The sequence below is a fragment of the Aquarana catesbeiana genome, linkage group LG06 (assembly GCF_042186555.1).
Source record: "Aquarana catesbeiana isolate 2022-GZ linkage group LG06, ASM4218655v1, whole genome shotgun sequence".
NCBI lineage: Eukaryota > Metazoa > Chordata > Amphibia > Anura > Ranidae > Aquarana > Aquarana catesbeiana.
This window is the reverse complement of record NC_133329.1, coordinates 41,243,100-41,531,457: the sequence shown is the minus strand read 5'-3', so window position 1 is coordinate 41,531,457 and position 288,358 is coordinate 41,243,100. Positions and strand designations below refer to the sequence as shown.

At 45.4% G+C, this 288,358-nt stretch overlaps 3 protein-coding genes across 3 annotated transcripts; 2 read left to right on the top strand and 1 right to left on the bottom strand.

Annotated features, from left to right (window-relative positions):
- The first annotated feature begins 64,964 nt into the window (after nucleotides 1-64,964).
- On the top strand, nucleotides 64,965-94,285 carry PRSS8 (serine protease 8). Its single transcript, XM_073635724.1, has 6 exons — nucleotides 64,965-65,386; nucleotides 81,290-81,313; nucleotides 84,435-84,579; nucleotides 85,268-85,539; nucleotides 88,116-88,285; nucleotides 92,952-94,285. The coding sequence occupies exons 1-6, from the start codon at nucleotides 65,347-65,349 to the stop codon at nucleotides 93,279-93,281; spliced, it is 981 nt and encodes a 326-aa protein (XP_073491825.1). The 5' UTR covers nucleotides 64,965-65,346; the 3' UTR covers nucleotides 93,282-94,285.
- A 3,875-nt stretch (nucleotides 94,286-98,160) lies between these two features.
- On the bottom strand, nucleotides 98,161-138,392 carry KAT8 (lysine acetyltransferase 8). The gene is made up of 11 exons (XM_073635723.1): nucleotides 138,133-138,392; nucleotides 117,047-117,298; nucleotides 116,891-116,965; nucleotides 113,513-113,688; nucleotides 113,068-113,121; nucleotides 112,787-112,951; nucleotides 110,789-111,019; nucleotides 107,281-107,374; nucleotides 102,979-103,129; nucleotides 102,711-102,865; nucleotides 98,161-99,616 (listed from the first exon to the last, which is right to left on the bottom strand). Exons 2-11 carry the CDS (start codon nucleotides 117,282-117,284, stop codon nucleotides 99,552-99,554), a joined length of 1,404 nt encoding a protein of 467 aa, XP_073491824.1. The 5' UTR covers nucleotides 117,285-117,298; nucleotides 138,133-138,392; the 3' UTR covers nucleotides 98,161-99,551.
- A 238-nt stretch (nucleotides 138,393-138,630) lies between these two features.
- On the top strand, nucleotides 138,631-257,010 carry LOC141147949 (uncharacterized). Its single transcript, XM_073635108.1, has 20 exons — nucleotides 138,631-139,121; nucleotides 145,460-145,534; nucleotides 149,563-149,699; nucleotides 154,570-155,037; nucleotides 155,121-155,216; nucleotides 155,322-155,555; nucleotides 155,927-155,949; nucleotides 156,045-156,175; nucleotides 158,424-158,959; nucleotides 161,489-161,604; nucleotides 162,148-162,319; nucleotides 206,505-206,673; nucleotides 225,440-225,514; nucleotides 226,853-227,112; nucleotides 234,805-235,269; nucleotides 235,838-235,933; nucleotides 236,325-236,558; nucleotides 236,653-236,675; nucleotides 241,906-242,036; nucleotides 253,712-257,010. The coding sequence occupies exons 1-20, from the start codon at nucleotides 138,920-138,922 to the stop codon at nucleotides 254,266-254,268; spliced, it is 4,200 nt and encodes a 1,399-aa protein (XP_073491209.1). The 5' UTR covers nucleotides 138,631-138,919; the 3' UTR covers nucleotides 254,269-257,010.
- The last annotated feature ends 31,348 nt before the right edge of the window (nucleotides 257,011-288,358 follow it).

The following is a 288,358-nucleotide window of genomic DNA, read 5'->3' as shown; positions in this document are numbered from 1 at the left end:
CTGGGGAATCCTTACGGAGTTATCAGGGCCAGAGCTGTGACAGTGTTATCCCGTCCCTGTCTCTAAAGGCTCATTGGCCTGCAGCAGGATAGGAGCCGTGTGTGGGAATCCCTCCTTTTTATTGTACCTGAGGCTCCGTGTGTGTTTGGCTGTGCAGAAGATGCTGCAACAGAGGACCATTCTCTTTATTTTTGCCCAGCGATGTGTTTGTGTGTTCTTGGTAGCCGGACATAAAAAAAAAAAAAAAAAGACATCATTGTTTCTTCCCGCCGGCTTCCCTCTTTTTCGGACGGTCATTACATTAGATGCGTCATATCCTGAATCCCTGACACTGATGTCATAGTCTGACCAGTCTCAGTATATAGGTGTATTGTGTATCCGGTTAGCCACATTCCAGCAGGTTAAGCATTTTAATGGCATGTAATAGTCGGGATGTTTGCATTTCAGCAATACATTGTTCATCTGTGCAAGAAAAGAAAACGATTTGCACTGTTGCATAACAGAGAGGTCAGAGCGTTCAGAGTGACAGCTTGTGTACTATATACAATGACTATACAATGTAGGCCGGCATGTAGAGGATTAACACAGGTGAGCTAGCACTAAATAATTACCCTCCAGGCACGATCCCTATTGTATGATAATAAATAAACAACAAATTGTTGATCTTTTAAAAGTCATGATACTTGAGCAGGTCGGTATAATTGTTGGCTTGCTAATAATATGCACCTTAGAAGCAGACATTCTAAAGGTAGATGGAAAACAACAAGCTTATTGTGCAATTCAGCAACTGTGCAATAGGCTGCAGTACATTCATATAATGTTATGTGACAGAGACACGCTCCTATGGTATATTGAGCAATAGGTGGCACACAATGGTATAAGGCCATTTGAAAAAGACTGTATGACCTCACTCCATTCTGTACACACAATACTGCATACAGGTTTGTACATTCAACTACGTATTGTAGAGAAGGGGCAGGTGTGAGGCAGACCGTTGTTCAGTAACAGCTCCTGAAAGGGATCAAAGTAAAGAGTGCGCTGCATACAGGTTAGGCAGTTGGTGCTGATTTAGTCAAGCAATGCAATACAAAAAAAAAATATATATATATATATATATATATATATATATATATATATATATATATATATATTTTTTTTTTTTTTTAATATATATGTATTTTATATATATATATATATATATATATATATATATATATATATATATATATATATGTGTGTGTGTATATATATATATATATATATATATATATATATATATATACACACAGTGGAACCTTGGTTTACGAGTAACATGGTTAATGTTACTTTTTTTTTTTAACATGGTTAATGTTTTTTTTTTTTTTTTTATTCTGACTCGGTTTGCAAGTGTTGTCTCGCAAAATGAGCAGAATTCAAGCTAATGGGGTGTGCAGTAAAGTCAGGTTCCTCCACCCCCCAAACTCGCTCATCCATGTCTTTAGGGACTTGGCTTTGCGCAGGCATGCTGTAACAGGAAGGGGCCATCCCCAAACTGTTCCCACAAAGTTGGGAGACATAAATTGTCCAAAATGTCTTGGTATGCTGACGCCTTAAAGGTTTCTTTCACTGGAACTAAGGGGCCAAGCCCAACCCCCTGAAAAACAACCCCGCACCATAATCCCCCCTCCACCAAATGATTTGGACCAGTTCACAAAGCTAGGTCCATAAAGACATGCATGAGCGCGTTTGGGGTGGAGGAACTTGACTGGCCTGCACAGTGTCCTGATCTCAACCCCATAGAACACCTTTGGGATGAATTAGAGCAGAGACTGGGAGCCAGGCCTTCTCATCCAACATCAGTGCCTGACCTCAGAAACGCGCTTCTAGAAGAATGGTCAAACATTCCCATAGACACACTCCTAAACCTTGTGGACGGCCTTCCTGGAAGAGTTGAAGCTGTTATAGCTGCAAAGGGTGGGCCAACTCAATATTGAACCCTATGGACTAAGACTGGGATGTCATTAAAGTTTATGTGCGTGTAAAGGCAGGTGTCCCAATACTTTTGACAATATTTTTTCTCTGTTTGTGTGTGTGTGTGTGTGTGTGTGTGTGTGTGTGTGTGTGTGTGTATACAGTATCTCACAAAAGTGAGTACACCCCTCACATTTTTGTAAATATTTTATTCTATCTTTTCATGTGACAACACTGAAGAAATTACACTTTGCTACAATGAAAAGTAGTGAGTGTACAGCTTGTCCAAATTGGGTCCAAAGTCTGCGCTACTATATATGTTAGTAAACATATGAATAGTTGCCGCTTAACACAAAGATATATAACAAAATAAAGTACTGAAGCACAACCACATTAAGTGGAAATAATAAAAAGTCCTAACAATAAGCAAAGGAAATTTTCACACAAATAGAGCTTTCTTTTGGTGGCATTTAATCACCACTGTTTTTTTTTATTTTTTGCTAAACAATTTTACAAATAAATAATCTTTCTTCATAAATTGAGGCCAACGTGTATTATGCTACATTTCTTTGGTGAAAATAACCCAAATTGGTATATATAATTTAGTCTGTAGGAAAGTTATAGAGTCCACAAACAATGGTATATTCAGTGGGGACGGAAAGTATTCAGACCCCCTTAAATTTTTCACTCTTTGTGATATTGCAGCCATTTGCTAAAATCATTTACCGTAAGTTCATTTTTTTTCCTCATTAATGTACACACAGCACCCCATATTGACAGAAAAACACAGAATTGTTGATATTTTTGCAGATTTATTAAAAAAGAAAAACTGAAATATCACATGGTTCAGACCCTTTTCTCAGTATTTAGTAGAAGCCCCTTTTGATCTATGCAGCCATGAATCTTTTTGGGAAAGATGCAACAAGTTTTTCACACCTGGATTTGGGGATACTCTGCCATTCCTCCTTGCAGATCCTCTCCAGTTCTGTCAGGTTGGATGGTAAACGTTGGTGGACGGACATTTTTAGGTCTCTCCAGAGATGCTCAATTGAGTTTAAGTCAGGGCTCTGGCTGGGCCATTCAAGAACAGTCACGGAGTTGTTGTGAAGCCACTCCATTATTTTAGCTGTGTGCTTAGGGTCACTGTCTTGTTGGAAGGTAAACCTTCGGCCCAGTCTGAGGTCCTGAGCACTCTGGAGAAGGTTTTCGTCCAGGATATCCCTGTACTTGGCCGCATTCATCTTTCCCTCGATTGCAACCAGTCGTCCTGTCCCTGCAGCTAAAAAACACCCCCACAGCATGATGCTGCCACCACCATGCTTCACTGTTGGGACTGCATTGGACAGGTGATGAGCAGTGCCTGGTTTTCTCCACACATACCTCTTAGAATTAAGGCCAAAAAGTTCTATCTTGGTCTCATCAGACCAGAGAATCTTATTTCTCACCATCTTGGAGTCCTTCAGGTGTTTTTTAGCAAACTCCATGAGGGCTTTCATGTGTCTTGCACTGAGGAGAGGCTTCCGTCAGGCCACCCTGCCATAAAGCCCCGACTGGTGGAGGGCTGCAGTGATGGTTGACTTTCTACAACTTTCTCCCATCTCCCAACTGCATCTCTGGAGCTCAGCCACAGTGATCTTTGGGTTCTTCTTTACCTCTCTCACCATGGCTCTTCTCCCCCGATAGCTCAGTTTGGCCGGACAGCCAGCTCTAGGAAGGGTTCTGGTCGTCCCAAACGTCTTCCATTTAAGGATTATGGAGGCCACTGTGCTCTTAGGAACCTTAAGTGCAGCAGAAATTTTTTTTGTAACCTTGGCCAGATCTGTGCCTTGCCAAAATTCTGTCTCTGAGCTCTTCAGGCAGTTCCTTTGACCTCATGATTCTCATTTGCTCTGACATGCACTGTGAGCTGTAAGGTCTTATATAGACAGGTGTGTGGCCTTCCTAATCAAGTCCAATCAGTATAATCAAACACAGCTGGACTCAAATAAAGGTGTAGAACCATCTCAAGAATGATCAGAAGAAATGGACAGCACCTGAGTTAAATGTATGAGTGTTACAGCAAAGGGTCTGAATACTTAGGACCATGTGATATTTCAGTTTTTCTTTTTTAATAAATCTACAAAAATGTCAACAATTCTGTGTTTTTCTGCCAATATGGGGTGCTGTGTGTACATTAATGAGGAAAAAAATGAACTTAAATGATTTTAATAAATATAACAAAGAGTGAAAAATTTAAGAGGGTCTGAATACTTTCCGTCCCCACTGTATATGAAAATTGATCAATCCTGATATCGGCCTATCTCATTTCTTGAGGCCCTAAAATGCCTGGACAGTAGAAATACCCCCCAAATGACCCCTTTTAGGAAAATACAGTCCAAGGCTTTTAGTAATAGGCATGGCGAGTTTTTTGAAGTTGTAATTTTTTTTGTCAGAATTTTCTGGAAAATTAAGGAATAGAAAAAACATTTTTTTCTCCCCAATTTTCTTTACATTCTTTTACATATTGTCACCAGAGCAGTACCGCGTCTTCATATAACTGGTGTGCCGGTGATCAGGGGCGCTGACTGGTGACAGTATGTAAGTAGGTATCCATCAGTATGTTCACTATTACAAGCACTCATTGGTCAGTGCAGCCATGTGACTGTGACATCTGAGACTCCTTTTTCCAGTAAGGTGTCCTAGAAGAAAGAAGGGCTTCTCATTGGTCAGCACGGTCACATGGGCAAGTGTTTTCCACTACCAGCTTTATGATAGATACTCACTCCGGGCTTTGTATTATGGCATACAGTTTAGGGACTGCCACACCGGCATCATGGCCATGGCAGTGGGATCTGGGGGGCTGGCCAGGATATTTGGAGTTTGTTCAACTGTTCATTTTTCATGGAAAGGTGAACTTGCCCTTTAAAATAGAGTTTTTGGTGCATACATTTACCAATGCCTATTTTAAGGAACCACCAAAGCTGCCTTTTAGGATAATTGTATATCTGCTCACAGTGGACAATGAACAGGATTAAATCACAGGTCTAGTACATGCGTCAATGTCAAAATTGTTACACAAACATGTGGAAATTTGACTGATGGCTTTATGAATCATTATTCAGGAAGCTCCTTATCAGTACATAATGTTCTGGGCCATGTGCTGTCATAAAGTACGGTACAAGCATTTTTTTTCTTTGGCGCTTTTTGCTTTATCCATTTTGCTCTTATGGTCTCATGTGATTTAAAGCCTTACTGAAGTCACAGAAATAGATATGGAGTTAGAGGTATCACCAACCTAAATTTTCCTTATCTTACCTCCACTTTCCCGTTACAGCAGTTATACACAGAAGCTAAATATGACAATCTTCAGTGCAATAGATACCAGAGTTAGACCTTGTTCTCTCAGTAATCAGTCTTGTTTTGACATATAAGTCTACCGTACATGAGGACACATGCTGAGGGGTGTGATTGTTACTCAGCTCTGCCAGCATAGAGCACTAAAGGGAAAGCAGCATTTTCACTGCAATGAAGTATTTTAAGGCTTGTCTAATGCTGCATACACACGGTCGGAATTTCCGTAAAAAAAAAGTGTGATGGGAGCTTTTGGTCGGATATTCCGACTGTGTGTGCTCCATCCAACTTTTTCTGTCTGAATTTCCACCAGCAAAAAAAATTGAGAGCTGGTTCTCTATTTTTCTGACGGAAAAAGTTCTTGATGGAAATTCCTTTCGTCTGTATGCAATTCCGACACACAAAAAACCAGGCATGCTCAGAAACAATTTGACGCATGCTCGGAAGCATTGAACTTAATTTTCTCGGCTCGACGTAGTGTTGTACGTCACCGCGTTCTTGACGGTCGAAAGTTCAGAGAACTTTTGTGTGACCGTGTGTATGCAAGCCAAGCTTGAGCGGAAAAACCATCCAACATTTTTCCGACAAAAATTCCGCTTGTGTGTACGGGACATTAGGCATATCTAAGGCACGTCTAAATAAACATGTAAAAGGATGTAGGACTTTAATTGGCCTTAAAGGCTGACTCTAGCCAAAGCTAATAGTCTTCCATGATTTTCAACAGGTCAGGTCAAATGCTAGCTTCTTATATACTGGCCTGGTCAGACTAAACCAGATAACTGTTTGAAAGGTAACATTTTGCAGCTAATCCTCCCTTTTAGCAGCCTCCACTCATTCCACTAGTGTCAGGACAATATTGGTGGGATTTGCTACCTTTAAGTGAGCGTGGACACTGATATTCGCCAGCCAGGTCTAGTTGGCAGTCAGTGTCCAATCCTGTTAGCAGTCCCTCTAGCTCCTGGCTTGTTAAGCCAGTTCCTGGATGTAGGGGCTCCAAACCTTGTCCCAACATTTTCTGTTATTTAACACTCTTCACTGGTTCAGTTTCTCAGGCCTTTGGCCTAGATAGGAGTACTTATGCCTCGTTTCCACTGAGCGGTTCGGTTCGGTACGGTACGCTATTTTGGGTGTTTCCATTATGAAAGCGGCCCATACAACCGAACCGTACCGCTCCATTCAGGGTCCTGCTTCAGATGTGGGGCCATAGAAAATGGAACGGTTAAGTTAGGGCGGAGCTACGATACATTACACTGATTGGCTGACAGAAAACCCTCTGCTGTGCTATGCTGAGGCATTTTTTATAAACCCTGTATGGCCCCTTGTGGTCCCTTTTGCAGTGGAAACGCTCACCAGAATAGACCGGACCATTCTAGGCCATTCAAACTGTACCGAACCGAACCGATCCACTCAGTGGAAACGAGGCATTAGTTCTCTTCACTACAGAGGCCTCTGATGATCCTGTGGTTACAGGTTCCGTTCCTAACCAGTGATATCTCACCTCTGGGGCCTATGATACATGGATGCCCAGGTGACACAGTCAATGCAGCAGAGGAGCCTTCCTGGTCATCACTGCAATACGTGACCAACAGCACTCCTATTCTGAACCAGCTGCTATCAGGAAATTCCTCAGGTGTTGGCTGAGCATAAGTTTCACATAAAACTCAATTCAATCTAGCCATAGGTGTGCGCAGCCTCTTGAATTAGGGTGTGCACCCCAAAGCTCAAATACATATGCATGTGTATATGTACTGATGGTGTCAGTAGGGCAGTGGACAGTGTCAGTAGTTTTATTAGATTTTTTTTTTTAAATTATTTTATTTGGTAACTTTTTTTTTGGGATGAAATATCAGTGATCTAAACAGGGGGGAATATGCACCACACAAGGCGATTAGGGTGTGCCCAGGCACACCTGGCACACCCTGTGCGCACGCCTATGAATCTAGCATATTGTAAGGCTTACAGCTGTTGCCCAACTGCCTACAGTAATATAGCAATTACACCCACTTTACATGCTATTGTCTTTCCATACACATTAGTCGAAGACAATTTCTCTTTTCTTTTTATCTCTTTACTTCACTGTAACTCAGTCACAAATTTTAATCCAATTGTCAGGACCCGGGTCTGATCCTATGAGCTCTGTCGTGTATGGCAAAGTCTCTTGCTAAGTCACCTGAGATGCTGGACAGCTCCCTGTCTGATTATTTGGATTTTCTTTCCTTGTCTGTTGTTTTTTGGTGAACCTTGAACTCTTTTCTCCTCCCATGAACTTCCTGATTTAGGCCATGTCTCTGCAACTCCTGTTTGCCAGATTATCATGCCCTAATATCTTGCTTTTGTCACTCCTGCTGCCGTCTGCATCTCCCCTACCACTCGTTACCAACCTTTGGCTTGTTCCTTGACTACACTTCTGCCTAATCCCAACCTGCGACCATGTGTTACCGACTTTTTGGGTTGTTTACTGACTACGCTTCTGCTTGATCCCTACCTGCTATATCTGCTACTGGACCCCAACTTGCTTACCTGGGGCGATCCTGAGGACCGTGACCTGGTACTAACATGCAGCAAAACTCATCTACACCATCAGGAGCTCTGGTGAACACCGGTTAGTGCTTAGGCCAGTCTGCACCTTGGGTGAGCCCTCATCATCCTCCAGGGTAACCTGCTTGTATACCTATCCTTGTTTTCCTTGTAAAGTGCTTTGAGAAGCTACCTTTTGTCAGGTCACCTGAGTCCAGGTGACAGAGTTGGAGTCAGGAGTGCACCACTAAGGTAGTGGACCCTACGACTGACTGCTGCGGATGGAACTCTGGGTGGTTCAGGAAGGCAGGTCCACTGGAGCACCAACACGGATCCCACTGGGAGCTAGAGCATAAGATTCCCCAGGGCGCGGAGTCTAAGAGCCAGCAGGTGTTAACCAGAGCCTCTAGTGGTGAGGATGGACTGCGCTGCAACTGACTCCAGGTCGCGGCCCCCAGGGTCTCCCAGCTCACGCTCATGGTAAGCTACAGGAGGGCAGAGAGGAAGGAGCAGCCCAGGACAACAAGGAATAGTAAGAAGATAAGCCAAAGGTCTAGGTGACTAGCAGACAAGGATAGACAGAGAACATGCCAAAAGGTCAGGGTCACAAGCAAGCAGGGATAGTCAAGAACAAGCCAAGATCGGTAAACAGGATCAGACGTAGGACACAGAGCAATGAGCAGGCGGAAGCCAAATCACACAATATTGATCAGCGAGGTTGGCTTGCAATGCACAGGTTAATATAGTGTTCCTAATTAGAGGCTGGGATGGAGCTATGCTGAGGGAAAATTACTTAAACAGTCAGGTGAGAGTGGCTGGCCTCTTAATCTGAACACATAGAGAGGTAAGCTGACAGACAAACATTACTGCATAACCATGACACCTTTGAAGGTGTGTATAAAATAAAGATTATTATTATTATTATCCTGCTGGTCGGAGGAAGTCTTGCTATTGCCATAGCTACTGGTCTCCAAGCCTGACCCCTGACCGTGACACCAATAAAACTTGGAGTTTATAGTGTGATTACAAGGCAGCAAATTTCTGCCATGTCTCAATTCCGGTGTATGTGGCAAAACTCCCAAACATACAATGCTGTGAAAAAGTATTTGCCCCCCTTTCTGATTTTTTATTTTTTGCATATTTGCCACACTTAAATGACTCAGATCATCAAATAAATATTATTACATAAAGATAACCCGAGTAAATACAAAATGGAGTTTTTAAATTATGGTTTCATTTATTAAGGCAAAAAATCTGTCCAAACCTGCCTGGCTTTATGTGAAAAAGTAATTGCTCCCTAAACCTAAAAACTGGTTGTGCCACCCTTGGCGGCAAGAGCTGCAAGCAAGCGTTTGCAATAACTGGCAATGAGTCTTTCACATTGCTGTGGAACAATTCTGTCCCACTCTTCTTTGCAGAATTGTTTTAATTCAGCCACATTGGAGGGGTTTCCAGCATGAACGACCTGTGTAAGGTCATGATACAGCATCTCAATTGGATTTAAGTCGGGGCTTTGACTAGGCCACTCCAAAATCTAAATTTTGCTTTGTTTGAACCATTTGGAGGTGGACTTGCTGCATAGCCCAAGTGCATTTTAGCTTGAGGTCACGAACTGATGGCCCAATATTTTCCTTTAGGATTTTCTGTTAGAGCTCAGAATTCATGGTTCCATCAATTATGGTAGGTCGTCCAGGTCGTGAAGCTGCACCATCACGCTACCACCACCATGTCTGACTGTTGGTATGATGTTCTTATGAAATGCTGTATTCATTTTATACCAGATCGGTGGTGCCTGTTCATAGGCGTGCGCACAGGGTTGTGCCTGGGCACACCCTAATCACTCCTTGTGGCGCAGATTACCCCTATTTAGACCCCTGATATTTCACTAAAGCCCCCTAGCAGGACTCTTAAAGAAATTGTAAAAAAATTATAAAATTGTAAAAAAATTATAAAAAATTAAATAATAAAAATGTAAACTACTGACACCGCCCACTGCCCTACTGACACCATCTATTGCTCTGCTGACACCGTCGGTATATATATATATATATATATATATATATATATACATGCACACACATGCAAATTTGTTTGAGCTTTGGGGTGCACAGCCTAATGCAATAGGCTGTGCACACCTATGCCACTCACACTCCTATAGCATATGATGCAAGTCTGAAAAGGGGGGTATCATCCACAAGAAACTTTATTGGTTCTGCCATGGTGTTCTGTCTAAACAGTTTCCGCAGCTATTTACTTATGAATGTCGCCGCTATTTACATATAAATGTCGGTTATTTACATGTAAACATGGGGTCTGCAGGTGAGTCATCTGTACACAACAATAGCGCAGAGCTGGGCAGCATTAGTACCAGCACTTCACACAGATATCGGGACACAGCACAGGACTAAAACTTCAAGGCACAAGGCAATTTAAACTGGGATAGTTGGCGAGTATGAGGCAGCTGCTTTAGGCCCCACAACAATGACAGGGCCCAGTGCAGCTGCCCCTTTTGCCCTGCCTTAAAGATGGCCCTGCCCCCGCCTATCCCTGCAATTGTAATGTGTGTGTACGGCATCCTGAAAGGGGCCGGGTACATCGATAGGGAGGGCGGCGGTGGTGCTGGGGGGGGGCGGCGCCCATGCCCCCACAATGCATGGGCCACCACTGGTGATGTCCTCCCAGAATGAGAGAGCCGCCGCCTGCCTGTCATTTGACAATAATGCAGGTAGGAGGCAGAAAAAAAACGACTGTTGCTGAAGGGAGAAGAAATCAACAGAAATGACAAAGACTGTGTAGAGGGAACACAGATTAGGGTGAGAGAAAAGAAAAACAGGAGAGGTGACAGGACTTAAGCCAGTTAAATCAAAGCCAGCCATACATGGATCGAAATTCGATCAGTTCAGCAGGGCACCCGCTGCAATTCGATCCATGTATGGGCAAGCTGATTGTACCCAAGTAGATCCATCGATTGACTTAGGTACGACCAGCCTGCCGGATTTTTTACATACAATTACTGCCAGTGGCTATAGCCGCTACCAGTAATCATTGTGTTCGGTCATTGGGGAAGGCTCCTCGCTACCCATGGTGGAAGGAAAGTAAATTGGATCATCTGTGGGCTACTTTACAAGGATATTGTCTTACCTTATCTCTCTGATATTCTCTTCGTTCTTCCTCATGGGCAGCCTGTGAACTTCAGCAATGTAAAGCTTCTGTCAGACTGCTTCTGTAACTGAGCCAAGAGTGCAATCACAACTGGAAATGCACACATTCTAATTACAGAAAGTAATATAGTTTTTGAGACTGAGGAGAGGGGGCAAGTTCTCATTCAGGAATTGACTGCTCTAGGCTTCAACAAAATGGTCTCCAGTAAGAAGAAACAGAAACAATGATGGAGGCAATTTACAGCACACACTCATTTTGGTGGCATCATTATTAATGTGGAATGTATGTTCTTTTGTTAACTGCTTGCCGTTCGCCCAATGTTATATGACGTCGTCAGGTTTGAACGGTGATATCTGAATGATGGGTGCATCAACAGGCATCATTCAAATATCTGCTTTTAGAGCAGCCGCTTGATCGTTCTTATAGACGGCGTTAGGGGACTCCCCGTCCCGTCGCCCTCTACGGACTCCCCCGTGCGATCGGTGAGCCGGAGAAGGGTTTATGCTGGCGTCGGATGCTGACAATAGAGATTTCCGGTGGGCCAGATGGTCCCCGGAGACTCTATGGTCGTTTGCAGGCCGGCGCGATCTTATGACATCACGCCCGGCCTCTGCATTTGAAAAAATGCCGTCGCCTCGGCTGGGATGCTATCTTTTTTTTTGGGGGGGGGGGGGGGGGGGATTTCAAGCTTCCCAGCTTATTAACCCCAGATCTCGCTGTAAAGAGGACCGATCATGCCATATTTCTATTACAAGGGATGTTTACATTCCTTGTAATAGGAATAACAGTGATAAAAAAAATGTAAAAAGAAAGCATCAAACTAGAAAAATGAAAGTAAAATTACCAATAAAAAAATAAAAAATAAAAAACGTAAGTCGCGCCCGCATATGAAAACGGTGTTCAAACCACACATGTGAGGTATCTCCGTAAACGTTAGAGCGAGAGCAATAATTCTAGCACTAGACCTCCTCTGTAACTGAAAACATGTAACCTGTAAAAAAATTTAAAGTGTCACCTATGGGGATTTTCAAGTACCAAAGTTTGGCGCCATTCCACGAGCGTGTGCAATTTTGGAGTGGCATGTTAGGTATCAATTTACCCAGCGTAATGTCATCGTTCACAAAACAATTGGGCTAACTTTACTGTTTTTTTTTTGTTAATGCATTTCCCAAAAAAATTGCTGCACAAATACTGTGCGAGATAAAAAGTTGCAACAACCGCCATTTTATTCTCTAGGGTGTCTGCTAAAAAACATATATAATGTTTGGGGGTTCTGTGTAATTTTCTAGCAAAAAAATTTGGATTTTTACATGTAGGAGAGAAATGTCAAAATTGGCCTTGGTAGCAAGGGGGTAAAGAACATTTATTCGTATCAAACTGTTATGGGTAAAGTTCTGTTTTACCACCAAAAGAAAGCTCTGGCTGTCTATAAAAAAAATGCTATGAAGTTCATTTGGGTACAATGTTGCATGACCAAGTAATTGTCAGTCAAGGTATCCCAGCACTGCAAAATAATCGGGGTAATAAAGGGCGGTGCTCAAGCTTTGCACAGTCCTATAGCATATTATGGTCAGTGGCATAGGCGTGTGCATAGGGTGTGCCGGGTGTGCCCAGGCACACCCTAATCACCTCATGTGCATTAGTGTTATCGCTCTGTGTAGCAGCAGGAACATGGTAAAGATCTCCCTCTTACCTGCTCTGCCATAAGTAAAGTGTTTATGCTCTTCTCTTTCACTGTGCCGGCAGGAAGATCAATGTGTCGGGTTCATATATATGTAGACACATACACATGCATGTGTGTTTGAGCTTCAGGGTGCACACCCTAATGCAATAGGCTGCGTACACTTATGGTCAGTGGCAAAAATGGAAGGATTCCCCTAGAGGTTTTTTAGCAGCAGGATAATTATCAAGAAATGTTTTCTTAAAAAAAATATTTTATTTTATTGGTCAAAAAAAAAAGAGTTCAGATTTACAAAGAGTTTAAAATATGACCTCTGGTTAGGACATGGAGACAACAAGAATAACCATCATTGATGATAAAGAGCCATAAAAGCAAATGTTTGCAATTACATTACAATATGCTCTGCACATGAGGACCCCAACGCATTCCGACCCCTACATTCGTGGTCTTCTTCAGGGAGATTTGTTAAACTAAAAAAACATGTCAGAAAAAGATTTTTTAGCTTGTGTAAACATTATTAATGACATTCAATAGTATACAAAACTTCATTGGACATTTCCTTTTAAGCAAAACATATCTCCATATATACGTGGTGATATATTTACTATTCAATTGATGGAAACGTGAAAGCGAATCGCCTAACCAGAATTTAAAAGCGATAGTATTCAGTGATCTTGAGGCTTCCGTGTGACCCCTCGGCGTCCTCCAGGCGAGCCCCCAATCCACAGGGCTTGCAAGGAGCCACGTACTTGGACCCCAAATGGGAGGGGGAGGAGAGGCCAAGCATCTGCAATATGTAATTCAGAAGTCTTAATGCAGGGATCCTCAAACTACAGCCCTCCAGCTGTTGCAGAACTACACATCCCATGAGGCATTGTAAAACTCTGACATTCACAGACATGACTAGGCATGATGGGAATTGTAGTTCCTGAACACCTGGAGGGCCGCAGTTTGATGACCCCTGTCTTAATGAATAAAGATTATATGAATATTTGGTACTGCTTATTTAACCGCTTGCGGACCAGCCGCCGTCATTATAGGGTCGGCACAATCCCGTGACCCGTCGTAGCTGTACGTCGGCTCGCGGGATCAGGATAGCAGGCGTAAGCGCCCGCTGCACTGCGGGGGTGTCGATGCTCGTGGCCGACGGTCTCGATGACCACCGGCCACGAGCGATCGCGGGTACGAGAGGCAGAGCAGGGACGTGTGCATGTAAACACACAAATCCCTGTTCTGTTCTGTGAGGAGAGTAATAGCTAGGAACCATGATCTGTGATTTCCTCTAGTCAGTCCCCTCCCCCATCAGTTAGAAACACACTAGGGAACACAGTTAAGCCCTTGATCGCCCCCTAGTGTTAACCCCTTCCCTGCCAGTGACATTTACACAGTAATCAATGCATTTTTATAGCTATATAAATGCCAATGGTCTCAAAAATGTGTCAAAAGTGTCCGATGTGTCCACCATAATGTCGCAGTCCCGATAAAAATTGCAGATCGCCGCCAATACTAGTAAAAAAAAAATAATAAAAATGCTATAAATCTTTCCCCTATTTTGTAGATAACTTTTGCGCAAACCAATCAATATACGCTTATTGCAATTTTTTTACCAAAAATATGTAGAAGAATACATATTATTATTATTATTATTATTATACACGATTTATATAGCACCAACAGTTTACATATCGGCCTAAACTGAGAAAAAATTTGCTTTATTTTTTTAAAAAATGGGGATATTTATTATAGCAAAAAGTACAAAATATTGTGGGTTTTTTTTTCAAAATTGTCGCTCTTTCTTTGTTTATAGCGCAAAAAATAAAAACCGCCGAGGTGATCAAGTACCAACAAAAGAAAGCTTTATTTGTGGGAGAAAAAAAAAGGACGTCAATTTTGTTTGAGTGCAACGTCGCACGACCGCGCAATTGTCAGTTAAAGTGTCGCAGTGCCGAATCGCAAAAAATGGCCTGGTCATTCAGCAGCCAAATCTTCCAGGGCTGAAGTGGTTAACATCAGACTAGCTGAAACCCAAATAAGTATTATGATAATCTAATTTAGTATTTTTATTTGATGTATCCATTTCATTTTTCATTTTTGATTATTGGTTCACTTGTAAATTAGAATATTGCACAGACCGTCATCGCGACCGTCGGCCTCGAGCATCGACACCCCCCACAGTGCAGCGGGCGCGGGTGTGCACACCTGCTATCCTGATCCCATGAGCCGACGTATAGTACTCTACCATAGTAAAAGTAAATGGAACTGCAGGGAACTAATGTAATACAAATGCATTGAATGATAAATTTACCAAATGTGTTTGGATAAAATTGGAATAAACAGTAGCACAAAAAAACTGGTGTACAAGTGTGAAAGCAAAAAAATAAATAAAAATAGGTCCAAAATAAAATACCAAAAAAATGCATAAAAAACTGGTGCTGCATAGTGTAGCAACAGAAAAATGTGACACATGATATTATGGTCAGTGGCATTCCTTGCCAATTAGGCAGATAACACATTGCAGGTAGTTGCATGCCTTCAGTTTATTGACGAGTCATTTGCCAACTGTCAGTGCCAGCGGGGTCACCGAGGACACAGCTATGTACAGCATTGCAACAGAGCCTATTGTATGTACATCACACCCTCTGATCAGATAACATTAGACGGAACCAATGTGGAGAAACGGGTTTCGTCTCACCCGCTCTTGGCTCTGGGGTGACGGTTATTGTTTTATCCTCATCAGGAACATAAATAATTCGGTCTGTCTTACACACGTCACAGACTTTACACAATAGGTCTGGGTTCCTCATTCATCAAAGCACCTGCATTGGCCATAGCAACATCCTCTCCTCGCGGGGGGGGGGGGGGGGGGGAGGGGGTAGACATATTACAGGATAAATGTACTTCTAATGCCCTGTACACACGACCGGTTTTTCCAGCGGAATAAACTCCGAAGGTTTCTCAGACGGAATTCCGCTCAAGTGGTCTTGCCTACACACGGTCGCACCAGAGTCCGACCGTCCAGAACGCGGTGACGTACAACACGTACGACGGGACTAGAAAAACGTGCAATAGCCAGTAGCCAATAGCTTCCGTCTCGTACTTGCTTCAGAGCATGCGTCGTTTTTGGTCCGTCGGAACAACATACAGACGAGCGGTTTTCCCGATTTATTTAGAACATGTTCAATTTCTAGGTCCGTCAGAATTTTCGAAAAAAAAAGTCAGATGAGGCCCACACACGATCGGAATAGACGATGAAAAGCTTCCGTCGGACTTTTTCTGTCGGACATTCCGCTCGTGTGTACGTGGCATAAGACACTTTAGCAGCATCTTAACATTTGTTCAGGCACATCAAGCCAGTAGGCAAATATCTTTTCATTGTCTTTTCCTGCCCTCCGAGAGTTGTATGGCGAGGGGTCAAAAGGGGACTTTTAATGGGCACTCGGCTCGGGTGTGTTCCAAACCCCACATGCCCGATCCCGCCAAGAAGCCGACACTGCACACGGCTAATCACAGGCAGTGAGATATTTCCCGGTATGTGCAACTGCGGACCGGGAAATGTCTCGCTGACTGTGATTGGTCATGTGTAGTGTCGGCTTCTTGGTGGGATCGGGCTAGGGTGGCCACCTTTTGTTCAAGCCAAACCCGAACACTTTAGCGGCACATGGCAATTTATTTTATTCTTTTGAAGGGGGAACGCTGTGAAACTCTGATGTAAGGGGGGGCCCCACTTACATCAGAATTGTTGGCATTCCCCCTTAAATCATGGTTCCCAAAGCCCCCCTTACGTCAGAGTCCACAGAGCACCCCTTACATCTGAGTCCCCCTTACCATAGTGCACTCACTCGCTCAGAGGCAGGAGATAGAAGGGAGGAAGGCAGCCTATGCACTTGGGGGTTGTCGTACTTGGTTAGTTAGGGAGCATACTGTAGGTGTGTGCAACCCAGACAGCAGAGGGAACCACACTGGGTGATTAGGGTGTGCCCAGGCATGCCTAAGTTGGGGGGCCACTGTCTAGTCTGAATAATGTGTCCCGGTTTTAGGGAGTCTGAATCCTGGACACATGAATCAAAACCCAGACTGTCCGGGTGAATCCCAGACAGGTGGCAACCCTAGATCAGGCATGTGGGGTTTCGAACACGCCCGTGCCCATCTCTAGACTCCAATATAAGGGAGCTTTTATGTGGACCCTGATGTAAGGGGGGACTTTGATGGGGACACTGATAAAAGGTGTTTATACTGTAAGGGGGGATAAGAGGGACCCTTATGTAGGGGGTTGTAGCGGAGAGCTGAATTTTTTTGTGTGTTTTGTTGGAATCCACAGTGTGCAACGCATCAGCTTGTCTGCCTAATTAGCCTATGAGTTTTTGTGGGGTGGGAGGTGAAGTTGATCTTGTTAGGAGATGTACACAGCATGGTGTCCTGTGGCTGGACAGGGCCAGACATGCTGGCACCGGGGCGTGGTGTACTAGTCTTAGCTGAATTCAATGCACAATGTACAGTGAGGGAAAAAAGTATTTGATCCCCTGCTGATTTTGTACGTTTGGCCACTGACAAAGAAATGATCAGTCTATAATTTTAATGGTCGGTTTATTTTAACAGTGAGAGACAGAATAACAACAAAAATATCCAGAAAAACTAATTTCAAACAAGTTATAAATTGATTTGCATTTTAATGAAGATGAGTGAAATAAGTATTTGATCCTTTATCAATCAGCAAGATTTCTGGATCCCTGGTGTCTTCTATACAGGTAACGAGCTGAGATTAAGAGCACTCTCCTAAGAGCCCATTCACACAGGGGCAACTTTGGATCCGACTTCAAGTCGCCCCAAGTCGCCCCTAGTCGCCTCAAGTCACGCTACACGAAAAAAATCAATGTAAGTGAATGGATCTGTCTTAATGCACACTACTGCAGTCGCTCCGACTTCAGAAAAGGTTCCTGTACTACTTCAATCCGACTTGAAGGCAACTTGTACCCATTGATTTCAATGGAAGTTGCCTCCAAGTCTGATCACTGTTCTTACTGAGGCAACTTTACAGGAAGCAGAAAAGAAACAAAGTAATTTCCTCCACTAAACAGCCAGCCCCCTCCTTCTCACACACAGCTGATAAGCTCTGATTGGCCACTTGTAAAGTTCCCTGTCCTGGAGGCGACTTCAAGTTGTGTTGTAAGTTGCCCCAAGTCGTGCTGTGATTCATACTCAAGTCGTGTCCAAGTTGCCTCCCAAAGTCGTGCTGGAAGTCGTGTTGCCCCTGTGTGAATGGGCTCTAAAGGGAGTGCTCCTAATCTCAGCTTGTTACCCGTATAAAAGACACCTGTCCACAGAAGCAACCAATCAATCAGATTCCAATCTCTCCACCATTGCCAAGACCAAAGAGCTGTCCAAGGATGTCGGGGACAAGATTGTAGACCTACACAAGGCTGGAATGGGCTACAAGACCATCGCCAAGCAGCTTGGTGAGAGGGTGACAACAGTTGGTGCGATTATTTGCAAATGGAAGAAACACAAAATAACTGTCAATCTCCCTTGGTCTGGGACTCCATGCAAGATTTCACCTTGTGGAGTTTCAATGATCATGAGAATGGTGAGGAATCAGCCCAGAACTACACAGGAGAATCTTGTCAATTATCTCAAGGCAGCTGGGACCATAGTCACCAAGAAAACAATTGTTAACACACTACACCGTCAGGGACTGAAATCCTGCAGCACCTGCAAGGTCCCCCTGCTCAAGAAATCACATGTACAGGCCTGTCTGATGTTTGCTAATGAACATCTGAATGGTTCAGAGGAGAACTGGGTTGAAGTGTTGTGGTCAAATAAGACCAAAATCAAGCTCTTTGGCATCAACTCAACTCGCCGTGTTTGGAGGAGGAGGAATGCTGCCTATGACCCCAAGAACACCATCCCCACCATCAAACATGGAGGTGGAAACATTATGCTTTGAGGGTGTTTTTCTGCTAAGGGGACAGGACAACTTCACTGCATCAAAGGGACAATGGACGGGGCCATGTACCGTTAAATCTTGGGTGAGAACCTCCTTCTCTTAGCCAGGGCTTTGGAGATGGGTTGTTGATGGGTATACCAGCATCACAATGACCCAAAACACACGGCCATGGCAAAAAAGGAGTGGCTCAAGAAGAAACACATTAAGGTCCTGGAGTGGCCTAGCCAGTCTCCAGACCTTTATCCCATAGAAAATATGTGGAGGGAGCTGAAGGTTCGAGTTACCAAACATCCTCGAAAACCTTAACCACTTGAGCCCCGGACCATTATGCTGCCTAAGGACCAGAGGTCTTTTTCCAATTTGGCACTGCGTCGCTTTAACTTTTAATTGCGCGATCATGCAATGCTGTACCCAAACGAAATTTGCGTCCTTTTCTTCCCACAAATAGAGCTTTCTTTTGATGGTATTTGATCACCTCTGCAGTTTTTATTTTTTGCGCTACAAACGGAAAAAGACCGAAAATTTTGAAAAAAAATGATATTTTCTACTTTTTGTTATAAAAAAAATCCAATAAACTCAATTTTAGTCATACATTTAGGCCAAAATGTATTCGACCACATGTCTTTGGTAAAAAAAATGTCAATAAGCGTATATTTATTGGTTTGCGCAAAAGTTATAGCGTCTACAAACTAGGGTACATTTTCTGGAATTTACACAGCTTTTAGTTTATGACTGCCTATGTCATTTCTTGAGGTGCTAAAATGGCAGGGCAGTACAAACCCCCCCAAATGACCCCATTTTGGAAAGTAGACACCCCAAGGAAATTGCTGATAGGCATGTTGAACCCATTGAATATTTATTTTTTTTGTCCCAAGTGATTGAATAATGACAAAAAAAAAATAAAATATTTACAAAAAGTTGTCACTAAATGATATATTGCTCACACAGGCCATGGGCCTATGTGGAATTGCACCCCAAAATACATTCAGCTGCTTCTCCTGAGTACGGGGATACCACATGTGTGGGACTTTTTGGGAGCCTAGGTGCGTACGGGACCCCGAAAACCAATCACCGCCTTCAGGATTTCTAAGGGTGTAAATTTTTGATTTCACTCTTCACTGCCTATCACAGTTTCGGAGGCCATAAAATGCCCAGGTGGCACAAACCCCCCCCAAATGACCCCATTTTGGAAAGTAGACACCCCAAGCTATTTGCTGAGAGGCATATTGAGTCCATGGAATATTTTATATTTTGACACAAGTTGCGGGAATGTGACACTTTTTTTTTTTTTTGCACAAAGTTGTCACTAAATGATATATTGCTCACACAGGCCATGGGCATATGTGGAATTGCACCCCAAAATACATTTAGCTGCTTCTCCTGAGTATGGGGATACCACATGTGTGGGACTTTTTGGGAGCCTAGCCGCGTACGGGGCCCCGAAAACCAATCACCGCCTTCAGGATTTCTAAGGGCGTGAATTTTTGATTTTACTCTTCACTGCCTATCACCGTTTCGGAGGCCATGGAATGCCCAGGTGGCACAAAACCCCCCCAAATGACCCCATTTTGGAAAGTAGACACCCCAAGCTATTTGCTGAGAGGCATGGTGAGTATTTTGCAGCTCTCATTTGTTTTTGAAAATGAAGAAAGACAAGAAAAAACATTTTTTTTTTTTCTTTTTTCAAATTTCAAAACTTTGTGACAAAAAGTGAGGTCTGCAAAATACTCACTATACCTCTCAGCAAATAGCTTGGGGTGTCTACTTTCCAAAATGGGGTCATTTGGGGGGGGGGTTGTGCCACCTGGGCTTTCCATGGCCTCCGAAACTGTGATAGGCAGTGAAGAGTGAAATCAAAAATTCACGCCCTTAGAAAGCCTGAATGCGGTGCTTGGTTTTTGGGGTCCCGTACGCGGCTAGGCTCCCAAAAAGTCTCACACATGTGGTATCCCCATACTCAGGAGAAGCAGCAGAATGTATTTTGGGGTGTAATTTCACATATTCCCATGGCATGTTTGAGCAATATAGCATTTAGTGACAACTTTGTGAAAAAAAAAAAAAAAAATTTGTCTCTTTCCCGCAACTTGTGTCGCAATATAAAATATTCCATGGACTCGACATGCCTCTCAGCAAATAGCTTGGGGTGTCTACTTTCCAAAATGGGGTCATTTGGGGGGGGTTTGAACTGTCCTGGCATTTTATGCACAACATTTAGAAGCGTATGTCACACATCACCCACTCTTCTAACCACTTGAAGACAAAGCCCTTTCTGACACTTATTGTTTACATGAAAAAGTTATTTTTTTTTGCAAGAAAATAACTTTGAACCCCCAAACATTATATATTTTTTTAAAGCAAATGCCCTACAGATTAAAATGGTGGGTGTTTCATTTTTTTTTTTCGCACAGTATTTGCGCAGCGATTTTTCAAACGCATTTTTTGGGGAAAAAACACACTTTTTAAAATTTTAATGCACTAAAACACACTATATTGCCCAAATGTTTCATGAAATAAAAAAGATGATCTTAGGCCGAGTACATGCATACCAAACATGACATGCTTTACAATTGCGCACAAACGTGCAGTGGCAACAAAATAAATACATTTTTAAAAGCCTTTAAAAGCCTTTACAGGTTACCACTTTAGATTTACAGAGGAGGTCTACTGCTAAAATTACTGCCCTCGATCTGACCTTCGCGGTGATACCTCACATGCATGGTGCAATTGCTGTTTACGTTTGACGACAGACCGCCGCTTGCGTTCGCCTTAGCGCAAGAGCAGGGGGCGACAGGGGTGCTTTTTTTTTTTTTTTTTTTTTTTCTTTATTATTTTTTTGCTTTTTTATCTTATTTTTAAACTGTTCCTTTCATTTTTTTTTTTTTTTTATCATTTTTATTGTTATCTCGGGGAATGTAAATATCCCCTATGATAGCAATAGGTAGTGACAGGTACTCTTTTTTGAAAAAATTGGGGTCTATTAGACCCTAGATCTCTCCTCTGCCCTCAAAGCATCTGACCACACCAAGATCGGTGTGATAAAATGCTTCCCCAATTTCCCAATGGCGCTATTTACATCCGGCGAAATCTAAGTCATAAAATGCTCGTAGCTTCCGGTTTCTTAGGCCATAGAGATGTTTGGAGCCACTCTGGTCTCTGATCAGCTCTATGGTCAGCTGGCTGAATCACCGGCTGCATTCTCAGGTTTCCTGTTGAGACAGGAGAGCCAGAGAAAAACACGGAAGACGGTGGGGGGGGGGCATTCCCTCCCACGGCTTGTAAAGGCAGTCTAGAGGCTAATTAGCTGCTAGGATTGCTTTTACATGAAAGCCGACCGCTGGCTGAAAAGAATGATACCAAGATGATACCTAAACCTGCAGGCATCATTCTGGTATAACCACTCAAAGTCGTGAATGGCGTACCTGAAGACAAAAAAATGGTTAACAATAAAGCACAGTAAACGGTAAAGTATAAATAATTACATACCTGAAAAACAAACATGATAAAACATAATAACAATAAAACATTGCAGAATAGAATACAGTAAAAAAGAGCAGAACAATAGAGAGAGAGAATAGAGAGAGAGAACAATAAAACGACAACAATTTTGTTTTTATTTTATATATTTTTTTTTTTTTTACACTTTTTTTGTAACTAACTTTTATAACGGTAACCGGTTCCAGGTTCGGGTCTCTCAAAATGCGATGGCATCTTGGGAGACCCTGTGAAAGTGTGCCTAGTCTGTGGAATGCTGTACCCTACGCTAATACTCAACTAGTGAATGGTAGCGTTCAAAACATTCACCAATGCAAAGACCAGGATTGTCAGGACAGAAGGGACAATGATAGCGGGTGTCACACCTATATCCGTGCTTGCTGCAGACACGACATCTTTTTTGGGGGGGTTCGTTGGGTAGGGGTACTCGGGAGGACATAAAAATGTCTCTCATGCAGCCGACTGCATTTGGTTGGGGATGTGAATGGGGGAAGTACGGGCGCTGCAGAAGTGGTGGGTTCCCAATTAGGATTGGCGAATGCAGCAGGAAGGGCACTATGGGCACGACGGGCCTGTGTTTGTCTTCTTGGTGGCAGCGGGACACTACTTGTGCTTGCCACCTCACCAGCTTGAACTGCACTTATGGGACTCGCCACGTCACCAAGTGTTACTGCAGTGCTGGTTTGACTACGACCGGGGTGTACTAGGCCGCTGGTGCTTGCCAGTTCACCAAAACGCTACAAAAAAAACTGTTAGCGATCGCAGGGATCAGGCCTGACTCTGCGAATGCTGCAGTTATGCGTTTAGTGTTTTGTAAGTGACAGTGATCGATCGATACTGCACTTGGGTGGGCTGGGCTGGGCGGAGGGGCAAAACGCAGGTGCTAGCAGGTATCTGGGCTGATCCCGCTAACACTGCGTTTTTGGGAACCCTAAACTGCTGGAGACGCTAGTATAGATCTGATCGGATCAGATATTGATCAGTTCAGATACTATACCACTAAGGGAGGTGTACGGTGCGTGCGTGGGTGTTAGCGCTACTGGCGCTAATCTGACGCTGCCTGGGGCTGGTGCTTGCTAGTTCACCAAAACGCTACCAAAAAAACTGTTAGCGATCGCAGGGATCAGGCCTGACTCTGCGAACGCTGCAGTTATGCATTTAGTGTTTTGTAAGTGACAGTGATCGATCGATACTGCACTTGGGTGGGCTGGGCCGGGCCGGGCGGAGGGGCAAAACGCAGGTGCTAGCAGGTATCTGGGCTGATCCCGCTAACACTGCGTTTTTGGGAACCCTAAACTGCTGGGGACGCTAGTATAGATCTGATCGGATCAGATATTGATCCGTTCAGATACTATACCACTAAGGGAGGTGTACGGTGCATGCGTGGGTGTTAGCGCTACTGGCACTAACCTGACGCTGCCTGGGGCTGGTGCTTGCCAGTTCACCAAAATGCTACCAAAAAAACTGTTAGCGATCGCAGGGATCAGGCCTGACTCTGTGAACGCTGCAGTTATGCGTTTAGTGCCTTGTAAGTGACAGTGATCGATCGATACTGCACTTGGGTGGGCTGGGCGGAGGGGCAAAACGCAGGTGCTAGCAGGTATCTGGGCTGATCCCGCTAACACTGCGTTTTTGGGAACCCTAAACTGCTGGGGACGCTAGTATAGATCTGATTGGATCAGATATTGAACCGATCAGATACTATACCACTAAGGGAGGCGTATGCTGCGTGCGTGGGTGTTAGTGGTACTGGCGCTAATCTGACGCTGCCTGGGGCGACGCATATCACCGCCGGGCGATCGGGGGGCTAAACTTTTATTCGGTAATAAACGGCGGGTGCCCTGACACTATAAAAAATAAACGAACTAACCAGCGTCAACCGTAACGTTTATACGGTGATCAGTGGTGAAAGGGTTAACTAGGGGGCAATCAAGGGGTTAAAACATTTATTAGGTAGTATATGGGGGTCTCTGTCGCTATAAAACGCTGACGGCGAACCTAAATATTTACCTCACTAACTAGCGTCACCAGCGAAACTAATACAGCGATCAGAAAAATGATCGCTTAGCAACACTGGTGACAGGGGGTGATCAAGGGGTTAAAACTTTATTAGGGGGGGTTAGGGGGGTATCCTAGACCTAAAGGGGGGTAATACTCACTGTTCCAACACTGTAACTGTCACAAACTGACACCAATGCAGTAATCAGAAAAAAAAAAAAAAAAAAAACAAAAAACTGCTGGTGTCAGTTTGTGACAGGGAGGGGGGGGGGGGGGGTGATTGGGGGGGGGGATCGGGGTGTTTTGTATGCCTGGCATGTTCTACTGTGTTGTGTAGTGTTGGTGCACTCACATTGATGTCTTCTCTCCTCGGCGCTGCAACGGAATACCGAGCCGAGGAGAGATGACATCATTTCCTTTGCTGCTGTTTAGCATACAGCAGCAAAGGAAGTGATCTGATTGGCCGGCGGCGATCGCGAGGGGGGGGCCACGAACGGATGGCCTCCCCCTCATCTCCGATCGCCGGGGGACCAAACGGGACCGCCTCGGGCGGCGGGGGGGGGGTCCGATCGGACCCCCCACCCGCGGGAGGCAAATCACGTACATGTACGTGATTTTGCCTGCCCGTGCCGCCTTGCCGACGTACATCGGCGTGAGGCGGTCCTTAAGTTGTTAATGACTTGGAGAGGATCTGCGAAAAGGAGTGGGACAAAATCCCTCCTGAGATGTGTGCAAACCTGGTGGCCAACTACAAGAAACATCTGACCTCTGTGATTACCTACTAGGGTTTTGCCACCAAGTACTAAGTCATGTTTTGCATAGCGGTCAAATACTAAATTAACTCATTAAAATGTAAATCAATTTATAAAGTTTTTGAAATTTGTTTTTCTGGATATTTTTGTTGTTCTGTCTCTCACTGTTAAAATAAACCGACCATTAAAAATTATAGACTGATCATTTCTTTGTCACTGGGTAAATGTATAAAATCAGCAGGGGATTATATACTTTTTTCCCCTCTCTGTAGTTTATCTATGCTGGCCGAAAAAGTGAGTCTTTTCTCTGAGCTTTCCCCAGTGATGGATGCAGGGGAATTTTTGTCTGCCTGTTCCACTGGAAGGAGACTAGAAGGTGCTTAGAACTTCTGAGTCTGATAGTTCAGTATGGATAGTGTGCTACTTCCTGGATCCTGGGACTGCTGGGACTTATTGTTCCATATTGTCTGTGCTGCTTTCCAGACACTGGAACCCCCCCCCCCTTTTTCCTACTTTTTTTTAGATCCTTTTCTGCGGGAGCCACATGCTGCCAGAACCTGTGAGGACCCAGGACTGTTTTCTACCCAGATCCTTGTATTGCCCTGCCATTTTCCTTTGCTGTGTGCCCAGATAGGGCTGCCACCTGTCCAGGATTCACCCGCACAGTCCGGATTTTGAATCATGTGTCCGGGTTTCAGTCCACCTGAAACCCGGACACATTTTTCAGACCAGGCTGTGGCTCCCCAAGTAACCGGGATAGTCATTCACAAAATCTGTTGCCGCTGCCGGCGGCTGTATGGGGGAAGGTTTTGGCATCACTGAAGGGTGGGGAGATGATGTCAGCAAGAGCAAATTGGTCACACCCACTGGCGCGATCTGTGCGCTACATTACTACTCTCCTTGGGGCACCCAAATGTGTCCCAGGTATTTTATAATCCTATAGTGTTTACTGCAAAAAAAAATAAAAAATTGCCCCGTGCCACAAAAGTGTTCGGGCTTGAAGAAAAGGTGGCAACCCTATGCCCAGAGCCCTCCTTGAATTGCCCTGCCTGCTTTGTCTGCTGTGTGCCCAGAGCCCTCCCCAGATTGCCCTGCTTGCCTATACTTTGTGCCCAGAGCCCTCTTATTTAAGGGGGATTCTAAAGTAAGTGGGACTTTGATTAACCACTTCAGCCCCGGACCATTTGGCTGGCCAAAAGACCAGAGCACTTTTTGCGACACGGCACTGCGTCGCTTTAACTGACAATTGCGCGGTCGTGCGACATGGCTCCCAAACAAAATCGACGTACTTTTTTCCCCACAAATAGAGCTTTCTTTTGGTGGTATTTGATCACCTCTGCAGTTTTTATTTTTTGCGCTATAAACAAAAAAAGAGCGACATTTTTGAAAAAAACACATTATTTTTTACTTTTTGCTATAATAAATATCCCCAAAAAATATATAAAAAAACATTTATTTCCTCAGTTTAGGCCGATATGTATTCTTCTACATATTTTTGTTAAAAAAAAAAATCGCAATAAGCGTATATTGATAGGTTTGGGCAAAAGTTATAGCGTCTACAAAATAGGGGATAGTTTTATGGCATTTTTATTAATCTTTTTTTTTTTACTAGTAATGGCGGCAATCTGTGATTTTTATCGCGACTGCGACATTATGGCGGACACGTCGGACAATTTTGACACATTTTTGGAACCATTGTCATTTATACAGCAATCAGTGCGATTAAAAATGCATTGATTACTGTAAAAATGTCACTGGCAGTGAAGGGGTTAACACTAGGGGGCAGTGAAGGGGTTAATGTGTGTGGAGTAAAAGTAGATGGTGATTGCGCTGTGACACAAAGGGAAAAAAACAAAACAAAAGGGGAAGAGGAAGGGGAAGGGACTAGCTCAAATGTATGAAGAGGTGAAAAACCGATAAAAATATGTGCAGTCACATAAACACTAAATGCAAATAAACTGAAGAAACATCATTGCTTAACATATAAAACTATAGCATGAGTGACATAATCAATGTGAGAGGAAAGATGAACCATAAAAATATTATATAATAAGAAAAAAGTAATAAAAAAAGTCCACGTGCATGAGGGCTAGTATCATGCTAGCACATAAATATAAATAACATAATATCAAAAAAAGAAGAAGAAATCCAGGTATATAAGGGCTAGTATCATACTAGCTCATAAGTGACAACTCGGCAAACCAGTAAAGGTGACTCCAAATGAATATAAATGATAGACAGTCCCTCCACCACCTTGTGGTACAAAGTGCTCAAACACTAAATCAGCAGTTCCAAAAATACAAATCCATAAGCCACGGGGGAGGGAAAAAAGTCTTCAGTGGGGACACCTCTGTGCTTGCAAACAGCTCACCTTACTGCTGTAAGGTAACAGCTTTTAGTTCATTACAAATCACCAGCAGGCATAGGTCCCATCCAGTTATTCAGGGGATTCGGGTGGTGGGTGTGCAGGATGGTATATAAAAAACATAAACAGACAATATATAGTATAACTCCGTGGCGGCCAAAGTGGAAAGGGGACAGGACACAGAAGGAGTGTGGGCGTCAATCCACGAACGCTGAGTTCGTATCCCTCAAAAGGGGGGGGGGTCTTCAGTCCGTCCCTGTTCCTCAATGCTCGTCCCACCGGGATGAGTGTATGTGGAGTGTTAAAAGAGAGTGCACATAGCGTGATCCCGTATACAAATCAATTTATTAGGTTAAAAGCAACATAGCACACTTACATTCAACAGAAGGCCGTAGTAAAAAAACATCCACGAGCGCCGAGCTCGTATCCTAACGTCAGTCTGTGACAGTTCCCGTGCTCCAATCCTGACGCATATCGTCACGTCACGTGACTTCATCAGAGGATAACACGGGGTAAAGAATCAATGCTTTTATATGGTCTCTGTGTAATGGACGTTTGGCGGCCATTTTCCCGAAGCCCGCCACTACAATGATGGTGTCCTAGTGTGTGTTCTAACTGAAGGGGGGAGGGGACTGTGCAGGGAAGCTAACAGATCGCTGTTCATACTCTGTATGAACAAACGATCTGTCGGTTCTCCCCTCAGAGAACCAGAAACTGTGTGTTTACACACACAATTAAAAATCATTTTTAATTTTTAATTTTGCTCTGTGGTTTGGTGTACACCATTAGATTTTGCTACATAATTCTGTTATCACTTTTAAATATAGACACTAGGTTCATTCACTACCCCTAGTGGCGCAAAGGACACATTACTATTCATGTTTACACACACAGTTCTGGGTTCTCCGCGTGCCCCGAGCGATCGAGACCGCCAGGCATTGGCTCGGGGGGAGAGCGGGGGGGGGGCACGCCCTAGTGGCCACAGGGCGAAGCGATGTTACATAACGTCGTTTCGCCCAGCCGTACCATCCTGCTGCAGTACAACTGCGGCGGCTGGTCGGTATGTGGTTAAGGTTGCCACCCTTTCTTTAAGCCAAACCCAAACACTTTAGCGGCCTGGGACACCTTTGGGTGCCCCAAGGAGAGCACATAGCATGCAGCAGTGAACAGTGGGTGTAGCCAAATTGCTCTTGCTGACATCATCGCCCTGCACCCCCAGTGATGCCGAATCTGCCCCAGACAGCCGCCCGCAGCTGTGATGCCGAATCTGCCCCAGACAGCCGCCCGCAGCTGTGATGCCGAATCTGCCCCAGACAGCCGCCTGCAGCTCCTGGGTGGCAACAGATTTGTGTGTGACTATCTTGGTTACTCGAGGAGCCACAGCCCTGTCTGAGTAATGTGTCCGGGTTTCAGTCTGCCTGAAACCCGGACACAAGGTTCAAAACCCAGACTGTCCGGGTGAATCCCGGACAGGTGTGCAACCCTAACTTTGATGAGGGCTCTGATATAATTGGGGACTCCGATGGGCTCACAAATCTATTTTGGCATGTCTTTTCTTTGCTTACCAAAGTTCTCTCTCTTTAAAAACATAAAACCTGTTAATTCATTCAAATGTGTTTAATTCAAATTCAAAAGTCCTTTCACCTGCTTTAATTGTTCTTTATCATGTAAGAAATGTACACCGGCGATCACATCTCCAGGCAGGTTATCAGGCAGATGATCCGGTTTGGGCATGCCCTGTCTATTATAATCTCACCGGAGGGCACTGCAGGCAGAACTTCACATATCAGCTGCTGGTAATACTGACTCAGTTCTGATGAAGTCCCCAGTTCTGCCAGGACTCGGATTTTCACATTATTTGGCATGATAACCCACCTTTTAGGTCGGCCAGTTTCAGCTTCATTTGTTGTGAGACATCTCATGTAAGATATGGAAAGCCACTAATTCATTGTGCACTCCCTTCAATGAAATAAGCATGTCTATTAAAGTGATTGTAAACGATCACCTTGTAAAACAACCCATTCCGTTTAAAATAGAAATGAAAGGCAAAATTATTTTTCTATAGATATAAAAAAGACATTATAAATACACTCCCTCTATTCTCAGCTACATAAAAGCTGGGGGGAGGAGAAGCAGCAGAACACTGAGCTTCCCAGTGAATGGCTGAGCAGGGGTGGGGGCGTGTCAGGACAAGTCTGATTATTGGAGGAGAGCATGCTGAGTTCTCAGCATAGCTAGAGAACTGACCACAGTGTGCTCTCCTGCTTAGTGTGGTCAGTTATTCATAGGAAAGCAGAGGGAATGTCAGGAACAACGGGAATTTCACATAAAGGAAGCAATACAAAGAGAACAGGAGACTTTCTCATACAAGTACATGGTACAGCAGGCACATATTATTCTACCCACCTCCATACACTCCACACTCCTCACCTGCACATACTACCCACCTCCATACACTCCGCACTCCTCTCCTGCACATACTACCCACCTCCATACAGTCCGCACTCCTCTCCTACACATACTACCCACCTCCATACACTCCACACTCCTCACCTGCACATACTACCCACCTCCATACACTCCGCACTCCTCTCCTGCACATACTACCCACCTCCATACACTCCACACTCCTCACCTGCACATACTACCCACCTCCATACAGTCCACACTCCTCACCTGCACATACTACCCACCTCCATACAGTCCACACTCCTCACCTGCACATACTACCAACCTCCATACACTCCACACTCCTCTCCTACACATACTACCCACCTCCATACACTCCGCACTCCTCTCCTGCACATACTACCCACCTCCATACAGTCCACACTCCTCACCTGCACATACTACCCACCTCCATACACTCCGCACTCCTCACCTGCACATACTACCAACCTCCATACACTCCACACTCCTCTCCTGCACATACTACCCACCTCCATACACTCCACACTCCTCACCTGCACATACTACCCACCTCCATACACTCCGCACTCCTCTCCTGCACATACTACCCACCTCCATACACTCCGCACTCCTCTCCTGCACATACTACCCACCTCCATACACTCCACACTCCTCACCTGCACATACTACCAACCTCCATACAGTCTGCACTCCTCACCTGCACATACTACCAACCTCCATACACTCCACACTCCTCACCTGCACATACTACCAACCTCCATACACTCCACACTCCTCTCCTGCACATACTACCCACCTCCATACAGTCCACACTCCTCACCTGCACATACTACCAACCTCCATACACTCCACACTCCTCTCCTACACATACTACCCACCACCATACACTCCACACTCCTCTCCTACACATACTACCCACCTCCATACAGTCCGCACTCCTCTCCTACACATACTACCCACCTCCATACAGTCCGCACTCCTCACCTACACATACTACCCACCTCCATACACTCCACACTCCTCACCTGCACATACTACCAACCTCCATACACTCCACACTCCTCTCCTACACATACTACCCACCTCCATACAGTCCACACTCCTCTCCTACACATACTACCCACATCCATACAGTCCGCACTCCTCTCCTGTACATACTACCCACCTCCATACACTCCGCACTCCTCTCCTGTACATACTACCCACCTCCATACACTCCACACTCCTCTCCTGTACATACTACCAACCTCCATACACTCCACACTCCTCTCCTACACATAATACCCACCTCCATACACTCCACACTCCTCTCCTACACATAATACCCACCTCCATACACTCCACACTCCTCTCCTACACATACTACCCACCTCCATACACTCCACACTCCTCTCCTACACATACTACCCACCTCCATACACTCCACACTCCTCACCTGCACATACTACCAACCTCCATACACTCCACACTCCTCTCCTACACATACTACCCACCTCCATACAGTCCACACTCCTCTCCTACACATACTACCCACCTCCATACACTCCGCACTCCTCTCCTGTACATACTACCCACCTCCATACACTCCACACTCCTCTCCTGTACATACTACCCACCTCCATACACTCCACACTCCTCTCCTGCACATACTACCCACCTCCATACACTCCACACTCCTCACCTGCACATACTACCAACCTCCATACACTCCACACTCCTCACCTGCACATACTACCAACCTCCATACACTCCACACTCCTCTCCTACACATACTACCCACCACCATACACTCCACACTCCTCTCCTACACATACTACCCACCTCCATACAGTCCGCACTCCTCTCCTACACATACTACCCACCTCCATACAGTCCGCACTCCTCTCCTACACATACTACCCACCTCCATACACTCCACACTCCTCACCTGCACATACTACCAACCTCCATACACTCCACACTCCTCTCCTACACATACTACCCACCTCCATACACTCCACACTCCTCTCCTACACATACTACCCACCTCCATACACTCCGCACTCCTCTCCTGTACATACTACCCACCTCCATACACTCCACACTCCTCTCCTGTACATACTACCCACCTCCATACACTCCACACTCCTCACCTGCACATACTACCCACCTCCATACACTCCACACTCCTCTCCTACACATACTACCCACCTCCATACACTCCACACTCCTCTCCTGTACATACTACCCACCTCCATACACTCCACACTCCTCACCTGCACATACTACCCACCTCCATACACTCCATACTCCTCTCCTACACATACTACCCACCTCCATACACTCCACACTCCTCTCCTACACATACTACCCACCTCCATACACTCTGCACTCCTCTCCTGTACATACTACCAACCTCCATACACTCCACACTCCTCTCCTACACATAATACCCACCTCCATACACTCCACACTCCTCTCCTACACATACTACCCACCTCCATACACTCCACACTCCTCTCCTACACATACTACCCACCTCCATACACTCCACACTCCTCTCCTGTACATACTACCCACCTCCATACACTCCACACTCCTCTCCTACACATAATACCCACCTCCATACACTCCACACTCCTCTCCTACACATAATACCCACCTCCATACACTCCACACTCCTCTCCTACACATAATACCCACCTCCATACACTCCGCACTCCTCTCCTACACATACTACCCACCTCCATACACTCCACACTCCTCTCCTACACATACTACCCACCTCCATACACTCCACACTCCTCTCCTACACATACTACCCACCTCCATACACTCCACACTCCTCTCCTACACATAATACCCACCTCCATACACTCCGCACTCCTCTCCTACACATACTACCCACCTCCATACACTCCACACTCCTCTCCTACACATAATACCCACCTCCATACACTCCGCACTCCTCTCCTACACATAATACCCACCTCCATACACTCCGCACTCCTCTCCTACACATACTACCCACCTCCATACACTCCACACTCCTCTCCTACACATAATACCCACCTCCATACACTCCGCACTCCTCTCCTACACATACTACCCACCTCCATACACTCCGCACTCCTCTCCTGTACATACTACCAACCTCCATACACTCCGCACTCCTCTCCTGCACATACTACCCACCTCCATACACTCCACACTCCTCTCCTACACATACTACCCACCTCCATACACTCCGCACTCCTCTCCTGTACATACTACCAACCTCCATACACTCCGCACTCCTCTCCTGCACATACTACCCACCTCCATACACTCCACACTCCTCTCCTGCACATACTACCCACCTCCATACACTCCACACTCCTCACCTGCACATACTACCCACCTCCATACACTTCGCACTCCTCTCCTGCACATACTACCCACCTCCATACACTCCACACTCCTCTCCTACACATACTACCCACCTCCATACACTCCACACTCCTCTCCTGTACATACTACCCACCTCCATACACTCCACACTCCTCTCCTACACATACTACCCACCTCCATACACTCCGCACTCCTCTCCTGTACATACTACCAACCTCCATACACTCCGCACTCCTCTCCTGCACATACTACCCACCTCCATACACTCCACACTCCTCTCCTGCACATGCTACCCACCTCCATACACTCCACACTCCTCTCCTGCACATACTACCCACCTCCATACACTCCACACTCCTCTCCTGTACATACTACCAACCTCCATACACTCCACACTCCTCTCCTACACATACTACCCACCTCCATACACTCCACACTCCTCTCCTACACATACTACCCACCACCATACACTCCACACTCCTCTCCTACACATACTACCAACCTCCATACACTCCACACTCCTCACCTGCACATACTACCCACCTCCATACACTTCGCACTCCTCTCCTGTACATACTACCAACCTCCATACACTCCACACTCCTCACCTGCACATACTACCCACCTCCATACACTTCGCACTCCTCTCCTGTACATACTACCAACCTCCATACACTCCACACTCCTCTCCTACACATACTACCCACCTCCATACACTCCACACTCCTCTCCTACACATAATACCCACCTCCATACACTCCTTACTGTACATCCCCTATTTAACATTACCACATTCTGCACTATGTAGGTCATCTCAGACTCTACTAAACCACACCCCTTTAAGTCACGCCCATATATGGACACTGGTAAGCAAAACAATTGTAGGCTAGCCCAAGATAATTCCCCCATCTCTCATCATGATCCAAAGACATAGTTAATTGCTTCAACTTGGGTTTGAGTCCTAGCAACTTAATGAATGAGAGATCTAAAGAGAAGTTGGATTTTTGCTAGTCTGGCAATCTTACCGATGTGAATGTACAGTATGTAAAGTGCTATAAATACCTGTAATAAATAGAAAAAAACCCGAGATGTGACCCACGTCAGCCCAGACATAGCAGAGCAGAGACTCGCCTCCATCCCTTGGACATCATATAAAGAACAATTTAAAAGAAGCGATTATGGGACTTTAAATGAGGTGTATGTCTCTGCAAATATAGAATATTAACCTATTGATAGTAGCCAATCCCCAAAGGGTAGTCCCTATAATGAACAAAACAAAATATTTCTTGTATACAATATAGGCACGATATAAACATATTGGATGCACAATAGTCACATATTTAATGTTTATACATAGAAGGACATGATTGGTACAAACAACAATAATAAAGAAATAATGTACATAATTGGTAATAATAAATATAAACAACATGGTAAGATGAATTCACAATAAAACACGCTGTAAACCTGGCACCCTTGAGTATGGACTCAACGCGTTTCATGGCGTTTAAAGCCAATCATCAGGAGTAGGATGCTAAAAAGTAAGTAAGAATAGAAAATAAATAAATAAATGAGTAAATTGGTCTACGTCAGATATCTATATAGTACACTAGGCTCTCTAGTTAGGAAAAACATTGAATATAGTGATGGTATTAACCTATAGAGTATCCAATGGGTGTATACCCATTGCTACTGTGTTTGGATGAACATAGCCTGGATATGTTATGCCGCGTACACACGGTCGGACTTTACGGCGGACTTTGCCCGGCGGATTTTTCGACGTACTTTCCGACGGACTTTGTGAATGAACGGACTTGCCTACACACAATCCACCAAAGTTCGTCGAATTCGTACGTGATGACGTACGACCGGACTAAAACAAGGAAGTTCATAGCCAGTAGCCAATAGCTGCCCTAGCGTGCCTTTTTGTCCGTCGAACTAGCATACAGACGAGCGGACTTTTCGACCGGACTCGATTTCAACGGATAAATTTTAAACAAGTTTAAAATCTAAGTCCGTCCAACTTTTGAGAAAACAAAGTCCGCTGGAGCCCACACACATCGAATTGTCCGACGAAATCCAGTCCGCCGGGCAAAGTCCGCCGTAAAGTCCGCTCGTGTGTACGCGGCATTAGTCTCCTCCGGGGTTGATAGATCTATGAGTGCTTCTCAGGCTCTTCACCATTAAGCTACTCTTCTCAGATTTGTAAGTTCTCTGCCTGGTCTTCTGTTCATAGGCTTTCCCAGGTGGATGTTCAAGCCTCACCTAAAGCCAGCTTTGGGTGTAAGGTCCTTCAGGCGGCTCTTTGAACTTTAGGTTCTGTTATGCAGCGTACACACGGTCGGACTTTTCGACCAGACTTGTCCAACAGACGCCGATGGGCCAAATCTGGCGGACAATCCGATCGTGTATGGGCTTCACCGGACCTTCAGCGGACTTTTCCAGTCGCAAATCTGACGGACTGTAGATTTGGAACATGCTTCAAATCTTTACGTCGTAACTCCGCCGGACCCAGAAATCCGCTCGTCTGTATGCTAGTCCGACGGACAAAAACCCACGCTAGGGCAGCTATTGGCTACTGGCTATCAATTTCCTTATTTTAGTCCGGTGTACGTCATCACGTACGAACCCGTCGGACTTTTGTGTGATCGTGTGTAGGCAAGTCCGTTCGTTAAAAAGTCAGTCGTAAGTCCGCTGGAAAGTCTGTCAGACAAGTCCGGTCGAAAAGTCCGCGGCCTTAGTCTTTTGTTTGCTGTTGCCCACCCCTCAGTTGCACTGGTTTCAGATGTCTTGACAGTTCATTATTTCCTGTTTCCCTCAATGGAGGAGAATGAAATTAGGATTTTTGTTCTCATCGAAAAAATCCTTTTCTTGGAGTCTTATGAGGGACACAGGTCCTACCCCTCAGTGATTTTGATCATGTTGTTGGTACTGCTTTCCTACAAAACGGAGGCATGCTGGTAGCAGGAGAGGTTATCCTGGGCTGGCCCCCATTTTTTTCTCCTCCTGTAGGCAGCAGTATAACTGGAAGGTTTAGGACTTGGTCTAGGACTTCCCTTAGTGAATTCCTAGAAAGGCATTGCAGGCCAAAAATTGAGATTGCAGTTGGTTGGTGGTTAAAACATGCAGTTGAGCCACGTTTTTACCAACCTCCAGCCACTCCCGCTAAGCTGTAAATGCAGCCATTCAGGGATATACACATGCAGCAGCCGAGACAGTTATCCTCGCTGTCACATTCGGCAGACAATGCCACCTGCTGAATGTGACCCATTCAAATGAATAGGGCCCTGCCTCAACCACGTGCAAATAGGCAACTTGACGTCTCCTCACCACCTTCCAAATGCTTTCTGAAAGAGGAGGTCCACTTTTCACAGGGTGACTTTGACTTTAACACACATTAAAGCACCTTTTGAGGCTTTAATGAAGCTTGGCAGATGCCCTGTGTGTGTTGATTTTCTATTTGTTTTACAGGGGCCCAGTTGATCCCCAGCTCATTAGTACCCCTGTTCAGCAGATCCCCAGCTTATTAGTACCCTTGTTCAGCAGATCCCCAGCTTATTAGTAGCCTCGTTCAGTAAATTCGAAGCTTATTCGTACCCTCGTTCAGTAGATTCCAAGCTTATTAGTACCCTTGTTTAGCAGATCCCCAGCTTATTAGTACCCTTGTTCAGCAGATCCCCTGCTCAGTAGTACCCCCAGCTTTGCTGATGCCCCGTTTATTAGTACCACCAGCTCTGCTGATCCCCACTCAGTAGTACCCCCAACTTTGCTGGTGCCTCATTCAGTAGTACCCCCAACTTTGCTGATCCCCCACTCAGTACTAACCCCCAGTTCTGCTGATCCTGCGCTTAGTAGTAACCCCCAATAGTAAGAAGAGCCGGCAAGACTGTAATCCTTGAAGTGTAATTTATTGGTACATCAGAGTGACAATAAAACATTAACTGACGCGTTTCGGCAATAGCCTTAGTCGTAGCTCAGTAGTAACCCCCAGCTCTGCTGATCCCCCACTCAGTAGTAATCCCCAGCTTTGTTGATCCCCCACTAAGTAGTAACCCCCAGATGTCTCCCTCATCCTCCCTCCCCTCTCTCTCTAGCCCCTGCTCACCCCCCTCCCCTTGCTAAATTGCTCCCCCACGTGTGGCATCTGCTAGTTTCACGTGCTCTGGTCCCCCCAGCTCTGCTGATCCTCTGCCACTCAGTCCTCTCTTTCTAGTCCCCATTCACCTTCCACTATAGCATTCCCATGTTGCACACCACGTGTGCCGTCTGCTAGTTGCTCCGCTCCAGTCTGGACCCCGCTCATCTTCCTGCTGCTCCACATTACAAACCAGATGTGATGTGACGTCTACACCAGACACTCCCAGAATATATACACATGAACCGGAGGTGACTCCTGATGACGTCTTTCCGGTTCACATCTTAGTTTCCCAGTGCATCCTGGGATATCTCATACCTGCAATATTTGCAAAACAAAGTGAAGCTAACTCTGAATATAAGCCCCTCAAAACCTGCAGGCGCTGTTAGCGAGCGTTGTTATAGACTTCTATGGAGATGCTTTGGAGCGCCAAGAAAGTGACATGGGGGATAATTTTTGAAGCAAAGCAAACACAACGTGTGAACAGGACTGTAAGGTAATCATTATATTTAGTGACAGGCGCTTTGATTGGCATTCAGAGTGCTTTAAAAAGCGTGTCTGTTCTGATGCCACATTTTGAAGCAAGTGTAAGTTCCGAGCCCTAATAGTAAGTGCAGAAATCCTATTATCCTGCAAACGGCGGTGATTTGTGTTTTAGTGACGTACAAATTGCTGACAGAGTATTGTTGGTGCTAAAAGTTATTTTTATAATTGTTGTTGTTCGATTTACTGAAACCAGAAGAGAAGCCGCTCCGATCCGGAGCCAACACATCAGTTTAACGGCTGGTGATGAAGTGTCAGCTCATCGCTCAGGAATGTCCATCAACAGAGAGGACAAACAGGTCTCCGAAACAGAATGCCAAAGATTACTTAGAGACAGCCAATGCTATTACTATCTATTATATATCCTTAGACATGGCTGTGAGAACTATGAGGTCACCAATGTCCACAGTGCTCACCATGCTGGTTCTCAGTCGGTGGTGTCTGCAACCCGGGGGGATCTTCTTCTTTAAGTGGACCTAAAACTACAATAAAAATAACTGCAAGCAGGCAGCTCTTTAACCACTTAAGGACCAGCCTCGTTTTGGATTTTAGGTGTTTACATGTTTAAAACAGGTTTTTCTGCTAGAAAATTACTTAGAACCCCCAAACATTATATATGGTTTGTCTTCTAACACCCTAGAGAATACAATGGCGGTCATTGCAATACTTTTTTTTGCACCGTATTTGCGCAGCGGTCTTATAAGCGCACTTTTTTTGGAAAAAATTCACTTTTTTGAATAAAAAAATAAAACAACAGTAAAGTTATCCCAATTTTTTTTATATTGTGAAATATAATGTTACGCCAAGTAAATTGATACCCAACATGTCATGCTTGAAAATTGCGCCCGCTCGTGGAATGGCGTCAAACTTTTACCCTCAAAAATCTCCATAGGCGACGTTTAAAAAATTCTACAGGTTGCATATTTTGCGCTACAGAGGAGGTCTAGGGCTAAATGATTGCTCTCGCTCTACCGATCGCTGTGATACCTCACATGTGTGGTTTGACCACCGTTTTCATATGCGGGCGCTACTCGTGTATGCGTTCGTTTCTGCGCGCGAGCTCGTCGGGACGGGGGGGTTTTAAAAATTTATTTTTTTTTTTTTTATTATTTATTTTAAAATATTTCATTTATTTTTACACTGTTTAAAAAAAAAAAAATTGTGTCACTTTTATTCCTATTACAAGGAATGTAAACATCCCTTGTAATAGAAAAAAGCATGGCAGGACCTCTTAAATATGAGATCTGGGGTCAAAAAGACCTGAGATCTCATATTTACACTAAAATGCAATAAAAAAAAAAAAAAGTCATTTAGAAAAATGACATTTGAAAAAATATGCCTTTAAGAGGCGTGGACGGAAGTGACGTTTTGACGTCGCTTCCGCCCAGCAGTATCATGGAGACGAGTGAGCGCCATCTTGGCCTCACTCGTCTCCAGACACACAACGGCAGAGGACGCGATCGCCTCCGCCGCTACCGACGGCTCCGGTAAGCGGCGGAGGGCACCGGATCGCGGCGGGAAGGGGGGGGCCCCTCTCCCGCCACCGATAAAAGTGATCTCGCGGCGAATCCGCCGCAGGGACCACTTTTATCTGAAAGCCGGCTGCCGCACGAAAACGGGGATACCGGGGTTATGGCAGCTAGCTGCTGCCATAACAACGATATCCCCGTTCAAACTTAGGACGTACATAGTCGTGCGGCGGTCGGGAAGTGGTTAATGCACAACAGACATGCTCAGAGGAACAATCCTTCACAATTTCTGTACAAATGTAAATTCTACTAGTGGTTGGTCAGCTTGACGTAGAGCTGATGTCACCAAAAACAAGGGACAAAATGTGTCCCAAATCATCCCTGACCTCTTTCTAGTCCATTCAGGGCAAAGTGACAGGGGCCTCTTCTACCCCTTCAATACTTTCACCCCCTTCCCGCCCAGGCCAACTTTCACCGCTCTCACATTTTGAATGACAATTACGCGGTCGTGCTACACTGTACCCATATGAAATTTTTATCATTTTTTTGAGACAGAGCTTTCTTTTGTTGGCATTTTCTCACCACTGTTTTTTTTTTTTTTGCTAAACAAAGGAAAGAGACAGAAAATTTTGAAAAAAGCAAACCATTTTTCTTCGTTTCTGTTATGCAATTTTGCAAATAAGATATTTGTCATCTTCACTGATGTGCACTGATGAGGCTGCATTGATTAGCACTGATGAAGCTGTACTGATGGGCATTGATGAGGTAGCACTGATGGACAATAATACGCTGCACTAATGGGCACTGATGAGGCTGGATTGATTGGCACTGATGAGGCTGTACTGATGGGCACTGATGAGGATGCACTGATGGGCACTGATGAGGATGCACTGATGGGCACCGATGGGCTGCATTGATGGGCACTGATGAGGCAGCACTGATAAGCACTGATGAGGCTGTACTGATGGTCACTGATGAGGCTTTACTGATGGGCACTGATATGCTGCACTGATGGGGCTGCACTGATGGGTACACTGATGAGGCTTCACTGATAAGCATTGATAGGCCACATTGATGGGCACTGATGAGGCTGCACTGATGCGCACTGATGAGGCTGCACTGATGGGCACTGATGAGGATGCACTGATGGGCTGCATTGATGGGCACTGATGAGGCAGCACTGATAAGCACTGATGAGGCTTTATTGATGGGCACTGATGAGGCTTTACTGATGGGCACTGATGAGGCTTTACTGATGGGCACTGATATGCTGCACTGATGGGGCTGCACTGATGGGTACACTGATGAGGCTTCACTGATGAGCATTGATAGGCCGCATTAATGGGCACTGATGAGGCTGCACTGATGCGCACTGATGAGGCTGCACTGATGGGCACTGATGAGGATGCACTGATGGGCTGCATTGATGGGCACTGATGAGGCTTTACTGATGGGCACTGATGAGGCTTTACTGATGGGCACTGATATGCTGCACTGATAGGGCTGCACTGATGGGTACACTGATGAGGCTTCACTGATGAGCATTGATAGGCCGCATTAATGGGCACTGATGAGGCTGCACTGATGCGCACTGATGAGGCTGCACTGATGGGCACTGATGAGGATGCACTGATGGGCTGCATTGATGGGCTGCATTGATGGGCACTGATGAGGCTGCATTGATTAGCACTGATGAAGCTGTACTGATGGGCATTGATGAGGTAGCACTGATGGACAATAATACGCTGCACTAATGGGCACTGATGAGGCTGGATTGATTGGCACTGATGAGGCTGTACTGATGGGCACTGATGAGGATGCACTGATGGGCACTGATGAGGATGCACTGATGGGCACCGATGGGCTGCATTGATGGGCACTGATGAGGCAGCACTGATAAGCACTGATGAGGCTGTACTGATGGTCACTGATGAGGCTTTACTGATGGGCACTGATATGCTGCACTGATGGGGCTGCACTGATGGGTACACTGATGAGGCTTCACTGATAAGCATTGATAGGCCACATTGATGGGCACTGATGAGGCTGCACTGATGCACACTGATGAGGCTGCACTGATGGGCACTGATGAGGATGCACTGATGGGCTGCATTGATGGGCACTGATGAGGCAGCACTGATAAGCACTGATGAGGCTTTATTGATGGGCACTGATGAGGCTTTACTGATGGGCACTGATGAGGCTTTACTGATGGGCACTGATATGCTGCACTGATGGGGCTGCACTGATGGGTACACTGATGAGGCTTCACTGATGAGCATTGATAGGCCGCATTAATGGGCACTGATGAGGCTGCACTGATGCGCACTGATGAGGCTGCACTGATGGGCACTGATGAGGATGCACTGATGGGCTGCATTGATGGGCACTGATGAGGCTTTACTGATGGGCACTGATGAGGCTTTACTGATGGGCACTGATGAGGCTTTACTGATGGGCACTGATATGCTGCACTGATAGGGCTGCACTGATGGGTACACTGATGAGGCTTCACTGATGAGCATTGATAGGCCGCATTAATGGGCACTGATGAGGCTGCACTGATGCGCACTGATGAGGCTGCACTGATGGGCACTGATGAGGATGCACTGATGGGCTGCATTGATGGGCTGCATTGATGGGCACTGATGAGGCAGCACTGATAAGCACTGATGAGGCTGTACTGATGGTCACTGATGAGGCTTTACTGATGGTCACTGATATGCTGCACTGATAATCAGTGCCCTGATTATCAGTGTAAATGTCCCCTGTCACAGGAAAGCCAGTTATCAACTTTCCTTTCCTCAGACACGGACAGCGCCGAGGAAAGGAAATGCTGATAACCGGCATTTGTATTCATGTGATCACCAAAAAATAACCAAATATTGTTGCGTTACTATAAAAAACATGTGAATAGAATAGCAGCCAGCATCAACAGTGTAGTGACAATGTGAACAAAATGAAAAAATAAATGCAGCGCTCAAAAATTCAAGAGTTAACTAGCACAGTGTATACTAGTAACATATATGTGACAACTAATCCTTCAACGTGATAAAAATAACAACCACATTGAAAAAAAGTGAGAGGGGTAAACCTCATTGGCTAAAAGTAATGTCCATAACAAAAGGAAAGTTCATCAACCTAAGCAACATAATACTTCTGGTGCCAAAGAGGAAGAGCGTGTGTGGTAAGTACACTTAAATCGCATGAGTGGTCTTCATGTGTTGAAAAATCCACAGGAAAAATGGAAGGAGCAAATACACTTACCGAAAAAGGTGGACACATTCACCGTATGGCTAAGTGTCATTCAGGCTTGTGGATCCACCGATCCAGATAGGTGCTTGTGGAGAAACGTTAGTAGTAGATTCCAATGGTTCCTTTTGAAGCGACCGTGGACAGCTCGTAGGGAACGTCTGATGTTCAGATCCGCAGAGGATGGAGAATGTGGCTTTCACTAAGCCAGTGTGAGGGCATGGAGGGAAGGGAAAAGACTCCACATTGTGCATGGATCAGTAAAATCGGGTTTATTACAAACCACCAAAAAAATGAACAGGTTCTAATGTAGACAGCAAATGCGTTGAGTAAAAAAGTGATCACAAGTGGAATAAAAAAGCGTGGTACTGGGGGACAGATGGCTTTCAGGTGAGTATGTGGGGGTCAGGGAGCGGGCTTTAGGCTCGGTTCACACTGCTGCAACCACAAGGTGGTGCAACTTTGCATTGCGACTTTCATGCACCTTCAATGCGACTTTCACGCGACTTTGATGGTTTGCGACTTTGGCTTGGCAAATCATAAGAAGACAGAACATGACACATATTACTGAACCATAGGCGTGCGCACAGGGTGTGCCAGGTGTGCCTGGGCACACCCTAATCACCCTGCGCTGCGCAGATTCCCCTTACTGCTTGGCTGCAGAGAAAGGGACTGGGAAATCTCTGTCTCAAAAGTGAGGCTGTTCAGACCCCTGATATTTCACCAAAGTCCCCCAATGGGGCTCCTAATAAATTGTAAAAAAAAAAATAAAAAATAATAATAATAAATTATTGTAAAAAATAATAAATCATTGTAAAAAATAATACAATTGTAAACAAGTTATAATAATAAAAAAATAAAAATAAACTACTGACACCAATCCCTGCCCTACTGACACAGTCCACTGCTCTACTGCCATATATATATATATAAAGTGTGTGTGTTTAAGCTTTGGGGTGCACACCTATGTACTGAACTAACAGAACCCTCTGAAGTCACAGCCAAAGTTGCAAAGATAAAACAAAGAATCCTTTCCTTGCAACTTTTGTGATTTTTAACATTGCAGTCTATATGGCACTCACAAGGGAGGGACAGAAAAGTCGTTCAGGGACTGTTTTTTTTTTTGGTGCTGCAACTTGAATTACAGCAATTAGGACGCCATCCATTGCCAAATTGCAAACGCCCACTGGAGTTGTGGTCCCACTTTCCACACTTTTTGCATTTGTTTTTTTTTTTTTAACGCAATTTCATTGTATTTCCATATTTATGTATCCTGTGGTTGTTGTGCTGTTTTTATGCCCTTTGTATATCGAGGTAAAGTTTTTATTTTTATCTTTGTAACTCAAATTAGTTTATTATTTGTTAATCTAGCTTGCAGCTAGATAGGTTTAGGTCTAAGGCTGGCCATACACCTATAGATTATTTGCAGATTTTCTATGGTTAGATGGAAAAAGTGGGAGATTCCTCCATCCACACAGTTTAGCGAACATGGAGAGATCTGTTGCACATTTTCTGTCTAACCATAGAAAATCTGCAGATAATCTATAGGCGTATGGCCAGCTTTAGAGGGACTATGGAAAATGTTTATAGTTATGTAAAAAATCATGGTGCCTGTACAATTCTTGGCTGTGTTCACAAATGTGTGACACAGATCAGCCCCAGTTGCAAGCAATGACAGTCCCTGTATCTCTATTATGACAGATTTGCTTTAAAAAGAAGGTGGCATAGCAGACAGGGGAGATATTTCCTACATCTCTTTGCCTTCCCCGTTCGATGGTGGAATTCTGCCAACAGGTAGCGTCCGGGTGTTTCACTGACCCAGAAGTTGGAGTGTCAACTATACAGTGATGTCATGTATTGTGTGCTGACACCCCTCCCTCCTCCAGTCCCCGTCGTGTTTGACTCTCAGGAATCCTTCGCACTCGGCAGGGTGTTGTGTAATCAGAAGGTGTGTCGGTTTCTGCATTATCTGACTGTTCCAATTACAAGGAGCAGTCATAGATGATGCACAGGAGAGTATTATCACAGTGACATGGGAAGGGCCCCGGGAACACGAACAGGACCTGCTAGAACCTTTGTCACACCTGCACAGGTGACTGTCATTCTCCTGAAAGAAAACAATCTGCAGAGACACTTTACTGCTGAACTTATGTAACAAAACCTCAACCACCATCCAGATTATTACCCACCGAGGCATGACGACATATCTGCACTTTTATAAAGACCCCCTTAGGAGCTGCTGGAATTTTGGGTTTTCCTGCCCTTCCCAGTGGTGACCCCCCCTTTACTGGACCTGACAACTCACCCCCACACACCAGTACTGATAGTGAGGGTTTTATTAAAGCCGGGGTCAGCCAAGTATGGTGAGCGCTCAGTACAGAAGATTCACTAATGGCGGGGTGAAAGGAAACATTACATGGGGGTCCAAGACACGCCTTCCTATTTATCACCTTACTAACATGCACTGGGCTCATGAGAGGGGAACAACATGGCTAACAATGTAACAATACATGTCCCCAGAGGAGAATACAAGGGAAAGCGACCAACAGCAAGGTCTATCTACACTATGATGTCATATCACTCTCTTCTCCCCATCTCTCCCTTTATTTCTCTCTCTCCCCTCTCCTGTCTTGCTTTTCTCTCCTACCTTCTCATCCCTCTCCCTCTATTCCTGTATCTCTCCTTTCCCCTTTCCAATCCCTCCCTCTCTCTCTTGCTATTTCCCTCTCTCTCCTCTCCTATTTCTCCCTTTCTCTCTGCTTCCCTCTCTTTACTTTGGCCCCTTTTACCTTCCTTCTTCTCCCTCTCCTCTCTCTCTCCTTTCCTCTCCCCCCCCCTCTCCTTCCTTTCCTCTTCCCTCTCTACTCCCTCTCTCCTTTTCTCCCCCTCTTCTCCCCACCCCCTCCTTTCTCTCTCCTTTTCTCTTCTACCCTCTCTCTCCCCTTTCCTCTTCCCCCCTCTTCTCTCTTTCTTCCTTCCTCCCCCTTCATTTCTCTCTCATTTCCTCTTCCCTCTCTCTCTCTTTTCAATCCTCTTTCCTCTCTCCTCCCTCTCTCCTTTCCTTTTCCCTCCTCTCCTCTCTCTCTCTCCATTTTTTTCCCCTCTCTCCTTTCCTCCCCCCTTATCTCTCTCCTTTCCTCTTCCCCCATCTCCTCCCTCTCTCCTTTCCTCTCCCTCTCCTCTCTCTCTCCCTTCCTCTCCCCCCTTCTCTCTCTCTCCTTTCCTATCCCCCCCTCTCTCTCCTTTGCTCTTTGCCCTCTCCTTTCTTCTCCCCCTCTCCTCCCCTTCTCTCTCTCTCTTTCCTTTCCCCTTCTTCCCCTCGCTTTCTCTATCTCCTTTTCTCTTCCCCCTCTCTCCTTTCTTCCCCCCCTCCTTCCCCCCTCTCCTCTCTCCCTTCCTCTTCCCCCTCCTCTCTCTCTCCTTTCTTCTCCCCCCTTCTCCTTTCCTCCCCTCTCTCTCTCCTTTCCTACCCCCTCTCTCCTTTCCTCTTACTCCGCCTTTCTCGCTCTCCTTTCCTCTTCCCCCTCCTCCTCTCTCTCCTTTCCTTTCCCCCCTCTCATCCCCCTTCACTTCTGCCCCCCCCCTTTCTCTCTCTTACCTGTCCTCTTCCCCCCTCTCTCTCACCCCCCCTTTTTACTTCTTCCCCCCTTTTTTCTCTCTCTCCTTTCCTCTTCCCCCTCTCTCTCCCCTTTCCTCCCCCCCCTCTCTCCTTTCCTCTTCCCCCCTCCTTTCTCTCTCTCCTTTCCTCTTTCTCCACCTCTCTTCTCTCACACTTCCTCTTTTTTCTCTCCCCTCCCTTCTCTCTCCCTCTCTTTCTCTTTCTTTCTCTCACTCTCCCTTTTCTCTCTCTATCTCCTCTCTCGCTCTCTTTTTGTCTTTCCCTCCCTCTGGAGAAGACTATAATAATGTCTGCTCTTTGGACATCATACGGGTTCACTGTAAAGTGAAGATGGGATATGACTGGGAGATATTTTCCAGCACACGGGTGATTTCCTGTACAGTGGTCCCATGTCACGTCACAGGCTCGTTCAGCCTAATATGTGGTGTTGGAACCTCCATATACACAATTCAGAACATTAGTACCCCTTATTTCCAGGTACACCCTTCCAGTGTTGGCCATTCCATTAGGGGCGCAGTGGCGCCCCCCCCCAATCTATGCACCCAGCATCTAATCTACATGCAGGGCGCCGGACACATGGATTTCAATAGGGTTTTTTTTTTTTTAAACACATGATTAGACCCAATGTATTCCTGCTTCTCCTCCCGGCCAATCAGGAAGCGGGTCCTGAGGGAGTCTTAGGACACTTCCTGTTTGCACTTCCCACGACAAGCTGGAGCAAGATGGAGCGAGGAGCAGCCTAAGGTTAGGTCACTGATCACCCCCTTCCGGTTCATCTCTCGCGGTGGGGGGGAGGGGGGTGCGTTTGGTCGTGGTAATGAGCACCGACCGCCACTGCGTTTTCCCTTTGTGGTGTGCTGGTCCCCTTTAAGTCAGCAGGTAAGTCAATGGAAAATAAGAGCGTCAGATGGGGAGAGGAGGCCGCACAGCGGACAGAGCGACTGATGAATGTTATTATGGCAGTGCAGGTTCTGCCTGTTCCCAGCATATGCTGCTTGATGTTACAAGGATTAAGTGTCACTTTACTTTGTCTTTGTACCAGAAAACACAGGAGCCATTGTCCGGAGCCAGAGACGCAGAGCTCCGCCCCCTCATCGCGCACACTGGAATCTGTGTTTCAACTGGACTCCTGGAGACTCAGGGGATCACGGTCCCACAATTACCAGAATAGGTGTGTGTGTGGGGGGGGGGATGCCGTCACCAAGGGGCCACCATGAAGGACAGTTTTTGGGCATCTACTGACTCTCATCAGTTAGCACTTTTCCCAGGACTCTGTAGTCTACAGGACATATCCTCCCCATGTTATGGTGGTGAAAAGAGGGGGAGGTGTTCTGTAGGCCTGTCTTGGCGTGACAGACACAGTGCAGTGAGCGCGGGAGTCGCCGGTCAAGGCACAGGCTTCTGAAGAAACGGCACAGGTGGGCCTTCCTTCACAGCGCATGCGTCAATGACGTAACCGGCTGCATATACAGAAAATATCCTCTAAACGGCACACGTTTAGGAGATATTTACAGTACCTATGGGTGAGCCTTATTATATTCTTACCTATAGGTACAAACAATACAGGGGAGTTTACTTCATCTTTAATGCATAGAATGTATTAAGATAAAAAACCTTCTACCTTTACAACTCCTTTAATAACATAACGAATGAATACGTATTGATTGGGATTCATTTGTTTTATTCGAATGAGAGTGACGCCGTAGTCTTTAACTTTTGCATTATTCTTTTTTAACATTCTTCACTCTAAAAAACCGCACTACATATAAAATGGAAACATATTGCAATAAATAGGCAAAAAAGGAAAAGGTCTGGTGTCACCCGCAAACCATCTCCATCCCAATATATGCAACACAAAACAGGAAATCGCCCCGGGACTTTAGATGAGGTGAATGTGTTTAGCCAACAATTGACAGAGTAAATGCAGTCTCAGAATTTATTAAAATAGTCATGCGAACATAAACATGAATCATAGCCAAGCCACTGAAATAATACATACAGTAGAAAATGCCATTACACGTATCAAGGTATAAAATGTTAATTGCAGAGTACACATGCATAAAAAAGTATCCCAACGCGTTTCGCAAGACCATGCTCGCTTCATCAGGGGTAGATGCATGTGTAGTACATCTGTAGGGGGTATAATGAACCAAATAAGTTTCAGCGCAGACATGGTATCATGACAATTAGTCAAGAGGGTCCAAAAACGCATGGCCCTATACTCACCAGAGGCTGGATTAGACTACCAATTGCTTGATACCCAGAGGTGGCAGTAATGAGGATCCGGAATAAATAGAGCAATAAATACAGCAAGGTATAAAAGTGAAATAGAATGATTGATTCCTACTTATTGTGTTTGGGTTGGATGGAGGCGGATCCATTAGAATTTCCAAATCATAAACATAACTAATGAATCCAAAATTCATTTTGTTCCATTCATTACTTTCGGATGCATGCTGCAGCAGTTGATATCGTCCAATCAACTCATTCCATTTCTCTTTGTGGTTTGGACTAGCAGGGATGACTCTGAGTGCATAATTAAGCTCCCGAAATAACGAATTAACCAGTGGCAGCCCGTCCATTAGGGGTGCAGGGCACCCCCCCAATCCATGCGCCCGACCCCTAATCTACATGCAGGGTGCCAGACGCATGGATTTCAATGGGGTTTTTTTTTTGGAAGCACATGATTAGAGCCCGAGGCTCTAATTGGCTTAAAAAAAAGGATGGGCTCAGGGTGCAGAGCACTGCGCCCTGAGCTCACCAAGTTGTGTGACAATAGTGAATTAATATTCACTAATGTCTTCCCGATTCTCCTCCCGGCCAATCAGGAAGCGGGTCCTGAGACCTGATTTGCCAGGGAGTCTTAGGACTACCGGCTAATCAGGTCTCAGGACCCACTTCCTGTTTGGCCGGGAGGAGAAGCATGGTCTGTTCGGCCGGGAGCAGAAGCCCCGGCTCTTCCTCCGGCTGGAGCGGGAAGCGGCAGTGGCGCCCCCCAACCACAAAAGACTCCCCCGGGGCAAGTGCCCCTCCCCCCTTGTGCCGGCCCTGAGCAGCCCTACCCCTCGTCCTCGATCCTAGTTATCTCCTAAGGTAAGGCCGCCTTCCCATCCCTCCCATGGGGGGGGTGGCGGCGCTGCAAGTGAGGAGGGGCGGTGGTTTGTTTGCCGCTCTCCCTCAAAATAATGAGCTCCAGCCGCCACTGGAATTGACACATTAAAACGAATAAAGCCAATATTCCGAAATGATTTCTGAAAGTACGAACCGATTCGGAACAACGAATATAGGAAACAAATCCAAATATACCAAACAAATTCCGAAAACGAATAATTATAACGATTATGACGAAACAAAATTATTTGCTTAATGAACTAATCCAAAACGAAACCAATTTTTCTGTAGTGCACATCTCTATTATTATACAGGATTTATAGAGCGCCAACAGTTTGTGCAGCGATTTACAAAATGAGGGCAAACAGTACAATTACAATACATCTCAAATAGAAACCAGCTGTCCAGCGCACCTATTACCACAACCCACTCTAGCACATGTTACATGTGTCAGCATACTGCAGTGCCTTTCGTTATGAATGTCATCCCAATGCACCAAGGCATTGAAGCTCCAACAGATGTGCATTGTAGCACATTACAGCACATGATAATGTACTATCGTGCCTTGTGGTGCGCAGGGCCGGTGCTACCACTAGGTAAACTAGGCAGCCGCTTAGGGCGCACTGCTGCCTAGGGTACCCGGCCACTGGTGTTCCTACTCTCTTCTCTCTGCAGCAAGCAACTAAGTCTCTGAATCAGCAGGCACTCTGTTCATTCATAGTGTCAGAGGTACAGCGGCGACGGAGGACTGTGTGTGTGTCCCGACTCCCGAATGAATGGAAGCAAGCAAACATTCATTGATGGGCGCTGGTGAGGCTGCGTTTGATGGGCACTGGTGAGGCTGCATTTGATGGGTGCTGGTGAGGCTGTATTTGATGGGCGCTGGTGAGGCTGCGTTTCATGGGCGCTGGTGAGGCTCCATTTGATGGGCGCTGGTGAGGCTGTATTTGATGGGCGCTGGTGGGCTGCATTTAATGGGTGCTGGTGAGGCTGTATTTATTGGGCGCTGGTGAGGCTGCATTTGATGTGCGCTGGTGAGGCTGCATTTGATGGGCACTGGTGAGGCTCTATTTGATGGGCGCTGGTGGGCTGCATTTAATGGGTGCTGGTGAAGCTGTATTTAATGGGCGCTGGTGAGGCTGCATTTGATGGGCGCTAGTGGGCTGCATTTAATGTGCACTGGTGAGGCTGCATTTGATGGGCACTGGTGGGCTGCATTTAATGGGTGCTGGTGAGGCTGTATTTGATGGGCGCTGGTGAGGCTGCATTTAATGGGTGCTGGTGGGCCTGTATTTGATGGGCGCTGGTGAGGCTGCATTTGATGGGCGCTGGTGAGGCTGCATTTGATGGGCGCTGGTGAGGCTGTATTTGATGTGCGCTGGTGAGGCTGCATTTGATGGGTGCTGGTGAGGCTGTATTTAATGGACGCTGGTGGGCTGCATTTAATGGGCGCTTCATTAACCACCTCAATACAGGGCACTTACACCCCCTTCCTGCCCAAGCCATTTGTCAGTTTTCAGCGCTGTCGCACTTTGAATGACAATTGCGTGGTCATGTTACACTGCACCTTAATTAAATTTTTATCATTTTTTTCCCCACAAATAGAGCTTTCTTTTGGTGGTATTTGATCACCTCTGCGGTTTTTATTTATTGCGCTATAAACAAAAGAAGAGGGACAATTTTGAAAAAACACAATATTTTTTACTTTTTGCTATAATAAATATCCATTTTTTTTTTAACAAATTTTTTCCTCAGTTTAGGCCGATACGTATTCTTCTACATATTTTTGGTAAAAAAAAATTGCGATAAGCGTATATTGATTGGTTTGCGCAAAAGTTATAGCGTCTACAAAATAGGGGATAGATTTATAGCATTTTTATTGTTTATTTATTTTTTACTAGTAATGGCGGCGATCTGCAATTTTTATTGTGACTACGATATTGCGGCAGACACATCGGACACTTTTGACACATTTTTGGGACCATTCACATTTATACAGCGATCAATGCTATAAAATTGCATTGATTACTGTGTAAATGTGACTGGCAGGGAAGGGGTTAACACTAGGGGGCGCTCGAGGGGTTAATGTATGACCTAAGAAGGTGATTCTAACTGTGGGGGGAGGGGACTGACTGGGGGAGGTGACCGATCGCTGTCCCTATGTACAAGGGACACGCCATCGGTCTCCTCTCCTCTCTGACAGGACGTGGATCTGTGTTTACATGCACAGATCCACGCTCCTGCTCTGTTACCCGGCAATCGCGGGTGCCCGGCGGACATCGCGGCCGCCGGGCATGCGCACCGGGTCCCGAGTGATGCAGCGGGCATGCGCGCGTGCCGCCGGCAGCGCGCGCGCGCCCCCTAGTGGCTCAGGAGGGCGAGGACGTCATATGACGTCCTCCCAGAACAACAGAAGCCTCGTCCAGCCGTCATATGACGGTGGGCGGTGGCTTAGCGGTTAAAAAGGTGGGGTAAACATGGGCAGGGCAAAGGGGGTGGAGTCAGGGGTGGGGCCAGGGGGCGGAAAAATTAGGTTTCGCCTAGGCTGTCAAAAATCCTTCCACCAGCCCTGGTGGTGCGGTGCTGAAAAGAAAGAGCTGCTGCACACCAGATAAATCACTGGCATCTGCATTTATTGTAAATGTGTCCACAAGCATGGCAATGACAGATGCTTCCTTTCTTGTGTGAATAAGACTGATAGTGAGTGAGCTCTGAATACAGCCATCATGGATTTTGGATGGAGTGGGAGACGATTCAAATTCCTGTCCGGTGATGTGTTGTCCCTGGGTCAACACATAGTGGCATTCAACAGGCCCCAGGACGACGTCAGGTGTGACGAAACGCAGTAGAGAGGAGCGACGTGCTGACGTCACTGCGTTCACACAGGTCCCGGAGTGACGTGCTGCTATCAAGAGCCAGCCGGCTCATTTATACTGCAATCTCTTATTGTTTTAACTGTAAGTGCAATACTTTCTTATTTAAATAAAGTAACCTAGGATTTTACACTATGGAAGCTTTTATGTCTTTTTTATGATCAATGGGAACACGTGCCCCTGAAAGATTACATTCTGTGAAGACGCTGGGATTACCGTTCCATCTTCCAAAAGGCCCGGGCTGGGTGTTAAGCCACAAGCGAGTGTAATAGGAGATCATTTGGAGCCGGTAAGCGGCAGTGTGTGCAGAGGTGGAGGCCTTTATCTCTTTTAACCACGACTCTTGGGTGTATAGTGTGTTAATTTCACATTTGAAAATCACCTTAAAACAGTGGACTATTTAAAACATGATCTAATCAATTAATCAATCAATTTTTATCTATGTAAGGAGTCACTTTATATATATAATTTAGCATTAAGGTTTATTGCTAGTATTCACTCACATGAGAGCATAGCGCAACTTAAAGTGGAGTTCCACCCACTTTTACAACTCTTCAGCATCCCTCTCTAAACTGTGCACTGTAAACGAATTGGATATTTTTTTTTTTCTCAGCACCTACTGTATATCTGCTGTATTCATTTTTCACTTCCTCCTCCCTGGCCGCGGCCCATCGCATCATTTCCTGTTTGCAATGCCTTCTGGGAAGGGGGCGGCAACTTCCTCTGACACTACCGTTGCTATGGAAACCTGACCTGAAACCTATTACACTGCTTGTGCTGCACTGAGCATGTGCGAGATCTGCAAGGATGAGATCCCGGAAGAAATACAGCCTGGCTTCAGATGCCCACACTTAAGATGGCCACGGCCTGCTGTAAGTTTATAAAATAACAAACTACTGCTATAAACTAACAAAACAGACCTTAGTTTACAGACTAACTTTACTAGAATACATTAAGCTTGTGTATTATAGGGGTATTTTTATTTAAAAAGTACAATTTCGGGCAGAACACCACTTTAATATAGAAAGATGGCAATGACAGACCCTGCCCTAGGGCCACATGCCCTAACACGTTTCACCCAATCTGGCTTAGTTGTAGAGATAGATATAGGATGAAACGTATTGGTGGGGCGGCCTTAGGGCGGGTTCTGTCATTGCTATGCTTGTGGATGCTTTTATTAAATGCATCTTTAGCTTGTGAACGTGGATGGTTGGGTTGTGACTCTAGCACCCGGGGTACGAGTGGCAGCGGGGAGGAGCCATTTGGAGGAACTGCTTAGAACAGAGAGCTACCTCTACGTTGTGGTCCAATGTGTTGCATAAAAATGATGCATGACCATTATTTTGGACGTTTTGTTGAGTTGTAAGCCTTAAATCATGAAAAAAAAGTGCAAAGTAGCAGGGCGCCAAGGTGTAGATGGGCCCTTTAAACCTTCACACGTATTGATAACCTTATATAAACAAAGATTTATCTCAAAGAAATGATTGGTGTGGTGGTCACATTCCCTGTTCAGGAGATCTAGAAGTACCAAGGAAAGGAATGTCATGTTTATCCGCAGAGGTCAGCCATGCACATAGAGAAGGTGGAATGATCACCTAATGATTAAAGCTTCCTGGTTAATGATAAACCCAGATATGGAGGTGAGAGGAGCAGGGTGCCAGCAAAGTGAGCTCGTGTCAGCAAGTCTAAGGGACAAAATATGCCTTTCCTGTGCAGTAATATGCATATTACTATGCCATGCATTTTAAACGGCACCCCAACACAAGTGGCGGCCGCTCCATTAGACCCCTTTCACACTGGGGCATTTTTCAGGCATTTTTCAGGCGCTTTAGCGTTAAAAAAAGCACCTGTAAAGCGCCTGAAAGAAGCCTCATCTGCAATCCCAATGTGAAAGCCTGTGTGCTTTCACACTGGGGCGCTGCACTGGCAAGGCGTCAAAAAAAGTCCTGCAAGCAGCTTCTTTGCAGCGCTTTCATGTTTTTGCCACCGAGCTGGGTGCGCCGATGGCCTGAGCCCTTTCAAACTGCCAGCGCCCGAAAAACGCCCCAGTGTGAAAAGGGTCTTAAGCGGCGCTTTACCAGCGTTTATCGGGCGCTGGCAGTGTGAAAGGGCTCGGGCTTTCACATTAGGATTGCAGATGAGGCTTCTTTCAGACACATTTTTTAACGCTAAAGCGCCTGAAAAATGCCCCAGTGTGAAAGAAGTCTTAGGGGCGCAGGGGCGCCATCCCCCCTAATTAATGCGCCCGCCCCCTAATCTACATGTAGGGCACCGGACGCATGGATTTCAATGTTTTTCTTTTTTTTAAGCACATGATTAGAGCCTGAGGCTTTAATTGGCTTCAGAAAAGGGTGGGCTCGGGGCGCAGAGCATTACGCCCTGAGCCCACCCAGTTGTGTGACAATAGCAAATTAATATTCGCTATTGTCTACCTGCTTCTCCTCCCGGCCAATCAGAAAGCAGGTCTTAAGACCAGATTGGCTGAGAGGAGAAGTGACCGTATTGGCCGGAAGCAGAAGCAGGGGGGAAGCAGCCAAGAAGGAGACGCAGGGGGAAGCCACCGAAGCCGCCCACGACCTAGATGGAGTAAGTGCGGGGCAGGTGGGCGTATGGGGTGAGCGACAAGGGGGGGGGGGATTGTTCGCCGATCGACCTAGTGATGGGGGGGTGGGGGGTTTGACCAAACGACCGACCGAACAGGGGAGTTGGGTGGTTTGTTTGCCGCCCCCCCACACACACACACACACCACAACACAAGGTGATCCACTACCATGATGCGTTGGATTACCAAAAATGCATGTCTATAGCATTGGACATTTTGATGCATTGCTAGTCCATTCACTTGCATAAGCTGCCATAGGGCCTGTTCACACTGTGTGTGTGGTGACTGGCATTTTTCTGCATATGATTAACACCAGTCACCACAAGGGCACATGGAAAACAATTGTTTTCTATCTGCCCCGTTCACACCATAAGGCTGGTATTATGTGCAGTGCGGTACATTGGATGGCACTGCAGGTCATCACAGTGCTGCGCAGCGAGCTGCAGTGCCGAGACTTAAATGGAGTGTAACACTAACTTTGTACATTCTCAATAAAGTTTTTTTTTATTTTATTTTTTCTGATGCTGAAACAATACATGGTATCATGGTAAAATTTAGAAAATTAGTACTTTGTGCGCTGATGAGGCTGCACTGATAGGCTTTTAAAATTTCACAAATAAGTAATTTTTCTTCTTTACTGATGGGCACTGATGAGGCTGCACTGATGGGCACTGATGAGGCTGCACTGATGGGCACTGATGAGGCTGCACTGATGGGCAATGATGAGGCTTATAAAAGTTTGAAAATAAGTAATTTTTCTTCTTTACTGGTGGGCACTGAAAAAGGCTGCACTGATGGGTACTGATGAGGCTGCACTGATGGGCACTGATAGGCTGTGCTGATGGGCACCGATGAGGCGGCACTGATGGGCACTGATAGGCAGACATGCAGACACAGCGTGTGAGGAAAGGACCGCCGATAACCGGCAAGTCTGTTTACATGTGATCAGTTATACTGAGTATATATAAAGATACATTGAGGGCCCATCCACTGCTTTGCAGTCTGTCAATATGCATTATGATGCGCAAGTAATTAGTGCAATTGCGCCATTCATTTTGAAAGGCACCCCAACGCATCGGTGTTCTAGTGTTCCGCAATGTCCTATAGAAGTTTGTTGCGTTAAAACAAGGGACAGCACATTGGGGTTCAAAATAAAGGAGCTGCCTTAATGCAACATGCAATAACGAACTTGCATTAATGCACCACAAAGCAGTGAATGGGCCCCGGTTCTTATTCATCTGCCCCGAGCTCAGTAAATCGTACAAACAATTAGTGAAAGGTTAAAGTGAACTGTAATGTCGTCAGTGGTGCCTGCGGTCATGTTCAATGCTCAGCTGAGCGGAAACTTGACCACAGATTGGCTCCGCCAGAATCCAGTTATGTGACCCCCACCCAGCAATGTTCTGACCTTGTGACCACCACTTACACCTCCTATGAAATGATCAGTCAGCTCTGAATGTCGTAACTGTAACTTTCTTATTGTAAGATAAAATATCCAGATAGAAACAAAGAAATATTTGTATAAATACAAACCAGTCATTTGTTCTGGATATATTGTAAGAATAAACATGAAGAGTCAGTTATCTCCAGATAGACCTCTCATCAGATGTATCCATTCATAAGTACAGCATGCTGAGTGATTTGTCACTTCCAGATATTTATTACCTCTTACAGAGATCACATGACTCCCCCTAGCATTGCCTTTATCTGATTTTTCTCTCCAGAAAGCCAGCATTATCTTTGTTCAGACATCATCCAGGGTCACCATCTACTTCCTGGATTGAGATGGACAGGGATGGTGGGAACCCCTCATAAGGGGCATAGGAGGTGTACAGACCTAGGAACTCAGCACATGGATGGTGGGAACCCCTCGTAATGGGCACAGCAGGTGTACAGACCCAGGAACTCAGCACAGGGATGGTGGGAACACTTCATAATGGGCACAGCAGGTGTGCAGACTCAGGAACTCAGCACAGGGATGGTGGAAACCCCTCATAATGGGCACATCAGGTGTACAGACCCAGGAACTCAGCACAGGGATGGTGGGAACCCCTCATAATGGACACTGCAGGCGTACAGACCTGGGAACTCAGCACAGGGATGGTGGGAACACCTCATAACGGGCAAGCAGGTGTACAGACCTGGGAATTCAGCACAGGGATGGTGGGAACCCCTCATAAAGGACAAGCAGGTGTACAGACTTGGGAACTGAGCTCAGGAATAGTGGGAATCCCTCATAAAGGGCAAGCAGGTGTACAGACCCGGGAACTCAGCACAGGGATGGTGGGAACCCCTCATAATGGGCACAGCAGGTGTACAGACCCGTGAACTCAGTACAGGGATGGTGGGAACCCTTCATAATGGGCACAGCAGGTGTACAGACCCGGGAACTCAGCACAGGGATGGTGGGAACCCCTCATACTGAGCACAGCAGGTTTACAGACCTGGGAACTCAGCACAGGGATGGTGGGAACCCCTCATAATGAGCACAGCAGGTTTACAGACCTGGGAACTCAGATCAGGAATGGTGGGAACCCCTCATAATGAGCACAGCAGGTTTACAGACCTGGGAACTCAGCACAGGGATGGTGGGAAACTGCCATTCTGCTCCTTGACGGTGAGGTGTGAGGTTGCTGGTTCTTTAGCTCCTGTGCTTCTACCTGGCGGGGGCCCCCTGGGTAGGCCATAGCCTGTGGAAGGCACTGGGCCTGGCATAGGGAGAGATGAGTCCCTGTCTGCCTTTAGACGGAGGATTGTTGAAACGCTGAAGCGCATTGAGAAAGAAGAGGAGAAATTGGTAGCTTTGAAAGCTGAATTTAAGAAGAAAAAGCTGGTTTGTGCCAAAGTGTTCAGCAAGAAGAGACCGGCTCTGAGGCCTGAGTTAAAAAAGACTTGGAACAAGCTGTGCGGAAGCAAAAAGAACTGGTGTTGGGAATAACTGTCAGCTTCAGTCTGCAGAGAGGAGCGCCTTAGACAATCCAGTGACTTTGCCTGGACCAGACACAGCAGTTATTCCTGAGAATGGTGGAGGAGATGCTGGGAGCAGTAGTGCTACAACTCTCCAGGAGTCTGCAGTAGACATGACTGTGCTTGAACACAGGAAAGAAGCTGAGTGTTCATGGCAGGGGGAGAGGGCAGGTCCTGCCTCTGTTAATCCAAAGACTGCTATCCCAGCTGAATCAGACTCTCTGCCAGCAGGTTTGATTGGGTCTAAGGACAAGACTGCAATTACTGGTGCTGTAAGAAAAATGTATGCTGATGTTGCTGCTAGAGGATCTGGGAAGGAGGACCAAGCAGGGAAAGAATGTGGAAATGTTTTATCTTCCTCGGTATTTAAAAGGAGGAATGTTGTGCAGCCTAAATGGGAGGGTGGAGGACTTCCTCCACATAAGAGGGCAATGGTGGATAATATTCTGCAGATGGGGTTTAGGCCCACAGATATCTTTGCCCTGATCAGTCCAGCCACTTCCTATGAGTACGATTTGTCCTTTATCTGTCCGGAGTCTTTGGACATATTTTGGGAGAAATATGAGCACGTGTGTAGGGGCCTGCCAGACTGGAGAGGGCTCATCCCCAAGCTTGTATCACGCCAGCCACTCATTAAAATGGTGACAATTCTTGTCTGCAATGAATCCATACCACAAGGGAATTTATCTGTATGGTTGAGGAGGTATGGACATTTGGCAAAGGATTCTAACATCATAAGGTGCAATCTGTGCAATGCAGTGGGTCATCCTTACAATCAGTGTCCTGAGGCAATGCACTACAAGCCTGAGCTCATGAGAGAGTTCTTGCGCCTGGACATGGAGGATGCTCGGAGCTCAGCAGCTGCAGTGCCTGTGAGTCCATCTGAGTCTGTGCCAATACCCAATATGTCTGTGTCTTCCCAGTCTGTGGTGCCCCAGTCTGTGCCAATACCCAGTATGTCTGTGTCTTCCCAGTCTGTGGTGGCCCAGTCTGTGCGTGTGCCTATTTTGCCCGTGTCTTCCCAGTCTGTGTGTTTGCCTAGTGTGTCAGTGTCTTCCCGGTCTGTATGTAAGGTATCGGTTGCTGAGAATGTGTCCAATCCTTCTGTGTCTATGTCTTCCAAAATTGCAGAGGCAGCAAGAGTTGCTGGGGCAGGTGTGTCAAGTGCGGTGCCAGTCCCCCCCCCCCCCCCCCCCCGGTGCTGCAGGGTTTCTATTGAGGATCGTGTGGTGCATAGCAGTGGGGAAAATGGTGAAGAGGCTGGCCTGGTGGCAGATAAGGGAAGGGAGAGTGGGGGGGAGGGTAGGAGTGGGAAAGCTGTTGATTCCGGTTTGTCCAAGAATGGTATGGAGTGGTTGAAGGATAGAAGGAGAAAGGGCAAAAGAAGGAAAAAAAGCGGTTCAGTGCCTTTGGCAAATAAGTTTGGGGTCCTGTCAGATGATGACGATGAGTGGGACTCATTGAGTTCAGCATCCTCTATGGATGATGAGTGCCAGGGTGCAATGAAGCGCGCTGGTTCTCCAGGGAGAGGGAGTGGTCAGGCTAATAAACGGCTGCCTCAACTACCCTAATGGCAGTTCCCACTCTGTTAAAAGTGGCAACCATTAATGTTGCCAGCTTAAGATCAGTAAGTGCTCGTCATATGGCCTTATTTTTTCTCAGCGAGTTTGATACTGACATTTTGTTTTTGCAAGAGACCCATCTCAGTAGTCTGGCTGATATAGATCTGGTAAAGAAGGAGTGGAGACGTGGTCCCTCATTTTGGTCTCTGGCGGCCGAGCCTTACAGCGGGGTTGCGGTCCTTTATTCTGGTATGGTAATGTGCGGGTGGGTGATTGAGGTAGAGATTGGGAGATGCATGGTCTTGGACGTCTCTCTGAGGGGGCAGTACCTGCGCCTGATTAACATCTATGGTCCCCAGATGAAATGGGACAGGAAATGCCTTTTTACAAAGATTAAGCCTTTTATTTTTATGGCCCAGCAGGTTATCTTTGGAGGTGATTTCAACACCAGTATTAGGTCTAAAGACAGGAGAGGTTTCAGAGATAAGCTGGGATATGACAGCCTTTTTCTCAATGCGATAGTTAGGGAAGTAGGTCTGGTAGATGTGCACATTAAGCGCTGCCCAGACAGCACGGGGTTCACTTTTCAGCGAGGTAGTAGTTAGAGTAGGATATATATGTTTTTTTAAAGGGAGACTCTGTTTTTTCGGCACCTGTGTGTCGGGCAGTGGAGCTTTCTGATCACTGTATTCTATCTGTGACTCTGAATGCCTCAGACATGCCACCTAGGGGGAGGGGTATCTGGAGGTTGAATTCGGCCCTGCTGGAAGACGAAAGAGTAAGACAACCCTTTGAGGATTTTTTTCAAGCACAGGTAACTATCCTAGGCTTTTGCAACAGTAAGTCAGAATGGTGGGAGCTTGTAAAACAGCAGACTGTTGGGCTTTTCAAGGCCATAGGAAGAAAGAAGCAGCAAGATAAGTATATCACCTACCAGCATTTGCGGAGGAAACTTGACCGCCTTGTTTCGAATGGAGGAGATTCTGGGGCGATCTCTAATGCCGTGTACACACGAGCGGACTTTCCGGCAGACTTGGTCCGGCGGACCGGACTCTGTCGGACAATTTGATTGTGTGTGGGCTCCAGCGGACTTTTTTTTCCCAAAAGTCCGATGGACCTAGAAATAAAACATGTTTCAAATCTTTCTGACGGACTCGAGTCCTGCCGAAAAATCCGCTCGTCTGTATGCTAGTCCGATGGACGAAAACCGACGCTAGGGCAGCTATTGGCTACTGGCTATCAACTTCCTTATTTTAGTCCGGTCGTACGTCTTCGGACTTTGGTGTGATCGTGTGTAGGCAAGTCCGTTCATTTGGAAAGTCCATCGAAAGTCCGTCGGATAGTCCGTCAGACCAATCCGGTCGAAAAGTCAGCTCGTGTGTACGCGGCATGAAGTGAAGCTCCTCCTTAGGAGACATCAATATGACCGGCACGCCTCTTTGGTTAAGGAGAGGGATTATGGGAAATACCATTCGCCTGCGGCCTGACCCTTACCAGAACTGTAAACAGAGCGTAGCAGTTAAGACGATCAATGGCCTGAAGGATAGTGCGGGTTCTCTGACAAAGTCTAGGTCAGGGATCCTGGAGGTTGTCAGGTCATACTATGCCGATTTCCTGGGAGGAGGGAACCTTGATCGGACAAGGATGTTGGGTTTTCTAGACTCTACACCAGGTCTGAAGAGTAATGTTCCTTTGATGAATTTGACAGATGAAATCACTGCAGATGAGGTAATCCAGGCTATTGATAAGCTGGTCATCAAGAAAACGCCAGAGCCAGATGGTTTGACAGCCGAATTTTATACATGTATTAAGACGATCCTGGCTCCCTACCTTGCGGAGGTTTTTATTGGCTGTTTTCAGGAGGGTTCTCTCCCTCCCTCCATGAGGCAATCTGCAGTGATCCTTCTGTCAAAGGGTAAAGATCCTTCGATGATTGGGAATTAGCGCCCCATTAGTCTTCTTAATGTCGATAGAAAGATACTGGCAAATATTTATTTCAAGCGATTATCACCAGTGGCAGACAGTTTGTTATCCCATCACCAGCACTGCTCGGTCCAGGGTAGAAGCACTTTTTCAGCAGTGTTAGCTGTCCGGGAGGCCTTGGAGCATTGTAGGGCTGCTGGTTGGGGTAAATTTTTGCTGACATTGGATCAGGCTAAGGCCTTTGATTGGGTTAATCATGAGTACTTATGGCTCCTTCTTGGCAAATATGGCCTGGAGGGGGGTTTATTGATTGGCTCAAGATTTTGTACAAAGGGGCTGAAAGCTTTCCTCTGGTTAATAGTTGGGTCGGGCAGCCCTTTGTGGTCGGCTCGGGTGTGCGTCAGGGTGTCCATTGAGTCCTCTGCTGTATGTGTTTGCAATCGACCCCTTCATTAGATGGCTAGAGAGTGGACCATTGTGTGGGGTACCTTTGGGCATCACTGGTGAGCCTCCTTTGAAGGTTGTGGCCTATGCTGATGATGTTTCTGTTTTTGTCTCTGGGACTGGGGAGGCACTGGAGGTGGTGTCAGTGATAAGGCAGTATACAGAGGCATCAGATTCAAAGGTCAAGCAGGACAAGTGTGAAGCTTTCTGGATGGGCGTGGAAGGTGAGAGCTTTGTTCTCCCTGGTGATTTCCTGGAGCCCCAGCAAAAAATTATAGTTGTAGGCATTGAATTTGGCCCAGGTGACCATGGTCATGCAAATTGGGTAAACAGGCTGGAGAATGCCGATGCCAATGTGGCAAGCTGGAAAGGTTGGTGGCTTTCCTTGAGGGAAAAGTTTGATCTGATCAAGACTTACCTGATTCCGATTTTTCTGTATGTCAGTTTTGTTTGCGTTTTGCCAGTTTCTCTCAATACCAGGGTCTATAGTTGTTTCTTCCAGCTGTAATGGGGGAACAAAATAAACCTTGTCAAAAGGAATGCGACTTACCTTCCTAAGCGGGAGGGTGGTCTAGGGATGATCAACCCTGTAGTTTTTTTCTCTCTGATGTTTGTGAAGTACAATCTTGGTAACATGTTGGCAGAGAGACCGCCTGGGTGGGTTGGTATTTTCCAGTCCTGGTTTAGGCCCTTTCTGCGAGACTGGGAAAATGGTGGGCAAGTGAAAAAAGCCTGAGGGTCAAGCATGATAAGCTCCCGGCCCCGTGTTTGAAAATGTTTCGGCAGTGACAAGTAAAAGCAGGAGAAGTCAGATCTCTTCCTAGGAAACTTCTTGAGAAGCGGATGATGAGCTCTGCTTTTTGCGAGCCACTGGTCTTAAGGGATTGCCCAAGCCAGGTTTTGAGGGTGGGTTTGCGATTAATTAATTTGGAGAGAATCCCAATGAAGTTTAGGGATCAGGCTTGGCTTGCCTTTCATGGAAAACTATATGTGAAGGGCAACTTGAAGTTTCTTTTTATGAGTGATCAGGGCTGCCCGAGAGTGGAGTGTGGAGGAGTGGTGCAGTCAATGGATCACTTTCTACTTCAGTGCCTTTTTAATAAAGAGGTGTACAAGGGGGTGGGGAGGGCTCTGAGTATACCCTTCCTCCTCTATATGAGTTATGCAGAGTGGGTGTATGGGGCATTCCAGACTCACCGGGATTATGATTTGGAAACACTTTTTTTAGTTAGTCTAGTAGTCCGTTATTTCAAGTGGAGTGCACGGTGTCAGGTATCCTTACGGAGTAAAATCCTCCCTGTCGAAGTGGTGGTGCAGGACATTCTGGGTGAGGTTGGGAAGATTCGGGGTCTTGAGAAAGGCAGGTGGCAGCAGGAGGCCTGGATAAGGGCGTGGAGGAATATCAGGACTCTGTAGCTGCTGCCTCTTGATCTCGGGGTGTGCGGCTTTTCTTTGTATTCTTGTTTCACTCCCCTAGATTTTCAGATCAAATATATTTTTGATAAAAGGCTACATGCATGGTGACAGTGATGTTCCTTAGTCTGGCTTTCCCGTAGGGATTATGTTGTGCGCAATTTGGTTTGCACCATTTATTATGTTCTTGTTTTTTTGTTTTGTATAGTCGTATTCAATTATTTTGTAAATATGTTTGATTTATTTATTATGGTTTTATTGTAAGTTGTTGTTTGTAAGATTTTTCAGTAAACAAAATGAACCCCTCATAATGGACACAGCAGGTGTACAGACCCGGGAACTCAGCACAGGGATGGTGGGAACCCCTCCTAATGGGAACAGCAGGTGTACAGACCCAGGAACTCAGCACAGGGATGGTGGGAACCCCTTATAATAGGCACGGGAGGTGTACAGACCCAGGAACTTAGCACAGGGATGGTGGGAACCCCTCATAATGAGCACAGCAGGTGTACAGACCTGGGAACTCAGCACAGGGATGGTGGGAACCCCTCATAATGGGCACAGCAGGTGTACAGACCTGGGAACTCAGCACAGGGATGGTGGGAATCCTTCATAATGGGCACAGCAGGTGTACAGACCAGGGAACTCAGCACAGGTATGGTGGGAACACTTCATAATGGGCACAGACCTGGGAGCTCAGCACAGGGATGGTGGGAACCCCTCATAATGGGCACAGCAGGTGTATTGACCTGGGAACTCAGCACAGGGATGGTGGGAACCCCTCATAATGGGCACAGCAGGTGTACAGACCTGGGAACTCAGCACAGGGATGGTGGGAACCCCTCATAATGGGCACAGCAGGTGTACAGACCCGGGAACTCAGCACAGTGATGGTGGGAACCCCTCATAATGGGCACAGCAGGTGTACAGACCTGGGAACTCAGCACAGGGATGGTGGGAACCCCTCATAATGGGCACAGCAGGTGTACAGACCCGGGAACTCAGCACAGGGATGGTGGGAACCCCTCATAATGGGCACAGCAGGTGTACAGACCCGGGAACTCAGCACAGTGATGGTGGGAACCCCTCATAATGGGCACAGCAGGTGTACAGACCTGGGAACTCAGCACAGGGATGGTGGGAACCCCTCATAATGGGCACAGCAGGTGTACAGACCCGGGAACTCAGCACAGGGATGGTGGGAACCCCTCATAATGGGCACAGCAGGTGTACAGACCTGGGAACTCAGCACAGTGATGGTGGGAACCCCTCATAATGGGCACAGCAGGTGTACAGACCTGGGAACTCAGCACAGGGATGGTGGGAACACTTCATAATGGGCACAGCGGGTGTACAGACCTGGGAACTCAGCACAGGGATGGTGGGAACCACTCATAATGGGAACAGAAGGTGTACAGACCTGGGAACTCAGCACAGGGATGGTGGGAACCCCTCATAATGGGCACAGCAGGTGTACAGACCTGGGAACTAAGCACAGGGATGGTGGGAACCCCTCATAATGGGCACAGCAGACATACAGACCTGGGAACTCAGCACAGGGATGGTGGGAACACTTCATAATGGGCACAGCGGGTGTACAGACCTGGGAACTCAGCACAGGGATGGTGGGAACCCCTCATAATGGGAACAGAAGGTGTACAGACCTGGGAACTCAGCACAGGGATGGTGGGAATCCTTCATAATACACACAACATCTAGCAAAAACTAAAAGCTCAGTTTTCAGGTTGTGTGTCTCTCCAATATCTTCCTCTGATACCAGATAAAAGTCCATTTCCCTTCTGATATGTCCTGTATTGTATTGGTTGATTTTAACAAACACAACAAGCATTTAACAATCCCAAAAGAGCCATCAGATAGAAAGGTTTCATATTTGCTTCCACATTTTGCACCTACTATCTAACACGTAACAAGCCCACTCCCCCACAGAGCTGACAATCTGTAACTTGGGCACTGTGGGAACAATGGTAATGCTGAGGTGCAGGTTGGTAAATAGTCGAGCTCCCAGTACAGAAGGAGGAGGAGGAGGACAGGGAGGCGGGGGATGTTCAGGAACAGGTTAGCTTCTCAGGTGAAACCACTTTCATCCACCTGTTCACATTCCTGAAACTACTGAGTTGGGTGACACTGACTCCATCCATCTCTGCCTGTATCCTGAGAAAGAACTCTTCACCTGGAGTAGAGACCTACCTGACCTCTGGGAAAGACATCTACCTGACCTCTGGGCAGGACCTCTTTCTACCTAGCTGACCAAGACCTCTGGACTAGACATCCACCTGACCCCAAGACATCTACTTACCTACTTGGGGCCCAGAATTTACTTCACTGTGCCTTTCCCACACCTGGATTTTTTCTGATACTCTTCCCTGAACCCCCCCCCACCGGCTGCCTGGACCCTCATAAGGAGAGGGGGATCTAAATTTCAGCGATGGGAACATTTCTACACCATTTTCTCGTCCTCCTAGCAGGTAAGTGCTTTTGCATTACTTTGGTGTAATTGAAGTGACCAGATGGAGCTTTATGCAAAATTCTATTTAGTTTAGTTGGCTTTTTGATTATTCATCGTTTGCACTTGACTTTTTTTATACCGATCGTTCTGTTGGAAGAGCTGAGTCGAGTTGTTTTTAGAGGTTTTGGGCGTGTGTTGATGTGACGATGGCCTCTTAGAGACGTCAGCTGCTGCGTATGAAGTATGCAATGACTGACATATACAGGGGTGTGTGTAGAAAATATATATAATCAGAATCGATGAAAGAAGAACACACGACAGATGAGGCCTCACTGAAAAAACAAGTCCACCATACACTTCACAATCTGACCGTACAAACTATGGTGGTCGTACACACATTAATAAATCGATTGATTTTCTGATTGATTTTTTTTCCTGTCGGAAGAGATCAGTCTATTGCTGACAACCCATACGATCAATTTGCCACACATGGGGGAAGTGTATTTCGATTGATTGCTGAGATACGATGGAACTGACTGCGTCTCTCTTTCCACCATGTAATCTCCTCTGAATACAGTTATATTCATGAGCCCGGTGCTAGTGATTGGTGCAAAACGATTAATAATACTCCACCCTGGCCAATCGAATCCGATCAAAAGTGGATTCTAAATTGAGTGGAAGGAAAATTTATGGCTATTCGATTGTTTGCAGATTTGATCAAATTGTGCATCGATTGAAAAAAAAAAAATCTAAGCATGTAGCCTCTGTCAGATCTACTAGAACTTTGTAACATAGGAATCCACCTTAACTATTCAATCCCAGGTAGGGTCACCATATACAAGAAAATCTGTGTGTAATCTTTGCACCATCAACTTTCGATCTATCAAAAACCATAAAACGAGGACCTACCTAATCCATCCAATCGGGCAGGACCTTACTCTACATCATTATTGGTAGATCTAAAGGCGATTGGAGAATCAGACTGTAAGGTGTGGTGTGAGTTATAGATCTAAAGATCACTATGCATGTTATAGTCTGATTATACGATCGATCTACCAACAACTATGTAGTACAAGGGTCTGCCTGATTGGATACAAATTGATTGGATAGATTGGGTTGGTCTTCATATGACATAGATTTGGTAAGCCTAAAATTGATTGCACGGCCAGATTGTATGGTGACCCTACCAAGATTGCACGGCCTGGTTGCATGGTGACCCTACCAAGATTGCACGGCCTGGTTGCATGGTGACCCTACCAAGATTGCACGGCCTGGTTGCATGGTGACCCTACCAAGATTGCACGGCCTGGTTGCATGGTGACCCTACCAAGATTGCACGGCCTGGTTGCATGGTGACCCTACCAAGATTGCACGGCCTGTTTGCATGGTGACCCTACCAAGATTGCACGGCCTGGTTGCATGGTGACCCTACCAAGATTGCACGGCCTGGTTGCATGGTGACCCTACCAAGATTGCACGGCCTGGTTGCATGGTGACCCTACCAAGATTGCACGGCCTGGTTGCATGGTGACCCTACCAAGATTGCACGGCCTGGTTGCATGGTGACCCTACCAAGATTGCACGGCCTGGTTGCATGGTGACCCTACCAAGATTGCACGGCCTGGTTGCATGGTGACCCTACCAAGATTGCACGGCCTGGTTGCATGGTGACCCTACCAAGATTGCACGGCCTGGTTGCATGGTGACCCTACCAAGATTGCACGGCCTGGTTGCATGGTGACCCTACCAAGATTGCACGGCCTGGTTGCATGGTGACCCTACCAAGATTGCACGGCCTGGTTGCATGGTGACCCTACCAAGATTGCACGGCCTGGTTGCATGGTGACCCTACCAAGATTGCACGGCCTGGTTGCATGGTGACCCTACCAAGATTGCACGGCCTGGTTGCATGGTGACCCTACCAAGATTGCACGGCCAGGTTGCATGGTGACCCTACCAAGATTGCACGGCCAGGTTGCATGGTGACCCTACCAAGATTGCACGGCCAGGTTGCATGGTGACCCTACCAAGATTGCACGGCCAGGTTGTATGGTGACCCTACCAAGATTGCACGGCCAGGTTGTATGGTGACCCCATCCGTGATCTCCACCTTCTAGCTATCGTATTCAGATAGCAGCGGTGAGTCCCTCGTACCATCTGAAAGGGCCAACGATTTTCCTCCCCGGCTCAGTTGATCTTTAGATCCGACTTTTGCCAACAGGGCCTCCCACAACTCGAATCTCGCCAGATTCCTGCTGATCTAAGCCGTGTGTAGGCAGTTCGGACCTCCACAGAGATTTGGGGTGATCCACCCCAATAACGGTTGTACATTCGAAGGTAGTGTGTGACCTCTATGGACTTCCCTGGACACCGGATCTCATATTGATTGTCTGAAATATTTTTATAGACATTGTTTCATCAAAGCAAAAGGATCAATATCTGGAGCAGATCCAGTCCTGTCTATTAAATATCCCAGGCTGTCTGATCCTGTTCTGATGATGGGGTAAAGTCAGATTCATCAATTATAATCATTTCCTTTGACGTGTTGTGTAATAACAGCGATTACAGATTAGCCGAGGTGGAATGTGAGGACTGACTCAAGTGTAATGTAACCTGATCTGAGCCGTTGTACGTTCAGTAGGAAATTTTGAACTGGTTGTTGTGTTCTGATTGGTCAAAGTCTACGTGGCACCAGCAATGGCTTTGAAAGTGGTACACAGCAGCCTTTCTCAACCAGCATTCCTCCACAGGTTGCTAGGGGTTCCTTGTGCAAGGAGCAATTTCTGCTTCTCTCCTGCTGGCCACCAACACAAGGGGCCCTTGTCCTCCCTCTGGCCACCAACGCAAGGGGCCCTTGTCCTCCCTCTGGCCACCAACGCAAGGGGCCCTTGTCCTCCCTCTGGCCGCTGCTGGGGGTCTGGAGGATATTAGTTATGAGGAAAGGTTGCGAGTACTGATCTTATTCTCTCTGGAGAAGCCCCTGTGAGGGGCGGATATGATTTCAATTTATAAATACCGTACTGGTGACCCCCACAAAAGGAATAAAACTTTTTTGCGGAAAGGAGTTTAACAAGACACGTGGCCACTCATTAAAATGAGAAGAAAAGAGGTTTAACCTTAAACTACTTAGAGGGTTCTTTACCGTAAGAGCGGCAAGGATGTGGAATTCCTTTCCACAGGAGGTGGTCTCAGCGGGGGGGCATTGATAGTTTCAAAAAACTATTAGATAAGCACCTGAATGACCACAACATACAGGGATATACAATGTAATACTGACATATAATCACACACATAGGTTGGACCATTCCTCCCGCTGGCCACCAATGTAAGGGGGCCCATTTCTCGTCGCTGGCCACCAAGGTAAGGGGGCCCATTTCTCGTCGCTGGCCACCAAGGTAAGGGGGCCAAGGGGGCCCATTTCTCGTCGCTGGCCACCAAGGTAAGGGGGCCCATTTCTCGTCGCTGGCCACCAAGGTAAGGGGGCCCATTTCTCGTCGCTGGCCACCAAGGTAAGGGGGCCCATTTCTCATCGCTGGCCACCAAGGTAAGGGGGCCCATTTCTCGTCGCTGGCCACCAAGGTAAGGGGGCCCATTCTCCATATTGAGCATCACACTAATGTAGTTGGTGCTGTAGATATAGTAAATATTAGCCGGGGTTCCCTGACACCAGAAAATTATTTCCGGGGTTCCTCTGTGTTTAAAGGTAACGAGAGGCTGGTGTAAAATGTGTGGCTCATAGATCGTGTCCTATGGTATTACATTGGATGGGTGTGAGCTGTTACTGCAACGTAGGTGAAATGAAAGAACGAGATGGAGGTAAGTCCTTGTCCCTGATATGTGGACTGTAGTAAGCAATTAACTAACATTCAGCCAGCCTAGGATTCATAACTGGCTGCAGACTGTGCCATGGCACTGGTCCAGTAAGGAAGGGGGCCAGTAAGGATAGAGAAGGGACATCCTCTCCCACTGATCGTAAAGCAGATCACACAGGATGCTGAAACTAAGTGTATCCAAAGCCAAAATGTTGTCTTAGAGCAGGGAATGGTTAAATGTCCGGGTGCTTTGTATGGATCAGTAGGGACATTTACCTTTTTTGTTTTAAGAGATCAACAGGAAATCTCCCCAATGATGGGGTACTAAAGTAAAATTTAGTACAACGAACGATCTGCAGATTTTCTGATCCTTAGTATAGTGTTTTCGGACGACAAAAGCTGAAGTTGCAGGCTATAAAATTTTTATCGCACGTGAACATAACATCCAATAATTTAGTACAGTTTTCGTCCAAAAAAATTTAGCAGGAGTAATGCCCCATACACGATCCGATTATCGGACGAATGATCGTCCCCTTTTTTTTTTTTTTTTTTTTTTTTTTTTTTTTTTTTTTTTTTTTTTGGAATGCTAATCTCGCGTCGAATCTGATGAGTTTACTAAAGTCACAAATTCTCGTACGACAGAATAAAAATTCGGAAGTGATGTCATGTGTGTGTGACAAAGGTTGTCTTATGTAATAAAAAAAAAAAAAAAAAAAACTTTGGCATCGGAAACACTTTCAGTTAAAAATTTTCTTTTTTCTGGTTGGTCAATGGTGATGTTGGAAGTGGAGAGGTGGTATTGAGGCGTGGCATCCGTGGTCCCATCATGTGAACTCTCCGGCCTGCACAGGAGCTGGCGGTCCTTCTGGGGTGTGTCAGTGCCCGGGAGCTGCGTCTTTGGCACGCTGCCTCCATCTACATGACACAGTTCCTGGGAAATGTCAGGCAGCAGCACTCTGCGAGGAAACCATCAGCATTGCTAATGTAACCTAACTAGTTATCACTAGTGTACAAATTATACAGATAATGGCATAATATGCCAATGGGAGTGTTGCAATACCGGGGGGGAGCTAACACTGGGTTACACATTGAGATTGTCACTTTCCTTTTAGGATCCAATTTGCTGCATCACTATATGAAGAGGTACACATCCAGTATATATATTCTGTGCTGTAGGTGACATATACCTGACCACTCTCTACAATATACACTGTGCAGTACATTACACACTCCAGACTTTGCCCCATTATGCTATGTAGTAGATTACACATATTTAATACTGTGGAGTATATTACATGCAGTACAGTGCCTTGAAAATGTTTTCATACCCCTTGAAATTTTCCACATTTTGTCATGTTACAACCAAAACCGTAAATCTATTTTATTGGGATTTTTTTGTGATAGACCAACACAAAGTGGCTCATAATTGTGAAGTGAAAGGAAAATGATAAATGGTTTTCAACATTTTTTACAAATACAAATCTGAAAAGTGTGGCGTGCGTTTGTATTCACCCCCCTTTACTCTGATATCCCTTAACTAAAATCTAGTGGAACCAATCGCCTTCATAAGTCACCTAATTTAGTAAATAGAGTCCACCTGTGTGTAATTTAATCTCAGTGTAAATACAGCTGTTCTGTGAAGCCCTCAGAGGTTTCTTAGAGAACCTTGGTGAACAAACAGCATCATGAAGGCCATGGAACACACCAGACAGGTCAGGGATAAAGTTGTGGAGAAGTTTAAAGCAGGGTTAGGTTATAAAAAAAAAATATCCCAAGCTTTGAACATCTCACGGAGCTCTGTTCAATCCATCATCTGAAAGTGGAAAGAGTATGGCACAACTGCAAACCTACCAAGACATGGCCGTCCACCTAAACTGACCGGCCGGGCAAGGAAAGCATTCATCAGAGAAGCAGCCAAGAGGTCCATGGTAACTCTGGAGGAGCTGCAGAGATCCACAGCTCAGGTGGGAGAATCTGTCCACAGGACAACTATTAGTCGTGTTCTCCACAAATCTGACCTTTATGGAAGAGTGACAAGAAGAAAGACATTGTTGAAAGAAAGTCATAAGAAGTGCAGTTTGCGAGAAGCCATGTGGGGGACACAGCAAACGTGGAAGAAGGTGCTCTGATCGAATGAGACCAAAATGTAACTTTTTGGCCTAAAAGAATAACACTATGTGTGTCGGAAAACTAACACTGCACATCACCCTGAACACACCATCCCCACTGTGAAACATGGTGGTGGCAGCATCATGTTGTGGGGATGCTTTTCTTCAGCAGGGACAGGGAAGCTGGTCAGAGTTGATGGGAAGATGGATGGAGCCAAATACAGGACAATCTTAGAAGAAAACCTGTTATGCCCCGTACACACGGTCGGATTTTCTGATGGAAATGTGTGATAGGACCTTGTTGTGGGAAATTCTGACCATGTGTGGGCTCCATCACACATTTTCCATCGGAATTTCCGACACACACAATTTGAGAGCTTGCTATAAAATTTTCCGACAACAAAATCCGTTGTCGGAAATTCCGATCATGTGTACACAAATCCGACGCACAAAGTGCCACACATGCTCAGAATAAATTTAAGAGAGGAAAGCTATTGGCTACTGCCCCGTTTATAGTCCTGACTTATGTGTTTTGTATTTTCCGATAACTTTGTGTGACCGTGCCAACATCCGTTGGAAAAAATCCATGGATTTTGTTGTCGGAATGTCTGATCAATGTCCGACCGTGTGTACGGGGCATTAGTCTGTAAAAGACTTGAGACTGGGGTGGAGGTTCACCTTCCAGCAGGACAACGACCCTAAACATACAGCCAGAGCTACAATGGAATGGTTTAGATCAAAGCATATTCATGTGTTAGAATGACCCAGTCACAGTCCAGACCTAAATCCAATTGAGAATCTGTGGCTAGACTTGAAAATTGCTGTTCACAGATGCTCTCCATCCAATCTGACAGAGCTTGAGATATTTTGCAAAGAAAAATGGGCAAAAATGTCCCTCTCTAGATGTGCAAAGCTGGTAGAGACATCCCCAAAAAGACTCGCAGCTGTAATTGTAGTGAAAGGAGGTTCTACGAAGTATTGACTCCGGGGGGCGCTATACAAATGTACCTCACACTTTTCACATATTTATTTGTAAAAAAAAAAAAAAAAAAAAAAAAAAATTGAAAACCATTTATCATTTTCCTTCCACTTCACAATTATGTGCCACTTTGTGTTGGTCTATCACATAAAATCCCAATAAAATACATTTACGTTTTTGGTTGTAACATGACAACATGTGAAAAATTTCAAGGGGTGTGAATACTTTTTCAAGGCACTGTATATTACATACTACATACACTGTGCTGTAAGTGACAGACACATTACCATTCTACTCTAGACACTGTGCAGTACATTACATGCAGTGCATAACCTACTCTATACACTGTGCGGTAAGTGACAAACTCATTAGTGTGCAGTACGTTACAACACAGTGTTTAGGTGATGTACTGCGTGTAATATAATGGAGTGTGTAAGTGAAATACTACTGACCACTCTACTCTAGACACACTGCACTGCATTTCATGTACTAAACTTTGTGTTAAACTCTCACCACTCTACTCTGTACACTGTGAAGTACTTTACACGCTCCAGACTGTGCATGCATTACATACCTTCACATACATCAGTGGAATCCTTCTGACCACTGTACTCCTACACACTCCAGACTGTGCATGCAGTACATACATAACCTACTGATACACGTACATAAGTGGAATAATTCTGACCACTGTACTGTAGACATTGTGCAGAACATTACACACTCCAGGCTCTGCCCCATTCTATATGCTGTGCAGTAAATCTTTTTCCTGAAGATCCTTCCTCCAACACTTTCCCAATAGGTCACACTCCCCTATAACCATCCTACAGAGCTGTACCCCCAACAAGCTCATTGGGCTCCTCATGCAGTTCAATGAAATGGCCATCTATAGAAAGTGTTCCTGGCTCTGCCCAGAACTGTAGGGCAAATGGCTGCAATCCCCTGTAAAGCTATTTCTGTAAAGTTCAGAAGTATATTAAGAGAACTCTTGTGTTAGAAATTCTCAGACGTTCCTCGATGCCTGCAGTTGTGCTTTTTAAAATGTCGGTTCATGTCAGAGACTGGCTGGGGTTTAATGATCGACCCTCCCCCGGGCTGTTTACACACCTCTGTATACCTGGAACAAATAGATCGGAGATAAGACTGTGTACAGAACAAGACTGCTGCAATCACTAATTATTGCTGCTATTCTTCTCTCTTGTTTGACCTCCTCCTGCAGTACACATCACACTTTTTTTCTCACGCTGCCTTTAGGATCCTTTTTGTCCAATGGGAGGGCCGGCGTGAAGGGGCCCAATGGGAGGGCCGGCGTGAAGGGGTCCAATGGGAGGGCCGGCGTGAAGGGGTCCAATGGGAGGGCCGGCGTGAAGGGGTCCAATGGGAGGGCCGGCGTGAAGGGGTCCAATGGGAGGGCCGGCGTGAAGGGGCCCAATGGGAGGGCCGGCGTGAAGGGGTCCAATGGGAGGGCCGGCGTGAAGGGGTCCAATGGGAGGGCCGGCGTGAAGGGGTCCAATGGGAGGGCCGGCGTGAAGGGGTCCAATGGGAGGGCCGGCGTGAAGGGGTCCAATGGGAGGGCCGGCGTGAAGGGGTCCAATGGGAGGGCCGGCGTGAAGGGGTCCAATGGGAGGGCCGGCGTGAAGGGGCCCAATGGGAGGGCCGGCGTGAAGGGGCCCAATGGGAGGGCCGGCGTGAAGGGGCCCAATGGGAGGGCCGGCGTGAAGGGGCCCAATGGGAGGGCCGGCGTGAAGGGGCCCCAATGGGAGGGCCGGCGTGAAGGAGGGCACAAGTGCTAAGGTGAGAAGACAAAGACTGGAACTTAGGAGTATTGGTATCAGATGGGCTGGAGTCAACGCTGTATCTTGGCCTAGGCCGGCACTTTGCAGGGGATGTGAAAAAAAAAAAAGCCGCCCCCCACATGAAAAAAAAAGAGCCTACTTCCTGCATGAAAAGAGTCCCAGCAGGCTTCCGCTATACTTTTAGTGTAGCCCCAATATAATGGGGCAGACTGAGCTGGGGGGGGCAGGGTCCAGGAGGCAAAATAGGTCTGGTGCCCCCATAAAGTGGCTACACTGCTGCCAGTATTTATAATACCAGCCGCCGGCCTGTGACTGGCCTGACATTCAGACAGACCAGCAGCCACACTTAATACAACTGGTGGCCGCCGATACTAGTAAGTGTGGCACTGGCAGCAGGTCTTAGCAGCCTATAGCTCTTCCTACCCTCCTCCGTGGCATCCTTGGGAGGCAGTTACGATATGTAATGTAACTACCTGACCCCCCCCCCAGGGCTCTCCTGTGTCAGTAGCATGAAGAAGAGAGAAGCCCCAGGTATGGCAGCAAAGGGTATTTTTTGTTTTGTTTTTTGTTTTGTTTTTTTGTTTTTCTTTGCGTTCTCAAGGACAACTCTGAGTAGAGTATTTAGGTGGTTTCCTTCCTCATTAATAACTTTAAAGAGATATATTAAGTGATTACGGGATTACTTCCTTGTGAGTCATACTTTGAGCACTAATGAACCTGTTGTTCTGGAATTGAGAGGGTTAAGTCTTGAGAGCTCCGGTGTTGGTGTAATGAAAATTCTGGGCTTTTGTAGTCTTCTGGATGAGAAGTAAAGCTGGAACGCATACTTTTTTGCTTGTGATATTATTTTTTTTTTTTTTTTTTTTTTTTTTTTTTGCAACCTGCTGATTTGTCTTAAGTTTTTCTCTATAGGAACATCTTTATGCCAGTTAATCCTGTTTTATTTAGCAAAGTGAATTTGTAATTACCGTATTTATCGGCGTATAACACGCACCCCAAGTTTAGGAGGGTAGTTTAAGGAAAAAAACTTACATTTAAATGCCCATCAATGCAGCCTCATCAGTGTCCATCATTGCAGCCCTGCCCAGTGCCTCTGCAGCCTTGCCAGTCTCTTTGCAGCATTGCCCAGCAGTGTTGCCAACTGTCAGTATTTTTACTGGCAGCCAGTAAAAAATGGGCATTTTTCTCCTGCCAGTAACAGGAAAAGGTTGCCAGTAAAAAAAATGTCTGTGACTCTTGGCCCAGGCCAAGACCATTTGAGTGCCTTCTACAGTGTGTTAGGGCAGTCCTGGTGGGGGGGAGGTCTGGTGGAATCAGTGCCTGAGCATTTTGTGTGATGTCATGGTGCAAGGGAGACGAGCCGAGCGACCGGAACCTTGTGTGTGCAAGGCAAGCTGGGAGCGGCACTGTCAGTGCTGTTTGGACTGGAGGGGACTGAAGGGACCCCCTGGTGTGGAGAGTGACTGTCACTGTGACTCGAGGGGACATGTTGTGTTGGTGAGATGTCGTCATCATCATCTGTGCTGCTGCACACTGCTGTCAGTGTCACAGTGAGAGTCAATTTCACATGTGTGTGTGTGCCGCCTATTCAGATTTCTTGTCCTCCCGAGTCCTGTCCCTGAGCTATTTACTTACTAGTAAATTTATTGTAAATAAAATAAGAAATTTTTTTTTGTCTTAATATCTACATTAAATCACATTGCTAATTGCATATTGCACTTGTTTGTAGCCTAAATACTAAAATATGCGCTTAAAACTGTAAATTTTGTAACTTTTGAAAATGCCAGTAAAAACTTGGTTATGCCGGTAAATTTTGGGTGTTGTGTCAGTAAATTTCAATCTGGTAGGTTGGCAACACTGTTGCCCAGCCGCTGATCTTTTAAAATTGGCGCCGATCTCCGCTGACTGTGAGCGGGGCGAGCGCCGGCGAGATACACAAAGCCGAGTGTACTCAGCTAGTTTCGGCTCCTCTCGCAGTCCCGCCCCCTGACTGTGAGTAGAGCCGAGAATAGCCGAGTACACTCGGTTATGTGTATATCGCTGGCGCTCGCTCCGCTCACAATCAGTGGAGATCGGCGTATAACGCGCACCAACGATTTTCCCCTGATTTTAAGGGGAAAAAAAGTGCGTGTTCTACGCCGATAAATATGGTAAACATGCACAGGTTAAAGATCTTTCAGTGTGTGTGTGTGTGTGTGTGTGTGTGTTGACATATTTTGGGGTCGTTTTTGACCTGATTCAGTCCTTATTTTTTTGCTATGAAGCTGGTTTGTGAATGTCACATGACCACCATCAAATGGAACATTAGTTGGGCAGGTCCCCATCCCCGGTGTTCCTCCTGGAATAAATGGCACCGACAGCCAAGAGCGATACCTGTGTGGTCAGATCAGCATTGTATGTCCTTTAATCCGCAAATATGGATTTAGCCCAACCCTATTTCCTGGCCCAATGTGATGTCATTTACAGGGCCGTATTAATAGTATCATGGGCCCCTGGGCAAAGTAATGCTCTGGGGCCCCTACAATGGAGATAGTGCAGGTAAACAGACATCAGGTAGGTAGGAGGCAGACAAGCAGAGCTTCCCCTTTTGGGCGGAGCTCCACATTAACTAACTACATACCCCCTTACATACACCCTTGATATCCCCCAGTACCATTATTTCATCCATGCAGTACCCCCTTTTCCAGTGCATATAAACTTTAGGCTATGTGCCCACCTCCAGCACTGGTCTCACCTATACCAATCAAGCAGGCAGAAGGAAGGGGCGGAGGAGGGAGCATCCCTCCGGGCATTCCAAGCCCTTCGGTGCAAATGGTGCTGGGCTCACCATGACACATAGTTACATAGTAAGGTTGAATAAAGACACCAGTTCAACCTGAGTGAGTGTGTGTCTACAACCCTGACCCTTGTCCCTAACCCTGTACATCGCACACTCACATCAGTCCCTACCCTCAATCCAAGGTCCCCATTCATATACTAGGGCCAATTTTGGACAGAAGCCAATTAACCTACCAGCATGTCTTTGGAGTGTGGGAGGAAACCGGAGTACCCGGAGGAAACCCACGCAGGCACAGGGAGAACATGCAAACTCCAGGCAGGTAGTGTCGTGGTTGGGATTCGAACCAGCGACCCTTTTTACTGCTAGGCGAGAGTGCTAACCACTGCACCACTGTGCACCACACCATCCACAATGCTACTTCCGCTCTCAGTGCTGCCGACTCAGCAGCTCCTACTCCTCAGCCTTCGAGTCCCGAGCATTAACGCTGCATGGGGCGGGGTCAGAGTATCACTGGTGCTCCAGCCCCGCCCCTCCCTGCTGGCTGTGAAATAATGGGTATCGTTCTGCACGGCGCAGTACTGCCAGCCTGCCTCCCCTGTGTATCCATCACTCTCAGTGCCATCATGGGGCCCCCAAATTCGGGGCAGCATGGGCTCAAGGACCAACTGCTTTGGCGAAAGTGCAGGGGCCCCCCATGCAGCTGGGGCCCCTGGGCAGTGCCCAGGTGTGCCCACTCATTAAGACAGCCCTGGTCATTTAGGGGTATTTTAGCAGGTGAATATGAGCAACTCCACCACTGGAAGTTCCACTTGGCACTGGCATTTATTCTGACATCTGTTTTGAGATGTATCAGCGATCATTCAGAATTCATTGACAGGTGCACTTGACCTCCTTCTGACCTGCATTTACCTGTACTTCATGCAGATTTTACATTCCAATAGACTTGCATAGGTATGGAAAATCTACTCGAAGCAAGCAAAAGCCTCTCAACACAGGAGCTTGGGGTCCATTCACACCAGCAGCTGCATTGGTGGAGCCTAAAGAGGAAGGGGTGTTTTTTACAGATGACAGGGTGGGTCTTTAACATGAAGGGGTGTGGCCTTGACAGGAATTGGTGGTTCATATTTAAATTGGGGGGTGTTCGAGTTTAGTCAGGCCTAGGGCAGCACAAAACCTAAATACACCACTGGCAGGAGTACAGCGTGTGGTGCACCAAGCCTTCGTATGAGTCGGGTCACAAGCTTTTTAGGTACCGTAGCTTGTCGGCCATTCAATGCATGTTGGGTATCTATTTACTCAGCGTAACGTCGTCTTTTATATTTTACCAACAATTGGGTATTACAATTTTTTTTTTTTTGTGCATTAAAATTTATTAGTGTTTTCTGACAATTTGCGGTTAATAAAATGGCTGTGCAAATAAATCTAAATAATTTTCTAGCAAATAGGCCTGGTCCTGAAGTGGTTAATCAGTACCGTTTTAGACCAAAAAATACATTACATCACTTCCGAATTTTTTTATTTTGTGTACAAGAATTTTTGTACTTTAGTAAACTCTTTCTTTTCCGTATGAAGACTAGCATGCAAAGGGGGAAAAAAAAAAAAAAACCCAATTGTGTGTACTAGACTTTTTTTATCCAATATTCTTTATCATGTGTATGAGACTTAGGCATATTTAACCGCCTCACCCCCAGGCCAATTCTGACATTTCTTAAAAATTTATATATATATATATATATATATATATATATATATATATATATATATATATATATATATATATATATATATATATATATATATATATATATATATATATTATATAATTTTTTTTAGCAGAGACCCTAGAGCAGTGTTTCTCAACTCCCAGTCCTCAAGGCACCCCGACAGGTCATATTTTCAGGATTTCCCTCAGATGAAACGGCTGTGGTAATTTACTAAGGCAGTGAAACTGATCAAATCACCTGTGCAAAATAATGGTGAGCCTGAAAACATGACCTGTTGGGGTGCCCTGAGGACTGGAGTTGAGAAACACCGCCCTAGAGAATAAAATGGCGGTCGTTGCAATATTTCATGTCACACTGTATTTATGCAAAAAAGACAAACTCTGCGCCAATGATTGCATATGTAAATAGTACAAAAAAAGTTGCTCCCCTTAAAAAAAAAAGTGATCTACACTCTTGAATATATAAATAGGTAATATAAGGAGGCGCTAGTTGAATCCTCAACATTTTAAATATCAAAAAATGTAAATGTGACATGCAAAACAAAAACAATAAAATACACTCAGTGATAAATCCTTTTGGTGAAAAGAGATGTGCATATAAATACGTGCTGAGAAAACAAATAAGGTCCCAAAACAAAAATAATTATTAATTATCCAGATCCAGAGTTGATTGAAATGATCTTAATTCCAATACTTTTCTAAGTATAATATTGACCAATCCTTCACCATACCGATAACATACACCCAACGTGAGCAGATGGATGGGCTGCTTACCAGATGTATTTGACTTCTTTAATTAAAAAGAAAGCCAAATATCGCTTTGGCAGGATAATGCCTGCTCACATATAGAGAAGCTGGGAGATGCACTGGAAACCTCTTCCTCAGAGTTTGGGGCAGGGTATGCAAAAACAATCAAAGAACATCCATAGCATAATACCGTTTATTAAAATATTAGGATAAAAAGAATAGCCAAATGGCTCCTTACATTAAAAAGTGCCAAACCCGGCACTGGGGCTGCTGGCTTTTCACATGTGAAGGAGCTGGATCCGTTCCGCATCCACCTCCGTGATGGGCGTGCGTTCCACCGGCCGCTACAGACAACCAGAGACTCGGATATGTCGTAAGGTACAACATGACCAGGTACCGCCTCGACGTACGTTTCGTGATTACGTCTTTTTTTTTTTTTTTTTTGTCTGAGTTCCTCATCGTGTGTACTGGGCATTAAGCTGATCACATATGGAGAACAATTTGATTACAAACAAGCTGAACTGTGAGTTGTAGGTGACCCTGTTGCCTCCCTCCCTTCCGACATTCTTTCATCTGAATATTTTAAGGAGATATCTTGTAGTTTATGGCCAGCTTTGCTTTTTTTTATACTTTCGTAGATGTTTGAGTAACTTTTCCTTTAACATTCATAGATCAGAATATTTAACGGATCCCATCTGTATATTCCCGCTACACAGTAATTCAAAGTCCACAAACACTGCGGGGTTTATAAAAAAAACTGCTGCCATAAAACTTTAGCAGCTGGGCGTGATTTCTCATAACTAATTTTAAAGTGTTTATTCTTCTTGTAAATGTAACTTCGGTCTGGTGAGGAGCGTTATAATGTCAAATCCATTAAGGGAGATAGATAACGATCTTATTTATTAGATTAGATACATTTTTATATATCTATTAACTAACACACACACACACACACACACACTTTTGTAAATATTTTCTTCTATCTTTTCATGTGACAACACTGAAGAAATGACACTTTTCTACAATGTAAAGTAGTGAGTGTACAGCTTGTATAACAGTGTAAATTTACTGTCCCCTCAAAATAACTCAACACACTGTATGGTCTTGGTCACCGTGCTGCAGCTCAGTTTCAGGGTCTTGGCAATCTTCTTATAGCCTAGGTCAGTGATGGTGAACTATATTTCCTATGATGCTCCACTACACTGCAGAGTGCATGAGCATCATGGGAAATGTAGTTCCAAAACAGCTGGGGTGCCAAGGTTCTCCATCACTGGCCTAGGCCATCTTTATGTAAAGCAACAATTTTTTTTTTTATTTTTGCTGAAGAAAAGCATCCCCACAAGATGATGCTGCCACCACCATGTTTCACGGTGGGGATGGTGTGTTCAGGGTGATGTGCAGTGTTAGTTTTCCACCACATATAGCATTTTGCTCAGCAATAACTGTTACTGCTTAAGATGACCAAGTACAAAAAAAAAAAAAAAATCAAATTTTTTTACATGCAAGGCTTTTTATTATTATTTATTTATATTTGACTGCTTATCAACTAAAAGTGCATTCTTGCAAATTTAGTTTTTTGTCTATGGAGTGCATATATATATATATATATATATATATATATATATATATATATATATATATATATATATATATATATATATATATATATATATATATCTATCTATCACAATATTTTTTATGCAAAAATGCACTTTTAGTTGATCAGCAGTATTTAGAAAAAAAAAATTTGTTACTGAAAATTAAAACTATACGTTTGCAGAGTGGCAGAAGCATAGGACATACAACACACTTCCTGTTTTGATTATTTTTTTATTTTTGTGTGTGTGTATAATTTATCCAGTGTGTCCAACTGGTGAGGGGGAATCGTCACATGAGATGACCTAAAGATATAATAAACCTGATTGCATGGACATGTGCTTGTGACTAATCTGTGTATTTTTTGTTCTTATTTTTTCAGCTCTGCATTCTGCTTCTTCTCAAAGTAAGAACTCCACTACTTATTTTTATTAAATAACAAAAAAAAAAAAAAAGTCTCATCTAAAGATGTTAATCTGACGGTCCTTCACCTTCTTCTTTTTTTTTTTTTCTTTTCCCTTTCCCCATATAACTCAAGTTAGGGATGGAACTTAATTTCTGTGCACAATTTGTACAATAAACAAGCATATCTGTGAGTGTTTATAGAGTGCTCCATAGAACTTCTATTCTGTTAGGGAGATTCCCCCTCCCTATCTGGTATGTTCACCGTTCTCACCAAAGGTGAAGGAAAATCACAAACTTTGTGTTGTCGCCAGAACAGGAATAGAAGGGAAATCTTCCCATGGGCAGCCTAGTTCTGGTGTCAACTGGGGATTTCCTCACTTCCTGTTTTTGGATATGGGACAGTAAATGAAGGGAAATCTTCCCATTGGGACACTCTGACGGGGAATTTAACCCTCCCTTACCCTATTCAAAATTGGGGGTGGGGGTGGGGGGGAGTTTAGTCTTTAGGCCCCTTTCACACGGGATTTACGATCAGGTCCGCCTGTCAATTTTTCAGGTGGACCTGATCAGACCCGCCATTCACTCCTCTGGAGCGGCGACATGTCTGCTGACATGCGCCGCCATGCGCTCCAATCCTGCCCGCCAAAACCGGACGGATGAAGGTCCTATTTTCCATCGATCTGGTGGATCGGAACGGATACGATTGGACGAAAATGCAGGTGGTTAGTTTTCACCCGATCTCCCCATAGAGGAGAGCGGGACTCTGTCTTCGTTCTGCGCAAAGACGGACCTTTCACTCGCCTGCTCAGAGCGATCCCCGCCGAGCAAGTGGATTCTGTCCAATGGAGGCACCCGTGTGAAAGTAGCCTTAGTTCTACTTTTAATTAGACATGTGCAGAAAGAAAACATTTGTTTCATTTCTGATCGATTTTGTTAATTTACTAATTTTTTGTTGCATTCGTAACCAAATTAGTTTAGTTTATTCGCTTTCGACCAGATTCTAATTTTTCCAATGGAATCGAATCCAAACCGAAAATATTGAATCGATCCAAATTCATTGCGAAGAATAACTGGTTCTAATCTATTCGAATTTCGGAAGACTTTCTATTTTCCATATTCTTTCTATGCTATTATTTTATTTCCTAGTCTATTTTTTTTCTATTCTTTTTTTCTATTCTATTTTTCCTATTCTATTCTTTTTTTATTCTATTCTGTTTTACTCCTTCTTCTTTTTTTTTTTTTTTTTTCTATTCTTTTTTTTCGAAATTCCAATTTCAGAAGATGGCTATATTTTTTCTATTCTATTCCTTTCTATTCTATTCCTTTCTATTCTATTCCTTTCTATTCTATTCTATTATTTTCTATTATTTTCTATACCATTTCTTTCTATTCTATTCTATGCTATGTTATTTTATTATTTTCAAAATTCCAATTTCGGAAGATGGCTATATTATAACATATTAAGGCTGGCTTCCCACTAAAGTGATTTTCAGGCGTTTTAGCGCTAGAAATAGCCTCTAAATAACACCTGAAAACCGCCTCCTATTCATTTCAGTGTGACTCTTTACACTGGGGCGGTGCAGCATCTTTGGGGCAGTTTGGAAGCGCTGTATATAAAATGCCCTGCCCATTGAAACACCGGCACTTTTAATCCCTTCGGCCACTAGCGGGGGGTTAAAAGTGCCCCGCTAGCGGCCGAAAAGCGTCACTAAAATGAGTGGAGCATTAGTGCTAACACTCGGCGGCCCCAGTGTGAAAGTAGCCTAAGGCTACTTTCACACTGGGACCCCTGGACGTTAGCACTAAAGCGCCGCTAGCGAGGCGCTTTTTACCCCCCCAAAATTGTAAAAATACCGAAATTGCAATGGGCATTATGGGAGTGCTATTTACAGCGCTCCCAAACTGCCCCAAAGGTGCTGCTTGCAGAATATTTTCCTAACGTCCCGCAAGCGCACCGCCCCACATGAAAGCCCAAATCGTCCTGAAAAAAATTCAGTATAATCCACCTAGAAGATACACAAAGTAGTTGTGGTGATATGTACGGTTTTATCTAACACATGTCAAAGCTGCAAAATTGTGCATGAGCATTAACCACTTGCCGTATTGTAAAAATGACGGCGAGCTGAACCTCCTCCTGGTTCTGGGACCACGTTATATGACAGCGCCCCAGAACCGTTGTGGCGGTCGCTGCATGTTCCTAGGACAACGGCCCAAATCGATCTCGGTTAACGGCCAATGACGCGGCTTTTTACCCATGCGATCGGCTGTGTCCGCCGGTCACATGTAAACAAGGAAGTGCTGTTTTTCAGCCCTCCTCGGTAAGGGTGAGCTCCGGCGTGTTCGCAAGCCGCACGTGCCAAGCCCGCACATGCACAGGGCTAATCACAGGCAGTGAGACATTGTCCTGATGTGCGGCTGCAGAGATCGAGAAATGTCTCACTGCCTGTGATTAGCGCTGTGCACATGCGGGCTTGGCACGTGCGGCTTGCGAACACGCCGGAGCTCATCCTTACTCCTCGGCTCACACTGACAGAGTGTGAGGAGAGCCGATCAGCGGCATCTCCTCACAGGGGGAGACATCTACAGGTAAGCGGTGTCCATCAGTGAGACCAATCGGTGCCCTTTAGTGCCGCCCCACCAGTGCTGCCCATCAGTGCTCATCAGTGCCACCCATCAGTGTGATATATTAATGCCACGCCTCATCAGTGCCTATCAGAGCTTGCAATTTGACAAACCTAAGAAAAACTTTTTTTTTTTATTACTAAAAAAACCCCCAGTGGTAAATAAATACCACCAAAAGAAAGCTCTATTTGTGCAAATGATAAAAATGTTATATGGGTACAGTATTGCATGACTGCGCAATTGTCATTCAGAGTGTGACAGCGCTGAAAGCTGAAAATTTGACCTGGGCAGAAAGGGGATGAAAGTGCCCGGTAGGCAAGTGGGTAAATTTTTTTTTTTTTTTTTTTTTTTTTTTCTTACCCTTAGGCACGAAGGGGGTTAACCTTGATGTCCGGTCTGAGCCTATGAATTGCTATGCATGGTGCTGTCTTCACCTAAGCAGCCTTCTGTTCTTTGGGGTGGATGACATTTTGGTACTAATGGGTTCTCTCTCCCTACAGTTCAGGACCGCATTGTTGGAGGTTTGAATGGAGATATTAATGATTATCCCTGGCAAGTGAATGTGAGGTACCAGAACGCCCCGGCATGTGGAGGCTCCATAATCTCTGCTCAGTGGATTATGACCGCGTGCCATTGTTTCCCTGTGTAAGTATGCCTTGTGTCCACCCATTCCTTCGACTTCTTTTCTGTTGTAATAAAAAAAAAAAAAAATTTTTATATATATATATATATATATATATATATATATATATATATATATATATATATATATATATATATATATATATATATATATATATATATATATATATATATATATATAGAGAGAGAGATAGATAAAATTCTCTTTCTCTCTCTTTCTCTCTATCTATCTATATATTAAAAAAAAAAAAAAAAAAAAAAAAAAAAAAGGAAGCCCAGGCAGGTGTGATCTAGTGCCCCCCAGTGGCGGCTCCGAGATAGCTTGAGCTAACAGGAAGTGAGTTGAATGGATCTGGGTGTCATCCAACCCAGGAGACTGGCGGCATCTTGTGGAGGTGAAGGTGTACTGCAGGGAGGGGTATAACGCCGCAGGGAGTAATAAAAGCAGATTCTCACCACAGGAGCAAGTTTTAAAGTAATTCTGAGACATGACCTAGAGGGGATGAGGGAGGATTTAGGGGTACGTTTTGGAAATGCATGGACTGAGCCATTAAGTCTTGGGTAGACAGGCCTCTTCCATCAGCTAACAGTCCATCAAGCCTCTCCAATGGTCACAAAAGCAGGGGTGAACTTGTTGGATATTAAAGGTGTTAATTCGTGCCTTTTTTTTTTTTTTTTTTTTTTTCGGCAGCGAGCACTCCATTTCAGATTATGATGTCATCGCTGGAACCACCAACCTGGATCCAACAGATCCCAACACACAGACTGTGCTGATCGAAGCCGTTAACAAGAACCCGACCTACAGCGAAGACACCTATTCTGGAGACATCGCCCTGGTCAAACTTAAACGCCAGCTGACCTTGACAACCGGTGTGGGGACCATCAGCTTATTGGCCGCCGGCGTCCAGATCCCGGCCGGACTGACTTGTTATGTCACCGGATGGGGCAACACCCAACAAGGAGGTAAGGAGGGGCATAGGTCACATGTTTGTGGGTGAAGCTGCAGGATAACCACTTAAAGATCACACCTTTTCTGCCACTTTTTGTTTACAAGTTTAAATCAGTATTTTTTGCTAGAAAATGTATTTATAGCCCCCAAACATCATACATTTATTAGAATAAACCCTAGGAGATAATATGGCGATCATTGCATTTTTTTTATGTTGCATGGTATTTGCGCAGCAGTTTTGTGAACGCAATTTTTTGGGGGGAAAAAATACACTTTGACATGACTTACATGACACACAATGTATACCCCAATTATTTTGTAAAATGTGAAAGATGTTGCGTAAATAAATAATAGTAAATAAATTGCACAGGCCCCTGGAATGGCGACAAACTACGGTACTTAAATCTCCATAGGCTGTGTGCTAAAATTCTTTACATGTTACCAGTTTAGAGTTATAGAGGAGATCTAGCACTAGAATTATTGCTCTCACTCTAACCTTCACAGCAATACCTCATGTGTGATGCGAACACCATTTAGATATGCGTGTGCAATTTGCCTATGCATTTGCTTATGCGCATGAGCACTGAGGGATGGGGGCGCTTTTACTTTTTTTTTTTTTTTTTCTTCTTCACTGTCCCTTTTTTATTTTATTTTTTTGTCACGTTTATTCCTATTACAAGGAATGAAAACATCCCTTGTAATAGAAATAAGGATGACAGGTCCTCTTTATGGAGAGATCTTGCGTCAAAAAGACCTCCAATCTCTTCTTTACCTTTTTAAAAGCAAAAGGTATGAAAAAAAAAAAATTGATCTTTTTGCTTTTATAAAAAAAAAAAAAAAATTTACTTCCACCCTGGACTGGAAGTGACGTCATGACGTTGCTTTGGTCTTCCAAGGCCATAGAGGCAATCAGAGAAGATCTGATCTTTTATCACCTCTGTGACCAGCCGGCCGCACCATCAGATCGTTTCTCAGGCGCGCTGGTGGAAACGGTAAGCCTGAGAAACACCGGCGAGTGGTGGGAGGGGGAAGATCGTCCCCTCCCGTCGCTTCTGAAAGCGTTCCAGTGGCTAATGAGCCACAGGAACGCTTTCATGAGAGAGCCAGCTGCTGGCTGAAGAGAAAATTCCGGGGTTAGGGCTGATGGCCATAACCTCTGTATTTTTATTTTATTTTTTTCCACAAAAGTGGAGTTGCCCTTTTAACCACTTGCCGACAGCTGGCCGTCATATGACGTCCTGGGCTTTGTTGGGTCATATCTAAATGATGCCTGTAGATACCTCTCCCCACCCCCTCCCGCCACCCTCCGGCGCTTCTACCGACTCACCTCTGCAATCTGTGAGTCGGAGAATGGATCCACTGGCCGCGGATGTTCACCATAGAGATTTCCGGCAGACCAGATGGTCGGAGGCCGGGCATGATGTTATGACGTCACGCCCAGCTTCTGCATTCAAAAAAATGGCGCCCTTAGCTGGGAAGCCAAGATCATTTTTATTTTTTTTTTATTATTTCAGGCTTCCCAGCCTAGAGCTGAGATCTAAGGTCTTATTGACCCCATATCTCTCTGTAAAGAGGACCTGACATGCCATATTCCTATTACAAGGGATGTTTACATTCCTTGTAATAGGCATAAAAGTGATCACATTTTTTATTTTATTTTTTTTTAAAGTGTCAAACTAAAAAATGTAAAGTAAAATTAACAATAAAAAAAAAAATCTATATATTTTTAAAGCACCCCTGTCCCCGTGTGCTCGCACGCAGAAGCGATACGCATACGTAAGTCCCGCCCACATATGAAAACGGTGTTCAAACCACACATGTGAGGTGTCGCCCTGAACGTTGGAGTGAGAGCAATAATTCTAGCCCTAGACCTCCTAAGTCAATATGTAACCAGTAAAAATTTTGAAAGCGTCGCTTATGGGGATTTTTAAGTACCAACGTTTGGCGCCATTCCACGAGAGTGTGCAATTTTGAAGCGTGACATGTTGGGTATCTATTTACTCGGCGCAACTTCATATTTCACATACAAAAAAAATGGGCTAACTTAACTGTTTGTTTTTTTTTGTTTTTTTTTTTTTTCGTTTGTTTTTTTTTTGTTTTTTTAAGCACAAAACAGTTTTTTTTCCAAAAAAAATGTGTTTGAGAAATTACCGTGCGAGATAAAAAGTTGCAACGACCGCCATTGTATTCTCTAGGGTCTTTGTTAAAAAACATATATAATGTTTGGGGGTTCTGTGTGATTTTTCTGGCAAAAAAAATGATGATTTTTACATGTAGGAGAGAAATGTCAGAATTGGCCTGGGTGGTAAGTGGTTAAAGCTCAACTCTGGAAAACTTGAAAATGATCCCTTGCAGTGGGGCTGCGCTCAGGACCGGGACAAGTGGTGGGCAGGAGGGGGCAGCTGCCCTGGGCACAATGAAGCGAGGTGGCAAAAAAATAAATAAATGAATGCAGGGTGTTGCACCCATTCTACAGCACATATTAACAGTGGGGGAGGGGGGGGGGGGCACAGTTTTGGATCCTTGCCTTGGGATCTGGACGGGGAGAAGCATATTGACTTACCTGTTATGATGTTCTGTGTCTTTGCAGTTACTCTTCCCAACCCCAAGCACCTGCAGGTGGGCCAAGTGAAAGTCATCAGTTCCAGGACCTGCCAATGTCTGCACAGCATTAACCCAAGCAGTAACGAACCCCTGACAACCATCCAATCAGACATGCTGTGTGCGGGGCACAAGGATGGTACTACAGATGCCTGCCAGGTATGTGTGAGAACCCCCGAGGATGACCATCTCAGTTTATGTGTTTTCTTCAGATGACTTTGTAAATATTTAAGAGTGGTAGTAGGCCTCATTCACATGGGCACTGTGGCCCGTACAGCGCAAATCTGGCTATTCCTGTCTGAGGGGCCTTTAAAGTGGTTGTAAAACCTCCCATAATACCCAGTGAAGTGACCGGCCTCAGGTGATGCACAGAGATGAAACCAATCCTCCTACATAAGTTGTACCCGTTTTATCTGCGGTCTTCTCTTCTCTACATCCGATAAACGTGCCAAGTTTTATAAAGCTTGTCTGAGCTTTCAGAAAACAGGGCAGGGAGCTGAGGTTACACTCAGCAAAGCTTAGTGAGAGCTGATTGGAGGGAAGGGACACCCCCCCCCCCCTTCGCACAGAACTGGGGGCTGTCAATCACAGGCTGTGTGCTGGAGCTCCCTTCCCTGTCACCTTTTTTCCTCTTGGTGTCAGGAAATTTTGGCAGAAATTACTCATGCTGATAGCAGCAGAGTAAGGAGGCAGCAGACGGAAAATCTTCCACTTTAAAGTGTAGCTAAGTCTGCAATGGAAAAAAAAAAAAAAACTGTGAGCAGGCGGGGCTCTTTTATGCAGACATGCAAGGCCTGTCCTGTAATAAAATAAACCTACCTGCCTGCTCGGATGGCTTTTTAAAAATGTTTCTTTTTCCTTAATTTTCACCTGGTCATCTGGCCGCTCACACACTTCCTGTTCTAGGGTGGCCACGCTCACTCACTCTACAGTGTCTATGGCGCAATGTTGTCACCCTAGAGCAGGAAGTGTTAGGACTACGGAACACCTCCCCCCTCTATGTAACCTGGAGGGAGGCATTTTATGGTGTGCTAAGATAACTGAGGAACAATGTAACCGATAAGAGAGAGGGTGGAGAACGTTTATCAGCTCTCTAGATTTCTGGCAAGATCAATTTTATGTATTATCAAACAGATACAATGAAACGCTTTTAAGGCTGCATTCACACTACAGCGTTCTGAACCGCAAGCAGATCTGACAGCGCCGGGGTGTGAATGACAAAACGTGGAACACGCAACTGAGATGCCATTCATTTGACTGACCCCTCAAAATTGCGGTGCGGGTCTGCCGTTAATGTCGCGCTGCAATCCGCATGGCGGGTCGCATGTCGCCCCAAAGTAGCTCCTGAACTATTTTTGGGCGACATGCGTCCCGCAATTGCAGCATGTTTTATCGGGCGACAATCGGGGCAGACCTGCACCGTGAATTGGAGGTGTCATTTCAATTGGGAGTTCCGCGTTTTGTCATTTTCTTCCCGGAGCTGTCAAATCGCGGGCAGAATCCGCCTGCGGTTCAAAACGCTGTAGTGTGAATGCAGCCTTAAAGAGGAAGTAAACCCTGATGGGTGTTACTCCCTCTTTGTTTCCCTGCAATGGTAAAGTATAATGGGCTACTATGCATCGCATCGCATCGCATCACATAGTAACCCATTATGTGTTACTTTATAGTAGCCCATTATGGTAAAGCATAATGGGCTACTATGCATCGCATCGCATCACATAGTAACCCATTATGTGTTACTTTATAGTAGCCCATTATGGTAAAGCATAATGGGCTACTATGCATCGCATCGCATCACATAGTAACCCATTATGTGTCACTTACCTGACACAGGAGCCTGCGATGTCCCCACTGCTACGGAGCGTCCATCTTCCTTCCGGGTATCGCTGCTCCAGCGCTGTAACTGGCCGGAGCAGCGATGACGTGCGAGAGCTGTCAGAGACGGCATGTTAGCCTTCACTAACGGCACGCTCAGTGCGCCTGCGCCGTAGACATCAGTGCCCGTTTTTAGGAAAACGTCTCCTTAACCGTGTAGGTTAAGGAGATATTTCTTGCGCCTACAGGTAAGCCTTAATCTAGGCTTACCTGTAGGTTAAAGTGGTCTGTAAGGGTTTACAATCACTTTAATGATGCATTTTAACCACTTGCTGTCCGGCCCATAGCAGTTTTACCGCTACAGAGCTGCAGCTGTGCGCCGGATAACATGTATATATGTGATTCTCTCTGGAGAAGATAAGTGAAGGGTTAGTGTGTGGGTGTGGCGCAGTCCTAATTCATAGAAATACTTGGTAAATCGTGTGTAGCCAAATAGAAACAGCCTGTGGATTGCCGCACAATGTATGTTTGTATTTTTTATTTGCAATTTTGGTTTATACTTTATATGCGACTTTATATATGGGATTTGGCTACACACGATTTACCAAGTATTTTCTATAAATTAGGACAGCGCCACACCCACACACTAACCCTTCACTTACCTTCTGTTTTTTCCACCTTGGTGGAAATCAAATCTGTGGAGGCAGCAGTCCTTTATGCGATTTCTTCCATTGTTTCCATTTTTTTCCATTTTCTCCACTTTTTTCTCCACTAGGACAATGTTACACCTACACAATCCAAAGGGGGTCACTTTGCTGTTTTATGTTTTGGTTTTATTTTCGTTGATTTTTTTTTTATTTGCAATTTTGGTTTATGCGACTTTACATATGGGATTTGGCTACACACAATTTACCAAGTATTTCTATAAATTAGGACAACGCCACACCCACACACTAACCCTTCACTTCTCTCTGGAGAAGAGACACTTGAGAGGGGATATGATTTCAAATACTGTACTGGTGACCCCACAATAGGGAGAAAACTTTTTCGCGGAAGGGAGTTCATTAAGAAAAAAATTGAAATAACACTCCTAAGGCCACATCCGTGTAGACTTGACTTCAGGGGAGAAAAGGTAGAGAGCCGAAAAGGCTCTGGATCGGACTTTACAGGCAAGATGGATGAGAGTATAGTAAAGTTTGTGCTTTATTAACCATGAATCATATCAGACAAGTCAAGTAGAAAAAAGATTTAAAAACGTACAGTAAGCACATGATGGTCATCAATGTCTGGTGTGAACAGAGGGTTGACACCAAGTAGACAGCAGTAAGCCCCCTGTGCGTCAACGCGTTTTGCTATTTTGCTTCGTCAGGACACACTTGGGGGTAGTTGAAAGAAACAGGTCTCACTATGTAAGCTAAAACCAATCAATATGACATTGTATAACAGTAGCCTATAATAAAAACTTTCAGCCGTTGTCGTATCCAGAGGACATACATACAACAAAACGTTTTTGGCCGACAAGGTAGTTACGTGTATTTGATATATGTATGTCCTCTGGATATAGCCCCGCTCCAGTGAGTGCCGGGCAGAGGAGGTAGCAGTAAATGACAGTAACCAGCTCTCTGCTCACGGAGCTGTAAAAACCAAGCTGTCGGCTGTGTTCGATCGCTCGGTTCTCAGTCTTGGAGTCGGCGGACAGATGCAGCATCCACCTAGGCAAATATGATTTTTTTTTTTTTTTTTTTTTAAGTGTTCCCATATTTAATTGTTGGGGTTACATACATTTCAAAGTGACTCGGCCATGAGAGAATTACAGGGTCCCCCTCCTCCTTCTTGTTCCAGGGCTTTTTAGCTTGGATCGTTCAGAGTCGCAGACCTGGAATAAACACGATCCAAAACAAGTCAATTGAATTCCCATCCCTATACACCTTGCAGATCAGTGACTCGAATGATTGAAGCCAAGGTTTCAGCATGTCTGTGGACATGGTCAAGAAAGATCAGCAACGTCATCCTAAAGCCCCCATACACACCATTTGATTTTCTGCAGATTTTTTACTTCAGATTTACCAAAACCATATAATATGAGGTCAAACCTTTAAAGTGATTTGTAAAGCTTTGTTTATTAAAAAAAAAACAAAAATAACAAACATGTCATACTTGCCTCCACTGTGCAGCTCGTTTTGCACAGAGTGTCCCCGAACCTCCTCTTCTGGGGTCCCTCTGTGGCTCTCGGGGCTCCTCCTCCACATCAGATAACCCCCTAGAACAGTGATGGTGAACTTTGGCACCCCAGATGTTTTGGAACTACATTTCCCATAATGCTCATGCACTCTGCAGTGTAGTTGAGCATCATGGGAAATGTAGTTCCAAAACATCTGGGGTGCCAAGGTTCGCCATCACTGCCCTAGGAGAAGCGCGCTCTCAGGGGGTTACCTTGCGGGCACGCTCTCGAGTCCATCATTCGGCATCCATACTCGCCGAATGTATGACTCAACCCCACCCCCTGTGTCATTGGATTTGATTGACAGCAGTGGAAGCTAATGGCTGCGCTGCTATCAATCTATCCAATAATGAGTCGAGAATCCCGGGCAGAGGAAGAGCGCGTCCCCGCCGCATGAAGGTTCAGGTAAGTAAAACAGGGGGGCCGGTCACTGCCAGGTTTTTTTTTTTTTTTTTTTTTTTTTTTTACACCTTAATGCATAGGATGCATTGAGGTGAAAAAACACGAAGGTTTACAAATCCTTTTTAAGAGTTTTTCAATTTGTATGCAATCAGGCCGGGCCCTCGCACTTCATGTTTTTGGTAAATCTGAAGACCAAAATCTGCAGAAAATCTAATGGTGTGTATGGGGCATAAGTATTGCTTTCAAGACCGATTCTTATATATATATATATATATATATATATATATATATATATATATATATATATATATATATATATATATATATATATATATATATATATATATATATTTGTGATTTATAACTACGATTGTCTTTGTATTCCAGGGTGACTCGGGTGGACCCCTCGCTTGCCCTATCAACAGTAAATGGTACCAGGTTGGCGTGGTCAGCTGGGGAGACCAGTGTGCCGCGAAGAACAGACCCGGAGTCTATATACTGCCCAGCGCCTACATCGACTGGATTAAAAGTCATGTTCCCGATTGCCAAGTAGATTCCATCACCATAGACCAGGCTCCCATTCCAGACAACGAGGGCGGCTGCCAGTCAGCAGATGGGACGGTTTACCCCTACCCCAACAGGGGCACCGCTGTCCTGATCACATTCATCACCCTCCCGCTGTACTGGCTGAGTGCCTATCTCCTGACCAACTTGTAGGCCCAGGACTGACCCCCACCTCCCCTCCCGACCATTGCAAGATTAATTCTACATCTCTCCGAGATCAAACTCCTCTCTGTGTCCTGTACAGATCTCCTCCCTGTATATGTACAATGATTATAGGACAATATCATGCAGCGTCATACCGTGCCCTTCCCACTCGGGGGCGCCAGCGATCTCCTATCCGCGTTTCTCAGATGCTTCAACTCAACTTTAGTAAATTTTCTTCAGAACTGACTTCCATTTTGGGATAAACAGAAAAAGAAATCTGGTGTTGGGAGATGCCTGAGGACCGCTGAATAAGAGAAAGAGACTAATTATTTGGCAAGTATACTGGTTGGGACACAGATACCAGCGCTGCAGGGGAACCTGGACTGGCTGAAGGGGGCGCTAGTTGCACATTTTAGCGATTTTGAGATTCTTTTTCTGTGATCCTTTGGCTGTCGCACAACAGCTGGCCTGAGGGCTTTCTTTCATTAAAGTAGATGTAAACCCCTAATCGGGTGATGTTTAGTTTGATAAGCACTGTGTATCCTATAAAATTTCTCTCCCCCCCCCCCCGCCTATCTTTAGTGCCCTTGATTTTCACCCAACACTTCCTGTCTACATGCACGCGCAGTTGCAGCTTCCTGATGACAGTGGACCTCCCCCTGTGGTGGAATGGCTGCTGGTTGTCCCCAACAGGGGGAGCATGTAACGGGGTGACAACACAGGAGCACAATTACCAGGCGGTTGTCACCCCCTAACAGGAAGTGAATGTACAAGGGTCTGTGTGTCAGGATCACCAGGAATTGTAATAAAAGCTGCAGATTTAGAGTGAAAATTATTTTTGAAATGACTGTAATGTGCTTTATATGATGTTTTATCGATTTTTGGATTTATGTCTACTTTAATATCATGAATCAAATGTACAGTATATATGATGTGAAGTTCTGTTTTGATCTTAAAGTTGAACGCCACAATCGGAAACTATTGTCTAAATATAAGAGTGTATTCTTCCTGAATCCTGGTGTGCCATGTGTATTTCTTCCAGATCTGTGCAGTAATTCAGTGTGAAAATTTTTTCTTTCCTGTAATAAAGACCGCTCCCTGCTGCTCCCTCTCCTTGTGCAGGGTGACTGGTCTAGTCTCCGCCCCCTCCTGTAGTTTTCTGCAGGAAGCCTTTAGTGGGTGGAGCCTGTGGGGCCCCTCCTGCAGGTGTGCTCTTCCCTTGTGCAGGGTGACTGGTCTTGTCTCCGCTCCCCTCCTGTAGTTTTCTGCAGGAAGCCTGTAGTGGATGGAGCTTGTGGGGCCCCTCCTGTAGGTGTGCTCCCTTTCCTTGTGCAGGGTGACTGGTCTACTCTCCGCCCCCTCCCGCAGGTGTGCTATTTCCTTTTACAGGGTGACTGGTCTAGTCTCCGCCCCCTCCTGTGGTTTTTTGCAGGAAGCCTGTAGTGGGTGGAGCCCCTCCTGCAGGTGTGCTCTTTCCTTGTGCAGGGTGACTGGTCTAGTCTCCGCCCCTCCTGCAGGTGTGCTATTTCCTCTTACAGGGTGACTGGTCTAGTCTCCGCCCCCTCCTGTGGTTTTTTGCAGGAAGCCTGTAGTGGGTGGAGCCCCTCCTGCAGGTGTGCTCTTTCCTTGTGCAGGGTGACTGGTCTAGTCTCCGCCCCTCCTGCAGGTGTGCTATTTCCTCTTACAGGGTGACTGGTTTTGTCTCCGCCTCCTCCTGTAATTTATTTTTTTTTTTGCAGGAAGCCTGTACGTTTTTTGTTTTTTTTTTGCAGGGGATGGGTGGAGTGGAGCCTGCTGAGTCCCTCCCATAGAGCTCTGCTCTGGCTATGTAAAGCACAGAGATTGTCCAGGTCTATTACCAGGTAATATCTGGGTTTGTACATTTTTGGTGCACATAAAATGAATTTACAGCAACCAGCCATAACGTTGACCACTGACAGGTTAAGTGAAATAATATTATCTTGTTACAATGACATCTGAAAGTGGGTGGGATATATTAGGCAACAAGTTGTCCCTGAAGTTTGCATTGAAAGCAGAAAAAAAAAAAATGAGGTATTGCAGTTTGTGGTGTATGGGGCTGTGTAGGCGCAGACCTGTCATGGTGCTTATCCTGACCCATGTCCACGGCCAGAAGTGCCTACAATGGGTATGTGATCATCAGAACTGGACCACACAGCAATGGAAGAAGGTGGTCTGCTCTGCTAAATCACGTTTTCCATCATGTAGATGGCTGGGTGTGTGCATCACCTGGGGCAGAGGTGGCTCGATGATGCAGTATGGGAAGAAGCCGACAGGGCAATGTGATGGTTTGGGCAATTTTCTGCTGGAAAACCTTTTGTCCTGCCATTCATGGAATGTTTCCACCTACATAAACATTATTTGGTGGCCAAGTACACCCCTTAATGGAAATGGTATTCCCTGATTATCCTTTTCAGCAGAATAATGCACCCTCCACACTGCAAAAATGGTTCAAGAGTGGTTTGAAGAACACAAGAACGAGGTTAAGATGTTGACTTGATCTTCAGGTTTCAATTGAATTGAGCATCTATGGAGGTCCCACCTCACTACAGGAGGATCTGCTACCGGCGGCTTGGTGTCAGATATCACAGCATACCTTCAGCGGTCTAGTAGAGTCCACTCCTCGACGAGTCAATGTTAAGTCAGTGATCATGAAGTTATGGCTGAAGTTCTAGCAAGGGTAGGCAACCTGGGACCCTCCAGCTGTTGTGGAACTACATTTCCCATGAGGAATTGCAAGACTGGCAGTTACAATCACTCCCAGAGGCATGATGGGACCTGTAGTTCTGCAACAGCTGGCGGGCACCAGGTTGCCTACCCCTGTTCTGTGGTCATCGAGGAATATATTTGAATACATTTTTTTTGGGGCCTGGCACTCAGCATTATAGCTCCACCCATGAAGATGTGCCAATACATTACTGGAGAAAATGACATTCGAAATGCCAGGTCACTTCGTTTTGCACATTCGTGCAGCTTAAACCAATATCTGTATGTATTTGGCCGATCCCTGTGGAAGCTGAAAAATCACTATAGCAGCCACCCCAGTGCTCATCGAGTCCCTTACCAAGCAGCTGTCCTGCTGCATAGCACCCACGGGTGCCTGATTAGTAAAAGCCAAAGTGTTCTCTGATTGGACAAGGTGAAGATCATGATTGTATGCACTTTATATTCAAAGAAATCCAAGGAGTTCTGTGAATGGTACCTGTGCCAAGCAAGTGGCTCCGTGTTCTCTATGCAGTAGCTCAGCACAGGATGGCAATTTAAGAAGATCTTCAGGCTCTTTTGAAAAAAGTGAAAGCCATCAGCTACAAATACTATAACTGCTGACTTAATAAAAGAAAACTCACCTGGCCAGTTCTTTGCATCCCTGGTGCCAGCATGTTTACTGTGGGAAGCTGGCTGTGACTCCTTATTGCTTCGCAGCCAGCTCCCCCCGCTGTGTGTGTGGTCCCTGCAGTCTTCTGGGACCTATGACGTGTCCCAGAAGGTTGCAGGTGGGCCTTCTGCTGGAATCACTGCAGCGATCCCAGCAAAAGTGGGGGTGGGTACCTATCAAAACTATGTAACCGCAACACCCCCCCAATAAAGTGCAAACCCTAGAAGGAGAGCTGGGCATTAAAGTAATTGGTACAATAAATTATTATTCAAGGGTGGTTACGGATTCCCTCTATCTATTGCACTTATGTATTACCTTGTCTATTCCTAGAGTTAGCTAGTCTATTAAAACTCTGTTCACATGTTACTGTTGATATCACTATAATATAAGGTTAGCTATGACACCAAGCACACTGCTTAATAAAACAAAGTCTTATTTATTTCCCAAGAAAATAGGAAAACGCTAAACATGAAAATACTAAAGAAAGTTATTACAAAGCATATGATATTAAATCATGTTGCCTTCCAACAGCAATAAAATGAAATTTATGCTTTAAAGCCAACATGAGGTTCTCTTAATACCTTTATTGCACCCCCCCCCTCCTTTCATGTGCTAAATCTTACACAGGGTTCATGACTAATTCCCTCCCCCATATTATAGTGATTGGTTAGCTGCTTGGCTTGAGCACAACATCCTGGGGAGAAGATAACGTGCTCAACCCGTCCCTGAAATCACCAGGTTTGCCTGAGGGCTCCAACAGAAATATGGAGCAGTGGGGGAGGCAAGTATCAGTTGGCAGGGGAGATGTAACTTGTTAAGAGTAACAGACTTCCTCTAAAGCACACCTTCTTCGTCAAAACTCGCCCCCTCGTCTGATGCCTCTGGGAGGCACAGGTGACACTGCAAGAAGTTCAGAACCTTACAAAAGCTTATTACAGCCCCACTGCAAGAGTGCAATCTTGCAGGATTTTGAGGTCCCAGCTCTACCAAGGAGGTATAATAAAAAGTCACCTGGACTCTTGGAAACATCAGAGACCAGGGCCAAGGAAAGTTTGTTTTTTGGGGAGATAACTGGCTTTTTAAAGCCATTTGTGTTGAAGTGAGGGTATGCTGTATTTATTACTAGTTTATCTTTAATTAAAAACAATTAACATGGAAAAAAAAAAAAAAACTAAACTAAATAAAAATATGTAAAAAAAACTAATTAAAAAAAAGAAAAATCAAAAATATTCATTAAAAGCCTCCCAAAAATACCACAACAGGCTGGAAAGCCCCCTCCTTTTTCTTTTGTGGAAATTGCAGCAGGTTCAGCCTCAACATAGCAGTATCCCATAAAATGAAACAGTACAAAGAATGGTCGCATAGTTGGGGTGTAGTATAGCCTCAGTATGGCGGTATCCTAGAGTGGGGCACAGTACAAAGAGGTCATGGGGGTATCGTATGGTGGGGCGCAGAACAGAAGAGTTTTGGTCAAGAAAAGATTCACAAACTGCGTCAGTGTGACATCACATTTTATTTTTTGTAAATTTTTTTGAAAGTTTCTCCACATCTTTTTGTATCTGAAAATATATTGTTAGCTTATCTTTACTACAGCCACAAGACTAGGAAATCCTCCATAACTTCTGAGCAATGTTGCCCCGCAATCAAGTAAGAGCTGCTCACAGATTAGATACAGAGAAGTTCTCAGCACATAAAGAGGACCTGTAACAATAATTAAAGTAAAAAAAGTATGCACAGGACTCGTTTTGCTGCAGCATGTTCAGTTCCTCCTTTGGCTGGGGGGGGGGGGGTGTTGGCACCATGTACAAAGGTTATATCTACAATTGAACTCCAGGCAAACCACTAAAGATAAAATACCGAGGGGTATTACAGGAACCAGAAAGAACCCCCGGCACAGAGGAGTGTGTGTCAGGTATCCGACGTGAAGATTCTTCAGCTGGGTATCTAACAGTAAGATGAAGGATAGACTGGTGTGGAAGGTCTCCTTCTGCAAGTGCTGTGTTTTGAAATCATGACATTGGGGGTTATTTACTAAAGCTGGAGAGTGCAAAATTAGTCTCACTTCTGCAGAGAAACCAATCAGCTTCTAACCTCAGCTTGTTCAATGAAGCTTTGGCAATAAAACCTGGAATCTGATTGGTTTCTTTGCAGAAGTGAGACTGAATTGGCACTCTCCAGCTTTAGTAAATAAACCCCAGAGTCCCTTTAAACCTTAAAGGGTAGGTTCACCTTTTCACAAAATCCTGACCACCCCCCCTGTATATAGTGTCCGGTCCGTGGTGTAAATGTGGCATTCTATACACAGCCCCGGAGTGAATATCCATTGTAATGCTCACAATGGAAAGCCGACCAATGAGAAACATTTCTTTCTGGGACACCTTACCGGAAGAAGGCGTCTCATTGGTGCACAAAGAGAGCTGGCCTTTGTGAGGAGTATGACGGATATCCACTCTTGGCCTGTGTACTGAGGTGTACAGACTGCTACACCAGCATCATGCTCTGTCCAATGCGGTCCAGTATTAAGTCACCTTTTCATTTTTTGTGAAAAGGTGAACTTACCCTTTAAGGAATCCTCTCCCCAGGACTTTTTTTTTTTTTCTTGCTTCCACCGAATTCTTATAATAGAATTAATAAAAAGTTGAAGTCTTTTTTGTCTTGTAAACAGAAATAAGACTGTCCGGGGTACGGCAGGATGTTTCTAAACTACAAAACAAAATCAGTAAGGACAAACCAATGAACAGTTCCCTACAACCGGCAGACTCTGGTCTCCACCACTTCTGAGGTGTGGTGACACAAAGCCGGCACTGGACGCTTTTCCTGGTTGCGGATAGGGAGGCGGTGGTGCCATCACGTAACTCTTCCGACTCTCAGTGTGGGCTCTGGGGTCACTTCTTGGTGGTCTTTATGGTTTTATGCTTTGGGGGGGTCCATTTTAGGTTCTGGGAATCCACTGTGGACAGAAACAAGCAAAAATAGCAGTTCAGTGGGTCAGCTAACACTTTATATAAACACAGCCAAGATGTGGAATATTGGGAACGGGTACGAGGAGGTCTGTCTGGGGAAGAAATGATTAGCCTCGGAAAACGCAACTCCAGTTAAGGCAGGCCACAGATGTATATAAATGTGCTGCGCTACTCCTAACCAACAATCAATACAACCTAAGCCAGGGGTCCTCAAAGTTTTTAAACAGGGGGCCAGTCCACTGTCCCTCAGATTGTTGGGGGGGCCGAATCAATGCAGCCCCACCAGTGCCCAGCAAGCCAGCCCGATCAGTTCCCAGCAAGGCAGCCCGATCAGTTCCCAGCAAGGCAGCCCGATCAGTTCCCAGCAAGGCAGCCCGATCAGTTCCCAGCAAGGCAGCCCGATCAGTTCCCAGCAAGGCAGCCCGATCAGTTCCCAGCAAGGCAGCCCGATCAGTTCCCAGCAAGGCAGCCCGATCAGTTCCCAGCAAGGCAGCCCGATCAGTTCCCAGCAAGGCAGCCCGATCAGTTCCCAGCAAGGCAGCCCGATCAGTTCCCAGCAAGGCAGCCCGATCAGTTCCCAGCAAGGCAGCCTGACCTGTGCCCAGTTTTGCAGCGTGATCTGTGCCCAGTTTTGCAGCGTGATCTGTGCCCAGTAATGCAGCCAGCCTGTCCAGTGCACAGGGATTAATGAGAGGAGCACAGCGGGACTTACCGCTATGAACAGGCAGCCACGAGGAGAATCCTTGTGAAGCTTTCCCGCGCTGGAGCAGGCTCTCTGTGTCTCCGCCCCCACTCTGGACAGTGCCCGAAATTGGTACTGTTTCCCCCAATGAAGCGGGGTCTGCAGGGAAAGCATCTCTCCGGGCGGACCGTTGTGGGGGCTCCAGTGCCCGAAAGGCCTGGAGGGCCGGGTAAAAGACCTTGGCGGGCCGTATTCGGCCCGCAGGCCGTAGTTTGAGGACCCCTGACCTAAGCTGTAAAGTAATCTGGATGATGTGTAACATAAAACAGTGAATTACAAAATAATCCAATCATAATGTAAAGTGCTCGTAAAATAATAATCCAATCATAATGTAAAGTGCTCGTAAAATAATAATCCAATCATAATGTAAAGTGCTCATGCTCCGTGAATCACACACCGTCCATAATGATATAAATATAATCAACACAGTCCATATAAAGTGATAAGGTGTCTTCATGCAATGTGCCCTCCTCCCCCTTCAGTTGTACCCTCACCTTAAGGGCTTAGAAAATAAGCCAAAAGATGTTTTCAGCAGATATCCTTGGACCATCCTTCTATCTCCTATAAATATACTGGCTGCTGTGTGCTGGTACTCCTCCCTGGTCACCTCCTGCTCCTGATAATATCCCAGCTTTAAGAGGATACCAGTTTTCTCCTGGTCACTTCCAATAAGCCTCCTCGCATATGCCACATAGGAAGAATAATAGAGGCATACAATAGTGTGATACCGTCTAAAAAATGTTTAATCTTAAAAAACGATATGATTGGATTATTATTTTACAAGCACTTTACATTATGATTGGATTATTATTTTACAAGCACTTTACATTATGATTGGATTATTTTGTAATTCACTGTTTTATGTTACACATATCATTCAGATTACTTTACAGCTTAGGTTGTATTGATTGTTGGTTAGGAGTAGCGCGGCACATTTATATACATTTGTTTTTTTCACATTGTGGGGAAGTGTGGGAAGTGTAGGCAGCTTTTTCAGTTCACGGTAGTTTATAGTTTGGCAGCTCACGAGGTCTCGCCCATTTCTTAGGCCACAGATGTTGCAATTTCCTTTCCTGTAACAATGGGTTGCAGGAAAGAAAATAGCTCGATTCCTCCATTGCAGTCAGTGTTGGTGGGGGAATCCCTCCTGCGGAGATACTGTGTTCTCGTGGGGGGGCACGGTGTACCATCCCCACTGGAAGAACACAACGATTATTGCTAGTAGCTACAGCTGTTAGCAATAATGACATGTAAAAATCCAGCATGCTGGTTGTACCAAAGTTGATCAGTTGACTTGGATACTATCAGCCTGCCCATAGAGGATTCAAATCTCAGCCAGTGCCTGCTAAACCTGCCGAGCTTCGAACCATCTATGGCCAGCTTTAGTTATAAATAGATAAGACCCTGACAGAGGGTCTAACCCTTCCCTGCTCTGTCCCCGCTAAGGAACTTTCGCTTTACCATGTAGAAAAAAAAAAATGTGCATTTTTTTTTTTTTTTTTTGTAGTAGGAGCCTGGAAAGCTTTGCACCAGCAATCAGCACATCACTGATGCCATGCAGGACTCCTTCACACTCAGTGTATGAGCTTAACAGTACATCTCGTACAGGCAAGCCGATACTCCCTGACAGGAACACTCAATGAACTACCATGGCGCCGTGGTAGTTTAATGAGAACTACAAGCCAACAGCTGCTAAGGATGTTGGGGCTTGTAGTTCATTCACACACAGCGCTGTGCGTCTAAATGACGCGGCCGTGTGGGCGGAGCCACGCTTTTTTTTTTTTTTTTTTTTTTTTTAAACTCTGGCAGCTAGTACGGGGAATTTCTCCCTGTCCTGCTGCCACAGAGAGGGAGGGCAGCATTGGGAACATGTTACACGTTCCACCCTAAAATTCGGTACAACATGCAACATGTTTCCAAAGGTGAACTTATACTTTAAGAATAGCTGGGTTAGACCCATCTGTGCCTTCCTGTCCTCACCCACCCCATCAGTTGTGAATTGCTAGTGTCCAATCACCTACTTATAACCCAGTGGTCTCTGAATCTGCCTTTGTCCCGAAATGTATAATCAAGAAAGGGTCCAATAATATTACGGCAGTTATGAGACGAGGGATGGTGATAAGAACAGCTGGCTGCAATGAAAGCCGCTTCTGCTGACCACTTTCCATTACTGAAGGTGTGCTACGGATAGTTGGGTGACAGCAGATTCAGGTAAGTATATGAGGGTTTTATTGTTCCAGAGATATATATTATATATATATATATATATATATATAACATTTTTTTTTTTTTTAATAACAAAGCCCTAAGTATGTGGGAAGAGGCATCACATGGCTGACCTGTAATCGGGGGCTTCTTATACTGTGCGCTCTTCAGATGCTCCTCCACCAGTTTGGGGGTGACACATATGACATGTTGTCCCTTCCAGTATTTCACCATATTCAGTGACTGCAGAGTGCCGATGATGTCGTTCTGAGTAATGCTGGTCATACGGCTGAAATGGAGGAACAAAAAAGGTGTCAGTTCTGCCATATAAAAAAAAAAAAAAAAAAAAAAAAAAAAAAAAGGGAAAAGCTGACGCTGCTCCACCATTCCTGCAAACCTCACCTGAGGTCTTTGATGGACAGCGTCCCCCGGAAGTCCCGCAGGATCTCCAGCAGCACCCAGGACCAGTAGCTGCGGTAGCTTAATTTGCCCAAATCAGACAACGGTTTTTCTGGTGAACCCACCGTGCTTTCCAGCTTGGACAGCTCATAACCTGGAGAAAAACCAGAGGAAGCCTGATAAAAGAGAACCAACTCCTTACTGTTAGACTGGTTCAAAGGACACCATTCCTTCTATTGCAGAATATCTCTTTCTGAAAATCGAACGGCTTGTTTTTCTAGTAAGAGAACACTGCCTGCATGCTTGTTGGCAGCCTGCAACTAACTGACTAAGCCAAACCCATCTATACTAGAAGAGTAGTAGAGAGGGAGGGGTGTGTCCTTTAAGTCACTTAACAGTCTTTGTACAATGGGATCTCTGCTATAGAATAAGGCCTGATTCACACCTGTGCATTTTTAGTGCTTTTATGCATATTATCACTACAGTCCATTTAACATGGTTCCCTATGGAACACGTTCTGTGAAGCAAAATGCAAAAAGCACTAAAAATGCATAGGTGTGAATCAGGCCTTAGAGGAGGGCGGCGATGCTATTGGAGTCACAAGCGTCAAATGCGAAATGCTCATATTTCATCACATTAAAAAGACGTTTATGTTTTAGCATGGATTATAATACACAAAAAAAAAAAAAAAAAAAAAAAAACTGATAAAATACGTACCCTATTTTTCGCTCCATAAGACACACTTTTTTCCTCCCAAAAAACAGGGGGAAATGGTCTGTGCGTCTTATAGAGCGAATACTGACCAGCAGAGCCGCTGATCAGGGGGATCGTTTCGGCGGCAGAACAATGCCCTGTGCATCTCTCAGCCCCAGATATATCCTCCCCCGCCTTCAGCTGCTAGAGGGAGAGAAACAAAAAGGTATTGTTCTTTAATGAACCCCCTCAGGATTGACTTTCACATGTAAATTGCGGACATTGTTATGTAAATGAGATCGACAGCCTCAATTCATATGCAAATTACACCCCCCTCCTCTGCATGCCGCCCACCAAGAAGATGTAAACAGCATACAGTACAGGTGAGCATAGGGGGCATGTAGATTTTTTCAAAGAGGGGGGGGGGGGGTTTGAGGTGCAGAGGTGAATAGGAAGGTGGGGTTGGAGTGCAGAGGTTAGTAGAGTAGGGGTTTGGGGGACAGAAGTTAGCAGTGCAGAATTGTACTGAGAGGGAGATAAGAATGCAGAGATTAGTAGAGAGATGGGGGGGGGGTTCTGTAACCTGTTACATCACTGGTCAGTGTAAATGTCTCAATACATTGGTGGTTGATGTAAATACTCCTGTTGTGTTGAGGTCAGTGTAAATGTCCCAGTTACATTGGGGATCAGTGTAGGGTGCCCCCCCCCTTACATTAGGGATCTGTGTAGAAATATTATTCTGTTATATTTTATTAAATATTTTAGTACACTATTTGGTTCAGAATATTTTTTGTTTCATATTTTCCTCCTCTAAAACGTAGGTGCGTCTTATGGAGCGAAAAATACGGTCTATGTTCAGTAGGGTTGCACCAATACCTTTAAAAAAAAAAAAAAAAAAAAAAAAAAAAAAAAAAATCGGTGATTACAGATACCTTTGGTCAAGTACTTACCAATATCGAGTACCAACATTTCAGGTGCGATTTGCGCCCATACAAAATAAATGGGCCCAACTCAAGATGAAAAAACAAAAAAAAACAAACAAAAAAAAAAATCGCATGCAATTTAAATAGGAATGCAGCGCGGTTCCTGACCAAATCACATAGGGTTTTCCCCACCGCACACCTCTGTGATCCCAGACTCGTCAGTGATTTCAGCCTGGGATCATACAGGAGCGGTCCAGGAAACTGCATGTAATTCAGACAATTCCTGTTCAAAGTGCATGCGATTCTTTTCAGTGCGATTTCAGCCGATTCATTTTGTATAGTGCAGATCGCACCGCAAAGCATCATCTTTGGGTATCGAAGCAATTTCACAAGTACTTGTGAATATACTTGGTATCAGCGCATTGCCAGTGTTCAGCTGTAAATATTTTACACTTTTTCATCAGAGTAGAGCATCGAGTCAATGAAACTCCTGGGATATTGATCTGGTCAGTAAAGTAGCAGGGGGGGGGGGGGGGGTTGTTAAATCAGTTTCAGCTTCTTTGGTGTTAATGAAATTAATAACAGGTTCACTAGATGGGCAACAATCAGACGACCTCCAAAACAGGAATGGTTTTACAGGTGGAGGCCACTGACATTTTTTTCCCCTACTCATCTTTTCTGAGTGTTAGCATTTGGCTGGGGTCAGTGTCACTACTGGTAGCATGAGGAGATACCTGGACCCTATAGAGGTTGGTGTCACTACTGGTAGCATGAGGAGATACCTGGACCCTATAGAGATTGCACAGACAGTCCTACTCCTCCAGGATGGCACATCAATACGTACCATTGTCAGAAGGTTTGCTGTGTCTCCCAGCACAGTCTCAAGAGCATGGAGGAGATTCCAGGAGACAGGCAGTCACTCTAGGAGAGCTGGACAGGTCCATAGAAGGTCCTTATATAGGCAGGACCCGTATCTGCAACTTTGTGCACAGAGGGACAGGATGATCACTGCCAGAGACCTACAAAATGATCTCCAGCAGGTCACTGGTGTGAATGTCTCTGACCAAACAATCAAACAGACTTCATGAGAATGGTCTGAGGGCCCGTCGTCTTCTAGTGGGCCCTGTGCTCACTGCCTGGCACCGTGGAGTTTGATTGGCATTTGTCATTGAACACCAGAATTGGCAGGTCCGACATTCTCCACAGAAATACTCCAGGACATCATCCATCGGCTCATTAGGAGCATTCCCCGACGTTGTCAGACATGTATACAAGCATGTGGGGGCCAGAGAAACTACTGAGGACCATTTTGAGTTGCTGCCATGAAATTTCAGCAAAATTGACCAGCCTGCTGCATTGTTTTTTTTTTTTTTTTACTTTGATTTTAGCCCTCTGTAGGTTGATCATTTTCATCAAACTATGTGGCAGCCTTTCATTCCAAACACATTACTCCGTCCATATGGAGTATAGATATCCAGCATGATATTTTTCCCCATTGAGATCTGATGTGTTTTCAAAGTGATCCTTTCATTTTTTTAGATAGATAGATAGATAGATAGATAGATAGATAGATAGATAGATAGATAGATAGATAGATAGATAGATAGATAGATAGATAGATAGATAGATAGATAGATAGATAGATAGAGTCAAAAGTATTGGGACGCCTGCCTTTACACGCACATAAACTTTAATGACATCCCAGTCTTAGTCCGTAGGGTTCAATATTGAGTTGGCCCACCCTTTACAGCTATAACAGCTTCAACTCTTCTGGGAAGGCTTCCACAAGGTTTAGGAGTGTGTCTATGGGAATGTTTGACCATTCTTCCAGAAGAGCATTTGTGAGGTCATGGACTGATGTAGGACAAGAAGGCCTGGCTCACAGTCTCCGCTCTAATTCATCTCAAAGGTGTTCTATCGGGTTGAGGTCAGGACTCTGTACAGGCCAGTCAAGTTCCTCCACCCCAAACTCGCTCATCCATGTCTTTATGGACCTTGCTTTGTGCACTGGTCCAAATCATTTGGTGGAGGGGGATTATGGTGTGGGGTTGTTTTTCAGGGATTAGGTTTGGCCCCTTAGTTCCAGTGAAGGGAACTCTTAAGGTGTCAGCATATTAAGACATTTTGAACAATTTCATGCTCCCAACTTTGTGGGAACAGTTTGGGCCCCTTCCTGTTCCAACATGACTGCACACCAGTGTACAAAGCAAGGACCATAAAGACATGGATGAGCGAGTTTGGGGTGGAAGAACTTGACTGGCCTGCACAGAGTCCTGACCTAGACCCAACAGAACACCTTTGAGATGAATTAGAGAGCAGACTGCGAGCCAGGCCTTCTCATCCAACATCAGTGCCTGACCTCACAAATGCCCTTCTGGAAGAATGGTCAAACATTCCCATAGACACACTCCTAAACCTTGTGGACGGCCTTCCCAGAATAGTTGAAGCTGTTATAGTTGTAAAGGGTGGGCCAACTCAATATTGAACCCTACGGACTAAGACGCCATTAAAGTTCATGTGTATGTAAAGGCAGGTGTCCCAATACTTTTGGTAATATAGCGTATGTAGGTCTTCTAATTGGCTTGTATTTTGTCACCATCTGCAGTGTCTCCAATTTCCCATAGGTGAGTGGTGCAGGCAAATCTTTAATTTCTGATAGTTGTGTATGTAGCACAAAGAAGTCACTTACTGAAAGCGATGAGGAACTTTCCGTAGCCTCGTCTCTGATACGGCGGGAGTGTTAGGATACAGGCCACGTTATTTCCATCCGGAGACTCCTTCTCCTGAAATTATACAGCATCTTGGTCACCCCCATTCAAAACCACATTGGCCCCATCCCAGCCCAATATGTTCCAGGGTTATATATATAAGTACACATGGGGGGGGGAGGTATAATGATAGCAGTGTATACACTTCATATTGGTCTGACTTTTGCAGCAGGTGTGTTTTGAATGAAAGTCTCATTAAAGTGCAACTAAACTGTATCTGAACAATACAAAACTGAAAATACCATTTTAATTCATTTTTAATATTCAAAGCAAAACTTCCCCCATCCACCCATGTCTCCATGCTTTATTTTGTTAAGCAATCACATTAAAAACACCCCCTAGCATTTCTAGCCGCAGCCATCTTGAGTAAGGGCAGATGATTCATGTAGCATTTACTTCCTGGAATCCCAAAAAAAAAAAAAAAAACCACACAACAAAAAACAAAAAACAAAAACAAAAAAAAAAAAAAAAAACCTAAAACTAAAATTTAGGCCAAAATATATTCTGCTACGTATTTATGGTAAACAAGCCCAATAAGTGTATTTTGGATTGGTTTGCATAAAAGGTATAGTGTCTACAAACTATGGGATATATACTAGAACTTTTATTTTATAAAACTAGTAACAATCGCGATCAGGACTTATAGCAGGACGGCAATAATATGGCCGGCAATCTGACACTTTGTGGGAACCAGTGTCACTAATACAGTGATCAGTGCTAAAAATATGCACTGTCACTGACACTAACTGGGAAGGGAAAGGGATATCACCGCTCCAGGCAGGTCAAATTGGAATGAACCTCTCCTCTAGTTTGGAAGCCGCAGGTGCTGGCAATGCATATAGCAATGAGATTTGAGAAAAATTTCTGGACAGCCGCACTCCAAAAAAATAGCCTTTATTCCTCAAATGGAATAAAAAAAAAATACATGCCACAGCAGAACGGACAGAAGAGCTGACGCGTTTCACACTATCAGTGCTTAATCATAGCTCTGATTAAGCACGGTTTGATAGTGTGAAACGCGTCAGCTCCGCTGTGGCATGTATTTTTTTATTCCGTTTGACAAATAAAGGCTATTTTTTTTTGGAGTGCGGCTATCCAGAAATTTTTCACTAACTGGGGAGGGGTTAACATCAACGGCGATTAAAGGGTTAATTGTGTGCCTAGTCAGTGTCGCTTGGTGCATTCACTATGTGCCGTTTTTACAAAGGGATGCCCCGACTTTTATTTCCTTTGCAGGGAAACCAAAACCACCACATCCCCGCTGACAGGACAGAGCTCTGTATGGTTTACATTCTCTCTGTCATCCTCTTCGTCGATCAGCGGGTACCGGCTTGTGCTATGTCCAATCACAGCACTGCCGTGCGCGCCCCCTACCCAGAAGTGCTGGATCCTGTACTAGATACGTGATCCAGGGCAGGAGAGCTGCTCTGCCACCGTACTCCTACGGAATTCAAGAGCACCGCTGTGCCAACCAGGAACCGGAAATAAAAGGCACCAGGTGACCCTGCCCTCTGCGGCCCGGAAATTACGCTGCGTGCCCGACCTTGAAAGTGCCACCTCTTCCAGTGCTATGCACCAGACGTGGCCGAGGACTCAGCCACCAGAACATGGCAGACGCTCAGCCCTATATACTGCTGCTGCCCCGCGATGCAAGCGGGGGCACCCACGTGACGACCACCACAGACCCGGCTTGTTCTGAAGACAAAAACTGGGGCATCACCCCCAGGTAGTACAGACTCTCCCCGAGCACAGAAGGGGAAGAGAGCCCACGGAGGAGGAGGCAAGGGGGTAAATCACATTCTCCTGAACAAAGAAAAAAAAAAAAAAAAAAAAAAAAAAAAAGACACCAGTCTCCCAAGATAGCCCCGAAAGATCATGGCTCCCATCAGGTGTTCCTGCCAGCTAGAGAGCGCACCTGTACATCCCCTTTAAGAGTCAGGGATAGCAGGCTCCCTCGCGCCCACCGCGTACAGCGTGACCGTGTCCGCGGGACGGGCGGACTTGATGTCCGCCGGTCTCCCAGCGATCGTGTCACGGAGGCTCAGAACGGGGAAGTGCCCATGTAAACAAGGCACTTCCCCGTTCTGCCTAGTGTCATGACAGAGATCACTGCTCTCTGTCATCGGGAGCAGTGATCGCTGTCATGTAAGTTGAAGCCCATCCCCCCCACAGTTAGAATCACTCCCTAGGACACACTAAAACCCTTGATCGCCCCCTAGTGTTTAACCCCTTCACTGCCAGTGTTATTTACACAGTAATCAGTGCATTTTTATAGCACTGATCGCTGTATAAATGTGAATGGTCCCAAAATAGTGTCAAAAGTGTCTGATGTGTCCGCCATAATGTTGCAGTCCTGATAAAAATCGCAGATCGCCGCCATTACTAGTAAAAAAAAATTAAAAATACCATAAAACTATCCCCTATTTTGTAGACGCTATAACTTTTGCGCAAACCAATCAATATATGCTTATTGCGATTTTTATTTTACCAAAAATATGTAGAAGAACAGGTATCGGCACAAACTGAGGAAAAAAAAATCTTTTTTTTTTACATATTTTTTGGGGATATTTATTATAGCAAAAAGTAAAAAATATTGTCATTTCAAAAATTGTTGCTGTTTTTTTGTTTATAGGGCAAAAAATAAAAACCGCAGAGGTGATCAAATACCACCAAAAGAAAGCTCTATTTGTGGGAAAATAAGGACGTCAATTTTGTTTGGGAGCCACGTCGTACGACCGCGCAATTGTCAGTTAAAGTGACGCAGTGCCGAATCGCAAAAAAGTGCTCTGGTCAGGAAGGGGGGTAAAATCTTTCGGGGCTGAAGTGGTTAAAGAGGAACTGCAGGCTGCTCACATAAATTTGTGAAAAAAAATAAAAAAAATCTTTGCCATTCTGAAGCTTCCCTCCAACCACTTTGCATATTATTTTCTATATACTGCGATTCTGTACTTGCCAAATATGTTGCAGCAATCTCCCACAACTGAGTCTGGCTGTATCCATTTTAACTGTGGGAAGCTGAAGCTGCTGCCTGTTCACTTCCTGGATTTACCCAGAGGCACACCTCCAGCCCTGCAGCTCTCATTGGCCCTCTTATGACTCATCCCCCCTTCCTTCCTGGCAAACTCTCACGAGAGTGAGAGAGAGAGCTGTGCATGTTGTCATAAGCCTAGGATAATGACCAGACAAGAAACCGGAAGTGGGCTGTATAAGGAAATTTACTGGCAGAAAAAAAAAATGTTTTACTACCCAAAAGATAAAACAAGGGCAGAAGATTTAATAGATGGAAAGTTGGGAAAAAAAAAAAAAAAAAAAAAAAAAAATGACTTTATGCCATTATCGGCACTTTTTTTTTTTTTGCCATCGGCAAAATGCTGATAACCCCATTTTCGGCAGCTGATAAATCGGTGCATCCCTATGGGTTACAATTACCTTGGAGAAATAGCCAACGATGTGGGCCCCTTGCCGGTCCACTTCAGTCAGGATGTAGAACACGAAGGGCTCCACATCGAAGTACAAGGTTTTGTGATCCAGGAAGAGCTTGGCCAGGAGGCAGAGGTTCTGGCAGTAGACCTTGTGGTCTTTCCCGTCCACTTCATACACCGAGATGTTGTTCTTTCTATAGATCTCCTTTCCTGGCGGCTGCCTCCACTGACACAGACCCTGGACCAAAAGAAAACATTCCATGTGTCAAATGGAATCTAGAAAACCTAATTCACACCTTTCCATCCACTGAGTGTAATACCACGCCAATGTGCTTTTATTGTGCACTGATGTGTGTCTTGTGCGTTGCATAAAAAAAAAAAAAAAAAAAAAAAAAAACAACAAAAAAAAAAAAAACGCACTGTTTGGAAGCGTTTCCATGGATTTCAGCTAAAAAAAATACAGGGAATAAATGCACCAAAGTGCAAAAGGGGCTCACTACTCTGACTCACTTGAGTGTGTGAAGACTCTAGCTTGAGCTGTTGAACCCTGTAAACATCAGGCTTTCTACAACTACAGGGGCTGAAGAGACAGTGTAAAATGTGAAAACGAGCCAAAAGCTCCACCTGCTGGCTAAATAAAAGATTGCACGCTATTCACATGCAACACGTGGAGTTTGCAATCCACCACTTTCTGTATGTTTTTTTTGTCTAGGTAAAGACATTACCTTACCTTGTATAAAAAAAAAAATTTAAGAGCTAAATAGGTTGAGGCTCTAAATAAGGGCCACAGAGAGTATTACAGGTCATCTATAGCCTGTAGAGGGATATGTACAGTATTCTATCCCGCCTACAGCTTGTAACGTGCAACAGAATGTACTTCTAATGACCTATAGCTGGCTAAAGGGCTACAGAAAATATTCCAGTCCCCCTACAGGCCATAAAGAGCCACAGACAGTATTTAATTTGAACCATAGCCTGGCTAAAGGGCCATGGACAGTATTGCAGGCCCCGTACAGCCCATAAAGGGCCATGGACAAGATTTGTAGGCCCCCTACAGTCAATAAAAGGGCCACAGATGGTATTTCAGGCCCATCTAAAGCCCATAAAGGGTCACAGTTTTCTATGCCCCCTAGAGCCCCATAAATGGCTAGGAACAATATTCCAGGCCACCTACAGCTGCTAAAGGGCCACAGATCGTATTCTGGGCCCCCTAAAGCCCATAAAAAGGCCCACATATCATATTCTGGGCCCCCTAAAGCCCATAAAAAGGGCCACATATCATATTCTGGGCCCCCTAAAGCCCATAAAGGCCCACAGATCATATTCTGGGCCCCCTAAAGCCCATAAAAAAGGGCCACAGATCGTATTCTGGGCCCCCTAAAGCCCATAAAGGGCCACAGACAGAATTCCACATCCCCTACAACTCGCAAAGGGAAAAAAGACAGCATTACAGGTTAGCTACAGGCCATAAAAGGCCAGGGACAGTATTCCAGGCTGCCAACAGCAAACAAAAGGGCCACAGACAACATTCCAGACCCCCCTACAGTCCATTAAAAGCCAAGGACAAGAAGAGGTCTAGCCCCCACGAAAAACTAAAACTCAGTAGCTACAAATACTGCAGCTGCTGACTTTTAATGTTGGCACCCACGCTGATCTTCGGGTCGGCTATGGGGTGCAGCCGCCACCATTCCTAGTAAGGGAACCCGGCATTAGGCTTCACAGCCGGTTCCCTACTGCGCATGCACAAAGCGTGCTACCCTTTCTAATCCGCGGTCCTGTCTCCCAGAAGTGGGGAACGGTACCTGTCAAAAACAGGTACCTGTTCCCCCCTCTCCCCTGAAAGGGGGTGGGGTGGGGTGGATAAGCTTTCACTTTTGAGTGGAACTTGACTTTAAGGTAATGTTTAGCCTGTGGGGTTATCTACAGAATATCTACAGTATTCCAGGTGACCTGCAGCCTGTAAAAGGGCCATGGATAGCATTCCAGGCCACCTAAAAACTCTTACCAGGTGATAGCGGTAAGTCTTCTCGAACTTCATGTATTTCAGGCAGTATTCGCACACCCAGAGCTTCGGCTGCTTTCCATAATCCTCTGGGAAGGGAGAGAAGTACCACGCATCAATCTCGTAATTGCCAATGTGAATCTTGTCCACGTATTTCACTTTTGTGATCTGAGAAAATAAGAAAAAAAAAAAAAAAGGACTTAAGACTTAAAATCTGCTGCAGACTGAGTGGAGGTGAGGAAGTTTTCCCACACGTTCAGAAATCATTGGCCTATAAAACTCACCGCTTCATGTTCTTTCTCCAGTGCAGCCGTGGTGGGATCCATTTCTGCATAAGTCTGCAAAGAGATCGGACACATTCATTAGCGCTGCCCCAATCATGGTCAGTGGAGAGGCACCAACAAAGATTTCACACCATCTATACCATTTTTTTTTTCTTTAAAACTTTGGCTACAGTGTGGAAGGATTGGAATGGTGTCCTCATTGAGGAGATACACTTTCTTGATTTGTCCTGCCACCCAGTGTTACAGGGACAGAAAGCGATGGTGATATATTACATGGTGATGGCGATATATTGTCAAATGAACAAGAATAGAGGGGAAATCTTAGAGTGGGTACACCTGTTCTGGTGACAACTGCCCCATATTTATAAGGACCCGTCCTCCAAGGAGCGCCAGCCCTCTGGCCTCAGGATTTCACCAATGCGGCTCTATGGCACAGGTTCCTCACCTTCTGAACATGGTTAATCTCATCGTGCTTCCTCTTCTGATTTCTGGTGATTTTCCTCTCCGGTTGCTCGGACAGTTCGTTCAGGTATTGGTCCGTGTTTTTCTGAACGGCGTCCTTTGCAGTCTTGGTCAGCGCCAACCGGTTCTTGTCCACCCATTCATCCAACCGCCTGTTAACTACAGAGGATACAAAGACTGGCTGAGACATGTGAAAGGGGATCTTAGGCCTTTAGCATACCCGATATGGACAGGTACCAGCTCCCACTTCTGGTCAGGTCACCCGGGGAAGGGGATTCGCGCCCCCCCCCCCCCCCTCCTTCTCCTGCAGCCCCTTGGGACATGTCACAGGAGACTGCGGGACCATGGTTGGGGCACTTGTGCATGAGCAGTGGGCAGCTGGCTGTCAGCGGTTAAACCACTTGCCGCCCGCCATATAGCAGATTGACGTCGGCAAAGTGGTTTCAAAATCCTGACTGGACATCATATGACGTCCTCAGGATATTGAGCCGCTGCAGACCCCCGGGGGCGCGCATCGCGGCGATCGTTGCTGCGGGGTGTCAGTCTGACACCCCGCAACACCGATCTAGGTAAAGAGTCTCTGACAGAGACTATTTACCATGTGATCAGCTGTGTCCAATCACGGCTGATCACGATGTAAATAGGAAGAGCCGGTGATCGGCTTTTCCTCACTCGCGTCTGACAGACGCGAGTAGAGGAGAGCCGATCGGCTGCTCTCCTGACAGGGGGGGTCTGTGCTGATTGTTTATCAGCACATCCCCCCCTCGGATCCTATCCAGGACCACCAGGGAAGCCGCCCAGGACCACCAGGGAAACCAGCCGCCCAGGACCACCAGGGAAACCAGCCACACTGGACCACCAGGTATGCCCCCTAGACCCCCAGGGAAATACTAATCTGTGCCCAGGTAGCTGCCAATCAATGCCCACTCACAATGTCTACCACTGCCAGTGCCACCAGGGATGCCCAGCAGTGCCGCCTATCAGTGCTCAGCAGTGCCGCCTATCAGTGCCGCCTATCAGTGCCCATAGGTGTTGCCTAACAGTGCCCACCAGTGCCACCCATAAGTGCCCATCAGTGCTGCATATCAGTACCACCCATCAGTGCCGCCTACCAGTGCCCATCAGTGCCGCATATCAGTGCCCATCGTCAGTGCCCGCTCATTGGTGCCCCCTCATCGCTGCCACCTTATCAGTGCCCATCAGTGAAGGAGAAAACTTACTTATTTACAACATTTTTAAACAAAAACAAAAGCAAAACTTTTATTTTTTTCAGAATTTTCGGTCTTTTTTTATCTGTTTCGCAAAAAATAAAAACCGCAGAGGTGATCAAATACTACCAAAAGAAAGCTCTATTTGTGGGAACAAAATGATAAAAATTTTGTTTGGGTACAGTGATGGATGACCGCGCAATTGTCATTCAAACTGCGACAGCACTGAAAGCTGAAAATTGGTCTGGGCAGGAAGGTGTCTAAGTGCCCTGTATTGAAGTGGTTAAAGTGGTTGTAGACCCACTTTGAAAAAAAAAAAAAAAAAAAAAAAAACACTAACACCTGCAAGACAAAGGCAAAATGAGCTAGTATGCAAAGCATACTAGCTCATTATGTAATACTCACCTGAGATCAAAGCCCTCGCTGCGGTGCCCGTACACAGCACCGGCCGGCGACATCACTCCCGGGGGTTACTTCCAGGTATCGTGGCTCCGGGTCTGTGATTGGCCGGAGCCGCGATGACGTCACTCCCGCGCATGCGCCACCGGTGACGGCACACTCACTGAAGCAAAGGCACATACGTGCCATTGCTTCAGTGCCAAAGAAGTCGGCACATGCAAATACAGGGGATATCTCCTAAACCATGCATGTTTAGGAGATATCCTGGGTAGCTACAGGTAAGCCTTATTATAGGCTTACCTGTAGCAAAAAGTTGTCTGTAAGGGTTTACAACCGCATTAAGATGCCGGCGCCTTCACCCGAACACCAGTAAAGAGCCAGGCCGGGGGAGGAAATCGTAGGATCCTAGGACAGGCAAGAGTGTGTTTTTTAAAAGTCAGCAGCTACAGTATTTATAGCTAACTTTAACATTTTTGTTAAAGTTAACCGCAAAAGAAGCACACCACAATGCCACAATTGAGTGCATTGCACGTGATTGCAGGTCGGTTGCACTGCAGCCCCATTTAGGAGAACAGATTGCGTTCAGCAAGCACCACCACCTGACAGGTGCGACAGAGGGATCATTTATGCTGCACTGCTATTGTGGCATGTGTACACGCCTGTCTGCGGCTTTTACAGCTTAAAGTGATTGTAAAGGTTCGCTTTAAAAAACAAAAAAACCCCCAAAAAACAAAACATGTCGTACTTGCCTCCTCTGTGCAAGGGTTTGCCCCGATCTTCCTCTTCTAGGGTGCCTGGGCAGCGCTCCTGGCCCCCTCCTTCTCAACTAGTGCCCCCCCACGGAGAGCCGCTTTCCATGAGGGCACTTGTGCAGGTGCGCTCCCGAGTCCTGCTGCTGAGTCCATTTACACAGACAGCAGGACTCGGCCCCGCCCCTGCTGCTATCAATCTATCCAATGAGGACCCGAGACAGCAGCTGGAGCTGCTGGGTTCGTCCTCGGCGCTGGAACAAATTGGGTTCAGGTAAGTAAAAGGTGGGCTTTAGGGGGCTACTGCAGCACAAAAGGTTTTTCCACCTTAAAGCATAGAATGCAATAAGGTGAAAAACCTTGAGACTTTACAACCCCTTTAAGGGGGGTGGGGGGTTTACCACCCCTTCCAACCACAAGTAGAAATAAGACCTAAAAGGCGTTTGTCAAATCATAAAGCAACAAGACAATGGCTATTCAATGTATTATATCAAAACAGGTATAAAAATCATCATGAAAGTTGTATAAAGTCTTACAATAATGAGCGCTGTTGATTGATCTTGTGCACAGTTGATAATAGATCTTCAAGTCTGGGCAGGAAGTTGGGCGTGGCCTATCGTCTAGCTGGGATACCTGAATGTTACATTTTTGTAGAAGAGAACGCTAGTTCTGTGTGCGTTACTGCCAGTTTAACGCCATATAGTTTTGTGCATTACTGCCAGTTTAACGCCATATCGTTTTGTTGTGCATTACTGCCAGTTTAACGCCATATAGTTTTGCATGTGTTACTGCCAGTTACACCCATTTCCTCGAAATTCAGACTTGGATCACAATCCTGTTTTCAAGAGACTCTGAGAAATACAGAAAGACTTCTGTAGCTATACATGCAGGCACCTAGGAGGTATATACTTCTATATACTGCATGTGTGGGTCAAATCTCATGCCAAGCAAATAAGAGAGCAGCAGGAGGCGAAGACAGATCAGATACAAGTCAGCAATACTTACAGCCCACATAATGTACATAGAACTCCTCTCGCCCTTCCTGTTCATTCAGTCGGGACTGGATGACCTCTGCCGAATCTGATGAGAAGACACACCAGTCACACATGAGGTGCACACAACGCATCGTGCAGCAGATCGGTAGTGTGGTGACATACTTACGCCAAGTGTTGTCCGCTCTCCGGCACAGGTAAGTCTCTCCGATCTCCACGGTCACCTCAGGATCTCTGCCACCTCCGATTGAGGCACCGGTGTCACCTCTGGACAGAATGTCATCATCTTCCTCCTCTTTGACGCTTCCTTGCTCCAACCCATCCTCTTGGGAGGGGAGGGCGTCATGTTGATTCTCGCCGACCGCCATGGTCTCCAATTTGTGTTCTTCAGGAATGGAATTGTCCATGGCTCCACCAAGACCTGAGGGATAAAGACTTATTAGCTACTTGGATGCATGTTCACATTCTTTGCCCTAGCTGAGGCGTCAGCCCGTCCTTAAAGGAGCAGTACAGAAAAAAGCTTGTTTGGCTGTACTTCTCCTGTGGATCACAGGAGTACAGATTGTTTTGCACTCCTGTGACCCGTTTTCAGCAGAGCGCAGGCTGAAGTCCGCTCTTTGCCCACGTCACAGAAGTCGGTCCAGGCTCCGCGTCATCGCGTCCATGGAGTCGGGAATCCGCCAGATCCCTGGACCGACACCCGGCTCAGCTCAGCGCTCCAGTGAGCGAGGAGGGGCAGAGCAGAGAGCGGTGACTGACTGCTCACGGAGCTGAGAGAACCGAGTGATCGGAGGTGTTCGATCGCTCGGTTCTCAAGGCAGAGGCAGCAGGGGAAAGATGCAGCATTGGACAGATGCTGCAAACACACAGGGAAGTATAAATCTGCAAAAAAGCCAAACCCCATACTTCTCTTTAAAAGCGATATTAAACAGAGAAGTGATAATTGCCACAATTCATTCACATAAATGAGAAGAGAAGATAGATAGATAGATAAGATATCATGCCACTACTTTTTTTTTCCTTTCCCTGCAGTGCTCACATGATCTTTCCCTATTCTTTGGCATCTGCAGGGAAAGATCCTTGGGGGAGGGGCTTCTATTACTCTGCTGATGTATGCTCTCTACAGTGTGAGTCTGGCTAACCCCGATTGGTGCTGTGTCGGTCAATGACAAAAAAATAAAAAAAAAAAAAACCCACAGAAGAGCAACTCAAATTAAATTTTAAAGATCAAAAGCGTTGTAAAGCTCCCTATAAATCTTTATTGATCAAATGTTTATTTTTTGTGCATTAAAGTGGTTGTAAAGAAATTTTTTTTTTTTTTTTTTAACTGGTTCCCGACCAGCCGCCGCAGTTTTACTGCGGCAGAATGCCATGGGTGGGTGAAACTACGTTGCCTTACGTCGGTTCGCCTTTTGACCACTAGGGGGCTAGTGGTCCATTCACACAGAATTCAGGACTCGGCCCCGTCCCCCGGCTCTGCATCATTGGATTTGATTGACAGCAGCGGGAGCCAATGGCTGCTCTGCTATCAATCTATCCAATCAGGACACAAGACACCAGGTAGAGCTGGTGCGCTCATTCCCAGCCGTAGAAAGATCGGGGTCAGGCAAGTAAAATGGGGGCTCGGGGACTGCAGCACTACAGAAGGTTTTTCACCTTAATGCATAGAATGCATTAAGGTGAAAAACGATGAGGGTTTACAACCCCTTTAATGTTGCTGTAGGTCTCTTGGCAGCCTCCCTGTCCAGTTTTCTTTTCATCAATTTTGGAGGGACGTCCAGTTCTTGGTGATGTCATTGTGCCATATTTTCTCCACTTGATGATGACTGTCTTCACCGTGTTCCATCGTATATATAATGCCTTGGAAATTCTTTTGTACCCTTCTCCTAAAAGATATTGTTAAAATAGTGAGATCCCTTTGATGCTTTGGAAGCTCTCTGCGGACCATGGCTTTTGCTGTAGGTTGCGACTAAGAAAAAGTCAGGCAAGACCTACTAGGACAGCTGAACGTTATTTGGGGTCAATCAAAGGAACTTTAAAAATGATGGCAGGAGTGTACTGACTCCTATTTAACATGAGTTTGAATGTATTTGCTTAATTCTGAACAGAGCTACATCCCCAGTTATAAGAGAGTGTGCACACTTATGCAACCACATTATTTTCATTTTATTTATTTATTTTTTTTATCCAAAAAAAAAAAAAAAAACCACCATCTCCAAAGCATTAAGTCCTGTGTCTTTCTGCTGTTTCGTTCGTATGTTATCAGCAACCACATTATTTTAGGTTTTGTAATTTTTACTCCCCCCCGCCTTCCCTAAAAGATTTCAGTTTGTTTTTCAACTGAGTTGACTGTAGTTGACTTTCAACTATAGTTTATAGGTCGCAGTAAAAGGTGGAAATGATTTATCTTTGTGTCATTTTATTATATCACAGAAACCTGACATTTTTATCCCAGGATAGGATTAAAAAAAAACAAACAATAAAATAAAGCATTTTGATGGATTGTACGGCATGTTTCTACTCGAGTATCAATAAAAACGGGCGAGGCCAAAATCCACATAATTAGCTCCCCACAGACTATTTCAAAGAACTCTGATTAGACAAACACAAATACAAGCAGAAAAGCCTGGAAGACTTCCAATTCCCAGAGAAAGAACAGACTAATGTTTACTGAAAATGTCCATGTACAAGGATGTTGGATGTGGGGATATCAGACTATGACGAGTGAATCCAGATACAACACTGGAGAGTGTGGGAAGAGAAACACACCCCATCTACACACACAATGGGGGAGATTTACCAAAGCTCAGAATCTGGTGCAGCCGTGCATGGTAGCCAATCAGCTTCTAACCTTGGCTGGTTCCGTTAAGGTTTGGCGATGAAACCTGGAAGTGGATTGGTTTCTCTGCAGAAGTGAGCCTGATTTTGCACTCTCAGGCTTTACCGGGAGATTCCTGCTAATTACCGACAAACCTCACCTAACACTACACAGCTTGTAATCACTGAGAAACCACCAGAGCCTAGGAACCGACTGAAAACATGGCATGTCGGTGTAAACCTAGACTCTGGACACACCCACTCCATCATCCTTCCCTCGCTGCCCCACCTCTCTTCCATTGGTATCACAGTCTCTGTTCTCCTGTCATTCTTTGTTAGGCCATTGTTATCACTCTTTTCAGACAATTGACCCAAGGAGAAGAGCACGGCTCCCACTCTGCCCCCCCAATCCTCCTCGGGACACCGCTCCCACTCTGCCCCCCCCACTCCTCCTCGGGACACCGCTCCCACTCAGCCCCCCCACTCCTCCTCGGGACACCGCTCCCACACCTCCTCGGGACACCGCTCCCACACCTCCTCGGGACACCGCTCCCACACCTCCTCGGGACACCGCTCCCACACCTCCTCGGGACACCGCTCCCACACCTCCTCGGGACATCGCTCCCACACCTCCTCGGGACATCGCTCCCACACCTCCTCGGGACATCGCTCCCACACCTCCTCGGGACATCGCTCCCACACCTCCTCGGGACATCGCTCCCACACCTCCTCGGGACATCGCTCCCACACCTCCTCGGGACATCGCTCCCACACCTCCTCGGGACATCGCTCCCACACCTCCTCGGGACATCGCTCCCACACCTCCTCGGGACATCGCTCCCACACCTCCTCGGGACATCGCTCCCACACCTCCTCGGGACATCGCTCCCACACCTCCTCGGGACATCGCTCCCACACCTCCTCGGGACATCGCTCCCACTCCTCCTCGGGACATCGCTCCCACTCCTCCTCGGGACATCGCTCCCACTCTGCCCCCGCTCCCACTCCTCCTCGGGACATCGCTCCCACTCTGCCCCCGCTCCCACTCCTCCTCGGGACATCGCTCCCACTCTGCCCCCGCTCCCACTCCTCCTCGGGACATCGCTCCCACTCTGCCCCCGCTCCCACTCCTCCTCGGGACATCGCTCCCACTCTGCCCCCGCTCCCACTCCTCCTCGGGACATCGCTCCCACTCTGCCCCCGCTCCCACTCCTCCTCGGGACATCGCTCCCACTCTGCCCCCGCTCCCACTCCTCCTCGGGACATCGCTCCCACTCTGCCCCCGCTCCCACTCCTCCTCGGGACATCGCTCCCACTCTGCCCCCGCTCCCACTCCTCCTCGGGACATCGCTCCCACTCTGCCCCCGCTCCCACTCCTCCTCGGGACATCGCTCCCACTCTGCCCCCGCTCCCACTCCTCCTCGGGACATCGCTCCCACTCTGCCCCCGCTCCCACTCCTCCTCGGGACATCGCTCCCACTCTGCCCCCGCTCCCACTCCTCCTCGGGACATCGCTCCCACTCTGCCCCCGCTCCCACTCCTCCTCGGGACATCGCTCCCACTCTGCCCCCGCTCCCACTCCTCCTCGGGACATCGCTCCCACTCTGCCCCCGCTCCCACTCCTCCTCGGGACATCGCTCCCACTCTGCCCCCGCTCCCACTCCTCCTCGGGACATCGCTCCCACTCTGCCCCCGCTCCCACTCCTCCTCGGGACATCGCTCCCACTCTGCCCCCGCTCCCACTCCTCCTCGGGACATCGCTCCCACTCTGCCCCCGCTCCCACTCCTCCTCGGGACATCGCTCCCACTCTGCCCCCGCTCCCACTCCTCCTCGGGACATCGCTCCCACTCTGCCCCCGCTCCCACTCCTCCTCGGGACATCGCTCCCACTCTGCCCCCGCTCCCACTCCTCCTCGGGACATCGCTCCCACTCTGCCCCCGCTCCCACTCCTCCTCGGGACATCGCTCCCACTCTGCCCCCGCTCCCACTCCTCCTCGGGACATCGCTCCCACTCTGCCCCCGCTCCCACTCCTCCTCGGGACATCGCTCCCACTCTGCCCCCGCTCCCACTCCTCCTCGGGACATCGCTCCCACTCTGCCCCCGCTCCCACTCCTCCTCGGGACATCGCTCCCACTCTGCCCCCGCTCCCACTCCTCCTCGGGACATCGCTCCCACTCTGCCCCCGCTCCCACTCCTCCTCGGGACATCGCTCCCACTCTGCCCCCGCTCCCACTCCTCCTCGGGACATCGCTCCCACTCTGCCCCCGCTCCCACTCCTCCTCGGGACATCGCTCCCACTCTGCCCCCGCTCCCACTCCTCCTCGGGACATCGCTCCCACTCTGCCCCCGCTCCCACTCCTCCTCGGGACATCGCTCCCACTCTGCCCCCGCTCCCACTCCTCCTCGGGACATCGCTCCCACTCTGCCCCCGCTCCCACTCCTCCTCGGGACATCGCTCCCACTCTGCCCCCGCTCCCACTCCTCCTCGGGACATCGCTCCCACTCTGCCCCCGCTCCCACTCCTCCTCGGGACATCGCTCCCACTCTGCCCCCGCTCCCACTCCTCCTCGGGACATCGCTCCCACTCTGCCCCCGCTCCCACTCCTCCTCGGGACATCGCTCCCACTCTGCCCCCGCTCCCACTCCTCCTCGGGACATCGCTCCCACTCTGCCCCCGCTCCCACTCCTCCTCGGGACATCGCTCCCACTCTGCCCCCGCTCCCACTCCTCCTCGGGACATCGCTCCCACTCTGCCCCCGCTCCCACTCCTCCTCGGGACATCGCTCCCACTCTGCCCCCGCTCCCACTCCTCCTCGGGACATCGCTCCCACTCTGCCCCCGCTCCCACTCCTCCTCGGGACATCGCTCCCACTCTGCCCCCGCTCCCACTCCTCCTCGGGACATCGCTCCCACTCTGCCCCCGCTCCCACTCCTCCTCGGGACATCGCTCCCACTCTGCCCCCGCTCCCACTCCTCCTCGGGACATCGCTCCCACTCTGCCCCCGCTCCCACTCCTCCTCGGGACATCGCTCCCACTCTGCCCCCGCTCCCACTCCTCCTCGGGACATCGCTCCCACTCTGCCCCCGCTCCCACTCCTCCTCGGGACATCGCTCCCACTCTGCCCCCGCTCCCACTCCTCCTCGGGACATCGCTCCCACTCTGCCCCCGCTCCCACTCCTCCTCGGGACATCGCTCCCACTCTGCCCCCGCTCCCACTCCTCCTCGGGACATCGCTCCCACTCTGCCCCCGCTCCCACTCCTCCTCGGGACATCGCTCCCACTCTGCCCCCGCTCCCACTCCTCCTCGGGACATCGCTCCCACTCTGCCCCCGCTCCCACTCCTCCTCGGGACATCGCTCCCACTCTGCCCCCGCTCCCACTCCTCCTCGGGACATCGCTCCCACTCTGCCCCCGCTCCCACTCCTCCTCGGGACATCGCTCCCACTCTGCCCCCGCTCCCACTCCTCCTCGGGACATCGCTCCCACTCTGCCCCCGCTCCCACTCCTCCTCGGGACATCGCTCCCACTCTGCCCCCGCTCCCACTCCTCCTCGGGACATCGCTCCCACTCTGCCCCCGCTCCCACTCCTCCTCGGGACATCGCTCCCACTCTGCCCCCACTCCTCCTCGGGACATCGCTCCCACTCTGCCCCCGCTCCCACTCCTCCTCGGGACATCGCTCCCACTCTGCCCCCGCTCCCACTCCTCCTCGGGACATCGCTCCCACTCTGCCCCCGCTCCCACTCCTCCTCGGGACATCGCTCCCACTCGGCCCCCGCTCCCACTCCTCCTCGGGACATCGCTCCCACTCGGCCCCCGCTCCCACTCCTCCTCGGGACATCGCTCCCACTCTGCCCCCGCCCCCACTCCTCCTCGGGACATCGCTCCCACTCTGCCCCCGCCCCCACTCCTCCTCGGGACATCGCTCCCACTCTGCCCCCGCCCCCACTCCTCCTCGGGACATCGCTCCCACTCTGCCCCCGCTCCCACTCGGGACATCGCTCCCACTCTGCCCCCACCCCCACTCCTCCTCGGGACATCGCTCCCACTCTGCCCCCACTCCCACTCTGCTCCCACTCCTCCTCGGGACACCACTCCCATTCTGCCACCCCCCCCCCCCGGGTCATCCCTCTCAGACACTACTGTCACTCTGTATAAGTGATCAGATGGCTGGGTAGATGCTGGGATCACTTCTAGAAGTTGAGAGGGTCAACACTTGCACTTGCCACCTGGTTCAAGCCTTATGATCATGATAGCATTTACTATACATCCTTGGCTGTCTAGGAGAGGAACAACTCCTAGTGTAAACCTGATGATGGCCATGGCATTAACTATAGGTCCTTGGCTGTCTATGAGAGGAACAGCTACTAGCACAAGCCTTATGTCCATCACTACTATAAAATCTTAGCTGTGTAGGAGAGGAAAATCTATTATGAGCCCTACAACCACCATGACGTTTACTATATGTCTTTGGCTGTCTAGAAGAAAAACAGTTACTAGTTTAAGCCTGATGACTGCCATGACATTTACTATATACCTTTGGTTGTCCAAGGGGAACAGCTCCTAGTGCACACCTTACAACCACCATGACTTTTACTATATGTCTTTGGCTGTCTAGGAGAAAAACAGTTACAAGTGTAAGCCTGATGAAGGCCATGACGTTTACCATCAGTCCTTGGCTGTCTAGGAGAGGAACAACTCCAAGCCTTACCACCACCATGACATTTACAGTACGCCCTTGGCTGACAAGGAGATGAACAGCTACTAGTACAAGCCTTATGACCACCAAGATGTTTACTATAAGATCTTAGCTGTCTAGGAGTGGAACATCTCTTAATGCAAGCCCGATGACTACCATGATGTTTACTATATGTTCTTGGCTGTCTAGGAGAGCAACTGCTCTTAGTTCAAGCCTTATCACCAGAATATTTACTATATGTCCATGGCTGTCCAGGCGAGGAACAGCTACTAGTACAAGGCTTATGACCAAGATGTTTGTTATAAACTCTTAGCCGTCTAGCAGAAGATCAGCTCCTAGTGCAAGTCTGATGACATTTACTATATGTCCTTGACTGTCTAGGAGAGAACAGCTTCTAGTGCAAGCCTTACCACCATAACATTTACTATATGTCCTTAGATGTCCAAGAAAGGCACATCTCCTGGTGCAAGCCTGACGACTGCCATGACATTTACAATATGTCCTTGGCTATCTAGGAGAGAACAGCTTCTAGTGCAAGCCTTATGATCACCATGACATTTACTATACGTCCTCAGCTGTCTAGAAGAGCAACAGATATATATCTCATATCCCTAGCAAAGGATTAATAAAAGGAGTTTTGTTATTGCCTCCGTCACTTCCTGTACCCGTTCCTGGCTGTGTAGGAGAGGAATAGCTCTTAGGTCATGCCTGATACTATCCAGAAAAACAAATTTCAAAAACGTTATAAATTGTTTTACATTTTAATGAGTGAATTTAGTATTTGACCGCTTCGCAAAACATGACTTGGTACTTGGTAGCAAAACCGTTCTTAGAAAACCACAGAGGTCAGACGTTTCTTGTAGTTGGCCACCAGGTTTGCTCATCTCAGGAGGCATTTTGTCCCACTCCTCTTTGCAGATCCTCTCCAAGTCATTAAGGTTCGGTTCACACTGGAACCAGCTGCGGATCACACAGGAGTGCTGTGCCTCCCTGTCCCCCGTCTCAGGGACGAATCTATGCCTGAATTCAGCCCTGGAACGGAGCCGTTTCTGTGCAGTGCCGCAAGGGGGGTGTGAACCGGCTCCATAGGGAGCCAGTCACATTCTCCCGCTGGTCTCATCTGACCACAACACTTCCACCCAGTTCTCCTCTGCAAATTGGATGCGGGGAAACCAACATCTAATAGGTGTGAACCCGGCCTAAGGTTTTGAGGCCGTTTGGCAACTCGAACCTTCAGCTCCCTCCACATATTTTCTATGGGTTGAAGGTCTGGAGACTGGCTAGGCCACTCGAGGACCTTAATGTGCTTCTTCTTGAGCCACTCCTTTGTTGACTTGCCCGTGTGTTTTGGGACATTGTCATGCTGGAATGCCCATCCACAACCCATTTTCAATGCCCTGGCTGAGGGAAGGAGGTTCTCACACAAGATTTGACGGTACATGGCCCCATCCATCGTCCCTTTGATGCGGTGAACCCCCAAAGCATAATGTTTCCACCTCCATGTTGGACGGTGGGGATGGTGTTCTTGGGGTCATAGGCAGAGTTTCTCCTCCTCCAACACAGCGAGTTGAGTTGATGCCAAAGAGCTCGATTTTGGTCTCATCTGACCACAACACTTCCACCAAGTTCTCCTCCGAATCATTCAGATGTTCATTAGCAAACTTCATATGGGCCTGTACATGTGCTTTCTTCAGCAGGGGGACCTTGCAGGCGCTGCAGAATTTCAGTCCTTCTCGGTGTAGTGTGTTACCAATTGTTTTTTTGGTGACTATGGTCCCAGCTGCCTGGAGGTCATTGACAAGATTCTCCCGTGTAGTTCTGGGATGATTCCTCATCGTTCTCATGATCATTGAAACTCCTCAAGGTGAGATCTCACAGGGAGCCCCAGACCGAGTGAGATTGACAGTTATTTTGTATTTCTTCCATTTGCAAATAATCGCACCAACTGTTGTCACCCTCTCACCAAGCTGCTTGGCAATGGTCTTGTAGCCCATTCCAGCCTTGTGTAGGTCTACAATCTTGTCCCTGACATCCTTAGACAGCTCTTTGGTCTTGGCCATGGTGGAGAGATTGGAATCCGATTGGATGGATTGCTTCTGTGAACAGGGGTCTTTTATGCAGGCAACAAGCTGAGATTAGGAGCACTCCCTTTTAAGGGAGTGCTCCTAATCTCAGCTTGTTACCTGTATAGGAAAGGCACCTGTGAGCCAGAAATCTTGCTGATTGACAGGGGATCAAATACTTATTTCCCTCATTAAAATCAATAACTTTTTTTGAAATGCGTTTTTCTTGATATTGTTGCTATTATTCTGTCTCTCACTGTTATAACAAACCGACCATTAAAAATATAGACTGATCATTTTTCTGTCAGTGGGCAAACGTACAAAATCAGCAGGGGATCAAATACTTTTTTCCCCTCACTGTATATATACCCTTGGTTGTTCATGACAGATACTGAAAGTCCAGGGTATAAGGGGGGGGGCACATAACAGAATGTAAGGTAATGGGAGCCCCAAGACCGACACTGTGGCAGGGGCAACGGCACTGCCTGAAGGGTGACACAGGACAGGGAATGGGGAGGGGTCAAGGGCCACAGCACAGGTTACAGGGGTCCTGTAAGAAGCAATGGGCTTTGGGGCTTCAGCACAGGTTGTAGGGTGCAAAGGGCCCAAGTAGTTTTGGGGGGAGGGGCTGTAGGGGACAAGGGTACCCAGGGCAGGTAATATGGGGGGGGTAGGGGGCAAGGGGCCCCTGGAAAGGTAATGGGGGGGCTGTAGGGGGCCCCGGGAAAGGTAATGGGAGTGGGGTTGTAAGAGGAAAGATAATGGGGGAGCTCAGTGCAGGGTGGAAGTTAGAGACCCTATGACAGGTAATGAGGGGCTGTAGGGTTATGAGGGCCCTAGGAGGAGTACTGGGTGTCTAGGGGACACAGGACACCGTATAGAGCGATGAGGGGGGGGGACACACCGTATAGAGGGATATGGGGGGGGACACACACACACCGTATAGAGGGATGAGGGGGGGGGGGGGGACACACACACCGTATAGAGGGATGAGGGGGGGGGGGGGACACACACACCGTATAGAGGGATGAGGGGGGGGGGACACACACACCGTATAGAGGGATGAGGGGGGGGGGGGACACACACACCGTATAGAGGGATGAGGGGGGGGGGGACACACACACCGTATAGAGGGATGAGGGGGGGGGGGGACACACACACCGTATAGAGGGATATGGGGGGGGGGGACACACACCGTATAGAGGGGTGGGGGACACACACCGTATAGAGGGATGAGGGGGGGGGACACACACCGTATAGAGGGATGAGGGGGGGACGGGACACACCGTATAGAGGGATGAGGGGGGGACGGGACACACACCGTATAGAGGGATGAGGGGGGGGGACACACACCGTATAGAGGGATGAGGGGGGGGGACGACACACACCGTATAGAGGGATGAGGTGGGGGGGGGGACACAAACACCGTATAGAGGGATGAGGTGGGGGGGGGGGGGACACAAACACCGTATAGAGGGATGAGGTGGGGGGGGGGGGACACACACCGTATAGAGGGATGAGGTGGGGGGGGGGGGGACACAAACACCGTATAGAGGGATGAGGTGGGGGGGACACAAACACCGTATAGAGGGATGAGGTGGGGGGGGACACAAACCGTATAGAGGGATGAGGTGGGGGGGGGACACACACCGTATAGAGGGATGAGGTGGGGGGGGGACACACACCGTATAGAGGGATGAGGTGGGGGGGGGGATACACACACCGTATAGAGGGATGAGGTGGGGGGGGGATACACACACCGTATAGAGGGATGAGGTTGGGGGGGGATACACACACCGTATAGAGGGATGAGGTGGGGGGGGGGATACACACACCGTATAGAGGGGTGAGGAGGACACACTGTATAGAGGGGTGAGGAGGACACACTGTATAGAGGGGTGAGGAGGACACACTGTATAGAGGGGTGAGGAGGACACACTGTATAGAGGGGTGAGGAGGACACACTGTATAGAGGGGTGAGGAGGACACACTGTATAGAGGGGTGAGGAGGACACACTGTATAGAGGGGTGAGGAGGACACACTGTATAGAGGGGTGAGGAGGACACACTCTGTATAGAGGGATGAGGAGGACACACTCTGTATAGAGGGATGAGGAGGACACACTCTGTATAGAGGGATGAGGAGGACACACTCTGTATAGAGGGATGAGGAGGACACACTCTGTATAGAGGGATGAGGAGGACACACTCTGTATAGAGGGATGAGGAGGACACACTCTGTATAGAGGGATGAGGAGGACACACTCTGTATAGAGGGATGAGGAGGACACACTCTGTATAGAGGGATGAGGAGGACACACTCTGTATAGAGGGATGAGGAGGACACACTCTGTATAGAGGGATGAGGAGGACACACTCTGTATAGAGGGATGAGGAGGACACACTCTGTATAGAGGGATGAGGAGGACACACTCTGTATAGAGGGATGAGGAGGACACACTCTGTATAGAGGGATGAGGAGGACACACTCTGTATAGAGGGATGAGGAGGACACACTCTGTATAGAGGGATGAGGAGGACACACTCTGTATAGAGGGATGAGGAGGACACACTCTGTATAGAGGGATGAGGAGGACACACTCTGTATAGAGGGATGAGGAGGACACACTCTGTATAGAGGGATGAGGAGGACACACTCTGTATAGAGGGATGAGGAGGACACACTCTGTATAGAGGGATGAGGAGGACACACTCTGTATAGAGGGATGAGGAGGACACACTCTGTATAGAGGGATGAGGAGGACACACTCTGTATAGAGGGATGAGGAGGACACACTCTGTATAGAGGGATGAGGAGGACACACTCTGTATAGAGGGATGAGGAGGACACACTCTGTATAGAGGGATGAGGAGGACACACTCTGTATAGAGGGATGAGGAGGACACACTCTGTATAGAGGGATGAGGAGGACACACTCTGTATAGAGGGATGAGGAGGACACACTCTGTATAGAGGGATGAGGAGGACACACTCTGTATAGAGGGATGAGGAGGACACACTCTGTATAGAGGGATGAGGAGGACACACTCTGTATAGAGGGATGAGGAGGACACACTCTGTATAGAGGGATGAGGAGGACACACTCTGTATAGAGGGATGAGGAGGACACACTCTGTATAGAGGGATGAGGAGGACACACTCTGTATAGAGGGATGAGGAGGACACACTCTGTATAGAGGGATGAGGAGGACACACTCTGTATAGAGGGATGAGGAGGACACACTCTGTATAGAGGGATGAGGAGGACACACTCTGTATAGAGGGATGAGGAGGACACACTCTGTATAGAGGGATGAGGAGGACACACTCTGTATAGAGGGATGAGGAGGACACACTCTGTATAGAGGGATGAGGAGGACACACTCTGTATAGAGGGATGAGGAGGACACACTCTGTATAGAGGGATGAGGAGGACACACTCTGTATAGAGGGATGAGGAGGACACACTCTGTATAGAGGGATGAGGAGGACACACTCTGTATAGAGGGATGAGGAGGACACACTCTGTATAGAGGGATGAGGAGGACACACTCTGTATAGAGGGATGAGGAGGAGACACTGTATAGAGGGATGAGGAGGAGACACTGTATAGAGGGATGAGGAGGAGACACTGTATAGAGGGATGAGGAGGACACTGTATAGAGGGATGAGGAGGACACTGTATAGAGGGATGAGGAGGACACTGTATAGAGGGATGAGGAGGACACTGTATAGAGGGATGAGGAGGACACTGTATAGAGGGGTGAGGAGGACACTGTATAGAGGGGTGAGGAGGACACTGTATAGAGGGATGAGGAGGACACACTGTATAGAGGGATGAGGAGGACACACTGTATAGAGGGATGAGGAGGACACACTGTATAGAGGGATGAGGAGGACACACTGTATAGAGGGGTGAGGAGGACACTGTATAGAGGGGTGAGGAGGACACACTGTATAGAGGGGTGAGGAGGACACACTGTATAGAGGGGTGAGGAGGACACACTCTGTATAGAGGGATGAGGAGGACACACTCTGTATAGAGGGATGAGGAGGACACACTCTGTATAGAGGGATGAGGAGGACACACTCTGTATAGAGGGATGAGGAGGACACACTCTGTATAGAGGGATGAGGAGGACACACTGTATAGAGGGATGAGGAGGACACACTGTATAGAGGGATGAGGAGGACACACTGTATAATGTATAGAGGGATGAGGAGGACACACTGTATAGAGGGATGAGGAGGACACTGTATAGAGGGATGAGGAGGACACACTGTATAGAGGGTTGAGGAGGACACACTGTATAGAGGGATGAGGAGGACACTGTATAGAGGGATGAGGAGGACACTGTATAGAGGGATGAGGAGGACACTGTATAGAGGGATGAGGAGGACACTGTATAGAGGGATGAGGAGGACACTGTATAGAGGGATGAGGAGGACACTGTATAGAGGGGTGAGGAGGACACTGTATAGAGGGGTGAGGAGGACACTGTATAGAGGGGTGAGGAGGACACTGTATAGAGGGGTGAGGAGGACACTGTATAGAGGGATGAGGAGGACACTGTATAGAGGGATGAGGAGGACACTGTATAGAGGGATGAGGAGGACACTGTATAGAGGGATGAGGAGGACACACTGTATAGAGGGATGAGGAGGACACTGTATAGAGGGGTGAGGAGGACACACTGTATAGAGGGGTGAGGAGGACACACTGTATAGAGGGATGAGGAGGACACTGTATAGAGGGATGAGGAGGACACTGTATAGAGGGATGAGGAGGACACTGTATAGAGGGGTGAGGAGGACACTGTATAGAGGGGTGAGGAGGACACTGTATAGAGGGATGAGGAGGACACACTGTATAGAGGGATGAGGAGGACACACTGTATAGAGGGATGAGGAGGACACACTGTATAGAGGGATGAGGAGGACACTGTATAGAGGGATGAGGAGGACACTGTATAGAGGGATGAGGAGGACACTGTATAGAGGGGTGAGGAGGACACTGTATAGAGGGGTGAGGAGGACACACTGTATAGAGGGATGAGGAGGACACACTGTATAGAGGGATGAGGAGGACACTGTATAGAGGGATGAGGAGGACACTGTATAGAGGGATGAGGAGGACACTGTATAGAGGGGTGAGGAGGACACACTGTATAGAGGGATGAGGAGGACACACTGTATAATGTATAGAGGGATGAGGAGGACACACTGTATAGAGGGATGAGGAGGACACTGTATAGAGGGATGAGGAGGACACACTGTATAGAGGGTTGAGGAGGACACACTGTATAGAGGGATGAGGAGGACACTGTATAGAGGGATGAGGAGGACACTGTATAGAGGGATGAGGAGGACACTGTATAGAGGGATGAGGAGGACACTGTATAGAGGGATGAGGAGGACACTGTATAGAGGGATGAGGAGGACACTGTATAGAGGGGTGAGGAGGACACTGTATAGAGGGGTGAGGAGGACACTGTATAGAGGGGTGAGGAGGACACTGTATAGAGGGGTGAGGAGGACACTGTATAGAGGGGTGAGGAGGACACTGTATAGAGGGATGAGGAGGACACTGTATAGAGGGATGAGGAGGACACTGTATAGAGGGATGAGGAGGACACTGTATAGAGGGATGAGGAGGACACACTGTATAGAGGGATGAGGAGGACACTGTATAGAGGGGTGAGGAGGACACACTGTATAGAGGGGTGAGGAGGACACACTGTATAGAGGGATGAGGAGGACACTGTATAGAGGGATGAGGAGGACACTGTATAGAGGGATGAGGAGGACACTGTATAGAGGGGTGAGGAGGACACTGTATAGAGGGATGAGGAGGACACTGTATAGAGGGATGAGGAGGACACACTGTATAGAGGGATGAGGAGGACACACTGTATAGAGGGATGAGGAGGACACACTGTATAGAGGGATGAGGAGGACACTGTATAGAGGGATGAGGAGGACACTGTATAGAGGGATGAGGAGGACACTGTATAGAGGGGTGAGGAGGACACTGTATAGAGGGGTGAGGAGGACACTGTATAGAGGGGTGAGGAGGACACACTGTATAGAGGGATGAGGAGGACACACTGTATAGAGGGATGAGGAGGACACTGTATAGAGGGATGAGGAGGACACTGTATAGAGGGATGAGGAGGACACTGTATAGAGGGGTGAGGAGGACACACTGTATAGAGGGATGAGGAGGACACACTGTATAGAGGGATGAGGAGGACACTGTATAGAGGGATGAGGAGGACACACTGTATAGAGGGATGAGGAGGACACACTGTATAGAGGGATGAGGAGGACACACTGTATAGAGGGATGAGGAGGACACTGTATAGAGGGGTGAGGAGGACACTGTATAGAGGGGTGAGGAGGACACACTGTATAGAGGGATGAGGAGGACACACTGTATAGAGGGATGAGGAGGACACACTGTATAGAGGGATGAGGAGGACACTGTATAGAGGGATGAGGAGGACACACTGTATAGAGGGATGAGGAGGACACTGTATAGAGGGATGAGGAGGACACACTGTATAGAGGGATGAGGAGGACACTGTATAGAGGGATGAGGAGGACACACTGTATAGAGGGATGAGGAGGACACTGTATAGAGGGATGAGGAGGACACTGTATAGAGGGGTGAGGAGGACACACTGTATAGAGGGATGAGGAGGACACACTGTATAGAGGGATGAGGAGGACACACTGTATAGAGGGATGAGGAGGACACACTGTATAGAGGGATGAGGAGGACACACTGTATAGAGGGATGAGGAGGACACACTGTATAGAGGGATGAGGAGGACACACTGTATAGAGGGATGAGGAGGACACACTGTATAGAGGGATGAGGAGGACACACTGTATAGAGGGATGAGGAGGACACACTGTATAGAGGGATGAGGAGGACACACTGTATAGAGGGATGAGGAGGACACACTGTATAGAGGGATGAGGAGGACACACTCTGTATAGAGGGATGAGGAGGACACACTCTGTATAGAGGGATGAGGAGGACACACTGTATAGAGGGATGAGGAGGACACACTCTGTATAGAGGGATGAGGAGGACACACTCTGTATAGAGGGATGAGGAGGACACACTGTATAGAGGGATGAGGAGGACACACTGTATAGAGGGATGAGGAGGACACACTGTATAGAGGGATGAGGAGGACACACTGTATAGAGGGGTGAGGAGGACACACTGTATAGAGGGGTGAGGAGGACACTGTATAGAGGGGTGAGGAGGACACACTGTATAGAGGGATGAGGAGGACACTGTATAGAGGGATGAGGAGGACACACACTGTATAGAGGGATGAGGAGGACACACTGTATAGAGGGATGAGGAGGACACTGTATAGAGGGATGAGGAGGACACTGTATAGAGGGATGAGGAGGACACACTCTGTATAGAGGGATGAGGAGGACACACTCTGTATAGAGGGATGAGGAGGACACACTCTGTATAGAGGGATGAGGAGGACACACTGTATAGAGGGATGAGGAGGACACACTCTGTATAGAGGGATGAGGAGGACACACTGTATAGAGGGATGAGGAGGACACACTGTATAGAGGGATGAGGAGGACACACTGTATAGAGGGGTGAGGAGGACACACTGTATAGAGGGGTGAGGAGGACACTGTATAGAGGGGTGAGGAGGACACACTGTATAGAGGGATGAGGAGGACACTGTATAGAGGGATGAGGAGGACACACACTGTATAGAGGGGTGAGGAGGACACACTGTATAGAGGGATGAGGAGGACACACTGTATAGAGGGATGAGGAGGACACACTGTATAGAGGGATGAGGAGGACACTGTATAGAGGGATGAGGAGGACACTGTATAGAGGGATGAGGAGGACACACTGTATAGAGGGATGAGGAGGACACACTGTATAGAGGGATGAGGAGGACACACTGTATAGAGGGGTGAGGAGGACACACTGTATAGAGGGATGAGGAGGACACACTGTATAGAGGGATGAGGAGGACACTGTATAGAGGGATGAGGAGGACACACTGTATAGAGGGATGAGGAGGACACACTGTATAGAGGGATGAGGAGGACACTGTATAGAGGGGTGAGGAGGACACACTGTATAGAGGGATGAGGAGGACACACTGTATAGAGGGATGAGGAGGACACACTGTATAGAGGGATGAGGAGGACACACTGTATAGAGGGATGAGGAGGACACACTGTATAGAGGGATGAGGAGGACACTGTATAGAGGGATGAGGAGGACACACTGTATAGAGGGATGAGGAGGACACTGTATAGAGGGATGAGGAGGACACACTGTATAGAGGGATGAGGAGGACACTGTATAGAGGGATGAGGAGGACACACTCTGTATAGAGGGATGAGGAGGACACACTCTGTATAGAGGGATGAGGAGGACACACTGTATAGAGGGATGAGGAGGACACACTCTGTATAGAGGGATGAGGAGGACACACTCTGTATAGAGGGATGAGGAGGACACACACTGTATAGAGGGGTGAGGAGGACACTGTATAGAGGGGTGAGGAGGACACACTGTATAGAGGGGTGAGGAGGACACACTGTATAGAGGGATGAGGAGGACACACTCTGTATAGAGGGATGAGGAGGACACACTGTATAGAGGGATGAGGAGGACACACTGTATAGAGGGATGAGGAGGACACACTGTATAGAGGGGTGAGGAGGACACTGTATAGAGGGGTGAGGAGGACACACTGTATAGAGGGATGAGGAGGACACTGTATAGAGGGATGAGGAGGACACACTGTATAGAGGGATGAGGAGGACACTGTATAGAGGGATGAGGAGGACACTGTATAGAGGGATGAGGAGGACACACTGTATAGAGGGATGAGGAGGACACACTGTATAGAGGGGTGAGGAGGACACACTGTATAGAGGGGTGAGGAGGACACTGTATAGAGGGATGAGGAGGACACTGTATAGAGGGATGAGGAGGACACTGTATAGAGGGATGAGGAGGACACTGTATAGAGGGATGAGGAGGACACTGTATAGAGGGATGAGGAGGACACTGTATAGAGGGATGAGGAGGACACTGTATAGAGGGATGAGGAGGACACTGTATAGAGGGGTGAGGAGGACACACTGTATAGAGGGATGAGGAGGACACTGTATAGAGGGGTGAGGAGGACACTGTATAGAGGGATGAGGAGGACACTGTATAGAGGGGTGAGGAGGACACTGTATAGAGGGATGAGGAGGACACACTGTATAGAGGGGTGAGGAGGACACACCGTATAGAGGGATGAGGAGGACACACTGTATAGAGGGATGAGGAGGACACACTGTATAGAGGGGTGAGGAGGACACTGTATAGAGGGATGAGGAGGACACTGTATAGAGGAATGAGGAGGACACACTGTATAGAGGGATGAGGAGGACACTGTATAGAGGGATGAGGAGGACACTGTATAGAGGGATGAGGAGGACACTGTATAGAGGGGTGAGGAGGACACTGTATAGAGGGATGAGGAGGACACTGTATAGAGGGGTGAGGAGGACACTGTATAGAGGGATGAGGAGGACACACTGTATAGAGGGGTGAGGAGGACACACTGTATAGAGGGGTGAGGAGGACACACTGTATAGAGGGATGAGGAGGACACTGTATAGAGGGATGAGGAGGACACACTGTATAGAGGGATGAGGAGGACACACTGTATAGAGGGATGAGGAGGACACTGTATAGAGGGGTGAGGAGGACACTGTATAGAGGGGTGAGGAGGACACACTGTATAGAGGGGTGAGGAGGACACTGTATAGAGGGATGAGGAGGACACTGTATAGAGGGATGAGGAGGACACACTCTGTATAGAGGGATGAGGAGGACACACTCTGTATAGAGGGATGAGGAGGACACACTCTGTATAGAGGGATGAGGAGGACACACTCTGTATAGAGGGGTGAGGAGGACACTGTATAGAGGGGTGAGGAGGACACACTGTATAGAGGGGTGAGGAGGACACACTGTATAGAGGGATGAGGAGGACACACTCTGTATAGAGGGATGAGGAGGACACACTGTATAGAGGGATGAGGAGGACACACTGTATAGAGGGATGAGGAGGACACACTGTATAGAGGGGTGAGGAGGACACTGTATAGAGGGGTGAGGAGGACACACTGTATAGAGGGATGAGGAGGACACTGTATAGAGGGATGAGGAGGACACACTGTATAGAGGGATGAGGAGGACACTGTATAGAGGGATGAGGAGGACACTGTATAGAGGGATGAGGAGGACACACTGTATAGAGGGATGAGGAGGACACACTGTATAGAGGGGTGAGGAGGACACACTGTATAGAGGGGTGAGGAGGACACTGTATAGAGGGATGAGGAGGACACTGTATAGAGGGATGAGGAGGACACTGTATAGAGGGATGAGGAGGACACTGTATAGAGGGATGAGGAGGACACTGTATAGAGGGATGAGGAGGACACTGTATAGAGGGGTGAGGAGGACACACTGTATAGAGGGATGAGGAGGACACTGTATAGAGGGGTGAGGAGGACACTGTATAGAGGGGTGAGGAGGACACTGTATAGAGGGGTGAGGAGGACACACTGTATAGAGGGGTGAGGAGGACACACTGTATAGAGGGATGAGGAGGACACACTGTATAGAGGGATGAGGAGGACACACTGTATAGAGGGATGAGGAGGACACACTGTATAGAGGGGTGAGGAGGACACTGTATAGAGGGATGAGGAGGACACTGTATAGAGGAATGAGGAGGACACACTGTATAGAGGGATGAGGAGGACACTGTATAGAGGGATGAGGAGGACACTGTATAGAGGGATGAGGAGGACACTGTATAGAGGGGTGAGGAGGACACTGTATAGAGGGATGAGGAGGACACTGTATAGAGGGGTGAGGAGGACACTGTATAGAGGGATGAGGAGGACACACTGTATAGAGGGGTGAGGAGGACACTGTATAGAGGGATGAGGAGGACACTGTATAGAGGGATGAGGAGGACACTGTATAGAGGGGTGAGGAGGACACTGTATAGAGGGGTGAGGAGGACACTGTATAGAGGGATGAGGAGGACACTGTATAGAGGGGTGAGGAGGACACTGTATAGAGGGATGAGGAGGACACTGTATAGAGGGATGAGGAGGACACACTGTATAGAGGGATGAGGAGGACACTGTATAGAGGGATGAGGAGGACACTGTATAGAGGGGTGAGGAGGACACTGTATAGAGGGATGAGGAGGACACTGTATAGAGGGATGAGGAGGACACACTGTATAGAGGGATGAGGAGGACACTGTATAGAGGGATGAGGAGGACACACTGTATAGAGGGGTGAGGAGGACACACTGTATAGAGGGGTGAGGAGGACACTGTATAGAGGGGTGAGGAGGACACACTGTATAGAGGGGTGAGGAGGACACTGTATAGAGGGATGAGGAGGACACTGTATAGAGGGATGAGGAGGACACTGTATAGAGGGATGAGGAGGACACTGTATAGAGGGGTGAGGAGGACACTGTATAGGGGAGATGAGGATTATCTGGGCTCTGTAGTTCCTCCTCATCACACTCCTCACTCTCCTCTGTCACCATAACAATCCATCTCTGACCTCACCGTGTCAGTCACATGACCGGCTCCTCTGACGTCACCCCGTCTAGAAGACTTCACGTAAGGGACAGCAGGATCCCGCCAACTCCTCCGGACAATCTGGCCGCCCTCCGACTCGAATTCGGCGCCTTCTAAATCCGAACCCGTCACCTCAGGTTAGGCCGCTACCAAGTATCGGAAGTACGTCGCGGATCACGTGATGAGAGCGGCGGCCATGTTTAGTAGGGGCAAGCGTGCGAAGCCGTGGTTTGTGCAGCTCCGCCCACTCATTGTGAACAGTGGAAGAGGCGATAACCAAAGCTCCGCCCAGTGACTGGACGCGGCGGGGAAGGGTAAGGAGGAGTCGAAAGGCGCGGTTCCGTCACAGCGGGAGGAAGAGGCGGGGCCGTATCCGCCAAGGCGCAGTTTTGCCCAATCATTGATCACAGCGGGAAAGAAGAGGCGGAGCCGTAATGTGCAGTGTCGCCAAGTAATTGGTCACAGCGCAAGGAAGAGGAGGAGCCGGAAATAGGAGCTCCGCCCAGTCTTTGTGCGCAGAGGGAGCCTGCTGGGTACACGCAGCCTTGTTCAGTCTCCATCTTGTCTCGGCAGGTTGCGGTCCGACCTTCACTCTCTCCTCTCACCCCCTCGGCTCTGTGCGAGGAGCGATCTCTCCCGGGTACCCGGCCTTCTCTCCATCACACACCGCAATCACATCCCGGGTGTATCCCGCGTCTCTGCGAGGAGACCCCCTACCAGAGTTCCCGCTCTTCACCGCGTCACGTGATCTCCTCACCCGCCCCTGATCTCCGCCATGGCCGCCGTGTCCCAGCCGGAGAATGAGAAGCCGGAGGTGAAGGAGGGAGGAGAGGAGATGGAGAGCAACCCGGAGGAGGAGGAAGAGGAGAACATGGAGGAGGACGGAGAGGAGGGGGGAGGGGAAGACGAGGAGGAAGAGGACTTCACCGTCCATATCGGGGCCACCTACTCCTGTAAGAGGCAGGACGGCACCTACCGTGAGTACTTACCTCATCTATTATATATAATGTATAATACTCCCCTCCCCCACCACCTACCTCACCCCTCCCCCCACCACCTACCTCTCCCCTCCCCCACCTACTCCTGTAAGAGGCAGGACGGCACCTACCGTGAGTACTTACCTCTATATCTATATATAATGTATAATACTCCCCTCCCCCCACCACCTACCTCTCCCCTCCCCCACCTACTCCTGTAAGAGGCAGGACGGCACCTACCGTGAGTACTTACCTCATCTATCTATATATAATGTATAATACCCCTCCCCCACCACCTACCTCACCCCTCCCCCCACCACCTACCTCTCCCCTCCCCCACCTACTCCTGTAAGAGGCAGGACGGCACCTACCGTGAGTACTTACCTCATCTATTATATATAATGTGTGTGTATAATACTCCCCTCCCCCACCTACCCATCCCCCCACCACCACCTACCTCACCCCTCCCCCACCTACTCCTGTAAGAGGCAGGACGGCACCTACCGTGAGTACTTACCTCCTATATATTATATAATGTGTGTATAATACTCCCCTCCCCCACCACCTACCTCACCCCTCCCCCCCCACCTACCTCCCCCTCCCCCCACCTACTCCTGTAAGAGGCAGGACGGCACCTACCGTGAGTACTTACCTTCTATATATCTATATTATATAATGTATAATACCCCTCCCCCACCACCTACCTACCTCCCCCCCCCCGTAAGAGGCAGGACGGCACCTACCGTGAGTACTTACCTCCTATATATTATATAATGTGTGTATAATACTCCCCTCCCCCCACCACCTACCTACCTCTCCCCTCCCCCACCTACCTACCTCTCCCCTCCCCCCACCTACTCCTGTAAGAGGCAGGACGGCACCTACCGTGAGTACTTACCTCTATCTATATATAATGTATAATACTCCCCACCCCCTCCTGTAAGGCCTTGTTGCCCGGGGTGATGACGTATGTGCCGTGTTATCTGTCCTCTTATCTTTAATGTTGTCCCCTCCCCCATATCTGATCAGCACATTTTCCGGCTCATAGAAGCACATGGTACAAAAGGTGTGTCTGCCATCTTGAATAGGTGCCGGGAAACTTTCTATTCTTGTCTCTTCTCCCCCCCCAACAAAGGTGACCCACGTTATATTACCGGAAGTATTGGGACGCCTACCTCTACACATGAACTTTAATGACGTCTTATGCTGGCCATACACTATACAGAAAATCAGCCGAACCCATTTTCGAAAAACGAACGTTCGACCGTGACCGCAAACGATCGTGCCATCAAATAATGACCGATAAATTGTTCAGTGGACTTGAATACATTTTTTGTTCGTTTTTTTACATATACCTAGTGCAGACAGTTCGGACGGGAAACACATTAACCTTGCAATTTATCGTACGTTCGGCAGAAATTTTCCAAACTTCCCGTTCTTTTTTTTTTCCCACAAAAACGTCAAACGATTATCAATTTGTGCCCATTAACTTGCCGAAAAACGAACGCAGTGTCTATACGAATGATTTTTCGGCCGATTTTTCGTATAGTGTATGGCTCAGTCTTAGTCCGTAGGGTTCAATATTGAGTTGGCCCACCCTTTCCAGCTATAACAGCTTCAACTCTTCTGGGAAGGCTGTCCACAAGGTTTAGGAGTGTGTCTATGGGAATGTTTGATCATTCTTCCAGAAGCACATTTGTGAGGTCAGGTACTGATGTTGGATGAGAAGGCCTGGCTCACAGTCTCCGCTCTAATTCATCCCAAAGGTGTTCTATCAGGTTAAGGTCAGGACTCTGTGCAGGCCAGTCAAGTTCCTCCACCCCAAACTCGCTCATCCGTGTCTTTATGGACCTTGCTTTGTGCACTGGTCCAAATCATTTGGTGGAGGGGGGATTATGGTGTGGGGTTGTTTTTCAGGGGTTGGGCTTGGCCCCTTAGTCCCAGTGAAGGGAACTTAGGGCATCAGCATACCAAGACATTTTGGACAATTTCATGCGCCCAACTTTGTGTGAACAGTTTGGGGATGGCCCCTTCCTGTTCCAACATGACTGCACACCAGTGCACAAAGCAAGGTCCATAAAGACATGGATGAGCGAGTTTGGGGTGGAGGAACCTGACTGGCCTGCACAGAGTCCTGACCTCAACCTGATAGAACACCTTTGGGATGAATTAGAGCGCAGACAGCGAGCCAGGCCGCCTTGTCCACATCAGTGCCTGACCTCACAAATGCTCTTCTGGAAGAATGGTCAAACATTCCCATAGACACACTCCTAAACCTTGTGGACATCCTTCCTAGAAGAGTTGAAGCTGTTATAGCTGTAAAGGGAGGGCCAACTCAATATTGAATCCTACGGACTAAGACTGGGATGCTATTAAAGTTCATGTGTAGAGTGTAGAGGCAGGCGTCCCAATACTTATGGTAATGGTGTCTGTCTTCAAGTAGACATGCTTAAATCAAAACTACACGGCATCTGAGCGCCACAAACTGAAAACACTATTTAATTCATTTTTAATATTCCAAGAAATCTCTCCCCCCCCCCCATACTTTGTTGCTGACTAAGGATGAGCTCCGGCCTGTTCACACACCTCATGTACAGAGCCCGTCAGGAAGTCGGCACGGCGCTGATCACAGGCAGCGAGACATTGTATGGATACAGAGATCAGGAAATGTCTGCCTGTGATCAGCGCCGTGCCGACTTCCTGGTGGGCTCTACATGTGGGGTATGTGAACACACCAGAGCTCATCCTTACTGCTCAGAAATCACTTTGAAATACGCCCCCCTAGCATTTCTGATAGTGGCCATTTTGAATAAGGGCAGATGGATCATGTAGCATTTACTTCCTGGAATCAATCTGCCCTTACCTCAGGCATGCAGGTAGGAGGGTGTGCTGAGCTGAGAAATCCTTCCCTCCTGAAGACTCCTGTGATTGGTTATCAGAGATATGATTGGCTCCGCCTTCAACAGGAAGCACAAACCAGGAAGATTAGAAAGCCCCTCCCCCTCAGTAGTTTTGTGACTCTCTAGGATTACACGTCCCTCATGGATTGGATGTGATGGTGGTGGTGGGGGGGGGGGTGGTACCCTCCGGTGATGGTCGTGCTGCGCCTGTTTTGATGGTCAGGTTATTATTACCTGTGGGGGGGGTTCTTTCCATCCTGAAGACATGTGCTGGACCGTACCACTTGACTGATGCAATCTTCTCCAGCAGAGTGATTATTCGGCCTCTTCCTTCTCATGTGATATGGGGGGGGGGGGGGGGTCTTCTTTTCTAGCAATATAGGAGGAGGACAGACAATGGCGGCTTCTGTTCTGGGACCAGATGAGACTTCCTGGTACTCAGGATGAGATCTTCTTCCCCGATCACTTCAAGGCACAAACGTTCGCTCTCTGCTTCCTTTGTTCCCGGCACTGAGGGGGGGGGAGGGGGGCTGACGGGGTAGTATTGGACCTGTGAGGAGTAGAAAAACAATTAGAAGAGGTGAGGGGGAGGGGAGAACAGAGAGTGAAGAGGGCTGGAAGGAGCAAAAATTAGGATGGGATTATTCAATGTTTTAAAATCTGCAGCTTTAATTAAAACACAACATTCAGTGTCAATCCTGACCAGAGATTCCTTGTACTTCCTGTCCTAATTCACCCGCATTGTCACATGGGCTTCTGATAGGGGGGGGGGCTACGTCTGACCATTTCATCATTATACAGGAACCCCCCCCATAGAAAACACAACTCAGCCATCACTGGAGGGCATGTAGATGGGAAGTGACTGCAAAGGGGCATCAGCAAGATTGGGGGAAAAAATAACACGTGCAACTTTTAATAGATAATATAAAATATAATCTAAAACCTGTAATATAAAATATATATATATATATATATACAGGTTTTATATCATTTTAGTGCTAGCTGTTACTGATGCAGCAGGTGGGTAGAAATCTTAATGGGGTGCAGGCAGCAGAAAGATATTTATTACTCTGCTCCCATTGGCTCTGGGAATATTCAGCGTCTTTGTTCGGGCGAAAAAACTAATTATTACTGATTATGAAATTAATCAATTACTATTTTCATAATTGATTAATCGGCTAGTAACATAATGGGGTTTAACCACCTCAATACTGTGCATTTTCGCCCCCTTCCTGCCCAGGCCATTTTTCAGCTTTCAGCGCTGTCGCACTTTGAATGACAATTGCGCGGTCATGTAACACTGTACACAAATGAAATTATCATTTTTTTCCCCACAAATAGTTTTCTTTTGGTGGTATTTGATCACCTCTGCGGTTTTTATTTTTTACGCTATAAACAAAAGAGTGACACGTTTTTAAAAAAAACACAATCATTTTTACCTTTTGCGATAATAAATATCCAATTTTTTTTCTTTCTTTAAAACAAATTTTTTCTCAGTTTAGGCCGATATGTATTCTTCTACATATTTTTGGTTAAAAAAAAATCGCAATAAGCATATATAGATTAGTTTGCGCAAAAGTTATAGCGTCTACAAAATAGGGGATAGTTTTATAACATTTTTCATTTTTTTTTTTTTTTTTTTTTTTACTAGTAATGGCGGCAATCTGCAATTTTTATCGTGACTGTGATATTGCGGCGGACACTTTTGACACATATTTGGGACCATTCACATTTATACAGCGATCCGTGCTATAAAAATGCATTGATTACTGTATAAATGTGACAGGCAGTGAAGGGGTTAACACTAGGTGGTGATCGAGGGGTTAACTGTGTTGCTAGGGAGTGTTTCTAACTGTAGGGGGCGGGGACTCACTAGGGGAGGAGACTAATCGTTGTTCCGCTGTACTGGGAACACACCATCGGTCTACTCTCCTCTGACAGGACCGTGGATCTGTGTGTTTACACACACAGATCCACGGTCCTGCTGTGTTACCGGTAATCGCGGGTGCCCGGCGGACATCGCGGCCGCGCGGCACGCGCACTGGTGCCTAGTGACGCGGCGCGTGCGCCCCCTGGTGGCCTAGGAAAGCGAGGACGTCATATGACGCCCACCCGCAACTAGAGCTGCACCGCCTGGCCGTCAATTGACGGCCGGCGGTCGGCAGGCGGTTAAAAAAACAAAAATTAGCCCTTTATAGTACAAAGGGCAAATAATCACTACTATAAATATTACTTTCACTGTTCTACAGTAAAAAAGAATTAACCCCTTACAGTAGCTATTTGCTCTTTTTTGTACTATAAAGGGTTCTTCTCTTTTTTTTTTTTTTTTTTAATCCCATTATGTTACTAAACGTCTTAGACCTGAGTCACCTCTGTGTTTTTTGTTGCTTTTTGCAGAAACGCATTAGTTCATTTAACATGCTTTCCTATGGGACACGTTCACATCTATGATTTTTTTATTTTTTTTTCTGCTGTGTATTTGGAAAGGGTCAGGGACTTTTTTTCAACGCAAAACTATACTTTTTTTTTTTTTTCAATATACTTTAATGGAGAAGCTGCAGAAAAGCATGTAATGTGTTTTTTGCAGCAATTTTTTTTTTCTGCCCGACAAAAAATTGGCCAAAAAGCATTTAAAGAAAAGAAAAAAATGCAAAAACTGCATATCGCAGCAAAATCAGGTTTGCAAAAAGCACTGCAGAAACGGATCAAAAGCAAACTGCATAGGTGTGTACTGAGCCTTATGCTGGCCTCACCGATCAATTTTCAGATGAGAATATTCATACAAAAAATCTTTTTACGTTCGCTGAATGTTGTGTGTTTAACATTCTGTTTTTAAAATGAATGCTGTTTCTGAACAAAAACCATATACATTGTCTGAAAATTCCTTTCACCTAGAAGTTTTCTATTTCAAAATTTTCCCATCACTGTGGTTGAAAATGAATGTCGATTTGACCCCAATAATTAGAAAATCTAACAAACGTTCTTTAGATTAATTTTTTTATTTTCTTTTTTTTTTTTGAAGGAAGACTTGTTTTTGTAAGGTCAGCATATAATATATTACACTTGTTTGAATATCCGCAAAACAGTCTTTTTTTTTTTTTTTTTTTTTTTTTTTTTTCTTTTAATAAAAAATTACATCACACTTTTTTTTTTTTTTTTTAAGGTTATTAACCGAATAATCTGCTAACTAATCGTTGTCGCCCTAGTTTTTATTCCTCTGCTCCCATTGTCTCCTATCTGGGTATATTTTCTGTTTTATTCCTCTGCTCCCATTGGCTCCTGTCTGGGTATATTTGGTGTGTTCCCTCCTATCTGGGTATATTTGTTGTTTATTCCTCTGCTCCCATTGGCTCCTATCTGGGTATATTTTCTGTTTTATTCCTCTGCTCCCATTGGCTCCTGTCTGGGTATATTCAGCGTGTGTATATTCTATTGCAGATGACGCGGAGATTGTGAAGACCCGGATGAATAAACAGGCCGGCAGGGAGGAGTTCTACGTCCATTACGTTGGTTGTAAGTAACACGATGGAAACCTCCATTTCCTTTCTGTCCTCCGGCTGTACGAATAATCGGCTTCTCCTTCTTGCAGCAGTTTCTTTGTTTTCAGACCCTCTATAACAACGAGTGATCGGTATTATCAGCTGGGATGTGTATTGGGGTATCTGCAATGTTTAAATCAGGAAGTGATTGAGAAGCAGAACTCCTCAAGGACACTTTCTGCATTTTTATACTGAACTTCTATAGAATGTGTACATTTCTTGTCTGTTGCATAGTCCTGTGTACTTCAGCTGGCCTCATACATTAGTCTTTTAGTGCTACACACAACCTCTAGGCCGGCTCCATACTTATGCAAGTCGGTAATGTATGTGGTACATGCATTTTGGAGGCACCCTGATCATTTTCAATAGACCCCAGTAAAGAGCGCACTGCTATACATTGAGGTGTGCTGGCCAAAAATGGGTCTGTTATTTATTTTATTTTTTTTTGGGGTGCGTTAAAGCTTACTAGTCCCTACCAGTTGTACGCATATATATATGTAAGTGTGGTGATAGTCTCTAACACTGTGCTGCCACATGCATACAGCTGGGGTGGGGGGGGTGTAGTTGTGTGCTAGGAGTGAGATCGATTGCACGCCCCCAGCACTGTCAGGCAGGTGTCGGCCGGTGTTTATGGTGCGAGAGGCTCCTGATACATGGACCCTGTGAGAGGTGAGTACACTGATCACATGATCCGGAAACTCCTCTACTGCCAAGGCTGCCCTTAAAGGGCCGGCTCCTGCTTGCAGGGGGTTTAAGAACCCATAGGAAAGGAATGGGCAGATGCAGTGCACACACAGATAGAAGTGTGGTTTGGGCCTGATGGAAAAACATATGAAGGTGTTTGCACAACAGCACTTGCCCACAAGGACTAGGATTGTACAATTCTGATCATCAGAAAAAGTTTTTGGATGTTTGGACCTGTGCAGCTCAATTTTTATTGGTTTGGGTCTTGTGTGACTCCAGACAAGCTGTGCAGCCCAGGGGGGGGTAATGTATTTGGTCAGCTGTAGGTTGGGGGCACCCGGGAGCTTTTCATGGTGGTCACATGAAGAATATGTGCAGAATTGGTTGGTCTGACTTGTAGGGTTTCCCTCTGACTTCCACCAATGTTTATTGGCTTTCTAATCAATAAAAAAAAAAAAAAAAAAAAAAGCCACATGTTAAGCTCTCGTGTGAGCCTCTCCCTGTTTTTTTTTTTTTTGTGTTTTAACGTTCAATAAACACATGCTGTTGCTCTCAAGTAACAACCAATCTGGGAAATGTTTCCGTCAATATGTAAGATCCTTTAAATGAAATGACTTTGCAGGCTGCCATTGCTGAACTCCCAGGAAATGAAAGTCGCATGGCTTTTGCACACGGCCACTTGCCATCAGAGCTTAAAGCGAAACTAAACCCAAGGAAGCGGCCATCTTGGCCTCTGTTTGATCTTCAACTGCTATGGTGCTGCACATGTGATCCGTTATGACACCAGATATTTGACAGTTTGAAAGCACACACACGTGTGTAATAGCATTCCTTGCATGTTAGGAATTGAACTGTTTTTAAATTGATGGGTTTAGTTCCACTTTAAATAAAACTTTATTGTTCCTCCCATTCTCCTGCCAGGCTCAGCTCCTGCTTGTTTCAAGTCATTGGCTTTGGAAAATATTGGGCCCACGGAGCCAGGCAACTAGCATTTTTATTCAGCAATGGCAGCCTTTCTTTAATCTCCTGTAATCCTATTTCATTTTGATGGGATAGTCTGTTAAATGTTTAACCCGTGGCTCCTATCAGAGCTAATAAAAGAAAGTCGCTTTGTCTTTTCAATGAAGAGTGTACAAGTCCTACTCCTGGCTCTAAGGGATCTTTGCGGTTTTATTTTGTCTGCCTGACTCTAAGACCCCCTTTCACACTGGAGCGGGCAGCGGTACAGCTAGTTTTAGCGGCCCTTTACCGCTGCTATGACGGTGGCACTTTTTGGTCGCTAGTGGGGCTCTTTTAACCCCTGCTAGCCGCCAAATTAAGGTTTAAGAGCACGCTTTGCAGGCCCTTTGGCAACGCTGCCCATTCATTTCAATGGGCAGCGGAGGAGCGCTGTATACACCGCCCAGAAAATGCTTCTTGCAGGACTTTTTATTTTTTCATTTTTATTTTTTTTCCCCTCTTCCTGCATGCGCACCGCCCCAGTGTGAAAGCACTCGAGCTTTCACACTGGGGAGGTGAATTTCAGGTGCTATTTATAGCACCCCAGTGTGAAAGGGGTCTTATGGTTGGGGGGGGTCGGGGGCTTTGGTGCAGTGTGTGTGTGTAATAAATAAATACAGGTTTGGTGTTTTTCTGCAAATTCATAGCATTGAATGGTAATGCGTGTATAATGTTACTGCACCTAAAACGTAGAGGAGTGGAAATAAAGGCTATAAGGGTTTAATATCCTGCATAAGTTTTGTTTTTTTTTTTTTTTTTTTTTTGTTTTTTTTTTTTAATTGTGCTCTCCTCCTAGAGCCATTCCAATAAGGCCCTTCTGGGACCCAACCAAAGGAGGCTAATGGCTGGAGAGCAGACTGAACCTTGAGCCAGCACTCATTTCAGCTCTGCACAACCAGCACACCAAATAACAGGGGGAGGACTTCTGCCCTCCCCTAAGGCATTGGTGTGTATGAAGTCTAAAATTGGCAAATGGCAATTATGTACTATGAGCACAGTTGTTTTGCTCGGCTTGTAGTTAGCCTTGAATAAGAGGGTGATTTGATGTGCAGATCTGATCTCCCTGTACTCCTTTTGTGTAGGTGAGGTTTAGGTCTTTAGCCTTTGCTAAAAGGCATAAAGGTTTGCTGTTACCTACAGGGGTGGGGGGATAGCGGTAACTGTCAGATTCTCACCTTTGACAGTTGCTCTACCCAATAACCTGCCTGATGTGGGTAAGTGCCTCACAAACCTAAGACTGGTCACACATGATGGCTTTTGGCGCCTAAAGCCAAATCTATCTTTGTGACAATGTTTCATGTTCTGATGTTTAGGGAGTACCATGAAGTATGGTTACATACAACATCCCTCACAGTGGCATCATCCAGAGCTGGGATTGTTGACAAATGAAGATGGTCTTATCTAGTCTGATGGGACATGCTCACCCTCTTACCTTGTAGTTCAGCAGCACTTATTGAGTTTGTACCTTTACAGACTTTAGGCTGGCTACACACTATACAATTTGTCTTTAGATTTTTTTTTTTTTCCTTTTTTACTTTACCAAAACCTAAACGCATTCGAATTGTATGCACAATCAGGCAGGCACTTGCACTAAATAAATGAAGGGAAATCTAACAGAAGTTGTATGGTGTGTATCCAGCTTAAAGCGGTTGTATACCCACAGATAAACAACCTGTAAGGCATAATGAGGTAGTATGCACCAATACTAGCTCATTATAAAATTCTTACCTTAGAACGAGACGCCCAGGGAGCTGACATTTTTGTCCTCGGCGTTTTTTCCAGGTTTGCGGCTCCGGCGCTGTGAGTGGCTGGAGCAGCGATGACGTCACTCCCGCACATGCTAGAGAGTCTTCTTCCCGGTAAGGTCCAGGGAGCGTCTGCCAGGCATTCACAGCTCATGCGCTGCTGACTTCAGCGGCTGCATGCAAAGCGAATATCTCCTAAACCGTACAACTGTAGGTACAAACTAAAAAATGGGTATACAGCCACTTTAAGACTTGGAAGGGAAGAGCCTCTGTATTGCGCCATTCAGTTGCTATGCTCTGCAGACAAGATTGCAATAAAAAGGTAAATGCATATTAATGGGTGAGATTAGTGTTGCTGCATTTAGTCATCTCCTGTAAATGGAGGGCGCATGAAGGAAATTCCATTCTACAGGTTTAATTTGTTCAAATGTTTAACTTCACCTTTTTCCTCCAGTGTCCTGGGATCCTGCGGTAAGTAGAAGCTGGGGTTTGAGCCACACTCCCTCCCCCGCCTTCTCATCTTGTCTGTGTGTTATGAAAAAAAATACCTATTGTGAGCTCGCTTTTTCCACAGTGGCTCGCCGGCAAAACGAGTGGGTGGACAAAACCCGATTGGTGCTGAAACCAGCGAAAGAGGAGGAAGTGCCTAATGGAGACGCCGCCGAGGACGGAAAAGCGGAGCAGAAAAACACGGACGAACCTGAAGCGAAGGTAACGCACGCGGGCTGTCAAACCCACTCCGCCAAGCTCTCGCCGCTTAAGTCGAAGCCTTTGAAACATTGGCGCCATTTTTTTTTTTTTCGTTTGTTCTTTACCATCACTGTAGCCGGCTTTTAGACCGGAAACACATTTTAGTTTGATTTTTGAGGATCGCCTGTTTAGGGTGCCATGTCTGGAGGCTGAGACTTCTGGAGGTTTGTCTCTGGAGGCTGCTGAGAAGTTCAGTTGGCTTCATTCTCCAGAGTGCCTCACGTTGGTAGGTAAAGGCACCTCCAGGAAATGTACAGTTCTGAAGAAAAGAGCCATACATTGATCCCACTATTCTGACTGATTATTTTTGTTGTACTTGCCTTTCATTCAAACAGCACCCCACACTAAAATGTGTGTGTGAACTTCTGTCCAGGAACATTGAGGCTTCAGCACTGTTTATTTCTGTTTTGTAAAACTTTATTTTCACATAGTGACACTTCATCCACATTGGTGGTAACGGGTGATGCTTTCCCGTGCGCTGCAGTAAAATGCTGCATGTACATTCCTTCCGTCTGTGTTGCAGTGTGAATAGGGTACATAGAAGAGAAAATTTCTGTGTTCCCCAGCAGTCATCTGTGTTGATGCGGTGCAGAAAGACAGGTAACTGCTCTGTAAACAAGCCCTAAAAGTGAAACTTTATCTTTTAATTGCACTTTGAAAGTGCAATTGGGTGGCAGAAAAACATCCAAGTGGCCCATTATGTCTGCCCTTTATCATATAAAAACATTTTATTTTTTTTTCTTTCCCTTTTTTATTTTAGTATTTTTAAGTATATACATTTTATTCCCCTTTTTGTCCTGCAATTGAGGTTTTTTTTTTTTTCCTCTTATGGGACATTTGTGAAAGTTGGACAATTTTTTTCCTTATTTTTCCCTCTACTCAATGCTTTTTTGCATATTGCGCTCTTTAGTCTACAACTTCATTTTATTTCTTTTTCTCCCACCTTCTGCATCTTCTATAAGAGCCCTTTCATACTGGGGCAGTGGCGCTGCTTATCGGGCAGTAGTGGGGCGCTTTTAACCCCTAGAAGGGGGTTAAACGCACCTATGTAGCGCCAAAACGTTTTGCAGGCGCTTCGGCAGCGCTGCCAAAGTGGAGGGGCGGTGGATCACTACTCGTACACCACCCAGAAAGATGCTGCTTGCAGGACTATTTCTTTTTTTTTTTGTTCTCCCCCATGCTGCAAGTGCACCGCCCCAGTGTGAAAGCACTCGGGATTTCACACTGGGACTGCAGATGAGGCGCTTTACAGGTGCTATTTTTAGTGCTAAAGCGCCTTAAAAACACCCCAGTGTGAAAGGCGTTTAAATGTCCTTTTTCTTTAATGCGTGTAAATCAAGTGGAGTTTCTGGAAGCTTTTGCTTTTAAATTGCAAGTCTGCAGAAATGTAATTCATGTCATGAAACATCTGTGCAGTGACAGGCACCATATGCACAAACTACACGCTCTTGAAAGTTTGCTTTAAAGGCATGGTCTACCTCTCATCTTTAGGGTGTAACACCCCAAAAACCATCACTGCCCTGCTTGCATCCTCTAGAGGAACTTGCTGTGGTTGTGTGTGGGTCTGCTGGCACAGCCACTTCATCCAGCTTTTTATCATTTTTGCATTCTTTTTACAAGTCTCGTCTGCCACCTTGGCCACTGTGGCATGTAGGGAGCACAACGGCAATCCCTCCTCTCACTTCTGTACTTCAGTGGCCCCCCCCTTAGGCCACCTCTTCATACAGACCCACGATTGTGGAACAATTTTGTACAAACCTGTCTTGCACCCATGACCCACTCATTGCAGTTGCAATGCTCTGCAGGCTTCATTTCAAAATTTACTTTTTCCTAAAGGTGGACTATGCCTTTAAAATAAAGGACAATGGCAACCAGAGTTCTGCTCCGATTAGGGGAATTTTTTGCTATTCTGAAATGATTATGAAAAGACCATGGTGTGTTATGTTGACTGCCAATGACAAATAACTACTGCAATACAAAGACTCTTTTATCTGGCAAGTTTCCAGAGTGTTTTTGCACACTGAAGCAAAATGTATATTTTGAACTAAATGCTTTTGGATATTACATTTTCCACTAAGGGCTCTTTAACACTGGCAGACTTGGCCAACAGATCCGCCTGCTCAGCAGGGGATCTCTCTGCTGATCTCCGCTCAGCTGATACAGGTTCATGTCCGCTCTGCTGATACAGACACAGCCCGCTTTCTTCTATGAGCTGCTGGATATAAACAGACCACCTGCCCGTTTTTTACATCTGTCATCTATTCTCCCCTGTCTGTTTTTATCAGATTGGATGTCGGCAGTTGTCAACAGACACATGTTCGTTTACATCCGCTGCTCCATAAACGGCAATGGATGGTTCGATCGGGTCTGCCTAAAACGACAGGTGGACCCGATCGGTCTGCCTGTGTAAAAGGGCCCTAAAGGGAGGTTTTGTAGTAATGTGTGGGGTTTTTTTATGTCTACAAGCTATTTGTGTTGGTTTTTTTTTTTTTTTTTTTTTTTTTTTTTCTCCCATCCTTTTATAAAGCATTTATTACAGGTCATCTCAATGGTGCAGTTGCATACTTACACTCTGGCAGCAGCACCAGGTCTGCTTTTTATTTTAGGAATATGTGAAGACTTGCCCTTTGTAAAAATCATTTAAACAACTCTCTATCTACCTGTAATCAGTTGTTCATTTTCAGCTGTGATTGTGTTTTGTTGTGATCATGCATTGCAGCGCTGGAACAAGTTGACATTGCTGAGTGTTGCACTGCAAACAGAGAACCAGCCACATAAATTATAGATTATATTTTCAAAGCCTTGCTGAGTTGGGGTGATAAGGACACCTCTTAATGCTCACACATGCAAAGCAAGTTGCTCTGTGTGGACCTTTTTGTGCTCCAAAGCATTTACAGACCAATATCAGTCTGTATATTTCTATAATTTGTGAAATTTCTGGTGGGTTGACCACCTCAGATATTAAACTTGTAGCACTCAAAGAAAGTTTTGGAGTGTAATAAAGCAAATACTGGGAAGATGCATACACGCCCTTTTGGAATCATTGACATTTGCTTTAATCTTTAAATGGGGATCGCTCTTCAGAGAGCATGTGGCAGTGAGGTGGTACTGTCCTCTCCTGACCATCTGCTTGAACCCCACATTGGCACAACGCAACTACATACATTGCACGCAATTGAGGGTCCTTGCAGAGCAGCCCTATTCAGTTGAATGAGTAGCACTTAGCAAGGCGTAGTTATTATGAGTGCCAAGCAGATAACTGCAGCTGCGGCATATGTATGTCCTCTGCAGCTAAAGGGGGAGCAGTTAGGAGAGGTAAGTACACAACTTGGCCGTGGAATTTTACCACCCTTTAGCCATTATTGTGAACGAGCACTTTACCAGGTGTTCAGAATTTTACCAAGACAAAGCTTGAGCAGTGGGTACACATTATTTATTTTTCCCTGCTCCTGTGAATAAGGAACTCTGAGGTGCGTCACTCTGCAAATGTTACAGCGGCTGCAGTGTTCTGTGTGTAATCGCTGAACGGTGGCACTTTTCTTTCTCTAATTTGCTCAAAACCGCTGGTAGAATGGAGAAGTTCAGTGTAAGATAAATTTAAGTAAACCTTTTGCAAAAATGCACTTGGCTCTGAACAGAAGATTACAAGTTACATCTGCCGCAGTGGCAGAGGGACTTGTAAATCTCAATGCATCATATGTGCAGTGAAGTCCCTGCGCTCAGACCATTGTTCTGTTTCTCTGGATACATAAATAGTAGGTCCATTCCTCTCTATGCACCTGGGGCTGGGAGGAAGAATTTGTCTGGGCCTGTGCATTGCATCTGCAATGCAGTGTCCTGCAGGCTCCGATGCAGACAAATTAATGCATTTTTTTTTTTTTTTCCATTCAATGTGATCTGTGGCTTTTTTTTTATTGCTGGAATGACCTGGTGATTGAATTTGAGACCGAGCAGATTTTGCCATATTTTCTGTGACACTACTGTGTTTTGCCATAGAGATTTTACTTTCATCGATTTGGCTCCTTTGGTTGACCAGTACAGAATAAAGATTGAGCTAGCCATAGATGTTGCATGTCTTGATCTTATGTCTATGGCAGCCTAAAGCTATATAAGCAAAACTAAATTAAGCCAAACTACTTTTTATCTTGCTCTATATTTTATAATTGAATGAAGCAACAAGATTCCAAATACGTATTGGTCACCTCAGATGAAACAGTAATGTGAGGATTTGGGGTTTTTTTTGGTCAAAACTCTCTGTATCACAGCATTTCATAAGCCAGCTACTTTTTTTTTTTTTTTCTTTTTTGGCTCCATTGTTTTCTGAGAGAAACTACTAAACACAAAAACTGTTCATCCCGACATTGTTTTTCTAAGATTGCATTTCACCAGTTTTTGTGGTGTTTTTTTTTTTTATCACATATTGGAACAGACACTTATTTAGATCCTCCCCATAAAATTGGTTGCTCTTTGCAATGGTTCTTTATATTTTTTTTGGTTTGGGAAATCAGTTGCGCTTTGAAATCTGTTTTAATCTACCTTGTTGAGTTTATGGGTCTGATAAGAAGTTCCCCAGTCTTTTTGTTGATGATTTAAAGTCTATAAAAGTACTTTGTGTGTTTTTAGGAAGTGTACCTTAACCAGTGTTTCTCCTAAATTCCTTTTAGCAGGAAGATCGTTTCTTGGGACATCAAGCTGTTTTTTTAATAGACCTTTTTATTTTGACTGACCTATACTATTGCACATGGACGTTTATCATTAATACCCCATTTCTTTCCTAACTGCAGTAAATTGCCTTCCCTTAGACTTTTTTTTTTTTTTTTCTTCGTTCTAGAAAGCCAAGGTGGAGGTCAATGATGCCCCCGAGGGTGGTTCTGGCGTGGCCTCTGGAGATTTTGCTGAGGAGTTGACCTGTCTGCTGTGCAATGAGCTCTTCAAGGATCCCGTCATGGTGGAATGTGGCCACAACTTCTGCCGCAACTGCATCGACAAGTCCTGGGAGGGTCGGGATTCCTTCACCTGCCCCGACTGTAAGGAAGTCATAACTGACAAGAGATACACTACCAACCGAGCCCTGGCCAACCTGGTGAAGAAGACTGTCGGTTCTGCTGCCACCGTGACTCCTTCCAAACCTGTGGGGAAGGAAAAGGCCCGTCCCCTTGAGAACTGCCCAGAGCATGACGAGAGGCTGAAGCTGTATTGTAAGGATGATGGAACCCTAAGCTGTGTCATCTGCCGTGACTCCCTGAAACATGCAAGTCATAACTTCCTTCCCATCCTGGACGCAGTGGGCGTCTACAGAGTAAGTGATCTGTAATATTACTGCTGATCCTGAGATTGAAGTTGAGTATTTTATTTACCATGATAGCCTTGTTTCCCCTCCAGGCTGAGCTGTCCTCTATAGTGTCTCCCCTAGAAGAAGCCCTGAAGGTGACTGAACAGCTGACCAACCAGCAGAATGAGAAGATTGAACAGCATAAAGTAAGCCAACTCCTGGTCCATGCATTAGATGGTGTGATTGATGCAGGTCCCTGCAAACATATTTTTTTTAAAAATAGTATCTCACCCTACTTCCTTCCTCTGCAGACCAACCTGAATGGGTTCCAGGACCACATTGAGTCTGAGTTCGAGAAGCTGCACAAGTTCCTCAAGGAACGAGAGGAAAAATTGCTGGAGCAGCTCCAGGAACAGGGTGAGAGTCTCCTGAAAGATATGGAGACCAACCTGGTGAAGATGCAGGAGAATAGAGACAACATCCAGCAGACCATCGGTGTGGCCAAGGAGAGAATGGACGACACAGACTCCATTTCTTTCCTGACTGTAAGTGGATCTTCCCTGCTTTAGCCCCTTTACAACTGCCCAACTCTTGTGCAGTAGCAAAAGGGTGGGGTTTTAATGACCCCACACCACACATGTGCATCACGGGGCGGCCGAGCCTTGTGCTGAGTGCGCTTATTGTGAGCTGCCAGCATAAAGACTGAGCTGTCAGACTGCTCTCTGTTTGCTAAAGATCTGTAGCTAGCAGGACTGACAGTGGTCACATGATCGCCTATCCTTCCCACCCCCTGGTGTTCCAAATTGTTTAAGTGGGAATGCTGGGGCAGGCGAGAAGGTGTTACTATTGTGTTTTATTCCATTGTGGTTGCAATGAGTGGTAAATAACTTTTTTTTTTTTTTTTTTAATTTTGCAGGACATCAAGTCATTCATTGAGAAGTAAGTTTCATTTTATATTTGCATAAATCTTCATCGGATAAAACAAATTTTTGTGGGTGCTTTTTTATACTTAAGTTTCTTTCCTATTTAACCAGATGCCAGGAGCAGCAGAGAGAAGTTACATCTGGTGGGAATACCCTTCTATCCAAGGACCTTTGCCAGGGCACCTTCAAGGGCCCTATTCAGTACGCAATGTGGAAGCAGATGAAATCCTTCATTGCTCCATGTAAGTACAAGCTTGTACGTCCAATATGATGTACAGTCAATGTGTTCTGTTTTGTTTTTTGGGTTCACTTCTTGAATGCATACTATTTGTCCTTGGAGCCCAGGCTGCAGTCCCAGGCCCACATGCAGCTCTTCGGTACCTTTTTTTTGGTATGGGAACCCCTGAGACTGTAGTGGGAGTATTGACTTGTAAAAGGGTCATGGTGAGCTTTACTAGGCTCATGTAACCATCCCTTCTCACTGTCTTCTGCAGCATGTTTCCAATCCATCCTGTGACATTTCTTTAGTTTTTGGGCATAATTTCCTCTAGTGTCTGCAGTGTTCTTTGGCAAGATTATATCATAAACCTAGCCCTCTGGTTACGCCGAGGTGGATACAGTTGGGAGGGCCCCCTATAATGAACACTATTTGCAGCCCTCTGTGTAATGTTCGGGCCCCTATACATAATACTGATTGCTACCCTCTATTTTTGGGCCCCCATACATTATTTGTGGCCCTCTGCTTAATGACAGTCAATAGTTGGGGCAACTCTGCATATAGTGGCATTATTTGTGACCCTCTGGTCAATGTTGGGGGGGATAAAGATGGGGGGCCTTATACTGTAACGACCACAGAAATCTACAGTCTTGTAGATGAACGAGTCCATTCCTGATACTTGCTCTGCTCATATAGGCTCTTTGAATATCACTTATGTTCTCTATAAACTTTATTAAAGTGGATGTAAACCCGAATTTTTTTTTTTTTTAATTTCATAACGTAGAGTATAAGATTTCCTATCATTTGAGCCCAGTCTTGCCACACAGTTAAGCTCTGAGCAATCCTCTTTTTTATTGTTCAGTGAGATAAAACGTGACAAACAGAGAAAAACTTTGTCAAATACCCCCCCTTGCTGTGAGTGACAGCCTAAGACATGCATTATTTAATTCCCAGCCCCCACTCCTTTCTTCAGCAGCTCTGCAAGGATTGGCTGTTCCACACCTCACCATGATTTGGCATGCTGAAGTCATGTGGTTACTTTCCTGTCTTTTCACTGGATGTTAGAGATCATAGCAGAAGTTCAGTGTAAGAAATACACAGGAGAAAATGCATATTGACAAGGAGTGTAGAGGTGGGTGGGTAGTCTGACATGACCCCACCTACCGAGCTCCAGACAACAGACCCGCCCACAGAATCTGCAGTTTTTCGGGTCTCATAACAGACAGAGGGGAGACATTTGACAGGTAAAGATACATGCAGGAGGCATGTATATCCTTATAGATAACCCCTATGGCAGTAGTTTAGAAAGGATGACATTGGGTTTGCATCCATTTTTTAAGTCCCCTTTCACACAGGTGGACTCAGCCAGCTGATCTGCCTTCTCAGCTGGGGATCTGTTTGAGCAGGCGGATGACAGGTCCATGCTGCTTCCACCTATGCAGAGCGGACAGACAGCTCACACTCCTGTGTGTGTGGGGTCAGATGTAAAGGGACCGCCTGTCAGTTTACATCGAACTGTCATTCCATCCAATCCGCCAGATGAGAAACAGGTCCCCCATCAGTCAGTTTTTAGCGGATCAGATGTTGGCAGAAGTTGACACACATGTCTGATATCCACTGCTTCATAGAGGGCAATGGATGGTTCAATCGGATCTGCCTAAAAAAACTGACAGACGGACCCCATTGTAACCTGACCCTGTTTTTAAACTTCAACTTTATCCCTGACTTGTCTGGTGTGTTCCATGGCCTTCATGATGTTTATTCACTAAGGTTCTCTAACAAACCTGAGGGCTTCACAGAACAGCTGTATGATACTCTATTTACTAAATAGGTGACTTCTGGAGGCAATTGGTTCCACTAGATTTTAGTTTGGGATATCCGAGTAAAGGGGGCTGAATACAAACACACACGCCACACAACACTTTTCACATATTTGGGGAAACATTTTATCATTTTCCTTCCACTTCATAATTATGTGCCACTTTGTGTTGGTCTTTCACATAAAATATACCCAAGTCTTTGGTTTTAACATGACAATGTGGAAAATTTCAATGCACTATACCAGGGATATGCAATTAGCGGACCTCCAGCTGTTGCAAAACTACAAGTCCCATCACACCTCTACCTCTGGGTGTCATGCTTGTGGCTGTCAGACACTTGCTATGCCTCATGGGACTTGTAGTTCTGCAACAGCTGGAGGTCCGCTAATTGCATATCCCTGCACTATACTATCTGCTTATTTTTTTTGAACACCACTTTTTTTCCTTGTGCAGATCTGACTCCAATGCTGCTGGATCCAGGCACGGCCCACCCCAATCTGGTCTTGGCTGACGGGCTGACCAGTGTTAAATATGGGGACACCAAGCTCCCCCTTCCTGACAATCCGAAGCGTTTCAGCCAGTGTATTCTTGTTCTTGGGTCTTCGGGCTTTGCGTCAGGCCGCCATTACTGGGAGGTGGATGTGGGAGACAAGACCGCTTGGGATGTTGGTATGGCCAGTGAATCCAGCAACCGCAAGGGTAAGATCAAGCTGAATCCCAAGAACGGCTACTGGGCCATCTGGCTGAGAAACGGCAACTCGTACAAGGCCCTGGAGTCCCCATCCAAGAATCTGCTCCTTGATGTCAAACCGAAGAGAATCGGAGTGTACGTGGATTATGAAGCAGGCCAGATCTCTTTCTACAATGCCGATAACATGACCGCCATCTACACCTTCAATGCCACCTTCACAGAGAAGCTGTACCCGTATCTGTCTCCATTCCTGCACGAATCTGGGCGCAATGCTGAACCCCTACGTATCGTTCATGAGTAATGTTATGAGTTGCAACACTCTGCAACTGTTCTGTAATTTTCAGCTTTTTTTTTTTTTTTTTAAATAAAAAATCCCAGTGGTGATGTTTAGTCAGTTAATTTTGCTGTTCATGTTCTTGTGCATCTTTTTTTTAATTTTAGTTTCTTAAATAAATTGTTTAAATCCAAAAGTAGCTGATCTCTTTTTATTTCTACTGTCAAATTGGGATAGCACCTTCTTTGTATGTTATTCACATAGCATAACCATGCTGGAGCGGTGGCAGAAGCCAGGTAAGGGTTTAGGTAGTGGTGTTTTATTCCCCCATACCCCCCCCCCCCAAAAAAAAAAGTTTATATGTCAATAGCATTTCACCTATAAATGAGAACAGGTAACCACCTCCCTTTCCCTCATTCAAAAACTTCCTACCAATAAGCATTTTCAGTTACTGAAAATGCTGATCCAGAAGCATCAATTCTATGAAGAGCTTGATGAATGTTAATTAGTGTAATTTTCTCTATAAATTAAGGTATGATGCATTTTTGGGAGGTTGTGGTTTGTAACACTTCCTTACTTGAAATCTCATCATTTCATTCCATAAAGTATTGTCTGTAGGTCACCTCTGACATAAACATGCCAGGATGTCTGTCATCCTTGTACCATTTGGAAAAGAATATTTCTTACAATATTTGCGAATTGCACTGTAGAAATATTTCTGAACTATAGATGTCGGTCTCGCCGTTTCACTGAGGAGGAAAATAATCACTTGACTAAACATTATGCTGTTATGGTGGAAAACATTAATAGGAATCCTTTTGAAGGTTATGAAGAAACTAAATTTGTCAGCCAGATTTACCCTCTCGCCTGTCAGTTTTCTGTCCTCTCAGGCCTTCATTATCTACTGTAACCTAGCAGTCACCAAACTGTAGGGAGGTACAAGATGGAGCCCACAAGCAAACTAAACTAGAGCCATTCCTCTGCAGTGCCCCCTAGTAACAGATAATGCATATCTCTTTGAGAACTGCATTGAGAAGTAGTGTTGGTTAAATTGTATTTGAGGATTTGCTTGTCTATAGCTGGGAGAACTTTTAATTATTTTAAGACTTTACATATGTATAGTTTGAATAGCATGTGATGGATATTTTCTTTATCATTGTAAAAACATATTCCACACTGTTTAAGAGAAGAAACGGCTTTGGAAGTATTTCATTTGCTTTTTTCAGTTTGGATTATTTGATTTCAGGGCACTACTGTGCCCTTCAGCGACTTGGGGGGCTGTGGAGGAAACCAGATAATAAAAGGGAATGGAGTGGACACTCCCTCAAGTGCTGGATGCTAAATACTCTTAAGCCCCGTACACTTGGGCCGAATGCTAGCTGACATTGGCCGACATTTGGCCCATGTGTGTCAGCTGGTATTGCACAAGATGGCCTTTTGTTGGGCGAGTGCTGGAAAATTAGCCAACTGGCTCACTATCAGATAAAAATTCAACATTAAAGGTTCAGTTTTTAAAAATGACAAACCTTGATGGTACTTACCTGAAATAAAGATGCATCTCTGCGCTGTGGTGGGGTGGCTGCTGACACAGATAAGTAATATACCAAACTTATAAATTAGTTACATAGTAGGTGAGGTTGAATGGAAACAAGCCCAACCTAATTGTGTGATTATATGTCAGTATTACATTGTATATCCCTCTATGTTGCGGTCGTTCAGGTGCTTATCTAATCGCTTTTTGAAACTACCGATGCTCCCCGCTAAGACCACCGCCTGTGGAAGGGAATTTCACATCCTTGCCGCTCTACATCTTAAGGAAAAGTGTGTGGTGCCAAAAGTAACGCAGGTGTCCTAAGGTAAACTCGGGGAGGACAGAAACCTCCCGTGGAGCAGAAGGGCTGCGATGAAATGAGAATACTGTTTTATAAATGGACAGCACATAAAGTACAAAAAGTGGAAAAACTAAGTCCAATTTTGTGGATGGAAATCAACAATAAAATGTAGTGAAAATCTAGATTTAAATGCACAGTCCCATGATGGGATCAACAATATAAACTTATAGGTGAAAACAAAATAGTTCAGTGTAAAAATGTGCACAAAAAGTTGGTGTTGACTTGAAAAATTAAGAGGTGCTCCACAGTAGTCTACCACACCCCTGTGAAATGGACACTCACAGGAAAAGCTGGCTGCCGTTAGAGCAACAAACACGCACTCAGTGTAGATCCTCCATCTGTTGTGGGGAAGGCTGTCCAGCAACTCGCACCATCCAGATTTAGCTGTAGTAAATAAAGCTCACCTGGGAGCCAGGTGAAGTCTCCATAGTGTAGTATTTATTGGAATTGTAGGTTAAAAGTCAAAATGAATCACAAAAACATGACAATGGTTGCCACTGCTGACCCGTTATCGGACAGTGGCCTGACGTCAGCACTAGTGTCTGCTCACCGAAGCATTTTCTCCAATAGGACGTTATCAGGGGTCCTCTAGTGTCAGACATCAAACTAGTTTATATAGCCTCTCAAAACTGCTCAAATCACGGCATCTCCTTGGATGCAGTTGCAAACAGGAAGTGATCCATCAGCCATTCTGCTGGATGTCCGACACAAGATGGCTGTTTGCTTTTTGTCAGGCGAGAATGCTGGAAAACCAGCAGCCAACTGGCTCACGGTCAGGTAAAAAGTCACCATTGACGTGACATTAAAAGTTCAGTTTTTAAAAATGACAAACCTATACTTGCGTGCTCTGTGCAGTCGTTTTGCACAGAGGAGCCCTGATTTTCCCCAAGTACCCCGCTGGGGCTCTTGGCCCCTCCATGTCTGCCTAGTGCCCCCATACAAAGCGGCTTGATATGGGGGCTCTCAAGCTGCTGCTCAGTGCATTAATTCACACACGCGCCTCTGGCCCCTGCTTTCTCCCCATTGGTTAGGAGAGAGAGAGTGAGGCTTTAGTGCACATTACTGGATCAAAATGGGGCTCAAGTAAGTTTTAGGAAAAGCTGGAGCTGCTGCTCACAGCTTTTTTACCTTCATGCATGAAGATAAAAGAAAACCTTGAGCCTTTACAACCACTTTTAAGGACTGTTCATGGAGAACCGTTGACCAAATTGAAAATGAGGCCCTAAAATTCAAGAGGACTTCCTCCTATAACCACAGGGAGCTTTTCTTTCCTGCTTGTCCTCAAGGTCTGTTTTTCACGATAGTTCTGCCCACCTGCAGGAGACAAGTTTCTCCAAACTTTGGCCTGCAGGCCACATCCAGCCTGCTATGGGATTTTATGCAGCCTGTAGCTGATTTGCACAGACTGAGGATCCAGATCAGTTGGTTTCTGCTGATGGGGTCTTTGATGTATGAGAAGAATCCTAAAGTGGACTTTGATGGGAACCTTGATGTAAGGAAGATACTGATGTAGACCCTGATGTAAGAGGAGGTTCCTGAAGGGCACTCTGATGTAACTGGAGGATCCTAAGGTGAACTCTGATGTAGGAGGGGAGACACTGATCTACTGTAAGAGAATCCTAAGGTGGACTTTGATGAGAGACCCTGATGTAAGTGGGGGGATGCCTAAGGTTTACTAATGTAACGGGCTTTGGTTGGGTCTACTTTTTTTAATCAAAGGTTTTTATTGAACTTGTCAAAAATGTACATGTTTATAAAGAATTTTTCAGTCAATAACTTATACACAGGCATTTTATCCTTACCACTGCTACACATCAAAGTATCCCTAGCACTCTCCGTCCACCATTCCATTCCTCCACCAACACAGCCTGCATCATACATGGTTCATATGAGGAGTATCTTCCCCTTTAGGGACATTGCAAAAGTGGAGACATTACCAGTTCTCTGGGGCTTAGACCAGGTGTATCTAGCCAGCATAACCATATGCGTTCGAACCTGCCCGGACATCCCCTGTGTTGGTAGATGTATTCTTCCATAAAAAGGGTATTTCCCATGTGAGTTATCTAGGAGCTGCTAGTGGGTGGCGAGGCGGACTTCCAGCCCATTAAGATAAGTTTCCTGGCCTGGAACAGTGCCCTAGAGAATGCAACCCGGATCAATTCCTCAGGGATCACATCCTCCAGAACCCCCAGTATACAGCATATAAGATCTATAGGCACCTTCGTTTGGAACACCCTATTGAGCGTACCAACCACCTCGTTCCAGTACCAGTGGAGCTTTGGGCAGCGCCACAGGAGATGGATGAGATCCCCGTCGTGCTGCCGACAGCAACAGCACAGAAGGTCCGCCAAACTGCCCATCTTATGTAGTTTTGCCTGAGTGTAGTGTACCCTCAGTATTATGTACAGTTGGGAGACTTTTTGTGCCACATTCAGAGAGCATGTGGTTATGGATTGTAGGGCTTCTTCCCATTGATCTCCCGTAAGTTGGCCTAGGTCTTTCTCCCACGCTGACACTGCCCTACATGGGTATGCCTGCAGGTGTCTTGCGAGTAGCATTGGGATATAATCCCCTTTTGTTGTACTGCTAGATTGTAGCACATGGAATACCGGGGTGGGTGACAGTGTCCACTCTCCTGCATCCCCCTGTGCAGCGACAGCATGCTGGAGCTGAAGATCTGAGTACCACATAGTAGCGGGTTGATTGAATTTAACCTGCAGTTGCGGGAAGGATAGCAGTTTACCGTTTTCAAATATGTGGGATAGCATAGCTACACCATGAGCATGCCACCTGGGCCCCTGCTGCAACTTGGCCAGCTCCACATATTGCGATATCTGATTGCTGCCTGCCCTTCAATATTTTTTGTATTAGCGAGAGCGTTGGGGTCTGTTTATTTGATTTCATAAATTCTTGTGCCTCCAATCCCATCGGGATGGTCTCAGCTTCAGAGGCAAACAGCATCAATTGTGCCGTTGAGCCCACCGGATCTTGGGACATAGAGCCGACCAGATGCTGCAGCTGGCCGCTATATAGTACAGCCAAGGGTTGGGAACTGCCAACCCTCCGCCGTCCTTAGATTGTAGTTGCTCCAGCCTGATCCTAGGGGGCTTGGTATTCCACAGCAGGCGCTGAAAGAGGGTGTTTACTACTCTGAAAATTTGTATTACTACTGGCGAATTGTGTAGAAAGTATAGTAGCATTAGAATCATTTTGATTAGGTTGGCCTTGCCTGCCAGTGACATTTTAAGGTTGTTCCATGTATTAATTTTATCTCAAAACCGAAATAGTGGGGGGGGGTTTATATTTAGGGAGCTATATTCTGAGTCTGGGTGAGATTTGTACCCCCAAATATTCAAAGCTAGTAACCACGGGGATGGGACAAGAGTCTGGGAGTTCCACCTCCCGGTCCTCGTCTAGCAGCATCAGGGCTGACTTAGACCAGTTTATGGTCAAACCAAAATAGTGTCCAAACTGCGTGATTATGGACATTACCCCTGGCAGTGAGTGGCTGGGGTCCCCCAGAAAGAGTAACATGTCATCCGCATATAACATAATATTTTCATGCAGGACTCCATACTGGAACCCACGGATCCAGGAGTTGGCCCTTACCATGGCCGCCAGTGGTTCAATAACAATTGCAAAGAGCAGGGAAGACAGCGGGCACCCCTGCCCAGAGCAAAAGCAGGTGACGTTCTGTCCACCATTCTTATTGTCGCCTGTGGGGAAGCATAGAGCAACTTAACCCATGCAATAAACTGGTCCCCGAATCCAAATTTACCTAATACTGCCCACAGGTACCTCCAGCTAATACTGTCAAACGCCTTATTGGCGTCTAGGGATAAGACAGATAATAACAGTTCTGCCAGTATTTGTTCACCAAATTGAGTGTACACCTCCTCCATAGGGAGACCATCCTCTCCAGGCGCCTTATACAGGTTGGAAAAGAGCCGGCCGCTAGCTGAAGCTCCTCTAATGTAATCGGGGCATCTAGTTGTTTTTTTAGCCTCAGCAGACAGCGATCAGATCTATATTGGACACATAAGTATCCAGGTTCTCGTCCGAGTAAGCTTCCCTTGACCTGTAAAGGTCTTCATAGAAGAACGCCAGCTTGTAAATAATGACCTCTGGGGAATTAACCACCTTGCCATTTGAGGTCCGAATGGCGCCAATGGCTGGTGACTGTTGTTGAGATCGTGCTATTTTGGCAAGCAGGCGGCTCGTCTTTTCCCCCTCCTCTTAAAATGCCAGTTTTGTAAAGAAACTTTTACGTTCTGCAGTGGAGGATCTCAGGCGGTCCAAAGAGTCTTGAGCCGACATCCATACCTCCCTTGCAGAATCAGTAGGGTTAGTCGCATGTCAGTTCCAGCTGTCTCACCAGGTCCCCTGCCTGCTCCAGCATAACTGAGGAGTTCCATTTAACAATTTGTATCTCCTGTATAAATATACCCCTTAAATGTGCTTTAAAGGTTTCCCATTTGAGTAGGCTGTCAGTGTACTGTTGGTGTGACCTGAAAAAGACCTGAATCTGAGCAGCTATTCGTTCCTGTGAAGTAAACCACTTAAGCCAAAAGGCGTTTAACTTCCATGGGGCCCTGAGTAATGAACTTGGCGGTTGGGTGGTCAGCCATAGAGCCAGTGCAGAATGGTCCGATACTCCCCGTGGGAAGTATTCTACCTTAGAGGTGTAGCCGACCATGTTGGGCGTACCCACACATAAGTCAATACGGGACAGTGAACCATGGGTCTTGGAAAAGCATGAGAATTGTTTACTGTCTGGATTGCGAATGTGCCACAGGTCAGTCCATCCCACCTCTGCCAACAGGCGACTAAGAGCAGTTCCCTGGCCACCTCTGGCGGGAGACACTGGTGGGGTGTCTATCTAGTCTGGGATTTAGCAGTTAGTCACCCATAATCAGGATTGGGATATCAGGTTTGTTAATCAGGTAAGACAGCAGCAATTGTAGCACCTCCCGAGAAAACAGGAGGGTATATATACACAAAGACCACAATCATGGTAATTGTATACAGTTTACAGTACAGAAACACAAATCTACCAGATATATCAATGAGGGAATCTAGCTCCTGTTATGCCAGTGCTTTATGTATCAGTACACTTACTCCGCGAGAGAAGGCGGAGTAAGTGGAGTGATAGGCCTTCCCGGCCCATGTATACTGCAAGAACCCAACCCTATCTCCCTGCAGATGAGTCTCCTGCAAGCCGATTATGGCCGGATAAAACTTCCGCAAACTCACAGAAATCATAGTCCTTTTCAATGGATCATTTACTCCCCCGGACATTCCATGACACTATAGGTGTAGAAGACATGGTAAACATACATATATCCACTTAGAAATATGGGGGAGTCTCTTAATCATAAATAGTGATCCCACATACCCTCAAGGGCAGGCCAGTGAGCAGTCATCAAATAGTGTAGCACATATGAGGTGGCAATGAAGTAACACGTACATTGGAGAGGCATCAGGAAACAGGTAAAACATCATGCGCAACTGCGCAGCAAGACAAGCAAAGTAACAAGTATAGGAGTGTCATTCAGCCTGTGGCCCACTTACTGCCAACGGGGCACAGCAGGGACCTTCCAAAAATTGTGGGGCTTGGGCTTTATATGCCCTCCTCGTGCCAACAGGGCACAGAAACTTGAGCCATGGCAACAGGTAAATAGCAGCTAATGTGTACAATCGCCTTCCGCCTGTACACATACGCTGAAATACGGAAAAGAAAGTAAGTGGGATGTCACTTGCTGATAGTAGGTATCAAGTATAGGCCTCATGAATGCTGAAATGGTAGTTGGGCGCCCTTCACGCCTAAGAAAAGTGATGTGAGCAGCTTCAACCTTCTCTGTTATCTTGACCCCGGCGATCTTGTTCATTCTGATCCAGCCATCCTGCGGCATCCTGTGCATTTTCAAAAAAGTGGTTCTGATCTCTGGCTGTTATTCGTAACTTGGCTGGAAGCAGCATGGCATAATGTAACTGTAGCCTTTGTAGCCGCTTTTTGGCGTCTGCAAACTTGGACCTTCAGCGTTGCACTTCCACAGAAAAGTCTGGATAAAAGGATATTTTGGTGCCATTATACTGCACAGCACCCTTTTCTCTGGCCAGTCGCAGCACAACCTCATGATCCTTGTAGTTCAGGAGTCTGGCTAGCATCGATCTCGGGGGGTTGCCAGGCGGGAAAGGACGTGGCGGCACTCTTGTGTGCCCTCTCCACCGTGTATAGAGGAGAGAAAGCCTTCTTTCCAAACTCTTCCTGCAACCAACCTTCAATGAATGCAGTGGGGTCCCTACCCTCCACCTTCTCTGGGAGCACAACAATGCGGGCATTGTTACGTCTCAGGCGGTTCTCAGTGTCATTGGTTTTATCAAAGGACTGACGTGCTTGCTGGGCAGCCACCCTCACATCTCGGTTCATATGGGGCATCTGATCCTCAATGTCACTTACTCTTCCCTCCACAGCAGTGGTTCTCTCTCTGATTTTCTGAATGTCCTGGCGGAGGAGAGACACCGTCTCCTTCAGCCACCCAAACTTCTCTTTCAAATCATCCACCGAGGCAGTGCATTTATGTACAGCATGCAGTATTTCACTCAGTGTGGGTTGGGGGCTATCCTCAGTTTGCATATCAAACAGGTTGGGCATAGGATCAGGGACAGACTCCAGGGGTTCAGTGTCATCCAGCCTGTATGCGTTATCCCTGTCAGGGTGCTATGCTTTGGCCTGTGATGATTCTGCAGGGCCTGCTAACTTCTGCATATAATATAGCATGTCCCTTGACTGTTCTTTAGTCTTAGGGGGTTTAGTGGACTTACCCCCCAGCTCTGTTTTCTTGTCCTGGCCTCGTGGTGTTTTCCGAGGCTGAGACTGCCAGGCGCCATCTTGGAAATCCTGTGAGGTTGCAGCTGCGGCGTCTCCTCGGTTCCCACGGGTCATCATGCCCGTTCTGTCGGCAGCCACAGAGTCCTGCGGTGTCAGGGGATCAGCAGGCACCGGTACTGGTCGATTTTGGGCGTCTATGGTGGCGAGGGAAGGATTTTCAGCAGGATCACCAGCGGGAGCTCCGTGGAACAGGTCTGTTCACATGCCTCGTTAGGCCACGTCCCCGGTTGGGTCTACTTAAATTCTTTCTTTTATAAAATATATATTTATAAAAGAGTGTGGCTCTTTACTAAAAAAGTATAGTTTACCTTTCCGCTACAACTATCCATGCATTCCATCACCCCCTAAAATAAAAATCGTATAAAAAGCTTGTTGTCATTGCATATCTGCTTTCCTAAACCTGTCCAAAATACAAGTCTGTTGTATTTCCCCTCTGATCTTGGTCTCGGTATGATCGGCACCATGGAAGACCTACAAGTTGTAGCATCTGTAGAGCAGGGGGAGTGCTGATCCAGAGATGCTCTTAATATAACTATGGTTTGGGACCCCACTGTGAGAAGTAGCATTATGACACAATACCACAGCTTTTTTATGCACTACGCCTCATGGGTTAGGCCAGGACCAGGGACATTTTTACCGGGCTGCAAGGCCTAGTCATTGGGGTTTATTTACTAAAGGCAAATCCACTTTGCCCTACAAGTGCACTGCTAATGCACTTGGAAGTGCAGTCACTGTAGATCTGGGGGGGGGACATGCAAGGAAAATTTAAAAAACAGCTTTTTTGCTTGTACGTGATTGAATGATAGAAATCAGCAGAGCTTCCCCTCATTTCAGATCTTCCCCTCAGATCCACCTCGACTGTACTTGTAGCGCAAAGTGGATTTGCCTTTAGTAAATCAACCCCATTGTCTTGCATGTTATTTTTCATCACTGTATGTCATGTCACTTTTTTGTGTGGGTCTTTAGGCCTACCATGAAACCTAGGGGGTGAATGTGTGGCCCTTAGTGTCCTACCTCCCCTGCCTTAGGGTTTGTTCTTTGGGAAAGCCCCTTAACAGTACTTGGTGGTTGGCATCAGCTGATCATGAAGAGATGGGTTTGTCAGGCCTAGATGAACCAGAGTGTGCCTTACCTTCCTCCAGAGTATTGGAGTCAGGGAAGGGTCCTTCCTCAGGATGGGGACTATATGGGACACTCTGGTGCACTTCTTCCTTTTTTTGTGTTCACATAATACACTGAAGGCTTGAAACAAACAGTTAAGGTATTTACACTGCTTGTATTAACAAAAACACATTTCAGGCTGATATTGGCAGCTGGTATTAGTGCTAAAACTCCTCAGAAACACCACCCCCAGAAACACACTGTCATAGGTCTAAGGTCAGTCCAAATCATGACGTCCTCCCAGAATGAGAGCCGCTCCGCTCCGCTGTCATTTGATTGTGGGCGGGCGGCACGTTGGTAAAAAAGTGTGTCCAGTGCCGCATTTTAAAGTAAGTTAAACAAGCGCTTACTGTTTTTTTCTCTCCTTGTAACATCCTTTGTGAGCTCCTGAACATCTTGCCCCCAACTCCAACTATTTGGAATGATCAGTGCAGGTTAGTTGTCATATGCCCTGCTCTATGAATACTTCACATCTTATAGTACATCTTGGGAAAGAGCAAGGGAAGGTGGCTGTTTCTACATACAGTGGTTATAGAAAAGAATCACCCCCCCCTTTAAAATAATCACATTTTGTTGCTTTGCAGACTGAAGTGAAGATTGACACCGTTTTTGTTTTATCCAGCTGTGTTTTACTAGTGCAACTTATAACATCCAAGTGAAAGATATAACACCATGTCAGAAAAGATTTTTAAAAATGCAAAACAATCTAAAAAAAAATCTAAAAAATTGTGTCAGTATTTTGTTGGACCAGATTTTGCTTTAATTCCATCCTTTAGTCTGTTGGTATTTGTCTCTACTAACTTTGCACATCTAGACTTTGCAATATTTGCCCATTCTTCTTTGCAGAACTGCTCAAGTTTAGTTCGATAGTGGTGATTTGTAGACGTCTTCAAGTCATTCCACAGATTTTCAATGGGGTTTAAGTCTGGGCTCTGACTAGGCCATGCAAGGACATTCACCTTTTCTTTAATCGTACATCAAGGGACACAGAGCCATAGTAGTTACTATGGGGGTTATAGGCCACCTTCAGGTGCTGGACACTGGCACACCCTAAACAGGAAGTTGCCTTCCTATATAACTCCTCCCATACTGGGAGTATCTCAGTTCAAGGTGTTGGTCACGAGTGAAGATGTGCTGTGCTGAGCTCCACTGGATCAATCCTTGCTGGGGCTAGCTATGCAGCTGGATCCAAAGTTTTTTTTAGGCCGAATTGAATGGTACCCGGGCCTCGTAGAGGAAGAAATGAGGTTTTGCCTGTAATGCTTATCTTTTTAGAGAGCTGGACCCCGGGATCCAGTACTTTGGTATTTTAAGCCATAAAGTTTTACTGGATGGGTGCTATTACAGGTCCAGGAGTGTGGGTTCCCCCAGGGTCCCCAGTTCCTGAAGGTTTAGCGGAACCCACCGTGAAGGGTGAAGATTGGGTCTGTTGGTTTTACCACAGAAAACCCTGCGGCGGGAAAGGTAAGTGGAGTTTTTCTAAGAATTTTTTTTTTCCTTATGAAATGGCTCCTTAAAAAAAAAAAAAAGAGTAAATGTTGTCATGCCTAAGTGTCACCACTGTATGGAACACTTACCTTCTCATGCTTTCCTCAGAGATCACGCTGTATCAGGAAGCAGCAGGCTCTTTTCCTCCTGCGAGCAGCTCAGACCTCCGGTGAGTTTGGGGGTTTTTTGCTTCCACCAGACACCCCCCATCTGGGCTAAGCTCTCCCCCTCTTCACAGGGAAGGGGAGAGCTAAAACGATCGGCGATACTGTTTTCTTCCACCGCCCCTGCACAGCAGCGGCTCTCAGGTTTCCTCCTCCATTCTCTCCCTCGTACACAAGCTGATCCCGTCAAATCGAAGGCCCGCGCTCGCGCAGGAAAGCTCTCTTTTGAAAAAGAGAGGAGGAGGGAGGGCTTAGCACACAGTTGGCATCCTCCAACGTACAGCGCGGGAGTATGTTTTAAAAAAAAACTCCATTTATGCTGGCTGCAAGTTGTCGCAGGGACACAAGAGCAAAGAGGGGCATGAAAGGTTTGGTGACACAGGCATTCCTATTTTGACACATTTACTATTCGCATCAGGCTGAGCATTAATAGCAGCGGCAGTGGCTGGACTATTGCTCAAGTAGTTTGTGCGATCCTTCTGGTAGTACCTCTGCTTTTGTGCATCGGGCTATGGTCGGAAGGGGGGCTAGAAACACCCCAAAAGAGGGCTAAAGGGATCTCCCTCAAGCTCTGAAAGCCTAAAACTTATCTCTGCAATGGAATCCTCCCAAGAGAGGGGGTGGCTGAGCCTTCAGGGGCCATGGAATGTTTGCAACTGTTTACAACACTGCAGTCCCTGCCTATATTTCTAAAAAAGTTTTTTTTCTCAGCCATGATAGGATGGGAAAAAGGTTAGCGACTTTAATCGCATCCCAGATTGAGCTAAAATGCGACAGATTCCATTCCATTACCCTAGGACCCTCAAACTGAGGATCTGAGGGCGGGAGAAGATTTCTTCTCTCAGAGGACCGTGAACAGGCTGATGACTCCTCTTCTGAGGGGTCATATGCGGAAGATCAGCTTCGCATTGTGAGTGCAATTTCTTACTGAATTGGTCCGCTCCACATTTTATGCTACCCTTAACTGAGTGTCCTCTTCTTGTTTTGGGTTCGCTAAAGCCTCCTCAAAGCTGTGCATACCTTTCCTGTCCATTCATTGTTGGGAAAGTTCAGGTATTCTGAGTGGGATCACCCAGATAAGCATTTTTTCCCCTCCTAAAAAGTTTTTCACACTTTATCCTATGGAGGAAAAAAATGTTCTAAAAGTGGAAGATACAAGCAATTGACGCTGCTATATGTTCCGATTAAAAGTTTGACTTGTTTGGCAGACAATACTCAAATACTGAAGGATCCAATGGATATATATTGTTTTCCTGACAGGTTGAGTGTCTCAGCCTGTGCTGACAGTAATTGGTATATGTCAATCCTAGAGGGACCAGTTTTAAACAGGTGCTCAAAGTTATCCCTGTTCAGCAGGCCCAGGTTCTGGCAAGCTCCTAGTAGCTTTATGTTGGCAATAGTCGCTATGAGAGATTCTATCTTCAGGCCTCACGCTTTTCGCTGGGCTGGTACATATGTATATAAGACAATGGTTGAAAAACTGGTCAGCCGAAGCGTCAAATATAACAAAAAAAAAAAACTCCTGGCTGGTTTTCCTTTTTGCGGTGAACAGCTGTTTGAGATATCTTGGATAATTCATCCAAAGAATTTCTAGTGGAAAGGTACTCTTTTGCCATTTAAGAAAATGAGTAGATGTATTTTATTTAAACAAGCTCCTCCAGTGCCAGGGGCATCAGCCTCCAGGCAGTCACGACGGCTTCCGCCGTCAAGTTCAAGAGGTAATCCTCACGGACAAAAGAAACCTACAAACAAGATACTAAAGCCTCCTTATGAGGGGGTGCCCCTGCTTGTTCGGGGGGGGGGGGAAGACTTAGGGGTCTGGCAGAAAGAATGTTGAGACAGATGGGTGGCTTCTTCAATAGCTCCAGAGTACAATCTGGGGTTTCAAGAGTTCCCGTCTCCTCTTTTTCTCAGATCAAACGTTCCTAAGATCCAGAGAAAAAGAAGTCTCTTCTAGCATTGGACCATACTTTAGCAAAGAGTGGTCATGCTGGTCCCCATAAAAGAGCTGGAGTTGAGGTTTTATTCAAACCTTTTTTCATGGCAAAATCGAATGGAGATGTCAAACCCATTTTTGATCTCAGGAATCTAAACCGGTTCCTGAATATCCGCTCTTTCTCGCATGGAGTCAATCCAATCAGTTGTCTCCATCTTACAAGGAGGAGAACGTTTTACATTGATCGACGTCAAGGGTGCATACCTCCTTGGGCATATTTCCCTGCGCACTAGAAATATTTACTTTTTAAGGTAGAAAATGTTCATTTTCAGTTTGTAGCTCTGCTTTCGGTCTAGTAGCTACTGCACCTTGAGTGTTTACAAAGGTTTTGGCTCCTCCTTTAGCCAGACTAAGGGCCCACATTATAACAATAATAGTTTACCTAGATGATCGGCTCTTGATAGACCAGTCGGTAGCCCACTTAGACCAAAGTATAGTCACCACATTCAACTACCTGGAATACCTAGGTTGGATTCTCAACCTAGCGAAATCTTCCTTAAAACCATTAAGGAGATTAAAATACTTGGGTCTGTTTATAGATACACCCAGAAAAGGGTATTCTTGCCCCAGGTTAGGTCGCCCCTGAACCCTTGGGACTTGAATTTAGTTCTGTCGGCATTACAAAACAGCTTTTTTTGAGCCGATACAACGTATTCCATAGTCCTTTTTTTGACAAGGAAACTATTTTTTTCTGGTAACCATATCTTCTGCAAGAAGGGTATCAGAGTTGGCTGCTCTTTCTTGTAAAGAGCCGTATTATTATTCACAAGGATAAGGTAGTATTGCGTCCTCATCTTAACTTTTTACCGAAGGTAGTATCAGGTTTTTATTTAAACCAGGATATTGTTCTACCTTCATTTTTTTCCAGAACCCTGTTCTATGGAAGAAAAATCACTACATTCTCTTGATGTGGTGAGAGCAGTCAAAGTCTACTTAAAGGCGTCTGATCAGATTGGGAAAACGGATGTTTTGTTTGTATTGCCTGAAGGTCCTAAAATAGGACAGGCAGTATCGAAATCTACTATTTCTAAATGGATTCAACAAGTAATTGTTCAAGCTTATGGTTTAAAGAGGTAGATTCCACCCTCTCAAATCAAAATGCACTCCTCTAGGGCTGTTAGTGCTCCGTGGGCAGTGCATCACTAAGCCTCCATGGCTCAAATCTGCAAGGCCGCAACTTGGTCTTCAACCCATACATTTACCAGATTCTATCAGGTGAATGTAAAAAGGCATGAGGATGACGCCTTTGGGGCGTAGTGTGCTGCAGGCAGCAGTATAACTCCTCTAGTCTCATGTTGCCCTAATTCTGTTGTGCCTCCCTCCCCTCAGTTGGGATTGCTATGGGACATCCCACATAGTAACTACTATGGCTCTGTGTCCCGTGAGGTACGATTAAAGAAAATAGGATTTTTATAACAGCTTACCTGTAAAATCCTATTTTTCTTCAACCACTGAGTGTTCATTGTTGCTGTGTGCTTTGGGTCATGGTCATGTTGGAAGGTAAACCTTCTTCCCATTGACAACTTTTTGGCAGCAGCTTTTCCTCAGGAATTTGATGGTATTTTGTCCCATCCATTTTTCTTCTATCCTGACAAGCGCTCCAATCCCTGCTGCAGAGAAACACCCCCCATACCAGGGTATTACCACCTCCATGTATTACTGTAGGAATGGTGTTATTTGGATGGTGAGCTGTATTGGATTTCCGCCAGACATATCGTTTGGTATTGAAGTCAAATAATTCAATTTCAGTCCCATCTGACGGTCTTAAACGCACCTTGAATATTCTGAGGTCCCATGGAAAAAGATGTTCTGGTCAAATGAGACTAAAATTAATTTTTTTGGCCTTAACACCAAACGATATGTCTGGTGGACATCCAATACAGCTCACCATCCAAGTGACACCATTCCTACAGTGAAACATGGAGGTGGTAATATCCTGTTATGGGGGTGTATAGTCCACCAGATCCCTGGTCACCTCCACACCCAAGTATTTAATCTTGGATATCCTAGCGAGTGGTAGTGGGGGGTTGTGAAGGGAGGAGGAAACACATTCATTGGAGGAATCTGGGACTTGTCCCAATTTATACGCAGGCCTGAGTATCCCCCCATTTGTTCAATAAGTCTTAACGCAGCTTGGAGCGATGGCCCCTGGTCTGCTAGGTATAAGATGGTGTCATCGGCATACATTATCATGAATATCAGGGTGTTCTCTGATGGCAATGGCCAGAGGTTCAGCAGCCAGCGCATATAGTAAGGGAGAGAGGGGACACCCTTGTCGGGTACCCCTCTCTAATGGGAACTGCTCCGAAAGCCATCCATTCACAAAGATTTTTGCCCTGGGTGTCTGATATAGGAGCTGTACCCATTTTATGAAGCGTGACCCAAAACCATAGTTATGCAAACATTCCCACAAATATGGCCATTCTATGGAATCAAAGGCCTTAGCGGTATCTAACGCCACCATCACCCTCATTCCTGAGTTATTGTGCCGGGCTTAGATATTCATATATTGTCGCCTAATGTTCATGGCTGTGTTTTTCCCCGGCATAAATCCCGTTTGGTCCGTATGAATTAAAGTTAGGATAGCAGTGTTTAACCTAGATGCCAGAATTTTAGCTAAGATTTTGATGTCTACCTGCAGGAGTGAGATATGCCTGTAGCATTCAGGAAAGTGCAGGTCTTTTCCTGGTTTGGGGAAAACTATGATTTGGGCTTCCTGCATAGACTCGGGGAGTGAGTTTTGATCAAAGATAGACTGGTATAAGGCTTTCAGTTTGGGGACCAAGATATCTGAGTATGTTACATAAAATTCCAGAGGTAGGCTGCCCATCCCCGGAGTTTTAGATTTGGCTAGCTGTGCGATTTCTTCCCCAATATCATGTTCTGTAATAGGTGCACCGAGAAGATCAACTTGCTCTCGATTCAGCCGGGGACCTGTATGAAAGATAAATACAAGCAAATCTCCCTTTGTGTGTACGTGCTCTGGGACTTGTATAGGTTGCCATAGAATTGAACTGCCACCTGTCCTGGGTCTGTTATATTATGCCCGTCTGGGTCAGTAAGCGACACCTCGACTGGGGGCTTATCGTCCATGTGGGCCAGAAAGGCCAAAACTCTCCCAGCCCTTTCTCCCTGTTCATACACCCTCTGCCTACAGAAAAAGACATGCTGTTTAGCCTTCTCTGTGTGCAGTTGTGTGACTTGGCGGGTCTGCAGTTTCACGCTGTCCAGGTTTTCAAGGGTTGGGTTGGAGCTATAGGCCTCTTCTAAATCCCGCAGTTTGTCAGATGTGAGTTTAAGTATAGTGGTAGACTCTCGTTTTAGCCTATTTATTTTGGAGGACAATATGCTACGGGTATGATTTTTAAAGTCGTCCCAGTGTGTGGTAAGGGCAGGGGGTCCCTGTATCCCCTCCAAAAAGAAGAGCAGCTCCCTGGCAATGGAGTCATGATCCGAAAGGAGGGATAGCCAGTGAGGGTTTAGTCGCCAACGCCTAGTGGGAGAGGCTGTCTGCAAGGACCCGTCAGCCAGAACGGAGAGTGGTCCGACACGATCCTGGGAGCAAATCCTGAGCCCGTGACCTTTGGTAGAAGGGCCCTGGATACAAGTATGTAGTCTATCCTGGACATGGTATTATGACTTACTGAGTGGCAAGTGTATGATCTAGTCGTGGAGTTTGCATGTCTCCAGATGTCAATAAGGGCAAATTCAGTCAGTGTACGGTACAGTCTAGTGTGCAGTGGCTCACCTAGTCTGGGTTCAGCCTGTGCTGGTTGGTCCAGGAATGGAGTCATCGTGTGATTAAATCCCCCATCCACACAACTGGTATGGACGGGTACAGCGCTATAAATGCAAGGCCTTCTGCAACCAGGGGGGATATAACTAGCCAATATCAGCAAGGGGTCTCCCCCCACAATTGCATGCAGAAAGAGGTACCTGCCCTGCCGATCCGACACCACGGAGACCAACTCAAAGGGTGTAGATTTCACAATCAGCACCGTTACCCCTCTAGACATGTTTGTGTGGGTGCTGTGGTAGGCCCACCCAAGGACGCTTCAGGGCCGCCTGTAAATGGCCTGTGGCATGCGTTTCCACCAATGTGACAATATCTACCTTCTCACCTTTCAGATATTGTAGCACTGCTGTCGTTTTGATCTTATCTCGCATGCCCCGCACATTCCACATAAATTTAATGTCCACCATGGTGTTCATTGACACAGAAAGTGCAAATGGATCGGCAGGGCAGCACCCCCTCCCCAAACCCGTGACAATACAGCCATCACGTACCTCAATAAACATTTTGCATACGTGATAAGTGCTTGTTTAAAAACATTCCAAGTAAATAACAAGTGCACAACAGTGCTAAGATTCCCAATGCTCAGATCAAGGGATCAAGGGATCCGGCATTTCCTTCCCGCCCATCTTCTTAATCCCGCCAACTTGGTGGAAGCATACATTCCCTTGCAACCTTTATATGAATCAGCGTCCAGCTATCAACGATAGCTGGAGGTACAGTACTTAGAATATGATGAGCTGGAAAGTTCAACATAAAAAAGAGGAAAAAATAGGGGTTACAAACATAACGGGGGCGATTATTCACTGTGTGAAGCATGGAAAGGGCACGAGGCATGTCCTATGTGTCTCTTTCTCTGTCTGAGTGAGACCCACGCTGCAAGGATACACAGCCATCCTGGTGTACTAGAGTTGTGGGGCCTCAGCCCTATGATATCTCCATGAATGTGCTGTGGGGGCAGTAAAATACAGAGAAAGATAATCTCTGTGGTCCAAGTAGCTTCAGGCCCAAAGCCGGGTAACCAGGAGTATCAACAAACTGAGACCCCCCCCAGGGATGCGGTATAAGGAATGGGCCCCCTAACCTCAAGAGGGGGAGCCTCCAGTCTCATATTCAGTGATGCGTGGGTTGTAAGGATGAGGGGGGAAAGCAAAACCAAAAAGGGGGGGTGGAGCTTTTGTGTGATCATCCATCCGGGCGTCTGCGTTGATCCAACTAATATGCTGCCGCCTTCGGGTCTTCAAAAAATAGGGCTCTGCCATCCTCCTCCACTCTCAGTCTGGCCGGAAACAACATGGCATATTTAAGGTGTTACACCATGAGCCGCCTCTGAACATCTTGGAACTGTGCACGCTTTCTTTGGAAAACTGCGACATGGCCGTTGCCCAGGGTGATGTTACCTTTCTCTCTGGTCAGCAGAAGGATTTTATCTCAGTCTTTAAAGTTAAGAAACTTGGCAATAAAGGTGGAGGTTTAGCTGGGACGCGGTGCGCCCATTCCACTGCGAACATAACAGAGAAGGCTTCTCTTCCAAAATGTTGAATCAGGAGGGATTCCAAGTATTCAGCAGGGTTGGTACCTTCAGCCTTTTCAGGTAGACCGATAAACCAGAGGTTGCATCGTCTCAAACAATTCTCCATATCATCCTGGTGAGCGTGTAGCTGGTGGATCTGGCGCTGCAGGTCCTCTGTGGTGTAGCTCAGGGGGTGCAGGATATCCTCTGCTGCTCCAATGCGAGTTTTGGCCTCGGTTACCCTGTCTTTTACCTTGGATAAGTCCTGGAGCAGCAGGGAGATGTCAATCTTGACATCATCTATTTTGGCGGTGAGTGTTCCCTGCAGTGTCGCAATGGCATCCAAGACCTTAGCTGTGTCTGCGCTCTGATGGTCCGCCATTGAGCATTTTCCGTCGTCATCTTTGGCCTGTGGGTCTTGATCTTGATGGCGGTATTTCGCCAGCTTTTACACCGCCTCGGAGGTCCTTTTCGGCAGAGACATGTTCGCTCGCTGCTCCGGATTGAAGTTCACCAGGCTGTCTTCAGGTGGAGCAAGATGGCCGCTGCTCCGGAAGTTAGGCCGGAGCCACATTCCGCTCTTAAGATAGGTGCAGGCTGTGGATATGTCTTGGCAGAGAATGTAGGCAGCCCGGAGGCCCCTCCAGGAGGGGGTGGATCGTAGGACAGTCAGGAAGGCCAGGAGATCTCAACAGGGCCACCCCTGGGTGGAGCAAGATGGGCGCCGCTCCGGGAGGTAGGCCAACGCCGCGGCCTGTCCTAAGGGAGACACAGGGTGTGGGTGCACAGCGATGGCGGCCTCAGGCAGTCCGGAGCTGGCTCCAGGAGAGGAGCGAGCACTGGGCAGTCAAGGAGGCCTGAAAATCTTGTCCTGGCCACCGACGGGTGGAGCAAGATGGCCACCGCTCCGGGGACTAGGCCAAAGCCGCGGCCTTTCCTAGGGCTGGTGCAGGACCGGAAGGCTTCATAGCAGCGGCCTTGGGCGTCGTTCTAGCGGGCTGACAGGCTCCAAAGGCAGCAGAGAAGGCAGAATCTATCCCAGGGTGTAGTGTAGGTTATCAGATGGGTAGGATGCTAGCAGTGAGGTAGAAAGAAATCCTGGATAGCCGCACTCTGGGATAAGGACATCTTTATTTCAATAAAATCCAACAATACAGTCAATAGCAGAGACGTACAGGGTGGTAGACTGCTAACGCGTTTCACATCATTTGGATGCTTATTCGTAGCTACGAACCAGTTCTTACTAGGGCGGTGTCATTCCAGAGCAAGAGTGTTTGTGAGCTGCATCTCCTTTTTTCCTGTCTACTTACTAGGATGCTAGCAGGATGGTAAGAACAGAGTATGTGTCAGCGGAGCTCACACTACATGCGACCTACTCCATTGCTCTCCAGGCCACGCCCCGGGAAGGATGCCCCTTATATTGGTGATCAGTGGGAAGGATGCCGCTTACATTGGTAGTCATGGCAGTTCACCGCTCGAAGTCATTTACCTTTCCTGGGATCAGCTGTCTCCACAGTCAGGTTGGATGCCGGCTCTGTTTGCAACAGAGACATAGAAACAAAACATGATGCTGGATAGCCGCACTCTAATATTCACCTTTATTTTGTAAAAAATAGAAATCAAAGCATCATACGTAGATGCAGACCAACTGCACAGCTAACACGTTTCACACCGGGTATGGTGCTTAATCATAGCTCATTGACTAAGCACCATACCCGGTGTGAAACGCGTTAGCTGTGCAGTTGGTCTGTATCTACGTATAATGCTTTGATTTCTATTTTTTACTAAATAAAGGTGAATATTGCAGTGTAGCTATCTAGCATCATTTTTTTGTTTGTACATTGGTGGTCAGTGGGAAGAATGCTCCTTGCATTGGTGGTCAGTGGGAAGAATGTCCCTTACATTGGTGATCAGTGGGAAGAATGCTCCTTGCTTTGGTGGTCAGTGGGAAGAATGTCCCTTACATTGGTGGTCAGTGGGAAGAATGTCCCTTACATTGGTGGTCAGTGCGAAGAATGTCCCATACATTGGTGGTCAGTGGGAAGAATGTTCCTTACATTGGTGGTCAGTGAGAAAAATGCTCCTTACATTGGTGATCAGTGGGAATAATTTTCCTTACATTGGTGATCAGTGGGAAGAATGTTCCTTACATTGGTGGTCAGTGGGAAGATTGCTCCTTACATTGGTGATCAGTGGGAAGAATTTTCCTTACATTGGTGATCAGTGGGAAGAATGCTCCTTACATATGTGGTCAGTGGGAAGAATGTTCCTTACATTGGTGATCAGTGGGAAGAATGTCCCTTACATTGGTGATCAGTGGGAAGAATGTTCCTTACATTGGTGATCAGTGGGAAGATTGCTCCTTACATTGGTGATCAGTGGGAAGAATGCTCCTTACATATGTGGTCAGTGGGAAGAATGCTCCTTACATTGGTGGTCAGTGGTAAGAATATCCCTTACATATGTGGTCAGTGAGAAGAATGCTCCTTACATTGGGGTTTAAATGGCTGGCCCCCCCGATTCTCCAGGCATCGTTCCTCTGCATATGTGTGCCATAACACTACCCCGCTGATAGCTAGGGAATTGGTGACCACTCGAGCCATCCTGGAAGACTTCTGGATACCACAGGACGCTCTTAACATTTGCACTGCTGTCCCGCATGAGACCCTGCCACCGGTCCAAAAGGTAGGAAAGCTTCATACAAATGGTCCTATGAATGAGGAGGACAAAAAAGGAATGCGGGCTGAAAATTTATGGGAGTAGGGTCCTATGGGGTAGGAGCCAGGGCAGGGCTACCATGGAAGTCTGTCAGGAAATCTTCCTTTCCTCTGAAGCCGATAAATGTTTGAACCGTACAGAAGCTACTGACAGGCAGTGAAGAAGCGATGTGTGGTCTCCTCACCACCTGTTTTAACACCATTTTTGCCAACTAAAGCGCCATGACCATGTCCACTGCACATGGTTGTGAGGCATTTGTGGTACTTTCCTACTTGCTCAAGTGTTTATCATTCGTCGGGCTTGCGATTGCTACGTGCCAGGTAAACTTCACAAAGCATCGCGACTGTGGCATGTAAGCACCCCCGTCTGCTGCCTATTGCAGCTTAAAGTGTTTGTTAACTCTAACATATTATTCACTGCCAGCCCCTCTATTAGAGGCTGGCATACCACACTATCCAAGTCCTTTGTAGAAAACGAGCACTCTAAATACCTCTTTAGAGCTGTCTTCAGGCTGGTCACGTGACTAGCGGCTGCTTTACAGTCCCAAGACATCACTTCTGCGGGAGGTCACGTCACTCGCGGCTGCTTTACAGATCAGAGACATTGCTTCTGTGGGAGGTCACGTCACTCGTGGCTGCTTTACAGATCAGAGACATTGGGGCGTTTGGCGGGAAGCAGTGGCGGCTGGTGAAGTTTTTTAGGGGGATGGGGGGGCGCCAGACTCCGCCCTTCCTTTTTGACCCATCCCACTTGGTGTGGTTTCAGCGAAATAGTGGGTGTGGCTCTAAGGTGGTGTGGTTAGCGTCTGAGATGAACGAGGGATGGAGGGAGAGGGATGGAGGACAGCAGGCCCATATCCTACACAACAATAGAAATATGTGTATTCTAGAAAGTTTAACAATCAGCAAATAAAGATACTCCAAACACCTGGTGTTAGTACTTCAATCATCCCGGCACCATGGTTGTTATGTTGTCAGGATGTTTGAATAGCATTATTTCTATTATTACATTGTAATATAAAAATAAATCATTCAACTCACCATAATGCAGGATCAGTGGAAGCACTGAGCGTGTCACTAGCCACGTCGCCTTCCACCAGATGCCATCAGGTGACCCAGCAGAGTCTGTCCTTACATCAGGTTCCTGCAGCGGAGTCCCTCCTTACATGCAGCCTGTGTCCCATCAAATGCAGCCTGTGTCCCATCAAATGCAGCCTGCGTCACATCAAATGCAGCCTGCGTCCCACCAAATGCAGCTTCTGTCCCCCAAAATGCAGCCTCTGTCCCACCAAATGCAGCCTCTGTCCAATGCAGCCTCTGTCCCCCCAAATTCAGCCTCTGTCCCACCAAATGCAGCCTCTGTCCCACCAAATGCAGCCTCTGTCCAATGCAGCCTCTGTCGACCCAAATGCAGCCGCTGTCCCCCCAAATGCATCTGTCCCCCCTAATGCAGCCTCTCTACCCCCTATTACAGACTCTCTCCCCCCTATTGCAGACTCTCTCCCCCCCTAATGCAGACTCTGCCCCCCCTAATGCAGACTCTGTCCCCCCAATGCAGCCTCTGTCCCCCCAATGCAGCCTGCGTCCCACCAAATGCTGCCTGTGTCCCCCCAAATGCAGCCTCTGTCCCACCAAATGCAGCCTCTGTCCAATGCAGCCTCTGTCCCCCCAAATGCAGCCTCTGTCCCCCCAAATGCAGCCTCTGTCCCCCCAAATGCAGCCTCTGTCCTATGCAGCCACTGTCCCCCCAAATGCAGCTGCTGTCCCCCCAAATGCAGCATCTGTCCCCCTAATGCAGCCTCTGCCCCCCCAATGCAGCCTCTGCCCCCCCCCCATGCAGACTCTCTCCCCCCTAATGCAGACTCTGCCCCCCCAATGCAGACTCTGCCCCCCCAATGCAGACTCTCTCCCCCCTAATGCAGCATCTGTCCCCCCCAATGCAGACTCTGTCCCCCCCATGCAGACTCTGTCCCCCCTAATGCAGACTCTTTCCCCCCCAAATGCAGACTCTGTCCCCCCAATGCTGCATCTGTCCCCCCAAATGCAGACTCTGTCCCCCCATGCAGCATCTGTCCCCTAATGCAGCCTCTGCCCCCCAATGCAGCATCTGTCCCCCAAATTGCAGCCTGCCTGTGTCCCATTAAATGCAGCATCTGTCCCCCTAATGCAGCATCTGTCCCCGCAAATGCAGCCTGCCTGTGTCCCATTAAATGCAGCCTCTATTACTTCAAACCCCCCGTCCTGTTCTCTGCACAGCGGTACTTACCTTGCTGTTGTCCTCTCCTGCGGTGTCTCCTTCCACCGGCAGCGGCGATGGAGCGGCATACTTCCTGTTTCCCCTCTCTCGGGTGCAATGGGAGAGAGAATCAGGAAGTGACATCAAACTCAGATGTCAATCAAATCTGAAGCACCAAGTAGCTTCCGCCCGGCATAAGCGCCCGCAAATGAAGCGCCACGTCTGCAATCTCGTGATTGCATAGACGTGGCGCTTCCCAAAAGTGCACTGTGTCCAGCGTCCGAATACAGTGCACTTAAAGAACTTTTTTGGATTTTTTTTTTTTTAAAGGGCCAGTTTAAAAAAAAAAATTTTTCTCACTTTTTTTTTTTTTTGTGACTGCCTGGAGGCGGGGCAGCAGCAATGCACTCCCAAACGATGGGCCGCCACTGACGGGAAGCTAAAATGCATATTTACTGCCCCCCCAACCACACATCTAAATGAAGCTAGTAATACTGATCTGGAGGAAATTGTGGGATAATTGATAAGTGTTTAAAGAAGAAGTAAACACTGATGGGTTTTACTTCCTCTTTATTCCTCTGCAAGGTAAAAGCATAATGAGCTAGTATGCATTGCATACTAGCCCATTATGGGGCACTTACCTGCAAACGAAGTCCGCGATGTCCACGCTGGTGGAAGCATCCATCTTCGCCTGGCTTCCTTCCGGGGCCACGGACTCCAGCTCTGTGACTGGCCAGAGCAACGTGACGTCACTCCCGCGGATGCGCGCGGGAGCCGCCAGTCACGGCACACGCTGGGGAAGAAATGGCGCGGAGGGCCGTTTCTTTACTGCACATGACCAGCTGACCTCATCTGCGCACTACAAGGTAAATATCTCCTAAATGGTGCACGCTTAGGAGATATTTTCAGTACATATAGGTAAGCCCTATTATAGGTTTACCTATATGTAATGCATGCCGCGTTTTACCGCGTTTGCGTCTAGAAGCGTCTGCAGAGCAGAGAATGACATTTTGCGACCCAAATTTGGGGCCACTTGGTGCTAGGAACCCCAAATTTGGTGTGCTAACAGAGTGGAACTAGCACTACAACATATCCAAATTCAGGGTTCCTAGCACCAAGTGGCCCCAAGATATGGGGCCCCAAAGTCGGGTCGCAAAATGTCAAGCACTTCTGCAGCAGAGATTGACATTTTCCAACCTGACTTTGGGGCCCCATATCTTGAGGCCACTTCGTGCTAGGAACCCCAAATTTCTATATGTTGTATAGTTAGGCCAACTGTGTTAGCACACCAAATTTGGGGTTCCTAGCACTAAGTGACCCCAAGATATCAGGCCCCAAATTCGGGTCGCAAAATGTCAAGCACTTTCCTGCAGCAGAGATTGACATTTTTCGACCTGAATTTGGGGCCACATATCTCGGGGCCACTTCTTGCTAGGAACCCCAAATTTGGATATGTTGTAGTGCTAGGTGTTTGAACACCAAATTTGGGGTTCCTAGCATCAAGTGGCCCCGAGATATGGGGCCCCAAAGTCGGGTTGTAAAAACACTTATAAACGCAAATGCGGCTAAACGATGTACTGGTGTTTAGCGTCTGAAACGTGGAAAACTTTTGCGTCTGAACCCATTTTTTTGCTTCTGGAAAAACTAGGTTAAACGCAACTGCCTAAAAACGCCAAAAAACGAGACTGTGTACATGGACACATAGGATAACATTGAATGGGTTCAGGGGCAGTTGAAAAAAGTGTCCAACTGCCTCTGAACACGAGTTTAACAGCATCTTGTGTGCATGGGGCCTAATACTACTCTAACCTTCAACGCACATGTTTGTACTTCCTCTTTTGTCTGCACGACTATATCCTGCCAGTTCCTTATGAAACCAACAGCCTTTTTTTTTTTTCTTTGTTGTTTGAACATTAGTAAAAGCCACAAAAATGCGTTACCTATGCTACCCTTCTTGAAAAATAAATGATGGGTAACGTAGTAATAAACGCTCAGCTATTTTAGGGTTAACATATTGAGCACCAGGGGCGTTGCTAGGTCTACAAAAGATCTGGGGCTAGAGCCCATAGCAGCGTAGTAAAGAAAGTCATACGCTTGGGCGGGCATACACATGTATATACAGTAATATACGTGTGTGTGTATATATATCCCCAGAGAGCCCCCCACTTACATCAGGGTCCACAGAGAGCCCCCTTACATCAGGGTCCCCAGAGAGTCCCCCCTTACATCAGGGTCCCCAGAGAGTCCCCCCTTACATCAGGGTCCCCAGAGAGCCTCCTCCTGACATCAGAGTCATCAGAGAGCCTCCCCCTTTCATCAGGGTACCCAGAGGGCCCCCCATTTACATCAGGTTTCCCAGAGAGCCCCTCTTACATTAGGGTCCCCAGAGAGCCTCCCCCTTAAATCTGGGTCCTTAGAGAGCCTCTGCCTTAAAATCAGGGACCCCAGAGAGCCTCTCCCTTGCATCAGGGTCCCCAGAGAGCCCCCCACTTACATAAGGGTCCCCAGAGAGCCTCCCCTCCCCTTTGGGGACCCCTGCAGAGACTCGGGGCTATTGGCCCCAGATTCGGGGCTATAGCCCCAAAAGCCACCCCCTAGCAACGCCCCTGTTGAGCACAATAAAAGAAACATTTCCCAGTAAACTATTTGTTAACCACTTCAGCCCCAGAAGGATTTCCCCCTTTTCTGACCAGAGCACTTTTTGCGATACGGCACTGCGTCGCTTTAACTGAGAATTGCGCGGTTGTGCGACGTTGCACCCAAACATAATTGACGTCCTTTTTTCCCCACAAATAGAGCTTTCTTTTGGTGGTATTTGATCACCTCTGTGGTTTTTATTTTTTGCGCTATAAACAAAGAAAATAGCAACAGTTTTGGAAAAAAAACGCAATATTTTTTACCTTTTGCTATAATAAATATTCCCCAAAAATATACAAAAAAACAATTATGCTGCTTATAGACCACACAACTCTCCATAAGGAGGTCCTGTTTACATTCCCTGTACTAGGAAAAAAAGTGATCAAAAACAAATACATTTAAAGAGAAAGTGAAAAAATAAAAGTAAAATAAAGAATAATAAAAAATGTAAAGCGCCCCCGTCCCCGTGTGCTCGCGCACAGAAGCGAACGTTTATGGTAGTCGCGCCCACATATGTAAACAGCGTTCAAACCACACATGTGAGGTATCACTGCGTGCATTAGAGCAAGAGCAATAATTCTAGCCCAAGACCCCCTCTGTACCTCTAAACAGGTAACCTGTAAAACATTTTTAAAGCAACGCCTATGGAGATTTTTAAGTACCAAAGTTTGGTGCCATTTACAAACGACATGTCAGGTATCTATTTACTCGGCCTAACATCATCTTTAACACTAATCCAAAAAAATCGGCTAATTTTTCTTTTTTGTTCTTTTAATTTCTGAAACTATTTTTTTTTTTCCCAAAAAAAAAGCGTTTAAAAAAATTGCTGCTCAAATACCGTGTGACATAAAAAGTTGCAATGACTGCCATTTTATTCCCTAGGGTCCCTGCTGGGGTTCTGAATAATTTTCTAGAAAAAAACGATGATTTTTTACATGTAGGAGCAAGGTGCCAGGATGGGAAGTGCAAAAAAACCTTCAAGCAGCTCCCCTCCCAACTGGAACCAAACCCCCCCGACCCCGGCCTCTTGCACACAAAACTCCTGTTTGAGCATCTACTTTTTCAGATTTTTTTTTTTTTAATATGTATTTGCGCACATTTTTACGCATATGCGTTCGCGCACGTGAATTTATTCTCGCGTTTTTGTTCTGCACAATATGTAAATATTTATTTCTCGTACATCACGGGACACAGAGCCTCAGTAATTACTGATGGGTTATATAGGGTATCACTAGGTTATTGGACACTGGCACACCCTAAACAGGAAGTTCAACCCCCTATACAATCCCTCCCCTTACAGGGATACCTCAGTTTTTTTTCACCAGTGTCTTTGGTGTTGGTCACGTGTAAAGATGTGCTGTGCTGAGCTCCAAAAGGGAATATCCTATATCCTATACTGGGGCAAGCCATGCGAACCGGATCCATTTCAAGGTGTCCTTTCTAGGCCGAATTGAATGGTACCCGGGCCTCGTGTCTGAAGAAACAAGGTTTTACCTGTAACGCTTCTCTTTTTAGAGAGCTGGACCCCGGGATCCAGTATTTGGTTTTTCTAGCCATATCCCTGGCGGGGTGCTTTACGGGCCCAGAACTGCGGATCCTCCTTTTTTAGGGGGCCCCTGTCTCTGAAGGTTTTCCAAACAGAGCCCACCGTGAAAGGTGAAGATTGGGTCTGTATAACAGAGCCCTGCAGCTGGATAAGGTAAGGGAGATTCCTCAGAATTTTTTAATTCTAGTAGGTTTCTCCTTTAAGTAAATGTATGCTATGCCTATTGTCGCCACCGGGGGCTGCCAAGAGCACATACCTTCTCATGCTTGATCTGTCTGTCTCAGTGTTCACGCTGCACAGCTCCTCCAGCCGAGCTCCAGGTAGGATGGGATGGGGGGCTCTTTCCTCAGGGATATTCGCCCCAAGATTAAGGGGGCCACGGTGGCCTGAAAGGCGGTAGTATACTGCGCTACCACTGCCACTACTATTGGCAGATTCCTCATCTGCCGGCCTCTCTCCTTCCTCCTCCACCCCAGCCTCTCCTCCATGCTTGTCCCGGAGGATCGGCTCGTGCGAGAAAGCGCTAGTTTTGTAAAATACGAGGAGGGGGCGGGAGGGGTGGTCGGAGGTGGGGGGGCGGAGTGTTAGCGCGACGTCCGGCGTGCCTAGACGCCCACATCGCCGGCTGCACAGGCTATAAAAAGCACACTTTTTCAGGTGCACACAGCCTATGGAGGGACACAGAGCTGACGGTCGCATGTAAGGTGGGACACAGGCATTCTCCCAGGCAGCATTTACTTAGAAACATTTGACTGGGCATTGGTAGCAGCGACAGTTGCTGTACTACATCGCTCAGCAGTCAGTGTTTTATTTGTGTGATACCTCCACCTTGTTGCTTTGCACTATGGGTAGAAGAGGTACAAATACCCCAAAAACCAGAGGCTCTAGGAGATCTCCCTCAGGCTCTGAGGACCCCCCTTCTGCAGCGCCTTCCCCCCCTGAAGGACCTGGGATGACTGGCCAGGGTAAGCCGTCGGGGTCAGGGGCTGCAGCTGCTTCTGGCACTTCAGCCCCTGTATACATTACGCAGGTGGTTTTTTCCTCAACCATTAATGCGTTAGAGGAAAGATTAATGGCCTTAATCGCATCTTCATTCAGTGGAAGAAAACGCACTAGGTCTTTCTCTGTTACCCAGGACCCTCAGGCAGAGGAACTCTGGGAAAAAGGAGAAGAATCCCTTTCAGAGGATCAGGATGGGACTGATGATTCCTCCTCTGAGGAATCAAGTGGAGATGGACCCTCTTCAGCTTCTCAGATGAGAAGGTGTTAGTACAGATCCTTGCTGGATTGGTCCGCTCCACATTTAAATTACCCGTATCTGAGTCAGTCAAAGAACCCTCCTCTTCTTTGGGTTCACTGAAGCCTCCTCAAACAGCACAGGCTTTTCCTGTTCATAATTTACTAGAAAAGCTCATTTATTCTGAATGGGATCACCCAGATAAACGTTTTTCTCCGCCTAAAAAGTTTTCAACACTTTATCCTATGGAAGAAAAGTTTAGAAAGATGTGGGGGATACCGGCTGTTGACGCCGCCATTTCCTCCGTAAATAAAAGTCTGACTTGTCCTGTAGACAATGCTCAGATGCTCAGGGATCCAATTGATAAAAAGATGGAGTCCCTGTTAAAAAATGTTTTTTCCTTAGCGGGTTCAGTAGCTCAACCTGCAGTGGCAGCGATCGGAGTCTGTCAATACTTGAGAGACCCTTGTAAAGCAGGTCCTCAAAGTTCTACCTGAGCAGCAGGCCCAGGGGTTGGCTAACCTTCCAGCAGCCTTATGTTTTGCTTTTGACGCTATCAGAGATTCTATCATCCAAACCTCTCACCTTTCACTTGGGTTGGTGCATATGCGTAGAATCTTATGGTTGAAAAATTGGTCAGCCGAAGCACCATGTAAGAAGCTTCTGGCTGGATTTCCATTTCGTGGTGCTAGGCTGTTTGGAGAGGATTTGGACAACTATATCCAAAGGATCTCTAGTGGGAAAAGCACTCTATTACCTGTTAAGAAAAGGAGTAAGCGTCCCTCTTTCAAACGGGCTCTTTCCCCAGTGCCAGGAGCATCAGCCTCCAGGCAGTCGCGACGGCCTCCTCCGTCAGGTTCAAGAAATACATTTCAGAGTCGACCCCAGGGACAAAAGAAGTCCTGGGGGAAGAAGCCTACTAGACAAGACGCTAAATCCTCTTTATGAAGGAGCGCCCCCGCTCGCTCGGGTGGGGGGAAGACTGCTACAGTTCTCAAAGCTCTGGCAGGAGGATTTCCAGGACAGATGGGTAATCTCCACGGTAACTCTAGGTTACAAACTGGAGTTCCAAGAATTCCCCTCTCCTCGTTTCCTCAGTTCAAATGTCCCCAGAGATCCAGAGAAAAAGCAGTCGCTCCTTCTAGCATTGGAGCGACTATTGTCGCAAAAAGTAATTGTGGTGGTTCCCACGGAAGAACAAGGATTGGGATTTTATTCCAACCTTTTTACGGTTCAAAAACCAAATGGAGATGTCAGACCCATCCTGGATCTAAAGGATCTAAATCGATTCCTAAGGATTCGATCCTTTCGCATAGAATCAATTCGGTCAGTAGTCTCCATCCTACAGGGAGGAGAATTTCTGGCATCAATAGATATCAGGGATGCGTATCTGCATGTACCCATTTTTCCTGCTCGTCAAAAGTACTTGCGCTTCGAAATAGAAAGACGCCATTTTCAGTTTGTAGCCCTGCCTTTCGGGCTAGCCACTGCACCTTGAGTGTTTACAAAGTTCTTGGCTCCTCCTCTGGCCAGATTAAGGGCCCAGGGTATAACTGTCATAGCATACCTAGACGACCTGCTCTTGATAGACCGGTCGGTAGCCTGTTTGAGCGGGAACTTGATGACCACAGTCAACTACCTGGAACACCTAGGTTGGATTCTCAACCTAGAAAAGTCTTTCTTAAAGCCAGTAAGAAGACTAGAATATTTGGGCCTGGTCATAGATACAAGCCAGGAGAAGGTATTTTTACCTCAGGCAAAGATTGGTGCCTTAAGAGAGCTGGTTTAGGTACTCAGGACCAAAAAGGGTCCTTCTGTCCGTCTTTGTATGAGGCTGCTGGGAAAGATGGTGGCTTCATTCGAAGCGGTTCCTTATGCTCAGTTTCATTCAAGACTGCTGCAACACAGTATCCTGTCTGCTTGGAACAAGAAGGTACAGGCATTAGATTTTCCGAAGTGCGTCAGAGCCTCAGTTGGTGGTTAATACCCAAAAGCCTGCAGAAAGGGAAATCCTTTTTACTGGTTACCTGGACGGTGGTAACAACGGATGCCAGTCTTTCGGGTTGGGGAGCAGGTCAGGAACAGTTTGCGGTCTTGGGGAATGATCCGAAATCGAGAAGACCTTACCCATCAACATTCTGGAGATCCGTGCGGCGTATCTAGCCCTAAGGGCCTGGACTCTCAGGCTACAGGGTTGCCCTGTCAGGATCCAGTCCGACAATGGCACAGCAGTGGCTTATATCAATCATCAGGGAGGCACCAGGAGTCATGCAGCTCAGAGAGAGATGAACCAGATTTTAGTCTGGGCAAAAAAGCATGTGCCATGCATATCGGCAGTTTTCATTCCAGGGATAGAGAACTGGCAGGCGGACTATTTGAGTCGCCAACGGTTAGTCCCGGGGGAATGGTCTCTTCACCCCGATGTCTTTTGGGCCATATGCCAAAGATGGGGGATACCAGATGTAGATCTCTTTGCGTCCAGGGTCAACAAGAAGGTCGACAAGTTTGTGGCAAGAACAAGGGATCCTCTTGCATGCGGGACAGATGCGTTGGTGATTCCGTGGCATCAGTTCTCACTGATTTATGCGTTTCCTCCTATTATGCTACTGTCACGGCTCCTTCGCAGGATCCGGCAGGAAAAGAAGTCGGTACTTCTGGTGGCCCCAGCGTGGCCCAGAAGAGCTTGGTATGCAGAGATAGTAAGAATGACAGTGGGTTCCCCGTGGACCCTACCGTCACGTCCAGACCTATTATCTCAAGGTCCAGTATTTCATCCTGCCTTACAAACGCTAAATTTGACGGTTTGGCTGTTGAAACCCACGTTCTGAGGAGTCGTGGGCTTTCAGGTCCTGTGATCTCTACCTTAATCAATGCAAGGAAGCCAGCTTCCAGAGTCATTTATCATAGAGTTTGTAGGACTTATGTATCCTGGTGTGAAGCCAGGGGTTGGCATCCCAGAAAATATGTCATTGGTAGAATTCTTGACTTTCTACAAATAGGATTAGAGATGAAGCTGGCCTTGAGTACCATCAAGGGCCAGGTCTCAGCCTTATCAGTGTTTTTTCAACGACCACTTGCTTCTCATTCCTTGGTCCGAAGCTTTATGCAAGGGGTGACGCGTCTTAATCCTCCAGTTAAGGTGCCCCTAAACCCCTGGGACTTGAATTTGGTTCTGTCGGTTTTACAGAAACAGCCTTTTGAACCCATACGTCAGATTCCCTTGGTCTTATTGACAAGGAAGTTAATTTTCCTGGTAGCCATTTCTTCTGCTAGAAGAGTATCAGAATTAGCAGCCCTTTCCTGTAAAGAGCCTTATTTGATCATGCATAAGGATAGAGTGGTATTGCGCCCTCATCCTAGCTTTCTACTAAAGGTGGTTTCAGATTTCCATCTAAACCAAGATATTGTTGTGCCTTACTTTTTTCCAGATCCCTGTTCCTCAGAAGAAAAGTCACTACATTCTTTGGATGTAGTAAGGGCAGTTAAGGCCTATGTGGAAGCAACTGCTCAGGTTCGCAAAACGGATGTTTTGTTCATACTACCAGAAAGTCCCAATAGAGGGCAGGCAGCGTCAAAGTCTACTCTTTCGAAATAGATTCGACAAATGATTATATACGGTTTGAAACAAAAAATTCCACCTTTTCAAGTCAGGGCACACTCCACAAGGGCGATTAATGCCTCTTGGGCGGTGCGTCACCAGGCCTCTATGGCTCTAATCTGCAAGGCCGCAACCTGGTCTTTAGTCCATACATTCACCAGATTTTATCAGGTGGATGTGGGAAGGCATGAGGATATCGCCTTTGGGCGTAGTGTGCTGCAGGCAGCAGTACGAGGTCCTCAGGTCTGATTACACCCTACGTGTGTGGTCCCCTCCCCTCAAATAGCATTGCTCTGGGACGTCCCATCAGTAATTACTGAGGCTCTGTGTCCTGTGATGTACGAGAAAGAAAATAGGATTTTTTATAACAGCTTACCTGTAAAATCCTTTTCTTTTGAGGTACATCACGGGACACAGAGGTCACGCCCCTCTTCTAATACACTTATATTGCTTTGCTACAAAACTGAGGTATCCCTGTAAGGGGAGGGATTATATAGGGGGTTGAACTTCCTGTTTAGGGTGTGACCAGTGTCCAATCACCTAGTGATACCCTATAACCCATCAGTGATTACTGAGGCTCTGTGTCCCGTGATGTACATCAAAAGAAAAAGATTTTACAGGTAAGCTGTTATAAAAAAATCCTATTTTTTGCACACATGAGGCGTAAATTACTGACCAAAAATGCAGATTTTTCTATATATTTTTTTTTTTACTGAAGAATGCACAGCTCTTGGTTACGTGCCTGTGTGCATAAGCACATTACAATTAATGGACTGTAGTTTAGTCAAAAAAAAAAAAAAAAGCTGCAGTGTGCAAGAGGCCTTATATTTACCTGAGCCTGATCTCGATCCAGCGCTGTGCATGAGAGCAGTGGCCCTTCCAGCTCCTGCCGCTGTCACAGCCAGTGAGGAGGGAGTGGGGGCCCAAGTCTAGCTGTGCTGTGTGTGTCAATGGACACACAGAGCCAGCTTGGGAGTGGAAACACACAAGTGCCCCCAAATAAAGTAGCCTGCACAAGTGCCCCCATACAAAGCAGGGCACTTGGTGGGAGGGGAGCCAGGAGCGCCAGTGGGGGACCTGAGAGGGGAAGATAAGGCTACTCTGTGCAAAACCACTGTACAGAGCAGATAAGTATAACATGTTTATTTTTTTAATTGTTACTTAGAATCACTTTAAATTGGAGGAGGGAGGAGCAAGGGAGTGCCTTGCCATCCTATGGGGCTGTGTGTTTCTATTGATGCACACAGTTAAAGGAGACAAAGCTCGAGTCCCTGCATGCAAGGGTGGCTCCATAGGATGCTGCAAGAAAAAGAAGCCACCCTGTGACAGGAAACCTGGGGCAGTGATCAAGTACTTAACAAAAAACTGAATGTTTAATATCACTTTAAAGTGGTTGTAAACCGCTGGATAGTTTTTTTTTTGTTTTCTTTTTAACCCTGCAAGATAAAGGCATAATCTGCTAGTATGTATTGCATACTAACAGATTATGTTAAACTTACTTTAAATTGAAGCCCCCCCGCCGAGAAGTCAGATATGAAGGCTGCTTCCATCTTCACCCGTCTTGCTTCCGGGTTTGCGGACTCGAGCTCTGTGACTGGCCGGAACCACGATGACGTCACTCCCGCACATGCGCGTGGGAGCTGCCGGTCACGTCACGGGGCTCTGAAGAAACGGCACGGGTAGCCGTTCCTTCAGAGCGCCGGTGATGTCACTGGCTGCATGTACACTAAATATCTCCTAAACGTTTAGGAGATATTTACATTACCTATAGGAACAAGTCATGCATGGAAGTTAACTTCCACTTTAAGGCCACTGAGGCGCTTTACCGCTAAAAATAGCGTCAGTAAAGTGCCTCTCCTGTCGCTCCAGTGTGAAAGCCTGAGTGCTTTCACACTGGAGTGGTGCACTTGCATGACGCTAAAAAAAGTCCTGCAAGTAGCATCTTTGGAGCGGTTTATAAACCGATCTTAAACCGCCCTGCCCATTGAAATGAATGAGAAGCGCTTAGGCAGCGGTGCTACACAGGCGGTATTAACCCCTTCTTCGACCGCTAGCGGGGGGGTTTAAAAGTACCCTGCTAGTGGCCGAAAAGCGCCGCTAAAAACGAGAGTAAAGCGGCGCTTTACCGCCGACGCTGTCACCGCCCCAGTGTGAAAGTAGCCTAACTGTTTAACTTCTGGTCTGAAAATATTTCTCCTGTTGATCATTTCATATATAATGTGTAGTAGACATGTGCACTGCCAAAAAATGTGTTCGTTTTAGTTTTCCTTACATTGGTTTATTTTTTTGTTTTGTTTTTTGGGTCATTCCTTATGATCGCAATTCGTAAATTCATAAATTCGTACATTCATAAATTCGTACATTCGAACATTCGTACATTTGTATATTCGTAAATTCGTAAATTCATACATTCGTAAATTAGAAAATTCGTAAATTTGTAAATTTGAAATGTGAAAATCCAGAAACCAGAAAATTCGAAAATCTGAAATAGTAACTAACTATTAAATTATAGGTATTGTAAATTCCTTTCAAATTTGGCTGTTAGTGAACGTAACAAATACGAATTTATCCGAAGTTACGAATTATCCGAAATAACGAATGCTGCATCTAAACGAATGGAACGGAACAAATTAATGATAAATAATAATAATAAAACGTTTTTATTATTATTGTTATTTATTATTATTAATTCATTACGTTCCATTCGTTTGGATACGGCATTCGTTATTTCGGATAATTCGTAACTTCGGATAAATTTTTATGTTTTACGTTCACTAACAGCCACATTTGAAAGGGAATTACAATACCTGTAATTTAATAGTTAGTAATAGTTAAGTTATTATTAGTTAATTATTATTTCAGATTTCCAAATTCACTAATTTACGAATTTACGAATGTACGCATTTACGAATGCACGAGTTTACGAATGTACGAATTTACACATTTTCTAATTTACGAATATTCGGAAAATTTTGTTAAACGGGTTTTCGTTAATTTGGATATTTCTGAATTAACAAATTTATTGAAATTTGTTAAAAAACGAATTCAAAACAAAACGAATTGCACATGTCTAATGTGTAGCACCCTCTAATGTGTGCTAGGTGTTAGTGTAAGTAAATGTAAGCCTGAGCTGTGACTCTGGGTCAGGGTTCAATGAGTCAGGGTTGGGTGACTCATCCTGACAGCTCCTCTGGTGCCTTCTCCTGGTCTGGAAGGTTGTAGAAACTTCTAGAGCTAGTGGGTGATGGTTAGGAGGGGCTGTTTGGAATATTTATGAGGGCCTCAGCCAATCCCCTGTAAAGGGCTGGCAGGGGGCAAGCTCACCTCATAAATAGGCATGAGCCATGCCAGCAGTGGCGGTAGGGTGGGAGATGGAGATATAGTGCTGTGGAGGCTGCAGGAGGCTCCCTTCCCTGGGAGATCTCCTGCAGAGTCAGCTGGGTGGGCTGATGTGAGTCAGTCTGGAGGACTATGGAGGAAAGTTAACCTAGAGGGCAAGTGAAAGGCAACTGCAGCCAGGTGGGTTGGCAGTGCCTGGAAAGGTGGTGCTGGGATCAGTAGCCACAGGAGGAAGAGTGCAAGCTGGACACTGAGTACTGCTATACAACAAGGAGCTTTGAGTTCCTGCCTGCAAAGGGCCATTTCTAAATCTGACTGTGTCTTTCAGATCCATTACAGTGATCTAGCTGGAGTTCTGCAAGCAAGTAAAGTGCAGGGGGAATGTCAAGGAGGCTGTATATAGACTGTATATAGGAAAATGTCCCTGAAGATGTTGTTAAAGTGTTGTTGCTGAAGTCAAGTGGGCAACCCCTAATTTCTTATCACCGTCCAAATTATTAACCCTCAAAAAACCACAGAAACAAAGTCACAGACTGTTCTCTAACTCTGAAGTGCCTGTGAAAATTCGGTGTGCCTGGCTGTGCAGGGTGGAGGATTCCAGTTCAACTGCGGCCCTTAAGGGGGTGCGCTACAAATGTATTCTGTGTCCACCCGATCTTGGATGTACATGTAGCACCCTCTACCAGAAGGTAGGTGCTAGTAAGGGTTATTTTACTTGGTTTTTTCAGCACAGACAAATTTAGGCAGGCCTATGCTGCAAGCTAGGCCTGTCTGTTTTGATCTGGGGGCTGGGAGTGGTCAGAGTAGCAGTGGGTGTGATCACCTGTGCTCTAGTTCTGAGGCGCCCTCCCCTGTTTCCAGGTAGAATGTTCTGGAGGAGAGGCTGGGCCTAGAGCTGGAGTGGCAGGCAGCACATGTGGGAGCCCTGACCAATCCCTAACTGGTGTTGGCAGGGGGAGGACCTCCTATATGAGTTGAGGTCACATGCTGCTGGGGAGGAGAAGTCGAATGGGTGACGTCAGGAATGGAGTGCAAGACAGCTGCAGGAGGACACCCCCATCTGGGGGGGTGTACCAATCGCAGGAGGAGGCCCGGGGAGAGCTGTGAAGGAACATTGCCTCTACACGGTCATTGGCAATGTCTCTGTCACCACACGGTCAGTGGCAGAGAACCCCTGGAGCAGAGGGGCAGGAGAAGCTGTCGGAACGCATGATCTAGGCAAATTCCTCATCAATGACTCAGGGCTGGAAGGTCGTTGAGTGTTACCACAGTGAATGGCTGGAGGTGCCAGGGAATCTGTGAGGGAACTCTGCTTCTACACGGTCATTAGCAGAGTCTTTATCATGCACACAGTGGATGGTGAGGAGTCCTGGATCAGAGAAGAGACTGTGGGGATCTGTGTCAAATCAGTGTGGCCGGATGGCGCATGGTTTGCAAGTTGGGCTGACTGGGAGCAGTAGTCCATTTCCTAGAAGATAGACTTTTTAACCTACTAGTCCTCCCGGGAGAGGTTCCGCAGGCCTCAGGCCTAGTAGCAGCGAGTCACCAGAGCCAGTAGAGGGGCTTCTTCAGAGTGAGTTCCCACTAGAAGAGGTTGTATCATACTTCAATTAGCAACTACACGTTTGTGCAGGAGGAATCAAGTCTGTACAGGAGGAAGCAAGTTTGGGCAGGAGGTGAAGAGATCTAAGACCATCGCTTTTACACGGTCAAAAGTGATGTTTCTGTCCCTCACACGGTGATGGATGGAGAACTCTTAGGAACAGTAGTCTGCATGGAGATGCAGGGGAAGATTTATATCTAGTCTTATATGCACATTCAATTTTCAGGCTCTAACTTTGTTCAAAGTGTATTGAATTCTTTAAATATGATGGCAATGATTAATTCCATGGGCATCCCATATCCCTATCCAAGTTGTACTCCCCAATAAAACAACTAAAACAAAGCTTGCAAAAGACTGTTCATTGTCTCTGGAAAGGATGCATGAAGTCTGGCAGTGGGGTGATTTGGCGGATTGTTTGTCAGTAGTGCTAACACCATGGCTACATACAATTACTTAATGACGATCAGGGCTTTTTTTCTCAGAGAATAGGTGCAGGAAGTCCCCTCTTCTGAGTCCCCCTTGTCTCCGTGCCCTACCCTCCTCTGAGCACCGTCCCCTGGTTCCACTCCCTACCCACCTCCCAGTACTGCCCCAAGTATCATTTTGTGTTTCTAATTAGTTTGTATGGAATTCGCCGTAAAATAGATGCCCTGGAGCCAGCAACAATAGATCCCCCAGCATCAATAGACCCCACCCCAGCAACAATAGATCCCTCACACAACAATAGACTCCCCCAGCAACAATGGACCCTACCTCAGCAGCAATAGGCCCCCCAGCAAGAATAAACCCCACCCCCAGTAACAAAAGATCCACCCCGGCAACATTAGACCCCCCCCCCCCCTGCAACAACAACAGATCTCCCAGCAGCCAGCCTCAATAGACTCTCCAGTATACAGCACTAATAGACCTCTCCCTCAATTGTAGATTGCTACCAGCAACATAAGACCTCCAGCAACAATGGATTTCCCACCAGCAACAATAAACCCTCACACAAAAACAGATCCCCACCAGTGACAATAGCTCTCCAGCACACCCCATAGCCCTTGCTATTACATACATTCAGCGATGGAGGTGCCGGAACGGAGTTCCCCCACGTTCCTGCTGAAAAAAAGCCCTGATGACGATAATTAACTTGCCTTATAATGCTGTGCATTCAGTGTAAAGATCAGAACAATTTCCTCTTCATAGTTCTTGCAAGTGTTAAAGCTGAACTCCAGGATCCTGCTAAAAAAAAAAAGACTGAGACTGCCGGCTGTTAGCGGTAAAGGGTTAAAAACTTCAGTTTTGCGGCGCTTTTCAAAGCTTTGAAAGCGCTGCCCATTCATTCCAATGGGCAGGGCGTTTTGGGAGCGCTAAATACAGCAATCCCAACCCACCCCAAAGATGCTGCTTGCAGGACTTTTCAGAACGTTCAGCAAACGCACCGCCCCAGTATGAAAAGTCACACTGGAATGAATGGGAGGCAGTTTTCAGGCGCTTAGCAGAGGCTATTTCCAGCGCTAAAGTGCCTGAAAACCGTCCCAGTGTGAAAGGGGTCTAAATAATTTTTTGTGAGGTGCTTGTTAACACCATGTCTACTGAGCTGTGTTTTTCTGCACACCATACATGTGTGATGTGTGCAGAAAACATCGACTCAACAGACATGGTATGGACAAACCCCCATGATGTCATCATCTTCCTTGGAATAATTTGCTATTTCCTTTTGACAGGAGGAGGACTTTCTCTGTTGCTGCATGTCACATCTGTTTGATTTGCATAGCCCACACATCGCAGGTGTGGGTGGGAGTGACAGACGAAAAGTGTCCTGCCTTGTCAGCCACAGTGTGTGGTCATGGTGGAAGGGATAGACCAAGAGTCTCCTGGCTTGTCAGCCACAGTGTGTGGTCATGGTGGATGGAATAGACCAAGAGTCTCCTGGCTTGTCAGCCACAGTATGTGGTCATAGTGAATGGGATAGACAAAGAGTCTCCTGGCTTGTCAGCCACAGTGTGTGGTCATGGTGGAAGGGATGGATCAAAAGTCTCCTGGCTTGTCAGCCACAATGAGTGGTCAACTGGACATGGTGGGTGGGATGGACCAAGAGTCTCCTGGCTTGTCGGCCACAGTTCGATGTCATGGTGGATGGGATAGACCAAGGGTTCTCTTGCTTGTCAGCCACAATGTGTGGTCATGGTGGATAGGACGGACCAGGAGTCTCCTGGCTTGTCAACCACAATGAGTGGTCATGGTGGATGTGACAGACCAAGAGTCTCCTAGCTTGTCAGCCATAGTGTGTGGTCATGATGGATGGGACGGACCAAAAGTCTCCTGGCTTGTCAACCACAATGAGTGGTCATGGTGGGTGGGCTGGACCAGGAGTCTCTTGGCTTGTCGGCCACATTTGGATGTCTTGGTGGATGGGATAGACCAAGGGTTTTCTTGCTTGTCAGCCACAGTGTGGAGTCATAGTGAATGGAACAGACCAAGAGTCTCCTGGCTTGTCATACACAGTGTGTGGTCATGGTGGGTGGGACAGACCAAGAGTCTCCTGGCTTGTCAGCCACAGTGTGTGGTCATGGTGGGTGGGACGAACCAAGAGTTTTTTGGCTTGTCGGCCACAGTTGGATGTGAGGGTGGATGGGATAGACCAGAAGTCTACTGGCTTGTCAGTCGCAGTGTGTGGTCATGGTGGTAAGTGACAGACCAAAAGTCTTCTGGCTTGTCAGCCACAGTGTGTTGTCATAGAAGATGGGATGGACCAAGAGTCTCCTGGCTTGTCAAGCACAATAAGTGGTCATAGTGGGTGGAACGGACCAAGAGTCTCTTGGCTTGTCTTTCACATTTGGATGTCATGGTGGATGGGACGGAACAAGAGTCTCCTGGCTTGTTAGCCACAATGTATGGTTATGGTGAATGGGACGAACCAAGAGTCTCCTGGCTTGTCTGCCATAGTTGGAGGTCATATCAGACAGGATGAACTAAGAGTTTGCTGGCTTGTCAATCAAACAGTGCAAAGTGGGTGGGTAGGTTGGACCGGGAGTCTGAGATGTCTGAATCCACCCAAGGAGGACTGCCTGATCACATTACCACTGTGATTGGCTGTCACAGTGGTTACATAATCGGGAGCCGACTCCTGATAATTACTAGAGACTGGGAGCTGTCTTTGACAGGTTGGTCCCTGTGCTGGGAGTGCCCAGTAAACACACTATTGCCATAGAAACCTCAACTGCCTATGGCCACTTATGTGTGCCATGTGGGAGGCAAAGCTCACCCTCTTTACATCGCACATAAGCATTATGTGGGAAGCAGTGAAAGTGTTAAAGTGAAATCTGAAATCTGTAGCAGACCTATTCTATCACAGTTGGCTGCTAAAGATAATGGGTGCAATAGTCACAACTACACAGAAAACCACTGCATAGGCTGCCAAGAGATTACTATTTGCTTAGTAAATGCCCCATAAACTCTTTTTATTTAGCCATAAAGCTGCTTGATAACAGTTATTTATACATGGAATTTAGTTCTGCTAATGCACACCCTTGCAGTACAGTGCAAGGTCCCCATATACTCTCTGGGCCCTTCCCCACCACAAATCATCTGATGTTAGTAAGTGTAAAGGGAACTTATAAAGAGTTAGATTTATACCTACCCCACCCCTATCTTCAGCCCTACGGGGCGTAATGTCACAGACCTTCCGAGGCTTCCTGAGGAACAATGTGTACCCCCAAATCTTGCAAGAAGACACTTGAGTCCATTGCAAAAGCATCTTCCTGCGAGATTTCATCTGCTCTGTATTCCCTAGGAGCGTTCCAGGAGGATGTCAACCTTACGCTGGGCACCACAGACAGATGACGGTATACAAAAGTATACAAAAAGAAACTATAAAAACAATAAAAGTATTATATTACATTAGGTTCCCCTCAACCAAAGTTCCCCTCCTCATTTGTACAAGCTTTATTGACCCAGATTATCGTACATCCTTAACGTTACAATTACTTATGGTAATTTTTCCTTCCTGGCACCAATCCATGGCAGCATACATGTGGATTAGCACCAGGAAAGGAAAATTATGGTAATTATTTGATACACATTTCCAATTTCCTGGCACCAAGATGGCAGCATCAATGTGGTAGTATGCTGCCATGTTGGCAGCAGGAGAACGGAAAATTGTATCAAATACTTAACATAATTTTCCTTTCCTGATGCCAATCCATGACAGCATGCTACCACATATATGCTGCCATGTTGGTGCCAGAAAAATTTCATCAAATACTTACCATAATTTTCCTTTTCTTGGTGCCAAACCATGGCATCATGCTATTACATGTATGCTGCCATGTTGGTTGCAGGAAAACGGAAAATCGTATCAAATATTTACCATAATTTTCCTTTCTTGGCGCCAATCCATGACAACATGCTACCACATTTATGCTGCCATGTTAATGCCAGGAAAATGGAAAATTGCATCAAATACTTAACATAATTTCCTTTCCTGGTGCAAATCCATGGCATCGTGCTATCACATGTATGCTGCCATGTTGGCACCAGGAACATGGAAATTGGAATAAAATACCGTGATTTCCCTTTCCTGGCAACAATCTACATGTATGCTGCAATGTTGGCGCCAAGAAAATGTGTTCACACTAATCTCTACAATCTGTATTAGTGTGGGATCAGTTAGACGATTGGTATGATCGGTGTGGGGCGGTGCCTTGCGTTTCTACAACCCTTTTTTTTAAATCTTTTTACCTTTTTTTAATAGCTTTATTGCTATCCTGGCTCCTCCGTCTTCCTCAATTGAATCATCTTAGGCTGGCCAAACATTATGCAATTTTCTTATATAATTTTCTTTAGATTTACCTTCAACTATGCAGTGCAAGGGCCTGCCTGACTGCAGACACATTGGAAGTGTGTAGGTTTGACCTCATATTATATGGTTTTGGTAAATATAAAGTTGTACAAGAAAATTGTATAATGTATGGCCATCCTTACTTTAAGAAATGTCTTTTTAGTGCCGCTTCCTGCTTTATGGCCTAGGCGAGAATGATGTACAGTCACCCCCTCCTCTGAGATGTCCACATCACACATCCAAGGAGGAAATTTTACTAAGTCCTGGTGCACATATGTGTGTGCCCACATCGCGGGTAGGGCAGCCCATTCATTTCAACAGGATGCCCTACCCACCAGAAATGTGGGGAAAGATGTCCCCAACCCTTTTGTTTAAATCGCGCTGCTCTGAACTGCGCAGCATGGTCAAGAATTTGTGGCATCCCCGTGCATCTGCTAAATTGTGTTTCTCTGCGGGTCAAGGAATGAACACAATTTTGTGTGCGTTTCCCAGCCTCGGAGATGTGAACCTAGCCTAATAGGCTGCACATCAACAGCGCCTTGAAAAAGTATTCATACCCATTGACATTTTCCACATTTTGTCATGTTACAACCAAAAACGTTAATGTATTTTATTGGGATTTTATGTGATAGACCAACACAAAGTGGCACATAATTGTGAAGTGGAAGGAAAATGATAAATGGTTTCCAAATTTTTTTACAAATAAATATGTGAAAAGTGTGGGGTACATTTGTATTCAGCCCCCTTTACTCTGATACCCCTAACTAAAATCTAGTGGAACCAATTGCCTTCAGAAGTCACTTAATTAGTAAATAAAGTCCACCTGTGTGTAAGTGTCAGGTCACCTCAGTCCAGGTGACAGATGCCCACCGCTGGTGTTAGGAGAGCACCGCTAAGGTGGTGGACCCTTCGGCTGACTGCTGCGGATCGAGCTCTGGGTAGTTCAGGAAGGCAGCTCCACATGAACACCGACGCAAACCAAACAGGAAGCTAGATCGTAAGTATCCCCAGGGCGCGGAATCTAAGAGCCAGCAGGTTTTCACCAGAGCCTCTGGTGGTGAGGATGAATTTGGCTGCAGCTGACTCCAGGTCGCGCCCAACCTTTGGGATTCAGATATGGCAAATTGCATGAGAAGATCATGCTCTACGCTGATGATATGCTCCTTTTCCTGGGGGACTCATTAACTAAAGTTATGTCAATCATTTCAATCTTTGGCCAATACTCAGGCCTTACCATCAATTGGTCCAAATCTGCGTTGATGCTTTTGGATGATGCACCTGGGCCGCACTTACCTGTCCTGTCCCTATAGTAACCACCTTTAGATATTTGGGCATTCAAATCTGTCCAATGCTTACTGATTATTACAGCTTAAATATTTACCCTTTACTACCCCGTTTCTGGTATAAGATAAACATATGTAACAAACTTAAAATGTCCCTGGCAGGAAAAACCAACCTCATCAAGATGATTCTCATGCCCCAGTTTCTACAGTGTCTCAAAAAAGTGAGTACACCCCTCACATTTTTGTAAATATTTTATTCTATCTTTTCATGTGACAACACTGATGAAATGTCACTTTTCTACAATGTAAAGTAGTGAGTGTACAGCTTGTATAACAGTGTAAATTTGCTGTCCCCTCAAACTAACTCAACACAGTCATTAATGTCTAAACCGCTGGCAACAAAAGTGAGTACACCCCTAAGTGAAAATGTCCAAATTGGGCCCAAAGCGTTACAATATTGTGTGTCCACCATTATTTTCCAACACTGCCTTGACCCTCTTGGACATGGAGTTCACCAGAGCTTCACAGGTTGCCACTGGAGTCCTCTTCCCCTCCTCCATGACGACATCACGGAGATGGTGGATGTTAGAGACCTTGCGCTCCTCCACCTTCCATTTGAGGATGCCCCACAGATGCTCAATAGGGTTTAGGTCTGGAGACATGCTTGGCCAGTCCATCACCTTTACCCTCAGCTTCTTTAGCAAGGCCGAGGTCATCTTGCAGGTGTGTTTGGGGTCGTTATGTTGGAATACTGCCCTGCAGCCCAGTCTCCGAAGGGAGGAGATTATGGTCTGCTTCAGTATGTCACAGTACATGTTGGCATTCATGGTTCCCTCAATGAACTGTAGCTTCCCAGTGCCGGCAGCACTCCTGCAGCCCCAGATCATGGCACTCCCACCACTATGCTTGACTGTAGGCAAGACACACTTGTCTTTGTACTCCTCACCTGGTTGCCGCCACACAGGCTTGACACCATCTGAACCAAATAAGTTTATCTTGATCTCATCAGACCACAGAACATGGTTCCAGTAATCCATGTCCTTAGTCTGCTTGTCTTCAGCAAACTGTTTGCGGGCTTTCTTGTGCATCATCTTTAGAAGAGGCTTCCTTCTGGGACGACAGCCATGCAGACCAATTTGATGCAGTGTGCGGCGTATGGTCTGAGCACTGACAGGCTGACCCCCCACCCCTTCAACCTCTGCAACAATGCTGGCAGCATTCATACGTCTATTTCCCAAAGACAACCTCTGGATATGACGCTGAGCACATGCACTCAACTTCTTTGGTCAACCATGGCGAGGCCTGTTCTGAGTGGAACCTGTCCTGTTAAACCGCTGTATGCTCTTGGTCACCGTGCTGCAGCTCAGTTTCAAGGTCTTGGCAATCTTCTTATAGCCTAGGCCATCTTTATATAAAGCAACAATTCTTTTTTTTCAGATCCTCAGAAGTTCTTTGCCATGAGGTGCCATCTTGAACTTCCAGTGATCAGTATGGGAGAGTGAGAGCGATGACACCAAATTTAACACACCTGCTCCCCATTCACACCTGAGACCTTGTAACACTAACGAGTCACATGACACCAGGGAGGGAAAATGGATAATTGGGGCCAATTTGGACATTTTCACTTAGGGGTGTACTCACTTTTGTTGCCAGGGGTTTAGACATTATTGGCTGTGTGTTGAGTTATTTTGAGGGGACAGCAAATTTACACTGTTATACAAGCTGTACACTCACTACTTTACATTGTAGCAAAGGGTAATTTCTTCAGTGTTGTCACATGAAAAGATAGAAGAAAATATTTTAAAAAATGTGAGGGGTGTAATCACTTTTGTGGGATAATGTAGATAGTCAGGGGAAAATGACTGAACATAGTAAAAATACATTACATAAAAGTAAAAAAAATACACCATAAAGAGGTAAATCTGATTGTGCACCTCCAAGTGGCACAGACACGTTTTGACCAGGGTGGTCTCCCTCAGGGATGCAAGCCCATGTGTCCCAAGCACAAGGGATACCAGCTGGGGTAGAGATGTAATGTTGCCTTTTTTCGTGAAAATGTCAATAAGTATATGCTAGAGTAGTAGTCATAAACCACAGACATGGTATGGTCAGGGCAACTTCAAAGGCACCCGCTAAGAAGGTTGATTTTTTTTTCTCTTTATGATAGACCTTGGCTAACCTTCCTAGCGGGTGCCTTTGAAGTTACCCTGACCATACCATATCTGCGGTTTATGACTACTACTCTAGCATATGCTTATTGACATTTTCACGAAAAAAAGGCAACGTTACATCTCTACCCCGGCTGGTATCCCTTGTGCTTGGGACACATGGGCTTGCCTCCCTTTCCTCCCGTCCTTTGTCTTGCAATCTTCCTATCCTTGGTGACCTTCAACATCATTTAAACCTGCTGTGTTTGTTATATCCTATGAGCTATAAAACCCATTGATGTGCTACCCAAGGGCAAAAACCCCCTGAGGAAGACCACCCTGGTCGAAACGCATAGGGCCACTTGGAAGTGCACAATCACAATTACCTCTTTAGTGTGTATTTTATTATTTTTTTTACTTTTATGTAACTATTTTTACTATGTTCAGTAATTTTCCCTGATTACCTATATTCATAGGGGATATGTTAATATTTTCAAATAAATACTCGTTTTTATGCCAGTTGATCGGCCTAAATTGATGAAGAAATTTGATATTTAACATTTTTTATTGGATGTGTTTTATAGCAGAAAGTATTTTTTTTTTCAAAATTGTCCCTCTTCTTTTGTTTATAGCGCAAACAGTAAAAACCACAGAGGTGATTAAATACCACCAAAAGAAAGCTCTATTTGTGGGGAAAAAAAAAGGACAAAAACTTAGTTTGGGTACAGCGTCACACGACTGCGCAATTTCAGTGAAAGTAACGCGGCGCTGTATGGCAAAACATGGCTTGGTCACAAAGGGGGGGGGGGGGTAAATCTTCCGGAGGTGAAGTGGATAATCCCCATCCCCTGTGACCACCACAATGGCAACACAGCATAAATATAAACACCCCCTCCTCCTTCTGCTGATTGGACAATAACAGAGCAGCAGCAAGCTGGTGAATTGGTCTCCAAGAAAATGGCTGCCCACAGCGCTAGAGAATTTTTTTTTATTTTTAGAAAACTTTATTAACATTCGACACAATGAATAGAACGAAGAAGTTGGCGTCCGCTTCCCCTTTTGTTTCCGCGCTTCCCTCATACCGACATTAGAGGAACAAAAGAGAAAAATTGAACGCTGAGGCGGATAGAAACTTCCCTCCCACACACAAAGACCCGGAAGTGATGTCGCTAGGGGGCGGGGGGAAACGAGAACGCGCCATATGCTACTTCCCCTCCGATGTCTCCGCCCCCTCTTTGTGACGTCACTTCCGGCCGTGTGGGGTGTGTTCCGGTGTGGTCGGAGCTCTGTGTCGTTTGTCTGCGTTGTTCTGTGTGAGAAGTCCGGCGTCTTCTTCCCTCAGCGCTCCGTCTCCGGACACCGCTCGCCTCCGAACCGCTCTACTTCACCCTCCCCACCGCCTCTCTCGCCTCCACACCGGGATCTGTCCGAGGAGCGCCTTCCTCGCCGCACCGCCTGCTTTTTCCCGCTCTTCTCCCTCACACGCGCACCACGTGACCTGACCCAACATGGCCGCCCAGAGCCCAGCGAGGGAGCCGGAGAGCGTGGAGGAGGAGGAGGAGACCATGGAGGAGGAGGAAGAGGAGGAAGAAGAAGAGGAGATCATGGAGGAGGAATTCACCGTACAGATCGGGGCCACCTACTCCTGTAAGAGGAACGACGGCACCTACCGTGAGTACTTACCTCTATATATATTATATAATGTGTGTGTATAATACTCCCCCCACCACCTACCTACCTCATCTATATACCCCCCACTACATACTCCTATAAGAGGAACGACGGCACCTACCGTGAGTACTTACCTCCTATCTATAATATATATATCTATATAATGTGTATACTCTCCTCTCCCACCACCTACCTCATCTATATACCCCCCACTACATACTCATGTAAAAGGAACGACGGCACCTACCGTGAGTACTTACCGCCTATCTATCTATATTATATAATGTATTTAATACTCCTCCCCCACCTACCTACATCACCCTCCCTCCACCACCTACCTACCTCATCTATATACTCCCTCACTACATACTCCTGTAAGAGGAACGATGGCACCTACCGTGACTACTTACCTCTATATACCACCCCTCGCCCCACTACTACCTACCTCATCTATATGCGTATACCACCCCTCTCCCAACTACCTACCGTCGGTACTTACCTCCCTCTATATAGCGCTGTATAATGCTCCCCTCCCCCACCACTTCCTTCTGTAAGAGGAACAACGGCACCTACCGTGAGTACTTATCTATATACCCCCCCCCCCACCACTACTACCTATCATCTATATACCACCCCCCCCCCCACCACTACTACCTATCATCTATATACCACCCCCCCCCCCCCACCACTACTACCTATCATCTATATACCACCCCCCCCCACCACTACTACCTATCATCTATATACCACCCCCCCCCCCACCAATACTACCTATCATCTATATACCACCCCCCCCCCCACCACTACTACCTATCATCTATATACCACCCCCCCCCCCACCACCTCTACCTATCATCTATATACCACCCCCCCCCCCACCACTACTACCTATCATCTATATACCACCCCCCCCCCCCACCACTACTACCTATCATCTATATACCACCCCCCCCCCCACCACTACTACCTATCATCTATATACCACCCCCCCCCACCACTACTACCTATCATCTATATACCACCCCCCCCCCCACCACTACTACCTATCATCTATATACCACCCCCCCCCCCCACCACTACTACCTATCATCTATATACCACCCCCCCCCCCACCACTACTACCTATCATCTATATACCACCCCCCCCCCCCACCACTACTACCTATCATCTATATACCACCCCCCCCCCCCACCACTACTACCTATCATCTATATACCACCCCCCCCCCCACCACTACTACCTATCATCTATATACCACCCCCCCCCACCACTACTACCTATCATCTATATACCACCCCCCCCACCACTACTACCTATCATCTATATACCACCCCCCCCCCCCACCACTACTACCTATCATCTATATACCACCCCCCCCCACCACTACTACCTATCATCTATATACCACCCCCCCCCCCACCACTACTACCTATCATCTATATACCACCCCCCCCCCACCACTACTACCTATCATCTATATACCACCCCCCCCCCCCCACCACTACTACCTATCATCTATATACCACCCCCCCCCCACCACTACTACCTATCATCTATATACCACCCCCCCCCCCACCACTACTACCTATCATCTATATACCACCCCCCCCCCACCACTACTACCTATCATCTATATACCACCCCCCCCCCCCCCACCACTACTACCTATCATCTATATACCACCCCCAACTACCTACCTTATGTATACACCACCTACTGTGAGTACTTACCTTTTTATGTACAGTGGCACCTCGGATTATGAGTATAATCCGTTCCAGGAGAATGCTCGAAATCCAATGTACTCTCATATCAAAAACAAGCTTTCCCATAGAAGTCAATGGGAAGGAAAGTAATTTTCGTTCCGCATTGACTTCAATGGGATGCCATACCACATGCGGCCAGAGGTGGGGGGGGAGGGCCTCGGAAACGGCCGGAAAGGCCCGAGCGCACTCCGGCGGACCTCGGAAAGACTCCGTTAACGAGCCTTTCTGAGGTTTGCCGAGGTCAGCCGGACTGTCCTCAGGGCTTTCTGAATGTCGGCTTTCGGCTCCGATGCCCCCTCCCCATCTCAGGCCAAATGCGGTACTGCACGCCGCTTTTGGCCTGAATCCTGCTCATTTTGTGAGACAACACTCGCACACCGCATTAGGATTTTTAGAAACACAGCGCTCGTATTGCGAAACGCTTGTTAACCGCGTTTCTCGCAGACCGAGGTTCCACCGTATAATGCTCCCCTCCCCCCAACTACTATCTACCTCATATATATATATATATATATATCACCCCTACCACCACCTATTCCTGTAAGAGGATTAATGGCACCTACCATGAGCACTTACCTCGTCTATATATCACCCCCAACTACCTTCCTTATCTATGTGTGTATACACCACTCCTCAGACACCACCTACTGTGAGTACTTACCTCATCTACATGTATAATGCTCCCCTCCCCACTACATACCTACCTTTTTCTATATGTGAATACCCCTCACCCGCTCTTATAATAGGAATGTGGGCACTTACCGTGAGTATGTGTGTATGTGTGTGTGTGTATATATATATATATATCTCATATTCTCCTAACTACTACTACCTACCTCATCTATTCAACACCCTTCACCACCAATTACCTACTGCAGATATAATGTACCCTGGCACCTACCCTGGGTACTTACCTCATCTAGATCTATGTACAATGCTCCCCCTTTCCTTATCTATATGTGTAAACCACCCCCACCACCTATTCCTATGAGGAGGATAGCACCCACTATGAGTACTTACCTCCATAGATATGTATCTATTGCCCCCTCCCCCAGTTACTACCACCTACATGTATATAACAGCCCTCCACCTACCCATAGTACTTACCTCATCTCATACCTTCCTCATATACACCCCCCAACCATCAAAGTAGTTGCCTCATCCATCTGCATAGCACTCCCCCATCCCCCCCCTCCCACTTCATGCAGGAGGCATTGCGGAGCCTACCATTAGTACTTAATACAATAAATAAAATTATAATATAATTTATAATATACATTTTTTTCCCCCACCAAATGCATTTTAATGCATTAAAAAGAGAACTTTATATATACCCCATTTTTTTTTTGTATAATAAAAGATGTTACGCAGAGTAAATACCTAACATGTCGTACTTTTAAAATTGCGCACACATGTGGAGTGGTGACAAACTACGGTTTTTAATCTCCATAGACGTCGCTTTCCAAATTTCTACAGGTTGCCAGTTTTGAGTTACAGAGGAGGTCTGGTGCTGGAATTATCTCTCTCTCTCTCTCTAGAACGATTGCGGAGATACCTCACATGTGGTGCAAACACCGTTTACATATGTGGGCGTGACTTAAGTATGTGTTAAAGAGGTTGTAAAGGTTTTTTTTACATTTTCTAAATGGCTTCCTTTTAAGCGAGTGCATTGTTCACTTACCTGTTCCTTCAATTTCCCTTCTAAATTTTATTTTTCTTTTGTCTGAATAACTCCCTTCTTGTTCCTCCTCCATGAAGTTTGCCCCCATCATCCGAGCCGTTCTGCCTGGAGGTTAGACAGTGTGCTCGCCCCTTCCCTTGGGACTACATCCCTCTGCGGGGAGACGCTGTGTATGTTCACAGACACGGGGGGGGGTGGCAGGGGATACGTGGGCATGTCTACGATGGTGTAGCTCCATCTCCCGCGCCTTGTGTAAATAAATGATTGGTAGGTAGTTGGGTAGGAAATACGATGAAAACATTATCGATAAATATTTAAATATATTCGTTTTTTTCCCAAAGTAACTACTATTTGGCTCTTTGTGTTATGGGCGCGCTGGGGAGGCGGGAACGGGCGTCTTAATTGGGCGGCGCGTGAATATGTAAGCCTGAAATAGAAACGAGAACTAGGCTCGTTCCCGTTAGGTGACATTGACGAGAAAGCGGCGATGCCGCTAAGCCTCAAGGGAAATGTAGTTCCTTTGATGCCGTGACGTCACCTTAGTGAACACGCTCCGAAACCCAGAGGTAGAGGAGACAATGAGGACAAGAAATAGCATACTATTTGATCAAGTTAATATACATATTTTAAACAGAAATAACAAATATATTCTATATCTGTATAGCAAAGAGATCAATTAGAGGCTAAAAAATGTAAACCTTTACAACCCCTTTAATAATGTGTGCAGGGACGGGGGGGGGGGGGGGGGGCACTTTAAAATGATGAAGACATTTTGAAAGGTTTTCTTTATGGAGAGTTCTGGGGTCTAAAACACCCCAAATATCTTCTCTAACCTTAAAAGCAGAAGATGAAAGTGGAGTTCTATCCATGCTACAAAAAGTGTATCTGCTGACACTCATCTGTCCCACAGTCCAGCGATGAGGACGTACAAAACCTCGCGCGCCCCCCCCCCCCCCCCCCCCCCCGAGGCACCGGCATTGTAACTGTGGGAGTCTGGCCATGTCTTCACAGCCGGGTGAGAGCCGCGCCGAGAATGGCCGGACAATCTGCTAGGATCTGTGATGTGTCCCAGAAGATTGCAGGGAGGGAGAGGTGAACTTCCTTCCGGCGGCACCAGGGGAGGAAGTGTGAGCTGGGTACCTGTAAAAAAAACTGGGACCCCCCCCCCAAAAAAAAAAGACATGCCAAATGTGGCGTGTCAGGGGGTCACCAGTACTAAAAGCAGAAGCAGAAGTTCCATATTTGGGTGGAACTCTGCTTTTAAATATATATTTTTTGCTTTAAGGGTGAAAAAAAAAAAACACGTTTTACATGGCATGAGAACTGAAAGTAACGTCACTCTGGTCCTCCAAGGGCATAGAGATGAGCGGTGGCCATCTTGCTTATCTCTTAAGTGAAGAAACTGCTGGCGCTGGATGGATCCCAGCTGCTTCTAAAAGTGATTCTGCGGCTAATGCACTGCTGGGATCACTTATCAGGAAGCTGCCTGCCTAAGGGAAAAAAAAAAAACAATACCGGGGTTATGGCACCTAGCTGCAGCTATAATACTGGTAATACATTTCACCCCGTCACCTTCCGACAGTACTTACTGTAGAACACTGTTGGTTATGTACCGTATTTCACTGAGTATACGCACCTGACCGCTATGTACCGTATATCAAAGTAATACACACCCTCTATAGAGCTGTCTGTTATGTACCGTATATCATGGAGTATACACCCCCTCTATAGAGCTGTATTATGTGTACCGTATATGATACAATATACACAGCTGCTATAGAGATTTATTATATGTACTGTATATCATGGAGTATACACAGTACCCATATGTATCGTATTTCATGTAGTATACATACCCTCTATAGATCTGTATGATGTGTACCGTATTTCATGTAGTATACATATCCTCTATAGGTCTGTATGATGTGTACCGTATTTCATGTAGTATACATATCCTCTATAGGTCTGTATGGTGTGTACCGTATTTCATGTAGTATACATATCCTCTATAGATCTGTATGGTGTGTACCGTATTTCTTGTAGTATACACACTCTCTATCTGTCTTATATGTACCGTATATGGCAGAGTATACACACCCTCTATATACAGCTGTCTGATATGTACTGCATATCATGAATTATAAACGTCCTCTATATCTGATGCGTACTGTATATCGGAGTATACATGTCCATAGATCTGTTTTTATATGTATTGTAGATGAGTATACACACTCTGTTTACTGTATATCATTGAGTGTGTGTGTATAAATATATATTGTATGTTTATTGTATACTGTGTGCGGTATTGCGTCATGTTCTTACGTTTTTATTGGTGGTTTTTAAACCTTTGGATTCATGTTGAAGATTTTGAATGACAGTTTAGTGTTATAGCAGGTTTTGGTACCGAAGGACTAGTTTAATGTACAATGAACTGTCTCAAAGATATGTAATTACAATTTATTATTGAGTAGGTGTGTTCTCTTTTTTTTTTTTTTTTTTTTTTTTTAATTTGGACTTGCTTATATTGACTTTAAAAGTTTAACTAAAGGCAACATTTTTAATTGAGAGCTTTTTTTTTTTTTGCACCATGTCTCTCATTGCAGAGAAGACCCTTTTACTTCTGTCCCACACCCACCACAGAGAGTGAGGGAATCCCCTATTATCACCAGAACTAGTGTCTCCATTTGAAGATCTAGTCCTGTTCTGGAGACAACACAAAATTTTAGGATTTTGTTTGCCTTTCACGCTTGGTTCATAATGGCCAGCAGGAGAGGGTAGATATCCCTTTGAGGACAGCAATAAAAATCTGACTGGTTCTAATCCAGCGATTCTTAAACTTTTTTTTTTTTCAGTTGCACCCCATTCTAAAATTAAACTATTGGTTTTACACGATGCACCTTCACAATTAGAACAACAACCAACACTGGAGGTGATCTATCATTACCAAACAAATATACAAGCGCATTTGTGAGGTCAGGCACTGATGGATGAGAAGGCCTGGCTCGCAGTTTCCGCTCCCAAAATTGTTCTATCGGGGTGAGGTCAGGACTGTGTGCAGGCCAGTCAAGTTTCTCCAACCCAAACTCGCTCATCCATGTCTTTATGGACCTTGCTTTGTGCACTGGTCCAAATCATTTGGTGGAGGGGGGATTATGGTGAGGGCTTGTTTTTCAGGGGTTGGGCTTAGTTCCCTTCACAGGAACTAAGGGGCCCTTAAGGCGTCGGCATACCAAGACATTTTGGACAATTTCATACTCCCAACTTTGTGGCAACAGTTTGGAGATGGCCCCTTCCTGTTCCAACATGACTGCGCACCAGTGCACAAAGCAAGGTCCATAAAGACATGGATAAGCGAGTTTGGGGTGGAGGAACTTGACTGGCCTGCACAGAGTCATGACCTCAACTGGATAGGACACCATTGGGATGAATTCGAGCAGAGACTGCAAGCCAGGCTTTCTTATCCAACATCAGTGCCTGACCTCACAAATGCGCTTCTGGAAGAATGGTCAAACATTCCCATAGACACACTCCTAAACCTTGTGGACAGCCTTCCCAGAAGAGTTGAAGCTGTTATAGCTGTAAAGGGTGGGCCAACTCAATATTGAACTCTTTGGACTAAAACGACATTAAAGTTTGCGCGTGTAGGCAGGTGTCTTAATGCTTTTGGTAATAGTGCATCTTTGCACACTGGTACCGACTAGTATTCCTGCTTTTCTCTTCTCCATTGTTCATCTAACGCAGTGGTTCTCAACCTGGGGGTCGAATGACGATTTGCCAGGGGTCACCAAATCCTGGGCTGTTCCTGAAGCCGGCACCACTCTGCCAGCCTTTTCGCGGCCACCCAGCAGGGCTCTCTCTGGAGCCTGTGGCCACCCGGTGGGCTATTCCTAGAGCCTGCGGCCGCCCACTCATGCCTCTTCGCAGCCACCCATTCAGTTCACAGCATGGCTGGGGGGGCAGAGATTAGAGGTCAGCTGACTGTTGAGGAATGTGAAGTGGGAGGGGCTGGAGGAGACCCTATCTCCTGATTTTGGCATAGGTGTCACTACTACGAGACACCACAGAACTGTAGACACAGTGAAGCCAGAGACATCGTGGGTAACACTACCTGTTATTATAGTTGCCATTAAAAGTCCCCACTACAGTTCTCAGATCAGCAGATGACCTTGATCAAGAGCACCTAAGTCGTTTGATCAGAACCCCCCCCAGCACTGCCACTCATCCCATCTCTCCGCCAGCAATGCCACTCATCCCATTCCCCCCACTCTCCACCAAGGAATAAAAAATAGGGAATACATGGAAGGGAGAGAAAAAGAGGGGGAGGAACAAAGAAAAAGAGAGAGAGAACAAGAAAGACGGCTAGAGAGAGGGATGGGGGGAAAAAAAACAAGAAATTAGGATAGAGAGATAAAAGGGAAAGAAAAATGTACCATAAGAGGTTTTAATATTATACGAGTGGAAGGGACTCGGGGAGCACTAAATGTCTGTGGGTTAGGGGCGCAAATTACTTATCTTGCCTTGGGTGTTGACAACCCACGCAACGAAAATAATTTTACTGTTAGGGGTCCCCACAACTTGGGAAATTTTTGTCAAGGGGTCACGGCATTAGAAAGGTTGAGAACCACTGATCTAACGTGACTCCAGTGCTAATGGAGGAGGTACTCAAGTACATCTTAAGACGCCCAATGTTCTTAACCTGTGATGTCATTGGTTGTTAGGACAACAGCAGATGGCACAATGCCCAAGGTTGTTATGCTTCACATTAGAAACCTGTGGCTTTGTGTAAAAACAAAGAAAAGCCAGGCTTAATCTGCCTGCTGGCTTGTTGATGATTTTTGGGCTATTTTTAGGCATTTTTGCAAGATACCCCTGAAGAATCCAGAAGGCACCACAGGGTACCATGGTTGAAAAATGCTGTTCTAATCTCTCATCGCTGGTGTAGAGATGTAAAAACGCATATATGCACCACAAATGGTGTATGTCCCCACTTGTGTTCAGGGATAGTTTCAGTTTGATGTAGATGGCCTCTTTCACTAGTTTTGTGAACCAGTTGTCCTCTACTCCCAAATTATGCTCCTCAGTGTCTTCAAAGTTCATTTTTTATTTGTAGTAAAATTGGTGAATCTTGATCCCAAGAATTTGCACTATGATGTTGAGAGTGGAGATTGGAAGGCCTGGAGAAAAAATGGACAATTTTGTAAAAGTTTTTTTTTTAAATCCTTTTTTTTTTTTTTTTTTTTCTGGAAAGTAAATCCTGGAATACAATTCAAGTAACACTATTTCTCTGCAGTTTTCAAACGAGATACATGCGTTTCTGCCGAAGTGGGCACTGCAGGGGAAATGCTCCGGTTTAGTTTGCTTGTGGGCTTCATCTTGTGCCTCCTACAGTTGGGTTAGTGTTAAGATACAGTAAATGATTGTCCCCTCAGGCCCTAATTGACAAGAGGGTGAAATGTTCTTAAAGTGGTTGTAAACTCTCCCCGACAACTTTTTCCCATGTAAATCAGCATAAAAAACCCAAATGAACACATATCTCCTTACTTAGGCCTGATGCACACCTATGCATTTTTAGTGATTTTTGCATTTTGCCGATTTGCACTACAGTCCATTTAACATGGTTTCCTATGGAACACGTTCTGTAGCGCAAATCTGCAAAATGCACTAAAAATGCATAGGTGTGAATAAGGCCTTAGTATTGCTGTAATCCTTTTTGTTCTTTAGAATGACTTCACTGAGCATGCCCAGATCTCCCCTGATTTACAGCACTCTCTGTGTACTTGTCTGTCTATAATCAGGACTTCCTACACTGAAATCCCACAAGACTGCATAATCACTCAGAGCTTCCTACTACACCCCATGTGACATCACATGGAGTGTGTACTTGGGCATGGGACAGCATTACTGCAGTCTTATCAGCTGAAGTTGATAAAACTGACATAGGCAAACATTAGATAATCAGCACAAGTAAATACTATGAAATAAATCAAGTCCCTATGAGCAGGGAAGCAGGGTTGCCATAGAAACGGATTGAGGAGGCGGCTTGGTTAACAGTACAGGAAGTGCTCAGTGTAAGGGTGGAAATACTCTACTGTGGACTCAGAAAACAATACTTAAGATGGCGCTGCCTTACCCCTGGAAACAAGTTTTTTAAAGTTTCTTTAAGCAGTAAGTAATATGCGATTTGGGCTGGGTTACAGTGGCTATAGTTTGATTTATTATTATGGATAAAATGAAAAGCAGCATCAGAGTGGGAGAGTTTACTTCCTCTTTAACATATACAGTCTTTGTTATTCCATTTGTAATAAAAAGTTCATATTTTAAAGCAAATTTTAGCTTGCTGAATAAGCTGTACTTTTTATTTCAAGTATAATACTTTTATGTACACTGCATGTTACCTTCCCAGTGTAACAAAATGACTTTGTAAAACTACTCCCAGTCTGAATTAAAAAAAAGTTTGGGGTTTTATGTTTTTTCTTGGTGGCTTAAAAATTTAATGAAAATTTTACATCTCCAACTTTACATCTTCCCACTCCTACTGACAGCCACCATCACTGACTGTTGTTTTTTTTTTTTAGCATTCTCTCCCTGCAGATTAGTCTGCTTAGAAGTTCCCTTGAGTCCATTAAATTATTCTGCTGTTTCGTTTTCCCCCATGAGGCCTCTGAAACGCATTGGTTGTCCTTTGCCCTGCTTGTTGTAACCATTTTCAACAATAAAAACTTTGACTCCTAAGGATTTTTCATTTGGATCTTTGACCTATTACTCTGGTTTTGGTTGACTGTGTGAATTTTAACAAAATCGTGGTCTGCATAGCTACAACCTTTATGAAAGCATTCCTGAGATGTGTGTGGTGGTTGTCTTCAGACTGTGTTGCCATCTCTGCTTGGTGTTGCAAAGTTCCACTAACCTTCAGTGGGTGGTGTGACCTGTGGCGGTGGGTTTCCTGTAAACCTCGGTGTCCAAATAACCCCCAAGCTCTGTCGTAGTTTACCCCACCCCAACCCTTGACACCCAAGAGTCGGGCAAGCTCTTACAACATGCTGTTTTTGTTGAGTTCCCATCCTCTTTTTTTTTTTTTTTCCCGGGTGAGGAAGAGATTCACTGGTCCAATGTCCTGCCGACCACTGTTATTCCCATAGTGATGGATGACTTCCATGGACGTAATTCAGGCTATTAACCAGATCTTCCCATACTTGCATGTCAAAATGTAAAGTTTCTTGTACTTGATTAGTGGCTGGGATGTGCCCCAGACGTAGTCTAAGGTTGAGGATTCTCTATTTAAATCTAGTGTCTTATGTTTGGTCACACATGTCTGCTCTGTGATAAAGATCTTCTAGTCATTGTCCTTTATTTCAAGGCTCTACTTTTAAAGGATAAGTTCACTTTAAAAATGCTTTTTTGTGTGATTTTTATTTTTTTATTTTTTGTTTTTTTTGAGCCTGTAAAGCATTTCACCAGTGATAAGCAGATCCCTGGTGCCATACATGTCTCCTGCAGATCTGTCAGTGTATCTGTTTGGTCATACATCCTGTACAGCAGGGCTTGACAAATTTTTGCTTTTTATTTAGAAGCCAACTAAAAAAGTTAAAGGCCATTTTTTATTTTTTTTTATTTTTAACCTTTTGCTTACTGTACTTTAACCCCCTTCCTGCCCAGGCCAATTTTCAGCGTTTAGCGCTGTCACACTTTCAATGACAAATTGCGCAATCATGCTACACTGTACCCATATGAACTTTTTTTTAAAAAAATTTGTAGACAGGGCTTTCTTCTGGTTGTATTTAACCGGTTCAATACCGGGCATTTTCACTCCCTTCCCAGACCAATTTTTAGTTTTCAGCGCTGTCGCACTTTAAACAACAATTGCGCGGTCGTGCAAAGTTGTACCCAAACAAAATTGACGTCCTTTTTTTCCCCACAAATAGAGCTTTCTTTCGGTGGTATGTGATCACCTCTGCGGTTTTTATTTTTTGCGCTATAAACAAAAGAACAGCGACAATTTTGAAAAAAACACAAAATATCCCAATTTAAAAAAAAACAAAAAAAAACACAAATTTTTTTCCTCAGTTTCGGCCGATACGTATTCTTCTACATATTTTTGGTAAAAAAAATCACAATAAGCGTATATTGATTGGTTTGCGCAAAAGTTATAGCGTCTGCAAAATACGGGATAGATTTATGGCATTTAAAAAAAAAAAAATATATATTTTTTTTTTACTAGTAATAGCGGCGATCGTGATTTTTATTTATTATTTTTCATGTCTGCGAGATGGCGGACACATCGGGCACTTTTGACACATTTTTGGGACCATTCACATTTATACAGCGATCAATGCTATAAAATTGCATTGATTACTGTGTAAATGTGACAGGCAGTGAAGGGGTTAACCACTAGGGGGACACAAGGGGTTAAATATGTTTCCTAAGGGAGTGTTTCTAACTGTAGGGGGCGGGGACGTACAAGGGGAGGAGACCGATCGGTGTTCCCCTGTACTGGGAACACAGATCGCTCTCCTCTCACCTGACAGGACGTGGATCTGTGTGTTTACACACAGACCCACGGCTCGGTTAACGGGCAATCGCGGGTGCCCGGCGGACATCGCGGCCGCCGGGCACACGCACCGGGTCCTGAGCAACGCGGCGGGCGTGCGCGCCCCCGCCACCTAGACGGCCGGGAAGCCCAGGCCGTCATATGACGTCCACCCAGGATGGGAGATCCCATCTGTGGACGTCATATTACTATGGCCGGGTACTGAAGTGGTTAAAATGTAACGTCAGTCATTTGTGGGTTTTTTCATTTTTCCATCTATTAAATATTCTGCCCTTTGTTTTTAACTTTGGATAGTAAAACTTTTTTTTGGGGTGTAATTGGAAGAATGCGTATGCCGTGTGTAAGAAATAACCTGTTATGACAATTTTGTGGATAAAAAAAAAAAAAAAATCTTAATTTTGCAAAGAATTGTGTGAAAAAATTGGCAACTTAAAACAACTCGCCATGCCTCTTACTAAATACCTTGGACTGTCTACTTTCCAAAAAGGGGTAATTTGGGCGGCTTTTGTACTTAAGAAATGAGATAGGCCATCAGTATATCGGATGTGATCAATTTTCAGTGATTGCCACCATAGCTTGTGGACTCTCTAACTGTCACACAGACCAAATAATATACACAAATTTTGGTGATTTTTTTTTTTACCAAAGATATGTAGCAGTATAAATTTTGACCAAAATTTATGAAGAAAAATTACTAATTTGTAAAATTTATATCCAAAACGAAGAAAAATTGTGTTTTTTGTAAAAAAAAAAAAAAAAACAAAACTTTTTTTTTCCTTTTTTATAGCGCTAAAAATAAAACCCAAAGGTGATCAAATACCACCAAAACGCTTGATTTGTTTGAAAATAGGACAAAAATGTCATATAGATAGTGTTGAGTAATTGTCATTCAAAGTGAGCGCTGAAAATCGGTCTGGTTAGGAAGGGGGTTTAAGTGCCCAATAGGAAAGTGGTTAAAATAGGTTATGTCGAGACAAAGGTCCAGCAAAGAAAATGTTCTGTCTAGAGGAGTCTACTTTTCAGATGTTTCCCTAAAAACTTGCGGACGTATGTATATAAACATTGTGCCAGCAAGTGGTTAGAACTAAAAGCAAAACTTTTTTTTTTTTTTTTTTGCTTTGTGTCCTCCTTAACCTTAGTGCCGGCCAAATGCGAATATGCCGCCTCTCGGCGGGTGGGCCTTGGCGCCATGTGGTCTCATATTTGCGTGCATTAGTGCAAATTCAGCTGTGTCATGAGCGTGTGCCCCGTGCTCTCCGAAAACAATTATCGGTCACATGATCGTAAGCCCTGCGTCCTAAATACCTTTAATGGGTGGTGCCGGCTCCAGGTGGTTAAGCATATTTTCCCTGTCTTTGGCCTGATGACCGTTTATCACAGAGAGTTGAGGAACAATTTAGATTGTCCCCAGAGCCGGAATAGAGGGAACATCTTCCAGTGGGGACACTAGTTCTTGGGATAACCAGGGATAACCTCATTTTGAAGGAATTTTTACTCACTTCCTGTTTTGGCTATGGGACAGGAAGTGAAGGGAAATATCCCCAATGGGACACAAATGCAAAAACGAGACAAACTTTTGCCTTTAGTTCTACTTAAGTCTCGGGGACCTCTGCAGTTGGTATACAAGTGAAAAGGGATATGACATTGTACGCCATTGTCTCTCTTGCCCATGTACTTTGTTGACAAATTTTTTGGAATTCTGAATATGGTGTTCCGTGTATAGGGTGATGGGACAAGTAGACAGATACTTAGTAATGTTATACTGCATACTTATCAGTTGATTCTTCAGACAATTGGTCTGAGGGGCCCCCTTCCTAGTGTGTTTTAGGTCAGGGCTCGACAAATCCCAGGCGCCAGGTCGCTATGGCGACGAGAAATTGCATCCTGTCACCTGGGCTTTTGTCAGTGGCAGGTGCCTCCAGATGCCATTACAGGGCAGGCTACAGGGTGGGTTTTGGCTGGGAAGGTGGACTGGGCATTGTAGGTCCTCTGGACACGAGAGCACTGCCATCGCGGGGAACGTGATTAACAGCAGCCAGGGATGGAGCGGGAAGAGCAGCGCAGTAGTTGCTGAGCAAGCAGCTAGCAGAGTGCAGTCAAGCTAGGGGATCCCCGGCAGCCCATCTCTGCTGCTGCCCTCCCCCTGGGATTACTGGAGCAGGCCCGGCTGAGGGAGGGAAGAGGAGCAGGCGCACTGGGAGCGGAGCCAAGTGGTGAGCGCATTGCCGCAACCTCCTTCCCTACTCTACAAAGGTGTGCTCCGTGTCTGCTGTAGAGAGGAGAGAAGTACCTGAGCTGTGATGTCTGGGGGGGATTAGGGGATGTGATGTTGGGAAAGGTTCCATCTGCAGTGTCAATGCAGCTGCTGATAAGGAACTCCTCTCCCAGGTATCATCTAATGTGGGGTGTGGAGTTCCTATACCTGTGTTGTCTCCCCCCGGCCGCCGTGTGTTGTCTCCCCCCGATTTAAATTTTTTTAGTAGCTTTTGGGGATGGTGGGGGGGGGGTCGTATTTGAAGCCCTCCCATATCAGGAAAGTTGACCACCACTGTCCCAGAGTATATTTTATCGCATTGAATACAAACCCCTTTGTTGGCCTCCTTGGGTTGGGGGGGGGGTGTGCTTATTTTGTCTTTTTCTTTCTTTCTTTTTTTTTTTTTTGTGTGTTTTCAAATTTTAGCTTTTCCTGTTTTTGTACTATATGTATACTGTCTTTTGCTTTACTAGCAGGCATTTCTTACCTTCGTTTATGCAGTTTTCTTTCCTTCCACAAGCGGAAGAAAAGCAAATCACTCGATTCCCCATCAACACAGTATTAATGGGGGGAGGGGAATCCCTCCCACAGCTCTGTTGTGTTCTGATGGTGGCCGGCAGTGATCTTAAGAAGGGGGAAAAAAAAAAAAATCGGTCTGGTTGTACTATAGTCGATCGATGGATCAACATCAGTACAACCAGCCCACCCATGATTGCATTCTATCTCAGGCCGGTCTCTGCTGAACCTGCTGACATTTAATCCATCTATGGCCGGCTTTACAGTGTTAACTGAGAGAAGACATCTTTGGTACACGTCTCCCTTTTCATGCCAGCTGGCTCTCATGGAAACTGCAGACTGAGCTGTTCCAATTAGGAGCTCGTTCACCTGTTTGACAGAATTCATTGTTCTGGATGAATATTTATGAACAGGCTTTTTCTGACCGAGGCGCAGATAAAGTACACGGGTGGAAAAAAAAAGTAAAAAATTCTGCCTACTGGCTTAAAAGAATGCTTGTTTTTGAAAATGTTCCACCTAATTAACCATATTAAATACATTTTGTTTTTTAATCGGGACTATAATATTTAACACTTTAGCGCCAACCTACGCACATTTGCGGCCTCGGCTTTCAGGGGTTATGCCAGGGTGATGGCTGCATGTAAGTCACGCCCGCATATGGACACGGTGTGAAAATCACACATGTCAGGTATCGCCGCAATCGTTGCAGAGAGCAATAATTTTAGCGCTAGACCACCTCTGTAACTCTAACCTGGTAACCGTTAAATTTTTTTAAAGCGCTGTCTATGGAGATTACCGTAGTTTGCCGCCATTCCACGAGTGGGCGCAATTTCAAAGCATGACATGTTAGGTATCCATTTACCCGGCGTAACATCTTTCACATTATTCAAAAAAATTGGGCTGACTACGGTTTAGTTTCTTTATTCATGAAAGTGTATTTTTTTCCCAAAAATATTGGAGTTTTTGGGACTTTAAATGAGGCGCATGGGGAATGCGCCTCCATCCCTAATTCAGAGAAAAAAGGAAGGGAGTTTGGGACTTTAAATGAGGCCCACGGACATCAGGAGGTAAAGGAAAAATGTTATTTATTGGTCATGAAGTCTGTATCAAAGCATATCACAATTATAGACTGCATGTAAAAGAAGGACATTGTAATAAATGTCATTCAATATACCTACGCACATATGTGTGAGCGCATGCAATAAGCATCAAGAATACATCAATATGTCAAACTAGAGGTCACATGATAGTCACAAGTGATCAATGGATACATACAATAATAAAAGATATATATACACATAAAAGCAGCATAGGACAGTAGTCGTAAAAATATGTAAACCCGTAATTGATTGAAGAAAGATGTTCTGAGTTGATAGTATGATATGAGCATGTATCTGCGTAACAAAATGCCCGACGCGTTTCGTGTAGACCACTCATCAGGGGCACAGTGCTCAAACATATCTATGGGGTATAGTAGAGTAAACAATCTATATGCAACCAATAGTAGCCGGGGGAAGCAAACATGCACCCCAGAGTACTTACATAAAATCATTGCAGAGGAAGTGTGGTGATGATGGAGCCAAGGCCATATTAGTAGTCCGTACCGGGAGCTGAGGTGACCGAAACATGCACTGGCGGGGCGCATGCACAGAACCCCCCCCCCACATACACAGAACCCGGAGCACTAGAACTAAGGATGAGACAGTGATCTGCCAGTAAAGACTGCCAAACGGAGTCTGAGAAAAAAGGAAGGTACATGATCAGTAAACCATATTGTACTGATGGGGTGATTAAGAAATATATATGTATCAGATGCGTAGAAACTGAAATTGGAGAAGTCAAAGCAACAAAGGGAAACCCAGCTGGGGATAAAAGAAAACAGGGGAAAAAAGAAAAACAAAAAGAAAAATGTATTGAAAGGATGAGAATTAAAAATAAAATAATATAATATAATATAAAAATTATATTAATAAATGAGTGGAAAATTATAAGTGAAATAAATGATGAAATAGACTAAAAATGAATAAAAGATGAGGGGATGAGTAACATACAATCCCCATGGGATGTGGTATAAATAAAAAAGTAACAAACGCAAACCTAAGTGGTAAATGAAACCAAAGAGACAGGGGGGAAAAAAGGAGGGGAGAAAAAGGAAAAATCGGAAAAGAAATAGTGACTGATTGTGAAAAAAATAATAAATATGTGGATGGGGTAGCTGAGTAGGAGCTTACATGTTTCCCAGGATGTATGCATGTGCTATGGTAAGGTCTGTCATCATCTCTGTGCAGCGCCCAGACTGAGTCGGGAGGGGCCATATATGTACACCCGCCCTAACCACGTGCACGCTAACGGACACCAGCGTCACGCAGGTACGGTATATGCAGGAAAGGGCTCCAGCGTGGGCGAAAGGTGCCGCCCACAAGGGATGCCCACATGACCCCGCTGACCGTCCGAGATGACAAACCTAATATCTGCACGCCGTGACGTCAATTGACATCACCCGTGCAGCAGGATGCGTGGCGCCGATGCGCTGTAAGCGCCCGCCCGCCCCCCGCACACATCCACTCCCCCCGATCCTGATAGGACAGGAGGGAGTGACGGGGGGGAAGGGGGACACATAGAGCGCATCGCAGCTCCCGGAGATCGGACAACAAAGCAGCCCTGGTGATTCAAAAACCACATCATTCCCCAAAAGGGGAAGGTGTGTGTAACAAGTTGTGCTGCCTAATCCCATGGACACACATGGTTGTGTCCATTGAGAGTGTGTATAAACCCGGACAAGGTAAAAAACCTTCCAGGGCTGAAAAAAGAAAAAACCTAGCCTGTGAGTAGCAGGGGAACACTGCTAGCTCTGTCCGTGGACCTCCATCCCTAATTGCGGAAAAATATTGGAGTTTTTGGGACTTTAAATGAGGCGCATGGGGAATGCGCCTCCATCCCTAATTCAGAGAAAAAAGGAAGGGAGTTTGGGACTTTAATTGAGGCCCACGGACATCAGGAGGTGAAGGAAAAATGCTCCGGGTTCTGTGTATGTGGGGGGGGTTCTGTGCATGCGCCCCGCCAGTGCATGTTTCGGTCACCTCAGCTCCCGGTACGGACTACTAATATGGCCTTGGCTCCATCATCACCACACTTCCTCTGCAATGATTTTATGTAAGTACTCTGGGGTGCATGTTTGCTTCCCCCGGCTACTATTGGTTGCATATAGATTAATTGTTTACTCTACTATACCCCATAGATATGTTTGAGCACTGTTCCCCTGATGAGTGGTCTACACGAAACGCGTCGGGCATTTTGTTACGCAGATACATGCTCATATCATACTATCAACTCAGAACATCTTTCTTCAATCAATTACGGGTTTACATATTTTTACGACTACTGTCCTATGCTGCTTTTATGTGTGTGTGTATATATATATATATATCTTTTATTATTGTATGTATCCATTGATCACTTGTGACTATCATGTGACCTCTAGTTTGACATATTGATGTATTCTTGATGCTTATTGCATGCGCTCACACATATGTGCGTAGGTATATTGAATGACATTTATTACAATGTCCTTCTTTTACATGCAGTCTATAATTGTGATATGCTTTGATACAGACTTCATGACCAATAAATAACATTTTTCCTTCACCTCCTGATGTCCGTGGGCCTCATTTAAAGTCCCAAACTCCCTTCCTTTTTTCTTTTTTTTTTTTTTTTTCCCAAAAAAGTGTTTGAAAGAATGCTGGGCAAATAACATGTGACATAAAATATTGCAATTGGCACCATTTTATTCTCTAGAGTCTCTGTTTTAAAAAAAAATAAATAAATGTTTGAGGGTTCTAAGTAATTTTGTAGCAAAATATACAGACTTTAACTTGTAAGCAACTAATGTCAGAAATAGACGTGAAAGGGATAAAATGCAACATGCAAACCTACTGTACCTTTCCATCAAACCATTTATCAGGAGTCCATCCCATTAATACCCATTGTTCTCTTTGTCTTGTAGATGATGCCGAAGTGGTGAAGACCAGAATGAATAAGCGGGCCGGAAGGGAGGAATATTACGTCCATTACGTTGGCTGTAAGTAGAGACTTCAGCACCATCAGACCTATGTTTGCCTCCCCTGTGAGTGTTACTGGGTGGGCAACAGGGATCATACCTTCAGCATTAGTAACGCTCGCTAGGATAGTTTGGGGTGTTGATATGTGACCCCTGTAGCAGCATACCGATTGGCAAAAAGACAGTTGGCCAGGACAGAAAACTGCTATAGCTGGAGAGAATTTTGGAAGATCTCTGCATGTCATAGATGACACTTTCCTGCAGAGAAGACAGTTGGTACCATCACTGCACCCTCTGCTAGCCCAAGATGAGTGATAAAATGGAAAATGAAGTAAAGCTCTCTTCAGTCTTCGGATATCCTTACATTGTCACCGGCACATGCACTGTACATTGTGATAAACAAATTCTTAGAAATGTGGTTTCAAAACATTTTTTGCATGCCTGTTGTAAGAAAAAAAAAAATAGTTTGATCAATTTTTTACAAGTGGTATTTAAAAGCTGTGGAGTGGACATGCTTAACCCCTTGGAGCCAGCGCCTCCCGGCCCTTTAAGGAGTTTAGGATGCCGGCAAGCGGGACAGGGTTTATGACCATGTGAGCACAGTGATTGGCTGTCATGGCAGTCGCATAATTGGAAAGCTCCTGATCGCAAGCAGCGATCGGCAGCTTTCCATTAGCCGCCGGTAACTGTGCAGGGCGCGTGCTCTCCGGACATCTGTATTTGCACTAATGCACACACATACGTCTGCTCACCAGTCAGGCCCACCCACCGTGAGGCCGCATATTTGCGTGCGGGCGGCGCCATGAGGTTAAAGCGGAACGTCAGTGCATCTGAGCACCACAAACTGAAAAAACAAATTCATTTTTATTATTCAAAGCAAATTCTCCCATCCATCCTTGTCTCCATACTTTGTTGTTCGTTGCTCACTTTGAAACCCCCCCCCTTAAACATTTCTGACCGTGGCCATCTTGAGTAAGGGCAGATGATTCATGTAGTATTTACTTCCTGGAATCCATCTGCTCTTACCTCAGGCTTGCAGGCAGGAGGGTGTGCCTAGCTGAGAATCCCCTTCTCCCCTCCTGAAGACACCTAGGATGTATAACTTCATTAGCCAGGGCAAGAAACCAGGAAGTAAATGAAGAAATGTAAATAAAAAATTAAACAAGTAAATGATATACATTCGTGTCCATGTACTAATGCCAGTAGCATAAGGATAAAAACCAGTCAATGTTGATTGAGAAGTTCTGCTTTAACTGATGGCAGCGGGGTGAGATTTATCCCGGTGTTCAGTTTTTGTATCACAAACGGTTGTAGCCTTTTCCTCGTCTCATTTATAAAAATATTTGTTAACTTTTACAGTGAACTGCCGCCAAAATGAGTGGGTGGATAAAACCCGTTTGGTGCTGGTCAAACCAGTTAATGAGGAAGAGGAGGAAGAGGAAGCAGCAAATGAAGAAGATGAAGCAGCAAATGAGGAAGATGAAGCAGCAGATGAAACCAATCAGGAGACCTCTGAAAATGGAAATGAGCCCCAAAATGAGGAGGATGAACCTGAAAAAGAGGCTAAAGAGGAGGAGGAGGATGAGCACCGATCAGAGGATGATGAGCCTCAAGCAAAGGTAATACAAAACACAAATCCAGTCTATCCATCCTGGTATCTGACCACAGCTTGGGATTATTTGATGGTCTTAAAGGGTAACGCCGCTTTTGTTGAGAGAAAAATTTTCCCCTCTGTACATTGCAGGGATTTTAACAAACTTTGTTGCAGATTCCTACCTTTTTGATCTGAAGAAATTGCCCTTTGTGTCCTTGTGCAGAGGAAATCTGTATGGAAGTGATTTTATAATTACCAATCAGGGTAATTAGAAACATGCAGGGCACTGAGGAATGTGGCAGGGTCTGTCCCCCATTTTAGACATGATTTCCCCTTGGGAGTATCTCACCAGAAATTGCATTTTTGTTGCAGGGGATCAAGTCTGATTTGTATCTTAGTGCAGATTTCTGGGACAACCAGTGAGCCAATCACACGCAGGAAATGAAATTTGGGGGGGGGGGGGTGCATTCTGTATACCATCTGTGTACAGAACACCTCCAGGTCTTCATTATTGCATTTTACAGTGAATGACAGCCCTGCAGATTGAAAGGGAAAGGTTATTTTTAATAACATTCAATTATAATTGGATTTGGGTTGTAGTTGTGTACGCTATATTCAATTTTTATGCGCTAATTTTATTTCCCCACGAAAGTGGAGTTGCCCTTTCACCACTTCAATACCGGGCATTTTCACCCCCTTCCTGCCCAGACCAATTTTTAGTTTTCAGCGCTGTCGCACTTTAAATGACAATTGCGCGGTCGTGCGACGCTGTACCCAAACAAAGTTGATGTCCTTTTTTTTTTCCCCCCCCACAAATCGTTTTCTTTTGGTGGTATTTGATCACCTCTGCGGTTTTTATTTTTTGCGCTATAAACAGAAGAGCGACAATTTTGAAGAAAACACAATATTTTTTACTTTTTGCTATAAATATCCCAATTTAGAAAAAAAAATAATACATTTTCCCCAGTTTAGGCTGATACGTATTCTTCTACATATGTTTGATAAAAAAAAAATCGTAATAAACTTATGTTGATTGGTTTGCGCAAAATTTATAGCGTCTACAAAATACGAGATAGATTTATGGCATTTTTTTTTTTTTTACTAGTAATGCTGGCGATTTGCAATTTTTTTCATGACTGTGACATTGCGACGGACAGATCGAACACTTGACACATTTTTGGGACCATTGTCATTTATACAGCGATCAGTGCTAGAAAATTGCACTGATTACTGTGTAAATGTGACTGACAGGGAATGGGTTAACACTAGGGGGGCGATCAAGGGGTTAATTATGTTTCCTAGGGAGTGATTCTAACTGTAGGGGGAGGGGACTCACAAGGGGAGGAGACCGATCGGTGTTCCTCTGTACTGGGAACACACCATCGGTCTTCTCTCACCTGACAGGACGTGGATCTGTGTGTTTACATACACAGATCCACGGTCCTGCTGTGTTCACAGGCAATCGCGGGTGCCCGACGGACATCGCAGCCACCGGGCAAGTGCACCGGGTCCCGAGCAACGCGGCGGGCGGGCCCCCCGGACGGCTGTGAAGCTCAGGACATCGTATGACGCCCGCCCAGGATGGGAGATCCCTCCTGTGGGCATCATATTACTATGGGCTATAGGGGAGTGGTTACGCTTGGTTCTCTAACAAAGATCCATCATCCGTTCAGAGTGGGGTGCCTGGTTCTCTTCTCTGACAAATCTAATATCCTGACTTCTCCTGTGCATTCATAGGCGAAGTTCACTTTTACTCTCTCCCTGTCATAACCAATACTCTAACTGCCTGACATTGGGCTGTCAACATACATGGTATAGGTGCCTTCAACTGTGGCCCCTGAAATTACCAAACTATGCCCTGCATATAATGTTGGGTATAGCGGAGCCCTCCTTTTTTTTTTTTTTTTTTTTTTTTTTTTTTCCCTGTATGGCATGATTTACCATAAGTGCTGCGCAAACAGTTGCCGCTATATAGATCCTGTACAATGATAGGAAATGCTAGAGAAGATTGTCAGACTTGAGACATCCCAGTGTAAATGGTGGTCAGACACTGTGGACTCTCTACTGGAATGGCTTGGAGACTGCAGACACATAGGGGGTTGATTTACTAAACCTGGAGTGTTCAAAATCTGGTGCAGCTGTGCATGGTGGCCAATCAGCTTGTTCAATTAAACTTTGGCAGAAAAAAACCTGGAAGCTGATTGGTTTCTATGCAGCGTTGCACCAGATTTTGCACACTCCACTTTTAGTAAATCAATTGCGTCCAGTGGTATACAATCGTCTTGTTTGAGGTCAGAACTAATACTCTGCTCAGGTTGCAGAAAATTGTGATATCGTTAGATCTTATCACACCTTTGCAATGATGATATTTTGAGTCTCGTTATCAGCGCTAAGCTGAGGAATGATATAAGATGGCCTTAGAGTCTGACATTCAGCCTGATGCATCTGCTCTGACAAGGAGAAAAGACAAGTAAAATAAAGTTATACATAAGATTCAATGCTATTTTCTTTGAATCCTAATCCCTGCCCATAGGAGTGGTCTACCTCTGCCATATAACACTTCCAGAATGAATTTTCAGGTAAGATTGTTGACTGGTCTTTTTAAAGCGGAGTTCCACCCAATAATGGAACTTACGCTTTAAGGGAAGGTGACCCCCTGACACGCCACATTTGCATGTCATTTTTTTTGGGGGGGGGGGGGGGCGGATACTCTCATTTTAGAGGGCTCCAACTCACACTTCCTCCCGGCGCACCGGAAGGGAGATCACCTCTCCCCCCTCCCTCTCGGCAATCATCTGGGACATGTCACAGGTCCCAGATAATTACCCGGCCAGTCACGGAGCGGCTCGCGCATGTGCAGTGCGTGCCTGGCTGTGAAGCCACAGCCGGATGCCCACAGTAACAAAGTCGGCGCCGCAGAGAGGAGGGGGAGATGAGCGGGGCTCTTTTTTTTTTTTTTTTCCCCTCTTTCGCGGAACTCAGCTTTTAGTAAGGAACTTCTGCAAGGTAGTCTGTGAAGTCGTGTGGTGTGTTTTTTTTTTTTTTTTTTTGTCTTCACATCATGGTGCAGCAAGGTCAGTTTTTCTGCAAACAGTATGCAACTGCTCAAATAACACAAATTGTTCTGTGTCCTGTTCACACCACAACCACACAGTCCGCTTGAAAACTGATGTCTCTACAAGCGAAATCTGCGTGTTTTTTAATCAGTTTTCATGCACATATGGTATGAATAAGCTTAGTCTCTCTACTCGTACTTGCCCTCCAGTGAAGTATCTTGGTAATGTTAGGGCCTTTTCACACAAGCTGTCTGATCAGGTCCGCCTGTCAGTTTTTCAGGCGGATCTGATAGGACCCGCCGTTCACCCTTATGGTGCCATGGATGTCAGCGGTGACATGTCTGACACCCGCTGCTATCCCCCCAATCCTGTCTGCCAAATCCAGACCGATGGTGGTCCTATTTTTTCGGATCGAAAGAAAACGGACAGGCTGTCCGTTTATCATCCGATTTCCCCATAGAGGAGAGCGGGACTCTGTCACCACTCTGCCCAGTGAGTGAAGACGGACCTGTCATCCACCTGCTTAGCAGAGCGATCCCCCTGCTGAGAAAGTGAAGTCCTTCAAACTGAGGCGTCCGTGTAAAAGGGGCCCTAACATTATTCCAATTCTTCTGATGTGCAACTTTTATTCGAAGGAAGTAAATTCTATAATCATTTTAAGGCCTCATGCACAATGGTTTCTTGTAAATGCTGTTTATCCTTACAGGAGAAAATCAGCGTTATAAACTCTCCTAAGCTGCATTTATTTTTCAAACCAGTTTAGCAGAGTTTGGTGTTTGGGAGTTTAATTAGCCAGAATTTTGGCAATTGAAATGAATAAACTCTGACATGCTAAACAAGCCTAACGTTTAGATACATGTAGTGTGTGTTTTTTTTGTTTTTTTTTTTTATGCCCCAAGGCTCCTTTTCTGAATGCAATACTTCTGCGTCAGGATAGGAGCTTTGTCTGCCTCTAAACTCTGCTGCTCCTGTCCCCTGGTCTGGCCTAATGCCCACTGCTGCTCCTGTCCCCTGGTCTGGCCTAATGCCCACTGCTGCTCCTGTCCCCTGGTCTGGCCTAATGCCCACTGCTGCTCCTGTCCCCTGGTCTGGCCTAATGCCCACTGCTGCTCCTGTCCCCTGGTCTGGCCTAATGCCCACTGCTGCTCCTGTCCCCTGGTCTGGCCTAATGCCCACTGCTGCTCCTGTCCCCTGGTCTGGCCTAATGCCCACTGCTGCTCCTGTCCCCTGGTCTGGCCTAATGCCCACTGCTGCTCCTGTCCCCTGGTCTGGCCTAATGCCCACTGCTGCTCCTGTCCCCTGGTCTGGCCTAATGCCCACTGCTGCTTCTGTCCCCTGGTCTGGCCTAATGCCCACTGCTGCTCCAAAAAACATATGTTTAGGAGTTTTGGCTTTTTTTTTTTTTTTTTCTTTGCCAAAGCCCTCCGCTCAATTAAAGCCTCTGTCCATGTATACACAGGCTTTTACCAGCGTTCAGGAGCAGCAGAGTTTAGAGGTAGTCAAAGCTCCTCTTCTGACGCAGAAGAATCGCATTCAGGAGAGGAACTTTTGGGCATAAAAACACTAGACGCATTCAGCACTTAAGCATTTATTCATTTCAATAGCCCCCTAAGGGCTCATGCACACCATCTCAAAGAAGCAGCTCCTCCAGGCTTTTGAGCTTTTTTTTTTTTTTTGCTGCCTGGAAACTCCCCTCCATGTTAGTGGAAATGTGTCCATGCACACTGGGTTTTTCAGGAGTTTACAGACATATGCTCTTACAGCCAGAAAAACCCACCAAACTCAAGTTTTTGAGAGGAACTTTCGAAAAGACGCCTAAGTGCCCAAAAAATGCGCAAAACTCAAAAATTGAGGAAAAATGAGCTGAGGGGAGGGTTTGTGGAAAAAATGCTTATGCTCAATAAACGTGCAAAAAAGCACAAGCTTTTAGGCAGAGAATAAAAGCTCAAATGCCTGTGAAAGCAGCTTTTGTTTTTTTGCTCCTGCAGTGTGCATGGACCCCCATAGGCTTTTAGGCCTCATGCACACGAGATGCTGTTAAACGCGCATTCAGAGGCAGTTGGACACTTTTTTTCAACTGCCCCTGAACTCATTCAATGTTATCCTATGTGTCCATGTACACATTCTCGTTTTTAGGCAATTGCGTTTAACCTCGTTTTTCCAGACGCCAAACGCGGCTAAATGTCGGTACCGTGTTTAGCCACGTTTGCGTTTTTAAGTGTTTTTAAAGGAACCCTATTTTTTGGACCAGAAAACACAGAAATATGATGGTAAACTGCAGCAGAGAATGACATTTTGCGACCCGAGTTTGAGGCCCCATATCTCGGGGCCACTTGGTACTAGGAACCCCAAATTTGGTGTGCAAACACAGTGGAACTAACACTACAACATATCCAAGTGGCCTTGAGATACGGGGCCCCAAAGTCGGGTCGCAAAATGTCAAGCACTTCTCTGCAGCAGAGAATGACATTTTGTGACCCTACTTTGTGGGGGCCCATATCTCAGGGCCACTTGATGCTAGGAACCCCAGCTTTGGATATGTCCACTGTGTTTTCACACAAAATTTGGGATTCCTAGCACCAAGTGGCCCTGAGATATGGGGCCCCAAACTCAGGTCGGAAACTGTCAATCTCTGCTGCAGAAGTGCTGGACATTTTGAGACCCGACTGGGGTTCCTAGCACCAAGTGGCCCCGAGATAAAATGTCATTCTCTGCTCTGCAGACGTTTCTAGACGCAAACGCAGCAAAACGGGCGTTTCTAAACGCCGGTTTCAGCTTTTAAAAACATGTGTTCAGCAGAGTTTGCACCGGCGTCTCGTGTGCATGAAGCCTAAGGGCTCTTTCACATGGGACGGATCCATGATGATCCGCCCTGTGAACATCTGCTTGCTCAGCAGGGATCGGCACAGCAGTAAGATGACAGGTCTGTCTCTGCACACTGTGCAGCGACGGACCTGTCAGAGTGCCTCTCTCTCCTATGGGGGATCGGATGATGACGGACCGTAGAGTCCGTCGTCACCCCATCCGATCCGAAAACGGATGGAAAAATAGGTTTTTCCTCTGCTACACTTTTTCGGATCGGAGCGGGTCGGATGTCAGCGGACACGTCTTCGCTGACATCTGGCGCTCCATAGAGATCTATGGGGGGTCCGTTCAGGTCCGCCTAAAAAACTGACAGGCGGACCTGAACGGATCGTTCGTTCGTCTGAAAGAGGCCTAAGTGAGGAGTTCAGGAGCTTTGTAAAAAAAAGCCAAAAGCTTATAAATGTGAGGTTAGGAGCAGAAGTGTGCATGAGGCTTTATTTCTGAGACACTAAAAAACAAAATGAAAGTAAACGATGCCATGGAATTAGATAAAGCCAAGGACGATCAAACTCCACTTTGTCTAGTTCCTGATCGTTTGTTACATTCCACTTTCTACATAAGATAAGAAAGCGAGTGATGTGAGATGTTAATCAGCAAATTAGAAGTTGTGAAATCTTGAGAAGGGAGGGGGGGGGGGAGAACATTCCAGCATTCCCTCTGTGTATGAGATAGTCAGCGCAGAACCGTTATACAAATAGATGTTTGTGCTGAAAAGAGCAATATACTGAAATGTCTTTGTCCCCAGTTTTATCTGTGTAAGGTTTTGTATTTTTTTGGGGTTTTTTTTATTTTGTTTTTTTTTTTTTTTTTTTTTTTTTATCAAACTTTCACTGCAGAGGCCTGTTGCAATTTGCACGTACTCGTGCATTCCACTCGCTTCCCATTTTTGGCCTCTTTCACATGAACTATCCGTTCAGGTCCGCCTGTCAGTTTTTTAGGCGGACCCTCCATAGACCTCTATGGACCGTCGGATGTCAGCGGTGACATGTCCGCTGACATCCGACCCGCTCCGATCGGAAAAAGTGTAACGGAGGAAAAACCTACTTTTCCAACCGTTTTCGGATTGGGTGACGACTGTCTCTACGGTCCGTCGTCATCCGATTCCCCCATAGAGGAGCGTCATCCGATCCCCCAGTGTGCAGCGACAGACCTGTCATCTGCCTGCTCGGCGGGGATCCACGGATCCACATGGTCAACCACACTAGCTTGGCATCTATACCGCCAATCAAAACAAAGTGCTGCATGCATTGTGTCCCCTGAGGATTATAGTGAGATTACTTTAACAAAGTCTACCTGGCTGTAGATTGAACCAGCAAGGTTATTTTTAAATAAAGTGAATCTTTAGTCCGAAAATGAAGTCCTGCTAGATGACTTCAGGCTGGCCCCTTTTTCAGGTATAGCTATGTACAGCTTTAAAACTAAGTACCTATACTGTTTAAGATCCAGTAATACGGTCTCACCCTGCTCTGCACATGCTCAGTTGCTCTCCAGTTTTCAGCACTGTGCCTGAAATCGCAGCCACTAGAGGCCGATCTTTTGACGGTCTAAAGATTTACTGCTGCTCACAGGGGCTATGGGCTTCAGCAAAATGGCGGCCTCCTTTAAAAACAAACGGGAACAATGCTGTTGCAGCACATTAATTTTGATAGCATAATTCTTGGGGAATGTATGTCCCTTGCTAAAGGACATTATTTTTTAATCAAGTTGTTATGGGTAATGTTTTCACTTTTACCCTGGATTACAAAAAGGCTTGTATATCGCATATAACCCTTGTCATTCTCTTCTTCCTCTCCTAGAAAATCAGAGTGGAGGTCCACGAAGCTCCAGCGAACAGTTCTGTCGTGGCCTCTGACGATTTTGCTGAGGAGTTGACCTGTCTACTGTGCAAAGAGCTCTTTAAGGACCCCGTCGTGGTGGAATGTGGCCACAACTTCTGCCGCAACTGTATCGACAAGGCCTGGGAGGGTCAGGATTCCTTTACGTGCCCCGACTGTAAGGAAGTCATAACTGAGAAGAGATACACTAGCAACCGAGCCCTGGCCAACCTGGTGAAGAAGACTGCTGGGACTCCAGCAACAACTCCGGCAAAGACCATAGTGAAGGAGAAGGTTCCACCTCCTGAGAACTGTCATGTGCACGAGGAGAGGCTGAAACTTTTCTGTAAAGATGATGGAGACTTAGGATGTGTTATCTGTCGAGAGTCTCTGAAACATGCCAACCACAACTTCCTTCCCATCCTGGATGCAATGGGTGTGTACAAGGTAAGATGTATTCTGAGTACTAATAATCTTTACTATATGGCCAAAAGTTTGTGAACCCTGGTCCCTAACCATCAATCTTTGGGCTCAACCATGGGCCGTAATATACAATTTTCATCACCCTTTAAAGGCTTTAATGGGTGGGTCAACTCTTCTATGAAGGCTTTCCACAAGTCTTTGGATTTCTTTAGGAAAGAACATTTGTGAGGTCCAGGTATTGAATGAGAAGACCTGGATGGCAATCAGCATATCTCAATGGGGTTGAAATCATTGCTCTGTGCAGGCCACTCACGTTCCCCTACATCAAATCAGATTTTTTATGGAGCAGAGTTTGTGCACATGGATGCAATCAGGCTGGAACGGGAAAGACCCTTCCTCCAAGGTTGTCTGAAATGTTTTTGTATGGTGTAGCATTAACTGTACCCTTCACTGGGAAACACCTGAGCTCAGTCATTTGGAGGGGTGTCCACATACTTTTGGCTATGTATTGTTTTGAGTTGGTCAGGTTTGATAGGTGTACTATGGTTGGGTGGGTAACCTGTTTAACTTGTTAACATTTTGTTCTCTACAGACAGAGCTGTCTTCTATGGTAACTCCCCTGGAAGAAGCCTTGAAGGTGGCTGAAAAGATGGCTAAGCAGCAAAACGAAAAGATTGACAAACACAGAGTAAGTAAAGGACACCCTGGCATCTTGTGTGTGTATATAGGTAGAAGTCAGGCATACGCGCCTATAAGATGGCAAAATTTCAACTTTAACCACCAAGTTCACCACCTTCCTGCCCAGGCCAATTTTCATCATTGGATACAGATAATCGCATGATAAAGAGCCTATGTCATAGCGCATCACCGATCGTGGTAAAGAGCCTATCGCTAAGAATGGGAGGACTTCATGATATCCTCCCAGAACGAGAGTGCTCCCGCCCGTCCATTTCACTATACTGCGGGTGGGAAGCAGTGAAATACCATTAGGCATGCATAATGCAGGCTCCTAGCCAGTCCCGTGTTTTTTTTTTTTTTTTTTTTTTTTTCTGAACTGTAACACTTCTTGCCCTTCACAGAACAACATGAAGGAGTACCGGGAGCACATTGAGGCTGAATTTGTGAAGCTGCACAATTTCCTGAAGGAGCGAGAGGAGAAACTGCTGGGGAAACTCCAGACAGAGGGTGAAAGTCTGCTGTCAGAAATGGAGGAAAATATCGCCAAGATACAGGAGAATATTGACAGCATCAAAGAGAGCATTGCTATAGCCAGCGAAAAAATGAACGACGAAGACTCCATTTCTTTCTTGACCGTAAGTGTTGCAGCCACTTTGAATTGGAATGTTCATTTGTTCTCTTTTTGGATCTAACGTGATTTTTTTTTATTTTTCTTTTGCTCCCCCACAGGATATCAAATCCTTCATTAAGAAGTAAGTGTGTTTTTTTTTTTTTTTTTTTTTTTCTATATCCACCTTCTATTAAAAGTCTTGTATGGCCTTAAATATATCAATTATTTAGGTAGACGGATTAGTGATATTTTATACCCATTGATGTCATCACTGGGTCTCTGCTTCTCCATGCAGTGCAGGTAGGCCATGGCTGGTGGGTTGGTGCTATATTACATTTACTTATATAACGCTGTCAGTTTACACAACGCTTTACGCGTCTCAAATTCATATACTAGGTCCAATTTAGACAGACAATTAACAGCATGTCTTTGGAGTGTGGGAGGAAACAGAAGTACCTGGAGGAAACCCACTCAGGTGCAGGGAGAACATGCAAACTCCAGGCAGGTAGTGCCATGGTTGGGACTTGAACTGATGACCCCAGTGCTGCCAGGGGAAAGTACTAACCACTTAGCCACTGTTCTGCCCATATACATAAAGTCTTGGGAAAATATCACAGCACCGTGCCTTGCACCTTGTCAAGAGACCTCAGCTCTGAAAAAAAGGCAGTGGGCTTGCTTTGGAAGATGTTATGCAAATGCCAAAATATCCTAATGGCGGTCAGTCTGCAGGAGTTGACATTCCTTGGCAGTCTGCGTTTGCATAGAGAGCTCCTTAAACTGGAACTTTAGTCAGAAAATGAAGTCCTGATCACTTCAGGCTTGCCCCTTTTGCAGGTATTGCTATATAAACCATTAAAAATATTATACGGTTTAAAATCCAGTAATAGTCATGCTCAGTTGCCCTCTATTTTTCAGCACTGTGCCTAAAATTGGAGGCACTAGAGGCCGATCTACTGTCTAAAGATTTACTGCTGTTCGCAGGGGCTTCAGCAAAATGGCAGCTTTTGTCAAGAAAACAGGAGCAATGCTGAAGGCAGTTTATAGCACACACTAATTTTGGTAGCATAATTATTGTGTAATGCATACTGTTTAAAATCCAGTAATACACTGTCTCACCCTGCTGTGCGCATGCTCAGTTCCCGATAAGGACTGCTCTGGGCAAAATGGTGGCCTCCAGCAAAGAACAGGAGCAATGCCGGAGGCAAGTGGGATTTCACCCTAAAACTAAAATCTATAAATCTGCTGGCATCCACAACCTAATAACCTATCTAGCCCTGTAAAGAAGAAACCGCTATACATCCTTTTTTTTTGTGAAGCCGCTCCGGTCCTTTCTGCCGCGACAGATGCTCTGCATGAGTAGACAGCCGACAGCAGCTGTCAAGTGATGTCACCCATAGTGTTACTATGGTGCTTCTGTTGTCAGCTGCCTCTCCTGCACCCACCTACACAGAGAAGCCGCCGCTGACAGCTCAGCGTGCGACCGGAGCAGCTGCAGAAAAAAATATGTATATCGATTTTCTACTAGATAGGTTAGTCTTCAATCGTGGATGCCTGTAGATTTACAGATTTTAGTGTTGGGGTGAACTTCTACTTTTAAAGAATATTTTTTTTTATCAAGCTGTAATCAGTAAAGTTCCGCTTCAAAGTGGTTGGTTCTAAAGGCTCCAGGTTTTTTTAATCTTCATGAGTTCAATTCATGAAGGTAAAATACTTTGTGTGTGCGCAGGGGCCCCCCCTAATACCTACCTGAGCCCTATTGTGATGTGCATGAGAGCCTCGGCATCCCCCCCCCCCCCGGGACTCTCCCTCATTGGCTGAGGCAGCAGGAGCCAATCGCAGCCAATGAGGGGAGAGACCCTCTGAGTGTGAATGGAGCAGAGGCTTGGGAGAGAGCCTGCTCGGGTGCACCCATAGCAAGCTGCCTGCTGTGGGGGCACTGGACTTGAGGAAGGGGCCAAGAGCACTGGCAGGGGACCCGAGAGAAGGATCGGGACTGCTGTGTGCAAACCCATTAAACAGAGAAGGCAAGTATAAATGTGTGTGGTGTGTGTTTTTTTTTTTTTTTTTTTTATCACTTTATGTAGCTCTCGTATGTGATACACTTCAGATTTAAAGGTGTAGTTCATATTTGTAACTGTTTAATATTATACCTATATTAGGGGGTGTAACCTGGAACATTTCCTCAAGGCCCCTTTCACACTGGGGCGGTTTGCAGGCGTTATTGCGCTAAAAATAGCGCCTGCAAACCGCCCCTAAACGGTCTCCGCTGTTTGTTCAGTGTGAAATCCCGAGGGCTTTCACACTGAAGCGGTGCGCTGGCAGGAGAAGAAAAAATCTCCTGCGAGCCACATCTTTGGAGCGGTGAAGGAGCTGTGTATTCACCGCTCCTAAACCGCTCCTGCCCATTGAAATCAATGGGACAGCGCGGCTATACCGCGGCTATAGCTGTGCTATACGAGGGGTTTTAACCCTTTTTTGGCCGCCAGCGGGGGGTTAAAACCGCACCGCTAGCGGCCGAATACCGCGGTAAAACTGTTTTACCGCCGCCGCCCCCTACCGCCCCAGTGTGAAAGGGGCCTAACTGAATTGTGGAATGCTTCTCCCTGTTGCTGCTTTTTGAATCCGGCACAGTTGTGCTTCATTCACTCATATTTTCATTAGGATTTGTAAATGGAATGCCTACAAGTTTAATCTCCCACTGTAGCAGAGGGTTTCCTAGATCTCAATGGCTTTCAAATGCTGCAAGGGCGTCTAGGGTTCACATCACCAGCCCCATAATGGAGCCTACTTCCATATAGACATGGGGCTGGGATGTAAATCATGCTGGAGCCTGTGCAGTGCATCCATGATGCGGTTGCAATGCTCTGCAGGCCTGAATGCAAAACGATCAATACACGCTTTTTTGTTTCTATTAGCACCTCAGTTCAGGTGTTTGGACTTTTCATTTTAGAGTTGGGTGTAGTAAGGCTAAATAAGGAGGCTTGTATAAATATTGACCTTTTACAGTTCTACATTAAGGCTCGGTTCACATTGCCATGACTTATGGTGCGACTTTGCCAGGAGACTCCCTTTGATATTTTGCTAGCAACTTGAGTATGACTTGATGCAGCTTTTTTAAGCAACTTTCAGGGAATGCCTGGATAATCTTCCTGTAATGTCGCATCCAAATCACATCAATATCAATGATCCAATTTTGAGGCGACTTTCATTAAAGTCTTTGGGCACAAGTCGGATAGAAGTCCCACAGGAACCTTTTAAATTTTGGAGCGACTTCAGTAGTGCTAATTAACGGGCTCTCATTGACTGACATAAGACTTCAAGTCAAATGACATGCGAAATTCTAAGTCGGATTCCAAGTTGCAACCGAGCCTAAGACAGAATATGTGCAATCTATTTTTGTCATTTTTGTATAATAAAATACAAAGTGGTATTATAAGACATGTGTTGCCTATTCATGATCGAATGAATAAGTCACAAATTACACCATGAGAAATAGTAACCTAATACTAAATACGTCATGAACATGTGGGGAAAAAAAACATCCAGAGCATCACAGCCAGACATGGTAGGTGTTAATACTGAATATTAGATTTTGTAATGACTCAGGCCTTTTTATAAAGCCAAACTCCAGGACAAAATTAGACCCACATAAAGCTCAGGTTATCCAGGATCTATGCTTGTCTGGGCTCAAGGAAAGGGGTGGATGAAGCTGGGCCTCATTCAGTCTGAAGTAGGGCAGCAACCCATTGCCATGTCTTAAAGCAGAACTACACTAAGCATCAAAAACATTCTTTAAAGTGGATGTAAACCTTTACATATACGCAGGAAAGTGAACAGCTTCAGATAATACAGAGAGAGAGAGATGAAACAAATCTCCCTACGTAAGTTTTACATGTATATCGTGTATATTCTTTAGAAAGCGCTCTTTAGATTTTCTCTTCCTGGTCAGCACTGCGGTGAAGCCAAGACAGCTGATTGGAGGAAAGGCACACACCCTCTCATAGGTAGAGACTTTCAGCTCTGTTTGTTGAATATCCGGTTATGGGGCTGTTTCTCTGCAGCAAGAAATGGAGTTACTTGTCTGGATAAAAGGAAAATGGATGCAGCCTGATCAATGCCCATCTACAGCCTCACAAATGCCCATCTACAGCCTCACAAATGCCCATCTACAGCCTCACAAATGCCCATCTACAGCCTCACAAATGCCCATCTACAGCCTCACAAATGCCCATCTACAGCCTCACAAATGCCCATCTACAGCCTCACAAATGCCCATCTACAGCCTCACAAATGCCCATCTACAGCCTCACAAATGCCCATCTACAGCCTCACAATTGCCCATCTACAGCCTCACAATTGCCCATCTACAGCCTCACAATTGCCCATCTACAGCCTCACAATTGCCCATCTACAGCCTCACAAATGCCCATCTACAGCCTCACAATTGCCCGTCAATGCAGCCTGATCAATGCCCATCTACAGCCTCACAATTGCCCATCAATGCAGCCTGATCAATGCCCATCTACAGCCTCACAATTGCTCATCAATGCAGCCTGATCAATGCCCATCTGCAGCCTGATCAATGCCCATCTGCAGCCTCACAAATGCCCATCTGCAGCCTCACAATTGCCCATCAATGCCCATCTACAGCCTCACAATTGTCCACCAATGCAGCTTGATCAATGCAGCCTTATCAATGCCCATCTACAGCCTCACAATTGCCCATCAATGCAGCCTGATCAATGCCCATCTACAGCCTCACCATTGCCCATCAATGCCCATCTACAGCCTCACCATTGCCCATCAATGCCCATCTACAGCCTCACCATTGCCCATCAATGCCCATCTACAGCCTCACCATTGCCCATCAATGCAGCTTGATCAATGCAGCTTGATCAATGCCCATATGCAGCCTCACCATTGCCATGAATGCAGACTGATCAATGTCCATCTGCAGCCTCACCTCAGATTACTGCTGTCTCGGAGGCGGTCGGGACGAGCACCATCAGCTTACATACAGCGAGAATCTCCTGTTTACTCGGGGGGCCTCTAAGTCCCACTTCCTGGACCGGCTTCTATGATAGACAGAACAATGGTCCAGTGCCGGCCCAGGAGACGGGCTTCCTATTAAAGAGGCTGCTGACTAAACAGGAGTTTCTCGCTGTATGTAATCTGACGGCTCTTGTCTTGCCCCCTCCCCGTTCCATCCTAGGCAGCCCAAATTGCAGTATCGGCGTATAACATGCACACTATTTGCCCCCGATTTTCAGGGTGAAAAAGTGCTCGTCATACACCAATAAATACAGTATATACCTTCACCCCCCTACATCGGCTAACACCTTCTATAAAGCACCTTTACCCTTTTCTTCCAGGTGTCAGGATCAGCAGAAAGAGGCCTTGTCACCTGGGAACAAACTCATTGACAAGGAGCTGAGCGCAGAGGCTTACAAGGTGCCCATTCAGGCCTCGATGTGGGAGGACTTGAAGACTGCCGTTGTTCCAAGTAAGTTTTATTTTTATTTTTTTGTTTTTTGTGTTTTTTTCCCCCCCCTTGATTATGGATGATCTTTTCACAAGTGAGCAGTATGCTGTGCTTACGGGTTGGGGGTCCTGAAACTGCAGTTTGCTTTTTGGTCAGACTGTGGTTAGTGGGAGAAAAACAAAAAAAAAAGCCCTTTCTATGGTGGTAGGTGGGAGTAGCAAAATGGCTTGGCGTCAGTGGAAGTAAAAATGACGGCTGTCAACGACAGAGAAAACCGCCCAGAGTGGGTGGTCCGTGGGGTAAAATATTGTCCCCTGCCTTAGTGACCAATGGGAGGAATCGTGCCCCATAGTGTGGTGTCGGTTATGAAAGTCCCTTATTGGGGTTTACATTTACGTATATTCCGTGACCCGCTCTGCTTCTCTAATGGCTGGTTGGAGATCACTCCGCCTGTGGTGCCCAAGATAAATTGCCGGGTGCTACAAAGTACTGTATTTACTTCCCATTTAGAACCACTGATGGTTTCCACTTTGTTTTATATGGCTGAACTAGAAAGCATCGGGTGGTCACATTGTATAAGATTGAGAGCTTTCCATATTACTGTTGCTTTACTCTACACCAGTGGTTCTCACCCTCACTCCTCAAGTACCCCCAATGGGCCATGTTTTGGGAGCTTCCTTTAGATAAAATAGCTCCTATCAATACCAAGTCATTGATATTGATTTTAAAGAGGAAGTAAACCCTGCAAAATATCTTTTTTTTTTTTTTTTCTCTAATATTTCAATGTTTTTTTTACCTTGCCAAGCAAGCGATCTATAAATTAGTCCTAAACGAGCGTTGGAAGTACTTTTTTTTTTTTTTTTTTTTTTTGTGATTCTCCTGTATCTGTATTCCTGTCTGCGCCATTCTTTGTCCTGTTTGCTGAAGCCGATGCGGACGTCCTTTCCGCCTTTAGTTCGTATCCCTGCCGAAATCTCGCACGAATGCGTCGTAACCAAGCCTCCATCTCAATTGCCGTTACTACGGCAACAGAGCATTCTCAATGAGAACAGTAAATGACTATCAAAGCTATCATCGCGAGGCTTTCTCTGTGCCGTTCTGAGTGTCAGATAATGAAACGGCAGGCAGAGGAAGCTGAAACGGCACACAATGTGTGCCGTTAATGAGGCTACCTAGTGCGCAAGCGCGGGTGACGTCACAGGACAAAAAGACGATTTGCATCGCAAAGAAAAATGTGAGTGCACTTTCACAGACCGTGATAAGCTGCCCGTGCTATGTAGATTCCATTGATGTAAAGTTTTGTGTAAAGGGGTTTACAACCACTTTAAAGCAGCTGTGTAAAGGAAAACATATCCCGTTAGGGGGTTTTAAGACTGAGGTTGAGAAGCACTGCGCTACACTGTCTGAGGCCAGAATTAGATCCCTGGGTGGAGATGATCCCCTCCGACTTTCTTTTGCTTATATTCCATTCCTGCCCCTATTGCAGTTTTATATAATATAAAGTGGAGCTTTAGTCAGGAAATTAAGTCCTGCTAGATCACTTTGTGCTGGTCTCTTTTGCAGGTATAGCTATGAAAAACTTAAAAAAAAAAAAAATAAGGCTTATAGTGTTTAAAATTCAGTAATACTCTCTCACCCTGCTCAGCACATGCTCAGTTGCTCTGTTTTTCAGGCACTTTGCTGAAAATGTAAGAGGCTGATCTGCTGACGGCCTAAAGATTTACTGCTGCTCAGGGCCTTTGGGCTTCAGCATAATGGCCGCTTCCAGCATGAGGAAACTGGAGCTATGCTGGAGGCAATTTACAGCACACACTAATTTTGGTAGCATTATGTGCAATGTATGTTTCTTACTAAAGAACATTATTTATTTTTTATCAAATTGTAATGAGTAAGGTTCCACTTTAACCTTTTTTTGAATCGCTTTAAGAATCTGAGCGCTATGGACCCCCCTCCCCAGAAATGGTCACATAAACTCTTGGACTTGGCATGCAATGAATATATGTACTTTATTGTATTGAAATGTGATTGCCTTATACATATGACATACAGAAAGTTTGAATAATGTAATCTGTCTTCACTAAAAACCTCACTCCTTTTCATGGAAAGACCACTTTACAAAAATGAAATACAATCCTCTTGTGCAAATTAAACAAAACTTTTTTTTTTTTTTTTTAATTCTGCTCAAATCTACTACTACTTCTTCTATTACTACTACCACTAGAAAATGAGAATTAGTCTTTGCTCTTATGGAGTGGCACAAGATACCAGCTGTGCAGAGAAGGATGATACAAATTTAAATGTTAAACATGGGACAACAAGTCGAGAGGCTGAGCGGTCTGTGCTATAAGCAGTGACAGGGTGCTTTTTTATTTTATAATTTCGTTCAATAGTAAGCACTCATTCACACTGAACACGGCTTTGAAATCGTGCATCTTCATCTAAACTCGCACAATTTCAAAGCTGTATTTCAGTCTGACTTCAGGGGTGACTTAAAAGACCTCAATGCGGGTTCCTGCACAGATGTCTATTAAAGTTGCCAAAAGTAGTGCAGGAACTACTTTTGGAAATTGGCGTGGAGTTGCATTGATTTTGGACGCTCCCATTGCCTGTGTTCTGTCAAAACAGCCAACTTGACAATCTCCAGCTACGTCCCTTCCGGTGACTCTCTCCATCGGTAATTGGAGATTTGGACGAGTTTGCTGTTTTGACACAACACCTGGCAGCGTATACACTACGGTACACAATATAAGTGGATGTTAGTCCACCCGCTAATAACTAACATGGCCGCCTGCAAGGTGGCAACAACTTTTTCCTCCTCAGCCGCTGTTCTGTCAAAACAGCCGACTCGTCATGTACCGTAGTGTATACGCTGCTGGTGTTGTCAAACAGCCAACTCGTCAATCTCCATTTACTGATAATGGAGAGTCACCGGAAGTGACATGTTTGGTTGGAGATTTCAATGAGTTGGCCATTTTGACACACCGGCAATAAGCTGCGTTATGATCTGTTAAATTGTGCCGATGGGAACTGGGTCTGAACCATTGAATGGGACAAGGGGGGAGGGCTGTACAGTGAATGCAAATGTTTATATTTATCAGACCCTCATTGACCGACCGAAAAACCCATCCATGGACCCCAGGTTTAAGAACCCCCTTCCTTATTGGATGGTATAACACCTTGCAAGCTTACAATAAATCTGCCACTGACCAAGTCCCCTTTTTTGGGGTTCTTTACGAAAGGCAAAGCCACTTTTCACTACAAGTGCAAAGTGCACTTGAAATTGCACTGAAAGTGCACTTGGAAGTGCAGTCGTTGTAAATCTTAGGGGTAGATCTAAAATGAGGGGAAGCTCTGCTGATTTTATTATCCAATCATGTGCGAGCTAAAATGCTGTTTTTTTTTATTCTCCTTGCATGTCCCCCTCGGATCTACAGCGACTGCACTTCCAAGTGCACTTGTAGTTTGCACTTGAAGTGCAAAGTGGATTTGCCTTTAGTAAGAAAAAAAACCTTTGTCACCTTATGCAGCCTTGGCCACCACTTAATGCTCTTAAAGTATATCAAAGTTACCCTTTTAAAAACAAGCCAAATGGGACCTCAATGTTTGCCTATTACCTAGTTTTTATTTAAAATAACCAGAAGTACTTTATTTTTTCCTTCGTATTTGTAGTCATATATCTGCCCTAACCCCTCAGTGTATGTCTCTTCCCTGACGGGCAGATATTTCCCCCTGCTCTGATGTCAGGATAATAAAAGTGAGGGGGGGGAGGGGTTAGCTGTATTTGCAAGTCAGCACTTGGCTGTTGTCAGAGCTCACACTGTAACAGCGCATGCGCACTAGAGGAAGAGTGCACTATACAGACACTTAGTGCACACTTAAAGCTGAACTCCGGGCACAAAACATTACTTTAAATATTCCTTAGTAACCAGAAAAGAGATAAATCCACTTTGTGCACCAATTGCCTCTACAAACTCAGATATGACCTTGTAAAAATAGCAGTGAGCTTTGCTGTTGGAGGGACCCGGGGGGGGGGGGGGGGGACTCCACCCACTACAAGCTAAAATACAGGACCAACCCTACAAAAAGGAAGAGAGTAGCCACGACCTCTGCACAAAGGCAAGGTTTCATACAGGATTATTGCAGAGATCTGGAAAAAATACACAAAGTATACCAGGATTCTAGTTAAGAATACACATGAACATGTTCATTTACACAATATTTGCTTATGCCGGAGTTCAGCTTTAATGAAGCGGTTCAGCTATCCAGGTGTGGCCAACACTTGGGTGATCAGGGATTTCAGTAGCGGCTGAAGAGCGTTATTCTGGACCTCCAGTGATGATTGGGAGCAAAGCAAGATCATCAGGTAATTTAACCACTTAAGCTAAGAATATTATCATTGTGCATTTTTTATTGGAATGTTGCAGTAGGTTTTTTTTTTTTTTTTTGCCTAAAGAAACATTTTAAACTGGTTGTGAATCCTTACATATGTCAGGTAAAATGACTGGGCTCAGGTGATGCACAGAGATGAAACCAATCCTCCTACATAAGTTGTACTGGTTTATTCTCAGTCCTCATTTCTCTATGGCTTTTCAAAGTACAGAATAAACACAGCATGCTCTCTGCTGCAGGGGCAGGGTTCTGATGCCAAACAGTGCAGAGCAAGGAGCTGAGTGTAATCTGAGGCCTGAGTGGAAGGAATGGACACGGTCCTCTACAGTCTCATGCACAGTTGAGTCTGTCGATCACCTACTGAGTGCCGGGGGAAGAGACTGGGCTGTCTCCCAGGATTCACTCGTGTCCAGTTAAACTATCAGGGACTCATGTAGATGGTAAAAGGAAGGAGCAAGCACACAGAAATCACACTAAGGATTTTGGATTGAGACTAGTGCACACTATAGAGCAGGGGTCTCAAACTGGCGGCCCTCCAGCTGGTGCAAAACTACAAGTCCCATGAGGCCTTGCAAGGCTGACAGTTAAAATCATGACTCCCACAGACAAAGGCATGATGGGACCTGTAGTTTTGCAACAGCTGGCGGGCCGCCAGTTTGAGACCCCTGCTATATAGAGGGATATGTTTTTGTTCATTTCAGAGAATTGCAACCACTTCCCGACCAGCCTATTGTAGTACTACAGCCATGTGGATGTCCTATGTCAGTGATGGCGAACCTTGGCACCCCAGATGTTTTGGAACTACATTTCCCATGATGCTCAACTACACTGCAGAGTGCATAAGCATCATGGGAAATGTAGTTCCAAAACATCTGGGGTGCCAGGGTTCTCCACCACTGTCCTATGATGTCCCACTCGTGTGCCTCATGAACACAAGGTCGTTGTACGTCAGTTGTACACAATGACTCGGTTATTCTTAGCCATTGTGTGATCTCTGTGTGGTTGGTCAGTCATCACATGGTACAGGACCAATCACGCAAACACAGTAAAAAAACTCTCCTGCGCTCAGTTGTCCATGAACCAAATGTGTGGTGCGACCGCCTAAAAAGGTAATGCCTACTGTCTTGCAGCCCTCCTTTGAACAATGGGTATTCAAGCTAGAAAAAAACAGAAAAGGAGGGCGCACCAACCTAGTGCATTACCACTAATAAACTTTAATGCAGCATAAAAACAGCAGAAATACTACTCACAAACGAGCTTGGAAAACCAGCTTTTGAAAAGGGCGCAACAGCGCTGTTTCTGTGAATCGACACACCAGGACCTATTGCCAAGAGGGTCAAACCGGTGCAAACTGCTAACGCGTTTTGGGGGAGCACCCCTTTCTTCAGAGCCTGAGCGGGCAATGGTTCCGCAATGGCACGCTCAGGCTCTGAAGAAAGGGGTGCTCCCCCGAAACGCGTTAGCCGTTTGCACCGGTTTGACCCTCTTGGCAATAGGTCCTGGTGTGTCGATTCACAGAAACCGCGCTGTTGCGCCCTTTTCAAAAGCTGGTTTTCCAAGCTCGTTTGTGAGTAGTATTTCTGCTGTTTTTATGCTGCATTAAAGTTTATTAGTGGTAATGCACTAGGTTGGTGCGCCCTCCTTCTTTTCTGTTTTTTTCTAACAGGACTAATCACAGCAGTCCTTTACCATATGATGGCTGTGGCTAATCACAGTAGTACACAATGGCATAGGAATAAATGCCGTTCACAAAAAATGATTGCTTATTGGTTTTGACCACTGTATTGCCTATCCTAATGTGGAGAGAAAAAATCCAGTACAGCTCCCTAGAGCAGCAGTGTCATTATGGTGACACTGCACTGCTCTGACTTTATTTTTTTTTACATACAGTCACCAGTTAGTCTTCCTAATCACCACCAAACCAGTCATTATGGTGAAACTGTACTGCTCTGGTGACGTATAAAGAAAAGTGAATTGAAAAACTTAATTTAATTTAGTTTCAATAGTTTTTTTTATTAGTTCTGGAAAAACCAAGAAGATTTTGGTAGAGCGGCGAACAATCTTCACACGCATGTAACAAGAGACATATAAATGTGAGGCTTAATGGGAACTAGTGAAGACCATAACACACACAAGTTAGGTCTGCCATGAGGCCCCTCAACACAAACTTGTGTATAAGGGAGGACAGTAACTGATCATCCACACCGTCTCACCTAGTGAATTATGCACGTGAGAAATAACATGACCACGGCTGCTGCACAATATTGCTAAGACAGACATAACCACTATAAATTGGCACAGGTGGCGATAGTGCCTCTTATCCATATTGTGCGATAATTAAGGCACTTACTCTCAAACATTACAACTGTCCCATGTGGGGGACCATCTTCCCAAAAATATATACCCAGCAGTGTCTGGGTTAAAAGAGGAGAAAGAAGCCAGAGGGCTACGGTAATGTGATGCCTAAGTTTGCACATGACAAACGTGAAAGGGAAAGAAGGAAACTGAATAGAAAGGGTGAATCCATCCGGGAACTCTGGTCGCCTAGGTAAACAACTCTTATGTATGGGGGACCATATTTTATCGAAAAGGGGTTGTTTTTCACGCAGAATGCTCATTATCTTTTCATTCAGCATGTTTCCACGCAAGTTTACGTTTCATCAATGCAATGTCTATAACGGGTCTTTTTCATGCTGTGGCAATGGCAAATTTGGCCGCTAGGAACGTAAAGTATATTAACGTCTTTTCCACTGGTTCGTTCAGTAGGGCAAAACTAGCGTCTTTGGCAATGTTAAGCATTGTGACCGAAAAATTATAAATGTGTGAACCCTCATCCAAAAGCGGCAAATGTAATTTTTATTTCATTTCTTAATTTTCAAAAAAAGTGTAACAAATTACAAACTCACCATGCCTCTTACTAAATACCTTGGACTATCTACTTTCCAAAAAATGGGTCATTGGGGAAAAACTTGTACTATCCTGGCGTTTTTGGGCCTCTAAAAATGATAGGCTTGTCAGTACATGAGGACTGATACATTTTCAAATATGTATTCCATAGTTTGTAGGATCTTTCACATACATTATACATTGTTTTTCAGTGATTTTTACTAAAGCAATGGAGCAGAATACATTTTAGCTTAAATTTATTAAGAAAAACAGTTTATTGCAAAGTTTTATAACAAATTAAAAATGTGTAGGGTGTTTTTTTTTTTTTTTTTTTTTTTTTTTTTTTTCTTTTCTTTTCTTTCTCTCGTGTTTTATATAGGAAACCTAGTTGTGATTACCACCAAGAGAGCTGCATCTGTGTCCAAAAAAATTCATATGCTTAGAGTGTTGCATGGCTGAGTAATTTTCATTCAAAGTGTGACAGCGCTGAAAGCTCAAAATTGTCCTGGGCAGGAAGGGGGTGAAAGGGTCCGGTATTGAAGTGGTCAGGAAGTAAATAGTGTTTTTGTGCCCATGTCACCTTCTTGGACCTTTTTGTTTTTTTACCCTCCTGGTCTGTGTTGGTCCATTTTGAGACATTTCATCGGTTGGTAAAGGCTCCTTTTTGTGTGTTGATGACATTTGTAATTCCCTTATCTTGTACAGGGAGACCAGATAGAGCTGCACGATTAATTGTTAAAAATCGAAATCTCGATCTTTTTTTTTTTTTCCCTTCCCGTTCTTCAAAACAGCATGTCACGATTCTTTCTAACAAGTGCAGAGTTCTCACAGCTGGAAAAAAAAAAAGCCAAGGTTTAACACACAACACTATCTTTTTTGTTCTTTCATCAATGTAGATGAAGCAAGTTTAACCATTTAAAGACCAAACCTTTTCTGACATTTGCTGCTTACAAGTAAAAATCATTTTCTGCTCAAATTACTCGAACACGCAAACATTTTTTTTTTTTTCAGCAGAGACGCTAGAGAATAAAATGGTGGTGGTTGCAATATTTTGTCACAACGTATTTGTGCAGCGATCTTTCAAATGCAATTTATTTTGAAAAAATACACTTAAATGAATTAAAAAAAAAACAAAAAAAAACTAAACCGTAAAGTTAGCCCAATTTTTTTGTATAATGTGAAAGATGATGTTACAAAGCGAGAATCGCAGTCTTTATTCTAAGCAAAAAAAATCATGATTCTCATTTTAGCCAAAATCGTACAGCTCTATCTATGACCAGATTTGTGTAGTGAGAAGTTGTGCTGCTCTGCAGTCAGAATTCATTTCAGAGGCCATTCCTCTGGAGTCGGAGATGAGTATTTAAAAGGGTTTTTTTATCTTTTATTATGGTAATGAAATAAAGTAGCATGTTGAAGGTACCAGTGCATCCACTTTTAGATTGCAACCCAAAACAAAGGTGGAGCATGTGCTTATGTATGCCCTACAGGCTTCTGACTTGGCTAGGCTTTTACTTGTGATGAAATGGTATGGATTCTCCAAGTGTTAAATATTTTGTGTTTCCTATAGTTAAGATGAATTTTACTTTTGCATTAAAGCTGAAATCCAGGCGCAAAAAAAAAAGTGTTCAGTTATACTCAACCTCAAAGCCTATAAATTCACTGTGTAAAGGCACTGAATTGCCTTTGCATACCCAGATTTTACCTTGTAGAGTTAGTGGCGTTAGTGCTGTACTGTACAAAGTCTCTGCTGAGAGCAGAGCTGTCGGAGGGACCCTGCAGGCTCCATCCCACTACAGGCTTCCTGCAGGAAATTGCAAGAGTAGGCGGAGGCCAGAGCGGTCGCCCTGCACTAAGAAGGGAGCAGCAGTGACTGGTCCCTCCCTGGCAACAGTTGTTTCATGCAGTATTAATGCACAGATATGGGAGAAATATACACAATGGGTATACAGATTGAAGAAAGAATACACATTGCATTCCAAAAAATATTTAACGTCAGCTGAAAACAAAACCTCTCCTTTTTTGTTAAAGGGGTTGTAAACTTTTTTTTTTTTATTTTTAACATATACTTTTCTCCACTGTGCAGTTCGTTTTGCACAGGGTGGCCCCGATCCTCGACCTCTTCTGGGGTTCCCCAACAGCGCTCGCGGCTCCTCCCTGCACCGGAAAACCCCCTACGAAAAGCGCTCTCCCTGGGGGTTACCGTGCGGGCGCGTTTCCGGTCCAGCATTTGCATCCATAGACACAGAATGCCGGAATCGGCCCCGCCCACGCGTCATTGGATTTAATTAACGGGGGGGGGCAATGGCTGCGCTGCTATCAATCTACCCACTCGAGCCGAGACCCCAGAAGGTTCGCGCGTCTCCAGCGTGGGAACGATTGGGCTCAGGTGAGTAAAACTGGGGGGCTGGTCAGTGACATTAAGGTGAAAAAACATGAGGGTTTACAACCCCTTTTTAAGCAAAAAAAATTCCCTTCTAGGTCATCTATGTTCATTGCAAGGATTTTAACAAACTGTTGCAGTTTCCTACCTTTTGCTATTCTGAAGAAATATGTGCAGTGGGAATCTTTTCATGAAATTTATTTTATAGTTTTCAGCTGCTGCACCTGTAGAGCTCTAATGGAGAAAGTGGCAGGGTCTGCATCCCTTTTAAACGGTATTTCCCTTTGAGGGTATCTCACCCAGGGCTTTTTTTCAGGGGGCACTTGATGGAACTCCGTTCCACCACCTCTGGCTCAGACCCTTGGGTGACATCTCTGCACTTGGTGTGTAACCCCCCTGAACTCTGCACTCTGTATGTAATACAATCCTGGTATTTAATGCCCCTTTAAGACCCTCCTACTGTTTGTGAAATTTGACCACACCCAACATTTGATGTGATTTGGAGGGTGTGTGTGGGTGGAGGGGTTTTGGGGGTTGTGGTTATGTTCCAACGCCTATTGTTTGAGGGGAAAAAAAAGCCCTGAAATCACCAAAACTGAATTTCCTTTTACAAGGGATGCCCAAAGTCTGACTTGTATCTTATGGCAGACTTCTGGGAAAGTCAGTAAACCAATCACACAAGCAGGAAATTACATTTCTAGGGGGGCAATGTTGTTCAGCAGGGGTCTCCAATCTTTCTAAGCCTAGGGCCAGTTTACTGTACTTTTAGACTTTTTTGGGGCTGGACTGTGGCCAATGGGAGTAGAAAAGGCCCCAACATCAATGGGGGGGGGGGGGGGGGGGGGGGGAGAACAATGTCCCATCTTTGGTGTCAGCGAGATGAATTGTGCCCTATCCTTGGTGTCAGCGAGATGAATTGTGCCCTATCCTTGGTGTCATTAGGAGGAATTGCTTACCATCATTGGTGTCATTAAGAGGAATTGTACTCCTTCATTGGGGTTGGGGGGGAATTATGCCCCAAGGGCCATATCCTCAGATGAAATGGTGCCCCAAGGGCTAGATAAAAGTAAGCATAAGGCTGCATCTGGCGACCCCTGTTGTACAGGATTTATATAGTGTTTACAGTTTGCAAAATGCCTCTCGATATAAGGCAGTATAGTTAAAATATGAATAAAGGCAAGAGGAGGGTTAGGAGGTTACAACATTAACGGGATGAGCAGCTGTCTGGGGATGAAGGTTAGGGGGTTTCTGCTTGTGGGACCTTGCAACATTAAAGGGGGGTGGGCATCTGTTGGCGTTGGAGTAAGTAAAATTGTATTTGTTGTGTAGAGGTGAGATAAGCTTCCATTAAGAAATTGAGTTTTGATTTTCTGCATTAAGCCAGGCAATATATAGGATAGCCAGACAAATTTGGGTAGGCAGCCTCAAAAGATAAGAGGCTCTGAAGAAGTCCTGTAGTTTGGACATGGGGGGGAGGTGATAAGGTAGGCAGTCTTGAGTGGAGTGAAGAATTTGGGTGATATTTTGAGACAAGTGAAAGGTTGTGTTCATGGAAAAAGTCAGTTTTGTTAGGTTGTGGTGGGGCGGACTTCTCTGAAGTGGTGAGTTTTCCTCTAGTTCCTGAAGGCAAAGTAAGGTGGTTTTGAGTTGCCTTTGCAGGTGGAGGAAGGAAAATTGGAGCACGGACAAGCTGACCTAGCAAGAAAGGCAATGCATTTTTTATATATATGTATATTATAAACTGTAAGGCAGGCTACCCCATGTTAGTGAGGAGTTCTTTCACTCCGCAGTCTGATCTCTCTGCTGCTCAGGTCAGTTTCACAGTTCAGCCTTAAAAGTTGCTGAGATAAGGCCCTCCTTACCCGCTTGCTTGACACCTGCCGAATATGCATGCTGTAAATTAAAATTTTAAATGTTACTTTTCGTATTTGCCCAAATAAGGTTAAAAAAACATAATAATCTGCCCAACATCGCAAAAATATATATTCATTTCTCTGGTTTTAGTAAGTACACAGTAAACTTATCTAATTCTTCATTACAGAAGCTAAGCAGATTTGGATCGTCGGGAACTCTGTCATAACCTGGGCTGCTCAGAGAGCCAAGGCTTGCTCTTTTGGCAAGGACCTCGGATTTGAAGAGAAAAACTATACCGTTTGCTGGATGGGCAAGGCTATTCTGCAGTGGCGCGATTTGCTATCTGAGCTTAGTCAGACAATGGCCATATTAGGAATGCCAAGCGTGATAATCATTCACATGGGGGGCAATGATCTGGAGCATTTAAGCTGTTTCAAGCTGGTTAACTCTGCGAGAAACGACTTTTCTCAGCTCTCTAAGCAGTACCCGGACATAAAGTTTGTGTGGTCAGAAGTCCTCCCCAGGTTGTCGTGGACGATGACCCCTATGGATAAGACGAGATTGAAGTTCAACAGTATGGTCTCAAGGATCGCGGAAGAGTGCGGCTTCGGGGTGATTACGCACGAAGGAATTGAGCAGAGGTTCACCTCGTACAGGAAGAAAACCGGTAATGGCATTGCTGGCGTGGAGCTGGATATCTTCAACACAAAAATCAAAGACTATTTGAGCAAGACCATATGTTGAAGTAGCAGATTTGGTTTAGCCTATCTCTTATTACTGTGATGTGCATTCATAGTAAACGTTCATTAAACAAGTAATTTCAATCCAATCGCAGAGCGTTTATACACTATTTGGCCAAAAATAACCGGGCTCCTTCCTTTTGAAGCTTCTCATTCCAAAAACCAGAGCTAAAATTGTCCATCCCTTTGCTGCTATAGCAGTTCCTACTTTCGTTTTTTAGATGTTGGAAACAACAAATGAAATTGTGGCCCAAACAAATGCTAATGCACCATCCACATAAATTGGCCTCTACCCCCCCTTAGATAAATATGAAGATACACTTTTGTGTAGCCTATGTAGTTCGTAAAATGTTCATAAGGTTTTCACAAAAATCCCGTAGGAAGGGTTTTGTACTTCAGTAGGCAGCTTCATCTGAGACATAGACCCATCTCCTATAATTGCAAAATGGAACACAAGAGGGCGGCCAGCTAAGTGCAGCCTCAATATAGTGAGCAACCAGTCCGTCCCAGATGTGATGTCACATCCTGCCCTTTGTTCCACAGTGGCTCTGCTCGCTTCCTGGATCATTGGTCTTGGTCACCTCACTGACCACGCGCTGTACCCTGTCACCAGCTGCTTTTACGGTGGATGGCTTCCATTCAATGTGGCATGGCTGTAGATAAGCCCTTTGATTTTGTTTGTTTTGTATTTGGCTTTTTAATTGTAATAAACCCATTAATGCTGCATTTAGCTGGCGCCCCTTGTGTTCTGTTTAGATGTCAGGATTTGCTCCCTTTCACAAGATTAGCATGGTTAAGGTAAGCGATTGGCTGTGAGTTTCCAGTTCATTTAACAGCATTTTCCCTCCTGCCTCCCTTAAAAAAAGGGGCATTAAAAGGTGTTATCCTATATGGTGGCACCATATCAAAAGTTGCTGAGCTTTTCCAAATAGGCCATTCTGAAAGCCTTTGTTGGCATGAAGTGACCATAGGTCAATTCCCTTCACAAGAAGGGGTGCCCGGATGTTTTTGGCTTTATACTGTATGCTTACAATAGTCATTAGGTTACTAGTTAAAATTGTGTTAGCTGAGCGCACTTCAGCTATATCTACATGAAAGCTGAAGACCAGATCTGGTAGAATGATCTTCAGGGGTGCCTCATTTTTATTTTTTTTTTACATGAATTTTATTGAGTTTTACAAAGGTGTGTAGTGATGTAACAGATTTATATAACTATGAAGGCAAACCCAAAACATAGGGTATCAAAAAGTTGTGGTAATTGGGGGACAGCTAAAAAAGTTTGAAATTGTGACAAAAAACAATATGGTAGAAATAAAGCAGCCCCATGGCAGGGTCTCCAAGCAGTGCAGATAAAAGCATGTCTTTCTTCAATGTTTCTAAAACTGTGTAAGCAGTTGTTCAAATAGACAAAGGTATGCTTAGTTTTGTGGAGACCATAATAGTGGTTACTGGGTTATCTGTTCCTCTTATGAATGGAAGGATAGAAAGGGTGGTTGACCAAGGAGGAGAAACTAGGGCTGGAGATAATCGAGTGGCCAGCTGTGGAAGAAAAGGTGGAGGAAGTCGTAGGAACTAACCAGAGGAGAGGTCTAGATTTTCACATGCCGATTTGACCAAGAGGACCATATTTTGAGTAATGAGGCCACCACATTTTAATGATTGGTAAGCTGCATTAGGACATTTTTGGGTTTATTACCGCTTTTAATTGTGAAATTTAAATACATTGAAAAACGATTTAGTTAGTTACCGGCTTCTGCCTTTGTAAATGCTTGCTTATTCCAGTCACTTCAGTCTCCATGTGTGCTGAGTAACAGAGAAGTCTGTCTGTTATAATCACCAAGATAAATGGGGTGCCGCACACTTTGTCACAAGTTTAAAAATGTTTATTTTCTCATGGGAACACGTTTCATGGCTTCTAAATGCCCCTCCATCAGGCCTTTGGTTTATTTAAAAAAAAAAAAAATGAAGCAAGAGAGCAGTTAGGGGTAGGAACAGCTTTTATTGTAGCCATTGCTATAGTCACATGACACCTCTCCTACTACAACCTCATCCAGGTTGTGGGCGAATCAGATCAGAAGTTGACACTTCGGGGATGTTCCATACAGTTGCCCCGGTTAGGAAGAAATTCCTTTTCAGTTTGATAAATGGGAGCTGACTTCAGGCTCTGAGAGGCCGTAATTAACGGTAAAATTACTTGCGTTTTTATGTAGATTTTTTTTTTTTTGAGATGTTTTGTTTTAGGAAATCCCTTTTTTATATCAACTCTGAATGAAGAGTTTATATACTTCAGTGTTGTCGGTGCAAATTGCATTGGTCCTAAGTACTGAGTAAGCTTTCCGATGTCATTTGATACAAATTTAGCTTTTTATATACCATAATTTTTTTTTTGACCACGTAAGGTCTGTTTAATATACTGTTGAAAAATGTTTGAAGTACAGAAACATACCTGTTTATCCTGCTAGAAATCCAGTGAGCTGATCACTTCCTGTGCTGCACTCTTTCAGTTACATTGTTCCTGTTTTTTTCTGTAGACTGGAAAACTCCTCACCCCCTCTGTTGAAAAAGAGCAAAGGAGTTATTCTGTAGTCCTAGGGTGACCATGTATCATCTTTATAGATCCAATACTGTGAACACTGTCACCCTAAGACAGGAAGTGTCATTTACAGGATCACTAGGTGAGCCAGTGATGGGGGAGTGTCATTTACAGGATCACTAGGCGAGCCAATGATGGGGAGTGTCATTTACAGGATCACGGGGGGGGGGGGGGGGGGGGAGCTCTGAAATGGTGTGTATCCATCACATCTGAGGATTGCTAATTTGCAACATTTTTTTTTTTTTTTTTTTTTTAATTTTGATACAGATTTAAGCTCCACAGTTCAAAATTCAATTTCCGGCAACCTAAATGCTATCTTTTTGGCAATAGCGTTACAGCATGTAGCTGGACTTGAGCGGTGAGCCCTATCCTGTATGCATTTTAAAGGATTACTTTACATACAAGAACTCTGGAGGTTGTCCTTTTTTTTTTTTTTTTTTGTTTTTGTTTTGTTTTTTACCATCTGCAATATTTTTGAGATCTGAAACCAAGCATGCAGAGCTTGGAGGGTCAGAATGCTGTTGGAGGTTTTACACTTTTATGTAGAGTAGGATGTCAGCAGGCAGAGCTGCATTGAATCAACATGACAGAGAAGGGAATTTCTTCTCTTACCCCCTCTTGCTGCTGCTGCAAGACTGCAAAATTTGGGTGTTTGGCGGGAGGGCCAAAGGATAACAATAGCATTGAAAGTGCTTACAGTTGTGAATGAATGTTGAAATGTGCACATTTTTAGGGCAGGCTGAAGCTCAGCACATGGGAAAAGAAGTGTGTATACCTAACAATCTTTTTAGTTCATATGGCATGATGTAGTGATCTTTTGTTTTTGTTTTTTGCTTTTGTTCAGTAAAGTTTTTAATTTCAGACTATGTAGTATTGCATAAATACAAATATACAATAATTTACCTTAAATGCAGATTGAACTTGATGTGATTTTTGATTGCATGTTGTGAAGCTTGATTAATAAAAATCTGTTTCTTTAACACCCCATAGTTGTAACGTATTTTCATTCATCTTGCACAGGGATCTTCAAACTACGGCCCTCCAGCTGTTGGTGGACGACACATCCCATGAGGCACTGTAGAACTGACATTCACAGACATGACTAGGCATAATGGGAATGGTAGTTCCTGAACTGGAGGGCCATAGTTTCGACACCCCTGATCTTGCGTAAGGGGACCGTGTGAACAGGCCTTCAGGTTGCTTAACCTATTGTGGCCCTGCGGTGACAAATGGATGGGTTTTTAAACACCCTCATGTTGCACATATACGTCACTGGACCGCCAATGCTTTCTGTGCTGAGAGCGTGCTCGCTCTGCTCTCCCACCACAGAGACCGAGCTGTCAGACAACTCTCGATCCCTGATAATGGATAACAGAATTTGCTCCCGATCATGTGACAGCCAATCGGTGGTCGCATGATCATTGATCCTTCCTGTCCCCCGGCTTTCAGAACTTTTTAAAGGGATGCCTTGTGTCAGGTGGGAAGGGGTTAAAACACGAATGTCAATTTTTACTCAAGTTCCATGTATTTTAAATGCAGCCATCTTGAAGCAGAACTAAACCCTCCTATCTAGAGGACAGTGCCAGCTTTAGCCTCCAGTTAGCTCTGCAGTTGCCATGATGCTGCACGTCACCAGCCATTCAAGTTCTGGAAAGATTGATTGAAATCGCATCTGTAAACACACTGGCAACTGACAGTTCACCAGAGGCATGTTTTGAATGTACATTGCACTATTGGGCAGAATAACTGAAAACTCTGCAGAAGACAGCAATGGCATGTTTGATCTAATAGTATTTACTGAACATTTCTAATTTTTTTTTTTTCTTTTTTGGAGCACCGCTAAATCAGTGGGTTAATGTCCACCATAAAGTATAGTTTTGGAAAACGTGGAGAGGGATTAGAACACGTCATGGTTCTATTGCTGCCTGTGCCCTTGCTAGGGAGATTCACCTTCTCTATTGGTCTTGTTTGCCATTCTCACCAAAAGTGAAAAAACACCAAAATTTGGTTTGTTCCCAGAGCAGAAGTAATGGTCTGGAAATCTTCCACTAGTTCTGGTGACATCCAGGGATTTCCTCACTTCCTCTTTGGCTGTAGGACAGTTAGAGGGGAAATCTCCCCAGTAGAAAAATACTTTGGGGGAGGGGGGAACACCCTAAAAATGCGTTTACATTCAAGTTGGTGCTGCTAAAGGTAACTTTGTAATTTAAAAAAAAAAAAAAATCATGTTATACACTCCTGCTCTGTGCAGTGGTTTTGCACAGATCGGCCCCAAATCTGTCGTCCTGGGGTACCCTGCTGGCAATCTTGGCTCCTCTTGTGTGCCCCCATAACAAGCCACCTGCTATGGGCGGGCACCGTTTATTCCCGCTCCGCAGTGGTGTCTAAGGAGCAGAGCTTAGCCTCGCGCCCGCTTTCTCCTCACTGCATTTGACAGCAGCAGGAGCCAGTGGCTGCTACTGCTGCCTGGGTCCGTGTGTCAAGAGGAAGAGAAGGGAGAAGAGATGCAGCTTGGCACAGCACTGGATCTCTTCTCCCTCCTTCCCCTTCACACAGGCAAGGAGGACAAAAAGCCATGAGTTTTTTTTTTTTTTTTTTTTTTTTTTACCATCATGCAGGAAAATGCATGAAGTTTTAAATCGTGTTGTGGCTTAAGAACCATTTTGGGGGGTGGAGGGTATTTTGGAAGTGATCAGGCCAGATGAACAGTCAGTGATCCAGGTTCATCCCAGAGTGCTTCAATTAGGATAACGGGCTCTGTTCGGGTCTTGTGAAGTTTTTTTTCCCCTCCCACCTCCAATGAAGGCTGCAATGAATACCTTTTTGACTTGTTGGAAAGTGGCCATCCTACTTGATGACACCATATCACGTTGCTCAAACTTGACCCATTCCCCTAGCTATGTTTGTATCTGAAGGTTAGAGTTGTATGGTTATTTTATTTGTGCAGCTCCTAAAACCTCACGGATTGGATAGATCCCCCTCCAAGTTATTTTGGGACTGTTGGGAATAGTTGGAATCTGGTGGGTTGTTAGAAACTGGCTTATCATTGGCACTACAGTAACAAGCTGTCCTCACCATAATTCCTAAAAATCTGCTCCTGGACACCATTCTCCTTCTGTTGTATTCCATGTCCTATTGAACGGTAGCAATGGAACCCCTTACAGCCACCGTCGTGACTGTTAGTTTTGCTGACCTGGGAAATCGGCAGATGTAGGCACAGCAGTTCCCAGGAGGTCCAACTCACCGTTGGCTAGAATAATATTTGTTATAGATGGACTGACCTTTTCAAGGTAAAGCAGAAAGTTTTTGGATGTAATATATTGTAAATGTATTCTCTTTGCGTAGACGTGTTGTATAAGTTAACCTATTTATTTTCCCCAGTGTGCATTCATAACATTCAGTTTCTCCATGAGGCCATTACTGCATGCTTGTTGGCATCCTGTGTTAAACTAACTTAAGGCCTGGTATCGTATTTAAAGTGGTTGTAAACCCACATAATAAAGAAAAACCTGCAAGATAAAGGCATAGTGAGCTAGTATGCATAGCATTCTAGCTCATGAAATACTCACCTTAGATCGAAGCCCCCGCAGCAGTCCCAGTACACGGCTGCGGCCGGTGACATCGCTACCGGAGTTAATTCCGGGTATTGCGAGCTCAGGCGCTGTGATTGGCCGGGGCTGCAATATCACTCCCGCGTGTGGGATCCGCCGGTAACGCCACACTAGCTGAAGCAACTCCATGAATGAGCCATTGCTTTGGTGCGCATGTGTCAATGTCGGCACATGCTGATAGAGGGCATATCTCCTAAACCGTGCAGGTTTAGGAGATATCCGGGTAGCTGCAGGTAAGCCTTATTATAGGCATACCTGTAGTAAAAAGTGGTTTGTAAGGGTTTACAACCACTTTAAAGTAGTTATAAACCCTACATATACCCAGTGAAGTGACTGGCCTCAGGTAATGCACAGAGATTAAACAAATCCTCCTACGTGTGTTGCACTGGTTTAGCTGCAGCCTCCTCTTCTACAGCCAATAAAAGTGTAAAATTTGGCACATGATCTCTCGGCTCTGAAAAGCAGGAGACGGGGAGCTGAAGTCTCGCTCTGCAGATTGAGAGCTACACTCTGGATTGAGAACTGATTGTAGGGAAGGGGCAGAGCTAAGGATGTCAGTCGCTTGCTGAAGCTCTCGCTCCCTGTCACCTTTTCCCTTGGTGTCAGGAAAATTTGTCAGATGTGATTCATGCTGATTGCAGAGGAACAAAGCTGACAGAAATTGGTGCTCTGGAGCGAGGCAGGTAAACACTATATAGGGATATGCTTTGTTCACATTTCATTTCTGAGGTTTACAACCACTTTAAAGAGCACATGTACTGTGGAAGTTGTGCCCAGAAGGAAAGTAAAGGACTAGACATGAGTTTTGTCTGTTCTCCCTGCAGCTAATCTTTTCTTTTTTACAGACTTGTCAAGCCTTGTCATCCACTGTCACTGGGAAAGTGGTCCATTCTGGTACAAGTGTGGGGCCCTTTTTTCCCCTATGCCAAAGTTGCTTCTTCAAAGACTGGTTATTTAATAATTGAAGAGGATGTAGAGATGACTTAGATTCACCGAATGGGTGAAGTAGGCAGGTCCTCCGATACAGCCTCCTCTCCAGCAAGGAGGTCATTGAGCAGCACAGTAGTGACCTCACCAAATCTGGTTACACTAGCAGTCAGCTGGCAGTCACTTGCAGGCAGTGCCATTAGGAAGTAGTCATAGGCAATGCAAGCAGAGTTGGTCTATTCCATATCCTGCGCATATCACTGGAGTGGTATGAAGGCACCATTTACCCCCTCCCTCCAATTGTCATGATTGTGCAACAGGATAAGTGCTTTTGCACCATTCTCAAAGCGACTTAGAATATTGAGAAGCTAAATACACTGTTTTTTATTTTTTATTGCCTTTTGAAGTGGGTTTATTGGTTGGCAAAATTTTGCATCTTAAGTTTCTATCTTGTGTATTGTGTTTTGTATCCTATGGTGCTATAGGTGTAATTAAAGCTGGATTCCAGGAAAACGGCCTTAAAATGCACATAAGGGAGCGGTTTTACCTGACAAATATTTGTATTATTCCATCCAGTTCTGAGACTGCACATTCCAATCTCCCAGCAATGGCCCTGTCTAACAGGGTAGAAGACCCGGTTTATCTCAGCTACAGTTCTGTAACGCTTACGAGTCTTGTCCCTCACCCAGCCTGTGTTTGGGAATTGAAGAAAATAAGCGGCAGACTGATCTCGTCCTTTGGCACATGGACGCTGCTGCGTAGCTGACTGACTTCTGGCGCTGCTTCATTTTTCCCCAGCCTGATCTTGGCTGTACAGGGATAGCTGGAAGCAAATACCAAGTCAAATCCAGGTACCAGTGCTATTTGCATTTAGAAACTAAAGCTTTTTAAATTTTGCTGCTGGGTAGGCGTTTATTGCAGAAAAAATACTTGTACATTTTGGCAAGATAGGTGGGTACCCATGGTGAATTTTTGGCTCCCGTTTTATGTATAAAAACCACAAAGCTTTATTTAATTTTCTTTTGTTTTCCTGAAGTCCAGCATTAAAAACGAATAGGTTCCCTTTTAAAAATTGCTTTATTGCTCACCATGTTTTATTTTTTTATTTAATGAGTGTTTTTTTTTTTTTAATTGGTAATACTAAAATAATCCTCCCTAGTTTTTGGCAGGTACACAGTAAACCTGTTTAATTCTACATTTCAGAAGTTAAGCAGATTTGGATTGTCGGAAACTCTGTCATTTCTTGGGCTGCTAAGGAAGCGAAGAACTCTCCATATGGCGAGAACCTGGGGTTTGAACCAGAAAATGCCGTCATCCGTTGGATGGGCAAGTCCAGCATGCAGTGGAGCGGGCTTTTACAAGACCTGAGTAGAAAGTTTGCTGTGCTAGGAGCCCCAAATGTTTTAATCATCCATCTAGGGGGCAGTGATTTAGGACATATGAGCAATCAAAAAATAGTCTTCTCTGTGAAAAAAATCCTGCGTGTTCTTATCAGGCGTTACCCGAACACGACGTTCATCTGGTCCTCAATACTCCCTAGAAGGGAGTGGCTCATGACGCCTAAGGACTTTTATCGGAAAAAGCTCAGTAAGTCACTTGCTGGTGTTGTTAAGGCATCAAGATTCAAAGTGATTTGGCACAACGATATTGAGAAGAAATTTAGACATCCCCAGAGAAGAAGCCAACATGAAGGTCTTACAAGTGAAGAGATGGACATGTTTTATGTGAGCCTCATACGCTTTATTCAAAGAGCCCTGAACACCATGAAAGAGACTGCTTAGTTTGTCAACATGGTCGACTTCAATCTGTTTTCTTGGCCAGCATTCTTTGTGCAATTGTTTTGAAATGGTAGTGTACTCATTGTATTTACTGTATGCTAAATGGCCAAATATATATATCTTTATACTTTCCTTTCCATTATCTTGTTCTAGATCCTAGGATAATAAAGTTTGTTTTAGATGTACTTTTTTTAATGATTCTTGCTCACGTGTGTTGTGTACATTTTTGCAGGGAACAGAAGTGAAATTATAATTGGTGCTGGGCTTTTGAATCGGAAAGCCCTGCAATGTGTGCTTCCTTGTTGGAAAACCAGCTTGTTTATTTAAAAATTATAATTGGGGTGCGTGGTCAGTTTTTGACTTTTGCTAGTTACCAAACCCTAAGGGCCCATTCACATCAGATACAGTAAGATGCATTTTTGACTTTGCTCCAGTTGCATAGACAGTTCATAAATCCAGGTTATCCTATGGGCGTAGTGCATACTAGTGCAGTACAAAAACAAAGGAACAGCATGCTGCATTTTTCTACACTGCAACGCAGTGCACTTGAAAGCTCAAAGAAGAAAGATGGAAGTGACTTCAAAGGAAATGCAAGCTCAGGAAAAATGCGAGTCATATGCACACCACTGCTTATGCAAACATGTGGTTTCTGGTGTGAATGGGCCTTAAGGAGTTTAATAAGCAGTGATGTCCTTACCCCAGCTATATTACTTATTTGAAAAAAAAAATGCACATTTCCTAAGCTAAGCCAGTGGAGAGCTATTGAAATTGAAAATGGTTTGGCGCCAGGAGCAGACCCCAGTCACCTAATTGACAGGCTCTTCCTTTAACTTACTGAGTTTTCTTGTGAGTTATGCAAAGAAAACTCAATAGGACACACAGCGACAGCCAGCCTCCACACTAACCTGTACGAATGAATGACAGGACACCCAAGCCTCTACACTGGCCTGTATGAATGAATGACAGGACACGCCAGCCACCACACTGTGGCCTGAATGAATGACAGGACACGCCAGCCTCCACACTGTGGCCTGAATGAATGACAGGACACGCCAGCCTCCACACTGTGGCCTGAATGAATGACAGGACACCCAAGCCTCCACACTGTGGCCTGAATGAATGACAGGACACCCAAGCCTCCACACTGTGGCCTGTATGAATAAATGACAGGACACCCAAGCTTCCACTCTGCGGCCTGTATGAATGAATGACAGGACACCCAATCCTCCACTCTGCGGCCTGTATGAATGAATGACAGGACACCCAATCCTCCACTCTGCGGCCTGTATGAATGAATGACAGGACACCCAAGCCTCCACTCTGCGGCCTGTATGAATAAATAACTGTAAAATGCAGAGGAGTATTGCAATGGCAATCTATCATCCTTTCCAAATAAGGCCCTGTGTAATGAAGATGAGCTGCTTATACTAGTTATGTCTGCGGAGCCTGCACAAATGTTAAGGTCCAGTTGAGCACATTGATTTGGTGTCAGAGTGCAGTTAGATCATGCAGAACACTACCCCAACAGCAGAGGCGTATGCATTTTTTACTTTCATACCAGCATAAGCCAACGCAAAGGCCATGTTGGGAGAAAAGAGAAGTCCGATCTTTTGTTAAGCTTGACTGTAAAGGGTGCCGAGTGATTTCCATTTCAAATGGGTGCTCTTCACTTGTGGAATAATTGTGCTAAAAAATTTACATGTCCTATTTCAGAGCTGCATTTTTTTGTCCATTCTTTACCTGGAGTTCAGCTTTAACAAAAAATGTTAGTATTTTCTGCTCGACACAGGAATTTTACATTTATACTACGCTTATCAGCTATAACATTATGACCACCCACCCAATATTGAGTATTTCCCCCTTTTGCCATCAACAGGACTGACCCATTGAGGCATTGACTCCACTACATAAAGCATCACTTTGCCTCCACCGGCTTGCCTCCTTCTCATACTGCATCCTGGTGCCATCTCTTCCCCATGTAAGCAAAGCAAACACACCCAGGCATCCACCTAATGTAAATGTGATTCATCAGACCAGGCCACCTTCTTCCATTGCTCTCTACTCCAGTTCTGATGCTCACTTGCCCATTATAGGCGCTTTTTTGCTGTTTGACACGGGTCAGCATGGCCTGTGGCTGCGCTGCCTGATACACAACAAACTGTGATGCACTTTTCAGTTGGAACCAGCATTAAAGGATAGCTAAAGGTGTTTAAAAAAAAAAAAGTCATACTTGCCGCCTCCGTGCAGTTGGTTTTGCACACAGTGGCCCCGATCCTCCTCTTCTGGGGTCCCTCAGCGGCACTCCTGGCACCTCTTCTCGAGTGCCCCGTTGGAGAGCCGCTCTCCCTCGGGGCAATCGTGCGGGTGCGCTCCCGTGTCCTGCTGCGTCTATTGACAAGACTTGGGCCTCGTCCCCACAGCTCCTGTGTCGTTGGATTTGATTGACAGCAGTGCGAGCCAAAGGCTGCACTGCTATTATCTATCCAATCGGGACCCGAGACACCGGCTGGAGCTGGTGTGCTTGTCATTGGAAAGACCGGGTTTAGGTGAAATTAAAAGGGGGGGGCTCTGGGTGGCAGTTGCATCACAGATGGTTTTTCACCTTTTAATGTATAGAATGCATTAAGGTGAAAAACCTTGAGGGTTTACAACCCCTTTAACTTTTCCAGCAATTTGCGCTATAGTGGCTTTTCTATTGGATCTGACTGCATGGGCATGCCTTTGCGCCCCCCATCAATGAGTCTTGGCCACCCATGACCCTTAAGCCGGTATATTAGTTTTCCTTCCTTGGGACACGTTTGGTTGGTCCTGACCATTGCAGAGTGTTTCTCTGACTGTTGTCTATCCATTACAATTTGGCTTTTTGTCAGTCGCTCAAATCCTTACGCCTTTTTTTTTTTTCTGCTTCCAAAACCTCAGCTTCAGAGACAACCTGTTCATTTGCTGCCTAATGTTATCCCACCCACTTTCAGATGCAATTTTAACAAGATAATTTTACTTTGCCCTCCCATGGTAATGTTATGGCTGATAGATGTGTATGTATATTATCATTTACCTTTTTTATATTAGAAATTAAAAAATAGTCCTCCCCAATGTTGCAGGTTCAAAGTAAACAATTTAATTCTACATTTCAGAAGTTAAGCAAATTTGGATCGTTGGAAATTCTGTGATATCCTGGGCTGCTGATGAAGCAAAGAACTATCCCTATGGCCAGAACCTGGGATTTGAACCGGAAAATGCTGTCATCCATTGGATGGGCAAATCCAGCATGCAGTGGTGCGAGTTATTAACGGAACTGAGCCGAGATCGCTCCGTGCTAGAATCCCCAGACATCTTAATCATCCATCTAGGTGGTAGTGATTTGGGGCATGCAAGTCTTTCTAAATTGCTGAATTCTGTGCATAGCGTCATTCCTGTTCTTCTCGAGCGTTACCCAAACACGACATTTGCCTGGTCAATGATGATCCCCAGATCCAAGTGGATGATGACACCTATGGAAAAAACTCGAAAAAGGTTTAATCGTGTCATTTTTGATCTTGTTTGGAAGGCGGGGTTCAAAGTGATTAGGCATAAGGAAATCGAGAACAAATTTAATGCGAGAAAACAGAGTCCAGGTCATACAAATGAGGATTTGGACCTCTTTAATGTAAATCTCATGGACTTCATAAGACAGACCCTAACTGGTGTGAAAGAAACAGACACGGCTTAGTGCTTTAAGTGCAATTGTGGTGAGCGCTTATTGTCCTTTGTTTAAAGCTGAACTCCAGGAAAAACAAACGTTATGCTTCCCCTTACGATTTAAACTCCTATGCTAGGTGCACTGTTCTAATGTATCCTCACCCGTGGAACCAATATCAAGGGACAGTTCTACATCTCTCATATCATAACCCCCTTGTTACTATCATTTTTTTTTTTATTGAACCATGAAGGGCATTTATGATTGGTTGCCTGTTCATAGAAAGCAGGTAGTGGTTTACCAGTTGGGTGGGTCGAAGTTGGGGCCTCTTAAGTTTCCCAAGGGAAACTGTAGAGTGATTGTGAAACTTTGAAATTCAAGGTAACTGTAAGATCTTTTCTGTTTAAGGTGAGCCCCACTCTGTACAACTGTACCTGGAAATATTTTCTAAAGACAATGGCTCACCTTTACCCTAAAACTGCCTATGCAAGTAAAGGGCGCCTGTATAAAAGTCAAGGCTGTCTCCTGTCCTGCCTTTTTGCTAGAACATTGCTGAAAGACTTCCAGCTGTTAATGTTCACCTCCACATCACAAAAGTAAGTTCCCAAATGCTGTGCTCAGGGAGAGAGTGGGTTTAAATTGAAGACAGGGCTTGTTCCTGTGATGAAGGTCAACAGAAGCAGCTGGGAGGTTGTTTTTTTTTTTTTTTTTTTTTTTGCAATATCCTAGAAACAAAGCAGGATGGAGGACAGCTTTGACTTTGGTAAAGAAATTTAAAAAATGTTTAGAGGGTCTATGGAAGTACGTCTTGTCAAGTTCCAGAAATCATGCCAAATCTAATGTGATCTTTGCCATCCCCCTGTGGGCACACTGTCCCCTTTTTTTTTATATAGATCTATAACTAAAAATCATATAGAGCATGTTGCCTCCTAGGAGCTTGGACGTCAAGGCAAACTCCAGACAAAAAAAATTGCAGGTAACTCGATCTTTCACCTGGATGCAGGGCTCAACAATAGACCATCCATAGTTCTTTCTGTACATTTAAAGCACTTTATTACAGTGAAATGCCAAGAGGATGCGGTGTTGCTAGCTCCTAAAACAGCCTTTTGCGAGGTCCCCACTGCTCTAGGAGCTGGTCTTGAGCTTATTTTAGCTCAGTGTATATAGAAGAATAGAACAAGGATACATTCCAAGGGGCGAAACATGTCGGAGGGCCGTGGCTTAAGGGTGGGGGACTACATATAAACTTAACAATAGAATTTCTGTGGCGTGCTGCCTCGTTCTTGGATTTTGCTATATTTTGTTACAATATTAGTGATACCTAAAACACACTTTAATTTACATTATCCTGTCTTTTTGTATGTGGACGATGGCACTGTAATTTGTATATATAGTTTTTAAAAGTACCATCCTAATCGATATCCAGCTGTCACATGACCCTGCTCTTTTTCCCAGCCTGTCTGCAGGGAAACTTAAGCAGGAAGAGCTTCTAGTGCTCTGATGCTGATCACGTGTTCAAAATAAAAAAAAAAAAAACAGCCTTTTGGAATACAGCGTAAAAATAAATTCAATAAACTGTTTTAAATGGTCTTGCAGAGATGGCTTGATCTATATATTTACATTTTTTTGGCAATAACCTAGTGTGGGCAGATTTCTTCCATTCACAGGCTTCGTCATGCCCCTCCAGCCTGTGACTTGGAGTAAAAGGGAGATGAAGCCACCAGTAATCTACGTGTAATATCCAGGTCTGATTTCCCGTGATGAAAACATAGCGAATGTGACCTGTCCCAAAGAAGCTGCTGACGGTACACAAACCAAAATCAATAACTCTAAAGGCATTTTTAGAAATGTTAAAACCATTTTGGCCCCCGCCTGTTTAGCAGTGGCTTTCTCTCAGCTGAGCAGGCAGATGACAGGTCCGTGTCCGCTATTGGTTTACATCCCGTTTGTCATCTGATCCGCCGTACCGATGGCGAACGTATCCCCATCTGTCAGTTATCCAATTGTATGCCGGCGGGTGATAGCGGGCATATGTCCGCTGACATCCATCGCCCCTTTAGAGAACAATGGAATTGTTCCCAATTGGGTCCGCCTAAGAAATGGACGATCGGTCTACTGGTGGGAAAGGGTCCTTTATTTGTGGGAAAAGGAGATGAGCGTTGAAACTGTCCGGGATCCTGAAGTTCGGCTATAAAAGCCAATTACAAGTACAAGGTGTGACCACTTTTTAGCCATATGGCACAGGTATTAAATTGTGATTTACCAAATCGCCAGATTACTAATGAAAAGAAGCATGTGGCTTCTGTACAGGTTGTAAGTGATTGGATTACAAGCTGGAACATCTCGTGTTCTTTTCCCAGACCATTTTTTAAAATTTGATAAAAATGTTTAAGGGGTTCACATTTGTAAAAATCATTTAGCTTACATTCATAGCTATTTTATTTGGTACATTTTTTTGTAGGCTGCTCTCCAAAAAACGTTAACACCTTACAGGTCGCCCTTGCAGAATTAAAGTAGAAATGTGGGCTAAACAAATATTGTCTTTAAAAGACCCTTTTGGAGTTTATTATTTATTCAGATCTATGCAGTCATCCATCTATAACTGTTCCTGTGCTTTGCATTTGTCTAGAAGTTCCATGCAATACTTGACCATTCTTGGCTATTCACTCTCCCTGTGCAGAGTGACTGGTCTTGTGTCTGCCCCCTTCTGTAGTTTTTTTTTTTGTTTTTTTTTTTTTTGCAGGTAGCTTGTAATGGGTGGGGCCTGCAGGTTCCCCTCCCCACACCTCTGTACTGGCGGTGTACAGCAAAATGTCACACTACTTTGGTGCATGCAATGGGTTGTGTCCTCTATGGAGCATGCTCAATTTCAAGTTATGTTTTCAAGTGCTTAATTATCTCCTTTTTCATATCTATGCAGCCTATGGGACTATAGAGTCACACGTGTGGGGGGTATACACAGTGGTAAATTACACTTTTCTCTCATCCCTCCTCCTCTATGACCTCCTACTGCTAAACATTATAGGGGCGGGATATAATATGCTGATTATATTTACTTATTATATTTACAGAGAAACCCACAGAAACGTATAGTTTTATTCTAAATCGGTATTACATATATCCATTGTAACTACTACCTGTAAAGTAAAAAGAAAAAACTTTAAGGGCTCTTTCGCACGGGGCAGATCAGTCATGATCCGCCCCGTGAACACCAGCTTGCACAGCGGGGGGATCGCTCCGCCCATCCCCGCTGAGCAGGAAGATGACAGGTCCATCGCTGCACGCTGTGCAGCGGCGGACCTGTCAGAGCGCCGCTCTCCCCTATGGGGGGGATCGGATGATGACGGACCGTAGTGTCCGTCGTCATCCGATCCGAAAACGGATGGAAAAGTAGGGTTTTCCTCCGTTACACTTTTCGGATCGGAGCGGGTCGGATGTCAGCGGACATGTCACCGCTGACATCCGACGCTCCATAGGGATGAATGTATGTCTGTTTTTCATCCGAAAACGGAAGGATGAAAAACTGACATACGGATCGTCCGTGTGAAAGAGGCCTTAATGACATCTGCAAAAAATACACCCGACTCCGCCTACACCATATTACTGCACAAAAAAAATACACATTTTGATATTCAATAAAGGTTTATAGGGAGCTGTACGACGGTTATTTGATATTGATAACCAAATTTGAATTGCTGTTGGTAGTTTAGTCATGTGACTGGCACAGCACCAATTGGTGTGTTGGCCGGACAGACTGCACTGTAGAGGATACACCAACAGAAGTCCCTCCCCCAAGGATCTTTACCTGCAGATGCCATAAAACCGGGAAAGACCATGTGACCACACAGCAGTGCTACAGAAACACTTTTTTTTAGGTTAATGAATTCTGTTAGTTAACACTTAGTATCGCTTTAACAAAATGTTCACCTTACCCATTATAAACATATTACAATCTCTAAGGCATTAAAAAAATAAACTGACTTTATAAAAAACAATTTTGCAATCCATGATGAGAATTTTACATTTTGAAATGTAAATTGCTCTTGTACAATTCTGCTTCTAGTTTAATAGTGTATTTTTTTTTAAGGTTGATATGTGTAAATCCTCGACTTTTTAATTTTTATTATTTTTTTATTAGCATTTGAGATTGTATATTGTGATTACACTTGGGGGCTTCTAGTTTACGTTGCTGTAGATCCTAGGCTTATGATTAGATGTTGTTTCCTGGCCCTGAGTAAGGGGGAAGCGTTGAGCCCCCAAAAGTGTTGGCAACTCACTTTTCAATTGTGTTTAATAAAACATTGAGTGTTTTCAATTGTCCTGGTACTCCTTAGCTTTTTGTATACCCAATAGTTACTCTATAACTGAACTCCTCCAGGTAACCAGTTAAATACAGATCTTAATGTAGTGTTAAACAGTCAGTAAAAACTAGTATTAAAAAAATTGTTTTAACATGATTTTTCAAAAACGTTTTACAAAGTTATTTCATTGATCTACAACAAGCACCTACATCTCCTCAGGACTTGTGCCCCCCCCCACCCCTCCCCTTCTGGTTGGATCTGTGCTCACGCAGTATTGGTCTGAAGCTGGGACTTTATGTAACATGATGCATTGCACTAGGGGCGCCCGCAGCGTGTGCCCGACCCCGATACGAGTGCCTGGCGGGCACGATGAACACACAGATCCTGGTTCTTTGAGGGGAGAGGAGACATATCGCGTGTTCTAAGTATGAACACTGATCTCTGTCTCCTGCTAGTCAGTCCCATCCCCCCACAGTTAGAACACACACTAGGGAACACAACCCCTTGATCGCCCCCTAGTGTTAACTACTTCCCTGCCAGTGACATTTACACAGTAATCAGTGCATTTTTATTGCACTATTCGCTGTATAATTGTCAATGGTTTCCAAAATGTGTGAAGTGTCCCCCATAATGTTGCAGTCTCGATAAAAATCGCAGATCGCTGCCATTACTAGTAAAAAAAATAATAAAAATGCCATAAATCTATCCCCTATTTATTTTGTAGACGCTGTAACTTTTAACATTTTTTTTTTTTTATAACAAATGTGGGATATTTATTATAGCAAAAAGTAAAAAATTTGTTTTTTGTTTTTTTTCAAAATTGACGCTCTTTGTTTTATAGCGCAAAAAATAAAAACCGCAGAGGCGATCAAATACCACCAAAAGCGAGCTCTATTTGTGGGGAAAAAAGACGGTAGTTTTGTTTGGGTACAGCGTTGCATGACCGCACAATTGTCAAAGTGACGCAGTGCCGAATCGCAAAAAATGGCCTGGTCACTGAACAGCCAAATCTTCCGGGGCTGAAGCGGTTAATCACCAAGGTTTATTTTTTTGCTAAACCATCAAAAAAAGACCGAAAAATTTTGAAGGAAAAGTTCATTTTGCAAACTGGTAATATTTCTCCTTCATTGATGGGCGCTGATCAGGATGCACTGATTGGCTGCGCTGATCAGGAGGTGCTGGTTAGCAGCACTTTTACTGTGTGGGGCCGATGTCCTTACAGAAGCTTGCAATTGGCTTTATTTTTTTCTCCTCAATGCTGACAGCTGATTACCAGCTTGTTTACATCATGTGATCCGCTGTTATTGGCTGACAGCACTGATAGGTGGCACTGGTGGCCACTTGTTGGCAGCACTTTTGTTTACTTTGTGGGACTGATGTCCCTTTTACTAAGCCGGCAAAAGGCTTTATTTTTCTACTCGCACTGACAGACGATTTACTGGCTTGTTTACATCATGTGATAGGCTGACAGCTGATCACGTGGTAATGGGCCGGTATCGGCCCTTTACTTCGATCTTATCAGCCGAGTCCCAAGGACTTGGGGATCTGAGCGCGCCGCCCACGCACTGGCAGCGAGAGCATGGGAAACCATACATGGATGCCCTCCCGGCAGTCTAAGCCCACGCTTTAGCAGTCTTTCAGCTATAGCACGGGCGTGAAGTGGTTAAACACAACAGTTTTTTGGCCACGTTAATATTTTAAATATTAATGCCAAGATTTCACAATTTCTGCCAGGGTATGCACACTTTTGAGCACAACTGTCTGCTATAGGTTATAAAAATTTAAATAAAGTTAAAAATGTACTCTGTGCATACAGAAGTATATACGTCTGTGTGTGTATATATGTATGAAATATCTCTAATGGTGGTTTATGCTGCTCCCACAAGGTTAAATAGGTTGAATAAAGACACCAGTCCATCCAGTTCAACCTGAGTGAGTATGCATGTCTACAATTGTCCCTATCCCTGTACATTGTGTCTCATTAAGATGCTCATCTATTATATTATTTATTTAAGGTACCCATATAGTGCCATCAATTTATGCAGCGCTCCACACATATATATCGCACACTCACATCGGTCCCTATCCTCAAGGAGCCCAAAATCCAAGGTCCTCAACTCATTCATATACTAGGGCCAATTTTGGACAGAAGCCAATTAACCTACCAGCATGTCTTTGAAGTGTGGGAGGAAACCGGAGTACCCGGAGGAAACCCGCGCAAGCACAGGGAGAGCATGCAAACTCCAGGCAGGTAGTGTTGTGGTTGGGATTCGAACCAGTGACCCTTTTTACTGCTAGGTGAGAGTGCTACCCACTACACCACTGTGCCGCCCCTTAAAGGTATCTTTCATCTTTTGGGGTAAACCAGAAGAGTATGTCTAGTGATATAAATTATTAATGTGGAGCAGCAATGGGGAGGAAAAAAATGATGCATTCAGGGCTTGCTTTTTGTTTACACCCCTGCTGGGGGACCGTTAACTTTGCCCAGTGTTGGGCTTTAAATGGGGAGCTATCAACAGGACAGACTGTAATACTGCTATTTTACCAGTTTGGGCGGCTCTTGATCACAGAAGCTGATCTGTTAATTTTGCTTAACGCTATGGGTTGGACAAGGCTTCATTATGGTAATAAGCCCTTTACCCGACACATTTTAGGAAGTCCACATTAAGCTTTTTTAATTGTTATTGCAGAACCACAACCTAAAGAGATATGGATTCTTGGGAACTTTTGGGTAAACCAAGCTGGTCGCAAAGCAAGCCCAAACCTAGGACTCGACAAGAGACAATTTACCGTCCGTTGGATGGGAAAATCCAATCTGCTTTGGGAAAACTTCATTCCAGAACTAAAGGAGTCTGCCTCAACACTGGGAACACCAAGTATTGTATTCATCCATGTAGGCAGCAGTGATCTGGGGAATAAACCTTATCAGAAGCTCAAATCTCATGTGAAAAGTGATTTATCTCACCTCTCAAAGTCTTACCCAAATACAGCCTTTATCTGGTCCCCCATACTGCCCAGAAGGCATTGGATGCACAACAACATGGAGGACTTCAGAAAAGAATTTAACTCTGAAGTTTCCGTTTGTGCAGAAGAGTGCGGCTTCCAGGTGGCTTCACTCAGTTTAGTCGAGGAAATGACTCTAGAAAACTACCGAAGAAAATTTGACAGTAATTCATACAGTTCGGATTATATTTGCCAAGTCTTGAATACGTACATCAAAAGAGCCGTAGAAAAGGAAATAAAAAAAACGAAAGGAGCTATTTAATGAAAGGACAGTTGAGACATTTGGCTACATTCACACAGACGTTTGTATCTGAAAGTAGCTCAACGCCAGTAATTTGCATGTGATAAAGTTGGATTATTTCCTGCAAATGGTTGCAATTTTTAAATGTGTTTAGCTGCGTTTTTAAGCAAGTGAATAGAGCTGTGTAGTTGAAATGGAGTACCGCACAAAGCTAGTGCTTACCATTGTGTGCCTGCTCAAGAGAAGATGATTGGGGGTTGGTTCACACGCACAGCTCTGCTTTTTAAAAAAACAAAAAACACTGTACCAAACTGCATGGTGCTGCAGTATTGTGCAATTTGGTGCTTGCAAATACACTTTTTTTTGGGATCTAGGTATGGGGTGCCGTCAACAACTGGCACGTGCATGCAGTTCACAAGGGCGTTGGAAAAGTGCACTGAACATGCCTTTTTCCACACCACGGTCTGGTGTGAACCTGCCCTGAGGTAAAGAGAGAGAGGCAAATAAAGATGGGTAGACCTAACATCTCAGCATCTGACTAGGGGATATTTTGTCTTGAATGTATGAGGACCTCAGATCTGATCCTAATACATTTTACAACTTTACCATAATGTCTGCGTCCGCCATTTGACATCTTACTAACCTGTTTGACCATGTGTGCAAAGAATAAATGCTAAAACATGATTATGTATGGGAGCCAACATGAGAAGTAACTCCAACATTTTAGGAAAAAAAGGGGGATGGTTTCCTTTTTTTGCTGCTAAACACACTGCAGCCAAACGTGTTGTGCGTTTAGGTGCAGATAGTTGAACGCTGACGCAGCACTTTCCTTCAAAACGCAGCTAAACTGTGAGCAACTAAACATTGCTCATGTATGAATAACATGATTACTTTGCATTAAGTCCATCTCCTGTAAATGTAGCTAAATTCTGAGATTTCGTTTTTCCATGTGAATGTAGCCTGATTTACCTTGTGAAATGTATGTTTCCTGGGGGAATTGTTTTTTTTATTTTTATTTGTCAAGGTTCCCATGGTGCGGAATTTTTTTTATGGTCCTAATCGCGTGTACTCTATTCCGGGGTTTTAACATGTTTTGTTGGTACGGTTCTATTCTAGTAAGTAAGCGAGAGGAATTCTCTCCAAAGGGAGGGAAATCCCCACTTGGCAGTCACCGAAACAGATGTCCTCTTTGGAAGATTTCACCGTTATTCCCGTTCTGATGCCAACACTAAAAATGTTGGACTTTGAATCAACACTGGTGACAAAACGGGGTGAATCTGACCAGCTGGGAGGAATCTAAACGCAATCAACACGAGTCGCTTTTGGTCCAAGCTGGTCCAAACTATTTCCCTCCCTAATACACATGTACTGCTTGTCAACACTATATGAACTGTATGCAGCATCGGCTACATAAAGTATAGTTTGTGTTCTGACGGTGCTTCCCATTTTAATTTGCGTAACAAAATCTCTAGTCTGGCTGAGCGCTGCTCAACCATTCATAGAGTACTTTGTAGTTTTATCAATCCATACCAGGCTTCCTCTAAGTGGCTAGAATGGTAATGTCATGATTTTCACCTCAACCAATCAGAGGAATTCTTGTAATCCCTGTATAAAAATATATAAAGGTTCCTGGAAATAGCTGAGCAGCGCTCAGCCCGACTTTATTTTGTTCTGAGGATAGGAAGTTGGCCGAGGTGGAGGTTGTGACATCAAATGCCCTCATCTCCAACTTGGCCATTCAGAGGAAGCCTTGTGGTTCATTGATCAAAAATGCAAGGTTTCCCGATTTGGTTTAGTTCCTGTTATGAGACGGGAAGTCCCTATCAGCTGTATACTGTATGTAGCTGATGTTAAATACAGTTTTATACACTGCTGACCGGTGGCACATGCTTCAGTGAAGGAAATGGTTCATTTGGACCATCTTGGTAAACTATTTGAAGGTAAATGAAACATAGAATTATTTTTTTTGTTTTGTATTTGCAGCCTATATATTCTTTGGGAAGGGGGGGGGGGGATTTGTCAACCCTTGCTCCTGTGACTGTATCTGTTGGCCTTCTGCATTAACAAATGTTTAGAGGACACTGGCCATAAAAAAAAAAAAAAAAAATAACACAGGTTCAGTTTTGCCAAGCTTTCCAAAAATTGAGATGAACGGTTTTCATTCTGGATGAAAATGTTCACTTTAATGCTTTAATGGATATGCTGTACTTTGTGTAAAATTGATAACTTTCTGGAATTTCTGTGTATGTGAATGTGCTAGTCTTAAAAGCTTGATCACAAATGCTTAGAACAATTTGTTCATTTTCAATGTTGGCACAGATATGTTAAAAATAAAGCTTTTTTTAATGCATAACAAGGAGCTTGTTTTCCTGTAGAAAGGTGTTGTCTACATTGCTAGGACATTGGTATAATTTAAAAAAAATAAAAATGAGCATTTCTTGTATGCAGACAGCAATTTGTGGCAAGTTAAATATGAATAACTGAGATCAGACATAGCCAAGAGTGCCTCGCCTCCTGTGTACTGTGTGTTTCTGCATACAGAGTGTGTATGTAATATCTCTAATGGTGGTTTATGTTGCTCACGTACAAGGTGTCCTCCATTTTTTGAGTTAAACCAGAACTTTTGAGTATATCTAGTGATGTAAAGAATTTATTGTGGTGGGGCAACACTGGGGAGGAGGGAAATATTGCTTCCAGAGCTGCTTTTTGTTTAAACACTTGCTGGGGGACCATTAACTTTTGCTCCACGTTGGGCTTTAAATGGAGAGCTCTCTGGACAGAGTGGAAATATTGCTTTTTTACCAGCTTGGTCTCAATCTTGATCACAAAAGCTGATATGAATTTTGATTAATGCTGTGGGAAGAGGCTGCATTAGAAGCCCTTCACCCCTTCTATACGGCACCTTGAGCAGTGCAGGAACATGACCTAAGCAAATGCATTTTACTAGTAACGCTGCAAGTAACCACATCAACTGTGGACTTCTACTTCAAAGCAACATCAAAAACAAAAATGACCCAACACATTATAGGAAGTACACATTAAACTTGTTTCGTTGTTCATTGCAGAACCTAAGGAGATTTGGATTCTCGGGGACTTTTGGATAAACCAAGCTGCTTACATAGCACGCAAACATCCAGTTGGTGGAAACCTAGGACTCGACCAGAAACAATTTACCGTCCGTTGGATGGGCACATTCACGCTGCTTTGGAAAGACTTCATTCCAAAACTAAAGGAGTCTGTCACTATGCTGGGAACACCAAGCGTTGTCTTCATCCATGTAGGGAGCAGTGACATCCATGTAGGGTGCAGTGATCAGGGACGAAATTATCAGAAGTTCAAATCTCAAGTGAAGGCCGATTTATCTGACCTCTCAAAGTCTTATCCAGATACAGCGTTTATTTGGGCCATTGTACTGCCCAGAAAGGAATGGTTCAAGTCTGACCTGGAGAAACGCAGAAAAGATTTCAACTCTGAAGTTTCTGTTTGTGCAAAAGAGTGCGGCTTCCAGGTGGCTTCTCTCACTTCACTTGAGAAAATGTCTGCAGAAAAATACTGTAAAACTGGTAAATACAGTTGGAATTTTCTTTATGGTGTCTTGAATACGTCCATCAAAGAAGCCGTGGAAAGGGAAATAAAAAAAAGGAGCCGATTAACCAATAAAAACACTGCAGCTATCTGAAACTAAACGCAGTTAACGTTTACTTGCAGAGAGTCGACCTTGGACGCTGCATTTTTTTCTTTTCCCAAATGCAACTAAACAATTGTAATCATTATGTATGAAGAACCTGAATACTTTGCATTGTGCGAGTCCAGCTGCTTTTAGAAAAGTCTTCTCTATGCAGCTAAACTCTCTCACCTGAATTTGGCTTGTCAAATGTTTTTTTGTTTCTGGGGGCAATATTTTTTGTTTTCATGTTCCCGTGGTACAAAGTTTTGCTTTGGTGATAGTCGTGTGTACTCTATTCAGGAGTTTTAATGTAATTTGCTGATATTTTTCTGTTCTAATATGTAAGCGAGAGGCAATCCCTCCAAAGGGAGGGAGATCCCTACTAAGTCACCAAAACAGGTGTCCTCATTGGAAGATTTCACCGGCATTCCTGTTCTGATGCTAACACTATAAAAATGTTGGACTTTCTATCATTACTGGTGACAAAATAGGGTGAATCTAATCAGCTGGGAAGAATCTAAAAGTCTATTGTATGCTTTTGTCATGAACTCTCAGACTCGCAAGGCTTTTGCCCTCGTTTTTTAAAATACTGTTATCTGATTTTGTGTGAGGCCTCTGTTTGCTTGGCATACTTTTATTTTTGCTGCCAAACTCCAAGTTTCATTTAACTTTTAACCACTTAAAGACCGATCCTCTTTTTCAGACTCGTTTACAAGTTAACCTTTTTTTGCTATAAAATTAGAACTCCCAAATATACATTTTTTTTTCTAACACCCTAGAGAATAAAATGGCAGTCATTGCAATACTTTGTCACACCGTATTTGTGCAGTGGTCTTACCAGCGTACTTTTTTTTTTTTTTTTTTTTTTTGGAAAGCACTTTTTGAATAAAAAAATAAAACAAAAGTAAAGTTAGCCCAATTTTTTAATATTGTGAAAGAGAATGTTACGCCAAGTAAATTGATGCCCAACATGTCACGCTTCAAAATTGCGCCCGCTCGTGTAATGGCGTCAAACTTTTACCCTTAAAAATCTCCATAGGCCATTTTTAAAAAACATTCTACAGTTTGCATGTTTTGAGTTAGAGGAGGTCTAGGGCTAGAATTATTGCTCTCGTTCTAAGGATCGTGGCAATACCTCACGTGTGGTTTGACCACTGTTTTCATATGCAGGCGCTACTCACGTATGTGTTAGCTAATGCGTGCGAGCTCGTGGGGACGGGGCCCTTTTAAAAAAAAAAAAAAAAATTTTTTTCTTATTTATTTTACTTTATTTTGTTTTTGCTCTGTTTAAAAAAAGAAAACAATTTGGGTCACTTTTTATTCCTATTACAGGGAATGTAAGCATCCCTTGTAATAGAAAAAAAGCATGACAGTTCCTCTTAAATATGAGATCTGGGGTCAAAAAGTCCTCAGATCTCATATTGGGACTTCAATGCAATAAAAAATTTTTTTTTGACAAAATGACAATAGAAAAGTACCACTTTAAGACGTATAAGCGGAAGTGACGTTTTGACGTCGCTTCCGCCCTGCTATGGTATGGAGACCGGTGGGGGCCATCTTCCCCTCACTCGTCTCCATACCCAGCCACAGACAGGTCCCGATCGCCGCTGCCGACGGCTCCGGTAAGCGGCAAAGGGTGCAGGAGAGCGGCGGGAGGGGAGACCACCATTATCGTTAATTGGACCGCTCACTGAAAAGATGGATATCTTGGTTGTGGCAGCAGCTGCTGCCGTTACAGAGATATACGTCGGCATTTTAAAGATGTATAGGTATAGGAGCCGGTCGGCAAGTGGTTAAGAAGTTTGTATCAGGCTGGTCCAAACTATTTCCCTCACTAATACATGTACCCCTTATCAGTGCTATATGAACTGTATATAGTATCTGCTACATTAAGTATACAGCGCTGTGTTCTAATGGTGCTTCCCATCCAGTTCCCGGAACAAAATAGTTTGGCTGAGTGCTGCTCAGTCATTCATAGAGTACTTTTGATTTTTATCAATAAGAGGCTTTCCTCTAAGTGGCTAAGATGGAGATGTAGCAGATAATGTCACGATCTCCACCGAAGTCGGTCACGGGAAGCCTTGTAATCATTGATGAAATCCAAATCTTTGTGAATGGCTGGCTGAGCAGCACTGATCCCAACTTTATTTTGTTCTGAGGAAGGGAAGTTGATGGAGGTTGTGACTTAAAATGCCCACGTCTTCAACTTGACCATTCAGGAAGCCTTGTATTCATTGATTAAAAAGGCAAAGTTTCGCAATTGGTTTAGTTCCGGTTGAGACAAGAAGTCCCTACCAGCTGTATACTGTATGTAGCTGATGTTAAATACAGTTTTATACACTGCTGACTGGTGGCACATGCTTCAGTGAAGGAAATGGTTCATTTGGACCTTCTTGGTCCAGATGATCTAGTTGAAGGTAAATGAAACCTGGAATTTTTTTTTTCTTGTATTTGCAGCCTCCTCCTTTTTTTTTTTTTTGGGGGGGGGGGGGGGGGAGGGAATTTGTCATCCCTTGCTCCAGTGACTGTATCTGTTAGCCTTCTGCATTAATAAATGTTTAGAGGACACTGGCCATAGTTTAAAAAAAAAAAACACACAGGTTCAGTTTTGCCAAACTTTCCAAAAATTGAGATGATGGTTTTAATTCTGGATGAAAATGTTCATTTTAATGCTTTAATGGATATGCTGTACTTTGTGTAAAATTGATAACTTTCTGGAATTTCTGTGTATGTGAATGTGCTAGTCTTATAAGCGTGATCACAAATGCTTAGAACCATATGTTCATTTTCATTGTTGGCACAGATATGTTAAAAATAAAGCTTTTTTAATGCATAACAAGGGGCTTGTTTTCCTGTAGAAAGGTGTTGTCTACATTGCTAGGACATTGGCATAATTTAAAAAAAAAAAAACAAATTTGAAATTGGATCAACAGTACATTTTAGCATTACTTGTATGCAGGCAGCAATTTGTGGCAAAATAAATATGAATAACGGAGATCAGACAACACGCACATCAGTTGCCACCTCTGTACTGTAGGTTTTTGCATACAGAATGTGTATGTAATATCTCTAATGGTGGTTTATGTTGCTCCCGTAAAAGGTGTCCTCCATTTTTTTGTGTCAAACCTGAACTTTCGAGTATATCTAGTGATGTAAAGAATAATTTATTGTGGTGGGGCAACACTGGGGAGGAGGGAAATTTTGCTTCCAGAGCTGATTTTTTTTTTTTTTTTTTAAACACTTGCTGGGGGACCATTAACTCTTCTCCGCGTTTGGCTTTAAATAGAGAGATCTCTTGACAGAGTGGAAATATTGCTGTTTTACCAGTTTGGTCTCTGTCTTGATCACAAAAGCCGATATGAATTTTGCTTTAATGCTGTGGGACAAGGCTGCATTATAAGCCCTTTACAGGGCACCTTGAGCAGTGCAGGAACATCACCTAAGCAAATGCATTTTACTAGTAACGCTGCAAGTAACCACATCAACTGTGGACCTCTACTTTAAAGCAACATCAAAACAAAAATGACCCAACACATTATAGGAAGTACACATTAAACTTGTTTCGTTGTTCATTGCAGAACCTAAGTAGGTTTGGATTCTCGGGGACTTCTGGATAACCAAAGCTGCTCACATAGCACGCAAATATCCAGGTGGTGGAAACCTAGGACTCAACCAGAAACAATTTACCGTCTGTTGGATGTGCCAATTCACGTTGCTTTGGAAAGACTTAATTCCAAAACTAAAGGAGTCTGTCTCTATGCTGGGAGCACCAAGCATTGTCTTCATCCATGTAGGGAGCAATGATCTGGAACTAAATTATCAACAGTTCAAATCTCATGTGAAGGCCGATTTATCTGAGCTCTCGAAGTCTTATCCAGATACAGCCTTTATCTGGGCCATTGTACTGCCCAGAAAGGATGGGTTTGACTCGGACCTGGAGGACCGCAGAAAAGAATTTAATTCTGAGGTTTCCGTTTGTGCAAAAGAGTGCGGCTTCCAGGTGGCTTCTCTCACTTCAGTTGAGAAAATGTTTGCAGAAAAGCACTGTAATAAAACTGATGGTTCATACAGTTGGAATTTTCTTTATGGTGTCTTGAATACGCACATCACAGAAGCCTTGGAAAAGGAAATAAAAAAAATTAAAGGAGCCTTTTAATTAAAAACACTGCAGCTATCTGAAACTAAACACAGTGAACGTTTACTTGCAGAGAGTCGACCTTGGACGCCGCATTTTTCTTTTCCCAAACGCAGCTAAACTGCAACTAAACAATTCTAATTTAGATCAGCTGAATTTGGCTTGTGAAATGTTTTGGTTTCCAGGGGGAAATATTTTTTTTGTTTTTTTGTTCCCATGGTGCAAAGTTTTACTGTGGTGATAGTCGTGTGTACTCTATTCAGGAGTTTAAATGTGTGCTTTGCTGATACTTTTCTGTTCTAATATGTAAGCGAGAGGAAATCTCTCCAAAGAGAGGGAGATCCCTACTAACTAGTCACTAAAACAGGTGTCCTCATTGGAAGATTTCACCGTTATTCCTGTTCTGATGCTAACACTATAAAAATGTTGGACTTTCTATCATTACTGGTGACAAAATAGGGTGAATCTAATCAGCTGGGAAGAATCTAAATGCAAGAGTCTGTATGCTTTTGTCTTGAACTCTCAGACTCAGAAGGCTTTTGCCCTCTTTTTTTTTTTTTTTTTTTTAAATACTCTTATCTGTGATTTTGTGTGAGGCCTCTGTTTGCTTGGCATACTTTTATCTTTGCCGCCAAACTCCAGGTTAAAGGCCGAGCCTCTTTTTCAGGCTCGTTGTTTACAAGTGTAAAATCAAGTTTTTTTTTTGTTTTTGTTTTTTGCTGGAAAATTACTCGGAACCCCCAAACATACATTTTTTTTTTTTTTTTCCCTAACACCCTAGAGAATAAAATGGTGGTCATTGCAATACTTTTTTGTCGCACCGTATTTGTTCAGTGGTCTTACAAGCGCACTTTTTTTTTTGGAAAAAATTCACTTTTTTGAATAAAAAAATAAGACAAAAGTAAAGTTAGCCCAATTAATTAAAAAATTTTTTTTTAAAGAGAATGTTACGCCGAGTAAATTGATGCCCAACATGTCACTCTTTAAAATTGCGCCCGCTCGTGGAATGGCGTCAAACCTTTACCATTAAAAATCTACATAGGCGATGTTTAAAAACTTCTACAGGTTGCATGTTTTGAGGTAGAGGAGATCTAGAATTATTGCTCTCGCTCTAACTATCACGGCGATACCTCACATGTGGTTTCACCACAGTTTTCATATGTGGGCGCTACTCACGTATGCGTTTGCTTCTGCACGTGAGCCCGTCGGGACGGGCGCTTTAAAAACATATATATATTTTTCGTATTTATTTTGCTTGATTTTATTTATTTTTACACTGTTTTTAAAAAAAAAAAAATTGGGGTCACTTTTATTCCTATTACAAGGAATGTTAACATCCCTTGTAATAGAGAAAAGCATGACAGGTCCTTTTAAATATGAGATTTGGGGTCAAAGTCCTCAGATCTCATTTGGACTTAAATGCAATAAAAAACAAAAAAAAATTGTCATTTGAAAAAGACGATAAAAAAATGGCCCTTTAAGACGTATGGGCGGAAGTGACGTTTTGACGTCGCTTCTGCCCTGCTATGGTATGGAGACAGGTGGGGGCCATCATCCCCTCGCGCCTTTCGCGATTGCCTCCGCCTCCGCCACTGCCGACTGTTCCGGTAAGCGGCAGAGGGCGCAGAAGAGCGGCAGGAGGGGCCCCCTCTCCCGCCGCAGATAAAGGTGATCCTGCGGTGAATCCGCCGCAGAGGCCACTATTATCGTTAATCAGACCAGCTCACTTAAAAGATGGATATCTCGGTTGTGGCAGCAGCTGCTGCTGAAACGAGATTGTCCATCTTTAAAGTGCCGAGGTATATGTACAGGAGCCGGTCGGCAAGTGGTTAAAAAGTTTGTATCAAGCTGGTCCAAACTATTTCCCTCACTAATACATGCACCCCTTATCAGTATGCACTGTATGTAGTATCGACTACATTAAGTATACAGCGCTGTATTCTAATGGTGCTTCCCATCCCGTTCCCGGAACAAAATAGTCTGGCAGAGTGCTGCTCAGTCATTCATAGAGTACTTTTGATTTTTATCAATGAAGATGAGGCTTTCCTCTAAGTGGCTAAGATGGAGATGTAGCAGATAATGTCACAATCTCCACTGAAGTCAATCATTGGGAACCCTTATTGATGAAATCCAAATCTTTGTGAATGGCTGGCTGAGCAGCACTGATCCCAACTTTATTTTGTTCTGAGGAAGGGAAGTTGATAGAGGTTGTGACTTTATATGCCCACGTCTTCATCTTGACCATTCAGGAAGCCTTGTATTCATTAAAAATGCAAGGTGTCCCAATTGGTTTAGTTCTGGTTGAGAGGGGAAGTCCCTATCAGCTGTATACTGTATGTAGCTGATGTTAAATACACTTTTATACACTGCTGACCGGTGGCACATGCTTCAGTGAAGGAAATGGTTCATTTGGACCTTCTTGGTCCAGATGAACTATTTGAAGGTAAATGAAACTTGATATTTTTTAATTTTTTTTTTTTTGTATTTGCAGCCTATACATTTTTTCTTGGGGGGGTTTTGTCAACCCTTGCTTCTGTATCTGTTGGCCTTCTGCATTAACAAATGTTGAGGACACTGGCCACAGTTAAAAAAAACAAAAAACACAGGTTAAGTTTTGCCAAACTTTCCAAAAATTGAGATGAACGGTTTTCATTCTGGATGAAAATGTTCACTTTAATACTTTAATAGATATGCTGTACTTTGTGTAAAATTGATAACTTTCTGGAATTTCTGTGTATGCGAATGTGCTAGTCTTAAAAGCTTGATCACAAATGCTTAGAACAATTTGTTCATTTTCATTGTTGGCACAGATATGTTAAAAATAAAGCCTTTTTTTTAATGCATAACAAGGAGCTCGTTTTCCTGTAGAAAGGTGTTGTCTACATTGCTAGGACATTGGCATAATTAAAAAAAAAACAAATTTGAAATTGGATCAACAGTACATATAAAAAATTTAGCATTACTTGTATGCAGGCAGCAATTTGTGGCAATATGAATAACTGAGATCAGACGACGCGCGCACACACAGTGAGCCAGAAGTGCCTCGCCTCCTCTGTACTGTATGTTTCTGCATACAGAGTGTGAATGTAATATCGCTAATGGTGTTTTATGCTTCTCCCGTACGAGGTGTCCTCCATTTTTTGGGTTAAACCAGAACTTTTTGAGTATTACTAGTGATGTAAAGAATTATTTATTGTGGTGGGGCAACACTGGGGAGGAGGGAAATATTGCTTCCAGAGCTGCTTTTTGTTTAAACACTTGCTGGGGGACCATTAACTTTGCTCCGCGTTGGGCTTTATATGGAGAGCTCTCTGGACAGAGTGGAAATATTGCTGTTTTACCAGCTTGATCTCGATCCTGATCACAAAAGCTGATATGAATTTTGCTTAATGCTGTGGGACAAGGCTGCATTATAAGCCCTTCAACCCCTTCTATACGGCACCTTGAGCAGTGCAGGAACATCATCCAAGCAAATGCATTTTACTAGTAACGCTACAAGTAACCACATCAACTGTGGACCTCTACTACAAAGCAACATCAAAACTAAAATGACCCAACACATTATAGGAAGTACACATTAAACTTGTTTCGTTGTTCATTGCAGAACCTAAGGAGATTTGGATTCTCGGGAACTATTGGATAAACCAAGTTGCTTGCATGGCACGCAAACATCCAGATAGTCAGAACCTAGGACTCGACCAGAAACAATTTACCGTCCGTTGGATGTGCAAATCCACGCTGCTTTGGAAAGACTTAATTCTAAAACTAAAGGAGTCTGTCTCTACGCTGGGAGCACCAAGCATTGTCTTCATCCATGTAGGGAGCAATGATCTGGAACTAAAGAAGTATCAACAGTTCAGATCTCGTGTGAAGGCCGATTTACCTGACCTCTCGAAGTCTGATCCAGATACAGCCTTTATTTGGTCCATTGTACTGCCCGGAAAGGAATGGTGCGACTGGGACCTGGAGGACCGCAGAAAAGAATTTAACTCTGAAGTTTCCGTTTGTGCAAAAGAGTGCGGCTTCCAGGTGGCTTCTCTCACTTCAGTTGAGGAAATATCTGCAGAAAAATACTGTGTAAAAACTGATGTTGGTTTATACAGTTTGAGTTTTCTTTATGGTGTCTTGAATACGCACATCAAAGAAGCCGTGAAAAAAAAAATTAAAAAAATTTAAAGGAGCCGATTAATGAATAAAAACACTACAGCTATCTGAAACTAAAGGCAGTGAACGTTCACTTGCAGAGAGTCTACCTTGGACGCCGCATTTTTCTTTTCCCAAACACAGCTAAATTGCAACTAAACAATTTTAATCATGTATGAAAAACCGGAATACTTTGCGTTGTCTGAGTACTGCTGCTTTTAGAAAGGTCTTCTTTATGCAGCTAAACTCTGAAATTCAGATCAGCTGAATTTGGCTTGTGAAATGTTTTTTGTTTCTGAGGGGAATATTTTTTTTTTTTTTTTTTTTTTTTAGTTTTTATGTTCCCATGGTGCAAAGTTTTACTGTGGTGATAGTCGTCTGTACTCTATTCAGGAGTTTTAATGTAATTTGCTGATACTTTTCTGTTCTAATATGTAAGCGCGAGGAAATCTCTCCAAAGGGAGGGAGATCCCTACTAAGTAATCACTAAAACAGGAGTCCTCATTGGAAGATTTCACCGTTATTCCTGTTCTGATGCTAACACTAAAAAATGTTGGACTTTCTATCATTACTGGTGACAAAATAGGGTGAATCTAATCCAGCTGGGAAGAATCTAAATGCACCCCCCCCCCCCCCCCCCCCCAACAAAAAAACAAGAGTCTGTTGTATGCTTTTGTCTTGAGCTCTTGGACTCACAAGGCTTTTGCCCTGTTTTTTATACTCTTATCTGTGATTTTGTGTGGGGCCTCTGTTTGGCATACTTTTATCTTTGCCACCAAACTCCAGGTTTCATTTAACTTTTACCACTTAAAGACCGAGCCTTTTTCAGACTTGTAAAAAAAGTTAAAAACACGTTTTTTTTTTTTTTTTTTTTTTTGCTAGAAAATTACTTAACCCCCAAACATTATAGATTTTTTTTTCTAACACCCTAGAGAATAAAATGGTGGTCATTGCAATGTCGCACCGTATTTGTGCAACGGACTTACAAGTGCACATTTTTTTGGAAAAAATTCACTTTCTTGAATAAAAAAAAGACAAATGTAGTTAGTCCAATTTTTTTTTTATATTGTGAAAGAGAATGTTACGCCGAGTAAATTGATACCCAACATGTCACACTTCAAAATTGTGCCCGCTCGTGGAATGGCATCAAACTTTTACCCTTAAAATTCTCCATAGGCGATGTTTAAAAAAATTCTACAGGTTGCATGTTTTGATTTAGAGGAAGTCTAGGGCTGGAATTATTACTCTCGCTCTAACGATCGTGGCGATACCTCGCGTGTGGTTTGACCACCGTTTTCATATGCAGGCGCTACTCACGTATGCGTTCGCTTCTGCGCGCGATTTCGTCAGGACGGGGCACTTATAAAAAAAAATTTTTTATTCGTTTTTACACTTTTTAAAAAAAAAAAATTAAAATTTAGATCACTTTTATTCCTATTACAAGGAATGTAAACATCCCTTGTAATACAAAAAAGCATGACAGGTCCTCTTAAATGAGATCTGGGGTCAAAAAGTCATCAATCTCATATTTGGACTTAAATGCAATAAAAAAAAAAAAAAAAAAGTAATTTGAAAAAATGACAACAGAAAAATGGCCCTTTAAGACGTATGGGCGGAAGTGGCGTTTTGACGTCGCTTCTGCCCTGTTATGGTATGGAGACGGGTGGGGGCCATCTTCCCCCTCACTCATCTCCATACCCAGCCACAGACAGGTCCCGATCGCCTCTGCCGATGGCTCCAGTAAATGGCAGTGGGCGCGGGGGGGCTCTCTCCTGCTGCTGATAACGGTGATCTCACGGCGATTCCGCCGCAGAGACCACCATTATCGTTAATAGGACCACTCACTGAAAAGATGGATATCTCGGTTGTGGCAGCAAATGCTGCCGTTACCGAGATATCCATCTTTAAAGTGCCGACGTATATGTACAGGAGCCGGTCGGCAAGTGGTTAAAAAGTTTGTATCAAGCTGGTCCAAACTATTTCCCTCACTAATACATGTTTCCCTTATCAGTGTTATAT

What these genes read in the sequence shown, in the direction of transcription:
- LOC141147949 (XM_073635108.1), top strand. Translation starts at nt 138,920, where the DNA reads ATGGCCGCCGTGTCCCAGCCGGAGAATGAGAAGCCGGAGGTGAAGGAG. An exon ending in ATCAAGTCATTCATTGAGAA is followed by an intron (nt 155,950 to 156,044) that starts GTAAGTTTCATT and finishes CTATTTAACCAG; the next exon opens with ATGCCAGGAGCAGCAGAGAG. An exon ending in GAGGAACGACGGCACCTACC is followed by an intron (nt 206,674 to 225,439) that starts GTGAGTACTTAC and finishes TTTGTCTTGTAG; the next exon opens with ATGATGCCGAAGTGGTGAAG.
- KAT8 (XM_073635723.1), bottom strand. Translation starts at nt 117,284, where the DNA reads ATGGACAATTCCATTCCTGAAGAACACAAATTGGAGACCATGGCGGTC. An exon ending in CTGTCCATCAAAGACCTCAG is followed by an intron (nt 102,866 to 102,978) that starts GTGAGGTTTGCA and finishes CCTCCATTTCAG; the next exon opens with CCGTATGACCAGCATTACTC. An exon ending in TAAGAAGCCCCCGATTACAG is followed by an intron (nt 99,617 to 102,710) that starts GTCAGCCATGTG and finishes TTCTGTCCACAG; the next exon opens with TGGATTCCCAGAACCTAAAA.
- PRSS8 (XM_073635724.1), top strand. Translation starts at nt 65,347, where the DNA reads ATGGGAACATTTCTACACCATTTTCTCGTCCTCCTAGCAG. An exon ending in GCATTCTGCTTCTTCTCAAA is followed by an intron (nt 81,314 to 84,434) that starts GTAAGAACTCCA and finishes CTCTCCCTACAG; the next exon opens with TTCAGGACCGCATTGTTGGA. An exon ending in GCGTGCCATTGTTTCCCTGT is followed by an intron (nt 84,580 to 85,267) that starts GTAAGTATGCCT and finishes TTTTTTCGGCAG; the next exon opens with CGAGCACTCCATTTCAGATT.